The sequence below is a fragment of the Oncorhynchus mykiss genome, chromosome 16 (assembly GCF_057628025.1).
Source record: "Oncorhynchus mykiss isolate SJ-2025 chromosome 16, ASM5762802v1, whole genome shotgun sequence".
NCBI classification, from domain to species: domain Eukaryota; kingdom Metazoa; phylum Chordata; class Actinopteri; order Salmoniformes; family Salmonidae; genus Oncorhynchus; species Oncorhynchus mykiss.
In genome coordinates, this window is record NC_143037.1 from 8,403,958 (window position 1) to 8,692,315 (window position 288,358).

At 43.1% G+C, this 288,358-nt stretch overlaps 1 protein-coding gene and 1 long non-coding RNA gene across 5 annotated transcripts in view; one reads left to right on the plus strand and one right to left on the minus strand.

Moving 5' to 3' along the window:
- Positions 1 to 50,275: 50,275 nt before the first annotated feature.
- LOC110491311 (uncharacterized) lies at positions 50,276 to 167,508 on the minus strand. Of its 4 annotated transcripts, none has more exons than XM_036946090.2 (9): positions 167,391 to 167,508; positions 165,853 to 166,864; positions 161,940 to 162,100; positions 142,775 to 142,876; positions 66,825 to 66,884; positions 65,300 to 65,320; positions 63,871 to 64,023; positions 54,349 to 54,452; positions 50,276 to 52,642 (listed from the first exon to the last, which is right to left on the minus strand). In XM_036946090.2, the coding sequence occupies exons 2-9, from the start codon at positions 166,383 to 166,385 to the stop codon at positions 51,875 to 51,877; spliced, it is 1,902 nt and encodes a 633-aa protein (XP_036801985.2). In that variant the 5' UTR covers positions 166,386 to 166,864; positions 167,391 to 167,508; the 3' UTR covers positions 50,276 to 51,874. The 4 variants fall into 4 exon arrangements, with proteins under 4 accessions (XP_036801985.2, XP_036801984.2, XP_036801986.2 ...); XM_036946089.2 differs by having other exon boundaries at positions 50,276 to 52,645; XM_036946091.2 differs by lacking the exons at positions 63,871 to 64,023; positions 65,300 to 65,320.
- A 112,590-nt stretch (positions 167,509 to 280,098) lies between these two features.
- LOC110491312 (uncharacterized) overlaps positions 280,099 to 288,358 on the plus strand; it is a 9,626-nt gene continuing 1,366 nt past the window's right edge. Inside the window, exons 1-2 of the long non-coding RNA XR_002468802.3 lie at positions 280,099 to 280,731; positions 281,245 to 281,296. This is a non-coding gene — a long non-coding RNA (uncharacterized LOC110491312). The remainder of the gene's footprint in view (positions 280,732 to 281,244; positions 281,297 to 288,358) is intronic.

Here is a 288,358-nt window from a genome sequence, read left to right on the forward strand (position 1 = left end):
CTAATACAGTGGCCTGAAACTCATGGTTTTACACGTCAGGATTGCAAGTAGGGTTACAAATGTCTGGTCCCAAATTCCCAGATAAACTAAAAACAATCCTGGTTAGAGGATTTCCAGGAATCTTCTAACCAGGATCAGAATTTTGAAACCCTACCTGCAAGTCACATTATGTTAGCCTGCAAAGTGATATTTAAGTCCTATTGGAATCAAGACAGAGTTAAAAACATCCAGCCATTTTTATTCACCCACAACCTGCACTCATTATGACTGCCAGATTTGGAAACAGTGTGACGTAAACAACCATTTCAGTAATGGGTGCAAAAAAATGATTGGCTTAGAAATGTTTTTATTTATTTTTGTGTAGCAAAAGATGAATCAATCAACCACTCAATGTACATGCAAAAACACAGATATATATACAAAAATCTTCCAAAATATACCTGCAGTAGAGCATGCTGGGTAAAAATGTAATTTGTTTTCATGACTTTAAAGAAAGGAGTTGACGTGACTTCTCATTTAGTTTTGAGTCAGTACCACATAAACCCCATTAAGTAATAATAACTTTTCATTGAGTTGAACTTACTAGAAAAAGTTCTGTAAAGAATGCCTTGGTTTACAGCCAACCAGGACCAGAAAGAGACACTTTTGAGAGATGCAAAATCTCACCGAGCGAGAGAGAGGGAGCGAAGAGAAAAGGCAATCAATTGGGCAGATTGGAGCTGAATAGGCTATATCCCCCAGACCTAGGAATATAATGGAGCTCAAGAGCCCATATCCCCAGCAGTGGGATTCTATGGAGAGGCACTAAAGTACCTCCAGACACATAGTGCAGTCTAAAGGCATGGGACTTTCACAGCCTAGCAGAGAGATGGAAATTAAACTGGGCAAAACGGTTTAGTGACAAAGGTAATTTCTCTCCATCTTTTTCATCTCTCTTCACTTCACTTTGTAAGGAGCACGATAGCTTGGGTACTTGGGTAGTGTTCTCAAGTTTAATATAGACCACTGAGTTTTGTGACAGAAGTTGAATTAATCATACTTCTTTCACAACGTTATCTACAAAACTACTCTTGTCCTGAATATAGTGTGTAGGTTTCCTCTGTAGAATAGCCAGACTCGCTCAAACTCAACAGTCTGTTTGGATATCCTTAATGTCTGTTTAATGTCATTCTGCCTAAGTCTCTGCTGCAGTGGCAATGTTATAAAGCCATAGTTAGAGGCCAGCTCCCTTACGGCAGAGGGCCTTGATGATGAGCAAAGCAAAACATTGAGAGACAGCTGGATGGGCCGTGGTGTGTTGCCACAGGCCACGTTCACTACTGATATCATGACATAGGGAAGACAAACCTTAGCGGGCGATGGTGACAACAACATTGTTATAAATGGAGGATGGTGGTGCTTAACATGAGGAATGCGCGTGATCAGAAAATGGCTGACTGCCAGTCACCTGATAGATTCTGCTCTCGTTGAGTCCCATAACACAGTAGAAGTTTAATTCAAATTTCCACATCTAGTGGAACCCCTAGGTGGTGCAACATCAATATCTCAAGGGGATTTCATTGGGAACTGTGGTGAATACATACGAAGATCAGATTTCTCACTTCCTGTTTTGATTTCTCCTCAGGATTTTGCCTGCCATATGAGTTCTGTTATACTCACAGACATCATTCAAACAGTTTTAGAAACTTTAGAGTGTTTTCTATCCAATACTAATAATACTATGCATATATTCGCAACTGAGACTGAGGAGCAGGCCATTTACTTTGGGCAACATATTCATCCAAGCTACTCAATACTGCCCCCCAGCCATAAGAAGTTAAAGAAATTCTCCAGTACTTTTGTATACTTTCTAGCCAGTAGTTCTAAAAGCAGCGCTCACGAGCCAAAAGTGGTCCCTGAAAATTGTGACATATACAGTATGTGCAGATATAAGCAGCACGTTACTGCGCTCTCTCGGGCTCTGCAGTGTCCACTGAGACGTTGGGCCTGCACTGCAACTTCATTGGATAATGCTGGGCAGGTGTCTTGCTAGCTGTCACTCAAACTGCAAAAGGTACTGAAGCTCAGTGGTTAGAACTATAACTAATAGAGTTTGGCCCACATTTGGGGGAAAAGTAGGGTAAATAGCGCAGCACAGTTTCTAGAAAACAGTTGCATCAAAACTAGGAATTTGACTAATTGAGTTAAGACTGTAATTCTGCTCAAATACAGTACTCTACATTTATGAACTACACATTGACACATCCAGCCCAAAGAGGAATGTTTAAAAAATACTATTTTAGTCGCCAAAGTACTGGAGCATATCTTTAACAGAGAGGATACAAAAATGTCTAGAAGCTCTATCTCTCGTTCTTGCGTGATCTCTGCTCTGTCTCTGTCTCTCTTTCTCTGTCTTTCTTTATTTTTCTTTCTCTCTCCCCCTCTCTCTTTCTTGCTCTCTCTTTCTTTCTGTCTCTCTCTCCCCACCTCTCTCCCCTCTCCTCCCCTCTCTCTTTCTTGCTCTCTCTTTCTTTCTGTCTCTCTCTCCCCACCTCTCTCCCCTCTCCTCCCCTCTCTCTTTCTTGCTCTCTCTGTCTTTCTGTCTCTCTCTCCCCACCTCTCTCCCCTCTCCTCCCCTCTCTCTTACATGCTCTCTCTTTTTTTGCCAGTCCTGTCTGGTCCAGTGACGGTGGGTTTGTGCTCATAGGCGACATTGTTGCCGGAGATGTCTGGTGAGGACCTGCCTTACAACAGGCCTACAAGCCCTCAGTCCAGCCTCTCTCAGCCTATTGCAGACAGTCTGAGCACTGATGGAGGGATTTTGTGTTCCTGGTGTAACTCGGGCAGTTGTTGTTGCCATCCTGTAACTGTCCCGCAGTTGTGAAGTTCAGATGTACCGACCCTGTGCAGGTGTTGATACACATGGTCTGCCACTGCGAGGACGATCAGCTGTCCATCCTGTCTCCCTGTAGCGCTGTCTTAGGCGTCTCACTGTACGGACATTGCAGTTTATTGCCCTGGTCACATCTGCAGTCCTCATGCCTCCTTGCAGCATGCCTAAGGCACGTTCACGCAGATGAGCAGTGACCCTGGGCATCTTTCTTTTGGTGTTTTTCAGAGTCAGTAGAAAGGCCTCTTTAGTGTCCTAAGTTTTCATAACTGTGACCTTAATTGCCTACCGTCTGTAAGCTGTTAGTGTCTTAATGACCGTTCCACAGGTGCATGGTCATTAATTGTTTATGGTTCATTGAACAAGCATGGGAAACAGTGTTTAACCCTTTACAATGAAGATCTGAGAAGTTACATGGATTTTTACAAATTATCTTTGAAAGACAGGGTCCTGAATTAGGTTGTATTTAGAACGGTGTTTGTTCTTCAATGGTTGCCCTTGTGGTAATAGGTCACAAATCTTGCTGCTGTGATTGCACACTGTGGTTTTTCACCCAATAGATATGGGAGTTTATCAAAATAGGATTTGTTTTCAAATTCTTTGTGGGTCTGTGTGATCTGAGGGAAATATGTGTGTCTATTATGGTCATACATTTGGCAGGAGGAAGAGCAGCTCAGTTTCCACCTAATTTTGTGGGCAGTATACACATAGCCTGTCTTCTCTTGATAACCAGGTCTGCCTTCAGTGGCCTTTCTCAATAGCAAGGCTATGCTCACTGAGTCTATACATAGTCAAATATTTCCAAAATTGTGGGTCAGTCACAGTGGTCAGGTATTCTGCCACTCTGTTTAGGGACCAAATAGCATTCTAGTTTGCTCTGTTTTTTTGTTGTAAATTCTTTCCAATGTGTCAAGTAATTATCTTTTTGTATTCTTATGATTTGGTTGGGTCAAATTATGTTGCTGTCCTGGGGCTCTGTGGGGTTTGTTTGTGTTTGTGAACAGAGCCCCAGGACCAATTGCTTTGGTGGCTCTTCTCCAGGTTGAAGAGGGTGTGGCTTAAGCTGCATCCCTGTCTCACCCCCCGGCCCTGTGAAAAGAAATGTGTGTGTTTTTTTACCAATTTTAAATGCACATTTGTTGTTTGTGTACATGGATTTTATAATTTTGTGTGTTTTTCCCCCCAACACCACTTTCCTTCAATTTTTATAGCAGACCCTCACCCTCAACATACTTTGTTTTTGTTTTGGTTTGTTTGTCAATTACATGCTGACCACACTGCTCGAGTGTTGCAAAATAATGTACATATACATGTTATTTTATCATTGCACCCGCACTGCTTGCCAACGAGCATCTGTGTTGCCAAGCGCTAAAATAGAAGTCAGTTCCATTAGTGACGCTGATCATGGTGCAGGTTCTGTCTCTCCCATCTCCTCATTGGTTTATAGAAACACATCCCATCTCCTCGTTGGTTGACAGAAACACATACACATGTGCTGTTCCTTCTTTTTACGTAGTGTATTTCTGAATAGTCTTTTGTGATTCATCATAGTGTAGGCTCAGGTTTTCTGGGTCTCTCTGTTTTGGTGGAGAGGTTAAATCCATTTCTTTCATAGGTTTTTGCATTCTTCATCAAACTTTCCTATCAAGATTTTTTAGATTTGATAGGGAAGCTGAGTGGTCAAATATACTGTTTAGGTTTTCTACTGCCAATTTTACAACTTCACTATTACAGCAAAACCTTTTGTCCAGGAAATTGTCTAAAAGGGATTGAATTTGTTGTTGCCCAATAGGTTTATATGGTATATTTGGTATATATAGTGGTATATTATGGTATATTTCCACACTATTTTCCTTCCATCTATAGCATTTGGCTTTGATGCCTCATGATTGAGCAAAGCTCTGTTTAAGTAGAGTGTGATTTCGCTGTTATCTGATAGGGGTGTCGGTGGACTGACTGTGAACACTCTAAGAGACTCTAGGTTGAGATCAGTGATAAAGTAATCTACAGTACTACTGACCAAGATATGAGCTATAGGTGTACCTACCCTAGGAGTCCCCTCGACTCTATCTGAGACTGAGGATGGATGCTTTCATTAAGGTGCTCTAAGGGGGGACTCAGTATGTGTGTCTGCTGTTTATTACTCCTTAGTTAGACGCCAACATGAGAGCTTGTACTTCAAGGCAATGAAAAAGCACTAAAATGTAAAGTTTTAATTTGTATCTCGTTCAGCACCTAACTTGGATCAATGTTCTCCCTCTCAGCTTTGTCTCTCAAGGAAACTTATTATCTTTTCTCTTTTTTCATTTTGGTGATGGTGCTCCAGAGAATATCCTGTCATTTGGAAAGAGGGTTAACTTGAACAATCGGAGGGATGATTACATTTGGAGTGCTGTATGAGATGAGAAGAAGGCAAAGCTGCTTATGAATTAATGACTGCAGTTATTAGCGGTGTAATTTGATTTGGGTAACAGGCGGGTGGGCAGCTCTCTGGGAGGTGATGTGATGTGAGGGGCATGGCTCACGGGTCCTCAACAGGAGGACTTCCTCTCTCTCAGAGTTAGGAGTTAGGCCACATAGGATGGAAAATGTATGTAGCGCTATCGCAATGTTGTCCCTATACAGCAGAATTCCCCAACTAGTGGTTTTATTAGTTTTTTAAAAAACATATTTTAATTGTTGGATGTAAAAGACTGTAAAAACGGCAGGAAATGTACAGAAAAAAACGTATACAGCTACAAATGCCCATTCACACCTGCGTCAAAATGTGTTGTACAGGTACATGTGTCCTTGCTTGAGGCATGATGACTGTATATATCCATAGTACTGTAATTTATACCATGTAGAACATATATCTGGTGGCGAGACGGTTGGGTACGGTATAGAAGAGACTAGAGCAGCATGGAGAGAGCAGTCACCATTACTTATTCGTCATCTTCATCATGCAGCAAATTCTCTAGTGTACATCATTTTTTAATGAACACGGAGTGTGTTAAATCAACATTGAAAGTGTTAAGTTTGTGGACCCATATAGACTCCGGAACAGTGTTAAATTATTCCCAGAGTGCCGTGCCTTCTGAGAAAATTGTAGAGTTTACTAGCCATGACTGTATTTGTTATTGACAGAAACATGTTTGTTGCATTCATATCTTTTTAGTCCTGTGGACTTCACCAAGTGAGATCCTACACGAATATGCCATCATCATTTTTTTTTCGAAGAATACCTATGGTACTGTGTTAAAGAATAAGTCCTTATTTTGGGGGCCTAGTTTTCCCCTGATACAAGGGCCTGGAACTCATTCACATCACTTTGAACAAAAACCACGCCCATCATTATCATATTTGCCAGCATGCACTATTGCAGGTTGATATTTAAAACTGTTTGATTCAATATCTATGAACCAAAAAAAGAAGCATACCATTTATACATTATCTCTCTCTATATATACAGTTGAAGTCAGAAGTTCACATACACTTAGGTTGGAGTCATTAAAACTCGTTTTTTTAACCTCTCCACACATTTCCTTTTAACAAACTAGTTTTGGCAAGTCGGTTATGACATCTACTGTATGCATGACACAAGTCATTTTTCTAACAATTTGTTTACGGACAGATCATTTCACTTATAGTTCACTGTATCACAATTAAATGGAGTCATAAGTTTACGTACACTAAGTTGACTGTACCTTTAAACAGCTAGGACAATTCCAGAAAATGATGTTATGGCTTAAGAAGCTTCTGATAGGCTAATTTACATAATTTGAGTCAATTGGAGGTGTACCTGTGGATGTATTTCAACGCCTACCTTCAAACTATGATATGAAACATCAAACAGGCAAAGCGTCAATACAGGGCTAAGGTTGAATCATACTACACCAGCTCCGACGCTCGTCTTATGTGGCAGGGCTTGCAAACTATTCCAGACTACAAAGGGAAGCACAGCCGCGAGCTGCCCAGTTACACGAGCCTTCCAGACGAGCTAAATCACTTCTATGCTCGCTTCGAGGCAATCAACACTGAGGCATGCATGAGAGCATCAACTGTTCAGGACGACTGTGTGATCACGCTCTCAGTAGCTGACGTGAGTAAGACCTTTAAACAGGTCAACATACACAAGGCTGCGGGGCCAGACGGATTACCAGGACGTGTGCTCCGGGCATGTGCTGACCAACTGGTAGGTGTCAACATGTCCCTGATTGAGTCTGTATTATCAACATGTTTCAAGCAGACCACCATGGTCCCTGTGCCCAATAACACAAATGCAACCTGCCTAAATGACTACAGACCCGTAGCACTCACGTCCGTAGCCATGAAGTGCTTTGAAAGGCTGGTAATGGCTCACATCAACACCATTATCCCAGAAACCCTAGACCCACACCAATTTGCATACCTCCCTCCACACTGCCCTGTCCCACCTGGACAAAAGGAACACATATGTGAGAATGCTATTCATTGACTACAGCTCTGCCTTAAAAACACCATAGTACCCTCAAAGTTCATCACTAAGCTAAGGATCCTGGGACTAAACACCTCCCTCTGCAACTGGATCCTGGACTTCCTGGCGGGCCGCTCCCAGGTGGTGAGGGTAGATAGCAACACATCTGCCACGCTGGAGTTCCCCAGGGGTGAGTGCTCAGTCTCCTCCAGTACTCCCTGTTCACCCACAACTGCATGGATTTTTGTTTTAGATTCCGTCTCTCACAGTTGAAGTGTACCTATGATAAAAATGACAGACCTCTAAATGCTTTGTAAGTAGGAAAACCTGCAAAATCGGCAGTGTATCAAATACTTGTTCTCCCCACTGTATATGCATAGTTACTTTAATCATATCTACTTGTACATACTACCTAAATCAGCCTGACTAACCGGTGCCTGTATGTAGCCTCGCTACTTGTATAGCCTCGCTACCGTATATAGCTATATAGTCTTTTTACTGTTGTTTTATTTCTTTAGCTACCTATTGTTCACCTAATACCTTTTTTTCAGTATTGGTTCAGCCTGTAAGTAAGCATTTCACTGCAAGGTCTACACACTTTTGTATTCGGCGCACGTGACAAATAAACTTTGATTTGATTTGGATTTGATTTGACATCAGTCCAGAATTTACAGCTTGGTTGTAAATGGGTCTTCCATATGGACAAGGACCCCAAGCATACTTCTAAAGATGTGGCAAAATGGCTTAAGGACAACAAAGTCAAGATATTGGAGTGGCCATCACAAAGCCCTGACCTCAATCCTATAGAAAAATTGTGGGCAGAACGGAAAAAAGCGTGTGTGAGCAAGGAAGCCTACAAACCTGACTCAGTTACACCAGCTCTGTCAGGAGGAATGGGCCAAAATTTACACAACTTATTGTGGGAAGCTTGTGGAAGGCTACCCGAAACGTTTGACCCAAGTTAAACAATTTAAAGGCAATGCTACGAAATACTAATTGAGTGTATGTAAACCTCTGACCCACTGGGAAAGTAAAGAAATAAATAAAAGCTGAAATAAATAATTCTCTCTACTATTATTCTGACATTTCACATTCTTAAAATAAAGTGGTGATCCTAACTGACCTAAAACAGGGAATTTATATTAGGATTAAATGTCAGGAATTGTGAAAAACTGAGTTTAAATGTATTTGGCTAAGGTGCATGTAAACCTCCGACTCCAACTGTATATTTCTCTCTCTTTTATTCCGTTTGCCAATAAGAAGCTGTCCAGACATTGCATGTTTGCGTGCCTGTTTCTCTGTGGTGTTGTAATCAAATTGCCAATTTGGTGTGCTGTAGCAGCTAACAGATGGAGAGTGTTAACCTCTATCGGTGACCACAGAGTAGACTCTGACCCGTGGAGGACACAGCTGTCAGCATGAAAACATGTCTCTCTACAGGGAAGAGGCAGGTTTGGATGGGATGGTAGGATGTTTCTCGACAAGTCATCTTTCTAAGATCAGAATACAATATGGCATGAGAACACTTGTTTGTGTGCCCATTTATGTGCTTGTATGCATGCCTTGGTGGTAGTTAAAATTCAGTGCACTTCCATCTAGAGTAAAACAGCTACTAGCCATCAGTTTAGCTTCTTATCAACACGTTATCAATGTATCTCCAGCTATAACCTATAATAAACCTCCTGTGGCTCGGCCTCCATGCCCATACTGAAATGCTTAGCTTCCAACCATCATGCCCTTTTAAAGTGCTGATGCCTACCTCTCTGATAAGTGTATGTTTGTGTGGTAGCTAGCTAGCATGCATATATACACATACGTACACGCACACACACATACATACACACACACATATACACACACGCACACATACACACAGTCACACACATATACACAGTCACACACACACACATACAGTTACACACACACATACATACACACACACACAAACACAGTAACCAACAGTAAGCAGAGAGATGACAGTCTTTCTTCCTTCCTAATCTCTTCAACCAGTAGACACCAACCAGCAGACACCAACCAGCAGACACCAACCAGAAAACACCAACCAGCAGACACAAATCAGCAGACACAAATCAGCAGACACGAATCAGCAGACACGAATCAGCAGACACCAAACAGCAGACACCAACCAGTAGACACTGACCAGCAGACACCGACCAGCAGACTTGAATCAGCAGACACCAACCAGCAGACACCAACCAGCAGACACCAACCAGCAGACACCAACCAGTAGACACCAACCAGCAGACACCGACCAGCAGACATGAATCAGCAGACACCAACCAGCAGACACCGACCAGTAGACACCAACCAGCAGACATGAACTAGCAGACACCAACCAGCAGAAACCAACCAGCTGACACAAATCAGCAGACACCAACCAGCAGACACCAACCAGCAGACATGAATCAGCAGACACCAACCAGAAGACACCAACCAGCAGATATGAATCAGCAGACCCCAACCAGCAGACACAAATTAGCAGACACCAACCAGCAGACACGAATTAGCAGACACCAACCAGCAGACATTAATCAGCAGACACCAACCAGCAGACACCAACCAGCAGACACCAACCAGCAGACACCTACCAGTAGTTGTAGGGTCCACTCCCATCTCTTGGCTGTTTCACAACCAGCAGAGGAGAGGACCAATGAAATGATAATGCTATGATTTTTATATGTAGTTACACAGTTACAAAAGGTCTGGAAGTCGTAATAGATTTGTCATCAGGTTTTTAAAGTCTAGATGCATGTTTCCTCTTCGGTGATATGTAATAAAGAAACTGTGTGTGTCCACTCACAGTGTGTGAATAGGGAGGCGATGCGTCGGTCTCAGCTGTGAGCAGAGGCACTGTGTCCAGAATATTAACTCACTTTATGAGTGTGTGTGTGTGTGTGTGTGTGTGTGTGGGTGTGTGCGCATGCGTGTGTGTGTGCGTGCGTGCGTGCGTTCACGAGTACGTACGTTCTAAGAGTCAGCTCCCTTGTGCTCGACAGCAAGAGGACCTTCACCGCAGCATTGAACTTGACAAACGAGAATTTAAAACCACTGTTTCCATTGGGGTTATTGGCATACGTATTTTACTGTCCTTCCCCTGAGGCCTCTATGCCGTGTCCCTTTATCTGGCATGATGAGCCAACGGGACGAGATAGCCTGACAAGTGGTGACAATTAAAAGAGAATCAAATCCTGCCGTTTATTGCCATCTATTGTCTGTCTTTCCGTACCGTGGAGCCGCACGCCTCTGGGGTCTTTTCTTCATAGAGACAGATCACAGTGAATCTGCCACACTAAATAATTATGGTTATAAATGGTACCATATTATTTTGGCTTGCAACCATAGCAGAACCCTTTTTTGGTGCTAAATGGAACCTTTTTTTAAGGTTCTATAAAGAACCATGCTCATAGGGTTCTAAATGGAACCATTAACAAAAGGTTCTATATAGCACCAAAAAATGGTTCCGTTATGGTTACAAGCCTTTTCGGGGCTATATAGAACCCTTTTTATGGTTCTTTATAGAACCTTTATGAAGAATGGTTCTCAATCTGAAAGGATCTTTGTTGATCCATTTTAAGAACCATACAGGGTTCTATATTGTGGTCAGCCATATCATGTTGCTTAAATTCCATAGGTGTGATTCATTTATTGACAAGTTGACTCAAGTGAACAACCTCTAGAACAGCTGAGGGTTCCTTTGAAAAGAAAACCACGGATTAAGTCAACTGTTCTCCATTTGCACAAAGCTATTACAAGAGTCTTTAACAAGACACTATCACCGGCCATGGATGTGTAAATTAGCATAACAGAACTTACACATTAGATAAACTGGAATGACACTCTCACACACAAAAAGAGCTGTGAGAAAACCACACCTCCAAATATTCTAATGAGCCTCCTCGCCTACATTTTTAATTATCACAAAAATAACAAAGAACACTTTTCTGAACATTAAAGAGCCATTAAAGAGCTCAAAGGGTTCTTTGAGACATTGTGGTTCCACATAGAACCATCACCCTTCCCAAAGAACCTTTGAGGAACCCTTGTTTTTTTTGTGTGCACAGCTTATTACTTTCAACACAGCGATTTAAAAAAAAATGTCCTGTACTTTTCCCGAGGAAGAAACTTGGTTGAGTTTTTTTTTGTTTGTTTGTTTTTCTGGGCCTTAGTTTTCTCTTACATTGGAGATGTGTGTGCCAGGGAGAATGAGTTTAAGAGTCTCCTGTTTGCACTGTGCTACTTCCACCCGGTGGTGGCTGAGAGGAGGAAGGCTGGAGCAGATCTTACCCCTTCAACACAGGAGACCAGCTCCATCAATGCGCTTTACAACTACCTGGAGGCTAACTTAAAGGTAACCAGTACGTACACATGCTGCATTTTATGTGCCTCAGTAGCAATACAGCCAACTATATTCCATGACAACAATACCCTTTTCAAACTATTGTGCTGACTGTGCTGGCTTGGATATTCTCTCTGGCAACTACTGTATGGTGGATGCTTGGCTCGGTTTAGTTTGGCTCTACTTTGTTCAGCTCAGTATTGTGAACAGCTTTTGTGAACAGCTAACTTCCATTCTAAGTAGTCTTCAGTAATTTCCTCCCTGTGTGCCAAGTTCAATACACATCAAACTGGACAGTGTTTATGGAGCCAATTTGATTTAAAAATAATTGGCCCAAAAGATAAAATAATTTAAATGATTGATTATTGATTATTATTGTAAGCGAAATTGAAGTAATGCACAAGGATTGTCGTCCTTGCTATGACCAGTTTTATTCTACCTTCCTTCAATTCATCTTTTCTCTCCACCGAGGTTTTGGTACTCGTTTAACGTGGAGGCAGGGTTATAGGGGATGGCTGTGTTTTTATTGGTAATAAAAGTGCACCTTGTGCTGGGGATAATAAAAGGCCACTCTATAATGTGTACTTTGTCACACAAGACAATGACATAGATGTGTCAAATTTTGACAGAGCGTGCAGTTGGCATGCAGACTGCAGGAATGTCCACCAGAGATGTTGCCTGAGAATTTAAAGTTAACTTCTCTACCTTAAGTGTTTTAGATAATTTGGCAGTACGTCCAACCAGCCTCACAACTGCAGACCATGTGTAACCATACCAGCCAAGACCTCCACATCTGGCTTCTTCACAGGCGGGATTGTCTGACACATGCCAACCGGACAGCTGATGAAACGGAGGAGTATTTATGTCTGTAATAAAGCCCTTTTGTGGGGAAAATAACATTCTGATTGGCTGGGTCTGGCTCCCCAGTGGATGGGCCTGGCTCCCTAGTGGGTGGGCCTATGCCTGCGCTCCTGACCAGTCATGTGAAATCCACAGATTAGGGCCTAATTAATATTTTCAATTGATTTATCTGAACTGTATCTTGGTAAAATCTTTGAAATTGTTGCATATTTTTGTACAATGTGTGTATACATATACAGATAGATAGAAAGATAGGTGTGTTTCTAGTTTGTTAGTATTTTCTAATTTAAGTGGCTTCATCTACTGCTAACTATCTAATGTTAGCTGATAGGTGCTAGCTAGCTGTCGTAATATAACAACATCACCATGAAGAGGATCCAGACGTGTACAATGAAAATAAATAGGATAATGTTTCAGAGAAAATAGGTCAGCTCCTCTGAACATTGCTGTGCGCAGCTCCTCAGCAATTCCACTCGTTCCCTGACAATGATGAGCTACGAAATAAGTGGGTGATAACATCCGGCGAAACAACTTCACCATCAGGAAAAGCTTTAAGGTCTGTCGCAGGTATTTCCTTCCTGAAGATGAGCCAACTCCGGGACGCCGTGTCGTCTGAGGAAGGGGACTATTTATTTTCCGTTATGTTCTGTCCTGTGTTGAGGAGAGAGACTGACCACCGACCATGCAGAGGATGGTGAAGACGAGGATGGTGAAGATGAAGTTGATTATAATGATGATGATCTGAACTACGCTCAGGATCATGAGCCACTTGGAGGATCATGAGCCACTTGGAGGAATGAGGAGGTTACTCTTCTATCCAAGTTCTTCTGGTTAGTTGTCGTAAATTAGTTGAAGCATTGTGTTATTATCAATAAAAACATTTTTAGAATGTGATGTATGTTAAATGAAATACACAATACAATAAGCACTGAGCTTAGGTGTCCTTTCTTCTGCTGCAGAGTGAGATCTTCTCCAACTACAAATCTCACTGCACAATGACGGCATCAGTAACCGGCAGCTCTTTGAAACGTTCTGTATACATTTACATATTAGTCCTGTGTCAAGCAACTTGGATGCAGTGAGCAGGGTTGCAGTAAAATCATCTCAAGCTAATTTGGTGATACACAAAGCAACTCAGACAACATTGTCATTTGCATCAATTAAATATATTGGCAAAAAAAGTATGTGAACCCTTCGGAATTACCTTGATTTCTGCATAAATTGGTCATAAAATTTGATCCGATCTTCATCTAAGTCACAACAATAGACAAACACAGTGTGCTCAAACACACACATTATTGTATGTTTCTTGTCCAAATAGATTGTCACGTTCTGACCTCTATTTCCGTTGTTTTTGTATTTATTTAGTATGGTCAGGGCGTGAGTTGGGTGGGTAGTCTATGTTTGTTTTTCTATGTTTTGGTCTAGTTCTATGTTCGGCCTGATATGGTTCTCAATCAGAGGCAGGTGTTCGTCATTGTCTCTGATTGGGAACCATATTTAGGTAGCCTGGGTTTCACTGTGTGTTTGTGGGTGATTGTTCCTGTCTTTGTGTAGTGTTCACCAGATAGGCTGTATTAGGTTTCACGTTCCGTTTGTTGTTTTCATATTCATTTAGTTATTTCATGTATCGTCTATTATTGATTAAAGAACATGAGTAATCACCACGCTGCATTTCGGCCCTCTCTCTCTACAAACGAAGAACGCCGTTACAGAATCACCCACCACACCCGGACCGAGCAGCGTGTTAACAGGCAGCAGCGAAGGGAGGACGTTATGGACAGCAATGGCATGGAGTATACTAGTTGGGAGGACGAATTAGACGGTAAAGGACCTTGGGCTCAGCCAGGAGAATATCGCCGCCCCAAGGAAGAACGGGAGGCGGCGAAAGCGGAGAGGCGCTGGTATGAGGAGGCAGCGCGGCGTCGTGGATGGAAGCCCGGGAGTCAGCCCCAAAAATTTCTTGGGGGGGGGCTAACAGGGAGTATGGCTAGGCCAGGTAGGAGACCTGCGCAAACTCCCTGTGGTTACCGGGGGGCTAGAGAGACCGGGCAGGCACCGTGTTATGCTGTGGAGCGCACGGTGTCCCCAGTGCGGGTGCACAGCCCGGTGCGGTACATTCCAGCTCCGCGTATCGGCCGGGCTAGAGTGGGCATCGAGCCAAGTGCCATGAAGCCGGCTCTACGCATCTGGTCTCCAGTGCGTCTCCTTGGGCCGGCTTACATGGCACCAGCCTTGCGCACGGTGTCCCCGGTTCGCCTGCATAGCCCAGTGCGGGCTATTCCACCTCGCCGCACTGGCAGGGCGACCGGGACCATTCAACCGGGTAAGGTTGGGCAGGCTCGGTGCTCAAGAGCTCCAGTGCGCCTGCACGGCCCGGTCTATCCGTCACCACCTCCACACCCCAGCCCTCCGGTGGCAGCTCCCCGTACCAGGCTGTCTCTCCGGCCCATCCGTCCAGAGCCTTCCTCCTCTCCAGCGCTGCCGGAGTCTCCCGCCTCTCCGGCGCTACCAGAGCCTTCCTCCTCTCCAGCGCTGCCGGAGCCTCCCGCCTGTCCGGCGCCTCTGCCGGAGCCTCCCGCCTGTCCGGCGCCGCTGCCGGAGCCTCCCGCCTGCCCGGCGCCGCTGCCGGAGCCTCCCGCCTGTCCGGCGCCTCTGCCGGAGCCTCCCGCCTGTCCGGCGCCTCTGCCGGAGCCTCCCGCCTGTCCGGCGCCTCTGCCGGAGCCTCCCGCCTGTCCGGCGCCGCTGCCGGAGCCTCCCGCCTGTCCGGCGCATCTGCCGGAGCCTCCCGCCTGTCCGGCGCCTCTGCAGGAGCCTCCCGCCTGTCCGGCGCCTCTGCCGGAGCCTCCCGCCTGTCCGGCGCCTCTGCCGGAGCCTCCCGCCTGTCCGGCGCCGCTGCCGGAGCCTCCCGCCTGTCCGGCGCCGCTGCCGGAGCCTCCCGCCTGTCCGGCGCCGCTGCCGGAGCCTCCCGCCAGTCCGGCGCCGCTGCCGGAGCCTCCCGCCAGTCCGGCGCCGCTGCCGGAGCCTCCCGCCTGTCCGGCGCCGCTGCCGGAGTCTCCCGCCTCTCCGGCGCTACCAGGGCCTTCCTTTTCTCCAGCGTTGCCGGAGCTTCCCGTCTGCCCAGCGCCAGCTGAGCTTCCCGTCTGCCCAGCGCCGCCAACGCCGCCCGTCTGCCCAGCGCCACCAACGCCGCCCGTCTGCCCAGCGCCGCCAACGCCGCCCGTCTGCCCAGCGCCGCCAACGCCGCCCATCTGCCCAGCGCCGCCAACGCCGCCCGTCTGCCCAGCGCCGCCAGTGCCGCCCGTCTGCCCAGCGCCGCCAGTGCCGCCCATCTGCCAGGAGCCGCCAGTGCCGCCCGTCAGCCAGGGGCCGCCAGTGCCGCCCGTCAGCCAGGGGCCGCCAGTGCCGCCAGTCAGCCAGGGGCCGCCAGTGCCGCCAGTCAGCCAGGGGCCGCCAGTGCCGCCAGTCAGCCAGGGGCCGCCAGTGCCGCCAGTCAGCCAGGGGCCGCCAGTGCCGCCAGTCAGCCAGGGGCCGCCAGTGCCGCCAGTCAGCCAGGGGCCGCCAGTGCCGCCAGTAAGCCAGGGGCCGCCAGTCAGCCAGGGGCCGCCAGTAAGCCAGGGGCCGCCAGTGCCGCCAGTAAGCCAGGGGCCGCCAGTGCCGTCAGTCAGCCAGGGGCCGCCCGAGCAGCTGCCCCTCTGTCCAGAGCAGCTGTCGCCCCTCTGTCCCAAGCTGCTGCCGCCCCTCTGTCCCGAGCAGCTGTCCCTCTGTCCCGAGCAGCTGCTTCACCTCTGTCCCGAGCTGCTGCCGCCCCTCTGTCCCGAGCAGCTGCCGTCCCTCTGTCCCGGGCAGCTGCCCCTCTGTCCCGAGCAGCTGCCCCTCTGTCCCGAGCAGCTGCCCCTCTGTCCCAAGCAGCCCCTCTGTCCAGTGGGGTCATTGAGAGGGGTGGGCAGGGTGAGTAAGCCACGGAGGCGGACAATAAGGCGGACTAGGACAATGGCGAAGTGGGGTCCGCGTCCCGCGCCAGAGCCGCCACCGCGGACAGACGCCCACCCAGACCCTCCCCTATAGGTCAAGGTTTTGCGGCCGGAGTCCGCACCTTTGGGGGGGGGTACTGTCACGTTCTGACCTCTATTTCCGTTGTTTTTGTATTTATTTAGTATGGTCAGGGCGTGAGTTGGGTGGGTAGTCTATGTTTGTTTTTCTATGTTTTGGTCTAGTTCTATGTTCGGCCTGATATGGTTCTCAATCAGAGGCAGGTGTTCGTCATTGTCTCTGATTGGGAACCATATTTAGGTAGCCTGGGTTTCACTGTGTGTTTGTGGGTGATTGTTCCTGTCTTTGTGTAGTGTTCACCAGATAGGCTGTATTAGGTTTCACGTTCCGTTTGTTGTTTTCATATTCATTTAGTTATTTCATGTATCGTCTATTATTGATTAAAGAACATGAGTAATCACCACGCTGCATTTCGGCCCTCTCTCTCTACAAACGAAGAACGCCGTTACATAGATTACATAATTTAAACATTCACAGTGTAGCTTGGGAAAACTATGTGAACCCCTAGGCAATTGACTTCTCCAAAAGCTAATTGGAGTCAGTAGTCAGGAGTCAGCTAACCTGGAGTCCAATCAATGAAGAGATTGGAGATGTTGGCAAGAGCTGCCCTACCCTATAAAAAACACTCACAAAATGTTAGTTTGCATTTCACAAGAAGCCTTGCCTGATGTGAACCATGCCTTGAACAAAAGAGATCTCAGAAGAACTAAGATTAATAATTATTCATTTGTATGAAGCTGGAAAGGGTTACAAAAATATATCTAAAAGCCTGATGTTCATCAGTCCACGGTACGACAAATTGTCTATAAATGGAGATAATTCAGAGCACTGTTGCTACTGTCCCTAGGAGTGGCCGTTCTGCAAAGATGACTGCAAGACCACAGCGCAGAATGTTCAATGAGGTTAAAAATAATCCTAGTGTCAGCTAAAGACTTACAGAAATCTCTGGAACATGCTAACATCTCTGATGTCTTCGATACATAAATCACTAAAAAAGAATGGTATTCATGGGAGGCCACCACGGACGAAGCCATTGCTGTACATAAAAAAATTGCTGCAAGTCTGAAGTTCAAATGAGCACCTGGATGTTCCACAGCGCTTCTGGCAAAATATTCTGTGGACAGATTAAACTGAAGTTGTTTGGAAGGAACACACAACACTATGTGTGGAGAGAAAAAAAGGCACAGCACACCACACCTCATCCCAACTGTGAAGTATGGTGGAGGGAGCATCATAGTCTGGGGCTGCTTTCCTGCCTCAGGGCCTGGAGAGCTTGCTATCATCGATGGAAAAATGAATTCCCAAGTTTATCAATACATTTTGCAGGAGAATGTACAGCGATCTGTCCGGCAATTTAAGCTCAACAGAAGTTGGATGATGCAACAGGACAACGACCCAAAACATAGAAGTAAATCAACAACAGAATCGCTTCAACAGAAGAAAATATGCCTTCTGGAGTGGCCCAGTCAGAGTCCTGACCTCAACCCGATTGAGATGCTGTGGCATGACCTGAAGAGAGCGGTTCACACCAGAGATCCCAAGAATATTGCTGAAGAGATTTGTAAAGAGTAATGGTCCAAAATTCCTCCTGACCGTTGTGCCGGTCTGATCTGCAACTACAGAAAACATTTGGTTGAGGTTATTGCTGCCAAAGGAGTGTCAACCAGTAATTAATCCAAGGGTACACAAACTTTTTCCACCCTGCACTATGAATGTAAACACGGTGTGTTCAATAAAGACATGAACAAATTCTGTTATTAGTTAAAGCCGACTGTGTTTGTCTATTGACCAATTTATGCAGAAATTCAGGTAACTCCAAAAAGGTTCACATACTTTTTCTTGACATTTGTTTAAGCATCTTCTGTTTGGCATGTATTTTGTGATGTGCTTTACAGGAGCAATGACGGATGTGTTGACTTGACGACGGCGTCAGAGTTTTGAATAACCTTGGATGCTGATCCATGCTGGCTGAAGACCTAGCTAGCCAGAAACTAGCTAACCCCAGACACAGATGAAGACCTACCTAGACAGTAACTAGCTAACAGCAGACACAGATAAAGACCTAGCTAGACAGTAAAACACCAGACACAGATGAAGACCTAGCCAGACAGTAACTAGCTAACACCAGACACAAATGAAGACCTAGCTAGCCTGAAACTAGCTAACACCAAACACAGACGAAGACAGAGCTAGACAGTAAAACACCAGACACAGATGAAGACCCAGCTAGACAGTAACTAGCTAACACCAGACACAGATGCAAGGGGAAGAAGAAGAATGGGTTAAACTTTTAATTATATTTGCTGACACCCTACAGTCAAATTTTGGCACCAGTAGAGTAGCTATCTAGCTATTTAAACCACGCCGCTCTGCAAACACGCCTTCTCCTGATGTTGGCTGTGTTTCGAGATTATCAAAACCGCAATGTATCATGGGTAAATGGGGACTGACTGACTGATCGATCTATGACACAGTAGTTTTGATGCTCTCGAACAAGGCCATGATCATGTCACCGTTGGTGTATTAAAATGAGAGTTTTAAGGTGATGTCACCTTGTCCTCTTAGTAATGAATCCAAACTTGATCAATGTAAAAGGAACAGTCATTTTTCCTACCTTGGCAGTCATACTTTGATCTGGTTTCCTTCAAATATCATCCACTTTCTCATAAAACATTATTTTGTCTGTTGGTGACCTTTAAGTACGTAATATCAATTGTTAAGCAGTAACTTTGAGAATGTGAATGTTTTGGAGTTAAGTACAACTTATCTATAATTATAAACTGGGTGGTTCGAGCCCTGAATGCTGATTGGCTGACAAAACGTTTATTTTTACTGCTCTAATTACGTTGGTAACCAGTTTATAATAGCAATAAGTTACCTTGGGGGTTTGTGATATATGGCCAATATGCCACGGCTAAGGGCTGTGTCCAGACACTCCGCATTGTGTCATGACAAAGTACGGCCCTTAGCCGTGTATTATTGGCCATATACCACACCCCTTGGGCTTTATTGCTTAACAATTCTAAATGCTTGGTTGTGGCTATGATAGCTACAGAATACCTGCTGTAAACTGTGCATGACGAATAAAATTTGATTTGAGTTGAATGGCAAAAGTGAAAAAAATATCATCCATCATTTATTAGATAGCAACCTTGACATTAGGAAAAAAGCTAAATAGCTCAAGTGAATACAGGTCTAAGCATTCTGTGTCAATTCAAATCTTCTTGTTTTCCCCCATGTTCAGTGTAGTGATATGACAGAAGGAACTTTGCTTCGCCACAGACCTCTTTAAAAAAATCTGACAACTGCCAAGATTTATATCAGTAACATTGGCTCGCTAAAATGTCAGCTGGGCTTTGCAGCCTATCCACATTCCTCCCACCAGGTCCCCAGGGAGAGGTTGTATTTAATTATCCACAGCCTGGGTGCTGTTCGCTGGGCACGTCTAGGCTGGCAGAGACACCCGGCATGGAGGTCTGGAGCGTTTTACACTTGGCCAGCGAAAAGAGAGAGAGGGAGCTGAGTGGCTGAGTCTTGGCTGGAGCGAGGGGGAACTGTTGGAACTGGAAAGGCCTTGTGGTCCCTGGGGCTCTGTTAGGGCATGTCCTCTCCCTTAGCCATATGTACTGCCCAAATACTGTACAGGAGAGGAGGGGAGGAGGAGAGGAGATGGGAAGACAGGAGGGGAAAGGGAAGGAGGACAAACAGCACTCTTATATATTTACAGCCATTAACAAAAGATGTTCAGCACCTGTTAATATGGATCTTCAATCAAAAGTGTCTTTATAATAAAAAATATGGTTCTTAAAAATACACTGTTTTTTGATGAAGAAATACTTTTTAAGGGGAACTTACATTTTCTTCCAGTTCTTCATTTAAGACTGAGAGGTAGTGACAGTGAATTATTTATTTTACGTTCATTTTTATCCAGCGGATGGAAGATTTCCATGAATACGTACTAGTTATATGTATATGTTTTTCCTAAAAAAAATAAAAAATAACGTCTCCACTTAAGAGAAATTAGTAGCCCGGTTCCTCCACCACGACAACCAGATGCTCTAGGACTGTACAATGTATCCTTCTTCCCTTAGCTTTAATACAGCTTGGCAGGTCAAAGTATATACTATGTACATCTGGCATCTACACAGCAAATTTGAGATCAGAATTTTAACACCCACAGAAATTAACTCAGCACAGTTGAGCACCGTACTCCTGTTCCTAGCTCCGGATTCATGAAAAAAAAAATGCTTTTTGGTCTTAATTTAAGGTTAGGGTTAGGCATTAGGGTTAGTAGTGTGGTTAAGTTTAGGGTTAAAAATCTGATTTTATGACTTTGTGGCTGTGCCAGCTGGTGACCACTCTGCAGAGCTGCCTCCAGAAAAACATGCATAATGAAAAACGTTAACAAGCCAATGGATCATGTACAAGATGGACTGACATGGTTTCCTTGTTTCTAGCTCCTAGCCAACTTTGCAGTATTTTGTGTGTTGTTTCTTACATTATTTGCTCAGAACGTTTCTTGCATTATTACTTACAGCCAAAAATAACCTCTGGATATTAGACTCACCAGCATTTCACCAGTTACTCACCAGCATTTCACCGGTCACTCACCAGCATTTCACCGGTCACTCACCAGCATTTCACCGGTAACTCACCGGCATTTCACCGGTCACTCACCAGCATTTCACCAGTCACTCACCAGCATTTCACCGGTCACTCACCAGCATTTCACCGGTCACTCACCAGCATTTCACCGGTCACTCACCAGCATTTCACCGGTCACTCACCAGCATTTCACCGGTCACTCACCAGCATTTCACTGGTCACTCACCAGCATTTCACCGATCACTCACCAGCATTTCACCAGTCACTCACCAGCATTTCACCGGTCACTCACCAGCATTTCACTGGTCACTCTCCAGCATTTCACCGGTCACTCACCAGCATTTCACCGGTTACTCACCAGCATTTCACCGGTCACTCACCAGCATTTCACTGGTCACTCACCAGCATTTCACCGGTCACTCACCAGCATTTCACGGGTTACTCACCAGCATTTCACCGGTCACTCACCAGCATTTCACTGGTCACCCACCAGCATTTCACCAGTCACTCACCAGCATTTCACCGGTCACTCACCAGCATTTCACCGGTCACTCACCAGCATTTCACCGGTCACTCAACAGCATTTCACTGGTCACTCACCAGCATTTCACCGGTCACTCACCAGCATTTCACCGGTTACTCACCAGCATTTCACCGGTCACTCACCAGCATTTCACCGGTCACTCACCAGCATTTCACCAGTCACTCACCAGCATTTCACTGGTCACCCACCAGCATTTCACCAGTCACTCACCAGCATTTCACCGGTCACTCACCAGCATTTCACCGGTCACTCACCAGCATTTCACCGGTCACTCAACAGCATTTCACTGGTCACTCACCAGCATTTCACCGGTCACTCACCAGCATTTCACCAGTCACTCACCAGCATTTCACCGGTCACACACCAGCATTTCACCGGTCACTCACCAGCATTTCACCGGTTACTCACCAGCATTTCACTGGTTACTCACCAGCATTTCACCGGTCACTCACCAGCATTTCACCAGTCACTCACCAGCATTTCACCAGTCACTCACCAGCATTTCACCGGTCACTCACCAGCATTTCACCGGTCACTCACCAGCATTTCACTGGTTACTCACCAGCATTTCACTGGTCACTCACCAGCATTTCACCGGTTACTCACCAGCATTTCACCGGTCACTCACCAGCATTTCACCGGTTACTCACCAGCATTTCACCGGTCACTCACCAGCATTTCACCGGTCACTCACCAGCATTTCACCGGTCACGCACCAGCATTTCACCGGTCACTCACCAGCATTTCACCGGTTACTCACCAGCATTTCACTGGTTACTCACCAGCATTTCACCGGTCACTCACCAGCATTTCACCAGTCACTCACCAGCATTTCACCGGTCACTCACCAGCATTTCACCGGTCACTCACCAGCATTTCACCGGTCACTCACCAGCATTTCACTGGTTACTCACCAGCATTTCACTGGTCACTCACCAGCATTTCACCGGTTACTCACCAGCATTTCACCGGTCACTCACCAGCATTTCACCGGTTACTCACCAGCATTTCACTGGTTACTCACCAGCATTTCACCGGTCACTCACCAGCATTTCACCAGTCACTCACCAGCATTTCACCAGTCACTCACCAGCATTTCACCGGTCACTCACCAGCATTTCACCGGTCACTCACCAGCATTTCACCGGTTACTCACCAGCATTTCACTGGTCACTCACCAGCATTTCACCGGTTACTCACCAGCATTTCACCGGTCACTCACCAGCATTTCACCGGTTACTCACCAGCATTTCGACCAGAAATTAGACTTACCTGAATTGGATCCTTTTTTCATAACCCCTCCTGGTCTCCTTCCAGAGAGATATCAAGGACTGTAACATACTCTGTTTCACAGAATCATGGCTCTTTCCAGATATACTGTGCCTGTCCATACAGCTAGCGGGGACAGGAAAAAATAACTCTCCAGTAAAAAGAAAGGCGGAGGTCAGTGGAGGCTGCTGAGGGGAGGACAGCTCATAACAATGACTGGACAGGAGCAAATGGTCTTGCATGTGTTTGATGTATCTGATACCATTCCACCCACAAGGGGGCGTGCTCAGCCCCCTCCTGTACTCCCTGTTCACCCATGACTGCGTGGACACGCACATCTCCAACTCAATCATCAAGTTCACAGATGATACAACAGTGGTAGGCCTGACTACCATCAAAAATGAGACAGTCTACAGGGAAGAGGTGAGGGCCCTGGCAGAGCAGTGCCAGGAAAATAAACTCTCCCTCAACAGCACCAAAACAAAGGAGATGATTGTGGACTTCGGAAGACAGCAGAAATTGCACGCCCCCATCCACATTAACAGGGCCGCATTGGAGAGGGTGAAAAGCTCCTAGGCGTGCACATCTGTGAAGGCTCCGCGGAGGAGGAAGGGTTGGACCAACCTCCTCAGTGGATTTCATCAAAATAAAAACAGAAAAACATGAAGTTAGTATTTAGATAGAACTATCCCAAATATATTCACCAAATAACTGATTAAAACACACTGTTTTGCATTGAAGTTCTACAGTAGCTAGTAGTAGTATTGTTTTGTATTGAAGGTCTGCAGTAGCTAGTAGTAGTATTGTTTTGTATTGAAGGTCTACAGTAGCTAGTAGTAGTATTGTTTTGTATTGAAGGTCTGCAGTAGCTAGTAGTAGTATTGTTTTGTATTGAAGGTCTGCAGTAGCTTGTAGTAGTATTGTTTTGTATTGCTAGGGTATTATTGATGCACTGTTGGAACCTAGAAACACAAGCATTTCACTGCACCTGCGAATAACATATGATAAATATGTGTACGCGACCAATTCATTTTGATTTGAACAACAAAACCATGCGTTGATTCCACTGCGATTAAAATAATACTTGCTTTTTTTTTTTTTTTTGACAACATGTGGCATCAATTTCAATTCCACTGGTGTTAACCCCACTAGAATCAACACTGAGTTTTTAACACTCACAGCACTTTGACCTTTTTCAACACTGAGAGTAGAGAGAGTGAGAGAATAGCTGGCTGAACAGCAACAACTTTCTCAGTAACGTTTACAGAAACGTTTTACTTGCTATGACTGTGATGTGCGCTGTTAATCTGTTCATTAGTTGAATGCGCTGCTGACTGTAAGTCACTCTAGATAAGTGTCTGCTAAATAACCTAAATGTAAATGTGAAAATAAACAAACCAAAATCAACTGCAAAGCACACTGGGTATTATTATTGGCCTTGTTTCGAGGTCATGTCTAGATGGGATACAGCTTAACCGAACCTAACCTGCTACGTTAATTATCCTAAACATCGTACAAAAATGCAATTTTGACAAATTCTGTATCCCTTCTAGACAAAACCTTGTTTCATGGTGGAGCTCATTCAAATAATACTCAGCATGCTTTGCAATTGTCCATTTTTACATACACATGTATATTTAAGAGGGGGTAAAATACATTAAGAGGGGGTCAAATACTTATTTCCCTCATTAAAATGCAAATCAATTTATAACATGTGTTTTCTGGATTGTTTTGTTGTTATTCTGTCTCTCACTGTTCAAATAAACCTACCATTAAAATTATAGACTGATAATTTCTTTGTCAGTGTGCAAACGTACAAAATCAGCAGGGGATCAAAATACAAAATACTCAGAAGTAATTAAAATGCCTAATTCAAATACATGTTACAGAAATTCTGCCCATCTCTGTCACTTCTTGTGTAGTCAGTGAAGAGGAGGTATCCCAGTAGATTAGGGGCTCTATTCAATCACATTGTGCTTTAGCCCACATCCGCATAGAAGTTGTTTTGGCTTGTCAGAGGTGGAACTGCGTTAGAGCTGTCAAATCCACAAACGGCCCCGCCATTATACCTAAAGCAGAGATTGTCATTGGCTGCACAGGGTAGCATTAATTAACAGGAAAGCCATGCAACCTTGTTTACAAGCGCTAACACTGGAATGTGAGATGTAATCTACACCTCGATTAGGATCACAGAAATCCAACACTGTTTCACTTCTGACACTGCTACCGGTTAACGCTTGACCTGATTGAATCGAAGACTACAGTAGGTTACATTCTTTCCTACACTATTTACCACATAAGGGCTGTCGGATTTAAATAATATGGATTTGTGTGAGCACGTACATGGGTGTGAGTGTGTGTGGAGCCTGGATGTATTACGATAGCTGACCTTTACAATTTAGAAACAAGGTGCTTAACAAATGACAACTGTTGCCCAACGCTAGTGAACACTGCCCGTATGAACACAGCCTGTTTGGTATGCAGCCCGTTTCATCGCAGCCTGTTTGATATGCAGGCTGCCACGTAGCTGAAAAAAAGACTAATTAAATATTTGAGCGGAGAATCGATAGATATTATGACCTCCATACCTTTGTTCTAAGCTTAATCCGTTGATGGATCTTTGCTGCTGATTGTCTTGTGAAAAGACCTATGCTTTCATCACTTACCCAACGGAAATATGAGATGAGGATTGATACTCTGGGGATTTGACTATTATTGAAGACAAAGAGTTGTTGTTGCAAATATCTCTCATGAATATTTATGATTTATTTTCGCTGATCGTTATCTTCTCAAGGAGTCATTAGTGGAATTGTTATTGTGTTTACTTGACAGATGTCATCTGTTTTGATTCCTTCATTTTCAGTAACACAATGTGACATCATCAATGACAAACTGGTGACAATGAACACAATCTATTGTTCTGTCATTCAAACTAACAAGTACCTCCCTATCATCTTCATATTAGTGCGTTCCCTAATTCAAGCCTAATATTCCCCCTCTTTTATCCCTGTCCACACACACACACACACACACACACACACACACACACACACACACACACACACACACACACACACACACACTGGCATTGTTTAAAAAAAAAACAGTCAATATTTAACTAAAAGACTGGTTGAGATTGGCTGACCTTGATGGAATGACTGATTGATTGACTAATTGACTCACCATGAGTCTCAGACTAAATTTGCTTATATAGGGATCACCTTATCTCCTGAGTGATTAGGGGGGTGTCCGTGTGTGTGGACTCCCTACCAGGTGGTGGTGGTGCCGGTGTGTGAGAGGATGAACCAATCTCACAGGAGATAAGGTGATCCATATAAAAAAACGCAAACTCAGCCTCGGACTCATGGGTGAGTCAAGGAGTGGGAGGGTTTGGCCCAGCGTCGTCCGTGTTAGGGGAGAATTTGGCCCAGCGTCGTCCGTGTTAGGGGAGGGTTTGGCCCAGCGTCGTCCGAGTTAGGGCAGGGTTTGGCCCAGCGTCGTCCGTGTTAGGGGAGGGTTTGGCCCAGCGTCGTCCGTGTTAGGGGAGGGTTTGGCCCAGCGTCGTCCGTGTTAGGGGAGGGTTTGGCCCAGCGTCGTCCGTGTTAGGGGAGGGTTTGGCCCAGCGTCGCCCGAGTTAGGGGAGGGTTTGGCCCAGCGTCGTCCGGGTTAGGGGAGGGTTTGGCTCAGCGTCGTCCGTGTTAGGGGAGGGTTTGGCCCAGCGTCGTCCGAGTTAGGGCAGGGTTTGGCCCAGCGTCGTCCGTGTTAGGGGAGGGTTTGGCCCAGCGTCGTCCGTGTTAGGGGAGGGTTTGGCCCAGCGTCGCCCGAGTTAGGGGAGGGTTTGGCCCAGCGTCGTCCGGGTTAGGGGAGGGTTTGGCCCAGCGTCGTCCGTGTTAGGGGAGGGTTTGGCCCAGCGTCGTCCGGGTTAGGGGAGGGTTTGGCCCAGCGTCGTCCGTGTTAGGGCAGGGTTTGGCCCAGCGTCGTCCGTGTTAGGGCAGGGTTTGGCCCAACGTTGTCCGTGTTAGGGGAGGGTTTGGCCCAGCGTCGTCCGTGTTAGGGGAGGGTTTGGCCCAGCGTCGTCCGTGTTAGGGGAGGGTTTGGCCCAAAGTCGTCCGTGTTAGGGGAGGGTTTGGCCCAAAGTCGTCCGTGTTAGGGGAGGGTTTGGCTCAGCGTCGTCCGTGTTAGGGGAGGGTTTGGCCCAGCGTCGTCCGTGTTAGGGGAGGGTTTGGCCCAGCGTCGTCCGTGTTAGGGGAGGGTTTGGCCCAGCGTCGTCCGTGTTAGGGGAGGGTTTGGCCCAAAGTCGTCCGTGTTAGGGGAGGGTTTGGCTCAGCGTCGTCCGTGTTAGGGGAGGGTTTGGCCCAGCGTCGTCCGTGTTAGGGGAGGGTTTGGCCGGAGGGGCTTTACTTGGCTCATCTCACTCCAGCGACTCCTTGTGGCAGGACGGGCGCCTGCAGGCTGACCAGTTGAACGGTGTTTCCTCCGATACATTGGTGCGGCTGGCTTCCGAGTTTTGCGGGCGGGTGTTAAGAAGCGCAGTTTGGCGGGTCATGTTTTGTAGGACGCGTGACTCGAACTTCACCTCCCGAGCCCATTGGGGAGTGGATTAGTGCTGTGGGCTAAATCAGGGTCACACAGTGTGTCTGGGTAGTGTTAAACAAAACTACTTTGAAACAGTAAACACCTCACACACATGGTTATGGGCTTAAAAAGAAAAAGACCATGTCAGAAATAGAGTTGAAATGTATTACATTTTGAGTTTGCATCCCAATATTACACTTTATATACATCACAGAAGACTGAAATATAATAAAACCATTTGACATAAAAAAACAGCTGAAAATCCAGTACTCCTATGTGAATTAATTATGAAATTATGACTATTTTAATAACGATCCACCCATGAGGCCACTAGAGAGCGATTTGGTTTTTGACTGCAGGATCTACATAGTGGTGACTCATCCCTTTGGCCCCCAAATGGGTGCGTGCGTGCGTGCGTGTGTGTGTGTGATTGCGTGCATTTCAGTGTGAGTCAGTCTAGAATGAGACATTTGTGTGTAGAGAGAGCTTGACTGGGGTTTCTGTTAAAACTCATGCCTTTTCTAAGGAGTTATGAGGTTCGATACCTCAACATATTGCCTCCGATAAATCGCTCCAGTGGTTTAATAGGCATGTACACTATTGTATCAACAAATGGAGTCATATTTTGTCTTCACTGGGGAAATACATTACTAAGGAAATAAATTACTGATGAAATAAATTACTGATTAAATACATTACTGATTAAATATATTACTGGGGAAATAAATTACTGATGAAATACATTGTAACTATCAGAATCTCAGCCTTGGGGAGGGGGTGAGGGGAGTTTGTGGGTGGGAGGGGGTGTCCTGAATTGTTGAGGGATCTGAGTGATTTGGGGGTAAGTTGAAAGGGTGACTGGTTCAGGGTTATAACGCTCTGCACTAGATAAGATACATCTGTGAACTCTTTATCGCCTCAGTAGAAGATGGTTATGATGGACAGACATTAATATACTGTACATTCATCAGCTAGCAACGGGGTCATTCGGTGTTTGAATTGTTCGCCTCCCTCCATATAATTATTCTGTTTTCTCTTTGGATGCAGGAAGTGAGAGTGACTCTGCATTTGTTTATGCATTCATCCACAGCTATGGGGTGGTATTACTAGCTGTTACAGGGTGGTATTACTAGCTGTTACAGGGTGGTATTGCTCAACGACACAGGATTTCAGTTTTAGTGTGAAAAACACACCTCCAGTAACTGTGAGATTTCCCCTCAGTGTTCCACCATAAATTTACAGCAAAAAAATGACATTATTAATTAAAATGTTTTTTGGATTAAAAAGTAGCTTAATTCATTAAAAAGTTGACAAAAAACATATTCAAACGTTGCCAGTGGCGTACTGCAGTTTTTTTTTGTGGGGAAGGACTTCTGACCTCTTTATGTGCTATCTGGGGAGGGGTCACGACCTTCAGCACCCGCCCCCCCCCCCCCCCATTTTTTTATTATTCATACCATTATTTAGTTTGAAAGTTTACACACATACTGGTATGTTGAAAACTATTGTGCAGGCTATATTTAAAGAACACCTTTAATCAAACGCAAATATATTTGATTGTAATTACTCAATAGAGTCTGAAAAACTGGTTGGTCTCTTGTGCCGGGAAACGGGTTTAATGCAGAGTGCGGGTGTCTCCATACTCCACCCACTAGTTTTTGAGGTGGACTGTGTGGCACGGCCTGCTGCTGGCTTTTCAATCTACACCCACCATAGCCCACAATGCTTTATCTGTAATAGGCTGTACATGGGATAAATCTTGGCTTGCAGAGATCAAATATTTCTACCTGTCTCGGCTAAAGTGGGTTGGAAAATATGTGTAGTTTTGGATGGGGACTGTGTCGTATATATCCAGCCGTACTTTGTTCTCCAACAATCTAATTACATGCAATCCGTTAAGTGTAAGGGATTACAAAAAACAGTAACTGTAATCCGTTACCAGCAGAAATATTGTAATCAGATTACAAATACTTTTGAAAAACTAGATGATTACTTCTAGGATTAGTTTTAAATTCAGAAAAAAATATTTGACACTTCTCTGTTTCCCAATGACAGCATTGAAAAAAGGCTCACATTTCAATTTGAGACCACTATGATGACACACCAAATGTGTTTAATGGATCCAGGGAAAAGAGCAGGAATAGGCTTTTGTGGGCTACAGTCCAAGCTATGTCTTCCTATGGTGCGACTGCTGTCGGCATCCAAAGATTATCCAATTTGAATAAAAGCTTGGAGGTAAGGACAACAGCAGTGGTGTAGTCTACCGCAATACGGATATTGCTTATTATTGATATTTACATAGCGCATTGATGCAAATCATACTGCTGCCGTCTCATTTAGCTATTTGCGCCTTACAAATTGTGGTTGTCGATGGCTGTTCACAAATCTAGATGTGTATTTGAAACCAATAATGGTTGAATTCAAGAAGTTTAAGCTGCCTATCAATCATTGTTTTTGAAAACAGTGGACAGCTAGTGAAAAATACACTCTTGCAACAGCTGGATAGTGTGGATCCAAGCCTGTGGAATAAAAGTGAGGCTTTTATTGCTCAATCTAATTCATGCTGATAAAAATAAATCCATAGGCCTAATGGACACATGTTCAAACTCACACACTTCTGATAGACTTAAAAGGGGCAATCTTGTAGTTACTGCATCCATTTTTGGATTTAAAAACGATATATGTATTTCCATTGATTCTTGAAGAATATAACTTATAAATGCTTTTAGTTCAGCTGTGAGAACCCAAAATATAAACATGTAAACATTTATATTTCAACTCGACAACAAAATCATAAACAACAGAGTAGGGCTGGCTAATCAGTTCTTAGTTTTGCTCAGGTTAAAGAATTTGGCTAATCTATACTTCCATATTTCCAAGTCCTATTCTTGAAAATCCAGGGGTATAACATTTATTGGAATGACTGGAATTCTGATAGACTTTTTTTTCCTTTTTTTTTCACCTTTATTTAACCAGGTAGGCCAGTTGAGAACACCTTTATTTAACCAGGTAGGCCAGTTGAGAACACCTTTATTTAACCAGGTAGGCCAGTTGAGAACACCTTTATTTAACCAGGTAGGCCAGTTGAGAACATGTTCTCATTTACAATTGCGACCTGGCCAAGATAAAGTTTGACACACAACAACACAGAGTTACACATGGAATAAACAAACATACAGTCATAAATACAGTTGAAAAGTCTACATACAGTGTGTGTAAATGAGGTAAGATAAGGGAGGTAAGGCAATAAATAGGCCATAGTGTCCAAGTAATACATATATAGCAATTAAACACTGAAGTGATAGATTTGCAGAAGATGAATGTGCAAGTAGAGACACTGAGGTGCAAAGGACCAAAATAAATAAACACAGTATGGGGATGAGGTAGTTGGATGGGCTATTTACAGATGGGCTATGTACAGGTGCAGTGATCTGTGAGCTGCTCTGACAGCTGGAGCTTAACGTTAGTGAGGGAGATATGAGTCTCCAGCTTCAGTGATTTTTGCAGTTCGTTCCAGACATTGGCAGCAGAGAACTGGAAGGAAAGGCGGCCAAAGGAGAAATTGGCTTTGGGGGTAACCAGTGAGATATACCTGCTGGTGCGTGTGCTACAGGTGGGTGCTGCTATGGTGACCAGTGAGTGGAGATGAGGCAAGGCTTTACCTAGCAAAGACTTGTAGATGACCTGTGGTTTTGGCGACGAGTATGAAGCGAGGGCCAGCCAACAAGAGCGTACAGGTTTCAGTGGTGGGTAGTATATGGGGCTTTGGTGACAAAACGGATGGCACTGTGATAGACTGCATCCAATTTGTTGAGTAGAGTGTTGGAGGCTATTTTGTAAATGACATCTCCGAAGTCGAGGATCGGTAGGATAGTCAGTTTTACGAGGGTATGTTTGACAGCATGAGTGAAGGATGTTTTGTTGCGAAGTAGGGAGCCGATTCTAGATTTGATTTGGGATTGGAGATGCTTAATGTGACTCTGGAAGGAGAGTTTACAGTCTAACCAGACACCTAGGCATTTGTAGTTGTCCACATATTCTAAGTCAGAACCGTCCAGAGTAGTGATGCTGGACGGGCGGGCTGGTACGGGCAGCGATCGGTTGAAGAGAATGCATTTGGGTTTTTTAATGTTAAGATTTAATTTAGTCGTTTTAGTATATGTAGTAGATAGCGATGGGTTAGAAGAAGCCTTCATAACCAACCCATAAAGTAGAATGTAACATCCATGTATGGCCAGCCATGTAAACTTTAACATTGATTTATCCTGCAATAGATGTCGTTCAATTCTTGACATACATTTTTGTATTCTTCTAATGTCTCTTAAGGGGAAAGTAATCTAAAAGTAACGGAATGTAATCAGATTACTTTACTGAGTTTGGGTAATCCAAAAGTTACTGATTACTATTTTGGACAGGTAACTAGTACCTGTAACGGATTACATTTAGAAAGTAACTGACCCAGTCCCGTTGATAAGAAAGCAAACACTTGTCTAATGACTCTGAGGATGAAGAAGATCATCAGCCAATCAGCAAGGACACACTCCAGTGTGTTTTATCAGCTGAAGAACTGTTGATGAATTCAGGCACAAAATAAACAAGTAAATCAGTATATATCATGACCGTTAAACAAATGGGAACATTTCCATTCACAAAGAGGTGTTGTGAATTTTCAAACACATAGCTGGGAGGGCTTATTTGCAGCAAAAGTAAAGGAATCAAAACCCTAGTGTACAATTGTTTTTTTAGGAATCACCACTTTCCGTAGGTAAAACAAAGCAATGAAAAGAGAACAGTACACAACCATTGCTTCAACGGAGGCTTCAAAACATTGATATGCGTGATATTATAGAATATTTTACGACGGAAATGCAAATTTCTTAATAGTACATTTTATTTGTATAGCACTTTTAATTCCAGAGTTATCTCAAAGCGCTTTACGGGGGAAAAAATAATGATTATATAGAGTGAAGACAACATGCATTTAGATTCAAGGCAGGCTGTCACGACTTCTGCCGAAGTCGATGCCTCTCCTTGTTCGGGCGGTCGACGTCACTGGTCTTCTAGCGATCATTGATCCATTTTTCATTTCCCATTTGTTTTGTCTTGTCTTCCTACACACCTGGTTCCAATCCCATTCATTACCTGTTGTGTATTTAACCCTCTGTTTCCCCTCATGTCCTTGTCAGAGATTGTTTGTTTGTTCATTTATCGTGTTGTTTGTATTGGTGCGCGACGGGTCCTCGTACCCACTTTGTTTTCATTATTGTCATGGTTTTGGAGCTGTGTTTTTAAGTTATTAAACTACTCTATTTTACCAAGTTCGATTCTCCTGCGCCTGACTTCCCTGCCACCTATACACACGTCTATGACACAGGCAAAATAGCGATAGTACTGTAGAAGAGTGCTGCTAGATATATACTGTACGATACAGTCCCCCTACAAAACTACACACAGAGACTCTACTGAGTATTTTACACCCCACTTTAGCTGAGACTGGTAGAAAAGTTCTCTCTACAGCCAAATATTCTCAACATACTAGCGTCAAAATGTTATACAGTATTTATTATACCGTTATTTAACTAGGCAAGTCAGCCAAGAACAAATTCTTATTTACAATGATTGCCTACACCAGCCTTACCCAGACGACACTGGGCCAACTGTGCACCACCCTATGGGTCTCCCAATCATGGCCAGATGTGATACAGTCTGGAATCGAACATGGGTGTCTGTAGTGATGCCTCTACAACTGAGATGCCATGCCTTGACCGCTGCGCCACTTGGGATCCCTGGTCTTACATGTTTTTTTGTTTTGTGTGTTTAGATTTTGTATCTGCTTTCAGAATTTTTGTATTGCCTTTTCTTGTTGGCACAGTAAAATGGCAATTGATTAATATTCCATATCTTTTGAATGAGTTATCCACATTGCGATGTGTTGAAATCCAGGCTTTTATTTTGAAGGTCTCCTCATTACCATACGAACGTAACATCATAATTTGTGTTGCTGGCAGAATAATAGTCCATGGTCAGCAAGCAAGAGCCAAACAACGAGACCAACTAGCACAGGCAGGAACCCACAGAACACAACAAAGAGAGTAGACACTTCCAGATTTATGGCTGGGAACTGTCATGCCAAATAATCTCCCACGGCCAAAAAGTGTCCCCTTCTGCGTCACAATGGGATTCGATAAACTATTAGCGTCCGTTGCTAGAGTTGAAGTCGGAAGTTTACTTACACTTAGGTTGGAGTCATTAAAACTCGTTTTTCAACCACTCCACAAATGTCTTGTTAAAAAACTATAGTTTTGGTAAGTCGGTTAGGACATCAACTTTGTTCATGACACAAGTACTTTTCCCAAAAAATGTTTACAGACAGATTATTTAACTTATAATTCACTGTATCACAATTCCAGTGGGTCAGAAGTTTACATACACTATGTATGTAAAGTTGACAGTGCCTTTAAACAGCTAGGAAAATTCCAGAAAATGATGTCATGGCTTTAGAAGCTTCTGATAGGCTAATTGACATAATTTGAGTCAATTGGAGGCGTACCTGTGGATGTATTTCAAGGCATAGCTCATTAATACACCCTTTATGGTTGAATATATATGTATATATTGTAGGTATCCTAGGATACTACAATGAATAATAAACACATAAAGACCATCAAATGATACCTTACAACTTATAATAATGAAAACCTTGTGAAACAGCTGTGAAAACCAACCTGGTAATATTTGACAGTTGTGTCATTCATTTATTTTCGGATTTTTTTTGAACACTCAAATGGCAATCATGGACTAAAATACTGAATTCTGGAATATTGCTGTGTGTGTGGGAGGTTCTGCCTGTCCCTTGTTCTCAAACAGGCAGCCAGTCTCTGAAGGGGGACTTGAAGAGGGAGACTGCAAAGTCCAGGCGCTGCTACTCTCTTTGTTATATATACTGAAATTACATTATTTCAGTGTAGATAAGGGAAGGGCAGGTTAAAATAAACACATTACCCACAATGCAATGTTTTTAAATCCGGGCTTTAATTTTGAAGGTCTCCTCATTACCATATAAGTAAGATCATAATTTTTGTTGCTGGTAGAATACTAGTCCATGGTTGGCAAGAAAGAGCGCAACGACGAGACGATATATATATATATATATATATATATATATACACAAATACAACACCAGTCAAAAGTTTGGTGACACCTACTCATTCAAGTGTTTTTCTTTATTTTTTACTATTTTCAACATTGTAGAATTACAGTCAAAGACATTTCAAAGACATTGAAATTATTAAATAACACAAATGGAATCATGTAGTAACCAAAAAAGTGTTAAACAAATCAAAATATACGTTATATTTTAGACTCTTCAAAGAAGAAGAGACAGCTTCAATGACAGTTTTGCACACTCTTGGCATTCTCTCAACCAGCTTCACCTGGAATACATTTCCAACAGTCTTGAAGGACTTCCCACATTTTCTGAGAACTTGTTGGCTGCTTTTCCTTCACTCTGCGGTCGAAGGCATCACATCTCAATTGGGTTGAGGTTGGGTGATTGTGGAGGCCAGGCCAACTGATTCAGAACTCCATCAATCTCCTTCTTGGTCAAATAGCCCTTACACAGCCTGGAGGGGTGTTGGCTCATTGTCCTGTTAAAAAAAATTATCGAACCAGTAAGCGCAAACCAGATGGGATGGTGTATCGCCGCAGAATGCTGTGGTAGCCATGCTGGTTAAGTGTGGCGTGAAATCTAAATACATCACAGACAGTGTCACCAGTAAAGTACCCCCACACCATCACAACTCCTCCATGGAACCACACATGCGGAGATCATCCGTTCACCTCCTCTGCGTCTCACAAAGACATGGCGGTTGGAACCAAAAATATCAAATTTGGACTCATCAGACCAAAGGAGAGACTTCCACCGGTCTAATATCCGTGTTTCTTGGCCAAAGCACGTCTCTTCTTCTTCTTGGTGTCCTTTAGTAGTGGTTTCTTTGCAGCAATTCGACAATGAAGGCCTGATTCACGCAGTCTCCTCTGAACAGTTGATGTTGAGATGTGTCAGTATCTTGAACTCCATTTATTTGGGCTGCAAATTCTGAGCCTGATAACATTAATGAACTTATCCTCTACAGCAGAGGTAACTCTGGTCTTCCTTTCCTGTGGCAGTCCTCATGAGAGACATTTTCGTCATAGATCTTGATGAATCTCTTGAAGAATCACTTGAAGAATCTTTCAAAGTTCTTGAAATGTTCCGGATTGACTGACCATGTTTTAAAGTAATGATGGACTGTCATTTCTCTTTGTGTATTCGAGCTGTTCTTGCCATAATATGGACTTGGTATTTTACCAAATAGGTCTACCTTGTCACAACACAACTGTGTCGTGACATTGTATTAGTTAATGTGACAACTTTTGTTCATTGAATGATTACAAGTTTCTAATTGCGTGATTATCTGAATCAAGCAACTTTTAACTCATTAACCTGGGGCACCATGGGAAAACTAGTTTTTATTGAGTTTCTATTTCCCAAATGAACTCAGAATATCGATTTTACAACAGCCGCTAATTAACCAGTTAACCTCTACCAATCTCGTTCTGAACGTCGTATAGCCCGGGAATCTGCACGGACCTGGGTCTCACCAATGAGTTCGTACCACGCCAATCTTAGTTGAATATTTATTTACTAAAAAGCTAAAATGATGATAAAAGATACACATAGACAAAACACATTATAGGCTATTGATTAGAACTTAGTATAAGGGCCAACACACTATGGCGCGTGTTACCCAAAATAGGAATTTCAAAGAGAGAGAGAAAAAAAAGAGAAAGTGCGAGAGAGAAATATACAGCTATGCCTATTCTAACCCTAGCCTTGCCCCAATATGTCGCTCTTATGGGTCAGAATATAATGATGTAATTACGTGGGGTAGACCTCTGAGAATTCTCTGCTTGGACAGGGGATCGTTCAGGGGACCGTTCTGCTGCTCGATGACGCACTTCTCCTGCGCACCTCTCTGATCGTCCTCCCGATGTCAGTGTCCTTTTGGCCTAGGAGTCTGTTCCCTCACCCTTGCTATGGAAGGGGTCTTCTGAGGACAGACAGCTCTGTAGCTCAGAGCTCACAGCATAGGAGTGAAACCTTTTAGATACCACGATTCGATGGGAGATGGAGGCTAGGTGGTTCGACTTGAATTCACCCACTTAGACACAGCTACTCATCCATAGCTTGGGTAGAAAAGGATTTCTTTGTCTTCAAACTTGTGTTGCGTTCTGGGTTCGTTGACTTTTTAGACCTTGGCTGCAGCTTGGGTCACGTGGTCTTCTCTGTAAATTCTATACTCACAGGTTTTATACCCTTGGGTCAGAAGTGGGCGTAACCGCCTTTAGGGCAATTCTCTGGGCGTACCAAGTTAGTGAGGCAAGGTCTAGATTTGACTCAAAATCTATTTTAGACAACCCACTTAACATTTCATATTTACCAAAACATTCCCTTTGATTTGGACATTTTCCACACAAAGTACAATGTGTAAACATCAAACATATACTAGGAAAACTCTTCACGTTACAATGTTTTCGTAATAACGTCATCTATTAACCTTTAATGACAAAACAAAAATTACATACATTTTCATATTCCATCTATCGTCATGACCACCATTGTGGCTGACGGAAACCATTGTTCCAAAGTCCCTTTATTTCATGTTTAATGTTCTGAGGCTGGTTCTCCATAGTAACAGGACAAACAAATTTGTGTATGGCCTGAGATTTACCAGGGGCATGAGGGATCATAAAACCCCCACATCTTCAGACCCCTAGATCTCTCCTCCTCTGTTGGTGTTGAGAGATAATCTGTAGGGTTGTGGTCTCCTGTAACCTGACCTGGTCAGGACAGTCATGACAACTGATTGGCTCAAACACATTAAAATGGAAATAAATTCCACAAATTATCTTTTAACAAGGCACACCTGTTCAGTGAAAGGCATTCCAGGTGACTACCTCATGAAGCTGGTTGAGAGAATGGCAAGAGTTTGCAAAGCACTCATCAATGCAAAGGGTGGCTACTTTGAAGAATCTTAAATATAACATTTTAAATATATTTTGATTTGTTTACACATTCTTTGTTACCTCATGATTCCAAATGTGTTATTTCTTAGTTTTGATGTCTTCACTATTATTTTCCAATGTAGAAAATAGTAAAACAAAGTAAAACGCTTGAATGAGTAGGTGTCCAAACTTTCGACTGGTACTGTGTGTGTGCGTGCGCGTGTGTGCACGCTCTCCAGCAGGATCCCAGTGGACCTGTTAATTAGTGAATGTGCAGAGTCTGCACTGGCACATTTTAATCACCCTTATGAGTGGCACTGCTGTATTCTCGCTTTATTAAAAGCTGGAGACAGACCGACAGACCGACAGCGAGTGAGGGAGTGGGAGAGACGAGCAGCGAGGGAGACAGGCAGAAAAGCACGAAAAAAGTGTCCTCTCCTCCTCTTCTTTCCCCTCCCGTCTTCTTTTCCCTCCTCTCCTCTCCTCTCCTCTCCTCTCCTCTCCTCTCCTCTCCTCTCCTCTCCTCTCCTCTCCTCTCCTCTCCTCTCCTCATCTCAGCCCTGGGCCAGTGCTGTGCCAGTGCTGTGCCAGTACTGTGCCAGTGTAGTGGCAGGGTGTAAAGGAAGTTTCAGCAGCATCCCTCCATCTGGAGCTCGGCCCCACCGCTGCAGCTGTACAAGTCAAAGATTTATGATAAACCAGCTCATCTGTATGAATGAGCAAAGGTACTTATTCAGGGGGATGCGAACATCAAAGATGGGGGATTATACAGTAACACACTCTACATATACAGTACATTGGGAAAGTATTCCGATCCCTTGACTTTTTCCACATGTTTCCCCTCACCAATCTACATACAATACCCCATAATGACAAAGCAAAAACAGATTTTTTTGAAATGTTTGCAAACGTATTAAAAATTAAACATCTAAATATCACATTTACATAAGTATTCAGACCCTTTACTCAGTACTTTGTTGAAGCATCTTTGGTGAAGCACCTTTCGCTACAAGCTAGACACACCTGTATTTGGGGAGTTTCTCCCATTCTTCTCTGCAGATCCTCTCAAGCTCTATCAGGTTGGATGGGGAGCGTCGCTACACAGCTATTTTCAGGTCTCTCCAGAGATGTTTGATCGGGTTCAAGATCGGGTTTTGGCTAGGCCAGTCAAGGACATTCAGAGACTTGTCCCGAAGCCACTCCTGTGTTGTGTTGGCTGTGTGCTTAGGGTCGTTGTCCAGTTGGAAGTTGAACCTGGAGCAGGTTTTCATCAAGGATCTATCTGTACTTTGCTCTGTTCATCTTTCCCTCAATCCTGCCTAGTCTCACAGTCCCTGCCGCTGAAAAAACATCCCCACAGCACGACGCTGACTACACTATGCTTCACCGTAGGGATGGTGCCAGGTTTCCTCCAGAAGTGACGCTTGGCATTCAGGCCAGAGAATCTTGTTTCTCATGGTCTTAGTCCGTTAGGTGCCTTTTGGCAAACCCTTAGTGGGCTGTCATGTGCCTTTTACTGAGAAGTGGCTTCCATCTTTCCACTCTACCATAAAGGCCATATTGGTGGAGCTCTGTCAGTGACCATTCGGTTCTTGGTCACCTCCTTGACCAAGGCCCTTCTCATCTGATTACTCAAATTGGCCTGGCGGTCAGCTCTAGGAAGAGTCTTGGTGGTATAATAATGGAGGCCACTGTGTTCTTTGGGACCTTCAATGCTGCAGAAATCTTTTAGTACCCTTCCCCAGATCTGTGCCTCGACACAATCCTGTCTCAAACCTCTTCGGACAATTCCTTCAACCTCATGGCTCGGTGTTTGCTCTGACATACACTGTCAACTGTGGAACCACATATAGACAGTTGTGTGCCTATCCAAATCATGTCCAATCAATTGAAATTGACTCCAAGTTGTAGAAACATCTCAAGGATGACCAATGGAAACAGGATGCACCAATTGAAAGTCTCATAGCAAAGGGTCTGAATACTTATGTAAATAAGTACATTTGCAAAATAAAATGTAAACCTGTTTTTGCTTTGTCATTATGGAGTATTATGATGTCATTATGGGGTATTATGATGTCATTATGGGGTATTGTGTGTAGATTGATGGAGAAAAAAATATATTTAATCCGTTTTACAGCAAGGCTGTAACGTAACAAAATGTGGAAAAAGTCAAGGGGTCTGAATACTTTCCCAATGCACTGTATAATAGAGATGTAGAGATTTGAGTGGAGTGTTTGTTTTTGCTGTGTCTTCAGTCCTGTAGCTTTTTCATAAAAAATATGCAATATAATCTACATTTGCTACACCTCTATTATCCCTGAATGGTGACGGTTGATCTCATATTTTTTACATGTATATCAACCTCATACAGCTTAAGAAGATAAAAGTAGTCATGAATTTAAATGAGATCACATTAATACTATTTACTTAAATAGACCAGTGGAGGTTCCTCAGAGGAGGAAGGGGAGGACCATCCTTCTCAATTAATTTCATTTTTTTTCTTAATTACAATATTTTTTTGATAAAACTATACTAAATATAATCACACAAAACAATTGATTAAAACACACTATTTTGCAATGAAGGTCTACAGTAGCCTCAACAGCATTCTGTAGGGTAGCAACATGCTGTAGCTGCAGGACAGCTAGCTTCGGTCCTCCTCTGGTTACATTGAATTCAAAAACCTAGGAGGCTCATGGAGCTCACCCCCTTCCATAAGTAATTTACACAGTAATTATGACAACTTCCAGCAGAGAACAATTGAGATGTGTAGTCCAAAGGAAGCAATGAGTGGATCCGATCCTGGTTAAACTTGCGACTAGGCTACAAAGCACACTTTTAAATACAACAAAACAAACAGAGTAAAGACGCTTCAGAACTGAGGGTTGACCATATCCTCATTTGAGTCTCTATCACAACCCCACTTCTGTGCAGCTGATGCTGGCTATTTAATTGGGGATTAAAGGGGAAGCGCCATATTGGAAGGAGAAACACTGAGACGGTTCAGACAAATTCAGGGCCGTCACAAACTGCTTAGTGACGATACACTATAAAGTTACTGCATGATTGTAGTGGGTTTACTAACAAGTTAATTCTATTAGCTATGTTGACTATGACGTTACTTCAGCTAATATGCTGACAACAATGTAAGCTGTCTGTAGCGGTTATGATGTGGTTTGGCTTGGAAAGATTTTAACACCTGGTCACATATAGCTGATGTGTTGTGCATTGAAGTCCACAAGTGAAGGGACAATGTAAGAGGAGGAGTGCACATAGATGCGAGAAGGAATACGACGTGGCTGCTATGAAAGTGAACTGTGTATACGCGTGATCAGGGGTGTATTCATGCTGCCGATTCTGTTGAAAAATGTTTCTTAAACGGAAGCAAACGGAACAAAACGGGGATAAACAAACCTAAATTTGTCCAATAGAAACTCTCATTTGCAACTGCTGGACTAATGATTACACTCTTACATCTGTCACCTCAAAGTTTTCTCTCGTCCTGAGCTGTTTGTATGTGGCTGCTATGAAAGTGAACTGTGTTTGTGCGTGATCAAGGGTTTATTCATTGCACCGATTTCCTTTGAATTTTTTTTTTAAACAGAAGCAAACAAATAGAAACTCTGTTAAAAACTGTTAGACTAATGATTACACCCTAGATCAGCTAGATGCAGGCAAGAGTGTGCAAGGCGGTATTTAAGCCTTCTGCCAATATCAGATATGTCTATGTCCTGGGAAGTTTTCATGTTACTTACAACCTCATGCTAATAGCATTAGCCTATGTTAGCCCAACAGTCCAGTGGAAAGGACACCCGAAATCCCGAAAAAGTTTTAATGTGTCACGGTCACCTTGATTGCTCAAAATTCTCTTGATCTGTGAACCTACGTTGGAAACTTTCATTCATAGGCTAGGTTGTAGCAACCTCATGATAGGTACAGGGGAAAATGTTGTATCATGTGGTGAATGGAATATGACTGGGTGAATGGAATATGAATGACAGTCATCCCAATATGCTGTAATAGAAATAAGGCCATGCTTATGAAAAAAATAATTGTCCTCCCTCATCTTAAATGGCACTGACCATCACTGAAATAGACATATACATATCAGTGTTTAAAAGCACAGTTTTACGACCGACTGCCAACTAGGGCATAAAGTGGCTTCGTCTCTTCGTCCTACAAAGTCATCAGGATTTATATTTGTTTCCTGGAGTCAGCAAGCATCGTGGTGAAATTTCTGTCTCCCGGACACTAAGTGGAGGGGGGGAGTAATTAGTGAGATGGACCGCTCTGTTTCCTGTTTGAGCGTGTTTGGAGAGTGTTCTGAAGGCAGGAGAGGACAGAACAACTTCAGACTCAGACTAACAGTGACTTTCACACACTGTTCAAGGGTAACCACACAAAAAAAAATTGCCCTCAGAAGAGTCCTCCCTTAAAGTGTCCAACTCAGTCAGATTAATTAACTGAAATGTGCTGTAGTGTTAAGAAGGATTTAATTCAGTTAGGCATTTACATTTTTGTAATTTAGCATGCGCTCTTATCCAGAGCAACTTACAGTAGTGTGTGCATACATTTACATACTTTGTTTTGTACTTTTTGGACCAAATACAACCTTCAGGAAACAAAATTGCTTCAGTGAAGAGTAATAATTACTTTTCATAATATTCCTATTCTTTGTCCCAGGGGCATCTACACTGAAGAAAAGTACAGTATGTCGGGACTAAATCAAATCAAATCAAATCTGACTAGGGTATAATATGAGACAAACCATGTAATGTCCTCTCTCCCTGTCCACTCAGGCTGGTATGATGGTGGACGCCCTTCTGAAGGAGCTGACCTCCCACCATGTCCGTCATCTTCATCTGAGCCATCTCCGTGGACAAGCAGGAAGTGAGTAAAGTCTACCAGTGTCCCGTCTAGAAGACCAGACAGAGGAACCACACTCTTAGAATAAACTGTTCCAAAAGGGTTCGTCGGCTGTCCCCATAGGAGAACCCTTTTTGGTTCTGTGTAGAAAGGGTTCTACATGGAACCCAAAAGGGTTGTACCTGCAATCAAAACAGGTTCTTCAAAGGGTTCTTCTATGGGGACAGCCGACGAACCCTTTAAGATTCTAAATAGCACCTTTATTTCTGAGTACGCCTACATATGGACCTTTAACCTCAAGACCAAAGAGAACCCCTCCAAGTGGACCCTAGCTGGAGTGGCTCTGCTACTGCAGATTTTAATGCAAAATGTATCTTATATTTAAAAAAGATATAGTTTTGTAGATCCACAGTTCTAAACATGCTGTGACGTTTCAATCAGAAGCCTTCGTCAGACATAATCTTTCCAGCCAGTTTCAGGATGTGGTTGAGTTGACTGACCTGTTTTTCTTAGCACATAAACATTAACCCAACTAGCTAACTGTACAGCACACTTCTCAGAAAGTCTTTATATATTTTTTGTTGTTGTTATTATTTGAGTTCTAGTTTGATCTCACCTGTCGAAATGAGGACATTTTACTGTCGAAATGAGGAAAGTGAGAATTGTGAAAATAAATATAGATCTAAATCCTAAATGTAAATGTATCTAAATCCTATCCTACGTGCCTGAAGATAAACCCTGCACCAAATACATATCTTTGTCCTGTAATAATTCAATCAATATAATCATGTATTAAAAACATGTTATAGGCCAACTCTGGCTCTCTCATATTGTAGTCTCTTATTTTTTAAACAGCACTTTTGTAGAATAAAGACGTTCATATTTAACAATTTAAGAGTGCAGTGAGGTGTTTGGTGTTCACTGCTTCCCCCCCCCATTTCCAACATCTGCTCTACTCTGCTGTCGCTCCCTCTACCTCACTTTTCCAGTTTCAAAGCCATCGGTCTTTTCTTCCAACACAGGCTTCGTCTCTCCTCTTCCCTCCACTTCCATCCTTTCTTCTCCACCTCCCTCCTCTCTCTGAGTTTAAAGAGCTTCCCCAACTATAAAGCTCATTCTGCAGTCTTACAGATACTGTATACCCTTCCATTGCACCCAGGCGTGTACAGACTACACACGCACGCACACACGCACACACGCATAAAAGGGTAATATATGAAGGTCCAGAGAAGAACAGAGGAGGGATGCATTATGTGGAGGTGGTGTATAAGTTCTGATGCCTCAGCTGGGATATTTCTCTCAATTCAATGGGATTTATTGGCATGGGAAGCAAATGTTTGCATTACCAAAGCAAGTGAAATTGATCATTTAAAAAAAAAACTTAAATAATCAATCACAAATGAACAGTAAACATTACACTCACAAGTTTCTCTCTCTCTGTCCCCTCTCTGTCTCTCTCTCTCTCTCTCTCTCTCTCATTAGCTCTGTCTCCCTGCTGTCCCCATTATCCAGGTATTGGAGGGCCTTAACAATGCACCCTGAGACAGAGAGACATGAGGAGGGGGTGTGAAGAGGGGGAGGGAAATGAAGAAGAAAGCAATGATACAGGGGGAGGCAATCTATGTAGAACTACAAATGACATATTCAGGTAGTGGTATAAAAATACAGTAGATTGTGCCTTTGCCTTTGTGGCGCGTACCGGTATACACGGCACAGATGGTGCGTGGGACACAGGAGAAATGATTACCCTCTTTTAAGCTTAGAAGAAATATTTCAGAGTGCTTTTGAAGCACTGAGCTTTTGTAGACTTTTTCCATGAGAGAACATAGTACCGTGTACAGTGTGAGATGAAGTAGGATTTGAACTTCTCTTTGGACCAAAGGGAAAGTACACACCTACCTGCCCTCAAACAAGACTTCATGTACAGCATAATAACCTATAGTAACTCATGAATTATAGCTCCTGAAATGGTAAGGATGGGTTTCCGCAGTCTTTAAAGGACAAAAACAACATGGGCAATCACATTTCAATATTTATGGGTAATAGGGAGAGTTTCTGGCATGGAACTGTGTGGGTTTGGTTGGGGAAAAATCTATCAAAAGGGGATCCTGCTCAGAATGCCAAAGAAGGTAGCTTTAATCATCTTCTTAGCAAGACATCAGTCGGTTGCTAGGTTACAAGTCAGTCCTGAGAAACTGTTAATGTGAAACGCTTGTAATGGTTTGCTGTGTATAATATGAAAGCACGCAGCATACTAATTTTGAGGAAATGGCTGCAGTTCTTTACTTGCCTTTGGTAATGACAGGGATCATATGTTCTACTCCCTAGATCTATTTGTCCCTTGACCCAGGGCCTTTTACAATCATTCATACATTATCTTGAGACATGCAGAATGTAATCAGGAGTTGAAAGTTACCTCCTCCAGCACTACATCCTCACAATCAGACAATGTAGTAGCAGGTAATGAAGAATCAAAGTTAATGTGTACCCCAATAATACCGCAAGCATTGTTGTCACCTTTTCAACTTTCAAAAACCAGACCGTTTCCCCTCACTCACCTCCGTATTATCCCTACGACGTTAGAAGTTCATCAAAACCGGTGTCAGAAATATGTTTTTCTGGAAAAGAGCTCTGCTAAATGTCTAAAATATAATTGTAAATATTGACTCTCAAATGAAATAATACCATGCTATTGTTTGAGGAGAGTGCACAATTTTGAACATGAAAAGTTATAAAAAAAAACAAATTAGGCACATTTGGGCAGTCTGATACAAAATGCTGAAATGCAATGTTTCATTGGATCAGTCTAAAACGTTGCACATACACTGTTGCCACCTTGTGGCCAATATGTAAATTGCACCTGTGCTGGAATAATACATTATAGCGGTTGTTTTTTTCTTTGTATTATCTTTTACCAGTTCTATTGTGTTATATTCTCCTACATTCCATATACATTTCCACAAAACTCAAAGTGTTTCCTTTCAAATGGTACCAAGAATATACATATCCTTGCTTCAGGGCCTGAGCTACAGGCGGTTAGATTTGGGTATGTCATTTTAGATGAACATTTCAAAAAAGGGGCAGATCCTTTTAATGCAGTTCCACCTCCAACACCCCCAAATCAACATTATGCAGATGTCAATCTGATTGAATCCAGCCCTTAAACCGTGTTCAAATTAGCAGTTTGAAGTGAATCAAATCAAATTTTGCGGCTTATCTGGTTCGAACCTGTTCATTTTCCTACAGCCTGAAAAGCCAAAAAGCACATGGAATTGGATATTTCAAGCCACATTTCAAAACACCTTCGTTGGTGGTTTGATGTCAGATAGAAATCTGATTCCTGGCCATGTGACATGTGTGAACGGTCAAATTAGACTTATTTGGTGTAACGGCTGTCTTCCTCCCCCGGCGAGTAGTAAGGATTGGAGGACCAATGCGCAGCGTGGTACGTGTTCATGCTCTTTATTAAAACAAGCGAACACTGAAACAAAACAATAAACGACACGTGAAATATCCAACCGAAACAGTTCCGTGTGGAACACACAGACACAGAAAATACACACCCACGAAAACACAAGTGGGAAAAGGTTACCTAGGTATGATTCTCAATCAGAGACAACTAACGACACCTGCCTCTGATTGAGAACCATACCAGGCCAAACGTAAACACAACATTGAAACGGAACATAGACAACCCACCCAACTCACGCCCTGACCATACTAAAACAAAGACAAATCAAAAGAACTAAGGTCAGAACGTGACAGTACTCCCCCCAAAGGTGCGGACTCCGTTTTTGGCCACAAAACCTGAACCTATAGGGGAGGGTCTGGGTGGGTGTCTGTCCGCGGTGGCGGCTCTGGCGCGGGACGTGGACCCAACTCCACCATAGTCTTTGTCCGCCTCCTCAACCGCATACATGGCCTCTTTCGAGCGGCGACCCTCGCCGCCGACCTCGGACTGGGGTCCCGAATGGACAGGAGATTCCGGCAGCGCCGGAGTGAAGGACGACTCCGGCAGCACCGGAGTGACGGGTTATTCCAGCAGCTCCTGACTGACGGTCGGCTCTGGCCGCTCCTGGCTGACGGACGGCTCCGGCAGCTCCTGGCTGACGGGCGGCTCTGGTACCTCCTGACTGACAAGCGGCTCTGGCACCTCCTGACTGACAGGCTACTCTGGCAGCTCCGGACAGACGGGCGACTCTGGCAGCTCCGGACAGACTGGCGACTCTGGCAGCTCAGGACAGACGGGTGACTCTGAAGCTCACGACAGACGGGCCACTCTGGCAGCTCAGGACAGACGGGCGACTCTGGCAGCTGAGGACAGACGGGCGACTCTGGCAGCTCAGGACAGACGGGAGACTCTGGCAGCTCAGGACAGATGGGAGACTCTGGTAGCTCAGGACAAACGTGAGACTCTGGCAGCGCTGGGCAGAAGGAAGTCTCTGGCAGTGCTGGACAGGCGGGAGCACCTGTAGGGAGGAGACGGAGAGACAGCCTGGTACAGGGGGCTGCCACCGGAGGGCTGGTATGTGGAGGTGGCACCGGATAGACCGGACCGTGAAGGCGCACTGGAGGTCTCAAGCACCGAGCCTGCCCAACCCTACCTGGCTGAATGCTCCCCGTAGCCAGGCCAGTGCGGCGAACCGGGGACACCATGCGTAGGGCTGGTGTCATGTACCCCGGCCCGAGGAGACGCACTGGAGACCAGATGCGTTGAGCCGGCTTCATGGCACCTGGCTCGATGCCCAACCTAGCCCTGCCGATACGAGGCGCTGCTATGTACCGCACCGGGCTATGCCTGCGCACCGGGGACACCGTGCACCTCACGGCATAACACGGTGCCTGCCCGGTCCCTCTCTCTCCACGGTAAGCACGGGGAATTGGCGCAGGTCTCCTACCTGACTCCACGTGTCCCCCCCCAATACATTTTTGGGGCTGCCTCTCGGGCTTCCAGCCGCGCTGCCGTGCTGCCTCCTCATACCTCCGCCTCTCGGCTTTCGCTGCCTCCAGCTCAGCTTTGGGGCAGCGATATTCTCCAGCCTGTGCCCAGGGTTCCTTGCCGTCCAGAATCTCCTCCCATGACCAGGAGTTCTGAGATCGCTGCTGCTACCCGTAACCACGCTGCTTGGTCCTTTGGTGGTGGGTGTTTCTGTAACGGCTGTCTTCCTCCTCCACCGACGAGGAACGTGACATTTGGCATATAGTGTTGCTTGCTAGCTACTCTGTTGACAGTTCTACAAGAACATGTGGTAGCCAAATAGCTTGTTAATTGTTTACAAACAAATGAGTGAAAATGCTGGAACGAGAAACAGCTAGCTAGCAAGATAGTTGACTGATGTGGCAAAAAAGGACTCGTTTTGAAAGTTGGATCATCTTGTTCTTTGAGGCTTTAAAATTGTTCTAACACTATGATTTAGAACATTCAAACTGAGACTGGGAAACGTCCATGGCAAGCGTTGTTATCACCTTAGTTTGATACATAACTTCTGAGTGATAGGAAGCACACGCACACCCACCAATCAGCCTACGCCACTGTGCGCACACCCATCGTTACTATGACAACTAGCATAGCCATGTCAGCAAATGACTGCTGTCTGAATTACACACAAATTTGAACAGTCAGTACTCCAAAACAGATTTGAAAAACAACACTGATTTGAGCATTAAGGCCTGCAGTGTGAACAAGGCGTTGGTGTGGTTGCTCGCTGGGCTCAGACCTCGGGTAATTAACTCTGACGGAGTTGATGAGCTACTAATTAAATGTGCATCTGGATCTGGCGTCTGTCATAAAACAAACGTCTGTTAGCTGTCTCTCCAATTGGAGGATTATCAAGAGTGAGAGATATTGATTCTGGAACCTTGTTTTTGAGGGAGATACGGTTGGAATGAAGGATTTAAAAGCAACATTTTCATCGTAGAAGCGATCTATTAAAAATAACATTCCATGTTTATTCCCCAGGTATTTTTCAGTTGATGGCAGTTCCTATTTTTTCCTCAAAGAATATGGACTTGAATATTTGGCCTGTTCACATGGACACTTCAAGCCTGTTTATTGTAGAGAATAAACATTTTAAATCTTGCTATCATCATCGTATCGCTGTGTATTGAGTTTTAGCTAAGATCCCCACTAAGATGCCAATACGATATGTCAGATCAGAGCCAAAGTAGATGTCAGTCCCTCTCTGGGAGTGGAGATCCCGTCAGCTCAACCTTTATTGACTAGTTTGCAGATGGATTAGAGGTAAAAAAAAATAAATTAAAAAAACTGCAGCAAAGATCCTTCTGAAAGCAGTATTACACAGATATCCACAACATAGATTGGCATAGGCCTGCAGGTCTTCATAGAGGTGTGTGAAGGAGAGCGGGAACATTTAAAGGATTTCATTACTAAACTAATAGAATTACATGGTCAAAATGCTAACTCAACAAATACTTTTACTTGGAATATGTGAAATATGGAGATCTATGTGTTTCTCACTCATATCCTTCATTGGTTATCATATTTACTGTGTGGGTTGAGGAGAGGAAGGTGTCAGTTTGTTGTAGGACATGTGAGCGTTTCCGTGGATTGCAGCCCAAACTGGTCTCCTTCTTTGCCCTTCAAATGACAATAATGACAATGACAATAATTCTCTCTGAGGACAGAACAGGAACGACAAAGGAACATGAACAAATGGAAAAGCAACGACAGCTTAAACTAAATATTTCAAGAACATAAAAGTCCTCTGTCTGCTCTCAACCTTGTCAGCATTAAAACTGGAGTGAAATAATGAGAAGTATTGTATTGTGGAACGAGACAGACACTGCGTTTTCACATGTGGAGACAGTTTGAAAGCTCTTGATTATTTTACAGAAAGCCTTGTAGTTGGCCCGATTCCCTTTTCTCACAGTGGAGATACCTTCGGTCCCTGTACCCGCCCGCCTGGCCTTCTTAGGTCTACCTTTTCCAGCTGACTCTCCCATCCATAGATTCCCTTTGATTGGAGCGTCATATTTTCATCTAAATGCTGATGGGTTAAGGGGTGTCAAACTCATTCCACGGAGGGCCGAGTGTCTGAGGGTTTTCACTCCTCCCTTTTACTTGATTGATGAATTAAGGTCACTAATTAGTAAGGAACTCCCCACACCTGGTTGCTGTGGGCTTAAATGAAAAGAAAAATCACAATCCTGCAGACGCTAGGCCCTCCGTGGAATGAGTTTGACATCCCTGGGTTAGAGGATCGGGTGCAAATTGAAAATATTTTGTATTTGTGGGGGCCGCTTTGTTTGCTGTGAGAATTGGCCTTCGCGTCCACAGGAGTTCAATGAATTTCAACAAGGTCTGAAATAGAGCTGAAATAACATTAAAGTCAGAGATATTAATTCAGATGCCAGTGGTAAAGTACTCCGGTTGCCTGCGTCTGTGGCACATTTCTTATCGCGGTAAGGCTGTCATGTAAAGCTGCCTGTCAGGGTGACATACTGTATGATAGGGATAAGTGTGACCCCTGCTGAGAAAAACAAGGTCACAGTTGTCGTGAGAAAAAACGTTATCCTACCTATAATTTGCGTTCCCTTTAATATATAAAATATCACTTGATTGAACATGTACAGGCAAGGAAGCTTTCTTGCCTTCCTTATAAAGTGTCCAAAAACCCCACCTTCAGCTCTCACTCACTGCCCTTTCAAACTCATGCAGGTATGGATGAGTCATATGTCAGCTGTACCATTTAACTATATAATAACATACAGCATATCATTTTTCACACACGTCAACCACCAGAGCACAAATATAGTTGTTCCAGAATAGTGTTGCCTGTTTAAAAAAATATGGATGGTTTATTTTGACCCTACTGCAACAACAATTATAATCAGTCACCATGTTGTCCAGCTTCTCATAGAAGTCAATGGAACACATTCTACATCCAAATATGAACAGTGGTATATATTTTTTTAATGAACAACACATTCATTCTCATTCATTCACATTCATTCTCTTTCTTTCACATTCATTCACATTCATTCACATTCATTCACATTCATTCTCATTCATTCACATTCATTCTCATTTATTCACATTCATTCTCATTCATTCACATTCATTCTCATTCATTCACATTCATTCACATTCATTCTCATTCATTCACATTCATTCTCATTCATTCACATTCATTCTCATTCATTCACATTCATTCTCATTCATTCACATTCATTCTCATTCATTCACATTCATTCACATTCATTCTCATTCATTCACATGCATTCACATTCATTCTCATTCATTCACATTCATTCTCTTTCTTTCACATTCATTCTCTTTCTTTCACATTCATTCTCAATCTACAAACATAGTTATAGTATTCATTTATCCTGTCAAATGCTTGGTTAAGTGGGTTTTCTAGTCTGAACTTATCACGAAACAGTGGTGGTTTACAACTTGTTCAGAATCTACTGAAAACATTAGACAGCCTAATACAAAAGCCAACTGGTACAGACTGGTCCATATTACTGCCTTTAGAATTATAGCTTATTTACAATCATCTACGAACTAGCCATCAGCGATCAAACTTATGAAACAACTGAACAGAAACACAAAATCTCATTAATTGATTGTGCTTTTTAAAACCACTTTTTAAAACCACTTCTTCATTTTTAGAAATGGAACACTTGTCTAACATTGGTTTTGATTGATAGCTATGAGTAAGACTGGAGTTACAAACGGTCGTTTTTTACATTTATATATTTATAAAGTTATTACAGGGTCATCCTGGTTCCATCACCTGTGGTTGTGTTGTGTCTCTCAACAACAGAAGTTGTGGAGACATTGATTGGATCAGTCCTGGTGTTTTACCAATGTAGTAGAAGTTTCTAGAATAAGAGATGTGTTGGCTGCCTGAGCCTCTCTATTCTCAAATAGCCCATGTCCCCTCATATGAATCACACCCAGATTGTGGTGGACAAGGGGAGCTGGTGCTTAGGGCGTAACAGGAACAACAGTAGAGTAGTTTGCCAATTTCACAGCACACTACCACAGCTGACTCAGTCTTAGTGGGGTTTGTGTCTACTGAAGAACTCTAGTCTCTTACAGTACAGTACCACTCTTCGAACTGGTGAAGTCTGAAAATGCAAAAAAATGTGAGTGTACCTTTTGTTTGACTTAAAATCATACAATTATCGTCCTGTTATAGTCGGCAGTCTTTTCCCATCCCTTTCCCCCCCACACACACATACTCCCCCAACACAAAGGGTCGTTGGTTTGATTCCCGCTGGGGCCACCCATACATAAAAATGTATGCACACAGTAAGTCACTGGATAAAAGTGTCTGTTAAAAGGCGCATGTATAAACTAGCGATGAGATGTTAGTATTCTCTGCTGACTCACTCCCAAGCTATCCGTTAGCATGCTAGCTAGCGTTAAACAGTCACTTCGGTCTTGCTGCCTGTGCGGTAGTGCTGCTGGGGGATGTAGTGGAGCTGCTCCACAGTGTGGGTCCTTCTGGAGGCAAACTGCTGTCTCTTATTAGTCGTGTGGTTCATGGCTAGCGTGTTGGAGTGTCCCGCTGCTCCTGCTCCTCCTGCCGCCCCTGCGTTGCTCGAGGCACTGGGATGGGGGTGCATTTTTGTCATCTTGTAGTGGTCCATGAGCGGTGTCGTGGGCATGAACACATCCGGGTGCGAGATGGCGTGCGACATCGACTTGTCGTTGTTGCCCCGGAAACCGCCGGACGCGCGCTTCAGCGACATCATCATTTTGTCCGGCGAGATCAAAGGATCCTGGGAGTACAGGCGATCTTGGGAGTAGAGGCGGTCTTGGGAGTACAGGCGGTCTTGGGAGAAATGGCGGTCTTTCGGGTACATGTGGTCTTGAGATTGTAACAGCCTGTCCTTGGAGTACATGCGGTCCTTGGAGTACAGCCGGTCCTGGGACATCAGGCGTTCCTGGGACCTCAGCCTCTCGGCAGACAGTAGCTGCTCATCAGACAGGATACGTCCTCCTTGCCGAGTCATCCCTATGCCCTGGTAGTCTGGCTGGGGTTCTCTGTTTGGGGACAGGACCCGGTCCTGGGACATGGCCCTCTGGACACGAGGAGGCCTCTGTCTCCTGGGGGCCTGCTGCGCCTGGGGCTGCTGGGGTGGGGCCTGGGACACCTGGGTCTGGGGGGGCTGGCTCTGGAGCTGCTGCTGCTGGAGGAAGGGGTGAAGATAGTCAACTGTTGATGTATTCAATGTCTTCGGACTTTTGCAACTGCGTTAACTAAACAGCACCACTGCGTAAATAGACTGCATCTCCATCTAAATACGTACACTATTCGCTGTTTTTGTATTTTTTTATTGAATACAGTAGATTACCGTATAATGTACAGTAAAATACTATACATTTGTTTTAAAGCACATTGTAAGACCTTTCTGTAATTTCAACAGTAAAACACTGTAGCATGTACAGTAAAATACTATACATTTATTTTAAAGCACATTGTAAGACCTTTCTGTAATTCCTACAGTAAAACACTGTAGCATGCACAGTAAAATACTTTAAATCTGTTTTACAGTATTAATTATGGGAAAATTGGGAGCGGGGAAAGAGTCTCTGTCTCATGAACATATTTTAATGCCTTGTAAGATGCTATATTTGTTGCAACCGTTAGTTAGTGTGCTGTACCAACTGAAGTGATATGTGGTAGTGTTTCCCTAATAATTACGTTTATATGGGGGACAGATCAGAGTGGCAGCAAGTCTCAACCCTTTAATGGTGGAATGTTTAGTCATGTCCTTTTGCTCTGAAGTCGATATAGAAGTCTTTGTTAAAGTGCAAGTGATGTAAAACACCAAATATTAGTTGGTGTAGTGTAATATATAATTAAACATTCACTATTAGCAATTACTGATTTTATTTTCAATCCAATTCAACGATTCAACAAACAATTCAACGAACAATTCAACGAAAGTACTGTATTGCTGGTTTGCTATATATTTACTTCAGCGTACTGTAAGTATTGGGGCATTAACATATTTTAAAGCGTGCTTTGTAAGTGGCTATATTTCTTGTACCCGTTAGTGAGAAAGCTGTACCAATTGAACTGATATGTGGTGGTAGTTCCCTAGCAATGACATGTTCAGTATATAGAGAACAGATCAGAGTGGTAGTGGGTCTTCAGCCTTTTAATGGTTGAATATTTACCCATGTCCATATTATCTGTTCTGTCCTGTAATCACATCCAGTTTGGAAGCCTTTGTTTAGGCCTCTAGAAGTGCAAGTGATGTAAAACACCTAGTATTCATTAATATGCTGTAATATGCTAATTCTTACCGCCAACCTGCTTGCTCTAATCCTTTGCAATTACAGTAAACTACTGTAGAAATATTTTTCTTGTGATTTAATATTCACTTTTACTGTGTTTCATTGCTCTGGCATTAAGTTAATGTGAATATCTCAGTATTGTATTGGCACTATACAGAGATGGTCAGAGATTTATCGTAAGATATCTTGTTGTAATTACAATTATTTTGAAGACCAATGTATCCCTAACTACAGTAACATTGTCAGTAACGACTACAGATACATTTTATTTACTATGACTGTGATTCGTTTTTTCTTTATCAACCTTGGTGGAATGTAAGTTGCTAAGGACAACGGCACCTGCTAAATGTCCAAAATGTAAAAATGAAAACTTGCAAAGAACACTGGGTAATATGCCGCTGCGTGGGTAATTCCAGTAATATACTGGAAATTAGATTATTGTAACATTTTTGGTACTGTAACATGGATTAACATCAAATATATTACCGTAGCTGTACTGTAAAATACATTACAGTAACTTACTGGCCAATTGCTGCCAGTGAGTTATTGTATATTTTACAGGAAATGTTTTACAATGTAGATGCCGTACCTGTTCCTGGTTCATTTTAATGACGTGTAAGGGCAGGGTGCTTCTGGCTGCCAGGTCAGGGAGGTGACGCTTGCGGGTGTAGTAGTCGTCGACATCTTTATCCGCTGAGGAGAGACAGCAAGACGAAAGACACAGAACAGGTGGATTAGGAGAGAGAAAGAGGAAGGGAGAAGGTAAAGAGAGAGTAGGAGGAAAAGAGAGAAAAATGAAAAACAAAAGAGAAGAATAAAGGGTTGCTCAGAGAATAGAGGGACTGAAGGTTGCTCAGAGAATAGAGGGACTGAAGGTTGCTCAGAGAATAGAGGGACTGAAGGTTGCTCAGAGAATAGAGGGACTGAAGGTTGCTCAGAGAACAGAGGGTCTGAAGGTTGCTCAGATAACGGAGGGACTGAAGGTTGCTCAGAGAATAGAGGGACTGAAGGTTGCTCAGAGAATAGATGGACTGAAGGTTGATCAGAGAATAGAGGGACTGGAGGTTGCTCAGAGAATAGAGGGACTGGAGGTTGCTCAGAGAATAGAGGGACTGAAGGTTGCTCAGAGAATAGAGGGACTGAAGGTTGCTCAGAGAATAGAGGGACTGAAGGTTGCTCAGAGAATAGAGGGTCTGAAGGTTGCTCAGATAATGGAGGGACTGAAGGTTGCTCAGAGAATAGAGGGACTGAAGGTTGCTCAGAGAATAGATGGACTGAAGGTTGATCAGAGAATAGAGGGACTGGAGGTTGCTCAGAGAATAGAGGGACTGAAGGTTGCTCAGAGAATAGAGGGACTGAAGGTTGCTCAGAGAATAGAGGGACTGAAGGTTGCTCAGAGAATAAAGGGACTGAAGGTTGCTCAGAGAATAGAGGGACTGGAGGTTGCTCAGAGAAAAGAGGGACTGAAGGTTGCTCAGAGAATAGAGGGACTGAAGGTTGCTCAGATAATAGAGGGTCTGAAGGTTGCTCAGAGAATAGAGGGACTGAAGGTTGCTCAGATAATAGAGGGACTGAAGGTTGCTCAGAGAATAGAGGGACTGAAGGTTGCTCAGAGAATAGAGGGACTGAAGGTTGCTCAGAGAATAGAGGGTCTGAAGGTTGCTCAGAGAATAGAGGGACTGAAGGTTGCTCAGAGAATAGAGGGACTGAAGTTTGCTCAGAGAACAGAGGGACTGGAGGTTGCTCAGAGAATAGAGGGACTGAAGGTTGCTCAGAGAATAGAGGGACTGGAGGTTGCTCAGAGAATAGAGGGACTGAAGGTTGCTCAGAGAATAGAGGGACTGAAGGTTGCTCAGAGAATAGAGGGACTGGAGGTTGCTCAGAGAATAGAGGGACTGTAGGTTGCTCAGAGAATAGAGGGACTGGAGATGCTCAGAGAACAGAGGGACTGAAGAGTCAGAGGATATTACATGTGATGTACAACCTTTCTAGAATCTCGGCCCCATCTGTGATTCTACCAGTGTTTCTGGCTGAGGGCATGAACTTTCCAAAGGTTGTGTAAAAGTCTGTAAACAAACAGTGTCATACAGCATGCACCAGACAGAAATGTCATACACAAAGAGGATGCCATTCATGTGAAAATAATTTTAAATGACACCAAAAGTTCTTAAGATGAAAATGCTGCATGTTCATACATTATCAAACAGAACACGGATAGTGGTTGTGAACAAGAACAGGTCAGGAAATACACTACATGACCAAAAGTATGTGGACACCTGCTGCTATAACAGCCTCAACTCTTTTGGGAAAGCTTTCCACTAGATGTTGGAACATTGCTGCGCAGGCCAGTCGAGTTCTTCCCCACTGATCTCAACAAACCATTCCTGTATGGACCTCGCTTTGTGTACGGGGGGCATTGTGATGTTGAAACAGGAAAGGGCTTTCCCCAAACTGTTGCCACAAAGTTAGAAGCACAGAATCGTCTAGAATGTAATTGTAAGATAACGCGTTTCCACTGCTCAAGAGGTGGTACAACACGCTTCACAGCCGACGCTTGGCATTGCGCATGGTGATTTTAGGTTTGTGGGCGGCTGCTCGGTCATGGAAACTCATTTCATGAAGCTCCCAAGGAACAGTTATTGTGCTGACGTTGCTTCCAGAGGCAGTTTGGAACTGGGTTGTGAGTCTTGCAACTGAGGACAGACAATTTTTACACGCTACGCACCTCAGCACAGTCCCGTTCTGTGAGCTTGTGTGGGCCTACCACTTCGTGGCTGAGCAGTTGTTGCTCCAGGACCTTTCCACTTAACAATAACAGCACGTACAGTTGACCAGGGCAGCTCTAGCAGGGCAGAAATGTGACGAACTGACTTGTTGGAAAGGTGGCATCCTATGACAGTGCCACATTGATAGTCACAGAGCTTTTCAGTAAGACCATTCTACTGTCAATCTTTGTGTATGGAGATTTCATGGCTGTGTAGTTGATTTTATACACCTGTTAACAACGGTTGGGGCTGAAATAGCCGAATCAACTAAATTGAAGGGGTGTCCACATTCTTCTGCATATATAGTGCATGTTCATGCCTCCAGATTGTCTTGGAAGGATGTGTGATATCACACCCTCACACCATGTATGTATTAAGCAGCAGACTCATTGGGAACCATGCATCAATCATTAGTCATGCGTAGAGATTCGACATAGTCACACATACACACACAAGCACGTGCGCTACACGCACAGACACACAAACACACACACACACACTAAGTAAAGCTGCGGCATAAAATTTCCAAAATATACATTTTTAAAGTTCACCCCCATAAAGACATACTGAGAGACGTCACTGGACAGTTGATGTCCTTGGGAGTCTCTATTCTTTCTCACTTTCTCTTTTGAATGTATTACTGCTAGAGTGAGATGGAAGGTGAACGTTAATAGCATTTGTCCGTTATTTATAGATTTATGACAAAAGACGTCTCCACTTTACACAGAACCCAGAAAGAGAACACCAAGCCGTGTCAGTTACGATAGGGTCACAACAACAAAAAATGTCAGGCTGATCGCTACCTGTACACAAACGTCAATTATGACAGGACGCTCAAAGGGATTTAGCTAAGGTACATTACCTGATGAATAATGAAAATGAGACTAATCACAATGAATCGGTTAAATACAAATCTGATTAATGAAAGAGTCAATAAAAATAAGACTTCATTCTGAAGCAGTTATTTTTAGATGAGAGAACAAATGTAGATAAAGGCATGGCCAATTCAGGCTGAAAAATCTTCTGATAAAAATAATGAATAAATTACTTTTGATACATACTGTGCGTAAAAACACTGTGTGCTGTACTTTGAATGTATACATCAATTTACATTCATAAGTAGAAGCTGAGATTTTTTCTTTTTCATTATACCATTAAGCCTCGGGCTTTATCCCACATGATCTTTCAGTAGAAAGACACTAGCTGACTAACAAAGAGAACTGCATGGTGCCTTTTGGATATTTGCTGCTGTAAATGATTTGCTTTGCAAGCAGATAAAGACAGCTAGACCGGCTGGCATCGGCTGAGGACAGTTTTACATTTCAACATAGAGGAAGAGATTATTCTACAGCTTTCACTGGGCTGGATTATGGGCCCCGACCATAGTCGCGAGAACTAGGTTGTCCTGCAGCACTCCCTGATAAATTGAAATCAAAAAAAAAAAAAAAGTGTATTGTATGAAACAGCTTTCCAGGATAACAACATTCAACGTGCCAACACACATTGAGACATTTTCCCAAGAACGAACATTTCCCAAGCGCGGACATTTTCCAAGCAATGACATAGCATGTTCCAATCAATATGCAGACACAGTTCTGTTAGATTCACACTGTAGAACATTGTTTGATTGATGACACCCTTCCTTATATGTGACTCGTTTCAGGAAACTAGGCGTATGTCGCACGTCACCACTTCACAGGAGAGCCATTTGAACGTAAACATTAATCTTTATCAAAATTCGTTTTTTTTGTTGGCATAAATGCCTTCTGGAATATGTGAACTTTCATGTGCCTTCATAACAAACTCGTATTCAATCCATAAATACGAATACTTTTCTCAACAACATTGATACCCTGAATTTTAATAGCGCTATTTAACAGCCGTTATTTTCCTACTGACAGATCAGTTGGGAAAAGTGATGGGCTACTTTCTACACACGCCACGGTCAGTGTGACGAGAGTACCTTGACACAACGCTGGCCAAACAAGATGTAGCTATAAAACTAAATGAAATTAAAGGGTTCTAGTCTGCCGTGAAGCGTTCATCCATGTATACGGGTAAGAGTGTTCGCTACATCTTCAGATATAAGTTTCTAATTTAGTCAGAAAGTTGTTTTTTATTTGCAAGTTAAAGCATACTGTTCGCTAGCAAACATTAACTTGCTGGCTCGCTAGCTAACGTCAAGTGTATGATCTGTGTAGTAATATTATTCAAATCAGCAATCCATTTGCATTTCTAGTTATAGCCTAATGTTAGCCAGATAACATTGAACTTAGTTTGTTAGCTTTAGCTACCTGCAGATTCATACTACAGCTATGACAATGTTTGTATTGGTAGTAGTATGAGTTGGGACCATGCCGGTTCATTATTCAGCTACCTAGCTAGCTACATGTCTAAACAAAAGAATGCACTTCGGCTGGATAATTACATGACCCATCAAATTCGCCAGGTGTGTCTGGGGGTGATTGCGGCCATCTATTGTATTTCGTGTACATGTCTAGACAATAGTGACCCATCCTCAGTGTGTGAGGGGTGGTTATAGCAGTTCCTTCACATGACCCATCAATTTAGACAAGTGTGTCGGGTAAGCATCATCTAATAATGATAAAATATTAATATAATATTTTTATCTGGACACTTTCTGTTTTTGATGTTGCCTCTATGCCAGTACTGTCACTGTACCGTTTACACATTATGTGTCCTGTGCATGTGACAAATAAACTTAGATTTTATTTGATGAAGTGTGTGTTTACCACATGGCCTCACATGTGAGTCCTTAAATAGATGAGTGTGACTAAGGCTTAAGAGGCTGTGAACAATGCTGAATGGGTGTAGACAAAGAAGAGCTCTCCAGTAGGTTACATATGTGGATCAACAGTAGACAATAACAAGAGACACCTGAGACAGGATCAGTATAACGATGGTGACCCACTCTAGAGATGGCTGATGAGATCAGTATAACGATGGTGACCCAGTCTAGAGATGGCTGATGAGATCAGTATAATGATGGTGACCCAGTCTAGAGATGGCTGACAGGATCAGTATAACGATGTTGACCCAGTCTAGAGATGGCTGTTGAGATCAGTATAATGATGGTGACCCACTCTAGAGATGGCTGATGAGATCAGTATAACGATGGCGACCTAGTCTAGAGATGGCTGATGAGATCAGTATAACGATGGTGACCCAGTCTAGAGATGGCTGATGAGATCAGTATAACGATGGCTGACAGGATCAGTAAAATGATGGTGACCCACTCTAGAGATGGCTGACAGGATCAGTATAATGATGGTGACCCAGTCTAGAGATGGCTGACAGGATCAGTATAACGATGGTGACCCAGTCTAGAGATGGCTGATGAGATCAGTGTAACGATGGTGACCCAGTCTAGAGATGGCTGATGAGATCAGTATAACGATGGCTGACAGGATCAGTAAAATGATGGTGACCCACTCTAGAGATGGCTGATGAGATCAGTATAACGATGGTGACCCAGTCTAGAGATGGCTGATGAGATCAGCATAATGATGGCGACCCAGTCTAGAGATGGCTGATGAGATCAGTTTAACGATGGTGACCCAGTCTAGAGATGGCTGATGAGATCAGTATAACGATGGCGACCCAGTCTAGAGATGGCTGATGAGATCAGTATAACGATGGTGACCCACTCTAGAGATGGCTGTTGAGATCAGTATAACGATGGCGACCCAGTCTAGAGATGGCTGATGAGATCAGTATAACGATGGCTGACAGGATCAGTAAAATGATGGTGACCCACTCTAGAGATGGCTGATGAGATCAGTATAACGATGGTGACCCAGTCTAGAGATGGCTGACAGGATCAGTATAACGATGGTGACCCACTCTAGAGATGGCTGATGAGATCAGTATAACGATGGTGACCCAGTCTAGAGATGGCTGACAGGATCAGTATAACGATGGTGACCCAGTCTAGAGATGGCTGACAGGATCAGTATAATGATGGTGACCCACTCTAGAGATGGCTGACAGGATCAGTATAACGATGGTGACCCACTCTAGAGATGGCTGATGAGATCAGTATAACGATGGTGACCCAGTCTAGAGATGGCTGACAGGATCAGTATAACGATGGTGACCCAGTCTAGAGATGGCTGACAGGATCAGTATAACGATGGTGACCCAGTCTAGAGATGGCTGTTGAGATCAGTATAATGATGGCGACCCAGTCTAGAGATGGCTGATGAGATCAGTGTAACGATGGTGACCCAGTCTAGAGATGGCTGATGAGATCGGTATAACGATGGCTGACAGGATCAGTAAAATGATGGTGACCCACTCTAGAGATGGCTGATGAGATCAGTATAACGATGGTGACCCACTCTAGAGATGGCTGACAGGATCAGTATAACGATGGTGACCCAGTCTAGAGATGGCTGACAGGATCAGTATAACGATGGTGACCCACTCTAGAGATGGCTGTTGAGATCAGTATAATGATGGTAACCCACTCTAGAGATGGCTGTTGAGATCAGTATAATGATGGTGACCCACTCTAGAGATGGCTGATGAGATCAGCATAATGATGGCGACCCAGTCTAGAGATGGCTGATGAGATCAGTTTAACGATGGTGACCCAGTCTAGAGATGGCTGATGAGATCAGTATAACGATGGCGACCCAGTCTAGAGATGGCTGATGAGATCAGTATAACGATGGTGACCCACTCTAGAGATGGCTGTTGAGATCAGTATAACGATGGTGACCCACTCTAGAGATGGCTGATGAGATCAGTATAACGATGGTAACCCACTCTAGAGATGTCTGATGAGATCAGTATAACGATGGCGACCCAGTCTAGAGATGGCTGATGAGATCAGTATAACGATGGTGACCCACTCTAGAGATGGCTGACAGGATCAGTATAACAATGGTGACCCACTCTAGAGATGGCTGACAGGATCAGTATAACGATGGTGACCCAGTCTAGAGATGGCTGATCAGATCAGTATAACGATGGTGACCCACTCTAGAGATGGCTGACAGGATCAGTATAATGATGGTGACCCACTCTAGAGATGGCTGACAGGATCAGTATAATGATGGTGACCCAGTCTAGAGATGACTGACAGGATCAGTATAACGATGGTGACCCAGTCTAGAGATGGCTGTTGAGATCAGTATAATGATGGTGACCCACTCTAGAGATGGCTGTTGAGATCAGTATAATGATGGTGACCCACTCTAGAGATGGCTGACAGGATCAGTATAATGATGGTGACCCACTCTAGAGATGGCTGATGAGATCAGTATAACGATGGTGACCCACTCTAGAGATGGCTGACAGGATCAGTATAACGATGGTGACCCAGTCTAGAGATGGCTGATGAGATCAGTATAACGATGGTGACCCAGTCTAGAGATGGCTGATGAGATCAGTATAACGATGGTGACCCAGTCTAGAGATGGCTGACAGGATCAGTATAATGATGGTGACCCACTCTAGAGATGGCTGACAGGATCAGTATAACGATGGTGACCCAGTCTAGAGATGGCTGACAGGATCAGTATAATGATGGTGACCCACTCTAGAGATGGCTGTTGAGATCGGTTGTAGGCTCAGGTCCTTTACTTTGTTAAACGTTTAGTGAAACACCATGTGAGCTCGGTGTGTGTGTGTGTGTGTGTGTGTGTGTGTGTGTGTGGGCTGTCTGAATAAAAAAAATCCCCTTACAGGAGTTTTAGTAGCACCGACTTTGAGTTGTAGCCTGCACCATAGATTCATATCCCTCCCTTTGTTCCCGTGCCAACAGTGAAGTACAGGGCAGCTATGATGCGATTACACAAGCCTTAAGGAATATTTGCATTACACTTCTGCAATATGATGAAATGAGACCTCATTCGGCTGCAGAAGCCAGCGTAGGACACTGAATCATTACAGAGCGGCTGCTAGAGCGCAGATCAGAGATTCATGTGGTTAAATACTCTAAAAGAAAGGGTGGCTGATGCCATTGCTGCTTCTCTCTAGATAAATGTTTAAGGGGAGACGGTGAGAGTGTGGCGTATATGGTTTTCAGGAAGCGGTGACTTGTCGGACGTTACGGAGGAGAGTGGACGACATGTCATTTTTTATTTTCTGCGGCCTCTCAATTCAGACGCTGTTTATGCCTTCGAGAGTCGAGGCTTTCTGGAAAGGTAGTGAACGCTGGTGCCCTTCTAATGAATAGTATGACACTTTCAGGAGAAAGTGTCGTGTCGTTGCATCTTTAGGGGCATATGGTGTAATCCCTCATGAACGTTTGCCAGTCGAGAAACGAGCCGAGTAACGAATGCAGAGTTTTAACATGCCAGATCAGGCCGTAATTTATGCAGTATAATTTTTAACATGCCAGATCAGGCCGTAATTTATGCAGTATAATTTTTAACATGCCAGATCAGGCCGTAATTTATGCAGTATAATTTTTAACATGCCAGATCAGGCCGTAATTTATGCAGTATAATTTTTAACATGCCAGATCAGGCCGTAATTTATGCAGTATAATTTTTAACATGCCAGATTAGGCCGTCATTTATGCAGTATAATTATTAACATGCCAGATCAGGCCGTAATTTATGCAGTATAATTTTTAACATGCCAGATCAGCCCGTTATTTATGCAGTATAACTTTTAACATGCCAGATTAGGCCGTAATTTATGCAGTATAATTTTTAACATGCCAGATCAGGCCGTAATTTATGCAGTATAATTTTTAACATGCCAGATCAGGCTGTAATTTATGCAGTATAATTTTTAACATGCCAGATCAGCCCATTATTTATGCAGTATAACTTTTAACATGCCAGATTAGGCCGTAATTTATGCAGTATAATTTTTAACATGCCAGATCAGGCCGTAATTTATGCAGTATAATTTTTAACATGCCAGATCAGGCCGTAATTTATGCAGTATAATTTTTAACATGCCAGATCAGCCCGTTATTTATGCAGTATAACTTTTAACATGCCAGATTAGGCCGTAATTTATGCAGTATAATTTTTAACATGCCAGATCAGGCCGTAATTTATGCAGTATAATTTTTAACATGCCAGATCAGGCCGTAATTTATGCAGTATAATTTTTAACATGCCAGATCAGCCCGTTATTTATGCAGTATAACTTTTAACATGCCAGATTAGGCCGTAATTTATGCAGTATAATTTTTAACATGCCAGATCAGGCCGTAATTTATGCAGTATAATTTTTAACATGCCAGATCAGGCCGTAATTTATGCAGTATAATTTTTAACATGCAGAACATTTAAAAAGAGGCAGTGGCAGCTCTATCAGCGTTACTGCTAATGGTGAACTGTGCTGTGGTCGGGACCTACTCAGTCTCTTGAGGGAGGAGTATCTGTTGAGGTCGGCCTTGACGGCGGCCTCGTAGGTGGGCGGTAGGTGGGACAGGCTCTGGAAGGAGCGCGAGGAGGACAGGTCGTATGGCTCCGTCTGTGAGGTCAGGATGCCACTCATCCTAGTGTTCTCTGGGGAGACACAGCAAAACAAACAAGAGGGGGAGAAAATGTTTTCCTAAAAAAAATATACGGCGTCAGACCAAAGGCAACGATGGTAGAGCACCTCTGCTGAGGAAGGGTGGAGGGAGGTACGAGAGGGAGGGGAGGTGGTCATCTGACAGAAACTTGTTTAGGGAGTGTTTGGTAGAGTCTGGGTGGTGGGGGGGGGGGGGGTGAGTTGAAAGTAGGAGATGGGCTAGGGGATGTGGGTTAAGAGGCACTCTGGGAGCATTTGACACTGTCTGGTACAGTAGGTAAAGGGTGTGACAGGAGAGGTGACAACGGCCCCAAAACAATACCAGACCAAACAACAGATGTCTGCTTCACAGTGACCCTGACTGTGACAGTTTGTGTGCTGTCATTTGAGGAGTGGTGGAATGGGGAGAGGGCTAGGACAGGGCAGCGACACGCTTGTCTGACTGATATAATGTGATGCCAGAGAGAGAGATGGGAAAAGGGACTGTGGACCCTCTTCACCCCTTTTTTTTTTTTCTCAAACTCCCCTCTTCAGTTTCTCTCTCCTTCTCTCTCCTAGCTCCTGCTCTCTCCCACTCTATCTATCCCTCCCTCTATTTTCTCTCCATCCCTCCCTGTCTCTGTCTCTCTCTCTCTCTCCTGTGGGCTGTGAGTCTGTCATGCAGAGCAGCAGAGAAGTGGGCAGCAGGGTGCGGCTCATGTCCAGGCTCCAGTGATAAAGTGAGAGAGGGATGAGAGAAAAAAAAGAGGAGAGAATGAGAAGATACAGATGGAAGGAGAGAAGGGGATGGCGGGGTAGGAGAAGAGGGAAGGAGGGAAAGCAAAAAGAGAGAGAAATAGTCAAGAGGGTGGAATAAAGATAGAGATGAAGAGAGAGAGAGCGAGAGGGACGTAAAAAAGGCCAGATGGGAGGAGTTTCGGGAGGGCAACACTGTCCATACTCTCTCAACACAGGGAAAATAGACAATGTGACATGCTGTTAGCTACCTCCAGAATCAGAAACAGACTGCTGAATCACCAGGCACATTACGACTGAGGAATGTGTACTGGGGAAGGTACAACGGCTGAAGGGTGGGCGAGTGGGAGGAAGGGTGTGTTTGAATGGAAGGGTGTGTTTGAATGGAAGGGTGTGTTTGAATGGAAGGGTGTGTTTGAATGGAAGGGTGTGTTTGAATGGAAGGGTGTGTTTGAATGCGAGTACAATTATGTTGATTTATGTGTGAATAAGACTATGTGTGTATAAGTGCGTGTGTGTGTGTGTGTGACTTACCACGTCTCAATGATCGGTGAGCTACCCCACCCAAGTGAAAAACAGACAGTTCAGAAACATGTTGATGGTGTGAAACAGCATTCTGACCAAACCCAGCCAACACACACCCCACCAACACACACCCAGCCAACACACACCCAGCCAACACACACCCAGCCAACACACACCCAGCCAACACACACCCAGCCAACACACACCCAGCCAACACACACCCAGCCAACACACACCCAGCCAACACACACCCAGCCAACACACACCCAGCCAACACACACCCAGCCAACACACTCCTCATTCATGACCATAAGTCCAGGAATAAACTAATGATGTCAACAACTTGTATGTATTTGGAACAGACCGATTATCTAATGTGCCTTTAAATACAGTTATAATGAACCTTATGAATGAATACATAGTTTTTTTTTATCCCCTCTTTGATTGACAGAAAGCCAGTGGTTGCTTCATGGAGGACAGCACAGGTTGCAGTGTATCTAAGCAACACGGCACATTGGTACAACAAGCCCTTTTTATGTGGCTTGTGATTGAAGTGTGTGCCTTTTGATGTGTTTTGATGGAATGAATTTCTATTGTTTCCCAATAGATTTCATAGGGATTTCTTCATGGATCACACGTTGAATTGTCACACACACGAGGAGAAGTGTTCGCGACTACAGCATCTCCTTAAAACCCAGCGGAAGTCCTAGAGGGGAGAGGCTTCCACGCAGGGTTGAGCCAACGCTTGAACATCAGAATACAAGCCAAAGAGGCCAATCCAATGTTAAACAAATACAAAGGCAGTGGATTATCTCTTCTTTTCTTTCTTCCTTGTCCTCTTCTCACCCTTTGTCCTTGTGAAACCAGCTTCCTTATATCTCTCCATCAGCCCCTAAACCCGGCTCTTGTGAATGAATAGAGACAATTGGTATCAGAAAATCCCTAAATTCCATTTGTAATGAAACCGGGGCTGATATCCTCAGCGAGAGCAGAAGGTTAGAATAGAATCTTATAATGACAGGGTCAATCATCTCAGGAGGAACCTGTTTCTGTGGTAGAACCATATAGCCGAGATGCCCTGACCTTAACAGGATGCTACTAGCTTGATGTCCAGCCGATCGTATTTCCCTTTAGCAGGTGACAGACAGAGGCTAGGCCGAGGTTAAATGGCTTTTCATTCGCTCTGTTTAAAGGAATACATTGTCATAGTTATGAAATGTAACACTTCTATGATTCTATAGTTCATTAAAAAAAATTGATATAAGAGAATGGATGTGGAGAGATCGATGAGCAGGCTGGTATCATTAGTAGCATACTGTACAGTATAAAGAATGTTTTAAAGTGAATTCCCAAAACCGGGGCTTGATTTTTCAGGAGAATGGCCATTTGTCTCTGTATAAATAACTCGGTGGCTCTGTTTTCAATATCCACACTAAGTAACGTACTGGGCATGAATTCTCTGTCGTAGCCTATCCTGCAGTGGATACTGTAACATAACCCTGTGTCTGGGTGCAGTGCTGTTAGCTGTCCTTACCATTATGGGTGCGTGTTGGGCTACCTAGAACCACATGGTTGTAGTTGTGCTGGTGGGTACCTGTGAAAACAGCAATGGAGACGATCATTCAACGTGATAAGCATATCAGATATTGTATCTGATCAAAAGTAATGACATGGTTTAATACAAGGGGAGATCTAGTGACGGCATCATTAAAGGGATACAAGGGGAGATCTAGTGACGGCATCATTAAAGGGATACAAGGGGAGATCTAGTGACGGCGTCATTAAAGGGATACAAGGGGAGATCTAGTGACGGCATCATTAAAGGGATAGAAGGGGAGTTCTAGTGACGGCATCATTAAAGGGGAGATCTAGTGACGGCATCATTAAAGGGGAGATCTAGTGGCGGCATCATTAAAGGGATACAAGGGGAGATCTAGTGGCGGCATCATTAAAGAGATACAAGGGGAGATCTAGTGGGGCATCATTAAAGGGATACAAGGGGAGATCTAGTGGCGGCATCATTAAAGGGATACAAGGGGAGATCTAGTGGCGGCATCATTAAAGGGATACAAGGGGAGATCTAGTGGCGGCATCATTAAAGGGATACAAGGGGAGATCTAGTGGGGGCATCATTAAAGGGATACAAGGGGAGATCTAGTGGCGGCATCATTAAAGGGATACAAGGGGAGATCTAGTGGCGGCATCATTAAAGGGATACAAGGGGAGATCTAGTGACAGCATCATTAAAGGGATACAAGGGGAGATCTAGTGACGGCATCATTAAAGGGATAGAAGGGGAGTTCTAGTGACGGCATCATTAAAGGGATACAAGGGGAGATCTAGTGACGGCATCATTAAAGGGATACAAGGGGAGATCTAGTGGAGGCATCATTAAAGGGATACAAGGGGAGATCTATTGGAGGCATCATTAAAGGGATACAAGGGGAGATCTAGTGACGACATCATTAAAGGGATACAAGGGGAGATCTAGTGGAAGAATCATTAATTAAAGGGATACAAGGGGAGATCTATTGGAGGCATCATTAAAGGGATACAAGGGGAGATCTAGTGGCGGCATCATTAAAGGGATACAAGGGGAGATCTAGTGGCGGCATCATTAAAGGGATACAAGGGGAGATCTAGTGACAGCATCATTAAAGGGATACAAGGGGAGATCTAGTGACGGCATCATTAAAGGGATAGAAGGGGAGTTCTAGTGACGGCATCATTAAAGGGATACAAGGGGAGATCTAGTGACGGCATCATTAAAGGGATACAAGGGGAGATCTAGTGGGGCATCATTAAAGGGATACAAGGGGAGATCTAGTGGCGGCATCATTAAAGGGATACAAGGGGAGATCTAGTGGCGGCATCATTAAAGGGATACAAGGGGAGATCTAGTGGAGGCATCATTAAAGGGATACAAGGGGAGATCTAGTGGAGGCATCATTAAAGGGATACAAGGGGAGATCTAGTGGCGGCATCATTAAAGGGATACAAGGGGAGATCTAGTGGAGGCATCATTAAAGGGATACAAGGGGAGATCTATTGGAGGCATCATTAAAGGGATACAAGGGGAGATCTATTGGAGGCATCATTAAAGGGATACAAGGGGAGATCTAGTGGCGGCATCATTAAAGGGATACAAGGGGAGATCTAGTGCGGCATCATTAAAGGGATACAAGGGGAGATCTAGTGACAGCATCATTAAAGGGATACAAGGGGAGATCTAGTGACGGCATCATTAAAGGGATAGAAGGGGAGTTCTAGTGACGGCATCATTAAAGGGATACAAGGGGAGATCTAGTGACGGCATCATTAAAGGGATACAAGGGGAGATCTAGTGGGGCATCATTAAAGGGATACAAGGGGAGATCTAGTGGCGGCATCATTAAAGGGATACAAGGGGAGATCTAGTGGCGGCATCATTAAAGGGATACAAGGGGAGATCTAGTGGAGGCATCATTAAAGGGATACAAGGGGAGATCTAGTGGAGGCATCATTAAAGGGATACAAGGGGAGATCTAGTGGCGGCATCATTAAAGGGATACAAGGGGAGATCTAGTGGAGGCATCATTAAAGGGATACAAGGGGAGATCTATTGGAGGCATCATTAAAGGGATACAAGGGGAGATCTAGTGGCGGCATCATTAAAGGGATACAAGGGGAGATCTAGTGGAGGCATCATTAGAGGGATAGAAGGGGAGTTCTAGTGACGGCATCATTAAAGGGATACAAGGGGAGATCTATTGGAGGCATCATTAAAGGGATACAAGGGGAGATCTAGTGACGACATCATTAAAGGGATACAAGGGGAGATCTAGTGGAAGAATCATTAATTAAAGGGATACAAGGGGAGATCTATTGGAGGCATCATTAAAGGGATACAAGGGGAGATCTAGTGACGGCATCATTAAAGGGATACAAGGGGAGATCTAGTGGCGGCATCATTAAAGGGATACAAGGGGAGTTCTAGTGGCGGCATCATTAAAGGGATACAAGGGGAGATCTAGTGGCGGCATCATTAAAGGGATACAAGGGGAGATCTAGTGGCGGCATCATTAAAGGGTTGGTTCACCCTAAAATGAACGTTTGTCAGATGTTTCCATACCTCAAAAGTGGTCTTTAAATTAAATCAAGCTTAGTTCATTTTCAATGCTATCTGTTACGTTGATCCAGACTTATGAATTGAAGTGTGATCTACAGGCTTCAACCCCAAATGAATAAGAAAGATTAGCACCATGAAAGACCTTTTTTTTTCAGGAGGATATAAAAAACAACTGACACGTGTATATATTCAGATGTAGAGCCTCCCTTTAATGCCCTCTATCCAAGCACATGGATAGAATGATTGACAGAAGACGGAGACAAAAATGGTAATGAGATAAAAAAGAGAGGAAGGATGGAAAATGGGGAAGGATGGAGAGGTGGAGACTCCTCAGTCCCGTCGTAATATAGCCGTTACCGTGTAAAACAATATTCACACATTGACATGTAATATTCACACACACACTGACATGTAATATTCACACACACACACACACTGACATGTAATATTCACACACACACACACACACACACTGACATGTAATATTCACACACACACACACACACACACATTGACATGTAATATTCACATACACACTGACATGTAATATTCACACACACACTGACATGTAATATTCACACACACACACACACTGACATGTAATATTCACACACACACACACACACACACTGACATGTAATATTCACACACACACTGACATGTAATATTCACACACACACTGACATGTAATATTCACATACACACTTACATGGGAGATGAATGCCCTTGTGTGTGTGTGTGTGTGTGTGTGAGTGAGAGATCCAGGTGAAAAAGCAACGATGGCTAGATTGAACACCCGATGCAAAGTGCCATTGAGACACGTTGACTTGGCTGTGTGCTGTTGTGCCTGTTTCAAAATGAATACAGAGTCCACTGCTGTAACACTCCATTTTAAATCTTTCACAGAGCTGAGACGGTGGAGAGGACCTCACTTTCAATATTTATTTTAAAAGATGGAATGTGTCATCAGAGTATATGTGGGTGTGTACAGATGTAGAATCTTAATTTGAGCCAGTTTTCTACAGCAGTAAAATAAAATGCAGCAGCAAGAAAAGTGAAAATTATAATGTGGATTATAATTAATGGACATTTTAGTAGGGGTTGATACATTTTTCCTTAGGACAAATCAAGTGGAAAAGTGGAAATTACAAACGTTATAAACCTTTTTAAATCTCAAATACACTACAAGTTTGCATGTCCTACAGTACAGGCAAACGATTAGCGACAAAAGAGTGATCAAATTAAGATCATACATCTGTATGAGCGTATTTCATTTCTATAAAGTATAGTTTGACAGTTGACATCAGAGTTTGGTTTCTGGAGAGAGAGAATGTTTGCGAAAAAGTCACAGACGCGAGGGCAGGGTTTTCTGAATATATGAATGTGCTTAATGTTCTTGGATATTATCAAACACAGAAACAGATGCCAGGCGTGATTTCTACTGTAATGATATTGTTCTCTAGCTGTAAAACCAAAACACTTTCCAGTCACTCTTTGTAGTTAATCCACACACAGGACTGACACCCCAATTACACCTTTAACTTCAGGCTTGGCCCCACACTGTCAGTGCCCAGAGAGAGAGAGAGCTTTGAGACCTCCATAGAGAAATAGATAGAGACAGTACTGTAGAGAGCCCCATAGTCAGACAGAGAGGAGTCCTGCTGAGCTGAGAGCCCCTGCACTGGTCGTTCATTGATCCCACTGCAATCAGGTGACCAATTAGCTGTGTTGGAGAGAGACAACACATGAGCATGCACACACACACACACACACACACCACTACCACCACCACCCCTGGAGCCCAGAGGCTGGATTTCAGGCTTAAACACCCAGTGCTCTGTCATCCGTTTCGGGCCTATGGTGCAAACTCCTCTCTGGAGGAGATCCAGAAATGGGTTTGTTATTGACCAGGGGAGAGGAGGAGGAGGGGGAGGGCAGGGTGGGAAGTGATGGATGTATTGACATAAGATCCCTATCGTTGGTGTAGAGTGAGTGAGAGTGGAGGGAATATGATCTAGTTACTGACTGAAGTAGCTGGATAGGGGATAGGTTAACCTGACATAGCTGGATAGGGGTTAGGTTAACCTGACATAGCTGGATAGGGGATAGGTTAACCTGAAGTAGCTGGATAGGGGTTAGGTTAACCTGAAGTAGCTGAATAGGGGTTAGGTTAACCTGAAGTAGCTGGATAGGGGATAGGTTAACCTGACGTAGCTGGATAGGTTAACCTGACGTAGCTGGATAGGGGATAGGTTAACCTGACGTAGCTGGATAGGGGTTAGGTTAACCTGACGTAGCTGGATAGGGGTTAGGTTAACCTGACGTAGCTAGGTAGGGGATCGGTTAACCTGACGAAGCTGGATAGGGGATAGGTTAACCTGACGTAGCTAGATAGGGGATAGGTTAACCTGACGTAGCTGGATAGGGGTTAGGTTAACCTGACGTAGCTGGATAGGGGATAGGTTAACCTGACGTAGCTGGATAGGGGTTAGGTTAACCTGACGTAGCTGGATAGGGGATAGGTTAACCTGACGTAGCTGGATAGGGGATAGGTTAACCTGAAGTAGCTGGATAGGGGATAGGTTAACCTGACGTAGCTGGATAGGGGATAGGTTAACCTGAAGTAGCTGGATAGGGGATAGGTTAACCTGACGTAGCTGGATAGGGGATAGGTTAACCTGACGTAGCTGGATAGGGGATAGGTTAACCTGACGTAGCTGGATAGGGGATAGGTTAACCTGAAGTAGCTGGATAGGGGTTAGGTTAACCTGAAGTAGCTGGATAGGGGATAGGTTAACCTGACATAGCTGGATAGGGGATAGGTTAACCTGAAGTAGCTGGATAGGGGTTAGGTTAACCTGACGTAGCTGGATAGGGGATAGGTTAACCTGAAGTAGCTAGATAGGGGATAGGTTAACCTGACGTAGCTGGATAGGGGATAGGTTAACCTGAAGTAGCTGGATAGGGGTTAGGTTAACCTGAAGTAGCTGGATAGGGGATAGGTTAACCTGACGTAGCTGGATAGGGGATAGGTTAACCTGACATAGCTAGATAGGGGATAGGTTAACCTGACGTAGCTGGAAAGGTTAACCTGACATAGCTGGATAGGGGATAGGTTAACCTGACGTAGCTAGATATGGGTTAGGTTAACCTGACATACCTGGAGTAAAATAAACACCTAAAACTAGGCGCCCTATATACTAGTCTTGACCAGAGGAAAAATATATGTCGGGGGAGGTTCTCTTCTGCACTGTTCAACCAATCCAGTAAAAGTGGAGGAGGAGTTAAGATGGAACGTTGCTTTGATGACGTCCAAAAGCTGAAGTCGTGTTGTAGGCTCTCTCTCCATTCCCCATGAAAACCACAACATCTGGTTGTTGGGAACTCTGCAGAGGCTAAGTCAATTTAAAGACGCCTCCCTCTTAGCTGTATCAGTTAATGGTTCTGCCAGCTAAATCTGATAAGGAGAGAAGGAGATAAGTATTGGAACTGAACATGCAATTACACTGTAGATGGATTATTCCTGATTGACACTAACACATCTTGACAGGTTTACCAGGTCTCCAATCTAAATAGGTTTACCAGGTCTCCAATCTAAACAGCTTGACAGGTTTACCAGGTCTCCAGTCTAAATAGCTAAAGGTTTACCAGGTCTCCAATCTAAACAGCTTGACAGGTTTACCAGGTCTCCAATCTAAACAGCTAAAGGTTTACCAGGTCTCCAGTCTAAACAGCTTGACAGGTTTACCAGGTCTCCAGTCTAAATAGCTAAAGGTTTACCAGGTCTCCAATCTAAACAGCTTGACAGGTTTACCAGGTCTCCAATCTAAACAGCTAAAGGTTTACCAGGTCTCCAGTCTAAATAGCTAAAATTAGTATTTTGTTTGTCTGTATCTTGATGACTCAGCTGTTTTTCTGTTAAATGCAAGTCATGTATTAGGCATTCCAAACAAAAGAAGATGATAAACCCGGTTTATGCCGGTTTATGTGGTTGCGAGAGGGTATCTGACATAATCTCTTTTCTTGTAAGCACAGATTGCATCATATTAATCTGCAGTATTTCCACACCTGATCCATCCTGGGACACAGCGCCTCTGTGAGCCTGCATACTAACATCCAGATGGCCTAACAATGACTCACTATCCTGTCGTTTCTATGGCAGGACTTATCCTATCACACAGAACCACGTAGTGATGCTAGAACGGTTGGTAACGGCAGTGTCGATGACAAGTGGTAAATTGACTTTAACACTAATTCTAAATATAATTAGAGCATAAACACCTGGTAATGCATAAACCACCATGAAATATTTCCTTGTTAAAGCTTGGGACTTAAGAATCCTTCTAAACTTCCTGTTAATGTTAATATTAATGACAGTCCATGAGAACGCTCCATCCGTTAGCAATCAGGGCAGGAGGGAAGATGTGTAGGGGGCTGTTGAGGGGCATTTTTCTGGGGGGGGGGGGGGGGGGGGGGGGGTGCAGGATGTGTGGGGGCTGTTGATGGGCTTGGAGGGAGGCAAGGGGTGTCAGAAGGGGTCTCTCTATCCCATTGGCTCTGTTGGCATCCGAATACTGCCAACAACTATCCCCTTCCTTTCCCCCTGCACCTGTCCACACATCCCTAACTTTTTCTCCTTGTCGCACCACAGGCCTGACAGACACTGTGGACTTGGCATTTAACAACTGACAAAGAGTGTTACCATTTAATCGCTAAATGTTAACTGCCATAAAAGCCCAGCTTCCCTCAGTACGGCAGCAGAGGAAACTTTACTTTACCCCTGGACGGACCATCCAGTGTCTGCCTTCGGCTCATCCCAACAGCTTATATCCGTGATAATGGTTAGGAAGTTATATATAATGCTAACCCAGATGTACTGGCAGAAGACTACGCCGACTGATGGGATAATTAAGTCAGTGGGGTAAACAGATGTTGTTTATAAAAGATAGTTCAATTCAGTACATTAAATAAAAAGGTATAAAATGCCAGTAGAATGGCAGCAATATTAGCCAGTAAGATGTGTCAGTTCCAGAATGTCGGTGAGCATTCCATCCTCATCGTCTCATCACTCTCAATAACCCAAAGGCATTTAAGGCTGAGTGTTCACTTGACTTGCCTCTATCAATGCCAATCTATGGTGATGGTCTGTGTGGAGGAGGCGAAGGGCAATGGGGGGGAGGAGCAGGAAGGTGAGGTGCACTTCATAAATTGCTCATTTAGCAATTTGATGGATTCTGAATCATCGTCTGCCTGGGTGACTCTGTGTTGTCACGTTATAAGAGGGGTTTTATGGGAGAATAAAATGAAATGTATCACATGCACCGAATACAACTGGTGTACAGTGAAATGCTTGCTTACGAACTTTTCCCAACAATCCAGAGATGGAAAGTAATAATATAAAATAGTAACTAAAACCAGAGGAATCAACTAAAATACACAATAATGGAGCTATGTTCAAGAAGTACCAGTACCAGATCAATGTGGAGATATATACAGGGAGTAACAGTACCAGATCAATGTGGAGATATATACAGGGAGTAACAGTACCAGATCAATGTGGAGTTATATACAGGGAGTACCAATACCAGATCAATGTGGAGATATATACAGGGAGTAACAGTACCAGATCAATGTGGAGTTATATACAGGAAGTAACAGTACCAGATCAATGTGGAGATATATACAGGGAGTAACAGTACCAGATCAATGTGGAGATATATACAGGGAGTAACAGTACCAGATCAATGTGGAGTTATATACAGGGAGTAACAGTACCAGATCAATGTGGAGATATATACAGGGAGTAACAGTACCAGATCAATGTGGAGATATATACAGGGAGTAACAGTACCAGATCAATGTGGAGTTATATACAGGGAGTAACAGTACCAGATCAATGTGGAGTTATATACAGGAAGTACCAGTACCAGATCAATGTGGAGTTATATACAGGGAGTAACAGTACCAGATCAATGTGGAGATATATACAGGGAGTAACAGTACCAGATCAATGTGGAGTTATATACAGGAAGTACCAGTACCAGATCAATGTGGAGTTATATACAGGAAGTACCAGTACCAGATCAATGTGGAGATATATACAGGGAGTAACAGTACCAGATCAATGTGGAGTTATATACAGGAAGTACCAGTACCAGATCAATGTGGAGTTATATACAGGGAGTAACAGTACCAGATCAATGTGGAGATATATACAGGGAGTAACAGTACCAGATCAATGTGGAGTTATATACAGGGAGTAACAGTACCAGATCAATGTGGAGTTATATACAGGAAGTACCAGTACCAGATCAATGTGGAGATATATACAGGAAGTACCAGTACCAGATCAATGTGGAGATATATACAGGGAGTAACAGTACCAGATCAATGTGGAGTTATATACAGGAAGTACCAGTACCAGATCAATGTGGAGTTATATACAGGGAGTAACAGTACCAGATCAATGTGGAGATATATACAGGGAGTAACAGTACCAGATCAATGTGGAGTTATATACAGGGAGTAACAGTACCAGATCAATGTGGAGTTATATACAGGAAGTACCAGTACCAGATCAATGTGGAGATATATACAGGGAGTAACAGTACCAGATCAATGTGGAGTTATATACAGGAAGTAACAGTACCAGATCAATGTGGAGTTATATACAGGGAGTAACAGTACCAGATCAATGTGGAGATATATACAGGGAGTAACAGTACCAGATCAATGTGGAGATATATACAGGGAGTAACAGTACCAGATCAATGTGGAGATATATACAGGGAGTAACAGTACCAGATCAATGTGGAGATATATACAGGGAGTAACAGTACCAGATCAATGTGGAGATATATACAGGGAGTAACAGTACCAGATCAATGTGGAGATATATACAGGAAGTACCAGTACCAGATCAATGTGGAGATATATACAGGGAGTAACAGTACCAGATCAATGTGGAGATATATACAGGGAGTAACAGTACCAGATCAATGTGGAGATATATACAGGGAGTAACAGTACCAGATCAATGTGGAGATATATACAGGAAGTACCAGTACCAGATCAATGTGGAGATATATACAGGGAGTAACAGTACCAGATCAATGTGGAGATATATACAGGAAGTACCAGTACCAGATCAATGTGGAGATATATACAGGGAGTAACAGTACCAGATCAATGTGGAGATATATACAGGGAGTAACAGTACCAGATCAATGTGGAGATATATACAGGGAGTAACAGTACCAGATCAATGTGGAGATATATACAGGAAGTACCAGTACCAGATCAATGTGGAGATATATACAGGGAGTAACAGTACCAGATCAATGTGGAGATATATACAGGGAGTAACAGTACCAGATCAATGTGGAGTTATATACAGGAAGTACCAGTACCAGATCAATGTGGAGTTATATACAGGAAGTACCAGTACCAGATCAATGTGGAGTTATATACAGGAAGTACCAGTACCAGATCAATGTGGAGATATATACAGGGAGTAACAGTACCAGATCAATGTGGAGTTATATACAGGGAGTACCAGTACCAGATCAATGTGGAGTTATATACAGGAAGTACCAGTAGCAGATCAATGTGGAGCTATATACAGGAAGTACCAGTACCAGATCAATGTGGAGTTATATACAGGAAGTACCAGTACCAGATCAATGTGGAGTTATATACAGGAAGTACCAGTACCAGATCAATGTGGAGTTATATACAGGAAGTACCAGTACCAGATCAATGTGGAGTTATATACAGGAAGTACCAGTACCAGATCAATGTGGAGTTATATACAGGAAGTACCAGTACCAGATCAATGTGGAGTTATATACAGGAAGTACCAGTACCAGATCAATGTGGAGTTATATACAGGAAGTACCAGTACCAGATCAATGTGGAGTTATATACAGGAAGTACCAGTACCAGATCAATGTGGAGTTATATACAGGAAGTACCAGTACCAGATCAATGTGGAGTTATATACAGGAAGTACCAGTACCAGATCAATGTGGAGTTATATACAGGAAGTACCAGTACCAGATCAATGTGGAGTTATATACAGGGAGTAACAGTACCAGATCAATGTGGAGATATATACAGGGAGTAACAGTACCAGATCAATGTGGAGTTATATACAGGGAGTAACAGTACCAGATCAATGTGGAGTTATATACAGGAAGTACCAGTACCAGATCAATGTGGAGATATATACAGGAAGTACCAGTACCAGATCAATGTGGAGATATATACAGGAAGTACCAGTACCAGATCAATGTGGAGTTATATACAGGAAGTACCAGTACCAGATCAATGTGGAGTTATATACAGGAAGTACCAGTACCAGATCAATGTGGAGTTATATACAGGAAGTACCAGTACCAGATCAATGTGGAGTTATATACAGGAAGTACCAGTACCAGATCAATGTGGAGTTATATACAGGAAGTACCAGTACCAGATCAATGTGGAGTTATATACAGGAAGTACCAGTACCAGATCAATGTGCAGGAATGAGGAGCTTGAGGTAGATATGTACATGACAGCTGTTCCTCCAAGGCCAGAGTTTCTCTGACATTTACAGCGACCTCAACGTCTCTCTAGACCTCGCAGATCATTATAATGTTCACCACCATGTCCTGGACTCCACAAATCACGTGAAAAATAGTCAATATGGAAATGGAAAATACTTTTTCCTGATATATATATATATATATATATATATATATATATATATTTTTTTTTACAAATGTTCCATTGGAACTACTAAAGTAATCATCTCTCTCTGTGTAAAAAAAAAACAACAACAAAAAAGTTGATGTAACAGCTCCCCCGTAGTCCCTCAGACTGTTGGACGTGAGGACAGGAGAAGAAGGGTGGTCACGTCGCTAGCACGGATAAGCACAGATTTATCTGATGTCTTCTTTAAGTAATAAGAAATAACATCATTCAAAGCTGCCTTTATCCATACCTCTAGAGACCTCCTCTTGGTATGCTGGGGACGGAGAGAGTTCAGGAGCATAGCATATTCATAGTGCAGAACAGTAGCTATGGAAACCATATAAGGGAGGTCAAATCAAATTGTATTTGTCACATACACATATTTAGCAGATGTTAATGCGGGTGTAGTGAGATGCTTGTGTTCCTAGCTCCAACAGTACAGTAATATCTAACAATTCACAACAATAACACACACACATCTAAAAGTAAAATAATGGAATTAAGAAATATCTAAATATTAGATTGAGCAATGTAGGAGTGGCATTGACTAAAATACGGTAGAATAGAATACAGTAAATACATATGAGATGAGTAAAGCAGTATGTAATCATTATTTAAACATTATTAAAGTGACTAGTGTTCCATTATTAAAAGTGGACAGTGATTCCATGTCTATGTATATAGGGCAGCAGCCTCTAAGGTGCAGACTTGGGTAGAAATAGTATTTTTATCCTTTGAAATACTTAAGCTGAGCTTGGTTTAGTGAAACGACTGGGGTAGTCCTGCGAGTGCCAACCCGTCCGGTGCGCTGGGTGAGCTAAACCAAGCGCACCCAACGTATTTGAGATAGAACACTGTTTGGACCCAGACCCGGTGGCACAGAAAAGCAGGATAGTATGGGACAAGCTTTGGTGTATTAAGGCAGGGTTCCCCCAAACTCGGTCCTGGGGACCCCCCAGGTGCACATTTTGGGTTTTGCCCCAGCAACTCCAGGACCGAGTTTGGGGAAACCCTGTACTAAGAAGGCACAACACGATGGAATAGGAAAAGCACTTTACTTGTCAGGTCAATTGCAATGAGCATCATCAAGAGATTTTCTCATTTCCACTTAGCTAAAATCACACACACTTTTTTGACATCCAAGATCGCATAGCAGTTCAGACGTCTTTTGTCCTCGTCTTGTCGTGTCCTGTATATATATATATTTACAACTTTTTTCACATACATTTTATTTTTATTTTCCATCAACTCATCTTCTAAACACTCTCCTGCAACCAGCCTCACCAATTTATATTTATAAAAAAGTATTATTTACCTCAGATCTGCAATCCTTCAGGAAGCTAGCCAGAAACTCCAGGAGGCTGGCCAGAAACTAGCCAGAAGCTAGCCAGGAGCTAGCCCAGAAGCTAATCCAGAAGCTAATCAGAAGCTAACCACGGTTTGTGGTCATCGGCTGTCCTTTAGCTCGAAAATCTATCGAAAATCTATCGCCAGTTTTGTACGGCGCAGCGCGGCTCGGAACGGAACATACCGGACCAATTTTTCTCTCCATGTCCCTGGATTTCAACTGCTCTCTGGACATTCATACCCGGATCTCACAGCTAGCTAGCTGCTATCCGTGTGACAGTCGGCTTTCGTCGATTCCGGAGCAAACATCGATTGTTCCGGTGCTAGCCAGCTCCGTCAATCACTCCTGAGTTCCATCATTCACTCCTGGGCTGCAGTCACCTATCCGGACCCGTTTCACTGCCTACGCGGAGCCCCACCGGGCCTTCACAACCGGACTGCCGACGTTATCTACCTGAATGAGATCCGGCTGGCTCCTCTGTCGCGACGTTACCTGAACGCCCATCTGCGGCCCGCTAACCGTTAGCTGTCTTTCCGGCTGCTATCTGAATAGACAATCGGACAATTTATTTATTTTTATTATTATGTTTTCTTCTCGGGCCTCTATAACTATATCTATTGTTCTTATTTTTGTTGTTGTTGTGTGATTTGGATTAATCCCCTCTACCACACGGAACCCCACTAATCTACTGACCGAACGCAAGAGGTGGCTAACAACAGACTCCATCCTATGCTAGCTTGCTACCGGTTGGCTTGGCTAGCTGTCTAAATCGCCGTGACCCTAACCCAACCTCTCCACTCACTGGATGGACCCTTTTGATCACTCGACTAAGCATGCCTCTCCTTAATGTCAATATGTCTTGTCCATTGCTGTTCTGGTTAGTGTTTATTGGCTTATTTCACTGTAGAGCCTCAAGTCCTGCTCACTATACCTTATCCAACCTATTAGTTCCACCACCCACACATGCAATGACATCTCCTGGTTTCAATGATGTTTCTAGAGACAATATCTCTCTCTTCATCACTCAATACCTAGGTTTACCTCCACTGTATTCACATCCTACCTTACCTTTGTCTGTACATTATACCTTGATGCTATTTTATCGCCCCCAGAAACCTCCTTTTACTCTCTGTTCCAGACGTTCTAGACGACCAATTCTTATTGCTTTTAGTCGCACCCTTATTCTACTCCTCCTATGTTCCTCTGGCGATGTAGAGGTGAATCCAGGCCCTGCAGTGCCTAGCTCCACTCCTATTCCCCAGGCGCTCTCTTTTGACGACTTCTGTAACCGTAATAGCCTTGGTTTCATGCATGTTAACATTAGAAGCCTCCTCCCTAAGTTTGTTCTATTCACTGCTTTAGCACACTCTGCCAACCCGGATGTTCTAGCTGTGTCTGAATCCTGGCTTAGGAAGACCACCAAAAATTCAGACATTTTAATTCCAAACTACAACATTTTCAGACAAGATAGAACTGCCAAAGGGGGCGGTGTTGCAATCTACTGCAAAGATAGCCTGCAGAGTTCTGTCCTACTATCCAGGTCTGTACCCAAACAATTTGAACTTCTACTTTTAAAAATCCACCTCTCTAAAAACAAGTCTCTCACCGTTGCCGCCTGCTATAGACCACCCTCTGCCCCCAGCTGTGCTCTGGACACCATATGTGAACTGATTGCCCCCCATCTATCTTCAGAGCTCGTGCTGCTAGGCGACCTAAACTGGAACATGCTTAACACCCCAGCCATCCTACAATCTAAACTTGATGCCCTCAATCTCACACAAATTATCAATGAACCTACCAGGTACCTCCCCAAAGCCTTAAACACGGGCACCCTCATAGATATCATCCTAACCAACTTCCCCTCTAAATACACCTCTGCTGTCTTCAACCAAGATCTCAGCGATCACTGCCTCATTGCCTGCATCCGTAATGGGTCAGCGGTCTAACGACCTCCTCTCATCACTGTAAAACGCTCCCTGAAACACTTCAGCGAGCAGGCCTTTCTAATCGACCTGGACGGGGTATCCTGGAAGGATATTGACCTCATCCCGTCAGTAGAGGATGCCTGGATATTTTTTTAAAATGCCTTCCTAACCATCTTAAATAAACATGCCCCATTCAAGAAATTTAGAACCAGGAACAGATATAGCCCTTGGTTCTCCCCAGACCTGACTGCCCTTAATCAACACAAAAACGTCCTATGGCGTTCTGCATTAGCATCGAACAGCCCCCGTGATATGCAGCTGTTCAGGGAAGCTAGAAACCATTATACACAGGCAGTTAGAAAAGCCAAGGCTAGCTTTTTCAAGCAGAAATTTGCTTCTTGCAACACTAACTCAAAAAAGTTCTGGGACACTGTAAAGTCCATGGAGAATAAGAACACCTCCTCCCAGCTGCCCACTGCACTGAAGATAGGAAACACTGTCACCACTGATAAATCCACCATAATTGAACATTTCAATAAGCATTTTTCTACTGCTGGCCATGCTTTCCACCTGGCTACTCCTACCCCTGTCAACAGCACTGCACCCCCAACAGCAACTCGCCCAAGCCTTCCCCATTTCTCCTTCTCCCAAATCCATTCAGCTGATGTTCTGAAAGAGCTGCAAAATCTGGACCCCTACAAATCAGCCGGGCTAGACAATCTGGACCCTTTCTTTCTAAAATTATCTGCCGAAATTGTTGCCACCCCTATTACTAGCCTGTTCAACCTCTCTTTCGTGTCGTCTGAGATTCCCAAAGATTGGAAAGCAGCTGCGGTCATCCCCCTCTTCAAAGGGGGGGACACTCTTGACCCAAACTGCTACAGACCTATATCTATCCTACCATGCCTTTCTAAGGTCTTCGAAAGCCAAGTCAACAAACAGATTACCGACCATTTTGAATCTCACCATACCTTCTCTGCTATGCAATCTGGTTTCAGAGCTGGTCATGGGTGCACCTCAGCCACGCTCAAGGTCCTAAACGATATCTTAACCGCCATCGATAAGAAACATTACTGTGCAGCCGTATTCATTGATCTGGCCAAGGCTTTCGACTCTGTTAATCACCACATCCTCATCGGCAGACTCAACAGCCTTGGTTTCTCAAATGATTGCCTCGCCTGGTTCACCAACTACTTCTCTGATAGAGTTCAGTGTGTCAAATCTGAGGGTCTGTTGTCCGGACCTCTGGCAGTCTCTATGGGGGTGCCACAGGGTTCAATTCTTGGACCGACTCTCTTCTCTGTATACATCAATGAGGTCGCTCTTGCTGCTGGTGAGTCTCTGATCCACCTCTACGCAGACGACACCATTCTGTATACTTCCGGCCCTTCTTTGGACACGGTGTTAACAACCCTCCAGGCAAGCTTCAATGCCATACAACTCTCCTTCCGTGGCCTCCAATTGCTCTTAAATACAAGTAAAACTAAATGCATGCTCTTCAACCGATCACTACCTGCACCTACCCGCCTGTCCAACATCACTACTCTGGACGGCTCTGACTTAGAATACGTGGACAACTACAAATACTTAGGTGTCCGGTTAGACTGTAAACTCTCCTTCCAGACCCATATCAAACATCTCCAATCCAAAGTTAAATCTAGAATTGGCTTCCTATTTCGCAACAAAGCATCCTTCACTCATGCTGCCAAACATACCCTTGTAAAACTGACCATCCTACCAATCCTCGACTTTGGCGATGTAATTTACAAAATAGCCTCCAATACCCTACTCAACAAACTGGATGCAGTCTATCACAGTGCAATCCGTTTTGTCACCAAAGCCCCATATACTACCCACCATTGCGACCTGTACGCTCTCGTTGGCTGGCCCTCGCTTCATACTCGTCGCCAAACCCACTGGCTCCATGTCATCTACAAGACCCTGCTAGGTAAAGTCCCCCCTTATCTCAGCTCGCTGGTCACCATAGCATCTCCCACCTGTAGCACACGCTCCAGCAGGTATATCTCTCTAGTCACCCCCAAAACCAATTCTTTCTTTGGCCGTCTCTCTTTCCAGTTCTCTGCTGCCAATGACTGGAACGAACTACAAAAATCTCTGAAACTGGAAACACTTATCTCCCTCACTAGCTTCAAGCACCAACTGTCAGAGCAGCTCACAGATTACTGCACCTGTACATAGCCCACCTATAATTTAGCCCTATCAACTACCTCTTTCCCAACTGCATTTAATTAATTTATTTATTTTGCTCCTTTGCACCCCATTATTTTTATTTCTACTTTGCACATTCTTCCATTGCAAAACTACCATTCCAGTGTTTTACTTGCTATATTGTATTTACCTTGCCACCAAGGCCTTTTTTTGCCTTTACCTCCCTTCTCACCTCATTTGCTCACATTGTATATAGACTTGGTTATACTTTATTATTGACTGTATGTTTGTTTTACTCCATGTGTAACTCTGTGTTGTTGTATCTGTCGAACTGCTTTGCTTTATCTTGGCCAGGTCGCAATTGTAAATGAGAACTTGTTCTCAACTTGCCTACCTGGTTAAATAAAGGTAAAATAAATAAATAAAAAAATTCTATTGCCTAGTAATAGTGCTTTATTTTACAAGACAGCTCATCTTTTGAGTGGCACTTTGGGGTCAGGGGTCACTGAATGTGCCAATAAGGTAAATGTTAGTTGTACATGAGATGTTCTCTCTGGTTGATAGATCTTGTAAATCTACTGTAGGTGACTTTTAAGTAAAGAATGTGCCATTTCCAAAGCTTCAGAAGACAGTATGTTTGACATATTTCAATAAGACGAGATAAACTACGTATCTTTTTACAACTGACCGAATATCACCACACGACTGATCTAGATGGTACGGCAGCAAATGTACACACACACAGATGTCACACACGACCCACCACACACAGGGACAGGAGTTTAAAGGGTCAGATAGAAGTCAGGGAGAATCACTTCACCACATAGAACACTCCACACACAACAAACCAAGAGAGAGAGAGAGTTTACAACATATCAAACCGAGAGAGAGTTTACAACATATCAAACCAAGAGAGAGAGAGAGTTTACAACATATCAAACCAAGAGAGAGAGAGAGTTTACAACATATCAAACCAAGAGAGCGAGAGAGTTTACAACATATCAAACCAAGCGAGAGAGAGAGAGTTTACAACGTATCAAACCAAGCGAGAGAGAGAGAGAGTTTACAACGTATCAAACCAAGAGAGAGAGAGAGTTTACAACGTATCAAACCAAGAGAGGGAGAGGGTTTACAACATATCAAACCGAGAGAGAGAGAGAGTTTACAACGTATCAAACCAAGAGAGGGAGAGGGTTTACAACATATCAAACCAAGCGAGAGAGAGAGAGTTTACAACGTATCAAACCAAGCGAGAGAGAGAGAGTTTACAACGTATCAAACCAAGAGAGGGAGAGGGTTTACAACGTATCAAACCAAGCGAGAGAGAGAGAGTTTACAACGTATCAAACCAAGAGAGGGAGAGGGTTTACAACGTATCAAACCAAGCGAGAGAGAGAGAGTTTACAACGTATCAAACCAAGCGAGAGAGAGAGAGTTTACAACGTATCAAACCAAGCGAGAGAGAGAGAGTTTACAACGTATCAAACCAAGAGAGGGAGAGGGTTTACAACGTATCAAACCAAGCGAGAGAGAGAGAGTTTACAACGTATCAAACCAAGAGAGGGAGAGGGTTTACAACATATCAAACCAAGCGAGAGAGAGAGAGTTTACAACGTATCAAACCAAGCGAGAGAGAGAGTTTACAACGTATCAAACCAAGAGAGAGAGAGAGTTTACAACGTATCAAACCAAGAGAGAGAGAGAGTTTACAACGTATCAAACCAAGAGAGGGAGAGGGTTTACAACGTATCAAACCAAGCGAGAGAGAGAGAGTTTACAACGTATCAAACCAAGAGAGAGAGAGAGAGTTTACAACGTATCAAACCAAGCGAGAGAGAGAGAGAGTTTACAACGTATCAAACCAAGAGAGAGAGAGTTTACAACGTATCAAACCGGGAGAGGGTTTACAACGTATCAAACCAAGCGAGAGAGAGAGAGTTTACAACGTATCAAACCAAGCGAGAGAGAGAAAGAGTTTACAATCTATCAAACCGACAGAGAGAGAGAGAGAGAGTTTACAACGTGTCAAACCAAGAGAAAGAGAGTTTATAACGTATCTTCCATAACAAAGCCATCACCTACAGAGAGATGAACCTGGAGAAGAGTCCCCTAAGCAAGCTGGTCCTGGGGCTCTGTTCACAAACACAAACACACCCCACAGAGGCCCAGGACAACAGCACAATTAGACCCAACGAAATCATGAGAAAACAAAAAGATAATTACTTGACACATTGGAAAGAATTAACAAAAAAACAGCGCAAACTAGAATGCTATTTGGCCCTACACAGAGAGTACACAGTGGCAAAATACCTGACCACTGTGACTGACCCAAAATTAAGGAAAGCTTTGACTATGTACAGACTCAGTGAGCATAGCCTTGCTATTGAGAAAGGCCGCCATAGGCAGACATGGCTCTCAAGAGAAGACAGGCTATGTGCTCACTGCCCACAAAATGAGGTGGAAACTGAGCTGCACTTCCTAACCTCCTGCCCAATGTATGACCATATTAGAGAGACATATTTCCCTCAGATTACACAGATCCACAAAGAATTCGAAAACAAATCCAATCCAAAACTCCCATATCTCCTGGGTGAAATTCCACAGTGTGCCATCACAGCAGCAAGATTTGTGACCTGTTGCCACGAGAAAAGGGCAACCAGTGAAGAACAAACACCATTGTAAATACAACCCATATTTATGCTTATTTATTTTATCTTGTGTCCTTTAACCATTTGTACATTGTCAAAACACTGTATATATATATATATAATATGACATTTGTAATGTCTTTATTGTTTTGAAACTTCTGTATGTGTAATGTTTACTGTTCATTTTTGTTGTTTTTCACTTTATATATTATCTACCTCACTTGCTTTGGCAATGTTAACACATGTTTCCCATGCCGAGAGAGAGAGAGAGAGAGAGAGAGAGAGAGAGAGAGAGAGAGAGAGAGAGAGAGAGAGAGAGAGAGAGAGAGAGAGAGAGAGAGAGAGAGAGAGAGAGAGAGAGAGAGAGAGAGAGAGAGAGAGAGAGAGAGAGAGAGAGAGAGAGAGAGAGAGAGAGAGAGAGAGAGAGAGAGAGAGAGAGAGAGAGAGAGAGAGAGAGAGAGAGAGAGAGAGAGAGAGAGAGAGAGAGAGAGAGAGAGAGAGAGAGAGAGTATAACATATCAAACCAAGAGAGAGAGAGAGAGAGAGAGAGAGAGAGTATAACATATCAAACCGAGAGAGAGAGAGAGAGAGAGAGAGAGAGAGAGAGAGAGTTTACAATATATCAAACCCAGAGAGAGAGAGTTTACAATATATCAAACCCAGAGAGAGAGAGTTTACAATATATCAAACCCAGAGAGAGAGAGTTTACAATATATCAAACCCAGAGAGAGAGAGTTTACAATATATCAAACCCAGAGAGAGAGAGTTTACAATATATCAAACCAAGAGAGAGAGAGACGAATATATCTATTTTCTTGTTATTTTTAAACATCACATTTGGCAATGAAATAAAGACATTCAGATCACTTCATACAATCACATAAGTAAAAATCAATGTGGGGAATTTGATCAGCCATTGGTAAAGGTAATGCCACACAGACAAAGTCAAATAGATCTAACAGCTGTCTGCACACTATTAGAATACAAGGGGAGTTAAGAGGAAGGAAAAGGAGGTATAGATTGAAGGTTATCTTCTGCTGAACGCCGGGCAGAATAAAGGTTGGAGGAGTTACGAGGGAAGAAGAGCTGCAGTTTAAAAGGATCACAAGAAGGAACGGATACAATACTAGACGAGTAAAAAGGGGGAGGTGAACTGGCGAGATGAAAGAGAAGAGGAGGTGTAGATATCAGCTGTGCTCCATAATCCGGGTTACCAGCGAGGCATCCACACACACACACTCATGCACGCACACACACACTCATGCACGCACACACAGCAATGCGGCACTTTGATCCATCATTATCGATTAACCATCTGCATACAACCATCCTCATAGAGCCTGCCTCCCTCCTCCCACACAGCAACAGATACTGATACAGGCCTACGTTCCCCACCTCTGAATGACTAGCAACACACACCCACGCGCACACACACACACACCCGCAAGCACACACACTCACGCACATGCGCACACACACACTATAAAACATTTCCTGTAAATGTACGGTAACTTACTGGCAGCATGTCAGGACAGACGCTGGAAGACGAGAAGCAAGTACAGGGCGTGAATATTTAATAAATATCTGACATGAAATAAAACAAAGACAGATCCTAAAAAGGTTCTACAGCTGCACCATCGAGAGCATGGTTGCATCACCGCCTGATACGGCAACAGCTCGGCATCTGACCGTAAGGCGCTACAGAGGGTAGTGCGAACGGCCCAATACATCACTGGGGCCAAGCTTCCGGCATCCAGGACCTATATAATAGGCGGTGTCAGAGGAAAGCCCATAAAATTGTCAGAGACTCCAGTCACCCAAGTTATAGACTGTTTTCTCTGCTATCGCACGGCAAGCGGTACTGGAGTGTCAAGTCTAAGACCCAAAGGCTCCTCAACAGCTTCTACCCCCAAGCCATTAGACTGCTGAACAATTCATAAAAATTGCCACTGGACAATTGACCCCCCCCCCCTCAAATTTGCTTTGTTAAAATCCCCCGCTACAATAAATATGGCTTCAGGATAATGGGTTTCCAGTTGGAATGAAGTCCAGTGTAGTTCTTTGAGGGCCGTCGGGGTATCAGCTTGAGGGGGAATACACATGGCTGTGACTATAACCGAAGAGAATTCTCTTGGGAGGTAATTCGGTCGGCATTTGATTGTGAGGTATTCTAGGCTGGCTTCACAAAATGACAATCACACCATGAGTAGTTAATCATAAAACATACACCCCCACATTTGTTTCTTCCCAGAGAGTTCCTTCTTCCTATCTGCATGATGTACTGAGAACCCAGCTGGCTGTATGGACGGGGACAGTATTTCCAGAGAGAGCCATGTTTCCATGAAACAGAGTATGTTACAGTCCCTTGATGTCTCTCTGGAAGGAGATCCTCACCCTGAGCTCGTCTACTTTATTATCTAGAGACTGAACTTTATCTAGAGAGAGACTCTACTTTATCTAGACTCTACTTTATCTAGAGACTGAACTTTATCTAGAGAGAGACTCTACTTTATCTAGACTCTACTTTATCTAGAGACTGAACTTTATCTAGAGACTGAACTTTATCTGGAGACTGAACTTTATCTAGAGACTGAACTTTATCTAGAGACTGAACTTTATCTAGAGACTGAACTTTATCTAGAGACTGAACTTTATCTAGAGACTGAACTTTAGCAAGTAAAATACTCAGAAGCGGTGGATGGTTTGCACGCCTCCTGAGTTGGACTAGAAGTCCGCTCGGAATACCTATTCTCTGCCGGCAGTGTTTTGGAGCAGCCTCTGGTGCGACATACTGTATAGCCACTTAGCTATATCTAGTTTGAAAAGGCAGGTTGAGTAGGCGGGGGGAGCTTTGATTCACGAGCTCACCTTGACTGACAGCTCTTTGAAATGCCTATGTCAAGCAACTTTGATGCATAGATTAATAAAGTCAGCTTTTAATAAAATTTGCTGACACCCTATAGTCAAAATTTGGCACCAGTAGAGTAGATATCTAGCTATATAAACCTCTGCAAATACACCTTCTCCGATGTTGCTTACAAGGCAGAACTTTAAGACCCTCTATCACTCTGATCTGTGCCCTATATATATTTCATTGTTAGGGAACTACTACCACATATCACTTAAATTGGTACAGCACTCTCACTAAAGGGTGCAACAAATATAGCCTCTTACAAGACATGCATTAAAATAGTTTAATGAGCCAGCGATTCTTTCTCCCCTCACAATTTTTCTCCACAATGCATCATCATTTATAGTACGCTGCGGTAAATTTTATAGCGAACCAGCAATGCAGTACTTTATAGTTGTGTTGTACTGAAAATAAGACTCTGCCATTTCTAACAGTGAATATTTAATTATATATTATAGGATACCCACTGATATTTGGTGTTTTATATTATTTGTACTTTAGCAAAAACCTTAACAAAGACTTCTGAACTGACAGTGACAACAGACATTATTTAGTCCAGACCTCTTGGGTTTTTGGCTATGTGTACACTTGAATACAGGGAGTCTATAGCTGCCCCACAAGAAACCAAACATTGCAGTGTAGGCTATTTTGACTAAAGCAACAGAGATTTCACTGCCCTGAGGGAGCCCCACACAGCCCCCCTGCCTAGCTTGTCTGCCATCAGTGAGAGCCAATATTTTCGGAGATTTTCATTTCGATTTCTGCTAAATACATCTACAAGAGCTCTAGTGTGTCTCAGGCCTTTACTGCGGCCTCCACAGCAACATCGCTATCAGTCTGATGAAATCAATGAGCTGGAGTTAGCCTGCCTAGAGGTAATTTCAAGAACAAATGTAAAACACACAGAAAAAGGAAGATTGGAGAAGTACATTCTCTGAGCTAGAAAAACATTAAAACGCTTCTCTCCCTCCTCTTCTCTCCCTCCACTTCTCTCCCTCTTCTTTTCTCCCTCTTCCCTTCTCTCCCTCTCTTCTTTCCCTCCTCTTCCCTCCTCTTCCCTTCTCTCCCTCTTCTTCTCTCTCTCCCTCTTCTTCTCTCCCTCCTCTTCCCTTCTCTCTCTCCCTCTCTCCTCTTCTCTCCCTCCCTCCCTTCTCTCCCTCCCTCCTCTTCCCTTCTCTCCCTCTCTACCTCTCTCTCACTACCTCTCTCTCAAGTGTTAAGTGTGCGTAAATTCCCCCTTTATGCACTTTTCTCTCTGTGTGTATTCTAGCCTTGAATTTAAGCATGACATAAACATGCTATTCACCCGCTATTCGTTTGGGGTGGAGATCAAAGGAATTAATGTGTGTCTACAGACACACCATATTCTGCCCCTGACTTAATTCCATCATAATTCCACCACCTTTACGTGCCAGGAAATAATAAGGTCGAGCAAGCTATCGGTTGAAAGTGGAACAACTTCTACTTCATTTCTTTCTATAGAAATAACACCCATCTCCATCCACTGTCATTTATAAATTGATAAGAGCTATGGATAAGACCTGGGTAAATTAGTAATCTGTTTAGATGATGGGATTGTAAATATAAATTGTTGTAGATCTCTTCTACCTTATAATCGCTGGAGACAAACATGAAACCAGTCATATGGCAACAAACAGAAGCGCATCAACATATCACCTTTTCCACAGCGACGTTTATGAATATAACCTTGAAGGGATGAAATTTAGAGATGCAAGCTATAGAATTCTGTAGCCGTGCGCAAATGACAGTATGCACACCCCCCCCCCCCCCCCCCCCCCCCAGACCCGGTGTAGTGCCGTGCCTGCAAATAGCCTCATCACAAATCTGCGTAGCCCCAATTAAGCCCCCTCAAGTATTTTTTTATTTTTTGATTTTTAAATAAAGAAATATGTAAAAGTTAATAACCAGGGATATTGTTTACAATCCGATCCCTGGCTGCGTGCTCGTGCCGCGTGTGTATCCTATGACGTGTGTGTGTGTGTGTGTATGGAGAGAGTTGTCTGGTGTGTGTGCTCGCGCATGTTAGGCTATGTTTTGTGAGCTAACTTCTAGCTAGCTAGTCGCCCATCTCGCCCCGTTGCGATGGATCGTTTTCTGATCAAGTGAAAAGTGCGGGTAGAAAGTTAATATCCAGACCCTGACCCTGTCTCCGGAGAGGGCCAAAGAGGAATAAGGAGATCAGAAAGATGAGTCGGAGAGAGAAACTCGTATGCCACGACGTGAGAGAGCAGCAGAGCAGTTCGCCGCTGCTCCACAGCCACCGTTAGCTGCACTGTCAGCACAGCCACAGTTAGCTGCACTGTTAGCACAGCCACAGTTAGCTGCACTGTTAGCACAGCCACAGTTAGCTGCACCGTCAGCACAGCCACCGTTAGCTGCACCGTCAGCACAGCCACAGTTAGCTGCACCGTCAGCACAGCCACAGCTCTGATTTGATTTAAGCCAGTCACCTGTTGGAAGAACCAAGGCGCCCTCTTCTTCAGTGTTATCCAGCCACAAAAGCTGGACGGCAGGATCGCTACTTCAATCATAGATGATATGAGGATTACAAATGGCTGAAATATTCTATTTCAAAGGACCGTGCTTTCTGCTTTGCATGCCGCCATTTTCAACGTCCAGGAAACCACGGTGGAGAGAAGGCAGCATTTGCCCACGATGGCTACCAGAACTGGAAGGCGGCAGCATTTACCCACGATGGCTACCAGAACTGGAAGGCAGCAGCATTTACCCACGATGGCTACCAGAACTGGAAGGCAGCAGCATTTACCCACGATGGCTACCAGAACTGGAAGGCGGCAGCATTTACCCACAATGGCTACCAGAACTGGAAGGCAGCATCATTTACCCACGATGGCTACCAGAACTGGAAGGCAGCAGCATTTACCCACGATGGCTACCAGAACTGGAAGGCAGCAGCATTTACCCACGATGGCTACCAGAACTGGAAGAAGGCCACAAGCTTTTTAAGACACAATGCTAATGTGGAGCATAAATATGCAATGACAGTGTGGAACGAGTGGACTATTCAGAAAGAGTCTGGCTCAGCAATATGCAATGCTCTAAGTGATGGACATTTTGAAAATAGTCCGAGTGAACAGAGAGTATATGAGAGCAGTCGTGGAGGCATGGCGTTACACCACATACCAGGGACTTTCACAGAGAGGAGACTTAGAAAACGACACGGCTGTCAACCAGGGAAACTTCCTTGAACTTTTACAGGTCATAGGCAAATTCGACTAAACAGTCGCACAGGAAAATCTCAGATAATACTAGAAATGGTAATTACACGCATCATGATATAAAGAATGAAACGCTGGGCAAACCCTTGACTCAGAAATCTTGCCTGCCTGTCCATACACGCAGAATAAACCAAGGCTCTGGATTTTCACTGAACCACAACAACAGACGCATCGTCCTTCTATAAAACAACACCTGGTGAGTATCTGAAAGGTCTTTTATTTATTGACAAGAGCCCCTGTCCGGTGGGGGGAACATGATTCAATCACACTGATCTGGATCTGGACGGAACAAGAAGACTCAGGCATATTGTCGGCCATTCGGGCCTACAAGTACTTTTGCAATAGAAATATAATCGCTAAGATTGTGATGATAGCTAGCTCGTTGTACACCATGTGTGCGCAGTTGACAGGCATAGGGAAAATGCATCTTCTCGTTGTGGCTGCAGTGTGGATATTTATTATTTTCATTTCTGACGTTGTGATAGACATTTAATCTGTGACATTATAACCAATGCACACCCCCTGCATGTATATCGTCGGCCTACATATTATTATTTTGTTTGCGATTGAAATGTTATCACTAAGATTGTGATGATAGCCAGTTCGTTATACAAAGTGTGTGTACAGTTAACAGGCTAAATGCGCTGCACTTTAGATATTATTCATTTCATTTCTGACAGTGTGGTAGTGTCCTGTCCTGACCTTAGAGATCCTTTTTATTCTCTGTTTGGTTAGGTCAGGGTGTGACTCGGGTGGGAAAGTCGATGTTTTCTATTTCTTTGTTTTTGGCCGTGTGTGTGTGTGTGTGTGTGTGTGGTTCCCAATCAGAGGCAGCTGTCTATCGTTGTCTCTGATTGGGGATCACATATAAGTTGTCATTTTGCTTTTGGGTTTTGTGGGATCTTGTTTTCTGTTTAGTGTCTGTAACTGACAGAAATGTGCACTTTCGTTTTTTTGCGGTTATTTTTGTTTGAGTGTTTTTTGAATAAATTATCATGAACACTTTCCACGCTGCGCTTTGGTCCACTCTTCCTTCTACCAACGAGAGCCGTTACCGGTAGCCATTTCATCCGAAACATTATTACCAATGCACAGTTGTCTGATTATGCATATGGGATAAATGCACTTGTAAATAGTCATGAAAATCAACTATTTTCTTAGCACCCCCACGTATTGATCAAGCCCCCCAGTAGCACCGGGAGAGAGAGAATCCTGGCGCCGTGCCTGCCGAATTGATTTGTTTTAATTATGTGCCAGGACTTTTAATAGCATTTATTTTTTTTTTACAATTTATATTGTGTTAAATATTAGCCACTATCATTAGCCTTTCTTTCCTCAGTCAGGTCCCTGTGGTTGTTCCTGAGGGTTGCTAGCAATAGTGGATCATAATAGAAGTTGTGCAATAATTTGGGACATGCAGCTTTAGTGGTTAGAGTGTAGGGATGGCAGGGTAGTCTAGTGGTTAGAGCGTTGGACTAGTAACTGGAAGGTCGCAAGTTCAAACCCCCGAGCTGACAAGGTACAAATCTGTTGTTCTGCCCCTGAACAGGCAATTAACCCACTAGGCCGTCATTGAAAATAAGAATGTGTTCTTAACTGACTTGCCTAGTTAAATAAAGGTCAAATAAATCATTTGAATCATTAAGAAATGCAGACCGCAGTTTAAACCTGGAGCCTGCTTCACGACCACTGGACCGTTGTCATCACAGTTACGTGATTAGGGTAGATTTATTTGACTATTGTTCAACCACCATTGTGCGCTTTTCTCACCTTCCAATATCTCATGGGTTGAACAATTGAATAAAGCAACAGGATGACTCAAACTATTTCTTATTCACCAATATATTTAATATTTAAATGTACCAATTGGTAATGAAAAGGAGACATATATGAGTGTTTTTACATGGCTTTCTTTCATTGATCCCTAATATTCAGAACCGTTCTCCATATATTCTAGCGAGTCTGCTGAGAAAATTCAAATGAACCTTTTAGTGCCGTAGGCTAAATCAGGGTCACCCAGAGTGTTTCTTGGTAATTTAAAAACAAATCTACTTTGAAACCAAGGTACACACCTCACACACATGGTTATGGGCTTAAAACAAAGACGACACCTGGACCATGTCAGATACCCAGCGTTGAAATGTATTCTATTTTGAGCTTGCATCCCAGTATTACACTCTATATACAGTACATCACAGAAGACTGAAATATAACAAAACCGTTTGACATAGAAACACCGGAGTTTCTGCGGGATAAAAAAAATATATATATGCTTATTAATTATGAAATGATGAAAACGATTAATACCATTCCACCCAGGAGGCCACTAGAGTGTGATTTGGTCATTTGACTACAGGAAAGCACTACAGGCACACCAAAAGTGATGGCTTTAGATACATGTACTGAACTCCACGACAAGATCTGTTGGCCAGCAAGTGGTGGGAGAGTTTCAGGGGTTGAATGACATTTTATTCAGTGTACAAAAGGGACTCAAATCAAAGTTTATTTGTGACGTGCGCCGAATACAACAGGTGTAGACCTTACTGTGAAATGCTTACTGTTCCTTATATAATGACAAACTGGGGCGTAGGTTTAACTACTTTTAATGAACATATACTTCAGCCAGAAAACTCCATGTGTAGCCATGCAAGGCATTCTTTAACCCCCTGCCTCCCGCATAGCCTGCTGGGTAACGTAGTCTAAATGTTATTAACACGTAACACATATTTCCTTTAAAAGATAACTACTTTTCTATGTAACTACACATGTCACATCACATTTGTTTACTCAACCTGCATAACATGCCATTTTCAATAACACACATTTGTTTCCCCCAAATTCTTTGTATTTTTTTAAATATTATTTTTCTACTAAATATAGTCTGTCCACCACTCTATTGTGGCTCTATTTCTTTTCACATAACCAAAACATTCAGTCCAGGTTTCCTTTTTTGTATTTTTGTATTTATTTAGCAATTCCTTTCAGGGGCTTTGACAGTCCTTTTGGGTCGTTCTGCTGAAGTGCTTCCTGAAACAGTTGGACAGCGTTCATTGTCAGTCAGGGTGTTCTGACTGAATTGTCCATTTCTAAAGGCATTTGAGGTTTCAGCAGTATCCTCCCGATGATCCTCAGTCCCTTGAGTGAATGGCTGCAGCCTTAGATCCACTCTGTTTCGTCTCAGTTGTGATCCATACTCCGTTTGGATCTCATAGGATCGCGGTGCAACTTCTCTCTGCACACACCCAAGCTGCATCCAGGTTCCTGTAGTGATGACTTGGAGTCGTACATGATCTGTAGGTTTCAGTTCAGGTAAGTGTCTTGCACTTTTGTCGTGTCTCTGTTTTTGTTTGTCTTTCTGTTTTTCCTTTGTGAGTTTGATTTTGTGAGCACCTCTGGGTGATAGCAAGTCCTCATGGATGGGTAGATTGGTTCTGATGCGACGTCCCATCAACATTTGTGCAGGTGAAAGTCCGTTCTGCAGCAGTGCGCTGCGGTAGATCATCAGATTTTTTAGGAAATGCTCCTTTCCATCGTGTGCCTTTTTCATCAGACCTTTGACAATTTTGTAGTAGGGTCTGTTGTGTACTGGATGAGGCATTAGCAGCTCTGCTTGCTGCTTTGGCCTGTAGGTCAAACACAGTTCACATGAAGCAGTGGTCTGGCTGATTTCCTGGTTCATTCTTGTCCAGTACATTACTTCTCGTGCTCGTCGTTTGCATTTTTTCTCACCCAAGTGGCCATCGTGTATTTTCTGTAGCATTTCTTTGCGTAGTGTCATGGGAATGACAATCTTGTTGCCTTTGAACACCATGTCATCCACAACGGTGAGCTCTGCTCTGCCGTCCAGTAATCCTGTATTCTCCTTGGACAGTTGTTTTTCTGTGCAGGCCATCCTATCAGTGTTGTTTCTTTCAACTCTGTCATTGTTTGGTCAGCTGTGGTCTCTCTTTTGATCTGCTCCAATTCTCTCGACGTAGGCCTGAATCTCAGTGTTTTTCTGTGTGTCGAAGCTCTCCTTCTTGTCGACTGCTCGAGAAAGAGTGTCGTCGGCGAACAACATTAACTTTCCCGGGGTCTGCAGTCTGATCAACATTTTCTGGATTCTCATTGGACAATCATTCAGTGGCTTAGACATGATTGACACTAATGGTTGGTGGTCGGATTCTACTACGAAGTCTCGTCCGTAGACGTATTGGTGAAACCTTTCGCAAGCGTATGTGCTTGCCAGTAGTTCTTTCTCTATTTGTGGATACCTTGTCTCTGCGCCTGTCAAGGTGTCGTCATGCTGTTGCAGAAGAACTGCTCCCAGGCCAAACTGTGACGCGTCTGCAATCCTTGTTTTTCTCTGGATCATAGAACCTGAGCACTGGCTCTTCTGTGATTGTCTTCTTTAGGTTTTTGAAGCAGTTTTCCAGTTCATGGGACCATTCCCATTCATTTTTCTGTTCTAGAAGACATCTGAGTGGAGCAGACTGTGCTGACAAATGAGGTATGAACTTTGCAAGGTAGGTGATCATGCCCATGAAGCGTCTCACATCGTCCTTGTTCTTCGTGCGCTCCATGTTGTTGATGGCTGATGTTTTCCTCGGGTCTGGTTTGACTCCGTCCTCTGAAAGTACATCTCCCACGAAGGTAAGTGTTTTCACACCAAACTCGCATTTGTCCTTGTTTAGTTTTAGGTTGACTTTCCGTGTCAGGTCCAGCACTTGTCTCACTCTCGCATCGTGTTCTTCTTTTGTGGACCCCCAGACGATGATGTCATCCAACATAGTCTCCACTCCTGGAATGTGCTTGAAGATCATGTGGATTGTCTTGTGGTAGACCTCTGGCGCTGAGAGAATCCCATATGGTAGACGAAGAAATCTGTACCTGCCCTCAGGTGTGTTGAATGTGCATAGCCTTGAGCTTGCATCATCTAGCTTCATTTGCCAGAATCCTGATGAGGCGTCAAGCTTACTGAACCACTTTGCTCCAGCAAACTCCCGCAAACTGCGACATTATCTCGTCTCTGGTTGGCAACTTGAAATGCTCTCTCTTGATTGCTTTGTTGAGATCTCTCGGATCTAGACATATCCTGAGATCGACGTTCTTTTTCACCATAATAACCAGTGAGCTTACCCAGTCTGTAGGTTCATCCATTTTTGTGATGACGTCCATCTTTACCATGCGTCCGAGTTCCTCTTTGAGCTTTTTTTCAGTGCAAATGGTACTTTTCTGCATGCATCATTTTGTCATCAGTACATATTTCGTGTTCTCCTGGTAAACACCTAAAACCTTCAAACACATCCTCATACTCAGCCAGTATTGATTCTTGGTCATTTACATTATGTGATGTCACTACATACACTATATTTAACAAATTGAGCTTTTCACATGCAATGATTCCTAGAACAGGCTGTACACTCTTTTCCACAATCAGCAGCTGTGCTCTGAGCTGTTTTCCTTTGTGCTGTAAAGTTACTATGCAGCTCCCTTTGACTGGTACGTTCTCCCCAGTATAACCAGTAACCTTCATTTTCACCGGGTGAATTTTGCTCTTCACCTTCAGTGTTTTGTAGTCATCCAGCGATAACAGGTTTACCTGTGCTCCAGTATTTATTTTGATTTGACCTTTATTTAACTAGGCAAGTCAGTTAATTCTTATTTTCAATGACGGCCTAGGAACAGTGGGCTCGGGGATTTGAACTTGCAACCTTCCGGTTACTAGTCCAACGCTCTAACCACTAGGCTACCCAAAGTAGCAAGCTTGAATGGTATTATAGTTTAATTCACAATCAATCCATTCAGCTTTTACTGCATTGCATAGAATCAACAAATTCTTCTTCCATCTCCTCGACTGTGTGAACCTTTTTCTTTGTAGCCTCAGCTTTGCAGCATTTTGAGAAATTATTTTCCCCACAGTTGTTACATGATTTGCCATATGCAGGACATTTTTTTGGCTTGTGGAAACATCCACATTTTCCACATGTGGTGTTTTGATTTCTCTCTTTTGCTTGTTTTTGTTTTGTAAGGCGTTGTGTGTGTGTGGTGCTCCTCTCTTTTTATTGCATACACTGACGTCTCATCCCTGCACAGCTCTTTAGCTTGTGCTCTGATGGTTTCTGCTGCTCAACACACATTCACTGCTTTATCCAAAGGTAAATCTTGCTCACGCAGCAATCTCTCCTTGAGTCCATTATCAAGTATGCCACAGACTATTCTGCCTTTCATTAGTGACTCTTTCAGATTTTCAAATTCACACGTTTTGCTCAGTGTGTTCAGGTCAGCCAAATACTGGTCAAAACTGACTCCCTGTTTCTGATCATGAGAGAAACTTGTATCTCTCAAACGTGACGTTCTGGCTTGGTACAAAGTACTCCTCAAATTTTGCCATTAGCACAGTCAATGTCAAGTTTGCCTCGTCTTGCTGAAAGCTATTGTAAATTTCCAATGCATCCTCTCCAATAACATGCAGAAAAATGGAAGCTTTCAATTTGTCATCTCCCCCTAGACCACTAGCTGCTAGGTAGATATTGAATCTCTGCTTGAAATGTTTCCAATTGTCAGCTAAATTGCCTGTTAACTGCATAGGAGTAGGAGGACTAAGCCTATTCATGACGGAGAACAGGAACAGTGTCAATTTCTCTTACATCATTATGTTGCTCATCAGCTTGCTCGTCAACAGATTCCAATGCAGCCTCGCTCTCGCTGTTGTCACTCTCGCTGCTGCGGCTCGTTGTCCTCGCTCTTGCAAGCTAGCATCTTCGACTACTCACGTCACTTGTGGTGGAATGTTACATTTTCGACGCGGACATTTGCAGAGTAACTGCTTTCTCTGTCTCGTCATAGCGACTACCAATCTGACACCATGTTATGTTTGTTCCTTATATAATGACAAACTGGGGCGTATGTTTAATGAACATATACTTCAGCTAAACTCCATGTTTAGCCATTCTTTACCCCACCGCCTAGCCTGCTGGGTAACGTAGTCTAAATGTTATTAACACATAACAACACACTTACAAACAAAGGCTCTAAACAATAGTGCAAAAAAAGGTGTTAGGTGAACAATAGGTAAGTAAAGAAATAAAACAACAGTAAAAAGACAGGTATACAATCTACAAGACCCTGCTAGGTAAAGTCCCCATTTATTTCAGCTCGCTGGTCACCATAGACGCACCCACCTGTAGCACGCGCTCCAGCAGGTATATCTCTCTGGCCACCCCCAAAACCAATTCTTCCTTTGGCCATCTCTCCTTTTAGTTCTCTGCTGCCAATGACTGGAACAAACTACAAAAATCTCTGAAACTGGAAACACTTATCTCCCTCACCAAACTACCTCTCCCCCTACTGTATTTTTTATTTTTTTTAAGCACCAGCTGTCAGAGCAGCTCACAGATTACTGCACCTGTACATAGCCCATCTATAATTTAGCCCAAACAACTACCTCTCCCCCTACAGTATTTATTTATTTTGCTCCTTTGCACCCCATTATTTCTCTCTACTTTGCACATTCTTCCACTGCAAATCTACCATTCCAGTGTTTTACTTGCTATATTGTATTTACTTTGCCACTGTGGCCTTTTTTTTGCCTTTATCTCCCTTATCTCACCTCATTTGCTCACATCGTATATAGACTTATTTTTCTACTGTATTATTGACTGTATGTTTGTTTTACTCCATGTGTGACTCTGTGTTGTTGTATGTGTCGAACTGCTTTGCTTTATCTTGGCCAGGTCGCAATTGTAAATGAGAACTTGTTCTCAACTTGCCTACCTGGTTAAATAAAGGTTAAATAAATAAATAAATAAAAATAAGGTAATTCTGAATACCAACTTCTGAGAAGTACATTTCCCAAATCTGAATCGGGCCCAATATGAACACAGAAGAACAGCAGTAGAATCAGAGGATGGACTTCAAGGTCTCAGTGATTTAGCTGAGCTCAGAGCTCTTCCACTGCAGCGTCATGAAGAACAAATACCAGCCACTGATACCTGTTGTGTAGCTTATGCTAATCATACAAATATACAGTGGATTTACAGAGCTTTAGAAGTGTGATGTTAAATATGTTTAACTGATACAAAGGTTTGGGTTAAGTCAGGCATCAAAGCGGATTGTGTTGTTGATGATTAACAACAGCACAAAACAAAGTTTTCAGAGTTGACCAGTCTGCTCTAAAACAAGCTTTCTTCATTAACTTTCCATCTCGCAGCATCCCCCCAAGGACAAATAGAACAGGGTGAGTGAGAGAGAGGGAGAGCGAGATTCGATAAAAATGTGAGAGGCAGAGTTTTATTTTCAGTTCTTCACAGTCTGTTGATCAAGGTGAAAAATGCTGTTTTAATTCCTGGAATCATATCATCCTGTCGACAAGCTCATTACAAAGAATCACTGCTGCAGGATAAAGTGGGGATGGAGAAGGAGAGAAATAGAGAAAGAGAAAAGAGCGAAAGAGGGAAAGAGAGAAATAGAGAAAGAGACGAGGGAAAGAGAGAGAAGCAATTAAAGCCCATTGAGACCTACAGAGGTTGTAAAATGGCACTGCTATATTTTAGTGCTTTCTCAAGTATCGACCATGGGAAGACTCTGTAGCCAGTTGAGGAAGTTTCATCTGAAGGGCTTTGACCTCTGACCTGTTGAGACATACACTGCACTACCAAGGAAAAAGGAAGTAACTGCTCATAGCGTGGAACTGAGAGAAATTGCTTTTTCTTACCTTGGTTTCACAGTAACCTAGTACAGTTACTGCTAATATGGCCCCCATTTTCTCCAAAACACAATACAACAGAGGCAGGATATTTGTTCACATGATTTAAGCATGTATTTAATGTAGCAAAAATGAAAACTAATTTCGACCAAATAAGCAGTTAGTGCATTTTTGTTTGGTAGGGCAGTACAGCCTTCTGTGTAAAATGTACTGTACCCAGCTGTGCTGCTAAGACCTGAATTATACATCATTTGACATCTCGGAAAAACATCTCCCGCACTCATTCTCTCTCTGTGTCTGTGATGTGTTATTGACGAATAATTTCTTGTCAGTATGAATGCCTCCTCCTGAATGCCTCCTGTCGTCCGTAGTATTAACTAATTACCTTCCGTCCGCCATGGCGGAGAGCCACCCACCCCAGAGAATATTCCCATTTCACGTCATGCTTGACATTCCGATGGAATTGGAGATCACATCCAGATTCAGACCAACTAAAATGACCCCCCCCTACTCACTGCAATCACAACACAGTTATTAGGTAAACTACTAGGCTGCTGTTCTGACATGTTTTCACAGTGGTCAAACAAGTCACACAAGCAGATGCACACATGCAGGTTGTTCCCCTTAATTCTCATGCTTTCCTTCCACTGCATAATGAAACCCAGCGTGGAGTCACAGTCTCCAGTCTCCTGTCAATAAACCAAGCTAATTCCAAACTCATTAACAATCCGACCAGGACAATACTGGCCACAAAAGCATACCGTGTGGGTGTGCTGTCTGTGGCAGGGAAAATACACAGGCTTTTCACAGTTGACTGTCTGTCATTTTCTATGATAAAGGTTTCTTTATGGAAGACCCCGGTTGCAATTGATTTGTGATTTGACGAGAATAGTACAAAAGAGACCCAAGAGTGCAGTGTAAACCCTTGGGAGGATCGGGTGAATAAAAAAATGTTAAAAAACAAATCCACAAAAGACGGGCGTTTTGTTGAATAAGAATCTGGAGGTATTCATCGAGAGTCATCGTCTGGCCTTTGGGTGAACGTGTGAGGAAATACAAAAGAACAGGTTGAATATTTTTCCAGAGTCGTCATCATGTTATGCCTTCCAGTCTTCTGTTTATTGAGGAGAAAATACTCTAACTTTCCTTTATTGGGGAGAAAAGCTCCACAATAAGCATTTCGCTACACCTACAATAACTTCTGCTAAACACGTATATGTGACTAATACAATGTGATTTGATTTGAATCCTCTAACTTTCCTTTATTGGGGAGAAAAGGCTCTAACCTTCATTATCGGGGAGAAAAGCCCCTAACCTTCATTATCGGGGAGAAAAGGCTCTAACTTTCATTATCGGGGAGAAAAGGCCCTTACTTTGCTTTATTAGTGTCACGACTTCCGCCGATCCACTTTTCATTTTCCATTTGTTTTGTCTTTGTTTTAAACACCTGGTTTCAATTCCCCAATTCCATGTTCATTATTTAACCCTTTGTTTTCCCCGTGGTTTTTGTGCGTGTTTGTTATTATTGTAAGTTCGGTCCGTTGTTTGTGGGCCTGGTGTTACTTAATGTATTTTGATATTTTGAGTAAAGTTCCTTGTGTTTACTCATCTCTGCTGTCCTGCGCCTGACTCCTCTGCACCAGCTACACCCAGATCCTTACAATTAGGGAGAAAAGCCTGTAACTTTCCTTATTGGAGAGAAAAGCCTGTAACTTTCCTTATTGGAGAGAAAAGCCTCTAACTTTCCTTAATTATTTATCATGAGAGGGCCATAAACAATGCCTAGTAATGCTTATACTGCCAAAAATATAAAATCTTACCTTTTTAAAAATAGTTATACATTGCTGAAGTGTAATCACATTTGAGGACACAAGCTCAAGTACACAGTACAAATATGATACAAAATAATGATGAAATTATCATATTTAGTGACAGTATAAAATAGTCACCATTTCGTATGACCGACGACATAATTTTTTGGACCCAGCGTTCTCTGAGCAGCGCAGAGACACCATTGAAATGCCTGCTAACTTGTTACAACTTCAGTTTTCAGCACGGAAATATTTTGGAAGGTTCTTGTTTCAATTCTACTAAATTATTAGTATTTTTCCATGTTGAGAGCTCTTGGTCCATCTGAGAACATCACAGCAAGATGTTACTGCTTTTGCTGCGACCGCTCTGCTGTTTCATACGCCATATAGAGAGTAACGGCGTCTTTTTGTAGGCACTAACAGAGGTTGTCTCTGCCATGGCTCGCTGGCCAAAGCTCATGGAATGAATGGGGTTTTATAGGGTTTTTTGGATAAACGCCGAAGATAAGGTCTGTGGTACATACATGTTTAGGACATTTTACATGTTTTATTTTTTTTTTTACATTTATGTAATCAAATAAGCACATAAAGGCTTCATAATTCATAAAGGTCATATGTTAACTGACTGATACTATCTCATTGAACAAAACGTACAAAATGTATAAGTCTGTGTTAGACCTTCATTTTGGCGTTTATGACGAAATCCCATTATTTCCCTATTAATTCCCCTCATAGGAATGGCTGAATGAACCAGAGGTTTCAATTCCGATTTTTAACACTTCAAACTGGCGAGCTCTATTGGATGCGGAGCTGCGAAGTTCACAGCCAGGAAATCGATCCTTTGTCCGCATAGGCCAAAAAATGCGACGTGTCGATCCCTACGCAAATGAGGCGTCACATTTAATCTCAGATGAGAGCGCAGAGCGACATGTGAAGAGAGACAACCAGTGCCTTCACGGAGTGCACAGAAATCGATTGTTGCACCGTTTACAGAACACTCTGTACACAGACGTGTTGGTCGGAACCAGTCCAAATAGGGACTTTAATGTTTAAGAGGAGTGTCACAAGCGCCACGCTTGATCAGGGCGCAGTAGATTAACGTCAGGGTCTAGTGGTGTTGAAGAAGAGGCTGGTGCAGTGAAGTCATCGGTTGGTAGGATTAACTTTATGAGAAGCACATAATGTTTGCACTGTGAGTCACCATCTGTTTCCTCATGGGGTACACACACACACACACACACACACACACACACACAGACACAGACACAGACACAGACATACATACATACATACATACATACATACATACATACATATATACATACATACATACAAGGGGAACTGGAGGGCTAATGTTAACCCTGATGTTATATTACCAGTGGAGGGATTAACCTTAATTTAAACATCATAATCAATACCATGTTTAATCAATTAATCAATAACTTCAAGTCTGTAATGATGAGTCACTCTAAACCACCAGGGTTGACAGACTGAATGAACCTCTTCAAGTACCAAAAAACATTATTCACTTTGGCAAAATATATTTTGGATAGGGTAAAATTTTGAAATTCTGGTGAGATGATTGATTAAAACATCTGTAATCAATCAATCTGTAGTGTGTATAGAGAGGCTGTGGGGCTAAGGTGAGTGGTATCACCATGAGGGGGCAGGGAAATGCCTGCCAGAGCCTGACTATCAACCCATTTTGTAATATCCCTGGCTGAGAGAGAGAAAATAACTCTTGAGAGAAAAATCGATAAAATTAATTTCCCGAAAAATGGAGCCAATATGTTCTTAAATTAGTCATCTAACACAGTGAATACTAGGAATCATATATCCTGCTTTAAATCAGCTATAGAGTGACACCTCCAGTTCAATAATGTTATATAACTATAGTTTTGTCTTTCTCAGGTTATTTGTATTTAAAACTGTCGTACAACATTAACATGTCTGTCTTCTTATACGTTGTGCGTTCTCGCAACTCTTGTTCTAAATGTATTCTCACAAATGCAGTATAAAGCCGATTTTCTTATTCTGTCAGTGGGAAATACACGTACGATTTTTGCCCCTGAAATATCAACAATGGAACAACACCTGTTGAAACCAGGGCATTGAACACATTCAAATTCACCTAGTCAGCCAATGAGGAGTGATTATCAAACGTGAAGAAATGGGTCAAGGGGAAGGAATATGTAAACATAAAAAAACAAAACATATTTTTCTCTTTCTCTTTCTCCTGCGATTTTAAATCAAATCAGGTTTGTTTTCTCTTCACAGCAAAATCCCACACAAATAAAAAACATTTACTCAGGCAGAGCCATGACAACTTCACATATTCTATATTTGTAAACAATGTGAAATGTGCACCGACCATGGCGAGGGCAAGGGCTCATAGGACTCATTAAGTAGTAGGCCACAATTGTAATGTTTTTTAGGACATAAAATGTACTGCTGGATGAATACATGGCTACTAGCAGTGGGTATTATATTTAGAGTTAGTGATCTAGTTCATGTGTTTTGAGTTTGATGTTGACACCCAAATGAATGAGCCTATGATATTAGTTAGTGCACATAAAGATGAACGCAATTCATGGAAATTCTGTAGTCCTATTTTGACAGTAAAATACAGCATATACAGTGTTATTTTCAACACAACATTCATGACAATCACTGGATTAGGTTGCCCATCAAAATATCTTGAATCATGCATTCCTGACTGGACATGTTAGATGAAGCAATTTAATTTATGATTCAGGACAACATGTTAGTTTGGAGCCCTTTAAGGTAATGAACACTTAGGGGAGGTTATGTTTCAGGAGAACATGTTAGTCTGGAGCTCTGTAAGGTAATGAACACTTAGGGGTGGTGATGATTCAGGAGAACATGTTAGTCTGGAGCCCTGTAGTAGTAATTACCACTTGTTGATTCAGGGGAACACATATGACAGCCACTATTTCACAATATAGCCTAAGTCGTAGGCTTGGCTTTTATATTGTATAAGTGGGGGTGAGTTGGCGGCGTGCACAGTGACGTGGGCTGGTGTGGATAAAATGTTGAGGCCGAATTCTTGTCCCAGTCGGCCCTTGTTTGTGAGGCTATAGCATTAGTATGTACAGGAGAACTTCTCTCCCTCTCTTGCTGTCGGGGCATCATATTTTACATTGGCATGTGTTCATTCAAGTGAAGGGGAGGCAGTTTGATAAATGGAGGGACTCCAGGGATGAAGCATGTCCCCTTGTGATTGGCTCCAGGGATAAAGCATGTCCTCTCGTGATTGGCTCCATGGATGAAGCATGTCCCCTCGTGATTGGCTCCAGGGATGAAGCATGTCCCCCCTCGTGACTGGCTCCAGGGATGAAGGATGTCCCCTCGTGATTGGCTCCAGGGATGAAGGATGTCCCCTCGTGATTGGCTCCAGGGATGAAGCATGTCCTCTCGTGATTGGCTCCACAGCCATTACTCAGATAGCCTGGTGATTACAGACAATACATCCTAAATGGCACCCTATTCCCTATACATAGTGCACTACTTTCGACCAGGGCCCTATGGCATCCTATTCCCTACATAGTGCACTACTTTCGACCAGGGCCCTATGGCATCCTATTCCCTACATAGTGCACTACTTTTAACCAGGGCCCATTGGGCACCCATAGGGCTCTGGTCATAAGTAGTGCACTATGTAGGGAATAGGGTGCTATTTGGGACTGAGACTGCGGCCTGAATGTGGGGGCTGATGGCTACGCCTGGCCTCCTGTATGAGGGAGCAGTCTCCACGGAGAGAGACTCAACAGCAGTGGTTTAGCAGTAGTCTTTGATTGCCAGTCTAAATCAATGGGGAGCTATAATGGATTATGTGCACAGCTATCAATCACATTGTGCAGAGGGGAAGGCCTGGAGGAAACTATGCAGAGCAGCATTAAGATGTGTCCCTCAAAGTACAGAGGATATGAACCAGTATCCTGACGAGCCTAGCAACATTACATGAATAAAATGTGACTAAAACTACTGGATGGGGGAAGGAAACTGTTTTGTGTTTCTCCCGGTATTACTGTAATGCCTCGACTAACCTGTACCCCCGCACATTGACGCGCTACCGGTAACCCCTGTATATAGCTTCATTATTGTTATTTTATTGTGTTACTTTTTTAAATGTTTTGCTTTAGTTTATTTGGTAAATATTTTCTTAACTCTTCTTGAACTGCACTGCTGGTTACGGGCTTGTAGTAAGTAAGCATTTCATGGTAAGGTCTACACTTGTCGTATTCGGCATTTCATGGTAAGGTCTACACTTGTTGTATTCGGCGCATGTGACAAAAAGTTCGATTTTATTTGCCCTGCTTGTTTTTCCTGGTATTACTGTAATGCCTGTTAAAAGGTACATTGTTTCTCCTGGTATTACTGTAATGCCCTGTTTAAAGATACATTGTTTTTCCTGGTATTACTATAATGCCCTGTATAAAGATGCATTGTTTTTCATAAGCACTTTGACAGTTCAACCTTGACTGAGCTTGGTTTTTTGACAGTGCAGCTACAGCAGCAACGTTACTGCCATGTCAGCCATGTTCTCTTTCAAAAGGTTAAGTTGCATCCCACACATTCCAACCGCCAGTTCAACAGTCCATTAGCCAGGCATGAAGCTATACAACATTTTGTTTTGTCAATGGACATTATCCACAATACATTACACAGTAACAAATGCAGCTGGTTTCTTCCAAGTACCCATTTTGAAAATCTATATTGCGCAATTGACAAATGAGACTACACATCTGTACAAGTTCATATTGTTCCTGCAAATAATATACAGTAAAACGGAGAGCAAATTCCTTGAAACCGTCGGTGGGAAAAGCAGAATTAATAACGCAGTTTGCTAAATTAATTACTACTACGCTGATTTCCCTGTCTGAGAACACAATTCCTGCTGTTTAAAATGATAATAGTACTCATTAAAAAATCCCTCCCTAGACTAGAATACAGCCTGTCTGCTTGGTGGGATTAGGTACATATTGGTTTAAGAATAGAGGTACTTTGTGAAGGCTTATGCTGTATCCTCCCAGCAGGACAGTATGTGCTGTGCACAGTGAGGAATGGGTTGCTGTACTACTACTGTAATGCAGTCAAACTGAATGGTGAAATTCAATTAGAGTAAATTAGACGACATTAGTTATGCCCTATTCAATTATTAGGGGGAAAGTCACTTCAAAGAACACTTTTATCCTTGCAAACACAACTGTCCGACCCTTAACGTGGTTGAACACTCCATCCTACATGTATGTGTGTGGTGTCCATGAAAGATAGCCGCCTCAGGTGGACGATGATTTAAACCTCCAATGTACCCTAATGAGTGGCGCTACCTCAAGCTTGTTGAGCCCTACAGAAATAGGCCATAACCTTGGTTGGTGTCCCTCGCATGGCTGAAATCCTGACTGAAAACTCTTATTGGGGGATTTATCATTATGTAAGCTCTATGAGAGGATCCTAATGGTCTGTTAATAACAGTTGACTTTCGCATCATGGACTTTGAGATATTATTTTCAGGGGCAGCGGTTAATACCGTAGCTAGATGGCGTACCGTCACGGATGTTCTGTGGCGAGCCCACCAGGGGCCTCTGGAAACAGCTGTAGTTAGCAGGCCAGCAGTCAATGAGCCTCAAGCACTACAGACATCATCTCCCAGAAACACTTTACTACATTTCTCAGAGGGCATAGTGGCAGCTGCATGACTGATTTATTCCCAGTTTAATTTAATGCTCTCATGCTTAAATTTTTCAATTACCAAAAACAATATTATTTCTGGAGGGAAAAGCATTTTTAAAACTTTGTAGCAGTATTGCAGCATCAACTTTTCTCGGTAAAGCTCAACTTTCACCAGCAATACTAACTAATTACAGTGTATTACTAATTTAAGCCACCTGTGCATACCAATTCAACTTAATGTGAGGTCCTGAATAATGCAAAACCCACTTCTGCAGGCAGAGTTGCATACTTTACACTAGTCCTACCCTCGACTGCCCTACATTTGTCTCTTAGCATAAGGCTGAAGCTCAGAACCGCACTTCTTAAAACGATCCCCTAAAGCAAAGGCTTTGGAGAAATGATGAAGCTATATAAGCTATAAGGATCACAGTCTGTGACTCAGCGATGGAATGGCAATCAGGCTTTACACATTTTCTCCACAAATCAGTTCTACAATCAAATTACCCTAGCCCTAATCCTAGACTTTACCATTAGTGGGGTACGAAAAATATCTGTCTCTAAATCAGTGTTTAGCTGGTTAGGGCAACTTCTTCTACCTACTCCCTGTTTCCCTTTACATCTCTGTAAGTGAGACGCATAACGGGCCACTGGGGCCTCGTTTCCCGGAGCCTTTGCAAGCAGTAAGATCATCGTTAGAACCTTCTTTACGATGTATCTTTAGTAGCCAAGATGTTTGGCAGAACCTTCGTTAATAACGTGACTCTTAAAAACCCTTCACACGTCAAAGAGTAATGGACTACTTGTAGAGCAGCCATCGTTCGATGCTTTTTGCCCTTTCGCGTACCTTTATTCACAGAAGATCTCAGCTAAACATCATCTGACTGCCGATGACTTCAGAATGAAGTAGAATACAAAATGCAAAGTTGCCAAAGTATTTTCAATTGTTATAAACAAGTGAAGGATAAAATTATGCTTCAAACGAAACCCGAAATGACTGCATTAAAACATACATAGGCTACATGGGGATAAATAGGTTATTTCAATCCTATTGAAATCAATATCATGTTAAACCAATGGACTTGTCTTTTGCGACTAGGCTACGGTCTATCATTTTTGCCTGAATGTGTTTCATGATGTGTGACAACAAGATGATTTTGTACATTATTATTGGGTAAGCATAATAAGCTGCCTCAGTAACCTATTTGCATTCGTAGGGGGTAATATCTCTCTTAGGAGCGGATCCGTGATCAGTATTGTAGAATAATTCTAATCTTAAGGTAAGATTTGAATGGAGAAAACTGATCCGAGAGCAGCATTGCTTTTCTTTCGATGCTATCAGTATCGACACATGGTCTAACGACGCACTTAGCCAATGTTCTCTGTAGCTTGGTATAGGGCGCAGAACAAATTTGATTGGTTTCTAAAAGGTCATGGTAGAGGTTTGAACTGTGTATCTTATAAATACAACTTTGAGTTACAAGTTTAAATATCTCAAAGATACAACTGTTCTCCTGACTTGAAGAAAAGAGTAAAATTACTACTTACTAATGTTGAATCATAGAATAGCTAGTTAGGTCTCAAATATATCAGTGAATCAGCTCCCACTTACTTTATCAAAATGTTTAGTTGAATAAGCTTTAACTTAATAAATAAATTGGAACAGTTTGTTATGCTTCCCTTGGGGGTAAAAACATAAAATGCTAAGCTAAAGGTAGCTTTGCTGAGCAGAGAACTACATTCTACTAATGTTGAATTATAAAATAGAAATAGCTACCAAGTTAGCTCTCATATCTGCCAGTAGGTAAGTTGACATTTGTTTTATTAAAAGCGAAAACCCCAAAAACTGAAACAGACTGTTTATGTTGCCCTGGGAGCAGAATGTTATTTTGGATCAAGATCACTTGAGGCCACGAGGGCGGAATTCAAGCACAAAAAGTTATTTTCAAAAGTCTTAATTGCCTGTGGTGCAGCCATTGGAATTGACTGTTTAAATGCGTCCCCGGGGTTAGTTATGCTAGTTTGGGTCAAGATCACTTGGTGCCCTGAGGGCAGACTTCAAACACAAAAGTTAATACAAAAAAGTATTTTCTGCCCTGGGGACATGCATGGACTTATAAATTATATACCCCAAAAAACATTACTGCCCCTGAAGCAGCATATAAAACAGTGCATTCCAATTTCTAGTTTATTAAGCTTAATTTTACAAATTATTTTGGCTTATCATTTTCTCATTTACTGGAAAATTTGAGACTATTTGAGCTAGCTCTTGTTTATGATTCAAAATTAGTAAGAAGTAGCTAGCTAGCTATCTGCTTAGCCAGCTTGTTAAGTTTAGAGTAGAATTTTACATTTGTGCACCTGGAGAAGCATATCATTCTATTCAAATTTGTCAGTTTATATAGCTTATTCAACTAATTATTTTGATAAAGCAAGTGGGAGCTGACTTACTGGTATATTTGAGACCTAGCTAGCTAGCTCTATTTTATGACTCAACATTAGTAAGAGAATGCTATCTGCTAGTCAACTAGATCTGTTTAGCTTAGCAATTTACATTTTATTGTCCATCTCAGTTTAGTTTTTTTCAAATAGCTTATTCAATTAACAATTCAATAAATGTTAGCTGACTTACTTGTATTATTTTTACACATAGCTAGCTAGCTCTATTCATTCAACATGAGTAGCTAAGAGGTTGCTAAATGATTAGCTAGCTTGCCTGCTCAGACAAGCTTAGCATCTTGCTACTAGTTTGCTACATTTGACTCTTTGCTTCAAGTCAGGAGACCAGTTGTATCTTAGAGGTATTGTCACGTCTGTCTGACTACTGTACCACAATAATGATTTCAAAACAATCCAACTTGTTTTATTAACAAGATTCTCAGTTTAAACCTCCACCATCTTTTCCAAAAATGTGCATCTGTTAAACTCAACTCCCATTGACCTGTTACTAACCAATCGGATTTGTTCTGTCCTAAACCAATCAGAATCTCTCTGCCCATTGGAAACAAAGTTGACTATACTTTATATCAACCTGCGTGAAGCAGGATGCATCTGGTACGATCATAGTCATGTTTTAGTTACATTGCAACTGGGAAACAAGGCCCTGGGCTCTTCAGAATGAGTCTGACGTGTTATTGATAGTGCTGCTCCTGTCGGCTTGGTCGGTGGCCGATTTCAAGAGACAGATCAATGGCTTTGTCCGTGAGATGAGAAATATAGGAGAGGAAATGTGTAGCAAGTCATCCAGCCAGCCGGCACTGGGGCTATTCTGTGTTCTGTTACACATTGTGTGGAGCTCAGCTTGGCTGAATATTGGCAGATATATATACTATTAAGGATCGGCCCCTTTTTTTCGCCCCAAAATGACATACCCAAATCTAACTGCCTGTAGCTCAGACCCTGAAGCAAGGATATGCATTTTCTTGGTACCATTTGAAAGGAAACACTGAAGTTTGTGGAAATGTGAAAGGAATTTAGGAGAATGTAACACATTAGATCTGGTAAAAGATAATACAAATATTATTTTTTTTTTAAATGTTTTGTACCATCTTTGAAATGCAAGAGAAAGGCCATATTGTATTATTCCAGCCCAGGTGCAATGTAGATATTGGCCACTAGATGGCAGCAGTGTATGTGCAAAGATTTAGGCTGATCCAATGAACCATTGCATTCCGGTTCAAAATGTTGTATCAAGACTGCCCAAATGTGCCTAATTTGTTTATTAATTATTTTTCATGTTCAAAACTGTGCACTTTCCTCAAACAATAGCATGGTATTCTTGCACTGTAATAGCTATTGTAAATTGGAGAGTGCAGTTAGATTAACAAGAATTTAAACTTTCTGCCAATATCAGATGTCTATGTCCTGGGAAATGTTCTTGCTACTTACAACCTCATGCTAATCGCATTAGCCTACATTAGCTCAACAGTCCCGCAGGGGACCCACCAATCCTGAAGAATTTTTAACAGTCGTTCTCCTCTCCTCCCCTCTCCCTCTTCATTCCTCCTCTACGGCTAAAATATGCACCTTCAGGACTAATATTGTAACAAAAAAAAAGAACGCCAAGAAGATGAGTAGACTGTGTTTACATTTCTGCAGTAGGAGAGTGCACACCAAAAGCTCCCCTGCGGTGCTGCTAGCCTTTAAGGTTCATTGCCTCTGGCTTTCTGACTGAGCTCTCCATCGAGGTCCGCAATGCAAGAGACATGCCTTTACACATCCAACCAGTCATCCAAATTGCCTGGAAGCATCGGGGAGTGGAAAGATACAACAATCCATCATTTTCTGTTCTCAGATTGTGAAACAATCACACATAGCAACTGAGGAAACAAATGTATTTCAATCTGCAGAGTAAGTCAGTACAATATACAGAGTGACTATGAAGTCAGTACAATATACAGAGTGACTATGAAGTCAGTACAATATACAGAGTGACTATGAAGTTAGTACAATATACAGAGTGACTATGAAGTCAGTACTATATACAGAGTGACTATGAAGTCAGTACAATATACAGAGTGACTATGAAGTCAGTACAATATACAGAGTGACTATGAAGTTAGTACAATATACAGAGTGACTATAAAGTTAGTACAATATACAGAGTGACTATGAAGTCAGTACAATATACAGAGTGACTATGAAGTCAGTACAATATACAGAGGGACTATGAAGTCAGTACAATATACAGAGTGACTATGAAGTCAGTACAATATACAGAGTGACTATGAAGTCAGTACAATATACAGAGGGACTATGAAGTCAGTACAATATACAGAGTGACTATGAAGTTAGTACTATATACAGAGTGACTATGAAGTCAGTACAATATACAGAGTGACTATGAAGTCAGTACTATATGCAGAGTGACTATGAAGTCAGTACAATATACAGAGTGACTATGAAGTCAGTACTATATGCAGAGTGACTATGAAGTCAGTACAATATACAGAGTGACTATGAAGTCAGTACAATATACAGAGTGACTATGAAGTCAGTACAGTATACAGAGTGACTATGAAGTCAGTACAATATACAGAGTGACTATGAAGTCAGTACAATATACAGAGTGACTATGAAGTCAGTACTATATACCGAGTGACAATGAAGTCAGTACAATATAGAGAGTGACTATGAAGTCAGTACAATATACAGAGTGACTATGAAGTCAGTACAATATACAGAGTGACTATGAAGTCAGTACAATATACAGAGTGACTATGAAGTCAGTACAATATACAGTGAATATGAAGTCAGTACAATATACAGAGTGACTATGAAGTCAGTACAATATACAGAGTGACTACGAAGTCAGTACAATATACAGAGTGACTACGAAGTCAGTACAATATGCAGAGTGACTATGAAGTCAGTACAATATACAGGGACTATGAAGTCAGTACAATATACAGAGTGACTATGAAGTCAGTATCACATACAGAGTGACTATGAAGTCAGTATCACATACAGAGTGACTATGAAGTCAGTATCACATACAGAGTGACTATGAAGTCAGTATCACATACAGAGTGACTATGAAGTCAGTATCACATACAGAGTGACTATGAAGTCAGTACATTTCACAGATTGACTAAGAGTCCCATCCTGACACAGACCCAGTCAGGATTCCCCAGGGACGGGGCTTTGGATGTGAAACAACAGTAAAGAGATAGAAGGGAGAGGGTGAACAAGCAAAAATGGAGAAGAAAGAGGGATGTCAGACTGCCCTCTGAGGCACCTATCTCTGTCCAGCCCCAGCACTCTGTCCTGACTTCTGTCTGAGCCACCTCTCTCTGTCCAGCCCCAGCACTCTGGCCTGACTGCCTTCTGAGCCACCTCTCTGTCCAGCCTCAGCACTTTGTTCTGACTGCCCACTGAGCCGCCTCTCTCTCTGTCCAGCCCCAGCACTCTGGCCTGACTGCCCTCTGAGCCACCTCTCTCTGTCCAGCCCCAGCTCTCTGAGCCACCTGTCCAGCCTCAGCACTTTGTTCTGACTGCCCTCTGAGCCACCTCTCTCTGTCCAGCCCCAGCACTCTGGCCTGACTGCCCTCTGAGCCACCTCTCTGTCCAGCCCCAGCACTCTGTCCAGACTGCCCTCTGAGCCACCTGTCCAGCCCCAGCATTCTCTCCTGACTGTGACAACAGTGTGACCAAATTAAATTTGATGATATACAGAAACATCTACAGAATATGGTTGAAAACATTTTTATAGTAAAACGCACCACTCAGAATATCACCATTACTTAACACGGTGTTATGGTTTGTCAACAATGGACCAGTTTGTCTCTAAGTTCCTGGTCTGTTGATAATGGACCATTGTGTCTGTAAGTTCCTGGTCTTTTGATAATGGACCAGTGTGTCTGTAAGTTCCTGGTCTTTTGATAATGGACCAGTGTGTCTGTAAGCCCATCTTCTCTTCCTCCCAGGAATCATGCTTCACTTCCCTGGCAGTCCGACGGATAATTCTGGGCTTGGCGGATGCCAGGAGAACGCTACCTGCCCCAATACATAGTGCCAACTGTAAAGTTTTATGGAAGAGGAATAATGATCTGGGGATGTTTTTCATGGTTCGGGCCCCTTAGATCCAAGGGAAATCTTAATGTTACAGCGTACAATTACATTCTAGAACATTCTGTGCTTCCAACTTTGTGGCAACAGTTTGGTGAAGGCCCTTTCCTGTTTCATCATTACAATGCCCCTGTGCACAAAGCGAGGTCCATACAGAAATGGTTTGTCAAGATCGGTGTGGAAGAACTTGACTGGCCTGCACAGAGCCCTGACCTCAACCCCATCAAACACCTTTGGGATGAATTGGAACGCAGACTGCGAGCCAGGCCTAATTGCCCAACAACAGTGCCCGATCTCAAAAATGCTCGTGGCTGAATGGAAGCAAGTCCTCGCAACGTTGTTCCAACATCTAGTGGGAAGCATTCCCAGAAGAGTGGAGGCTATTATGGCAGCAAAGTGGAGGACAAACTCCATATTAATGCCCATGATTTTGGAATGAGATGTTCGACGAGCAGGTGACCACATACTTTTGGTCATGTAGTGAATGTGTGACTATTTGCATAAAAACACTGGCTGTATTTGCATATTTGAATAAATTAACATATGTAGGAAGAAAGGGCTGCAAGCACCAAACACTTGCTCTTGCTACCGGCACCCACCTGCGCTGTCTAGACTGCCTCATTAATTACTGTTGTTATTACATTCTCTTGCATAATTCAACAAGTTTACATAAGTATTCACACCCCTGAGTCAATACTTTGTAGAAGCACCTGGAAGTGTTTACAGCTATGAGTCTTTCTGGGTGAGTCTTTAAGAGCTTTCCATACCTGGATTGTTCAACATTTGCCCATTATTCTTTTCAAAATTCTTCAAGCTCGGTCAAATTGGTGGTTGATCATTGCTAGGCATCCATTTTCAGGTCAAAACTGTGACTAGGCGACACAGGAACATTCACTGTGTTTTTGGTAAGCGATTGTTGAATGTTGTTTTGAATTTGTTTAAAATGTAAAACTTTGTATTCAGGACAAAAAGTGAATTGCTTTGCCACATTTTTTTTTCAGTATTACTTTAGTGCCTTGTTGCAAACAGGATACAAGTTTTGGAATATTTTTTATTCTTAGTTATTATTGTAGAGTAATTATAATGTTGTTGATCCATCCTCAGTTTTCTCCTATCACAGCCATTAAACTCTGTAACATTGGCCTCATGGTGAAATCCCTGAACGGTTTCCTTCCTCTCGGGCAACTGAGTTAGGAAGGATGCCTGTATCTTTGTAGTGATTGGGTGTAATGATTCATTACTTCACCATGCTCAAAGCTATACTCAATGTTTGCTTTTTTTACCCATCTACCAATAGGTGCCCATTTTTGCAAGGCATTGGAAAACCTCCCAGGTCTTTGTGGTTGAATCTGTGTTTAAAATTCACTGCTCGACTGGGGGACCTTACATGTACCGGAAGAGGACTGACCACCCCTCATAGCCTGGTTCCTCTCTAGTTTTCTTCTTAGGTTCCTGCCTTTCTAAGGAGTTTTTCCTAGCCACCGTGCTTCTACATCTGCATTGCTTGCTGTTTGGGGATTTAGGCTGGGTTTTCCGAATAGCACTTTGTGACATCGGCTGATGTAAAAAGGGCTTTATAAATACATTTGATTGATTGATTGAGGTACAGAGATGAGGTAGTCATTCAAAAATCATGTTAAACACTATAATTGCACACAGAGTGAATCCGTGCAAATTATTATGTGATTTGTTAAGCTCATTTTAACTCCTGAACTTATTTATGCTCGCCACAACAAAGTAAAGGGGTATGAATATTTTCAGAAGGCTTTGTATGCAGCTCTAGATTAATAGTTTGTCAATACACTAGCTTTTTTCAGTTATATTAGTCCTATTCTAAATTGATGTAGTTCTGTCCTGGAGCTGTTCTTGTCTATTAATGTTCTGTATTATGTCATCAGTCATGTTTTGTGTTGGACCCCAGGAAGAGTAGCTGCTGCTTTTGCAACAGCTAATGGGGATCCAAATAACCGAGCTATGAACCTTCTACATGAAATTCCTCACTGACTAGGACAATAGACTCTTTGTTACAAACAAAGTAAGAGGTGGTGGTGGTGCCAAAACCACCACCATAATTGATAGTTTCAAAGTGTGAAAACATACTACCCAAGCCTATTGTTGCAAACAGAGTGAGTCCATGCGACATATTATGTGACTTGTTAAGCACATTTGTACTCTTAAACTTATTTATGCTAGCCACAACAAAGGGGCTGAATACTTATTGTCTCAAGACATTTTGAGCTTTTGAAAAACATAATTCCACTTTGATGATATGGGGTATTGGGGCTAAGGTGTGTAGGCCAGTGACCAAACAATCTCAATTGAATCCATGTAAAATTCAGGTTGTAACAGAACAAAATGTGGTAAAAAAAAAAGGTGAAGGGTGTGAATTAGAGGTCTTCACGGGTCCAAAAAGGTTGGACCCTGTTCCGAAATGGACCTGGGACTTTTCCACCCGGACCCAATATGCATAAATACAAATAATATAGAGGTGCATTCCGAACGGACCCCTATATGTTCCATATAGGCCCGGTCGGATCCATCCAACAGTTACAGACAACAACAACTCCGTTCAGAATATTAAGTAGCAGCCTAACTGTTATATCTTGGTAGTTGTAGCCTATCCTTCTCATTCAACTTTTAATTCCATCATTTTAATTCCATCTTCCATTGATTAGACATCTCCCAACTTCTGCCCCGCGTGGAGGCTCTATGACTGTAGCCTATTGCCGCTTTGGTGACTTATGATTGGTCAACAACTAGCAACACACGCCACGCTCCACTCTCGTGAAAAGACAGAGCAGCAGCATAAACTATAAAATGACTATCCTTCTGTCTCTCGACTGCAGCTGTCGCATTTGGATATGTACAGACCCTCCAGTTATAGTTACACATACCCGAGACCCGTGACAATCATATCAGATCTGACCCAGACCTGTGACATTATTAAAAATTCTGGGTCCGGACCCGGTCTGGTCTCGGGCATTCGGGTACAGGTGAAGGCACTGTATTCCATTGAGCCCATTTCAGTCATTACCTGGGTGTTTGACAGGTCATTACAAACATGTCCGCGGTCATAACGTTAACGGGAAAAAACATCAGGCACCATCAAGTGTATGAAAGAGTCACACCATTAAGTGTATGAAAGAGTCACACCATCAAGTGTATGAAAGAGTCACACCATCAAGTGTATGAAAGAGTCACACCAGCAAGTGTATGAAAGAGTCACAGGAGTACAATGAAAGCAATCAAATCAGTGGGATTTAAGGGACGAATAATAGATTTTGCTTCCCTCAAACACAAGAAATAGATGGCTGAAATAGACAACTCCTCAGGTGGATTGGGCATGAGCATTGCTACTCCCCTTCCCCCCTCCTCCCCCATCCACCCGATCCTCCCCCTCCTCTCCCATCCTCCCCTTCCTCCCCCTGCTCTATCACTAAAAGCCCCAAGGGAAACCTCATTATTTATCACTATTGAAGGAGGGCTTTCTATTATAATACCTACTGTAACCCCCCAGTCTATTACCCCAAGTTATGGGGCTCTGGAGGGTGAGAGGAGGGGGATTGATTACCTGTAGCCTCTACCAGACGTTATTCAAGTTGGCCAATGACTGGGGAGAGTTCACAGGATCAGCGACAACGACGGTAACGTGAAGGCAATTTGCCTCCCTTGTTAGGCTGGAGGTAGATCTGCGTGCCTTGTTACTCATGTAGTCTCGTGAATACGATTTAATGATGTCTGAGAGATGGAGAACAGGAAAGACAAGGGTTTCCTCTGGGATGTATTCGCTCTCAAGAAGTTCCCTTCACATGTTGTGTGTGATTTTCAAAATGTCGTCCGGTGTCAGATCTAATGAGGTGATTACGGTTTATTCTTCTCCTGCTGCAAGAAGAAGCAATACAGGATAACACACTTCCTGTCTTTAAGAGAGGTGTTGTCACAATGAAACAAAATGGAGAGAGTTTAAAAATAACACAACTACATAGCAAGCCATATATAAAGGGACAACCTACACACTACCTGCTCCGTAGTAAGTGATAAACACACTTCCTGCTCCGTAGTAAGTGATAAACACACTTCCTGCTCCGTAGTAAGTGATAAACACACTACCTGCTCCGTAGTAAGAGTGATAAACACACTACCTGCTCCGTAGTAAGAGTGATAAACACACTTCCTGCTCCGTAGTAAGTGATAAACACACTACCTGCTCCGTAGTAAGAGTGATAAACACACTTCCTGCTCTGTAGTAAGTGATAAACACACTTCCTGCTCCGTAGTGAGAGTGATAAACACACTTCCTGCTCCGTAGTAAGAGTGATAAAGACACTTCCTGCTCCGTAGTAAGAGTGATAAACACACTTCCTGCTCCGTAGTAAGAGTGATAAACACACTTCCTGCTCCGTAGTAAGAGTGATAAAGACACTTCCTGCTCCGTAGTAAGAGTGATAGAGACACTTCCTGCTCCGTAGTAAGAGTGATAAACACACTTCCTGCTCAGTAGTAAGAGTGATAAACACACTTCCTGCTCCGTAGTAAGAGAAACAGGCTTGTTCATTCATGGGGAAGAGTGAGGTTAAGTTGAACCACTCTTGTTTTTAGGAAACCATACACAAAATGAATAATTTGACCAAATATGTAGGAAGAGGTCATAATTTCATAGAGTCTGTGAAGGAACAAACCACATAGAAACCACAGTGGTAAGCAGGTTAGATCCCTCCCCCTAAAAAAAAATAAATCAATCAAATCAATCAAAATAAGAAATACTCATAATAATAATTTATAAATCATACAAGTGTTATTCATGGGTTTAAAGATGGACTTCCTGTTAATGCAGCCACAGTGTCAGATTTCAAAAAGGCTTTACGGCGAAAGCAAACCCAAAAGTCAGAAATAACATATAATTCATGCCTTACCTTTGAAGATCTTCTTTTGGCACTCCAATATGTCCATTAAACATCACAAATGGTCATTTTGTTTGATAAATTCTGTCGTTATATATCCAAAATGTATTTATTTGGCGCTTATGACTCAGAAAATACACCGGTTCCAACTCTCGCAACATGGCTACACATTATCTAATTAGTTACCTGTAAACTTGACCCAAACATTTCAAACAACTTTCCTAATCCAACTTTAGGTATTTTTAAACGTAAATAATCGATCAAATTTAAGACGGGATAAACTGTGTTCAATACCAGAGGACAACAAAGTGTAGCGAGCTTTCAGGTCACACGCCTCAACCACAACAGTACACTTCACTCGACCCTCGTTTTGAACAGTGCTACTTCTTCATTTCTCAAAGGAAAAACATCAACCAATTTTTAAAGACTGTTGACATCAAGTGGAATCGATATGAACTGCAAGCAAGTGCCTTAGAATTCTAGATTCCCATTGAAAACCCATTGAAAAGAGAGTGACCTCAAAAAAAATCCTGGATGATTTGTCCTCGGGGTTTCGCCTGCCAAATAAGTTATGTTATACTCAGGCATCATTCAAACAGTTTTAGAAACTTCAGAGTGTTTTCTATCCAAATCTACTACTAATATGCATATCCTAGCTCCTGGGTCTGAGTAGCAGGCAGTTTACTTTGGGCACACTTTTCATCCGGACGTGAAAATAGTGCCCCCTAGCCTTAGGAAGTTCTAAGCCAATGGTTGAGCCGATGGCTAGTTGAGGAAATTTAAATGTTTTCTTTCCAGGCGTAATGCAAGAGGTTATCGCTGGGATATGAGGGAGCAACAGGGCCTGACCTATGTTAAAAGTGTAAAGAAAGGGCTCTTCCGAGTGGTGCAGCAGTCTAAGGTAATGCATTGCCGTGCTAGAGGCGTCTCTACAGATCGGGAGTGTGATCGGGCGGGGGGGGGGGGGGGGGGGGGGGCTTTACTTGGCTCATTGTGATCTGGTGGCAGGCCGGGCTCATACAGGCTGACTTCGATTCTCAGTTGAACGGTGTTTCCTCCGACACATTGGTGCGGGTGTTATTAAGAAGCTCAGTTTGGCGGGTCATGTTTTGGAGGACGCATGACTTGACCTTGGGGAGTTGCAGAGACGAGACAAGATTGAAAGTATTTGTTAGGTGTTAAGACTGTGTTTAAAGATGCTTAAAAAGACAAAAAGTGATTGTGTTGAATTGTGTTTGGGAAATAAAATGACTTTTTTAAGCGGAGATAATATTCATTCAACAGAGAAATGTGTCGGCTTCTGTCCCGCAGCTCAACTTACCCAATATCCAGGGTAAGTTGTGCCAAGAGAACACTTTTTGTTGGACAAGCTATGTATGTACTCAGAACTGTAATATTTACATGAATTCTGATTATTTACATATTTACATAACATCCTGAAATTTGAGTTGATATCTATGTCAGAAAGAATACTATATTTCTCTTGACGGAGGGATCCTGAAGTAAAAAATGGCTAAACTTACCCCACTCTTCACTACCGTAAAATATTGCAAAATCTATTCACTGATTGTGAACTGCTATTGGAAAAAAAATAACCTGCTGTTCTGTTCATCTACTGAACTGCTACAGGAACAATAACCTGTTATTTTTATCTGCTCAACTGCTACTGGGGAAAATAACCTGTTGTTCTGTTCATCTACTAAGCTGCTACTGGGGAAAATAACCTGCTGTTCTGTTCATCTACTGAACTGCTACAGGAAAAATAACCTGCTGTTCTGTTCATCTACTAAGCTGCTACTGGGGAAAATAACCTGTTGTTCTGTTCATCTACTAAGCTGCTACAGGAACAATAACCTGTTGTTCTGTTCATCTACTAAGCTGCTACAGGAACAATAACCTGCTGTTCTGTTCATCTACTAAGCTGCTACAGGAACAATAACCTGTTGTTCTGTTCATCTACTAAGCTGCTACAGGAAAAATAACCTGTTGTTCTGTTCATCTACTAAGCTGCTACTGGGGAAAATAACCTGTTGTTCTGTTCATCTACTAAGCTGCTACAGGAAAAATAACCTGTTGTTCTGTTCATCTACTAAGCTGCTACAGGAAAAATAACCTGTTGTTCTGTTCATCTACTAAGCTGCTACAGGAACAATAACCTGCTGTTCTGTTCATCTACTAAGCTGCTACAGGAAAAATAACCTGCTGTTCTGTTCATCTACTAAGCTGCTACTGGGGAAAATAACCTGCTGTTCTGTTCATCTACTAAGCTGCTACAGGAAAAATAACCTGCTGTTCTGTTCATCTACTAAGCTGCTACAGGAAAAATAACCTGCTGTTCTGTTCATCTACTAAGCTGCTACTGGGGAAAATAACCTGCTGTTCTGTTCATCTGCTCATCTGCTACTGGGGAAAATTATCAATTTGACTCCATTTGTTATTGAAATGTGTGACTGTTGAATTGCTTCGTGGCTTAGAGAACACTAGCAGAATAAACAACAATGACTATAGTTCATCACTGTATGCCATTTATCAGTCTACAGTATTATTAAAGCTGTGTGTTTGTGTGAACAGTATTTTCTGCAGAGAGACATCAGCTGACATAATAAAGATACCATACCGTCCGAGACCAGCACCTCTGACTCAAGATCAATACTGTAATACACTCGCCTCAAAACAACATCTCACCAATATGAATTAGAGCACAAGTAACGGATGACAAAACAATTACTACTTCCCTTTCCCTCCATTCTCTTTGCTATCATTGCCCTTTACATTTTTTTATCTTCAGGAAATAGATTTGGAGATGGATCACACCTGAAGCTGACAAAGTTTAATTGAATCCGTTCCCATGCATCATTATTCGAACAATACCATCGGCAGTTCAGAGAGCTTGTGTGCTGGGAATGGCAAGTCTGGTTTCCAATTCCGTACAGAATACAGCATTTCTTCTCTTGCACAACAAAAGGCAATCATTCCAATTGTGTTCCACACAATGGAAGCACAGAGAAAGGGACTGGAAGAGGGATGGAGGGAGGAGAAGGGGGTAGAGAGAGTGATGAGCAAGAGAGCAAGAGAGAGGGATAGTGCTGAGCAATTAAGATACATTTAGGTTATTCATCAGTTTTTAAACAACTAATTGACCGATATCGGTTCAATTATTCGAATTCCTTTTTTTTTACATACACAGTTTCTCTAGAGATACATCAGATCAAGCCCGAACTGTGTGATGTAGTAGGGAGTTGTAGTTTCCAACAAGCCAATATTCTACACTGTTTAACGCAGAAAACGTGGTAATTAACAACAATAATCCATTGTGCGCGCCCGCTAACTTGTCCGGTCTGTGTGGAGTAGACATGGAGACAGAGAGGTGAGAGAATGCGTGATGGAGAGAGATAGAACGCAGTTGCTTTGCAAGGTATCGTTACCTGAAAATACATCATCTAAGTCATTTGATAGTTGATATTCAGCAATCATAAAATTGTGCCTTATTTACTAAGAAGAACTAAAACAGTGATTTTGTCAGATAGCATAGGAGCAGCTCTATAAAGCTGAGATGATAAATAATAAAGTAATCAAATAAAATAAATGTAATATACACAACTGAAATATTTTAGTAAAGTAAAGTAATGTGAATAAATAATGGTTGATAATCGATAAGCAGTAATGGGCAGTCTCTACCATCATGCATGCTAGCAGATAGCTATAGACTTCCAGTCGTTGCGCTAATGCTAGTTAGCATTGGCTTGCGAAACTGAATCTAATTTCCTTCATACTGGACACAGAGACATAATGGTATCCACTGAGTTCATCTGACTCTGGGGAAGTAGATAACAGGCATCATTGCCAAAATCCCGAAGTATCCCTTTAATTGTTTTATTCTGTGTTGTTCCATCATTCAACCCACATAATGCAACGTGCATTTAACGTTTTTTTTTTAAAGAATCAAAACCCCCAAAACGTGATTATTTTTTAATAATCTAACCCGAAACCGAAACGACCTCAAAAAGCACTAATCGCTCAGAAAAGGTAGAAAGTTATCTGCCTTTCCCAGTCTTCATCTTTCTGGTTCCTCTCTCTGAATGATAGATTAGAGATGAGAAGTGTAGTTTGCCTTGCAGGGGGCAAAAGCAAGCAGTATAATTCTGTAGCTACGAGGTCAGCTCAGTACCGGCAAGATCAGCATTTAATACTGCATTTTTAAATGAAACTTCCTTATAATACCTTTTAAAATTCTAAGTATAAATATTGTTAATTAGAGTTATATTAGTAGCCAGACCTTTGCTGAAGGTCGTTGGATGATCTGTATCCCATGTCTTATTCTACAGTGTGATAAACAGCTAACTATGTATAGTGCAGTGAAGTGCTGTGTTTTCATTCAATATCTTTGTACCCCAGCTGTTATTGTGCTCTCGGACACTGAAGCCTTCCAACCTAGGTTTACCAGGGATGGATTCACTTGGTTGAAAAGTGCAACTCAACTCAATGACAATGTTGAGGCTATATTTTCCACCTAAAGTGGAAGGTCGGTGGTGAGGATTCTGAAAAACCCTCGGACTGAATCAAAGAGCAGATGTTGACCTTTTTCCTGGAGATTACAAGTCATCAGATCCCTGCCAAACGCCTCTAATGAGAAAGCCTGTTCACCGCTCACGTTCAGTCATAAAAAATCTATTAAGACTAAACATGGGATTCTATTCCCCCCGTTCATGCTCTGAGCCCTTGGTGTGAAGAAGCTTTGAAATTCAAAGAGTGGGATCTGACCCAGAACACAATTCAGTAGCCTGCGATGCCATGCTGCCTGCCAGCCTCCGATGCCATGCTGCCTGTCAGACTCCTTTCATCTTCTAATGCATTCACATGGGAGCTAGCTCTCAGCTAGCTAGAGGAGGCCTCTTCAGGGATACAAATTTGTGCATAGTTCACAAGTTCATTTATTTTATTTCACAGACTGGTTGTGGCATTTGGAGAAGTCTTATCAGGAGCCAAGAACATGCAAGTCTAAAGTCTTGAAATGTTCCCCATCAGAGATGCCCTTCCCTGGGGGATAGAGAGAGAGGAAAAGGTAGAGCCTGGCTCTATTTCCATAAACTGGCAGTCTCTATCAAAAGGAGGAGACTAAGTAGGCCCAATAGATTCCTCAGAGAGAGAGAGTGGTAGTCCCATCCACCAAACTACCAAGTGTAAAACAGGGAAGGGGGTATGCTAATTTGGTAGAGAGCATACTCACTCTAACTCACTATTAAATTAATCAAAACAGGAACATTTTAAATTTGGCTAGAAATTCAAAAGGAAATTATCTCAACAGAGAAATATCTTCTTGTGTGCTACCTATATCCCCCCCCAACCCCCCCAGTAGAATCCCCATACATTAATGAAGACAGCTTCTCCATTCTGGAGGGGGAAATTGATCATTTCCAGGCCCAGGCACATGTACTAGTCTGTGGCGACCTAAATGCCAGAACTGGACAAGAACCTGACATCCTCAGCACACAGGGGGACAAACACATACCTGGAGGTGACAGCATTCCCTCCCCCATATGCCCCTCTAGGCACAACTACGACAACATAACCAACAGAAATGGGTCCCAACTCCTGCAGCTCTGTCGCACGCTGGGTATGTACATTGTCAATGGTAGGCTTTGATGGGACTCCAATGGTATCCTATTGCTCATCTCTTGGCAGTAGTACTGTAAACTACTTTATCACTGACCTCAACCCAGAGTCTCTCAGAGTGTTCACAGTTCACAGCAAAATCACAGTCTACTTGAACCGAGCAATACTTAATCATGAGGTATCAAAGCCAAAGTAACTGAGTAACATTAAGAAATACTGTAGATGGAAGGAAAGTAGTTTGGAAACCTACCAAAAAACTATTAGGCAACAACAAATTCAATTGCTTTTTTGACAACTTCCTGGACAAAATGTTCCCCTGTAATAGTGAAGGTGTAAACTTGGCAGTAGAAAACCTGAACAGTATATTTGACCCCTCAGCTTCCCCATCAAATCAAAAAAAATACAAACAGAAAACCAAAGAAAATGAACAACAATGACAAATGGTTTGATGAAGAATGCCACAACCTAAGAAAGAAATTGAGAAACCTATCCAACCTAAAACAGAAAGACACAGCAAACCTGAGCCTACTATGTTGAATCACTAAAACAAGACATAACATAACCTACGTAAAAAGAAGCCCGTCAGAAATCAGCTCAATGTAATTGACGAATCCATAGACTGTAACCACTTCTGGGAATATTGGAAAACACTAAACAAACAACAACATGAAGAGTTATCTATCCAAAACTGAGATGTCTGGGTAAACCACTTCTCCAATCTTTTTGACTCTTTAACAAAGTACAAACAGCAAAAACATGTACATGATCAAATACAAATCTTAGAATCAACTATTAAAAGACTACCAGAACCCACTGGATTCTCCAATTACATTAAATGAACTACAGAACAAAATAAAAACCCTCCAACCCAAAATGGTCTGTGGGGTTGATGGAATCCTCAATGAAATTATAAAATATACAGGCCACAATTTCCAATTGGCTGTACTTCAACTCTTTAACATCATCCTTAGCTCTGGCATCTTCCCCAATATTTGGAACCAAGGACTGATCAATCTAATCCACAAAAGTGGAGACAAATTTGACCCCAATAACTACCGTGGGATATGCGTCAATAATAACCTTGGGAAAATCCTTTACATTATCATTAACATCAGACTAGTTCATTTCAACAGTGAAAGTACTGAGCAAATGTCAAATTGGCTTTTTACCAAATGTGACCCGATTCAGGAAACTATGTATGTAGCAAGTCACGACTTCACAGGACAGCTGTTTGAACGTAAAAAAAATGTTTTTCGCAGAAATGCCTTCTCGAACATGTGAACTTTCATGTGCCTTAATATCAAACTTGTATGCCACCTGTAAATACAAATAAAATTGTTAAATCAGCTTAGTTGGGTTAGCCACAGAAAAAGTGAGTAAGCTTCCCGCTAGCCATGATTGGCTAAGATAATGAGTGGGCTAGACATGCAGAGAGAATAATAGCTAAGGAGATGTAGTAAACACCAGCCTGGATTACATCGCCAAACTAAGGGCAACCATGCATGGCATCAGACAGGAGACGCGTCCAACCATGATGTATACTGGTAAAATATTCTAGCTAGCTACATTTTCAGATATTACACATTTCTAATTTTGACAGAAAGTGGTTTCATTTCAAGTGTATTGCCTAGTTAACGTTAGCTGGCTGAGTCGCTAACTAATGTTACTTCATGCATTGGGATCAATTGTTTACCTAGCTAGCTATCTACCTACATTTCTTAATAAAAGACTCTCATCTTAGTGTGCCAGAGCGCAGAATAACTGATAAATTTTTGAACACCAAATTCAAAATAAGAAATACTCATAATAATAATTCATAAATCATACAAGTGTTATACACCGGTTTAAAGATGGACTTCCTGTTAATCCAGCCACAGTGTCAGATTTCAAAAAGGCTTTACGGCAAAAGCAAACCATGCTACTATCTGAGGACAGCACCCCATCAAACATAGACATGAAAATCATAATTCAACCCACCAGGCACAACACAAAAGTCAGAAATAACATATAATTCATGCCTTACCTTTGAAGATCTTCTTCTGTTGGCACTCCAATATGTCCATTAAACATCCCAAATGGTCCTTTTGTTCGATAAATTCTGTCGTTATATATCCAAAATGTCCATTTATTTGGCCCGTGTGACTCAGAAAATACACCGGTTCCAACGCACGCAATATGACTACACTATGACTACACATGATCTAATTAGTTACCTGTAAACTTGATCCAAACATTTCAAACAACTTTCCTAATCCAACTTTAGGTCTTTTTAAGCGTAAATAATAAATCAAATTTAAGACGGAATAAACTGTGTTCAATGCCGGAGGAAAACAAAGTGGAGTGTGCTTTCAGGTCACGCTCCAACAAACAAACCAAAACAAAGGCAAAGTCTTCTCATGCTTTGTTGATTTCAAAAAAGCATTTGACTCTGCTATACAAATTGATAGAAAGTGGTGTTGGCAGAAAAAAATATGACATTATAAAATCCATGAACACAAACAACAAGTGTGCGGTTAAAATTGGCAAAAAACACACACATTTCTTTCCACAGGGCCGTGGGATGAGACAGGGATGCAGCTTAAGCCCCACCCTCTTCAACATATATATATCAACGATTTGGTGAGGGCACTAGAACAGTCTGCAGCACCCGGCATCACTGTACTAGAATCTGAAGTCAAATGTCTACTGTTTGCTGATGATCTGGTGCTCCTGTCACCAACCAAGGAGGGCCTACATTAGCACCTAGATCTGCACACAGATTCTGTCAGACTTGTACGTCTCAGTAAGACAAAAATAACGGTGTTCCAGGTCTAGTCGCCAGGACCAAAAATACAAAATCCATCTAGACACCGTTGTCTGAGAGCACACAAAAAACAATACATACCTCCCACACCTTGGGGAGGCAGGTAGCGTAGTGGTTAGAGCATTGGAGAAATAACCGGAAGGTTGCAAGATCAAATCCCTGTGCTGACAAGGTAAAAATCTGTCATTTTGCCCCTGAACTTGGCAGTTAACCCACTGTTCCTAGGCTGTCATTGTAAATAAGTATTTGTTCTTAACTGACTTGCCTAGTTAAATAAAGGTAAAATAAAAAACATGGAACTTCTACAAAGCTGAGAGACAAAGCAAGAAGGGCCTTCTATGCCATCAAAAGGAACATAAAATTTGACATATCAATTAGGATCTTGCTAAAAATACTTGAATCAGTTATTGAACCCATTTCCCTTTGTTGTTGTGGGGTCTGGGGTCCACTCACCAACCAATAATTCACAAAATGGACAAACACCAAATTGAGAATGCATACAGAATTGTGCAAAAATATTCTCAGTGTACAACATAAAACACCAAATAATCCATGCAGAGCAGAATTAGGCCAACACCCGCTAATTATCAAAATCCAGAAAAGAGCCGTTAAATTCTACAACCACCTAAAAGGAAGTGATTCCAAAACTTTCCATAACAAAGCCATCACCTACAGAGAGATTATATACTGGAGAAAAGTCCCTTAAGCAAGCTGGTGCTGGGGTTCTGTTCACAAACAGAAACAGACCCCACAGAGCCCCAGGACAGCAACATAATTATATCCAACCAAATCATGAGAAAACAAAAACATATTTAGTAGACACATTGGAAAGAATTAACAATGTAACAATTAACAGAGAGACAGAAACAGACTGTTATATTTGGAAGCCACTGACGAGAGAGATGAGTTGCACCATGCCAGTCCTTCATTCTGTTAACAGTCTCTCATGGGAAGGCTTGTCACACAACCATAGGACGTTGTTTCAGTTTGAGATGGATTTCTGTTTCCAACATAAGTGGATATGCCAAATTCCTGAGGTTGCTAAACAGCCTTAAGCGGCAGTAGCAGCCAAGAGATGTGATGTTTCAGCGCTGACACCACATAGATCAGCTGTGTATTGCTTCTTCGTCAGTGCATTTGCATATGGTGCCGGGATGACTCAAAGATGACGAAAAACAAATATAAAGGAGGGACATTAGCATGAAAAACTCCTCACATTTCAACCGAAGCATTAAATATCTGCACTTACTATAATGAGCGACGATAAAAGTTGTCAAGCAGCGCGACGGAGAGAAGAGGAGAGGAGATCATCCTGATTGATGTTGCACACTAGAGTATTAAAGTGGTAGCCTCCCTAACAGAGAGAACATCGAGAGGTAGCCTCCCTAACAGAGATAACATAGAGAGGTAGCCTCCCTAACAGAGATAACAGAGAGGTAGCCTCCCTAACAGAGATAACATAGAGAGAGGGCCTGCCTAACAGAGATAACAGAGAGGTAGCCTCCCTAACAGATAACGTAGAGAGGTAGTGTCCTTAACAGAGATAACATCACAAGAGAGTGGTAGCCTCCCTAATGGAGATAACATCACATTAGAGAGGTAGCCTCCCTAACAGAGATAACATCACATTAGAGAGAGGTAGCCTCCCTAACAGAGATAACATCACATTAGAGAGAGGTAGCCTCCCTAACAGAGATAACATCACATTAGAGAGAGGTAGCCTCCCTAGCAGAGATAACATCACATTAGAGAGAGGTAGCCTCCCTAGCAGAGATAACATCACATTAGAGAGAGGTAGCCTCCCTAACAGAGATAACATCACATTAGAGAGAGGTAGCCTCCCTAGCAGAGATAACATCACATTAGAGAGAGGTAGCCTCCCTCGCAGAGATAACATCACATTAGAGAGAAGAGCCAACCCTAGCAGAGATAACATCACATTAGAGAGAGGTAGCCTCCCTAGCAGAGATAACATCACATTAGAGAGAGGTAGCCTCCCTAACAGAGAACATAGAGGTAGCCTCCCTAACAGAGAGATCATAGAGTGGTAGCCTCCCTAACATAGATAACATAGAGAGGTAGCCTCCCTAACAGAGATAACATCACATTAGAGAGAGGTAGCCTCCCTAGCAGAGGTAACATCACAGCCTCCTCATTGCCCTCTCTTCCCTTCCATCTCTCTCTCTCTCTCTCTCTCTCTCTCTCTCTCTCTCTCTCTCTCTCTCTCTCTCTCTCTCTCTCTCTCTCTCTCTCTCTCTCTCTCTCTCTCTCTCTCTCTCTCTCTCTCTCTCTCTCTCTCTCTCTCTCTCTCTCTCTCTCTCTCTCTCTCTCTCTCTCTCTCTCTCTCTCTCTCTCTCTCTCTCTCTCTCTCTCTCTCTCTCTCTCTCTCTCTCTCTCTCTCTCTCTCTCTCTCTCTCTCTCTCTCTCTCTCTCTCTGGCTAAGACAAAAGGGAATGTATTTCCCTACCATGCTGTGTGAGAAATAGCTCTACTGGTTTCAAACGGACCACAGCAAAAGGACAATGATAAGAGGCCTGTCAACTAACTGCCATTTGGACAATGATAAGAGGCCTGTCAAATAACTGTCACTTCCCCTCTCTGCCCCCACTCTCCACATCTCACACCACTGTAGGGAGGGTACCGTAGAGAGGTATCCCATTGTAGGTGGGAAACTGCGATACATAGCTGAGATATGCAAGCTAGTTGTTTTTAACGACCTGAACATATTTGAGTAAATAAACACTATGAAGTACTGATGTTAGTACTTTTTTTTTTGTGTGTGTAACTGACTATAATTTAGTCTGTTATGAAGAGCTTTGAAACAGTGCTCCTCTCATCTTGTCTCCTGCAGAGTATAACACACTCTTCCTGAGAATGTCTCTCCTGACCTGTGGTGGGTGATAAAGCAGGACCAGCCTCTCTCCAGCTCTGAGGGAAAAACCTGACATACAGTACTAGTCAAAAGTTTGGACACATCTACTCATTCAAGGGTTTTTATTTATTTATACTATTTTCTACACTGTGTAATAGTAGCGAAGACCCCAAAACTATGAAATAACAAAAAATGAATCGTGTAGTAACCAAAGAAGTGTTAAACAAATCAAAATATATTTTATATTTGAGATTCTTCAAAGTAGCCACCCTTTGCCTTGATGACAGCTTTGCACACGCTTGTCATTCTCTCAACCAGCTTCACCTGGAATGCTTTTTGAAAAGTCTTGAAGGAGTTCCCACATATGCTAAGCACTTGTTGGCTACTTTTCCTTCACTCTGCGGTCCAACTCATCCCAAAGCATCTCAATTGGGTTAAGGTCGGGTATTTGTTGAGGCCAGGTCCTCTGATGCAGTACTCCATCTCTCTCCTTCTTGGTCAAATAGCCCTTACACAGCCTGGAGGTGTGTTGGGTCACTGTCCTGCTGAAAAACAAGTAACAGTCCCACTAATCGCAAACCAGATGGGGTGGCGTATCGCTGCAGAATGCTCTGGTAGCCATGCTGGTTAAGTGTGCCTTCAATTCTAAATAAATCACTGACAGTGTCACCAGCAAACATGTCACCAACAACATCACGCCTCCTTCTCCTTGCTTCACGGTGGGAACCACCCATGCGGAGATCTTCTGTTCACTTACTCTGCGTCTCACAAAGACACAGCAGTTGGAACCAAAAATCTCAAATTTGGACGCATCAGACCAAAGGACAGATTTCCACCAGTCTAATGTCCATTGTTCATGTTTCTCAGCCGAAGCAAGTCTCCTCTTATTATTGGTGTCCTTTAGTAGAGATTTCTTTGCAGCAATTCGACCGTGAAGATGATTCAAGCAGTCTCCACTGAACAGTTGACGTTGAGCTGTAGCTGTTACTTGAAGTCTGTGAAGCATTTATTTGGGCTGCAATTTCTGAGGTTGGTAACTCTAATGAACTTATCCTCTGCAGCAGAGGTAACTCCATTCCTGTGGCGGTCCTCATGAGAACCAGTTTCATCATAACGCTTGATGGTTTTTGCGACTGCACTTGGACAAACTTTCAAAGTTCTTGAAATTGATCGTATTGACTGACCTTCATGTCTTAAGGTAATGATGGCCTGTCATTTCTCTTTGCTCATTTGAGCGGTTCTTGCCATAATATGGACTTTGTCTGTACATCATCCCCTCCGCAACTGATTGGTTCAAATGCATTAAGAAGGAAAGAAATTCCACAAATTAATTTTTAACAAGACACACCTGTTAATTGAAATGACGCTGGTTGAGAGAATGCCAAGAGTGTGCAAAGCTGTCATCAAGGCAAAGGGAGGTTACTTTGAGGAATCTGAAATATAAAATATATTTTGATTTGATTAACACTTTTTTGGTTACTACATGATTGTATATGTGTTATTTCAGAGTTCTGATGTCTTCACTATTATTCTACAATGTAGAAAACAGTCAAAATAAAGAAAAACCCTTGAATGGGTAGGTGTGTCCAAACCTTTGACTGGTACTGTATGTTTACCTGCGTTAGAGAGAAAACACAGGTGGCAGTTAGCTAGCTCTGCAGCTACGCAATTAACACGTTCCCCATTTTTCACTATCACACACTTCTCCCTCAATCCCAACATAATATCTTCTCCCTCTCCGTATTCAGCTGAGAATGCACCACCTGAGAGCGACAAAGAGGGAGATACCGGTCTCTAAGTGGGCTCCCGAGTGGGGCAAACGTCTAAAGCATTGTTTGTCAGTGCTAGAAGCATCACTACAGACACCCTGGATCGAATCCAGGTTGTATCACAATCAGCCGTGATTGTGAGTCCCATAGGGTGGTGCACAATTGGCCCAGCGTGGTCTGGGTTTGGCCCGGTGTAGGCTTTCAGTGTAAATAAAAATGTGTTCTTAACTGACTGCCTGGTAAAATGAAAAAGTGTGTTAGAGGAATCTTGCCCATGGTCCTAGCTGATAATGAGTGCTCTGGCCCCATTGATCACTGATTAACATGCCACTCACTGGGTATTTTCCACAGCGCTCATCTGGCAGGTCAGTGACAACACTACCCAGCATCTTTGGAGACTATGCTGTGTATGGAGGCAGAGGAGGAGGAAGAAGGTGACTGATTGGGTTGACATTTAGAGAGTGTGTCATATAAATGAACAAAGATGGGATCTCTGTGGTTTGTGTGTCTTGACATCGTAGGAGGCTCTTCCTGTTTGTTGTTTACAGTATGTCTTTGTCTCCTTGACGACACTAGCGAAGCTTTTAAGATTCATGGGGGAGGATGTTTTGGTCTGAGGCGTCCGGTTTCTTAATCATGCACTCTGATGGTTCTGTATGTCGTTATTCTATCAAATCTGAGTCATTTCAAATCTGATTCATTCCAAATCTGATTCAACTGCATCTTGGAGATGAGTGTTTTAACGACAGTGGAAGTTTTGGGGCAATGATGGAATCATCATAATTCTCAGAATAAAAACTAAGAAAGATTTAGAAGACAACTATTTGTCAATATGACACAACACAACTCCAGGAATGTAGAAAATGTCCTTTGGCAGTATTCCTTTCACTCGCACCTCTATCCCTCTGGTTGCTCTGAAAAGGCATTTTCCCCATTTTTTTCTTACTTAATGTTCTGTTTTTAACTTATGATACTGAAAAATCAACTTCTAGTCTGGGTAAAAGGAGAGTAGTGAATGTACTCATATACTGTAAATTGTAGACTATATATGTTGAGAATTCACAGTAAGCTCTAAAAATAAAGAGAGTTGCACACTCTATATATAAACTCCCAGTAATTTTGGGGGTAAATCACCAACATTTCGGCATTACCGTGCCTTCATCAGGGCAATGGCATAATTGCTTGCACCAAGTTATGTAGACAAACAGTGCAATTAGTGCAACTAATGACAACAGTGGTTGGCGTGTCATAATTATTAAGTTGATTACAATGACTTGAGCGAAACTGTTAAAAAACAACTTATAGCACATTGAATATATTAGGCTATTGTTATCATATGGAGACATAATTAAATAGTGTACATAATATTAGCATCAACATACATTATTGTTTAATTCAATTTCACATACATACTTAATTGTTTTTCATTTCATTTCTTTGATACATGTAATTTTTTTGGTTCAACCATATTGCATAATTAGCGTCATCATATCGGGAGAATCCTGGACAAGCTATCTTCAATATTGCGACCACGCTTACAGACCGCCAGTAGGGGTTCCTTGAAGAGAGATGTGCGATTGTTTTGTCTAATTGCAGAATATGCAAGTGCTTTTTGAGGATTGCTTTAATTTTCTCCAAACACTTTGTGTACTCGGTGCAAAAGACTGTTGCGTTGTTTTTCTTATTTGGTTGAAAATTCACAGTGAACACAACAATATTAATTAAAACTGTCCACATCCAGATATACTTCTCCCACTGTACTGACTGGTATCATCATATCCACCAAAAAAACAATCATCCACTGCCATGAAAACCAATTTGAGTCCATCACCAACTGGAATCACCAACTAGAATTAACGCTGGGCTTGACGATGTAATTAGGTAATACATAAATAAATTACGTGGGCGTGTAGTCTTTTGTCTAAAGTAATGACTTGGCTGAATGTTGAATCCTCCTCGCTGACTGGCATATGGAAGTGGAAATGAAAATGGCTGTCTTCAACCAATCAAAGTCTTCAAGTTGAATTTGAATGCTTTGTCGAATTTGCATGCATAGCTAGCTGTCAATCCATCTGCTCTCTGGACTGTAACTGAAAATTTCAATCAATCAAGGTGGAATGTAGTTTTAATTTCTTCCCGTAACCGAAATGGCAATTTCAATCTGGCTACTGAGTGCTAAGCTTTGTATTCCCTATGGACCTCCTAGCTTGACTAAATATATGTGACACGTCTGAAAGACTCCGGTATAATGTGACAGTGATGTACTGTACTGATTGTGTTCAGGACAGTCACTGGATAAGGAAAAAGGCTAGTCAATACATAAAGTCCTGTACTTGTGACATGCTTTGTATTATTTTCTACTTTAGGTCACAGTCATGACTACAGTTTGTTATGGGAGACTTGCAAATGCATTGCATCACCACTACTGTAGGAAGCAGAAAGACTAGAGCGGCTCTGATTTGCTCCGTGTTCAGGAGATATCTTACAAAAAAGTTTCTTAGAATTTCTGGGGACTTGAAGATCAGCTCAAACTGAATTGTAGATGTATCTTGGATCATAGTAGCTACATCAACCGAAAATGTCTACTGCAATAGCATGGCTGAATGTTACCATTCACGGAATACAAACATACTTTTAAAAAATCTATTTGATAAATAAAGGCTCTATGTAGGGAATGGGGTTCGCTTTCGGAGACAGTGCAGGACAAAACAACAAAAGCACAGGAATTCAAAGGAGGCATCTTGGTCGTCCAGACAGATGGCGTTGGAGAAAGGAGTGTCCCACTAGGCACAGACGTTAGTTCAACCTCCACATTTGGTTGAGTTGTCTAACTAAAGTGAATATAACCTGAAATCAACAAAAACGTTTTGGGATTTAGGTTAAAAGTTAGGTGAAAAAAATACAAAGTTCCCTTATGTTGATGACTTTTTGCAAATCCAATTAGTTTTCCACGTCCATTCAATGTCATCACATATAGTTTGGGTTGAAAAGACATGGAAACAACGTTAATTCAACCAGATTTTACACAGTGTTGTCTGTCTCTCAGAAAGATAAAGTCCGGATAGAGAGAGAACGGTAGAGAGAGGCGGAGAGAGAGGCGGAGAGAGAGGCGGAGTCGGGGCCAGCATGTCCCTAGACTACTGAACAGATGGCTATTCACCCCTCAGAGAGAGGAGGAGAGAGAGGGGGAGAGAGAGGCGGAGTCAGGGCCAGCACGTCCCTAGACTACTGAACAGATGGCTATTCACCCCTCAGAGAGAGGAGGAGAGAGGGGAGGAGTCAGGGCCAGCACGTCCCTAGACTACTGAACAGATGGCTATTCACCCCTCAGAGAGAGGAGGAGAGAGAGGAGGAGAGAGAGGAGGAGTCAGGGCCAGCACGTCCCTAGACTACTGAACAGATGGCTATTCACCCCTCAGAGAGAGGAGGAGAGAGGGGAGGAGAGAGAGGAGGAGTCAGGGCCAGCACGTCCCTAGACTACTGAACAGATGGCTATTCACCCCTCAGAGAGAGGAGGAGAGAGAGGGGGAGAGAGAGGTGGAGAGAGAGGGGGAGAGAGAGGCGGAGAGAGAGGAGGAGAGAGGAGGAGAGAGAGGCGGAGAGAGAGGAGGAGAGAGAGGAGGAGTCAGGGCCAGCACGTCCCTAGACTACTGAACAGATGGCTATTCACCCCTCAGAGAGAGGAGGAGAGAGGGGAGGAGAGAGAGGAGGAGTCAGGGCCAGCACGTCCCTAGACTACTGAACAGATGGCTATTCACCCCTCAGAGAGAGGAGGAGAGAGAGGGGGAGAGAGAGGTGGAGAGAGAGGGGGAGAGAGAGGCGGAGAGAGAGGAGGAGAGAGGAGGAGAGAGAGGGGGAGAGAGAGGCGGAGAGAGAGGAGTAGAGAGAGGCGGAGTCGGGGCCAGCATGTCCCTAGACTACTGAACAGATGGCTATTCACCCCTCAGAGAGAGGAGGAGAGAGAGGGGGAGAGAGAGGCGGAGTCAGGGCCAGCACGTCCCTAGACTACTGAACAGATGGCTATTCACCCCTCAGAGAGAGGAGGAGAGAGGGGAGGAGTCAGGGCCAGCACGTCCCTAGACTACTGAACAGATGGCTATTCACCCCTCAGAGAGAGGAGGAGAGAGAGGAGGAGAGAGAGGAGGAGTCAGGGCCAGCACGTCCCTAGACTACTGAACAGATGGCTATTCACCCCTCAGAGAGAGGAGGAGAGAGGGGAGGAGAGAGAGGAGGAGTCAGGGCCAGCACGTCCCTAGACTACTGAACAGATGGCTATTCACCCCTCAGAGAGAGGAGGAGAGAGAGGGGGAGAGAGAGGTGGAGAGAGAGGGGGAGAGAGAGGCAGAGAGAGAGGAGGAGAGAGGAGGAGAGAGAGGGGGAGAGAGAGGAGGAGAGAGAGGAGGAGAAAGAGGAGGAGAGAGAGGCGGAGAGAGAGGAGGAGAGAGGAGGAGAGAGAGGGGGAGAGAGAGGCGGAGAGAGAGGAGGAGAGAGAGGAGGAGAGAGAGGAGGAGAGAGAGGAGGAGCGAGAGGAGGAGAGAGAGGCGGAGTCAGGGCCAGCACGTCGCTACAAGAAGAGGAAGGCTTTTAATTTGCCAAGCAAGTGGCAAATTGTTCATTATTTTCAGATGTATTTTCAAAACTCACTTGTAATGCCCCCTATCTTGTGTTCAGAACCTTTTGATTGTGAATCCATTCATCTTTCACCCTCGAGTCAGTCATGCAAGATCTACGTTTTCTGTGAAATACCATAAGAATATTTCAGCCTAGTCCCCAATACATCAGATAACTGATTGGCTCACCACACCGTGCTACTTTTTTACAGTAGCCAACTGCTTTACGTCAGCCCTATCTCTGAGGATTTCTTCTACGTATGTACTGTATAAGGATAATGAAACTGGAGGACACACTTCTCAACATAAAATGTATTATACATGTCAAGTTATAGTCAAATACTGTATGGACAATTATATTTACCGTCTGCTCTTTCTATTCAGTACTTAGAAAAGTTTGGAAATGTCTATATTGTATTTTTGCTATTGGATTAAATAGTAGTTAAAGTGACTACATACTTGTGAAAATGTAGAACATATTTGTGAAAATATAGTAGGTACTTGTGAAAATGTAGTAGATACTTGTGAAAATATAGTAAGTACTTGTGAAAATATAGTAGGTACTTGTGAAAATGTAATAGATACTTGTGAAAATGTAGCACAAACTTGTGAAAATTGCTCCAAAGTTGTATAAACTGTAAGAGTGAGCTGAAACAAGAATCCAACAGTAGAAGGCAACTCGGGACACGCAGTGAGAACAGACACGCAGTGTGTGTGTGTGTGTGTGTGTGATCGTGCGGGCGCAAAACCACAAATCAGACTGTTTGACAAGAGAATCAGTGTCTCTGAGGAAAGCTATTCTACAGTCTAACCATCACCCTTCTCTCTATGTTTCACACACACACACACACACACACACACACACACAAACCCGGTGTTGTGGTGGACCCAGTGTTGTTGTGGACCCAGTGTTGTGGTGAACCCAGTGTTGTGGTGGACCCAGTGTTGTGGTGGACCCAGTGTTGTGGTGGACCCAGTGTTGTGGTGAACCCAGTGTTGTGGTGGACCCAGTGTTGTGGTGAACCCAGTGTTGTGGTGGACCCAGTGTTGTGGTGGACCCAGTGTTGTGGTGGACCCAGTGTTGTGGTGGATCCGGTGTTGTGGACCTGGTGTTGTGGTGGACCCAGTGTTGTGGTGGACCCCGTGTTGTGGTGGACCCAGTGTTGTGGTGGATCCGGTGTTGTGGACCTGGTGTTGTGGTGAACCCAGTGTTGTGGTGGACCAAGTGTTGTTGTGGACCCAGTGTTGTGGTGGACCCAGTGTTGTGGTGGACCAAGTGTTGTGGGGGACCCAGTGTTGTGGTGGACCCTGTGTTGTGGTGGACCCAGTGTTGTGGTGGATCCGGTGTTGTGGACCCAGTGTTGTGGTGGACCCAGTGTTGTGGTGGACCAAGTGTTGTTGGGGACCCAGTGTTGTGGACCTGGTGTTGTGGTGAACCCGGTGTTGTGGTGGACCCTGGCAGGCACACACACACACACACACACATTCACACACACTCACTCACTCACTCACTCACACACACACACACGCTCACGCTCACGCACACACACACACACTCACACTGCCTGTAATTAGCAACTAAACACACACACACACATACACACACACACACACACACACTCACACACACTCACACATACACATTCAAACACTCACACTGCCTGTATTTAACTTCTAAACACACACACATATATATACACACACACACACACACACACACACACACACACACACACACACACATACACATACTCACACATACACATACTCACACGCACTGTAATTAACTAGCCAAACAGACGGCAGCTTATTCAACATCAGCTAGATCACGATTCACAGTTTGGTTCTGACTAACTCAGGAAATGATGTTGTGGTCTTGGTTCAATAGCGTGACTCAGTAGTCTGTTCTAGCCTTTAGCCACGGCCCAGTACAAAATCAACTGTTTCCCTCCATTTTGGAGACTAATGTCCAGAGACCTGAAAGGGCAGGCTTGGGTAAAGCTAATCACTGATCTCTGCTCAGCTCAATATCCCCCGTTCGTTTTCTAAACATTAGCGGGACGTTAATTGATATCGAACAATGACAGAGAGAGACAGAGTAAAAAAAGGCACAACGGAAGAGAAAGAAAGAGGAGAGGGGTGAAAGAAGACAGAGGAAGAGACAGAAAGAGGAGAGGGGTGAAAGAAGACCGAGGAAGAGGAGAGGGGTGAAAGAAGACCGAGGAAGAGACAGAAAGAGGAGAGGGGTGAAAGAAGACCGAGGAAGAGGCGAGGGGTGAAAGAAGACCGAGGAAGAGAGAGAGAAAGAGGAGAGGGGTGAAAGAAGTCGGAGGAAGAGAGAGAAAGAGGAGAGGGGTGAAAGAAGTCGGAGGAAGAGAGAGAAAGAGGAGAGGGGTGAAAGAAGACCGAGAAAGTGGAGATGGGTGAAAGAAGACCGAGAAAGGGAGGGATGTACAACCTAGATCTACTGTCACCAAACATAGTTTGTTTGTTTGCATATTTTTGCAAGTTAGCCCAGGATATTTGTTTTTGTATTCTACGTGCTAAGATCCCAGTCTGGAAATGTGCTTGTTCGGCAGCGAAAAATATCGGACAACCCATTGTTACAAAACACAAATGCAACCGCAGAAATCTGGGATACTAAACCATACACCATACTGCCTCACAAACATACAGCTTGGGATGGAAGAAGACGGGAGAATTGCCTGTGATTTTGGGAGAGAGAGACTAAAAAAAACTAAAAAATAATCCTAGATATATAATCTAGCAGTGATTCTCATAATTTATGTTTCATGGGGGAACTACAAAGAGGAGAGAGAGAGGGAGAGAAAGACTGGATGAATACCATTGTGAACAGTCCTGCCTCGAGGGACCACAACACACTGAGACACAAAAAAAGGAGCAAAGTGAACAATAAAGGATTTTTCTCTCAATAGAACAACAGAAGTGAAGTAGAAATGCCCCTCTGTCTTGTCCATCTCTCCATTCCTCTGCAGTTGGTTGGCCGAGCCAAACCGTGACACCTCTCGGTGAGGAAGAGAGATATTGATTTATTGGAGCATCACCTGATGCTGACCTGGTCCCATTCCAAGCCTCCATCCGTTCCTCCAGCCTAACAGAGAACAGGGTTTATGGGCAGGCAACAGACCAGACGTCAGCCAAACCCAAGGATAAATCTTTACTGTGTAAATCTGCAGAGCCGCACAGATTAAATCAATGACAGATTCCTCATCTGATGTAATTAATATGATGAACATGGAATCAGGAAGTTTTGACAGCGTGAAAATAGATTGTATGAATCTCCCAGTGTATAATAATTTATATAACTTCTCCTTTTGGCTCTACTGTACAGTCCAGTACTGCTACCGTCCAAAAAGACTGCTGCTACCACCTAAAAAGACTGCTGCTACCACCCAAAAAGACTGCTGATACCACCCAAAAAGACTGCTGATACCACCCAAAAAGACTGCTGATACCACCCAAAAAGACTGCTGATACCACCCAAAAAGACTGCTGATACCACCCAAAAAGACTGCTGATACCACCCAAAAGACCATAAATCATGAGGACGGACAACACTTGGCTGTGTGTTGACTTCATGGAGTTTCCGATGTAACAGATGGAAAATACTTCTCCAGGTGGAACTGTATATGTAGAAGCTACAGTTTAGCTAGACAAAGTGCAGGAGATGGACACACACACACACACACACACACTGGCGTACCACACACTCCCGCACCCCCCACCACACACACACACACACACACAATTTGAGCAGCATTGACCAGCAGCAGGTTAAGCAAGTTGCATGACATATCCATAGTGTGACATATAGGCGGTAGATAGAAGAGAATGTATCACAACAGGCCAGTCTACTGATCACTATTTAACACACGGGGAAACTCAGAGCCGAGCAAATGACAACCGTCTGGAGGGTGTGTGTGTGTGTGTGTGTGTGTGTGTGTGTGTGTGTGTGTGTGTGTGTGTGAGAGAGAGAAACATAGAGAGAAGGGTGATGGTTAGACTGTAGAATAGCTTTCCTCAGAGACACTGATTCTCTTGTCAAACAGTCTGATTTGTGGTACTGAAGCACAGATAGCTACGGATTCCTATATGCCTGGAAATATTGAATATACCCCAATGCCGATAATGATGCATAACAAAGCCAAGTTAGCAGGTTAGAAGGTAAAGCACTTTGGGTTATAGAGAGAAAATGCTGACGTCACCCAGGGGGTGGTGGAAGATAGAAATTAGTGTCTGGTAGGTTACAGAGAGAGAGAGAGAAAGAGAGAGAGAGTCAGAGACAGATAGAGAGTGAGAGAGACAAAGACAGAGACAGACAGACAGACACAATGAGAGAGTGAAAGAGAGACAGAGAGAGAAAGAGAGCGAGAGAGAAAAAAAAATAGCAACAGGGAGAGAGCGAGAGTGAGGGAAAGAGTGACAGAGAGAGAGAGTGACAGAGAGAGAGAGTGACAGAGAGAGAGAGCGACAGAGAGAGAGAGAGAGCGACAGAGAGAGCGAGAGAGATAGAGAGAGAAATGGAGTCAGAGAGAGAGGGAGACAGAGAGAGTGAAATAGAGAGAGCGAGAGAGAGAGAGACAAAAAGGGGGGGAAGAGAGATAGAAAGAGGGAGGAAAGCTGAAGAGAAGTATAGTACCAGAAGTATAGTACCAGAAATATAGTACCAGAAATATAGTACCAAAAGTATAGTACCAGAAGTATAGTACCAGAAGTATAGTACCAGAAATATAGTACCAGAAGTATAGTACCAGAAATATAGTACCAGAAATATAGTACCAGAAATATAGTACCAGAAGTATAGTACCAGAAGTATAGTACCAGAAATATAGTACCAGAAATATAGTACCATTGTTGACTCAGCAGAAGGAGACTCTTGGTCTGATCTGTGTATGGAGGGATAGTGATTGGTGGATAAGAGGTTGGATATATTTGTATAGATAAGATTTGTAAGGGTAAGAGGTTAGATAGAGGTGGATAGAAAAGATTAAAGATTATATAGAGCAAGAAAAATAAGATCTAGAAAGTACTGTACCTTTGGGCTGGCCGCGTCCCAACGTGACAAACCCAGAGGAGATGAAGGTATGGAGGTCGTGACCTCCACTGCTGCGGACACTCTCCTTCCCGTAGTGGAGACCTGCAAGAGCCAATCACAGAGTCAGGATTCTTCCAAAGACTGCTTCAAGCAAAGCTGATTTTTCTACTGATTTAATACATTTTTGGTTTAAACCTCTTCTGCTCTTCTTTGGAACCACCACCAAACTTCAGACACTATGTCATACATTAATTCTCACTATCACTGTTGCTATCAGAACAGTTGATCATTGTCCCATTAAACTACAAATGGAAGAAAACTAGTCTTCAGATCCGGAAACAACTAAATATCCAAACCTATTAAAAAGCTATAGATTTTATCGGGTCACAGGCAAAGACCACTGTGAACCCAATCATGCTTCACTTACCAGAGGTTACCATAGCTTCGGATATCATGTCTTAGGTCTACCCTGCTGGGAACAGATATCATGTCTTAGGCCTACCCCACTGGGCACAGATATCATGTCTTAGGTCTACCCCACTGAGAACAGATATCATGTCTTAGGTCTACCCCACTGGGCACAGATATCATGTCTTAGGTCTACCCCACTGAGAACAGATATCATGTCTTAGGTCTACCCCGCTGGGAACAGATATCATGTCTTAGGTCTACCCCGCTGGGCACAGATATCGTGTTGCAAGGACACACAAACACTGCCTGCGTAACCTTTATCATGGGCTTGCCACATTCCTGACCCCAGCAGGCGTTCTGTGAATGTAAAAGCTCTCGTCAACCACCCTTCTCCTAATTCCTTTCCCATCTCATTAGGTGAGACAGCGTGAAGCGTCGCGAGGGAAAAGGCTAGGCGTTATGAATGTATCGTGACATAAGGATACGTGACTTTCACCTTCAACGGTCACCTTTTGCATGTGAAAGATGTATAAGGTGATAAAGGTACTGTACCGTTCACAAGTGAGAATAATGTTTTGTTTCTTCGATCGTACCTTCTCTAGTTCCTGGCTCTACGTTCTTTTGTGAGCAGAATAATGTGAATAATCAGATCATTTCATTATGGAATGAGTGGGAGAGGTGTTGTCGTGTAGCTCAGAGGGACTGGCAAGGTTATTCATCTCCAAGGGCGATGAACCTTTACCACAGTGAGGCAGACAGAGGTCATTTACATGGTACAGTGTTGTCAGCTCGCTGTCTACTGTGGAGAGGGCATGGTGACATGGTGACATGCACGTAATCTCTAGCATATACTCTCTCTCTATATATATAAATATCTCCTCCCTCTCTCCCGCTCTCTGTTTCCATCTTTTTCTCTCATTTTCTCTCTCTCTCTCCCCCTTTCTCTCTCTCCTTCTCTATCTTTCTCGCTTTCTCTCTTTCTATATTTTCTCTCTCTCATCCTCTCTCCCCCTTTCTCCCTCTCTCCCCTCTCCCTCCTTCTATATTATCTTTCTATATTCTCTCTATATATTCTCTCTCTCTCTCTCTCCTCTCCCCCCCCCTCACCCTCTCTATCTCTCTCTCTCTCTCTCTCTCTCTCTCTCTCTCCCTCTAAGTCTCTTTCTCTCTCTTTCTATATTTTTTCTCTCTGTCCCCCTTTCTCTCTCTCTCTATCTCCCTTTCCCCCTCTCTCTCTCCCCCTTTCTCCCTCTCTCCCCCCTCTCCCTCTCTCTCTCTCTCTCTCCCCCCTCTCTCTCTCTCTCTTTATCTCGCTGTCTATATTTTATCTCTCTCTCCCCTTTATCCCTCTCCCTCTCTCCCCCTCTATCTCTCTCTCTCTTTCTCTCTCTTTCTATATTTTATCTCTCTCCCCCTTTCTCCCTCTCTCCCCCCCTCCCTCTCTCTCTCTCCCCCCCCTCTCTCTTTCTCTTTCTCTCTTCCTCTCTCTCTTTCTCTCTTCCTCTCTCTGTCTATATTTTATCTCTCTCTCCCCCTTTCTCCCTCTCTCCCCCTCTCTCTCTCTCTCTCTCTCTCTCTCTCTCTCTCTCTCTCTCTCTTTCTTTATACATTTCCTCCCTCCCTCCCTCTATCTTTCTCTCTCTTTCTATATTATATCTCTCTGTCCCCTGTCATGACGTTGGCCTGGGGGTAGGTTTATGACAGTCATAAATACCTCTTCCCCCTTTTTCCTCTATCTACCCTACTGATGTTAAATTTGCAAACCCCTTGTTTAACATAGAGATTCTGGGAACATCAGAAGGTGGGGGGAAATGAACTATATTCTGGTAATCCGACCAATTGAACATATGCGGTGGTACTTAATGAATATGATGTCAGTTCGGTTGTCAACTGAGACATTCTCATCAATGATAAGATGACATAAACTCTACAGTGGAAAGTCTACACATCAGAGTTATCGGATTCACATGGAATTGTTGTTCAATTTAAATGTTTGAATATGAAATTATTCGTGATGGGATGAAATGCGATTTTAGCTTCTAAAATGTGAGAATTGGGTTTTCACAAGGTTAGGGTTCTGCTCAATCAGTGGCCCGCCCCTGTGAAGAGTCATGGGTTATAAAACTTTTCAGACACACCCTTCTCGTTCCACTATATAAAGCCTTGACAACAATATAACCTGCTGTTCCGAGGATGTGAGGATGACGGTCCGATGTCAGAATGGTTCAGATAATAACTACAGAACGAAGCAAACATCAGCGTGAGCTTTGGTTGCGAATGGTATGAACTTTGAACTCTTATTCACTACAGAAGTGATACCTCCTAGCCGTTGAGTTAGCAACAGCAGCTGCAAACGCAGGTTAGGAAGGAACAGACAGAGTATCCCGTCTATCACACAACAATATTACTACAACGTATCCAATTGACCACCAGAGACATTCTTCAAAGGACAAAGGACTCGGTTGGGCAACACGGCCTTCCATCTACCACCAACCTACCGAAGCGCAGCTCAGAGTAAATATTTATTCCATTTTCCTTTTCCAAATGGGCGGTAATTTAGAATGCATAAGATACTGTATTTACGATAGCACAGCTTCGCCCTTTGTTCCTCAGTCTTCCCGCTCTTTCACTCACACCCAGCCCCTTTTCTTTTGTGTAACAAGCTGTCATATCTGTTCCACCCGCTAGGGACGTTTTCCTTTATGACGTAATTTGTAATCAAGTTATGATTAATTATGTGTATGTGTAATTCTTTGTGATTAGTTAGGTATTTAGTAAATAAATAATTAAACCCAATTTTGCATTGCTGATTCAACTTGTTAGACAGGGTTCGTGAAGATAACCAAGAATGTACAACTTTCAGATGAGACTGAATTAAGGTGACGATTAATATTGACTGCTATTGATGTAAAATATTACTAGGTCTTTAAGAGTTTATTCAGAAGGTAACAGCTCTATAAATATTTTTTCGTGGTGCCCCGAATCTCGAGTTAATTACATTTACATGATTAGCTCAATCAGGTAATATTAATTACGGAGAAATTATTTTATAGAATAGCATGTCATATCACTTAATTCGGCATAGCTAAAGACACGACACCCCCTTTACCCCTCTCTCTCTCTTTCTCCCTCTCTCTTTCTCCCTCTCTCTCTCTTTATCTCTATTTCTGTTTGTTTCTCTCTCTCCCCCTTTCTCCTTCTCTCCCCTCCCTCTCTTTCTCTATTTTATCTCTCTGTCCCCCTTTCTCTCTCTCCCCCTTTCTCCCTCTCTCCCCTCCCTCTCTCTCTCTAAATATATTTTATCTCTCTGTCCCCCTTTCTCTCTCTCCCCCTTTCTCCCTCTCTCCCCTCCCTCTCTCTCTATTACTCTCTCTCTCCCCCTTTCTCCCTCTCTCCCCTCCCTCTCCCTCTCATTCCCCCCCCCTTTATCCCTCTCTCCTCTCCCTCTCTCCTGCCCTTTCTCCCTCTCTCCCTTCCCTCTCTCCCCACCTTTCTCCTTCTCTCCCCTCCCTATCCCTCTCTCCCCCCTTTCTCCCTCTCTCCCCTCGCTCTCCCTCTCCCTCTCTCCCCCCCTTTCTCCCTCTCTCCCCTCCCTCTCCCTCTCTCCCCCCCTTTCTCACTCTCTCCCCTCCCTCTCTCTCTCTCTTCCTTTATACCTTTTCCTCCCTCCCTCTCTTTCTCTATGTTCATAAATCACCCCTGCAGAATAAGCACTCATCCTTTGTAAGAACCAATCTACCCATGTTGAACTGTACAATACTGTACAAACCTACAATACTTTTTTTCACGGCAACATTGCTTGACCGCTCATAAAACAAATGGGTTGAAAAGGGCTGTAAAATACTGTTACCTTAAAATCAGACATAAATGCATAATGATTCCATTATGCAAAATAGCCACTACTTTAACAAGAAGTAATTGTAGGTTTCTACACTCAAAGGTCTTCATAAGATTAATTACAACCTCATACCTGCAACGCCACCGACACACCTCTCTCATATTCACAGAGAAGTGGATTCAAATGAACCATGTTGACACAGTCGGCATAGAAATACTCCTCTTTAAATGTAAGTGATGATTATCAAAACCACAAGGAGAGAGGAAGGAGGGAGGGAGGTCACTGAGAAGATGTTATAGCCATGCAATTTTCTGATTAATTGGTGGGAGATTAGGAAAACAGAAAATGTAGAGGGCAGAGTGAATCTGGTTATGAATCGTATCTTAATTAAACTAATTAAATCATAGTTTAGTAATCCAGGCAAAACTCATGCATGCTGTCCTGAAAATCTCTCCAAGCAATAAACACAGACGTGTAACAAACACACACACACACACACACACACACACACATATATGTTCGCAAAAATACATGCACACACTCAGAAACTAAAGGGCTGAGGGAAATGTACCAAGGTCATGTCAAAGCGCGGGTGTGTAAAAAGCAGGAAGGTTACATTGTTACCATGTGCATATATACTGTACACTCTTAGAAAAAGGGTTCCACAAGGGTTCTTCAGCTGTCCCCATAGGAGAACCCTTTTTGGTTCCTGGTAGAATCCCTTCTTGTTTCCAGATAGAACTATTTTGGGTTCAATGTAGAACCCTCTGTGTAAAGGGTTCTACATGGAACTCAGAAAGGTTCTAGCTGGAACCAAAAACAGCTAATGGATATGACCTAACAGCTAGTGGATGACTGTATAACCTATATGTTATGTTATATTGTCATCCATTAGCTGTTATGTTATATTGTCATCCATTAGCTGTTATGTTATATTGTCATCCATTAGCTGTTATGTTATATTGTCATCCATTAGCTGTTATGTTATACAGTCATCCATTAGCTGTTATGTTATATTGTCATCCATTAGCTGTTATGTTATATTGTCATCCATTAGCTGTTATGTTATACAGTCATCCATTAGCTGTTATGTTATATTGTCATCCATTAGCTGTTATGTTATATTGTCATCCATTAGCTGTTATGTTATACAGTCATCCATTAGCTGTTATGTTATATTGTCATCCATTAGCTGTTATGTTATATTGTCATCCATTAGCTGTTATGTTATACAGTCATCCATTAGCTGTTATGTTATATTGTCATCCATTAGCTGTTATGTTATATTGTCATCCATTAGCTGTTATGTTATATTGTCATCCATTAGCTGTTATGTTATATTGTCATCCATTAGCTGTTATGTTATACAGTCATCCATTAGCTGTTATGTTATACAGTCATCCATTAGCTGTTATGTTATATTGTCATCCATTAGCTGTTATGTTATACAGTCATCCATTAACTGTTATGTTATATTGTCATCCATTAGCTGTTATGTTATATTGTCATCCATTAGCTGTTTGTTTGTGTAGCAGTGTCACTATTGAACTTTGAATGTCAGTGAAACTGTTGTTGTTTTTGACTCACAAATAGGACCACTGACCCTAAAATGTTACAATATGGATACTGGGCAGAGTGAAAACAGCTATTCTCCACGCGACAATAAACACGACTTCCTCTCATCGTACCTAATTAGACAACAACAACAAATCCTGAAAAACTCATTATTCAATGAAGTTTCTCTTTTTTCCCCTTTGTTTCTTTACTTCAAACCGTTTTAAGGTACAAATCTCTGCAAGGCCTCTAAAAGAATCCACTCTCAAGGACTTTTCCTTGTTGTGGCTGCAGGGTGCATCGTGTTTACCCGAAACCTGCCTCTGAAACGTACAACAACAAGCAGAGTGGATAAGAATATAAATAGCAGCCTGCTCCGTGCACCGCATGGTTTCCTATTCTGCTGTCTGCACTGGATCTGTTTTGAAGGAATATACTGTCTCGTTCTAAAAATGCCCGGACGGCGGATGTTTTTTTTTATTTTTTTAGCAATGCACCAAGGATACCCACGATACACCTGACCTGCATTTATAAATACTCTTGAGTGTAATTTAAGGGAAAAAATATTGTTGGGGGTTTTATTGTTGTGATGCGGAAAGCTACTAGACAGCATTAGAAAACGTCAAATAGGGGGTGTATACATTTGTCCTTTTTCACTGCATGAACAAGTGGGTAACCTGTATGAGTGTGTTGCATATCCCAACTTCCACTGAGACATCCTTGGAGAGTGGGGCCAACGGCCAGGTTTTAAGATCAGAGGGGACAGTGTGTCATTTTATCGCTTGGCTCAGTCTCTCCAGACCTTTAGCTCTAGTTGTCATCTGATCCCAGACCTTTAGCTGTAGTTACACCTGGTTTACTAGGACTCTGTCATCTGATCCCAGACCTTTAGCTGTAGTTACACCTGGTTTACTAGGACTCTGTCATCTGATCCCAGACCTTTAACTGTAGTTACACCTGGTTTACTAGGACTCTGTCATCTGATCCCAGACCTTTAGCTGTAGTTACACCTGGTTTACTAGGACTCTGTCATCTGATCCCAGACCTTTAGCTCTAGTTACACCTGGTTTACTAGGACTCTGTCATCTGATCCCAGACCTTTAGCTGTAGTTACACCTGGTTTACTAGGACTCTGTCATCTGATTCCAGACCTCTCAAACACACGAGTGGCCAGTCTTGGAAGGCTGCAGTGTGTGCGCAGGGTGTAGAGGATTGTCTTTCTTTCTAAATGTTCTATCTCTCTCCCCCTCTCTGCTGTACTACCTTAGTCCATACAATATTAACTCCCAATTTATACACACACATTACCGATGCCTTCTCTCCTCTGCCTGTCACTGCGTGTCATGTCCAAGCTCGCCGGACTGCAGGATCCTCAGTGGAAGGAGAGCTGGGCTGGGCTAGCCTACGCTGGGCTAGCTAGCACTAACAATGTTTGTGTGCAGGAATACAGGCAGGCAGACACACAACCAAACAGGCAGGCAGGCAGGAAGGCAGAGATACAGATAGATAGACAGAGAGAGAGAGAGAGAGAGATTCCTGACCTCCACTGAGTATGACTAGCCATAAGGTCACAGTGAGCAAGTCAGCCAGTCGGGTAGGTAGGAGTAGGACTGTTTTGGTGACCGTATTACCATATTGGTCACGAGTCATGACTGCAGTCAAATTCCATGTGACCGTTTAAGAATGGTAATTAGGCTTCTCCAAGCTCTGATGCTGCTGATGGTCATTAGCAGCATACTAAACGTGCTGACTGCCTGGTACTCAGCACTCTATTGTCCCTCGAATCACTCTGACATCAATATAATATAATCAAATATAAATCAACACTTCATGAGAGCCCATGAGCTCATGTTGCGCAACATTTCTATAGGCTATGCAATAGTGTGAGTTTTGATGGCCTCTATTAGAAAGATGAGGATCCCATCGGCTTTCTGTAGACTAGGCCTACAATATTTATTTCTCAACCTTCCTAATATTAAGCACATTGCTTATATTTAAAACAGGAGTATAGCCTACCTGGCTGGCATGAAAATTAACCACGGGAAAAATTTCCTCCATTCGCTATTTTTTCCCCTGTTCCGAGACATGTGCATAATAATGGTCCATTCTAAATCTAAACTAATTTCTCACATATATTATTTAGTATATGTAAATACAAGACTAAATCAAGAATAGTCTGATGGGTGACAATATTAGCCCATCATTGTGAATGATGCCCAGCTTAAGGCAAGAAACAGCTCGTAACTTTTTTTTGCAACTTTTTCAATACATAGTCGCACACCTCATGTAGCCTAGGCCTATATGTTTTGAAAGCAAACCTCCGTCTTGAGTCAGTACTGCCATCTATTGGTAAACATAAATATACCAGGTTACTACAGTTTGTATCACAACTAAAGTGGTCAAATAACATCTTAAAATGAAGCACATTAATCCTATTTACAACCAGTGTAGAGCCTAACTGGCATACATAGGTGGCGTGTGAGTTTCAAGTTTGTGGAAGATACTTTTCAACATAAAAAATAAACCTTTATAATAAAGCATTACATGCATAATCACATTTGCGGTCACATTGGAGAATTATGTTTTCCCGCTAATTGCATTTTGGAACATTTGCGCTTATAGCCTGCTGCCAAGTGCACATTGCTGCGCTTATAGCCTGCTGCGCTTATAATGGGAAGAAATAGCTAATAGCTTATCAACATTTTAAGCTAAATGTTCTGATCTGTTGCATCATCTTCTTTGATTTTAAAAGTGTTTTTGATGCTAGCGGTTGTATTAATTTGGAACTGTTTCATCCCATAACTGTCCCAGACTATGTTTGGAGTAGAAGGACAAGTTGACCAATAGAATAGGGAGATAGTAGATTGACATAGGCTAGTGCTTTTGCTGCTCGTTAGCCTTATTCATCTTGTAGGCAGAGGGAAAGTAAACATAGACAGCTCTAACATCTTCAATATGCGCCTCGGAATTCGACAAGGAGTCATTTGCTTCACCGATGTGTCTGTCTTCTCTTGTAGCCTACTTCGGAGCTAAGATGCCTGTGAGAATGACCCAATCACATTGGCTAATTAGAATTGAGATATATGAGAGAACCATGTGAGTGAGAGGTGCCCGGAAGAGAAGGGAATTGTCATTTTTATATTCAGCCCAATAGCACAATGGCCACTGGCCGCCAAAGGCATGGACTTTTCTAGGGGGCATTAAGGCCACACAAGGGGGATGCCACCAGGAAATACGAGGCATTGTCAAGTGCTTGTCAAATTGTCAAAATGAGAGACTGATGAAGTGTGTGCAGCCTGCGCAAAAAAAAACAAATGATGAGACTTTATTCAAATCATCATTAGAGTTGCATCATGCAGCCTTAGAATGCATTAAAACAAATTTAATATATAGCGCAACATTCGTATCACAACTAAAGTTACACAAATAACTCAAAATGAAGCATATAAGAGGACCAGTTTCTTTGTTAACCCCTCAACACAGAATAGCCACATGTTCGTATTCCCTCATAATTAGTTTGGAGAAAAATATCCTTTCTATTTTATTCAGCTATGTTCAATTGTATTCTGCATACTATAAAATAATATAAAATAATGCCATGGAGTTCGAAGCAAATCTTGTCTGCTAAATGAACTAGTGTAGCCCACAGCCATATGACAGATCAGTGACTAACATAAGGACAACTCAGAATATGTCATTCTGTTCTTCTGAAATAGACTGCATTTTCTTCTTATCATGTTTCTTTAGACCTGTCTAAAATCAATAATGGATAGATTGTGATGGTGTAGGCTATATTACATGGATTTATTAGACTTTTTAAAATGTAGATGTTCCAAAGGTCTGCATCAGTGGCTTGTAGGCTGTGTGTGGAAGCCTGAAGATGCTAAATGTGTTGAGGTTAATTAACGGTCAATTACCTTGAGACCGGCAGTTATTTGCTTGACAATCACCAGCTAACAAAATGTGATGACCACCACAGCCCTAGGTGGCTGCGGGTTCTCCCTTTCCTCCCTTCCCTGGCATGGCTCGTTGGGCCCTAGCATTAGGACTAGATTGATACAGTGAATCAGGGAGACAAACGGGACCTCTGACTGGGAGCATACTGGGGTCGACACGCTCAAACCTGACACACCTGACCAGCCCGCACCTCTGTCTGTCTGTCTGTCTGTCTGTCTGTCTGTCTGTCTGTCTGTCTGTCTGTCTGTCTGTCTGTCTGTCTGTCTGTCTGTCTGTCTGTCTGTCTGTCTGTCTGTCTGTCTGTCTGTCTGTCTGTCTGTCTGTCTCCACATTTATTTTTTTGTCTACGCGAGTGGGATTTTAGGGCTGTCTGTTGATCTTACCTTTCTCTCTTGTTGTTTTGAGGTGGAAACTGAAACCTGAGCACACATCTATCTCTGGCCGTGTCCGAATTCTGTCTACGTACTAAAACTATACAGTCGTGGCCAAAGGTTTTGAGAAAGACACAAATATTAATTTTCACAAAGTCTGCTGCCTCAGTTTGTATGATGGCAATTTGCATATACTCCAGAATGTTATGAAGAGTGATCAGATGAATTGCAATTAATTGCAAAGTCCCTCTTTGCCATGCAAATGAACTGAATCCCCCAAAAAACATTTCCACTGCATTTCAGCCCTGCCACAAATGGACTAGCTGACATCATGTCAGTGATTCTCTCGTTAACACAGGTGTGAGTGTTGACGAGGACAAGGCTGGAGATCACTCTGTCATGCTTATTGATTTTGAATAACAGACTGGAAGCTTCAAAAGGAGGGTGGTGCTTGGAATTATTGGTCTTTCTCTGTCAGTCATGGTTACCTGCAAGGATCATCAAGAACTTCAAGGAGAGCAGTTCAATTGTTGTGAAGAAGGCTTCAGGATGCCCAAGAAAGTCCAGCAAGTGTCAGGACCGTCTCCTAAAGTTGATTCAACTGTGGGATTGGGGCACCACCAGTACAGACCTTGCTCAGGAATGGCAGCAGGCAGGTGTGAGTGCATCAGCACGCACAGTGAGGCGAAGAGTTTTGGAGGATGGCCTTGTGTCAAGAAGGGCAGAAAAGAAGCCACTTCTCTCCAGGAAAAACATCAGGGACAGACTGATATTCTGAAAAGGTACAGGGATTGGACTGCTGAGGACTGGGGTAAAGTCATTTTCTCTGATGAATCCCCTTTCCGATTGTTTGGGGCATTCAGAAAAAAGCTTGTCCGGAGAAGACAAGGTAAACGCTACCATCAGGCCTGGGTCATGCCAACAGTAAAGCATCCTGAGACCATTCATGTGTGAGGTTGCTTCTCAGCCAAGGGAGTGGGCTCACTCACAATTTTGCATAAGAACACAGCCATGAATAAAGAATGGTACCAACACATCCTCCAAGAGCAACTTCTCCCAACCATCCAGAAACAGTTTGGTGATGAGCAATGCCTTTTCGAGCATGATGGAGCACCTTGCCGTAAGGCAAAAGTGATAAGTAAATTGCTCGGGGAACAAAACATCGATATTTTGTGTCCATGGCCAGGAAACTCCCCAGACCTTAATCCCATTGAGAACTTGTGGTCAATCCTCAAGTGGCGGGTGGACAAACAAAAACCCACAAATTCTGACAAACTCCAAGCATTGATTATGCCAGAATGGGCTGCCATCAGTCAGGATGTGGCCCAGAAGTTAATTGACAGCATGCCAGGGCGGATTGCAGAAGTCTTGAAAAAGAAGGGTCAAAACTGCAAATACAATTCACATCAACTTCATGTAATTGTCAATAAAATACTTTGACACTTATGAAATGCTTGTAATTATACTTCAGTATTCCATAGTAACATCTGACAAAAATATCTAAAGACACTAAAGCAGCAAAGTTTCTGAAAATTAATTTTGTGTCTTTCTCAAAACTTTTGGCCGTGACTGCACTATGTACTAACCTTAATATATACTACGTAGAACTGTTCAGTTAATCAACAACTATCAACATACTAGACTCCCCCATACTGAGAATGCATAATCTAATACTAGACTCGCCCATACTGAGAATGTGTAATCTAATACTAGACTCCCCCATACTGAGAATGTGTAATCTAATACTAGACTCCCCCATACTGAGAATGTATAATCTAATACTAGACTCCCCCATACTGAGAATGTATAATCTAATACTAGACTCCCCCATACTGAGAATGTATAATCTAATACTAGACTCCCCCCATACTGAGAATGTATAATCTAATACTAGACTCCCCCATACTGAGAATGTATAATCTAATACTAGACTCACCCATACTGAGAATGTATAATCTAATACTAGACTCCCCCCATACTGAGAATGTATAATCTAATACTAGACTCCCCCATACTGAGAATGTATAATCTAATACTAGACTCCCCCATACTGAGAATGTATAATCTAATACTAGACTCCCTCATACTGAGAATGTATAATCTAATACTAGACTCACCCATACTGAGAATGTGTACTCTAATACTAGACTCCCCCATACTGAGAATGTATAATCTAATACTAGACTCCCCCCCATACTGAGAATGTATAATCTAATACTAGACTCCCCCATACTGAGAATGTATAATCTAATACTAGACTCCCCCATACTGAGAATGTATAATCTAATACTAGACTCCCCCCCATACTGAGAATGTATAATCTAATACTAGACTCCCCCATACTGAGAATGTATAATCTAATGCAATACTCAAACATACTGAGAATGTATAATCTAATGCAATACTCCCCCATACTGAGAATGTGTAATCTAATACTAGACTCGCCCATAATGAGAATGTATAATCTAATACTAGACTCCCCCCCATAATGAGAATGTGTAATCTAATACTAGACTCTCCCACACTGAGAATGTGTAATCTAATACTAGACTCCCCCCCCCCCCCCCCCCCCCCCATAATGAGAATGTGTAATCTAATACTAGACTCTCCAATACTGAGAATGTGTAATCTAATACTAGACTCCCCCCATACTGAGAATGTATAATCTAATACTAGACTCCCCCATACTGAGAATGTATAATCTAATACTCCCCCATACTGAGAATGTATAATCTAATACTCCCCCATACTGAGAATGTATAATATAATACTCCCCCATACTGAGAATGTGTAATCTAATACTAGACTCCCCCATACTGAGAATGTATAATCTAATACTAGACTCCCCCATACTGAGAATGTATAATCTAATACTAGACTCACCCATAATGAGAATGTGTAATCTAATGCAATACTCAAACATACTGAGAATGTGTAATCTAATACTAGACTCCCCCATACTGAGAATGTGTAATCTAATACTAGACTCACCCATACTGAGAATGTATTATCTAATACTAGACTCACCCATAATGAGAATGTGTAATCTAATACAATGCAAAACATGACTTAGTACTTGGTGGCAAAACCCTTGTTGGCAATCACAGAGGTCAGACGTTTCTTGTAGTTGGCCACCAGGTTTGCACACATCTCATGAGGGATTTTGTCCCACTCCTCTTTGCAGATCTTCTCCAAGTCATTAAGGTTTCGAGGCTGATGTTTGGTAACCCAAACCTTCAGCTCCCTCCACAGATTTTCTATGGGATTAAGGTCTGGAGACTGGCTAGGCCACTCCAGGACCTTAATGTGCATCTCCTTGAGCCACTCATTTGTTGCCTTGGCTGTGTGTTTTGGGTCATTGTCATGCTGGAATACCCATCCACGACCCATTTACAATGCCCTGGCTGAGGGAAGGAGGTTCTCACCCAAGATTTAACGATACATGTCCCCGTCCATCGTTCCTTTGATGTGGTGAAGTTGTCCTGTCCCCTTAGCAAAAAAACATCCCCAAAGCATAATGTTTGACGGTGGGGATGGTGTTCTTGGGGTAATAGGCAGCATTCCTCCTCCTCCAAACACGGCGAGTTGAGTTGATGCTAAAGAGCTCCATTTTGGTCTCATCTGACCACAACACTTTCACCCAGTTGTCCTCTGAATCAATCATATGATCATTGGCAAACTTCAGACGGGCATGTATATGTGCTTTCTTGAGCAGGGGGACCTTGCGGGCGCTGCAGGATTTCAGTCCTTCACGGCGTAGTGTGTTACCAATTGTTTTCTTGGTGACTATGGTCCCAGCTGCCTTGATCATTGACAAGATCCTCTCGTGTAGTTCTGGACTGATTCCTCACCGTTCTCATGATCATTGCAACTCCACGAGGTGAGATCTTGCATGGAGCCACAGGCCGAGGGAGATTGACAGTTCTTTTGTTTCTTCCATTTGTGAATAATCGCGCTAACTGTTGTCACCTTCTCACCAAGCTGCTTGGCGATGGTCTTGTAGCCCATTCCAGCCTTGTGTAGATCTACAATCTTGTCCCTGACATCCTTGGAGAGCTCTTTGGTCTTGGCCATGTTGGAGAGTTTAGAATCTGATTGATAGTTCACTTCTGTGGACAGGTGTCTTTTATACAGGTATCAAGCTGAGATTCGGAGTACTCCCTTTAAGAGTGTGCTCCTAATCTTAGCTCGTTACCTGTATAAAAGACACCTGGGAGCCAGAAATCTTTCTGATTGAGAGGGGGTAAAATACTTATTTCCCTCATTAAAATGCAAATCAATTTATAACATTTTTGACATACGTTTTTCTGGATTTTTTTGTTGTTATTCTGTCTCTCACTGTTCAAATAAACCTATCATTAAAATTATAGTCTGATAATTTCTTTGTCAGTGGGCAAATGTACAAAATCAGCAGGGGATCAAATACTTTTTTCCCTCACTGCCTACTATTTAGACTGCAAGTACGGCTATTCGGATACGGCCAGTCTCTTCCTCTCTCAATCGTCTTTCTGTCTCACTGTGTATCTCTCAAACACCTTTCTCCGTCTCTCTCTCTCTCCCTCTCCCTCTGTCGCTCTCTCTCGACTCAGACCTGCTTCACAATCCTGCAACCACAAAGCTGTCTCACGTTAACTGTATCTCTTCAGAGAGCCCATACCCCAGAGTACACCCTGTCAGTGGTGTTCTGTTCCCACTTCCCAGCCGTGTGGTCGAATCACGTTACTCCGCGTGCCGAGCGGTCACGGTCTCTGTGTGCCAGCGTCTAACGTTTCCACCCTGCCAGAGATTGCCCGGCCCCGTTCCCTTGCTAGCCACAGTTATCTACACTGACAGGCCCTCTTTCTGTCTCTCTCTCTCTGCTCTCTCCCCCTCTCTCTCTACTGTCTCTCTCCCTCTCTCTCTCTCTACTGTCTCTCTCCCTCTCTCTCTCTCCGTCTCTCTCTCTACTGTCTCTATTCCTCTCGCTCTCTACTGTCTCTAACCCTACCTTTCTCTCTCTACTGTCTCTAACCCTACCTTTCTCTCTCTACTGTCTCTAACCCTACCTTTCTCTCTCTACTGTCTCTAACTCTACCTTTCTCTCTCTACTGTCTCTAACCCTACCTTTCTCTCTCTACTGTCTCTAATCCTACCTTTCTCTCTCTACTGTCTCTAACCCTACCTTTCTCTCTCTACTGTCTCTAACCCTACCTTTCTCTCTCTACTGTCTCTAACCCTACCTTTCTCTCTCTTGCACAAATTGGATGATTATGGGATGTCTACATAAGAGATTACACCACTGACAGGGAACGCAGCTGTGGACACAATGTGTGCTCTCACACACAGAAACTGAATAAACACACAATGTGTGCTCTCACACACAGAAACTGAATAAACACAGTGTGTGCTCTCACACACAGAAACTGAATAAACACAGTGTGTGCTCTCACACACAGAAACTGAATAAACACACAATGTGTGCTCTCACACACACAGAAACTGAGTTAACACACAACTGTTCATATTAACACACAATGTGTGCTCTCACACACAGAAACTAAATAAACACACAATGTGTGCTCTCATACACAGAAACTGAATAAACACACAATGTGTGCTCTCACACACAGAAACTGAATAAACACACAATGTGTGCTCTCATACACACAGAAACTGAATAAACACACAACGGCTCATATAAACACACACACACAAAGTAATGAAGCACACAGTGGCATGTACTCATGGATTCCAATGAAAGCCTGGCTTACCCCCCAAAGAAAATATGTATCTTTCATCTCTCTGTATTTTATAATTTTCCTTTAATTCGCAAGAGGCTGAATGTATCTGACCAGAGAAAGCATCCAAGCAAGCGAAACAGCGCCCCCTCTGTCTCGATGTGTACACACCATTTATCTGATGCATCTGGTCCAAAAGGGTATGACATTGTTGCCGCCAGTAGCATTCAATGCAAGAGAAGCCAGCAAGCATTGATGAACAAAAATAATCAAATAATAGCCAATCAGCATTCAGCTCAACTGTGAATGATCCTGGCGCACCAAAAGAAAGTATCAAGGGAATCCAGTTTGGATTTGGCTTCACAACCTATCACATCATATCAAAAGCCAAATGTCGTTGTTGACAGAAATAAATGTAATTGTTGCATCTCGTTGTGTTGTCCTCCAAAGGCTAGCGAGCTAACTAAAACAATCTATTTCCTAAATTAGCCATAGAGGAATAGGGATTTGGACTTGTGGTTTTACTTAATTCTTCGTACTGGCCAATGATTATAATGGCGAATCCGATCCAATCATTCATTTATACATTATGCCCCTGGCCTGATGGAAGTAGGCTAATGTTAACTATCTGGCTAATTGTTGCCCATGAAAGGAAGTTAGTCTAGCGAGCAAGCATTTTAGCCAGGTAGCCTATGATAACAACAACTAAAACCGTGTACTGACCAGAGAAAGCATCCAAGCAAGCGAAACAGCGCCCCCTCTGTCTCGATGTGTACACACCATTTATCTGATGCATCTGGTCCAAAAGGGTATGACATTGTTGCCGCCAGTAGCATTCAATGCAAGAGAAGCCAGCAAGCATTGATGAACAAAAATAATCAAATAATAGCCAATCAGCATTCAGCTCAACTGTGAATGATCCTGGCGCACCAAAAGAAAGTATCAAGGGAATCCAGTTTGGATTTGGCTTCACAACCTATCACATCATATCAAAAGCCAAATGTCGTTGTTGACAGAAATAAATGTAATTGTTGCATCTCGTTGTGTTGTCCTCCAAAGGCTAGCGAGCTAACTAAAACAATCTATTTCCTAAATTAGCCATAGAGGAATAGGGATTTGGACTTGTGGTTTTACTTAATTCTTCGTACTGGCCAATGATTATAATGGCGAATCCGATCCAATCATTCATTTATACATTATGCCCCTGGCCTGATGGAAGTAGGCTAATGTTAACTATCTGGCTAATTGTTGCCCATGAAAGGAAGTTAGTCTAGCGAGCAAGCATTTTAGCCAGGTAGCCTATGATAACAACAACTAAAACCGTGTACTGTATGACAGAGTGAGACCATTTCGGCAACATGAAAGAGAGGAGAATGGCATTGGCCTTTCTCTAGAAGTAGGGTGAGTCAATATTTTTTTTTCTTCTTTCAAGCACACACACACAGAAGTTAGTACCATGGACAGTATGATATTTAGCATACGCTGATTGGACTAAATTGTTTTGGGAATCTTTTAGTTGTCACTGTATTGGACTAGGCAGAGGTGATTTGATGATGTTGAAATGTTGTAGTTAAAATGGTGCTGGAATAGTGGAGGCAGCTCCTGTTTTCTTTGGGACTTGCGGTAACTCTCTGGGGTTCTAAATCAATAGTTGTTTAATAGTCTGAAAATGTCAGAAACATTACCTTGCTTGACCACGCTGTAGGTCATGTAACGGTTACATTCAATATGCTTTGTGGACTCCACCAGACAGAGTATGCTGTAGGTCATGTAACGGTTACATTCAATATGCTTTGTGGACTTCACCAGACAGAGTATGCTGTAGGTCATGTAACGGTTACATTCAATATGCTTTGTGAACTCCACCAGACAGAGTATGCTGTAGGTCATGTAACGGTTACATTCAATATGCTTTGTGAACTTCACCAGACAGAGGTTGCTGTAGATCATGTAACGGTTACATTCAATATGCTTTGTGGACTCCACCAGACAGAGGTTGCTGTAGGTCATGTAACTGTTACATTCAATATGCTTTGTGGACTCCACCAGACAGAGGTTGCTGTAGGTCATGTAACGGTTACATTCAATATGCTTTGTGGACTCCACCAGACAGAGGTTGCTGTAGGTCATGTAACGGTTACATTCAATATGCTTTGTGGACTCCACCAGACAGAGGTTGCTGTAGGTCATGTAACTGTTTGTAACATGCAGTATGCTTTGTGAACTTCACCAGACAGAGGTTGCTGTAGGTCATGTAACGGTTACATTCAATATGCTTTGTGAACTTCACCAGACAGAGGTTGCTGTAGGTCATGTAACGGTTACATTCAATATGCTTTGTGGACTCCACCAGACAGAGGTTGCTGTAGATCATGTAACGGTTACATTCAATATGCTTTGTGGACTCCACCAGACAGAGGTTGCTGTAGGTCATGTAACTGTTACATTCAATATGCTTTGTGAACTTCACCAGACAGAGGTTGCTGTAGGTCATGTAACTGTTACATTCAATATGCTTTGTGGACTCCACCAGACAGAGGTTGCTGTAGATCATGTAACGGTTACATTCAATATGCTTTGTGGACTCCACCAGACAGAGGTTGCTGTAGGTCATGTAACTGTTACATTCAATATGCTTTGTGGACTCCACCAGACAGAGGTTGCTGTAGGTCATGTAACGGTTACATTCAATATGCTTTGTGGACTCCACCAGACAGAGGTTGCTGTAGGTCATGTAACGGTTACATTCAATATGCTTTGTGGACTCCACCAGACAAAGTATGCTGTAGGTCATGTAACTGTTTGTTACATGCAATATGCTTTGTGGACTCCACCAGACAGAGTATGCTGTAGGTCATGTAACTGTTTGTTACATGCAATATGCTTTGTGGACTCCACCAGACAGAGGTTGCTGTAGGTCATGTAACTGTTTGTTACATGCAGTATGCTTTGTGGACTTCACCAGACAAAGGTTGCTCTATGGTTTTGTGATGAAACAAAGGTGTGGTTGAATTCATTTTCCACTGCGTCTTCTTTTTCTCTCGGCCTTGGGCCTATATATCACGGTGGCAAGGCATATGAACTAACGGGTGATAGAGCAAACAACGCTATTATCACAACGCATAGGTTGCAATGTGGAGAGAAAAACAATCGTGGCTTGGTTTTCCCAGTGATTGTACCCACGCAGCGCTACTGGAAACATAGTGATTATGCACCAACACATTCGCACACTTCACCCAATATAACACTTCTCCAATGTGTCTTTGAAGATATTTACCGAACACAGTTGAATACATGTACCTATAAAGGTCACGTACCGTGGTTGGACTTGGACTGGTGGACAGGGGTGTAGTGGTTCTTGGAGGAGGTTTGTTGAGGAGTGTTGTCTTTGGGAGAGCCGTTCATGGCTGAAAAGTTCTCACAGTCGTACTGAGATATGGGAATGGGCCCCTGTTGCCTCAGGATGTCTGCAAGGGCCCTGTGGACACAGAGAAGAAAATGGCAGGTTTTGATAAATAAAAAAAAAGGTTTGTGCACCAAAGGTCACTGATACGTCTATTTAGCTCACTTCTCCAAGCATTTACGTTTCCAAGGTGAGTGAGAGTTCATTTGTTTCTTGGCACTGACTGGTTATAGAGAACCATTATAAACCCCCCTGAGGTATAAGGGCCCGGATATGGGTTTCTACTGTGCTAACATATAAGTAGGTCATAATAAGGATCATTTAGATATTTGACTTGGAATTTTAGGAACCCTGTATAGTACAATTTGTTTTTTGAAAAAATTCATATATTTGATGAAATATTGAATTTGGTGTTACTGCTATTACCCCATAGAAACACATTGAATAACATAATCATATATGGAAAAACAGGCTGTCCAAAAAACTACATCAAAAGGAGGTACGTTTTGAAGTGTCTGTCTTCTATCTGAGAGATATAAGACAGATAAGCTAATTGTTTTTATATTTATTTGACCCATATTTAACCCCTTTTTTGGCCACTACATTTTCGTCTCCTGGTCTGACAAAATCCCACTGTAGCTCTACCAACTTTCACCGCAGATGCAGAAGACCGGCATTGTCAGATGCTGTGGATTGAGGACGCAAGCCCAAGATAGATACGTCTCGCTTAAACGGACAGATTCTATGGGCTTTTGTATTATGCTAATTAGATGTTCGCGGGGGCGTGGACATCCACTCTACTAACAAAAACAGTGAAGGTAGCAAATAACACTAACAACAGAAAGAGAAGCATAGTTGTGTTTATGAGAAGCCGTTATAATTGGGTTGAATTGGAGTGTTTTTCAGGCCGACACCAGGTGCATACGGAGGTATGGCACCCCTCGAGGGTGAGAAGGAGAGGGGAGAGAGGGAACGGAAAAACTCAACAGCATCATGACAGAAAATAACACAAATAGTTGTTTTTTTTCTGGCTGAGCTTTTTGAAGAGAAGGAAATCAAATGATGTTTGCATTGCTGCTCAAAGCCTTGTGTGTGACAGATATATGTACAGCGTAACCTTTCCTGTTCTATAAATACTGTCCCTGTTTTTATTTATTTCACATCTGAGTTTTGCTGTTATGTATTTATCATTGGATTTGCTGTGGCGCAGACGTGTCAGGCAACTCCAATGACACTTTAACCTTAATGTTATACAACAGGAGGCTGCTGAGGGGAGAACGGCTCACAATAATGGAGTGGATGGGATGGTATTAAACACGTGGAAACCATGTGTTTGATGTGTTTGATACCATTCCGTTGATATCGTTCCAGCCGTTACTATAAGTCCGTCCTCCCCAATTAAGATGCCACCGGACGCCTGTGCGCGACACATTTTTGAATGTCTCTAGATTACTCCAGTGTTGTGCCGCCGCGCATGTGTAAAAGGACCATGCTTCATAGTGGGAGACTACAATGTGTATCAGCGGTTACTCATTGATGTGTGCTCTCCAGCATCATGTGTTGTCCACTAGTCTGTGGTTAAACGTAAGGTTGCAAAGCCCCAGAGGGAGCCGAGAAACAGCTGAGAAAACACATAACTGCAGACCGCCACTCCAACATAGCCTTGTTTAACCCATGTCAGTACACCACTGCAGTCTGAGAATGCACACCACCACCACCACAGAGAACGTGTTGGTGTGATAGCTGCTATGGGACTAGAGTTAGCTCAGGGTGAGAGGGGTTGGATTAGAGGTTTTATTTTCTAATTTATGGTCTATGGCAATAGAGTTTGTTTTGACTTAGCAAAGGCCTTGTCATTTTATGAGTATCTTACGAGGGGAATGTGTATAGACGTTGTTGTGCGTCTGGATTTATCTGTTTGCATTTGAAGGGACGATGCACTGTCAGTGCTCTCCATAGTATTACATACGGCTTGATGTTATGATGCAGAAACTAGATTTGTCACAACACCTGCAGTGAAACAACCAATAACAACAAAAAAAATACATCAAATATACATCAATAGGATCAGTCCTTCACCACACAACTGACATGCAAGCATTTCCCAAATCATGTAAATATTTCCCTTTGAACACCTCTGCAATTACCTTGGTCTTTCATGTGTACAAAAAAATAATAATAATGGTTCCTCAAGGATTCTTTGGGAAGGCTAATGGTTCTATGTGGAACCATAATGACTCAAAGAACCTTTTGAGCCCTTCAATGGTCTCTTTAAAGTTCACAAAATGATTCTTTGCTCTTTTAGTGATAATTAAAATGTAGGGGAGGAGGCTCATTGGAATATTTTGGGGTGTAGTTTAGGCATAGCTTTTTTTTTGTGCAACCGTGAGTGAGAGTCTCATTCCAGTTTATCTAATGAGTTGTGTTATTTATGACTATATATAGCAACAATGTTTTGCATCAATTGAGAATGGTTGATTAAATCACTCTGTGTTTATTTTCTCAGGGACCCCAAGCTGTTCAAGAGGTTGCTCACTTTAAGTTGCTAATTAACACAGTAACACCTATGGAAGTTTAACAGTGTAATATGGCTGAACAGAACAAATAACCATGTATGTTTCCACGAAATGATCTACAAAGAACATTTCAGATTGAGAACCATTCTTCCATGATGGTTCTATAAAGAACCATAAAAAATAATTCTATATGGCCCCAAAAAGGGTTGTAACCATAGCGGAACCCTTTTTTGGTGCTATATAGAACTAATGGTTCTTCATAAAACCATAGGAAAGTGTTCTTTATAGCACCACACAAGTTCCATTTAGAACCTTATGAGCAGGGTTCTTTATAGCACCACACAAGTTCCATTTAGAACCTTATGAGCAGGGTTCTTTATAGCACCATACAAGTTCCATTTAGAACCTTATGAGCAGGGTTCTTTATAGCACCATACAAGTTCCATTTAGAACCTTATGAGCAGGGTTCTTTATAGCACCATACAAGTTCCATTTAGAACCTTGTGAGCAGGGTTCTTCATAGCACCAAATGGCACATGCATTTGTTTTTATCATATTTAATTGTATATATGGAATTGAGAGTAAATGTCAGAATGCCATCTGGTACACTAGGCTAGTTTACACACACACATTATGGTTCTAAATAGTACAGATAGGGGTTCTTTGGTTTGTAACGATATACATCATTTATTGTGTGTGTAAACTAGCCTAGTGTACCAGATTTAATAGCATTCTGGTAGTGGGTGATAAAATGATTTGTATAAAGCAGGACATAGCTCAACCTGGTTAAAAGTCAAGTGTTTTTTCATATAGAAACATCTTTATCTGTAGCCTACTGTACCAGGAAGACACACGTGACCACCTCACAGTACATTATGTACAATGGAGGTCAAGTATGTATTCAATCTCACGTGACCATGTTCCAATGAACTCTGACCTCTGACCCATAATTGTCATAACAATTATTTTCAAGGTGTGACTAGTCTTCTTAGTTCAAGGGTCAGACCTTTTAGTATAAGGGTTTAGACTGCTGGGGGTTGTGGATAAGACCCATATGAACTATATTATATGTCAGGTTAATTATCACACTCAGATTATCCATAAAATATTTTATACTGCATGTGAACATGACTTCAATACAGAATGATATGTTCAACCACATTGACATTTTTCTCTCAAGACATAAAAGACCAGATCATGTTTCATCATGTTTCATATAAAACGGGGCTTTGCACCCAAGCAGACATGTATATTCATTCGTTCGTTCATTCATTCATTCATTCATTTATTAAGTCATTAATTCTGACTTACCTATGGATATTCATTTCCTGAGGAGGCTCTGTGGCTTTGTCATAGGCAACTTTAGCCGAAACTCCCACCACTAAAATAAAAGCTATGATCCCACAGGTGATGTACACCGCAGTGTTCGTCTGGTCCATGCTCGGGTCAAAAGGCTGTCCCGTCGAGGCTGGCGACGGGGGGGGCGTTTTCACCCAGTCCGGCTTGTTGTAGTTTTTACAGCTTGACTGATCCACTCGTTTTTCTTTTTCCTGGCAGCAGAACCGCAGGAAGCAGGACCCGCAGCAGTAGCGGTGAACCGTGTTGTTACACGCAAACTCTCTGTCAAATTGTCCGCTCACGTCGTAGTAACCCGTGCACGTATCGTAGTCCTTGGTCGTGTTCTTCTGCGGCGCGGCGGTGGGGACCGCCGCGGTGATGTTGGTGTCTTTCGCCTTGGGAGTCCGCTTGGTCACGGGTTTCATCTTCTTGCCTCCTGTCCCGGCGCAGAGAACGCTCAGGGGATCCAGGTATATGAGGAGCAGCAAAAGGTGTCTTATCCCCATGGTGTGTCTAACTTGTCAATTCACTTCCGACGCGACGCTTGTGATCTTCTCTGACTTGGTAGTGAAGTGAATGTGATAGGGCTCTCAGGCTCTCAGTCCAACAAGGCTGTTACTACAACCCTCGTCACCTGCCACTCGCGTTGGTCCTCTCACGATCGATACTGTTACCATACTGGCTAGAAGAATGAATAGCATCAGTATCGAAGACGCAATTAGTTAAGTATATCATTAATAGCAGCGCTTCTGAAACCCATTGCGCTCTGATAGAGAGAATCGTCATTCGCGGAACTGCATGCCTTGGTTGCGCTCTGGTAGGACAGCCGAGTGCAGTGGACTGTGTGCTTTCCGCCGGGTTGGAGATGCTGATAACGGCCGGGTGTCGCTGTCTAAGGTACTGATTTATGTGGGGCGCCTTGAGTCGAGTCGTCTTTACATGGCAGGTCTTGTGTTCACATTTTCTTGTTGTGGTGAAAGTTGCGCTATAGAGGAAACAAACAAAACGCTTCATGAGCCATTATCCACAAGTCAAGGGGAGTGCGTTAAGTCTAATCAAAGCAAACAATTTATCCACGCGATGGAAACCACAATCATTTATTCTGAGCGGCGGTATTTTTGACACATCCTTTTCGTGAAATGTTTGACATTCGGGGATTCTGGGCTTGTCATAACGGCTGCATGCAGTCAAGACGCGCTTGTTTAAACCCCTTTCGATGTACAGACATTCCATTGCAACTGGAACTTTCCAAATGCATTAAAGTTTTAGAATAAAATTCGACTAGAGTACAACCAATACATTCAAAACGGTTTTAATTGCAGCCAAATATGCGTTTTCACTCAGTAAAATATCGCCGAAGAATAGCCTATTTCAATATATTATACTTACTTAAAAGTTATTAATTGTATATTACAGAAAAAGCACAACACAACGCAATGTGATTAATTTATCTCTATGTTAATGCAATAGTTCAAAGATAGAAAACTTGATGAAAACGTGATGAAACCTACCCTGGTCAAGATTCCCGTTGACTTGTTCTCTGTCTGGCGCGAGGAGAGTGATTGGACTATGAAAGCTCAGCTCGAGAACCCTCTTCTCTCCTTCCTCCCTCATCTCCCTCCCTCATCTACCTCGCGCTTTCTTACGTCAAATCAATCAAATCCAGATGTATTCGTCACATGCTTCGTAAACAACAGGTGTAGACTAACAGGGAAATGCTTAGTGACGGACCCTTTCCAACAATGCATACATAAATCAAATAGATACATCATAGAAAAGTAATAACCCCTAATAATAAAAGTAATAATAAATAAACAATGAGTAACGATAACTTGACTATATACACAGGGTACCAGTACCAAATCGAGGTGCAGGGGTACGAGGTAATTGAGGTAGATATGTACATATTTATAGGTGTATTTAATTGTGGATCCCCAGTAGCTGCTGCCAAAGCAGCACTCTTCCTGGGCTACAGCAACATTAATTAAGGCAGTTATATACAATTTAAAATATTACATTTCATAACACTTTTCACACCACATTTAGTGTCCATCAGGCCACTACTCTACTACCACATATCTACAATACAAAATCCATGTGTAAGTGTGTAGAGTGCATGTCTTATCATGTGTATGTGTGTCTGTGCCTGTGTGTGTGTGTGTGTCTTCCCAGTCCCAGCTGTTCTATAAGGTGTATTTTTATCTGTTTTTTTATTAAAATCTGATTCTACTTCTTGCATCATTTACCTGATTTGGAATAGAGTTCCACGTAGTCATGGCTCTATGTAGTACTGTGCGCCTCCCATAGTCTGTTCTTGACTTGGGGATTGTGACGAGACCTCTGGTGGCATGTCTTGTGGTGTATGCATGGGTGTCCAAGTAGTTTAAAACAGACATCATGGTGCATTCAGCATGACAACACTTCTTACAAAAACAAGTAGTGATGAAGTCAATCTCTCCTCCACTTTGAGCCAGGAGAGATTTACATGCATATTATTAATGTTAGCTCTCTGTCCACATTTAAGGGCCAGCTTTGCTGCCCTGTTCTGAGCCATTTGTAATTTTCCGAGGTCCCTCTTTATGTAATCCAGGTGCGACAAAAAAAGGCAGAGCAGCGACTTTATGGACAGACTTCTTCCATCTTAGCTACTGTTGTAATCAACATGTTTTGACCGTGACAGTTTACAATCCAGGGTTACGCCAAGCAGTTTAGTCACCTCAACTTGCTACATTTCCACATTATTTATTCCAAGATTAAGTTGAGGTTTAGGGTTTAGTGAATGATTTGTCCGAAACACGATGCTTTTAGTTTTTGAAATGTTAAGGACAAACAGTGCTTGCCACCCTTTCTGAAACTGACTGCAGCTCTTTGTTAAGTGTTGCAGCGATTCCACTCGCTGTAGTAGCTGACTTGTAGATTGTTGAGTCATCTGCATACATAGACACACTGGCATTACTCAATGATTGTAAAAAAGAAAGGGGCCTTGACAGCTGCCCTGCGGGAATTCTTGATTCTACATGGATTATGTTGGAGAGGCTTCCATTAAAGAACACCTTCTGTGTTCTGTTAGACAGGTAACTCTTTATCCACAATATAGCCGGGGCTGTAAAGCCACTACACATAAGTTTTGTCCAGCAGCAGACTATGATTGCTAATGTTAAAAGATGCACTAAAGTCAAACAAAACAGCTCCCACAATCTTTTTTATCATAAATTTCTCTCAGCCAATCATCAGCCATTTGTGTAAGTGCTGTGCTTGTTGAGTGTCCTTCCCTATATGGGTGCTGAAAGTCTGTTGTCAATTTGTTTAGCGTGATATAGCATTGTATCTGGTCAAACACAATTTTTTTCAAAAGTTTACTAAGGGTAGGTAACAGAATGATTGATTGGCTATTTGAGCCGGTAAAGTGGGCTTTACTATTCTTAGATAGCAGAATTACTTTTGCTTCACTCCAGGCCTGGGGGCACACACATTCTAGTAGGGTTAGATTGAAGATACAGCGAATAGGAGTGGCAATATCTTCCGCTATTATCCTCAGTAATTTTCCATCCAAGTTGTCAGACCCCGGTGGCTTGTCGTTGTTGATGGACAACAAATAGTTTTTCACCTCTTTCACACTCACTTTCCGGAATTCAAAATTATAGTGATTGTCTCTCATAATTTATTCAGTTATACTTGGATGTTTAGTGTCAGTGTTTTTTTGCTGGCACGTCATGCCTAAATCTGCTAATCTAGCCAAATAATAAAATATTTCAAGTAATTGGCAATATCAGTGGGTTTTGTGATGAATGACCCATCTGATTCAATTAATGATGGAGCAGAGTTTGCTTTTTTGTCCAACATTTAATTTAAGGTGCTCCAAAGCTTTTTACTATCATTATTTTATAGAATTTATATTTGTTTCATAGTATAGTTTATTGTTCTTTTTATTCAGTTTAGTCACATCATTTGCCAATTTGCACTACGTTTGCCAATCTGTTGTGCAGCCAGACTTATTTGCCATTCCTTTTGCCTCATCCCTCTGATACATAACATTATTAAATTCCTCATCAATCCACAGGGATTTAACAGTTTTTATAGTCATTTTGTTAATGGATGCGTGCTTATTAGTAACTGGAATAAGCAATTTCATAAATGTGTAAAGTGCAGCGTCTGGTTGCTCCTAATTACACGGCACAGACCAACACATATTTACATCAACAACATAGGAATCACTACAACAGTGATAGTATGACCTCGTATACACTATATTAGGCCCAGCCTTTGGAAATGTGGTTTTCCTAGATATGGCTATTATATTGTGATCACTACATCCGATTGATTTGGATGCTGCTTTAAAGCCAATTTCTGCAGAATTAGTAAAGATGTGATCAATACACGTTGATGATTTAATTCCTGTGCTGTCTGTAACTACCCTGGTAGGTTAACTAATAACCTGAACCAGGTTGCAGGCACTGGTTAGAGTTCGACTCTTTTTATTGAGTGGGCAGCTTGATGAAAGCCAGTCAATATTTAAATCACCCAGAAAATATACCTCTGTTGATATCACATACATCATCAAGCATTTCACAGATGTTATCCAGATACTGACTGTTAGCACTTGGTGGTCTATAGCAGCTTCCCACCAGAATGGGCTTTAGGTGAGGCAGATGAACCTGTAGCCATATCACTTCAACAGTATTTAACATGAGATCCTCTCTAATCTTTACAGGAATGTGGTTTGGAATATAAACAGCAGCACCTCCACCATTGGCATTTCAGTCTTTTCCGTAGATGTTATAACCATGTATTGCTACCACTGTATTATCAAAGGTATTATTTAAGTGAGTTTCAGAGATTGTCAGAATATGAATGTCATCTGTTACCAGCAAGTTATTGATTTCATTAAATTGTTTCTTAAGCTACATAAACTCAATAAAAAGAAACTTCCCTTTTTCAGGACCCTGTCTTTCAAAGATAATTCGTAAGAATCCAAATAACTTCACAGATCTTAATTTTAAAGGATTTAAACACTGTTTTCCATGCTTGTTCAATGAACCATAAACAATTAATGAACATGCACCTGTGGAACGGCCGTTAAGACACTAACAGCTTACAGACGGTAGGCAATTAAGGTCACAGTTATGAAAACTTAGGACACTAAAGAAGCCTTTCTACTGACTCTGAAAAACACCAAAAGAAAGATGTCCAGAGTCCCTGCTCATCTGCGTGAACATGCCTTATGCATGCTGCAAGGAGGCATGAGAACTGCAGATGTAGCCAGGGCAATAAATTGCAATGTCCGTACTGTGAGACACCTAAGACAGCGCTACAGGGAGATAAATCAAATCAAATTTTATTTGTCACATACACATGGTTAGCAGATGTTAATGCGAGTGTAGCGAAATGCTTGTGCTTCTAGTTCTGACAATGCAGTAATAACCAACGAGTAATCTAGCTAACAATTCCAAAACTACTACCTTATTCACACAAGTGTAAAGGGATAAAGACAGACAGCTGATCGTCCTCGCAGTGGCAGATCACGTGTAATAACAACTGCACAGTATCGGTACATCTGAACATCACACCTGCGGGACAGGTACAGGATGGCAACAACAACTGCCCGAGTTACACCAGGAACGCACAATCCCTCCATCAGTGCTCAGACTGTCCGCAATAGGCTGAGAGAGGCTCGACTGAGGGCTTGTAGGCCTGTTGTAAGGCAGGTCCTCATCAGACATCATCGGCAACAACAACGAGTCACAGTTTTGTGTCACCAGGGGTGATGGTCGGATTCGCGTTTATCGTCGAAGGAATGAGTGTTACACTGAGGCCTGTACTCTGGAGATGGATCGATTTGGAGGTGGAGGGTCTGTCATGTTCTGGGGCGGTGTGTCATAGCATCTTCGGACTGAGCTTGTTTTCATTGCAGGCAATCTCAACGTTGTGCGTTACAGGGAAGACATCCTCCTCCCTCATGTGGTACCCTTCCTACAGGCTGATCCTGACATGACCCTCCAGCATGACAATGCCACCAGCCGTACTGCTTGTTCTGTGCGTGATTTCATGCAAGACAGGATAGTCAGTGTTCTGCCATGGCCAGCGAAGAGCACGGATCTCAATCCCTTTGAGCACGTTTCAGACCTTTTGGATCGGAGGGTGAGGGCTAGGGCCATTCCCCCCATAAATGTCCGGGAACTTGAGAAACAGGGAGAAGAGTGGTGGAAGAGTGGGGTAACATCTCACAGCAAGAACCCACAAATCTGGTGCAGTCCATGAGGAGGAGATGCACTGCAATACTTAATGCAGCTGGTGGCCACACCAGATACTGTTGCTTTTGATTTTGCCCCCCCCCCCCCCCCCCTTTGTTCAGGGGCACATTATTTCATTTCTGTTAGTCAAATGTCTGTGGAACTTGTTCAGTTTATGTCTCAGGTGTTGAATCTTGTTATGTTCATACAAATATTTACACATGTTAAGTTTGCTGAAAATAAACACAGTTGACAGTGTTAAAGTGGGCTATTTTTAGCACTTTTTTGTCATGCTTGATTGCTTTTAATGCTTTACTGGGTAGCTTATCAGAAGTAGACTTGGTAGTGCAAGGTGAGCTGCACACAGTGGACTTCCTACTAGAGCACACCGCCTCAGTGCTAAAAGTATAACTCTGGTTCATAGGCGCATGATTACTGTATACAATAGTTGTTGGATCATCAGAGGCATACAGGGTAGTAAGAGGGACATACATTAGGTTACTTACATTGTGTCTTCCAACGCCCCTTGTATAATGTACATTTGCTGAAGCAATATTACAACTCAGCGACACAATGGTAGGGATTAAATGAGTTGGACTTGGGTCATTGATAAGTCATTGTCTCAACGCAGCCTTATTATGCTGTGAAAGGATCCAGGAACACACATGATTTGGGTGTATCCCATCCTCCTTATGAACAAGTTTTGCTTCAAAAGGTTTCGAAATTGTCAAGAAAAGTTAGAGCCAATGAGCCAATGAGCTGCAACAATCACGTAGCTAGTTGTGAGGAGAAATCCTGCTAAAGCATTCAATGCCACGATTCAGAGAGGGCACAGGGCCAGATATGATGGGTATTTAATGAGTGGCTAGCAGAGAATCAATCAGCTCTTCAAAATCTAGTTTCAACTGTTCAGAGCTGCCCTTCATGATGTCATTAAAACCCACACAGACTACGATGGAATCTATTTCCATGTCCTGGCGTAGAACATTCCGGCTGCAGCTTAGTCATATCATTTACCCGAACTCCGGGATAGGACAGTGTTTTTGCACCAGGAACAGTGACATTTCTTAGCTTGGAGCTGCCCAAAATCACAGCTGGCGAGAAGGACAAGGAAATCCTCCCACACCCTCTATCCAGGGCAGGGGCGGAAGGTTGCCAACGTCGACTTTGAAACTGTAGGGGAAAGAGTAGGAACAGCGGCTGCAGACACAGGTACCCCCAGCGACGAAGGTGCAGGAAGATCAGGCTCCAGGGCGGTGAAACTATTAGTTGTTTGTATCCGGGCCTCTCGTTGGGAGTGTGGACTGCTTTGTGGGAGGCCACTATAAAGTGACTATGTGATGAGTCAAAAGAGTTAGTGCAAAAAGGGTCAATGCAGGTTGTTTAGCAGTCGTATAGCTTGGGGGGTAGAAGCTGTTTAGGGTCCTGTTGGTACCATACTTAGTGCATTGGTACCCCTTGCTGTGCGGTAGCATAGAGACCAGTGTATGACTTGGGTGGCTTTGACCATTTTTAGGGCCTTCCTGACACCGCCTGGTATAGAGATGTCCTGTATGGCAAGGAGAACGGCTGCGGTGATGTACAGTACTATGCCATAGGCGCTACCCTTTGTAGCGCCTTGCGATTGGATGCCAAGCAGTTGCCATATCAAGCGGTGATGCGGCCAGTCAAGATGCTTTCAATCATTTCAACGCTGATGTCAGAACTCGGTAAATGACATTCCACTCACCAACGGGCTTCTGGATATCGGTGATACCAACAGACCAACTTACACCTCTGTTCTAAATTTTGCCCTTAACCCGCACACCATTTTTGTTTTTGCCGACAACAAAACTAACTGATAATTGCATCCAATTAAAACTAGGCCTAGACTAATCACCATAATGTTTATTTCTTGCTTATTTTTGGATTGAATGTCAATTCTATGCAAATTGTTCAATGTCTTATAATGCTTAAAGGTAAGAGGTATTGACTGAAAAAAGATACCGTCTGTCAGGTAAACCTACATCTATCAGGTGCTCTCAATCATATTAGATTAAGATTCTGTGAGTTTAACCTATTAGTGACACGTTGAGAAAATCCTTATAAGACGGTATGATGTGTGTGTGTGTGTGTGTGTGTGTGTGTGTGTGTGTGTGTGTGTGTGTGTGTGTGTTTGTCAGAGAGCGAGAGAGAGCCTCACATGCCTGCAACAGTCGACTGATCGAGAAGCCATGAAGCAGTTGCTTAGTAACCACTTTTTACGACGCCGTCCGTACTTGTTGTGATGGAAAATGTAAACCTCCCCCTTTTTGAAGAGTTCTGGACGTTACAGGAATGGATGGATGTGCTCGGAGACATGCACACGGTCTCAGATGCATACTCTACAGTCGGTAAGGGGACGGTACCTTTTACATACAGCACACACACTGCTGTGAAGAAATGTAATAGGCCAGCTGCCAACCAAATCTCTGAAAGCACACGTTCCATGAGTGGGCTATGTTTCTATCATTTCTAATTTATTAGCCTTCATTTTACCAGGTGAGTTGACTGACACGGAACACATTCTCATTTACAACAGTGATCTTGGGGACGATGTGCTGGGAACTGGAGAGGTCATGTCGAAATGAGCCAAATCGGAGACTGGCTGGAATGAAAAGCGTAACTAAACCATGTGTAAAGATAAGACTTATCAAAGTGGAATTGGCTTCAGTGTTGTGTGCTGCTGTGTAGATCTGTTTTGTGAAGATTACAGTGGAAATGCAGCTCTTTCAGTTGTGAGGGACCCAGTTTCAGCTGGTTTGGCTTCCATGTAAAAGCACCTTTCCATGTGGGCGGTAGCAGACAGTGATTGATAGCGTGGGTTTGGTACCATTTTAGTCATTTGTCATCCTCTTCCCTGAGCAGAACGCTCAGAGATCACCTATTCTATTCTCAAAATCGTCCTCTCAACGCTCTCACTCTCAGAGTACCACCTGTACAATCCAACCCAATCCTACATCCAAACAGCTTTTACATTCGCCCCAAAACCTCGACCTCATCTCTCCCCACTCTGAGGCAATGGATAAGAAATGACTGTAGAAGAAATACAGACAAGCTCAAGGTATAAGGGGTTCGGCACTCAAAAAAAGATGTTGCACAATACCTTGCTTTTACAGTGCTGACCAAGCAACAAAGAGCAGCGTCATCTGAGACCCACAAAAACCCCCCTCACATTCCTATTGTTCCATGTACTTTCTCTGTTTGAGAGCGATCCTTTATACATGCCACTGTTCTCCTGACAAACTACGGTGAGAGCCTGGGCTGGTACGGCAGAGGGCTGCTAAGAGGAACTGTCACCTTGAGTTTGGCTGTGTGTGTGCTGCTCCTGCCGCCTGCTGCTCCTGCTGCATCCTGCGAGAGAAAGTGCTTTGTCAAGAGATTCATATAATGCTTCAGCTGTGCCCTCTGGGTGCTGGGCAGAGAAAGGAACTGTTGGGGCTGTGGGGTTGGAGAGTGTGGGGTGCTGGGCAGAGAAAGGAACTGTTGGGGCTGTGGGGTTGGAGAGTGTGGGGTGCTGGGCAGAGAAAGGAACTGTTGGGGCTGTGGGGTTGGAGAGTGTGGGGTGCTGGGCAGAGAAAGGAACTGTTGGGGCTGTAGGGTTGGAGAGTGTGGGGTGCTGCGCAGAGAAAGGAACTGTTGGGGCTGTGGGGTTGGAGAGTGTGGGGTGCTGGGCAGAGAAAGGAACTGTTGGGGCTGTGGGGTTGGAGAGTGTGGGGTGCTGGGCAGAGAAAGGAACTGTTGGGGCTGTGGGGTTGGAGAGTGTGGGGTACTGGGCAGAGAAAGGAACTGTTGGGGCTGTGGGGTTGGAGAGTGTGGGGTGCTGGGCAGAGAAAGGAACTGTTGGGGCTGTGGGGTTGGAGAGTGTGGGGTGCTGGGCAGAGAAAGGAACTGTTGGGGCTGTGGGGTTGGAGAGTGTGGGGTGCTGGGCAGAGAAAGGAACTGTTGGGGCTGTGGGGTTGGAGAGTGTGGGGTGCTGCGCAGAGAAAGGAACTGTTGGGGCTGTGGGGTTGGAGAGTGTGGGGTGCTGGGCAGAGAAAGGAACTGTTGGGGCTGTGGGGTTGGAGAGTGTGGGGTGCTGGGCAGAGAAAGGAACTGTTGGGGCTGTGGGGTTGGAGAGTGTGGGGTGCTGCGCAGAGAAAGGAACTGTTGGGGCTGTGGGGTTGGAGAGTGTGGGGTGCTGGGCAGAGAAAGGAACTGTTGGGGCTGTGGGGTTGGAGAGTGTGGGGTGCTGGGCAGAGAAAGGAACTGTTGGGGCTGTGGGGTTGGAGAGTGTGGGGTGCTGGGCAGTGAAAGGAACTGTTGGGGCTGTGGGGTTGGAGAGTGTGGGGTGCTGGGCAGAGAAAGGAACTGTTGGGGCTGTGGGGTTGGAGAGTGTGGGGTGCTGGGCAGAGAAAGGAACTGTTGGGGCTGTGGGGTTGGAGAGTGTGGGGTGCTGGGCAGTGAAAGGAACTGTTGGGGCTGTGGGGTTGGAGAGTGTGGGGTGCTGCGCAGAGAAAGTGGGGTCGGGGGCTAATAATAATAATAATAATATAATAATAATAAATGATAATATTGTAATCAAAATAATATAATCAAAATATAATAATAATAATGATAATATAATAATAATATAATAATTATATAATAATTATAATATAATAATTATAATATTATAATAATATTATAATGATAATATAATATAATAATACTATTATAATAATACAATAATAATAATATAATGATATAATAATACTCGTAATATAATTATAATAATAATACAATAATAATATGATAATATAATATAAGAAGAAGAAGAATAGAATGTGATGATATGATAGTGATCAAAATGCACAATGCATTTAGAATTCCTGGCACTTTTTCAAGTGGTCTAAGCACTTTTCATTGAAAGTTTCTGTGCGTGCATGTGTGTGTGTGTGCGTGTGTGCGTTGTGCGTGCGTGCACGTGTGTGTCTGTGACCACTCAGAGGGGTAAAGCATGCATGCTTTCCGTCTGTTCCCAGGTGTTGTATGGCTAACTGGCTACAGCTGTTACCACTCACACTTAATTCACACCCTCTGTGCACCTGATAAATACTCAGAGATATTGTCTCCCCAGTACGACTCCACTCCAGAGACATCCAGCCAACGGAGAAGTGTTAAGTGTCCTCCCACCACTCACATAAAGTGACACTTAAAATACTGTTAAACATTGATGTGTAATTACTTATACATTGTGTGGTTTCAGAAGCGTCTTTACAGTGTCTCAGCACCCACCAGGTTTTTCTTAGATGTTTTTCTCATTACTTGTGCATCCATCACTTGTCAGAACATATGCATAAAACACACACAGTGGGCATCAGAGAGGGGAAAACAGAGGCAGATGGAAAAGTTGTCCTCAGGGAGACAAAGACATGATTTGCGGGGATTACACCATTTCCCTTTACCACATTTCAACTAACTAACTGTCTGTCTGTCTGTCTGTCTGTCTGTCTGTCTGTCTGTCTGTCTGTCTGTCTGTCTGTCTGTGGTATGAATAAGTAAAATTGGGTCACAGCTGCCAATATTCGCACATATCGCCCATTCTTTTCTGCAGGCAGGGGCTTTCCTTTAGGCGTAGAGGAACATTAGCTTATTAATCTTCCCTTTTTAGCACCCCCTCCCGACAAACACACACCTCCCATATAGAAGGCTGAATGTTAAATGATTCATTTGTCAAATGTGACTCGCTTTGTCACTCTCTGTCTCTCTGCCTCTGTGCCTCTCTCTCTCTCTCTCTCTCTCTCTCTCTCTCTACACCTCTGTGCCTCTCTCTCTCTCCCTCTCTCTCTCTGTGTGTGTGTCTCTCTGCCCCTCTGCCTCTCTGTGTGTCTCTCTGCCTCTGTGCCTCTCCCTGTGTCTCTCTGCCCCTCTCTCTCTCTCTGTGTGTGTCTCTCTGCCCCTCTGCCTCTCTGTAAAATTGGGTCACAGCTGCCAATATCCATGTACGCACATATCAGCCATTTTTTTCTGCAGGCAGGGGCTTTCCTTTAGGTGTAGGGGAACATGTTCATCTTTTCTTTTAGCACCCCCCCCCCCCCACAAACACACACCTCCCATATAAAAGGCTGAATGCTAAATGATTCATTTGTCAAATGTGACTCGCTTTGTCACTCTCTGTCTCTCTGTCTCTGTGCCTCTCTGCCTCACTCTCATTTAGAAGGTCCTGTGAGGAGAGCACCCTGTTCTAAATACAGTGTTAGTGTGAGGATCACTGTCCCGACGCGATGGACTAGTTAGTACTAGTGGTAGTAGTAGCAGTGGTGGTAGTGTTAGTACTAGTGGTAGTGGTTGTAGTTGTGGTGGTTGTTGTCGTGGTGGTAGTAGTAGTAGTATTGGTAGTAGTAGTAGTATTTGTAATGATAGTAGTAGTAGTTGTAGTGGTAGTAGTGTTTGTGGTTGTAGTAGTAGTAGTTTTGGTGGTAGTAGTGGTGGTAGTGGTGGTGGTAGTAGTGGTAGTAGTTGTTGTGTGGTAGAAGTAGTGGTTGTGGTTGTGGTAGTAGTCGTGGTAGTAGTGATAGTGGTAGAAGTAGTGGTTGTTGTTGTGGTAGTGATAGTATTAGTAGTAGTACTGTTAGTAGTAGTAGTTGTGGTAGTTGTAGTGGTGGTAGTAGTGGTAGCAGTAGTACTAGTAGTAGTATTAGCCGAGTTTGTAGTGATAATAGTATTAGTAGTAATAGTGGTAGTGGTTGTAGTGGTAGTTGTAGTGGAGGTAGTAGTGGTAGCAGTAGTACTAGTAGTAGTATTAGCCGAGTTTGTAGTGATAATAGTATTAGTAGTAATAGTGGTAGTGGTTGTAGTGGAGGTAGTAGTGGTAGCAGTAGTACAAGTAGTAGTATTAGCCGCGGTTGTAGTATTTGTAGTACTAGTAGTAGTAATAGTAATGTTAATTGTGGTGGTGGTTGTAGTGGTGGAAGTAGTAGTAGTGGTTGTATTGGTAGTAGTTTTAGTAGTAGTATTTGTAATGATAGTAGTAGTAGTGGTTGTGGTAGTGGTAGTAGTAGTTGTAGTAGTAGTAACAAGGGTGGTGGTAGTAATAGTAATAGAAACAGTAGTGGTAGTAGTGGTAGTAGTAGTCAGAGAGCCTTGGCCAGAGTTTGACTGTGTTCTTGGGCCTGCTGAAAAACTGTCAGAACTCACTCTAACACTGCCTCTAAGGGTGGCAGTGTAATGTGTCCTGCGGTCGTTCTCCCTGTCCTTCCCCCCAATCTTTCCTCTCCATTTTTTACTCCCTCTCTCCAGATCTCTCTCACTCTCTCCAGATCTCTCTCACTCTCTCCGTGTCTCTCACTCACTCCATGTCTCTCCATTTCTCTCCAGATCTCTCTCACTCTCTCCAGATCTTTCTCCCTCTCTCCAGATCTCTCTCACTCTCTCCATGCTTCTCACTCTCTCCAGATCTCTCTCCTTCTCTCCAGATCTCTCTCCCTCTCTCCAGATCTCTCTCCAGAATTCTCTCTCTAACATGTCAATCATGAAATTGGATCAGTTATGCCGGCGGATGGGGAAGTAGCACTCATCATCCCAACACCCTGTGGTTTATAAATATGACACTCTCAAGACATCTAAATGGAGCTTACTATTGGTAAAAAAAAATCTGCTGATTATTGCATCACCGGATGAGGATAGAATATGATGGAACATTTACATGGATGCACAGGCATGTACGCCTTGACATGAACTCTTTACGGGATGTTCGATTCAATGATGTGTTGGGTTTCTGTTTTCAGCCCTCACTATGTAGTGAGGCTGTGTGTGTGTGTGTGTGTGTGTGTGTCTGTGTGTGTGTGTGTGTCTGTGTGTGTGTCTGTGTGTGTGTGTGTCTGTGTGTGTGTGTGTCTGTGTGTGTGTGTGTGTGTGTGTGTGTGTGTGTGTGCACATGTGTTGAGATTTCAGCCCAGAGGGTACTTGAAGGACAATATTTGCAGCAGGAGAGGAGCCTTTCCTCTACACACTGAAGGTCTTTCTCCTTTGGCTTTTGTCTCTAGCGACTACACTGTTTCTGTGCTGAAGGACACAGACACGGCCCACTCATCTAGAATAGCATCGGGCTCATCAAAAGTGAAACACCTTGATGTTGGACCATCTCAGTCTAGTGGAGGAAAATGAGCATTCAACTGGGCCGGCATCTTTTCCCGGCCCTCGCGAGGATCAATGTCATTGGTATGTATTGCTAGTTATACCTCTCCCTAAGCCTACAGGCATCTTCTTCAGCGCTTTTCAATACGGGATCAACAAGAAAAAGTGCAATCTCCGAGTTTGGGATGATGGATAGGATAGCAAAATGATAAGAGGCATCAGTCCATCAGTGATTTGTATCTCAATGAATCATTCATTACATGATAGACATAATATACTCTACGGGCATATTAAACTTCCAGAGTGGAATCTCTGCTAGTTTCAAAGCTATGGAACATTTTTATAAAGAGTAGGCACAGTAGGCAATGTGACCAATCACAGCCCTCCTTGTACTTGTATCCTTGCGCATCCTGCAAATCACCAGTAGAGGGCAACCATTTTGAATCCGTTTTCACATTCACTCTGTTGGTAATGCATACTAATTGGATCTTAACTCTGAAGGAATCAGAGATCCCACTCTGAAACATTGATATGACCGTAGAACATATTATGTTCAGCGATATTGAACATTTCCCAAATCAAAATGTGTATATTTTCAATATTAATGTTTATATTTTTCAATATTCAGAAATGTAGAAAATTAAAAAAGATGCTGAAAACAAAATACAACAGAGTAATCAGTAAAGTTTCATAGGAAACTAATGTTAGCTTTTTACCGCCTACAGATGAAACACTGTGGAGTCTTAAGGGAGGCCTTTGATCAATTATTTCTCAATTATACTTTTAGATACAAATGTCAAATATCTGTCAACAATCCAACCTCCGAATGACCATCATATACTCTGTTGCTGAGGATTGGAAAGAATGGAGCAGATTTCAGGAGCAGGCACCCTCTTTTTGACTGATGACTGATAATCATATAAGCCAGATAGGCCTATGATGTCATAATGCCTCTTCATGGTGTCATAAAGTGTATTTAAAATGTGATGAAAAAAAACATGACTGTAAATAATAATAATTCATTACAACAACAACAACAACAAAGGATTTAATAAACAAACTTTCAAGTGAAAGGAAACTTCTTGGCAGGTAAGAAAATCATTTGAATAAATGTGGCTTTTGAAACTCTTATGTAGGTGTCATAAACAGCTATAAAATAATGCAGCATACTGTACGTCACAACAGGTATGAATATATGGGTCACGACAGTGTTATGACCATATTATGACAGGTTATGACAAGTTATGTCAGCTGTTATGACATATTGTGACGTGGTTATGACCGTGTCAAGTAAAGTGATATCCAAAATCACGCTGGTTGTTGTTGCCGTATTTGGACTGACGAGGCTTTACCTTTTGACGTTACACAAACTAGAAGGCAGCGTCTCTGAGCTCTGATCTGTTTTTCTCCATTAAGAAATGACGCAGCCGGAAATAAGTTTTTTTTTACGCAATTGCAGATTCTCAGTACGACATGGAAAATTCCCTGAGCCCGATGGTTACTCATGGTGCATCAGAACAGAGGTGGAGAACAGCAGCAGGTGAACTCACCTCTCGTAGAGGATGTTCATTCCTTTTCCTTTGAAGTGACAGACCATGACAGTGATGTGAGGACATGGGGAGTTATCTAAAAAGAAAAAAGATCTTGGAGACATTTTGTGTCGTTTGAGTTTATGAACATCTCAGTATGATGCATAGTAATGTCTGGAACGGAGCGATTGGGATAGAAACCATTTGTTTGATGCAATTGATACCATTCCACCTATTCCACTCCAGCCATTACCACAAACCCGTCCTCCCCAGTTAAAGTGCCACCAACCTCCCGTGGTATGATGTAGTATATATTAGAGGCTAGAGCAAGGCAGGGTAAAGTGTGGACCGCCAGGGACTTCAATCTGACCCTTTTGTCCCCCTTATTTCATGGTATCCAGTTGGTAGAGTCTTGTCCCATCAGCGCAACTCTGGTTCGGACTCGGGAGAGGCAAAGGTCGATAGCCGTGCGTCCTCCGAAACACAACCCAGCCAAGCTGCACTACTTCTTGACACAATGCTCGCTTAACCAGAAGCCAGCCGCACCAATGTGTCAGAGGAAACACCGTACTCCTGCCGACCATGTCAGTGTGCAGGCGCCCGGCCTGCCACAGGAGTCACTAGAGCGCGATGGGACATGGCCAAACCCTCTCCTAACCCAAACAACACTGGGCCAATTGTGCGCCGCCTCATGGGTCTCCCAGTCATGGCCAGCTGTGACACAGCCTGGAATCAAACCCGGGTCTGTAGTGACTCCTCAAGCATTGCGGTGCAGTGCTTCAGACCGCTGTGCTACTCGGGATGCACCCACAAATTGTTTTTAACAAACAATTGATCCCCAAAAAAATGCATCCCTTGGTTGATTTTCAAATTCCCGATGTGGCTCTCTGAGACAAAAAAATTGCCCACCCCTGGGCTAGAGTCTAAGGGCTAGAGGTGTTAGCAGGCTAGGGGTTGATTTTAGATGGACACATAATGGACAATTGCCATCGTTCATGAGTGCCGTCACAGACGAGATGGACTACAATCCAGGCACTGCTTCTAACACCACTAATTAGAAAACACCAAAAGAGTCATCCTCCCCCATTCTCCATTTTTTTTTAAATATTTTTGTTGTTGGAATTTTACTCTCTCTTGCTCTCTCTCTCTCTCTCCTCACATTTCACGTTTCTTTCTTCAATAATTACAATATTAGACAGAACACCCACACTGAGTCACAGGCGTACCCCCAGTTAATCTCCTCTGTCACTCCCAATTCTAAGACTGGTGGTGACTGTAATGCAGCCCTTTAAAGAGATGTGGTCACACACACACACACACACACACACACACACAATCACAGACCCACGCGCACATACATGCACCCACACACACACACACACACACACACACACACACACACACACACACAATCACAGACCCACGCGCACATACATGCACCCACACACACACACACACACACACACAATCACAGACCCACGCGCACATACATGCACCCACACACACACACACACACACACAATCACAGACCCACGCGCACATACATGCGCGCACACACAAACACATACACACAGACCTTGGGGTTTCTGACCACCCAACTTCTCCATTAGCTGATTACTGCAGACTAGTTAATATTAAACACAGACCTGTGAAGACAGTACTGAGACTAGCTTTACTCCTCTGTCTAGAAGATGGATGGAGGAAGCTACTGGGTTCTTTTACACTTGTATTTTGGGCTTTGGAAAATCAAATCACAGTAATGGCTTTTTGTTGCTAATCAGACTGATTGCTTTAAAAAGGTGCAATATGCAGAAATCCCTCTGCCATTTCCTGGTTGCTAAAATTCTAATTGTTTGTTTTACTTCAGTTTATGCGACCAAAAAAAAATCAATGTAGAGATTCATCGTATTATCTAAACCGCTGTGAAATATATTTTCCTTTACCAAAAATATTGTGTTTTCAGCTCTTTGAAGCTGGTGTACAAAACCAGAAGGAAAAGATGCAAAACAAAACTGAACAGGAAGCATAGAAATAGCACAAAAAAAAAAACAGATCTACCCCTTCTTAGACTTGCTTTCATTGACAATGATAGATCTATAACTAATTTCTATGTGAATTTGATCGGGTTACCCAAAAAGTTAGATATTGCAGCTTTTAAAGGATGAAGTTGAATTAAGACAAATTTAAAAACACCAGTTTTGTTAAGGTTATGTATTCTGATTCTAAATCTGTGTCTCTGGGCAACTTTACTCAGTGACATTTCTCAGTTAATTAAAGCACTGTATTTTTATTCACTGTTTGTTCGGGTGAGAGAAATCAAATCAACTTGAGTTTGCTTGAGGGACATTTTCAGAACCGTTTAGGTTCCTAAGAGTTCTATTTGCCAAATGAATTGATTTATACAGTAGATTCCTGGAGGTGCAATGATACCTGAAAGTGTGAACTAGAGGAACCAGACGGTCATATAACACATTGTAACAGCAAATATACAATTTGGCCACACTTCCATGCTTCTCCGCCTCCCTCTTCAAAGAGATTTCATGCACAATATGTAAAGTAATGGACATCTCAATCAAAAGACAATTTATCTGCCAACAGAGGACTGCCAAATCTACTGCACCATAGTCAGCTAGGACTTGGTTCGAGGTATATAACAGATCTAGGATCAGATTACTCTATCATCAATCCTAACCTTAAAGGTAGACTCAGCGATTTGATTTACTGTAGGTGCACAAAGTTAACAACATAGAGGATCAATTGCCGCAACAACTACGAGCATTGAAGCGAGAGGCTAAACTTCACAGCTGTTTTGGTCCCGTACCTACCACCCCCTAAGGGATGGAGCGAAATTTACAGAATGGTTACCTGCAGGAAAATGTGGGAGGGTCATTTTTTTGTTTTTTTTAAATCTAGTACAGGGGAAGGCCATGTCATTTCTAAGTGATGAAATGTCAATATTTCTCAATGTTTTAGAATTACATGCGTGTTAGGCTATGTATCGATGTGTCCCTGATGCCGCCCCTCATCACTGATTCTACACCGGGCGTGCAATATCAATTGTGCCTTTAGGCTATTTAGTGTGGTCTCAATCAAATGATCCATAGCACAAAGCAAAGTTATATTTCTAAAATAGCTGCTGGGATGGTGTAAATAACACCTGCATTACAGGATATTCTAACCCTGAGCCCCAGTCTACTCTACTCTTGCTGATCAAAAACGTTTTGCTTAACCAATGGCTGTCTTGCGTAGGGCTACAGTGGCAGTTCAGAAAGTCAAAGGTTTCTTCTGTAAATAATTTCTGATTAGGCCTAGTCCTAAAAATGTTTACTTACGCGCAGACTAGCCTATAGCCTACACTATACTGTATATACAAAAGTATGAGAACACCCCTTCAAAGTAGTGGATTTGGCTATTTCAGCCACACCCATTGCTGACAGGTGGATAAAATCAAGCACACAGCCATGCAATCTCCATAGACAAACATTGGCAGTAGAATGGCCTTACTGAAGAGCTCTGTAACTTTCAACGTGGCACCGTCGTAGGATGCCACCTTTCCAGCAAGTCAGTTCGTATCATTTCTGCCCTGCTAGAAACTCTAAGTGCTGTAATTGTGAAGTGGAAACGTCTAGGACAAACAGCCGCGAAGTGGCTCACAGAACAGGACCGTTTTTCCAAACTGCTTCTGGAAGCAACATCAGCACAAGAACTGTTCCTCGAGAGCTTCACGAAATGGGTTTCCATGGCCAAGCAGCCGCACACAAGCCTAAGATCACCATGTGCAATGCCAAGCATTGGCTGGAGGCGTGTAAAGCTCGCCGCCATTAGACTCTGGAGCAGTGGAAATGCATTCTCTGGAGTGATAAATCACGCTTCATCATCTGGCAGTCTGACGAACAAATCTGGGTTTGGTGGATGCCAGGGGAACGCTACCTGCCCCAATGCATAGTGCCAACTGTAAAGTTTGGTGGAGGAGGAGTAATGGTCTGGGGCTGTTTTTCATGGTTCGGGCCCCTTAGTTCCAGTGAAAGGAACTCTTAACGCAACCGCATACAATGACATTCTAGATTATTCTTTGCTTCCAAATTCGTGGCAACAGTTTGAGGAAGGCCCTTTCCTGTTTCAGCATCACAATGCCACTATGCAAAAAGCAAGGTCCATAGAGAAATGGTTTGTCGAGATCGGTGTGGAAGAATTTGACTGGCCTGCACAGAGCCCTGTCCTCAATCCCATCGAACACCTTTGGGATGAATTGGAACGCCAACTGCCAGCCAGGTCTAATCACCCAACGTCAGTGCCCAACCTCACTAATGCTCTTGTGACTGAATGGAAGCAAGTCCCTGCAGCAATGTTCCAATATCTAGTGGAAAGCCTTCCCAGAAGAGTGGAGGTTGTTAGAGCAGCAAAGAGGGGACCAACTCCATATTAATGCCCATAATTTTGGAATGAGATGCTCAACGAGCAGGTCTCCACATTCTTCAGGTCAAGTAGTGTATGTTCTGGTCCATTTGAGAAAGAGAGCGAAGATGAGGTCAACTTTGATATCTTACTACTACTACTACTACTATAGTTTGTTTTACTAAAAATAATATATTTCTTACCCATTGATCAAGAGGTTTTGACCTGAAAATAAGGCAAATTCGAGTAACTTACATTGGTTTACTTCCTGTTTGACAGACGAAATTAGGCTATAGGCTGCTATATCCATAGATTTGATGGTAATTTCCTCCACCCACCTTGCACACTTTCAATAGCCTACCTCAATGTCAGTGAAGGGCTGTTAAGTTAAAACCAAGACTCAAAATGAGAGGGTATGCCATAGGCCTACCTTTCATTAAAGAAAATAGCGAAAAGCACAGGCTTGTTAGCTTAAGATATTCAAGAACATAAAACGGATCTGATTTTATAAATGATCTGTATCACTGCTTTGATGATTTATGCTAGAAACGAGCTGTAAAGTACCCAGGTGTCAATTGTGCTCCCTCTCCGTTCTCTAGGTCATCAGGCTGCTCATTATGACGCACACCTGTCACCATCGTTACGTGCACCTGCGCGTCATCAGACTCACCTGGACTCCAACACTTCCCTGATTACCTTCCCTATATATGTCACTCCCTTTGGTTCCTTCCCCAAGCGTTATTGTTTCTTGTCTGTGCGTTGTTCCTGGTTCTTGGTTTGCATTATGTTTTTATTTATTGATTCAGTCCCTGAACTTGCTTTCTCAGTGCACATCGTTACACTGGGAAAGATGTGAATCTGATGTATATAGGGATATCATTGTTTCATTTCTTTCACATTCAGAGGCTGACTTTGCTTGCAAAGTAATCTAATTCTGTCACAATCAAGTGATTAAGCTATTCACTTTCTGTACAATCAATCTGGTCTCAGAGCATTCCTTATTAATATGTACGTAATTCAGAGACAGTCCATTTAGTATGATATGTTATGTTTGGTATGAATTAATTTGTGGATGTCCATCACCCATTCCGTATGATATGTTACGAATTACAATTCGTATTACATGTTACGAATTGAACACATGTACAATATGTAATGAATTCTAGCTAGGTGGCAAGGTGGCTAATGTTAGCTAGCTGGCAATGTTAGACATGCTTTAGGTTAGAGTTAGGGGTTATGTGGCAAAGTAGCTAAAAAGTAGTAAGTAGCTGAAAAGTTGCTAAAATGCTAAAGTTGTCCATGATGAGATTCGAACATGCAACCTTTGGGTTGATAGACATTCACAGTATACACCTGCCCGCCTGTCCATCCATCCATCCATCCATCCATCCCTCCATCGATCCACCCACCCTACTTTCCTTTTTCCATTACATAACCATCTGTCTTTTGTAACCAAACCAAACGTAACATATCATACTACTTTAAGTGTCCTGGGTTTACATATACTATGTTACGTCTAGTCTATGAACCAGGCTGAACTTTTATGCATAAAGAACAAACTGGATCTGCTGAATGTATTCAGCCTCTCTTGGAGGACAATGTCAGCCTACTAAAAATGTGTAAGTAAGTACAAAGGCAAGCTTGAGCGTCTGCTTGACATTAGCAGTGAGCTTGAAACTCCAAACCAATCCATCCCTAAAGAGATACTGTACAGTAGCTGCTGAATGTGTTGTCAGTGTCCTCCGTCAGTCAAAATACTTCACCAGAGAGTTATCCACAGAGATTCATTAACTTCTTTAAAAATAGCTGTGGATGTTCCTATTGGCACTTAAGTATTGCCAAACTAATCTCGGGAGTTGATAGGCTTGAAGTCATAAACAACGCTGTGCCTCAAGCATTGTTAAGAGCTGCTGGCAAAATGCAGTTAAGTGCTGTTTGAATGAATGCTTGCCTGCTGCTTGCCTACCACCGCTCAGTCTGCTCTATCAAATATCAAATCATAGACTTAATTATAATATAACAAACACAGAAAATACGAGCCTTAGGTCATTAAATATGGTCAAATCCGGAAACTATCATTTTGAAAACAAAACGTGTATTCTTTCTTTCAGCGAAAGGATAAACGTTCCATATTTTATCGAACGGGTGGCAACCCTAAGTCTAAATATTGCTGTTACATTGCACAACCTTCAATGTTATGTCATAATTATGTAAAATTCTGGCAAATTAATTGCGGTCTTTGTGAGGAAGAAATGGTCTTCACACATTTCGCAAGGAGCCAGGCGGCCCAAACTGCTGCATATACCCTGACTCTGCTTGACACTGAACAAAAGAGAAGTGACACAGTTTCAGGCACCACATTTCACAAGCGTGATGGCCTAGTGGGCAAGGCCGTAGAGCGCGTGGCAAGAGGCCAAGCTGGTTATTGAGATGCGGCTGTCAGTGAAAATCAATGCGTCTAAAATATGTGTGAAGATAATGTGTCTTGATTGACATGTTGAGACAAGAAGAAGGGCAGGGATGTGTGGCAAAAAAATATTGGCATGTCTCAGCTTCGAGATGGACCTTCATATGTATAATCATTGGGCCTGACCCAGTTGATTGATTTGATACAATGTTGCACTTCACTAGCAATAGCTCAAGTCAAGATAGATAAAAGGAGGAAGACCAGCGAGGAGAGAGATAAATGAAAGAACCTTGTCAGCAAATTCCCCAGTGTTTAATTAACACTAAAAGTGTGGACCCATATAGACACTGAACAGTGTTGAATTAACACACTGCTCAGTGTACTGTTTTTTTTTTGCATGTTTCCCAGAATGCCTCTCAAGAAAATGGTTGAATGCAACAACCATACATTCATGTGTGGTACCTCTACAATTGACTCAAAATGCACTCTGGGAAATATTTGAATAAGGTTTTCCACTAAGCAGTGTGTTAATTTAACACTTTTCCAGTGTCTACATGGGTCCACGGACTCCACACATATTCATTTTAAGTCCATGTCCCAGGCCATTTGTTGTGTAGATGCATATATACAGTGCAATTAGAAATTATTCTGACCCCTTAACTTTTTCCAGATTTTGTTTCATTACAGCTTTAATCTAAAATGGATTAAATAATTTTTCCTACTCATCAATCTACACACAATGCCACATAATGACAAAGCAAAAACAGGTTTTTAGTATTTTATGCACATTTATTTTTAAAAAATGACTGAAAAACCACATTTATATAAGTATTCAGACTCTTTACTCAGAACTTTGTTGAAGCACTTTTTGTAAGCAGCTACAGCCTTGATAATTCTTGGGTATGACGCAGATCCTCTCAAACTCTGTCAGGTTGGGTGGGGAGTGTTGCTGCACAGCTATTTTCAAGTCTCTCCAGAGCAACATATAAGAGAAACAAATAAGATGGCTGATGTTTTATATACTCCTAACTAACTGTGCTATTTTGTTCTTTTTTTTTGCGTTGTTAATAAAAAAAAAATGTTTTACTTATTTTGAACATAATGTTGCTGCTACCGTCTCTTATGACCGAAAATAACTTCCGGACATCAGAACTGCGATGACTTTTACTTGGTTGTAAAATGTTTGTATGCTTTTGTAAGCGGGGCGCTGTCCTCAGATAATCGCATGGTATGTTTTCGCCGTAAAGCCTTTTTGAAATCTGACACTGTGGCTGGATTAACAAGAAGTTCATCCGATGTACTTAGCCGAACACTTGTATTTTTTTTATCAATGTTTATTATTTCTGTATTTTGAATTTGGCGCTCTGCAATTTCACCGGATGTTGTCAAGGTGGGTCGCTAGCGGAACGCCTGCGCCAGAAAGGTTAAAACAGCTTGGAAAATTCCAGAAAATGATGTCATGGCTTTAGAAGCTTCTGATAGGCTAATCGACGTAATTTGAGTCAATTGGAGGTGTACCTGTGGATGTATTTCAAGGCCTACCTTCAAACTCAGTGCCTCTTTGCTTGACATCATGGGAAAATCTAAAGAAATTAGCCAAGACCTCAGAAAGAAAATTGCAGACTTCCACAAGTCCGGTTCATTCTTGGGAGGAATTTCCAAACGCCTGAAGGTACATGTTGATCTGTACAAACAATAGTACGTAAGTATAAACACCATGGGACCACACAGCCGTCATACCGCTCAGGAAGGAGACGCGTTCTGTCTCCTAGAGATGAACGCACTTTGGTGCGAAAAGTGCAAATCAATCCCAGAACAACAGCAAAGGACCTGGTGAAGATGCTGGAGGAAACGGGTACAAAAATATCTATATCCACAGTAAACAAGTCCTATATCGACATAACCTGAAAGGCCGCTCAGCAAGGAAGAAGCCGCTGCTCCAAAACCATAAAAAAAGCAAGACTACAGTTTGCAACTGCATATGGGGTCAAAGATTGTACTTTTAGGAGAAATGTCCTCTGGTCTGATAAAACAAAAGTAGAACTGTTTGGCCATAATGACCATTGTTATGTTTAGAGAATAAAGGGGGAGACTTGCAAGCCGAAGAACACCATCCCAACCGTGAAGCACGGGGGTGGCAGCATCATGTTGTGGGGGTGCTTTGCTGCAGGATTGGTGCACTTCACAAAATAGATGGCATCATGAGGTGGAAAAATTATGGAGATGTATTGAAGCAACATCTCAAGACATCAGTCAGGAACTTAAAGCTTGGTCGCAAATGGGTCTTCCAAATGGACAATGACCCTAAGCATACTTCCAAATATGTGGCAAAATGGCTTAAGGACAAAAAAGTCAAGGTATTGGAGTGGCCATCACAAAGCCCTGACCTCAATCCTATAAGAAATTTGTGGGCAGAACTGAAAAAGCGTGTCGAGCAAGAAGGCCTATAAACCTGACTCAGTTACACCAGCTCTGTCAAGAGGAATGGGCCAAAATTTACACAACTTATTGTGGGAAGCTTGTGGAAGGCTACCCAAAACATTTGACCCAAGTTAAACAATTTAAAGGCAATGCTACCAAATACTAATTGAGTGTATGTAAACTTCTTACCCACTGGGAATGTGATGAAATAAATAAAAGCTGAAATAAATCATTCTCTCTACTATTATTCTGACATTTCACATTCTTAAAATAAAGTGGTGATCCTAACTGACCTAAGACAGACTTTTTACTAGGATGAAAACAGAGTTTAAACGTATTTGTTTATGGTATATGTAAGCTTCCGACTTCAACTGTACATGTTTCAAGCAGAGCACAATAGTCCCTGTGCCCAAGGAAGCGAAGGTAACCTGCCTAAATGATTACTGCCCCGTAGCACTCACTTCGGTAGCCATGAAGTGATTTGAAACGCTGGTCATGGCTCATATCAACAGCATCCTCCCGGATACCCTAGACCCACGTCAATTCACATACCGCCCCAACAGATCCACAGATGATGCAATCTCAATCGCACCCCACACTGCCCTTTCCCAACTGGACAAAAGGAACAACATAGTGCCCACAAAGCTCATCACTAAGCTTAGGACCCTGGGAGTAAACACCTCCCTCTGCAACTGGATCCTGGACTTCCTGACGGTCCACCCCAGGGGGTAAGGGTAGGGAACAACACGTCTGCCATGCTGATCCTCAACACTGGGGCCCATCTGGGGTGTGTACTTAGTCACCTCCTGTACTCCCTGTTCACCCACGACAGCGTTGCCAAACACGACTCCAACGCCATCATTAAGTTTGCTGACGACACAACAGTGGTAGGCCTGATCACCAACAACAATGAGACAGCCTATAGGGAGGAGGTCAGAGAACTGGCAGTGTGGTGCCAGGATAACAACCTCACCCTCAATGTGAGCAAGACTAAGGAGCTGAACGTGGACTACAGGAAAAGGTGGGCCGAACAATGGAGCGGGTCAAGAGCTTCAAGTTCCTTGGTGCCACATCACCAACCAACTAAAAAATGGTCCAAACACACCAAGACAGTCGTGAAGAGGGCACAACAAAACATTTTCCCCCTCAGGAGACTGAAAAGATTTGGCATGGATTCCCAGATCCTTAAAAAGTTGAACAGCTGCACCATTGAGAGCATCCTGACCGGTTGCTTCACCGCCTGGTATGGTAACTGTTTGGCATCTGACCATAAGGCACTACAGACGGTAGTGCGTACAGCCCAGTACATCACTGGGGCCAAGCTTCCTGCAATTCAGGACCTATATAATAGGCTGTGTCAGAGGAAAGCCCAGACAATTGTCAGACTCCAGTCTCCCAAGTCATAGACTGTTTTCTCTGCTACTGCACGACAGGTGGTACCGGTGTGCCAGGTCTAGGACCAAAAGGCTCCTTAACAGCTTCTACCCCTAAGCCATAAGACTGCTGAACAATTAATCAAATGGCCACCCGAACTATTTACATTGACCCCCTCCCCCCTCCATTTGTTTTGTTTGTACACTGCTGCTATTTGCCGTCTGTTATCTATGCATAGTCACTTCACCCCTGCCTACATGTACAAATTACCTCAGCTAACCTGTACCCCCGCACACTGACTCGGTACCGACACCCCTGTATATAGCCTCATTATTGTTATTTTATTGTGTTCGTTTTTATAATTTTTTACTTTAGTTTATTTGGTAAATATTTTATTAACTCTTCTTGAACTACACTGTTGGTTCAGGGATTGTAAGGTCTACACTTGTTTTATTCGGCGCATGTGACAAATAAAGTTTGATTTCATTTGAGATGTTTGATCAGGTTCAAGTCTGGGATCTGGCTGGACCACTCAAGAACATTCAGACACTTGTCCCAAAGCCACTCCTGCGTTGCCTTGGCTGTGTGCTTAGAGCCGTTGTCCTGTTGATAGGTGAACCTTCGCCCCAGTCTGAGGTCTTGAGCGCCCTGGAGCAGATTTTCTTCAAGGATCTCTCTGTACTTTGCTCCGTTCATCTTTGCCTCGATCCTGACTAGTCTCCCAGTCGCTGCCGCTGAAAAACATCCCCACAGCATGATTCTGCCACCACCATGCTTCACCGTAGGGATGGTGCCACGTTTCCTCCAGACGTGACGCTTGGCATTCAGGCCAAAATTTAATCAGACCAGAGAATGTTGTTTCTCATGGTCTGAGAGTCTCTAGGTGCCTTTTAGGTGCCTTTTGGCAAACTCCAAGCGGGCTGTCATGTGCATTTTACTGTGGAGTGGCTTCCGTTTGGCCACTCTACCATAAAGGCCTGATTGGTGGAGTGCTGCCGAGATGGTTACCCGTATTGAAGGTTCTCCCATCTCAACAGAGGAACTCTAGAGCTCTGTCAGAGTGACCATTGGGTTCTTGGTCATCTCCCCTCTTGGGTGTCCAGCTCTAGGAACAGTCTTGGTGGTTCCAAACTACTTCCATTTAAGCATGATGTAGGCCACTGTTCTTGGGGACCTTCAATGCTGCAGAAATGTTTTAGTATCCTTCCCCAAATCATGGCTTGGTTTTTGCTTACATGCACTGTCAACTGTGGGACCTTATATAGACAATTGTGTACCTTTCCAAATCATGTCCAATCAATTTAATTTGGATGGAAACAGGACGCACCTGAGCTCAATTACGAGTCTCATAGCAAAGGGTCTGAATACTTATATTTCTGTTTTTTATTTTTTAATAAATTTGCTAAGATTTCTAAAAACCTATTTTCGCTTTGTCATTATGGGGTATTGTGATGTCATTATGGGGTATTGTGATGTCATTATGGGGTAGATTGTGTAGATTGCTGAGCAACATGTTTTATTTAATCCATTTTAGAATAAGGCTGTAACATAACAACATTTTGAAAAAGTTAATGGGACTGAACACTTTCCACTGTGTGCCTCAATGCTAAATGAAAATATAAGTGTGATATAAATCCCTGGTTTCATTCTGTGCTTTTCTTTTCAATTCATTTGAGAATGAGGGATGTTTATTTTATTTCACCAGGCAAGTCAGTTAAGAACAAATTCTTATTTTCAATGACGGCCTAGGAACAGTGGGTTAACTGCCTGTTCAGGGGCAGAACGACAGATACCCTTGTCAGCTCAGGGGCTTGAACTTGCAACCTTCCAGTTACTAGTCCAACTCCCTGAACCTACGTAACTGATGGCATTGGACAGATACACATTAATGGAGGAATTAGGAAATAGTTTGTTTCAGCATCCCTGGAAGCAACTTCAGGCCTGATCATTGCTCAACGAGAGACAAAACAAGACCCTGATGTTCATCAAATGCATCGCCATCGTAAATGATTAACCCAGATCTAAAATGCCCGTTAAGGAATCATAGGCTATGACAATGATGCAAAGAGTAACGTAATGCAATATGTAAAGAAATGGTCAACAATAAAACAACATCTGTTGGGTTTATATTTGTATTACTTTCCATTATTTCAATTGATAAATGTTAATGTTTCTATATATATATTTTTTAAATCATTATGTATTTAATTCTAGGCTGTTAAGATTAATATCTGAAAGCCCTTGAAACCATATGCTAATGATAATATATTTTAATTAAATTAAATTGACCTAGGTTTTGGTTCTTCGTCAAACATTTGTCAGCCATCAAATAAACATTTGTTTTGTTTTCAAATAACTTGAAATTATTCAAATACCTTCAAATAGGTTTTGTGTTTCTGAGACCTGTATTTGAGTATCAAGGGAAATACACAGAGCAAAAATACAAACTCGACGTGCAACAATTTCAAAGATTTTAACTGACCTCCTGTTAATGTATTACTTTATCTCAGAAACATACTTATATACTCATGAAAGTTTAACAAACCATCATCTCCCAGTCATCCTCCAGCTAACAAAGCTGTGTTTCCGTGTATTCCGTCACCGGAGGTCCTAGTTACCAGAGCAATTGCATTGCTCTCCAAGGCCCAGTCTATTCTCTGTGTTTCCCCGCCAACTGCTAATGAGGAAAGGCTCCACAGTAAATCCATCTACATTATGCATGGCTTCCTATCTGTTGCCTGCCTAATGGAAAGGTCCCTGACGTCACATAACTCCATCACACCCATTCATCAATTTTGGGACTGGATGGATGGATGGATGAATGGTGGAAGAAAGAATGTTGGGAAGCCACACAGGGTCAGGAGGTTTACCTATCAAAGTGACCGGACTAGGAAAAAATGCCTTGTCATTACAAATGATATGTTGATGTGACGTCACTGGGTTTCATCACTTGGATGGCGGGAGGAACAAGCTGAGAACCCACAGGATGTGTTTCGTGGGCTGCGTTGGTTGATAGAGAGCATGTTTTCAAAAAAAATATGTTTTTTTCCCCCCCGGTTTACTTCAAGGACAGACTGAGACACAGAATGTGATAAAACAGCTCCAATAAAAATAGCTTCAATATTGACAATACTTAGAGGGATCATCAAACGGTGCCTAACAAAGCACCCCACTAATTAGCTTCACCACAGTGCACTGCCAATTTTGATTTATTTCCCTGAAACTAGCTCCATTGACTCATGCAAAGTCCTCATAATCCATATGCTTGCTGGCTGACTCACTCCCTAGCTGCCAAGGTATGGCTACAGAACGTTGCCGCACGTTAAAGCACGTTGCCAGTTGTATTAATAGGTGTAGGTTTGTAAGTAGTATTCAAAAGCACTATGTAATTGCCGTCTTGTGAGCTCCGACCCAAAATGCATGAGGCTATAAACAAGCAGGAAACCATGCTTCCGGAGGCTGATTTTCTGGTTGCCGGTGATTTTAATTCCGTGTCATGATCAACACTTCTCCTTCGCCACTAAGGACAATAAAGTCCTAGACCACTGTTACTTTACCCACCTTCGTCCCCCCTTCGATCCATCAGATTGTGACTCTATACGCTTCCTGCTTGAGCAGAAGCTCAAACAGGAAGTACATGTGACACGCTCCATTGAGAAATGGTCCTCCGAAACGGAGGCTATGCTACAGGACTGGTTTGCTAGCGCTGACATTAATATGTTCCGGGACTCCGCCGATAACGTCAACAAGCTAACCACCTCCATCACCAGCTTCTTTAGGAAATGCATCACCGACGTTGTCCCCACAGTGAAGGTTCGCTGCTTCCCCAATCAAAAGCCTTGGATTAAAAGAGGTTGGCACCAAGTAAAGGACCGGTCTACCGCGCACAGGGCTATCGCAGCCAACCGCAAGGCTACGGCTGAGGACACAAACAAGTACAAGAAGTCCTGCTACTACCTCTGCAGAGCCAACAAACAAGCAAAAGGACAAAATAGGAGCAAGGTGGAATCCTGTTACACAGGCTCTGACGCCCGTCACATGTGGCAGAGCTTATAGATGACAACGGATTACAAAGGGAAACCCAGTCGTGATCTGCCTAACGATACATCTCTACCAGACTAACTCAATGCATTTTATGCACGCTTTGTCAAAAACAACACTGAGCTGTGCATCAGGGGCCCCGACGACCCATAGGACTGGGTAATCTTACTCTCACATGCTGACGTAAGGTTTTTAATTAGGTCAACACTCGCAAGGCTGCTGGGCCGGACAGTATTCCAGGGCGCGTAATCAGAGCATGCACACAAAAGTTGGCATGCATATTCACTGTCATTTTCAACCTCTCCTGGTCCCAGTCTGTAATCCCCACATCCCAAGCTGACCACTATAAGTTCTGTTCCCAAGAACTCTAAGGCTACCTTCCACAACGACTCCCGCCCTGTAGAGCTCACATCTGTATTCCTTAAGTGCTTTGAAAGGCTGGTCATGGCACACATCAACTCCATCGTCCCAGACACACCAGACCCACTCCAATTTGCATACCACCCCAACTGATCCAATCTCCATTGCACTGCACACTGCCCTCACCCACCTAGATAAGAGAAATACCTATGTGAGAATGCTGTTCAACACCATAGTCCCCTTCGAGCTCATCACCAAGCTCGGGACCATGGGACTGAACGCCTTCCTCTGCAACTGGATCTTGGCCTTCCTGGACCCCAGGTGATGAGGATCTGCCACGCTGACCATTCATTTATTTTAGAATTATCTAATTGAGTTATTATTTCATTTCAGTGGATTGATAAGTAATGACAACAAAATATGAATTCACATATAAGTGCAGATGTTAATTTACACAACATAAGTTCACTTTACCTATGGTATATTTCCTCTTTCGCATCATAGCAACACTTATAGATCAAGATAAACAACTGACACGTCTTGATATTGCCACGCATGTAGAAAACGGATAAAATGATTCATTCAGCTTCAAAACAGTGGTGCAACCATGAAATTGTTTCTCTCTCTCTCTCTCTCTCTTGCAACCCACGCGCTGTCAGTCCTAAAGTCAGTTGACACAGGCAAGAGCGCGCACTGCAATTTTACCAGCTTGTCAGCACAACTTTACACAAAACCAATAACGTGTCAAACGAACTTCTGATAATCCCTTGACTGGCTTGCATGTTATGATGTTCTTTCGATATTAAAGCAAGTAGAAAATAAGAGTTAGATTGATAAGACGAATACTTTGATGTTAAAGAAGATCAAGTGGTGTCTACTTTTGGGGGGGGGGGGGGGGGGGGGTTGTAGTGGAGCAGGTCAAGAGCTTCAAATTCCTCGGTGTCCAAATCACTAAGGACTTAAAAATGGTCCACACACACCCACACAGTCGTGAAAAAGTGCCTCTCCCCCTCAGGAGATTAAAAAGATTTGACACAGACCCTCAAATCCTCTAAAAGTTCTACAGCTGCACACTTGAGAGTGTCTTGGCTGGCTGCATCACTGCTTTGTATAGCAACTGCACCGCCCTCGATCGCATGGCACTACAGAGTGTGGTGCGGACAGCCCAGTACATCACTGGGGCTGGAGCTCTCTGCCATCAATGACCTCTGCATCAGGAGGTGAGAAAGGTACGCCTGGAAAATGATTAGACTTCAGCCACACAAGCCATAGACTGTTCTCTCTGCTTCCGCATGGCAAGCGGCTCCAGAGCCACAAGTCCAACACCCATTCACACTGACACTCTCAACACCCACTCACACTGACACTCCAACACCCACTCACACTGACACTCCAACACCCACTCACACTGACACTCCAACACCCACTCACACTGACACTCTCAACACCCACTCACACTGACACTCCAACACCCACTCACACTGACACTCTCAACACCCACTCACACTGACACTCCAACACCCACTCACACTGACACTCTCAACACCCACTCACACTGACACTCCAACACCCACTCACACTGACACTCCAACACCCACTCACACTGACACTCTCAACACCCACTCACACTGACACTCCAACACCCACTCACACTGACACTCTCAACACCCACTCACACTGACACTCCAACACCCACTCACACTGACACTCTCAACACCCACTCACACTGACACTCCAACACCCACTCACACTGACACTCCAACACCCACTCACACTGACTCTCCAACACCCACTCACACTGACTCTCCAACACTCACACCCACTGACAATGACTCTCCAACACCCACTCACACTGACTCTCCAACACTCACACCCACTGACAATGACTCTCCAACACACACTCACACACACACTTCCTTTGCTCCCTGCACGTTATAATTATGGTATTAGCACTGACCCTGGAACTGACCCTGTATATAACTACTGACCCTGGAACTGACCCTGTATATAACTACTGACCCTGGAATTGACCCTGTATATAACTACTGACCCTGGAACTGACCCTGTATATAGCTACTGACCCTGGAACTGACCCTGTATATAACTACTGACTCTGGAACTGACCCTGTATATAACTACTGACCCTGGAATTGACCCTGTATATAACTACTGGCCCTGGAACTGACCTTGTATATAGCTACTGACCCTGTATATAACTACTGACCCTGTATATAACTACTGACCCTGGAACTGACTCTGTATATAACTACTGACCCTGGAACTGACCCTGTATATAACTACTGACCCTGGAACTGACCCTGTATATAGCTACTGACCCTGGAACTGACCCTGTATATTTATTTATTTATTTTACCTTTATTTAACCAGGTAGGCAAGTTGAGAACAAGTTCTCATTTACAATTGCGACCTGGCCAAGATAAAGCAAAGCAGTTTGACAGATACAACAACACAGAGTTACACATGGAGTAAAACAAACATACAGTCAATAATAAAGTATAAACAAGTCTATATACAATGTGAGCAAATGAGGTGAGAAGGGAGGTAAAGGCAAAAAAGGCCTTGGTGGCAAGGTAAATACAATATAGCAAGTAAAACACTGGAATGGTAGTTTTGCAATGGAAGAATGTGCAAAGTAGAAATAAAAAAAATAATGGGGTGCAAAGGAGCAAAATAAATAAATAAATTAAATACAGTTGGGAAAGAGGTAGTTGATAGGGCTAAATTATAGGTGGGCTATGTACAGGTGCAGTAATCTGTGAGCTGCTCTGACAGTTGGTGCTTAAAGCTAGTGAGGGAGATAAGTGTTTCCAGTTTCAGAGATTTTTGTAGTTCGTTCCAGTCATTGGCAGCAGAGAACTGGAAAGAGAGACGGCCAAAGAAAGAATTGGTTTTGGGGGTGACTAGAGAGATATACCTGCTGGAGCGTGTGCTACAGGTGGGAGATGCTATGGTGACCAGCGAGCTGAGATAAGGGGGGACTTTACCTAGCAGGGTCTTGTAGATGACATGGAGCCAGTGGGTTTGGCGACGAGTATGAAGCGAGGGCCAGCCAACGAGAGCGTACAGGTCGCAATGGTGGGTAGTATATGGGGCTTTGGTGACAAAACGGATTGCACTGTGATACACTGCATCCAATTTGTTGAGTAGGGTATTGGAGGCTATTTTGTAAATTACATCGCCAAAGTCGAGGATTGGTAGGATGGTCAGTTTTACAAGGGTATGTTTGGCAGCATGAGTGAAGGATGCTTTGTTGCGAAATAGGATGCCAATTCTAGATTTAACTTTGGATTGGAGATGTTTGATATGGGTCTGGAAGGAGAGTTTACAGTCTAACCAGACACCTAAGTATTTGTAGTTGTCCACGTATTCTAAGTCAGAGCCGTCCAGAGTAGTGATGTTGGACAGGCGGGTAGGTGCAGGTAGTGATCGGTTGAAGAGCATGCATTTAGTTTTACTTGTATTTAAGAGCAATTGGAGGCCACGGAAGGAGAGTTGTATGGCATTGAAGCTTGCCTGGAGGGTTGTTAACACAGTGTCCAAAGAAGGGCCGGAAGTATACAGAATGGTGTCGTCTGCGTAGAGGTGGATCAGAGACTCACCAGCAGCAAGAGCGACCTCATTGATGTATACAGAGAAGAGAGTCGGTCCAAGAATTGAACCCTGTGGCACCCCCATAGAGACTGCCAGAGGTCCGGACAACAGACCCTCAGATTTGACACACTGAACTCTATCAGAGAAGTAGTTGGTGAACCAGGCGAGGCAATCATTTGAGAAACCAAGGCTGTTGAGTCTGCCGATGAGGATGTGGTGATTGACAGAGTCGAAAGCCTTGGCCAGATCAATGACTACGGCTGCACAGTAATGTTTCTTATCGATGGCGGTTAAGATATCGTTTAGGACCTTGAGCGTGGCTGAGGTGCACCCATGACCAGCTCTGAAACCAGATTGCATAGCAGAGAAGGTATGGTGAGATTCAAAATGGTCGGTAATCTGTTTGTTGACTTGGCTTTCGAAGACCTTAGAAAGGCATGGTAGGATAGATATAGGTCTGTAGCAGTTTGGGTCAAGAGTGTCCCCCCCTTTGAAGAGGGGGATGACCGCAGCTGCTTTCCAATCTTTGGGAATCTCAGACGACACGAAAGAGAGGTTGAACAGGCTAGTAATAGGGGTGGCAACAATTTCGGCAGATAATTTTAGAAAGAAAGGGTCCAGATTGTCTAGCCCGGCTGATTTGTAGGGGTCCAGATTTTGCAGCTCTTTCAGAACATCAGCTGAATGGATTTGGGAGAAGGAGAAATGGGGAAGGCTTGGGCAAGTTGCTGTTGGGGGTGCAGTGCTGTTGACAGGGGTAGGAGTAGCCAGGTGGAAAGCATGGCCAGCAGTAGAAAAATGCTTATTGAAATTTTCAATTATGGTGGATTTATCAGTGGTGACAGTGTTTCCTATCTTCAGTGCAGTGGGCAGCTGGGAGGAGGTGTTCTTATTCTCCATGGACTTTACAGTGTCCCAGAACTTTTTTGAGTTAGTGTTGCAAGAAGCAAATTTCTGCTTGAAAAAGCTAGCCTTGGCTTTTCTAACTGCCTGTGTATAATGGTTTCTAGCTTCCCTGAACAGCTGCATATCACGGGGGCTGTTCGATGCTAATGCAGAACGCCATAGGACATTTTTGTGTTGATTAAGGGCAGTCAGGTCTGGGGAGAACCAAGGGCTATATCTGTTCCTGGTTCTAAATTTCTTGAATGGGGCATGTTTATTTAAGATGGTTAGGAAGACATTTAAAAAAAAAATATCCAGGCATCCTCTACTGAGGGGATGAGGTCAATATCCTTCCAGGATACCCCGGCCAGGTCGATTAGAAAGGCCTGCTCGCTGAAGTGTTTCAGGGAGCGTTTTACAGTGATGAGAGGAGGTCGTTTGACCGCTGACCCATTACGGATGCAGGCAATGAGGCAGTGATCGCTGAGATCTTGGTTGAAGACAGCAGAGGTGTATTTAGAGGGGAAGTTGGTTAGGATGATATCTATGAGGGTGCCCATGTTTAAGGCTTTGGGGAGGTACCTGGTAGGTTCATTGATAATTTGTGTGAGATTGAGGGCATCAAGTTTAGATTGTAGGATGGCTGGGGTGTTAAGCATGTTCCAGTTTAGGTCGCCTAGCAGCACGAGCTCTGAAGATAGATGGGGGGCAATCAGTTCACATATGGTGTCCAGAGCACAGCTGGGGGCAGAGGGTGGTCTATAGCAGGCGGCAACGGTGAGAGACTTGTTTTTAGAGAGGTGGATTTTTAAAAGTAGAAGTTCAAATTGTTTGGGTACAGACCTGGATAATAGGACAGAACTCTGCAGGCTATCTTTGCAGTAGATTGCAACACCGCCCCCTTTGGCAGTTCTATCTTGTCTGAAAATGTTGTAGTTTGGAATTAAAATGTCTGAATTTTTGGTGGTCTTCCTAAGCCAGGATTCAGACACAGCTAGAACATCCGGGTTGGCAGAGTGTGCTAAAGCAGTGAATAGAACAAACTTAGGGAGGAGGCTTCTAATGTTAACATGCATGAAACCAAGGCTATTACGGTTACAGAAGTCGTCAAAAGAGAGCGCCTGGGGAATAGGAGTGGAGCTAGGCACTGCAGGGCCTGGATTCACCTCTACATCGCCAGAGGAACATAGGAGGAGTAGAATAAGGGTGCGACTAAAAGCAATAAGAATTGGTCGTCTAGAACGTCTGGAACAGAGAGTAAAAGGAGGTTTCTGGGGGCGATAAAATAGCATCAAGGTATAATGTACAGACAAAGGTAAGGTAGGATGTGAATACAGTGGAGGTAAACCTAGGTATTGAGTGATGAAGAGAGAGATATTGTCTCTAGAAACATCATTGAAACCAGGAGATGTCATTGCATGTGTGGGTGGTGGAACTAATAGGTTGGATAAGGTATAGTGAGCAGGACTAGAGGCTCTACAGTGAAATAAGCCAATAAACACTAACCAGAACAGCAATGGACAAGACATATTGACATTAAGGAGAGGCATGCTTAGTCGAGAGATCAAAAGGGTCCAGTGAGTGGAGAGGTTGGTTTAGGGTCACGGCGATTTAGACAGCTAGCCAGGCCAACCGGTAGCAAGCTAGCATAGGATGGAGGTCTGTTGTTAGCCACCTCTTGCGTTCGGTCAGTAGATTAGTAGGGTTCCGTGTGGTAGAGGGGATTAATCCAAATCACACAACAACAACAAAAATAAGAACAATAGATATAGTTATAGAGGCCCGAGAAGAAAACATAATAAAAATAAATAAATTGTCCGATTGTCTATTCAGATAGCAGCCGGTAAGACAGCTAACGGTTAGCGGGCCGCAGATGGGCGTTCAGGTAACGTCGCGACAGAGGAGCCAGCCGGATCTCATTCAGGTAGATAACGTCGGCAGTCCGGTTGTGAAGGCCCGGTGGGGCTCCGCGTAGGCAGTGAAACGGGTCCGGATAGGTGACTGCAGCCCAGGAGTGAATGATGGAACTCAGGAGTGATTGACGGAGCTGGCTAGCACCGGAACAATCGATGTTTGCTCCGGAATCGACGAAAGCCGACTGTCACACGGATAGCAGCTAGCTAGCTGTGAGATCCGGGTATGAATGTCCAGAGAGCAGTTGAAATCCAGGGACATGGAGAGAAAAATTGGTCCGGTATGTTCCGTTCCGAGCCGCGCTGCGCCGTACAAAACTGGCGATAGATTTTCGATAGATTTTCGAGCTAAAGGACAGCCGATGACCACAAACCGTGGTTAGCTTCTGATTAGCTTCTGGATTAGCTTCTGGGCTAGCTCCTGGCTAGCTTCTGGCTAGTTTCTGGCCAGCCTCCTGGAGTTTCTGGCTAGCTTCCTGAAGGATTGCAGATCTGAGGTAAATAATACTTTTTTATAAATATAAATTGGTGAGGCTGGTTGCAGGAGAGTGTTTAGAAGATGAGTTGATGGAAAATAAAAATAAAATGTATGTGAAAAAAGTTGTAAATATATATATATACAGGACACGACAAGACGAGGACAAAAGACGTCTGAACTGCTATGCGATCTTGGAGAAAAAAGGTATATATATATAAAATGATATGAAGGGATGCATTGAAATAGAATGTCTGTCTGAGTGAGAGTGCAAGTCCAGTCAGTATATAGCTACTGACCCTGGAACTGACCCTGTATATAACTACTGACCCTGGAATTGACCCTGTATATAACTACTGACCCTGGAACTGTCTCTGTATATAACTACTGACCCTGGAACTGACCTTGTATTTAGCTACTGACCCTGTATATAACTACTGACCCTGTATATAACTACTGACCCTGGAACTGTCTCTGTATATAACTACTGACCCTGGAACTGACCTTGTATTTAGCTACTGACCCTGTATATAACTACTGACCCTGTATATAACTACTGACCCTGGAACTGACCCTGTATATAGCTACTGACCCTGGAACTGACCCTGTATATAGCTAATGACCCTGGAACTGACCCTGTATATAACTACTGACCCTGGAACTGACCTTGTATATAGCTACTGACCCTGTATATAACTACTGACCCTGTATATAACTACTGACCCTGGAACTGACCCTGTATATAGCTAATGACCCTGGAACTGACCCTGTATATAACTACTGACCCTGGAACTGTCTCTGTATATAACTACTGACCCTGGAACTGACCTTGTATATAGCTACTGACCCTGTATATAGCTACTGACCCTGGAACTGACCCTGTATATAACTACTGACCCTGGAACTGACCCTGTATATAACTACTGACCCTGGAACTGTCTCTGTATATAACTACTGACCCTGGAACTGACCTTGTATTTAGCTACTGACCCTGTATATAGCTAATGACCCTGTATATAACTACTGACCCTGGAACTGACCCTGTATATAACTACTGACCCTGGAATTGACCCTGTATATAGCTACTGACCCTGGAACTGACCCTGTATATAGCTACTGACCCTGGAACTGACCCTGTATATAACTACTGACCCTGGAACTGTTTCTGTATATAACTACTGACCCTGGAACTGACCTTGTATTTGCTACTGACCCTGTATATAGCTACTGACCCTGTATATAACTACTGACCCTGGACCTAACCCTGTATATAGCTACTGACCCTGTATATAGCTAATGACCCTGGAACTGACCCTGTATATAGCTACTGACCCTGGAACTGACCCTGTATATAGCTACTGACCCTGGAACTGACCCTGTATATAACTACTGACTCTGGAACTGTCCCTGTATATAGCTACTGACCCTGGAACTGACCCTGTATATAGCTACTGACCCTGGAACTGACCCTGTATATAGCTACTGACCCTGTATATAGCTACTGACCCTGTATATAGCTACTGACCCTGGAACTGACCCTGTATATAGCTAATGACCCTGTATATAGCTACTGACCCTGGAACTGTCCCTGTATATATATCTACTGACCCTGCAACTGACCCTGTATATAGCTACTGACCCAGGAACTGACCCTGTATATAGCTACTGACCCTGGAACTGACCCTGTATATAGCTACTGACCCTGTATATAGCTACTGACCCTGGAACTGACCCTGTAAATAGCTACTCACCCTGTAACTGACCCTGTATATAGCGACTGACCCCGGAACTGTCCCTGTATATAACTACTGACCCTGGAACTGTCCCTGTATATAGCTTACTTACTTTCTCGTGTTCTTTTTATTTGTATTTGTTCATATAGTTTTATTCTACTTCATAGGACACTACTGATATAGATTACCGTATTGTTGGGAAAGAGCTTGTTACTGTATTTGTGTGCGTGACAATAACACTTGAAACTGAGAAACGAATTTCTCATGAAAAATGGTGGTGGAATTCGACTGTCAAATTTGTCATAGGAGGGTGTTACAATTCTGATTCTAAGGAATACACCCAGTCCATTGAGGACACTGTCAATAAGTTGTGTTTTTAGTGCAAAAATGGCATCTGTGGTATCACCTAAAGGGTAGGCTACAGATTAGTGGTGAATGGGGAGTTTCCTCCATACAGTGTATTGGAAGAGGCCCGTATACTGTCCCAGTCAAAGGTTTGGACACACCTACTCATTACAGGGTTTTCTTTATTTGTACTATTTTCTACATTGTAGAATATTAGTGAAGACATCAAAACTATGAAATAACACATACAGTAAGCAAAAAAGAAGTGTTCAACAAAGTAGTGTTCACCTAGGGGTCATGAAAAGGCTTGTGCCAAAATGTTTGATGTATTAGAAAAAATGTATTATGCTTATGTTTTATTAATAGAAGGGGGGGGGGGGTTAAAATACCCCTCCCTCCTTACAGTTATAGGGTTTTAGACAACGGATTAACAATATATATTCATTGTAGAAGTTTAGTATTGTTCTACATTTGTATTTTACTTTTCTCTCTCTCTCTCTCTTTCTGCCTCGTTATAAAGGAGGCCCTTAGACAGAACTCTGCAGGGGAGTGAAGGAGATGAGACTAAGCTAACATTCCACAATAAATCCACTTTTGGGGACGAGGGGACATTTACTGCCAAGTGTTTAGCTAACAGTTAAAGGCCCTGTTTATACAGCTCTGTAGGCATGGTTTTGGTCCCAGGAGTAGAGGATGATGACGTAGGCAGTGACATCACCAGGGCGCGACTCAGGGTTTAATAAAACCACAGGAGACCTTGTGTTGGGAGGCAGAACTTACTCAGCAACATTCATGCTATGTTCCTGTTTGTCAACTTCTGTCTGCAATTGCATTAATAAAGGTTTTGAACGATTTAATTAAAGATATTGTCATAATGCTAATTTCACCAATGAACCAATGATTGACAAGGAAGGACTAAAGGAACGAAATCCTAACAGTAGCCACCCTTTGCCTTGGTGACAGCTTTGCACACTCTTGGTATTCTCTGGATCAGCTTTTTCAGGTAGTCACCTGGAATGTGTGCCTTGTTAAAAGTTCATTTGTGGAATTTCTTTCTTTCCTTCATTTCTTTTCCTTCCTTAATGCGTTTCAGACAATCAGTTGTGTTGTGACAAGGTAGAGGTGGTTTACAGAGGATAGCCCTATTTGGTAAAAGACCAAGTCTATATTATGTCAAGAACAGCTCAAATAAGCAAAGACAAATGACAGTCCATCATTACTTTAAGATATGAAGGTCAGTCAATCTGGAACATTTCAAGAGCTTTGAATGTTTATTTAAGTGCAGTCACAAAAACCATTAAGCCCTATGATGAAACCGCCACAGGAATGGAAGAGTTACCTCTGCTGCAGAGGATAAGTTCATTAGAGTTACCAGCCTCAGAAATTGCAACCCAAAATAAATGCTTCACAGAGTTCAAATAACAGACACATCTCAACATCAACTGTTCAGAGGAGACTGGTTGAATCAGGCCTTCATGGTTGAATTGCTGCAAAGAAACCACTACTAAAAGATACCAATGAGAAGAAGAGACTTGCTTGGTCTAATAAACACGAGCAATGGACATTAGACCAGTGGAAATATGTCCTTTGGTTTGATGAGTCCAAATGTTAGATTTCTGGTTCCAACCGTCGTGTCTTTGTGAGACGCAGAGTAGGTGAACGGATGATCTCCGCATGTGTGGTTCCCACCGTGAAAAATTGAGGAGTTGTGATGGTGTGGGGGTGCTTTGCTGGTGACACTGTCTGTGATTTATCTAGAATTCAAGGCACACTTAACCAGCATGGCTACCAGAGCATTCTGCAGTGATACCCCTTCCCATCTGGTTTGCGCTTAGTGGGACTATAATTTGTTTTTCAACAAGACAATGTCCCAACACACCTCCAGGCTATGTAAGGGCTATTTGACCAAGAAGGAGTGTGATGGAGTGCTGCATCAAATGACCTGACCTCCACAATCACCGAACCTCAACCCAATTGAGATGCTTTGGGATGAGTTGGACCGCAGAGTGAAGGAAAATCAGCCAATGAGTGCTCAGCATATGTGGGAACTCCTTCGAAACTTTTGGAAAATGATTCCAGGTGAAGCTGGTTGAGAGAATGCCAAGAGTGTACAACGCTGTCATGAAGGCAAAGAGTGGCTCAAATATAAAATATATTTTGATTTGTTTAACATTTTTGGTTACTACATGATCCCATATGTGTTATTTCAAGTTTTGACGTCTTCATTATTATTCTACAACATAGAAAATAGTTTTAAAAAATTAAGAAAAACTCTTGAATGAGTAGGTGTGTCCAAACATTTGACTGGTACTGTAAATCCATTCAATTAATTGGCAATAGTGTGACTTTTATTGGTTCTTTCCCTCATCTCCTTTGCGTCATCATGTTTACTTCTCTGAAGGACTTGACAGGTGAAAAGCAATAAGCAATATGGTGGAAGCCCATCCAGTAAGATGTTAAGGGTTGTGAAGGAACATTAAGGCTATTGAGACACATCAAGCATAAAGATTTAGAAGATGATTCCTAGATCATTAAGTTTTTCAGCTAAGCAGGGAAGTCAGGTTACACTGGTGAGATCTCAGGCTCAGGACTCGTTTTAGCAGATAGGAGCTGTGCTCATCGTCTGAGATCTCAGGACTCTGCTGTAACAGATGGGCGCTGGGCTCATGAGGTGGAAGTTAGATTCCACTCAGAGAAAGGTAACCCTGGAGATTTGGGGGGGGGGGGGGGGGGGGGATGCATGCATGGTTTGGTTATTTAAGTTTCTAGCAGAAGTGGTGCAGTATGGTTCAGTGGTTCCATCCCTCATTATAAAATGGCTGCCTGACTGTCTCACTCCGCAGAGTAAACTCCCTCCTATAACTCTCACTGTTTCAGGCGTAGGTTATTAAAAATGTTCGGCTACATAGTGTACTCACAACAGGGCTGTTAGGGTTTTATAAAGTTCTTTGTCTAAAAAGTTTGGTCGGATGAAAGGGTGTGTTTGAGTGTCTCAATGGAGTCTCCTCAGGGGAAGAAAGGGGGAGGACCATCCTACTCAGTCAATTTATTATATATATTTTTTATAGTGAAGCATTAAAAAAGTTATTTTAAAATAAAACTATACTAAATATATTCACGTCACCAAATAACTGATTAAAACACACTTTTTTGCAATGAAGCTCTACAGTAGCCTCAACAGCACTCTGTAGGGTAGCACCATGGTGTAGTCGGTGCTCTAGGAGGCTCATGGTTCTCACCCCCTTCCATAGACTTACACAGTAATTACGACGACTTCCGGAGGACGTCCTTCAACCTATCAGAGCTCTTGTAGCATGAACTGACCATCCAATCAAAGGATCAGAGAATTAATCTAGATCTGAAAGCATAAGCTACAGCTAGCTAGCACTAAAGTGCAAGAAATGGGGTGAGTAGTTGGTTGACTCAAAGAGAGAAAAGGAAAATAGTTGAACAGATTTGAACAAATGAATTTCTTCAAAAATTAAGGAGAAGCAGCAGAGAGAGAGATTTTTCTTTGTATATATACTGTATTTTTGGTTTCACATTCACTTAAGCTACAGTAGCTAATGCACCTAACTTAGCCTACTCAACAACCTGACTCAAACAGAGAGGAATGCTATTTATGTTAGATAGCTGAATAAGGCTATCTGAAACGCCAACTCTTCCAAGTCAAGGCAGCTTTCAGTTTAAATTCATTTATTTGCACAGGGGCCCACCGGTGTAACTGCTAAACTGGTTGCTGTACACTACTGCATGATTGAACACATGGACTGGATTGTGGGTTTAATAACGCGTTAGTTCTATTAGCTATATTGACTATGACGTGTTTGCATGGCTGCTATGAAAGTGAACTGTGTGTGCGGGTAATCAGGGGTGCACTCATTCCAAAAGTTCTGTTGTGAAACGTTTCTTAAACGGAAGCTAATGGAACAAAATGGGGATGGAACTTCCTGAATTTGTCCAATCAAAAATCAAAACTTGTTTTAGTTGCAAAACGTATTGTTTTGCCACTGTTTGGACTAATGACTACACCCTAGATTAGCTAGATGAAGGCAAGGGCGTGCAAGGTGGTATTAAATGTGTCACTGTCAGTTACCTTGAATACTCCAATTTCTGTCTCGACCTTTGCATCTACGTTATAAACTTTAATTCATAGGCTAGGTTGTAGCAACCTAGCCTTTTTCCCCATGACTATAGGGGAAATTAGAGCATCATGTAGTAGCCTAAACCTATGGATGTTACATTGAGCTGGGTGACAGACAGTCATCCAATATGCTGTAATAGAAATAAGGCCACGCTCATTGAAAAAATAAATTGACCTCCCTAATCCTAAACGGCACCGACCGCCACTGGAATGTGTGTGTGTGTGTGTGTGTGTGTGCCTGTGTGCGCGCGTGTGCGCATGTGTGTGTAATCTTCCATAACCAGCCAATACGGCACTTTATGAAACATCCTCATTTTCAATGACCTTATTTCATATTTAAATTGACCAGCTTCCCTCCGACACTCATTAATTCCATTTACTGCCAAACCTTTTAAAACCTACTCCTCTCTCTCTCTATCTCCCTGCACGGTGTTCCCATCTTTAGTGAAATTGCCTTGTTTTACGTTTATGTCCCCTACCGTACGCTGTTCTACTCTGCTCCACACACACACACATTTTTCAATCACTTTGCTCCGGGATGCGATCCAAACGTGGGCTGCTGAGGAGGGGAAATAATGCGGTCTGTCCATTTGATGACCGGGACAATGATACCATGCAGCACCACATGCAAAAAATACTATAGTATACTATGGTATAAATTTACAGTTAACTATAGTATAAATACTGTACTGAAAGAAAACTGTAGTATATACAATAGTAATTAATGTAGGGGTTTGTGGATTGTAATATACTCTAGTATTTACTGTAGCGTTTTTGCGGACTTTAGTTTACTGTAGAGTTTACTGTAGTGTTTTGGCTGACATTAGTTTACTGTAGTATTTACTGTAGTGTTTTGGCTGACATTAGTTTACTGTAGTATTTACTGTAGCATTTTGTCTGACATTAGTTTCATGTAGTATTTACTGTAGTGTTTTGGCTGACATTAGTTTACTGTAGTATTTACTGTAGTGTTTTGGCTGACATTAGTTTACTGTAGTATTTAATGTAGTGTTTTGGCTGACATTAGTTTACTGTAGTATTTACTGTAGCATTTTGGCTGACATTAGTTTCATGTAGTATTTACTGTAGTGTTTTGGCTGACATTAGTTTACTGTAGTGTTTTGGCTGACATTAGTTTACTGTAGTATTTACTGTAGTGTTTTGGCTGACATTAGTTTACTGTAGTATTTACTGTAGTGTTTTGGCTGACATTAGTTTACTGTAGTATGTACTGTAGCGTTTTGGCTGACATTAGTTTCATGTAGTATTTACTGTAGTGTTTTGGCTGGCATTAGTTTACTGTAGTATTTACTGTAGTGTTTTGGCTGACATTAGTTTACTGTAGTATTTACTGTAGTGTTTTGGCTGACATTAGTTTACTGTAGTATTTACTGTAGTATTTTGGCTGACATTGCTGTAGTAGTAACACTATGGTGTTGCTGTTTTATTATATAATATAAAGAAGTGGAGGCTTTCTTCTTCGGAAACCTACTGACGAAATACTAAAAGACCACATTTACCTGTAGGTAGGACTGGGGGTCTGAACAGATAGTTCAACGCTTCTGCTCTTTTCTATAACCTGAAGTGACAACACACTTTGGGACTGGTACGGACATCTCAGGACTTCATGTCGTCTTCTATCCCTCTTCTCCATGTATATTTCTGGATGAAGGTCAGGTTTAGCAAGGTACAAGGGGGAGGGGGTGGTGGAGTTATTTTTTTCAAGGAGGAGGGGGTGGTTGAGTAATATTTTTCTTACTCAACTTGATTTGATTAAAACAAAGTTGAATGGATAAAAAATGTAACAAAGTTAAATAAAACAATTTATATAGGAAGAAGGGGTAAGTATTCAGATAAGTAATTATATAGGTATGCATGTTAAAAGGCCACTCCGGGTACATATGCATGTTTTAAATGGCCACTACATCGATAAGACAGAGAAAATGGAGCTGACGGATAGGGATGCCATGCATTACGACCAGGAATATGACTTTCCCGAATCAGATCCTTTGTCATACCCCCAGAGCAATCGAACTGGTTCCAGAGGCTGATCCAAAACACAGCCGGTGGAAAAGTGGTACTCGGAGTGGACTTCTAATCCGACTCAGGAGATGCGCACACCACCTACCGCTTCCGACTATATTACTCGCTAATGTTCAGTCTCTGGATAATAAAGTTGACAAGCTCAGGGCAAGGATTTCCTTCCAGAGAGACATTAAGGATTGTAACATTTCACGGAAACTTGGCTCTCTCGGGATATACTGTCTGAATGCGTCCAGCCAATTCTCAATTCATGGCGCAGACAGAAATAAAAATCTCTCCGGGAAGAAGAGGGTGGGTTGTATGTTTCATTATTAACTACTCATGGTGTGATTGTGATAACATACAGGAACTCAAATCCTTTTGTTCACCCAACCTGGAATACCTCACAATAAAATGCCGACTGTATTACCTCCCAGAGAATTGTCTTCGGTTATAGTCACAGCCGTGTATAATCACCCTCAAGCCGATACCACGATGGCCCTAAAATAACTTCACAGGACTTTATGCAAACTGGAAACCACATATCCTGAGGCCGCATTTATTTTAGCAAGGGATTTTAACAAAGCAAATTTGAGAAAAATGCTACGGATGTTCTTTCACCACATTGACTGTAGTACTCGAGCTGCTAAAACACTCGACCACTACTATTCCAACTTCCGGAATGCCTACAAGGCCCTCTCCCGCCCTCCCTTTGGCAAATCTGATCATGACTCTATTTTACTCCACCCGTCCTATAGGCAGAAACTCAAACAGGAAGTACCTAAGCTAAGGACTTTTCAACGCTGGTCTGACCAATCGGAATCCACGCGGACTGGGATATGTTCAGGGTAGCCTCCGAAAATAACATAGACAAATACACTGATACGGTGACTGAGTTTATCAGGAAGTGTATAGGAGATGTTGTAACCACTGTGACTATTAAAACCGACCCCAACCAAAAACCAAGGATACATGTCAGCATTCGCGCAAAACTGAAAGCGCGAACCATCGCATTTAATCACGGCAAGGTGACTGGGAATATGGCAGAACACAAACAGTGTAGTTATTCCCTCCGTAAGGCAAAGGGAAAACCAGCCACGAAAGCGGACACCGACGTTTTGCTTCCGGACAAGCTAAACACCTTCTTCGCCCATTTTGAGGATAACACAGGGCCACTGACGCGACCCACTACCAAGAAATGTGGGCTCTCCTTCTCTTTGGCCAATGTGAGTAGGACATTCAAACATGTTAACCATCGCAAGGCAGCCAGCTGAGGCGACATCCCTAGCCGTGTCCTCAGAGCATGCGCAAACCAGGTGGCTGGAGTGTTTACGGACATATTCAATCTCTCCCTATCCCAGTCTGCTGTCCCCACATGCTTCAAGATGTCCACCATTGTTCCTGTACCCAAGGAAGTAAAGATAACTGAACTAAATTACTATCGCCCCTTAGCACTCACTTCTGTCATCATGAAGTGCTTTGAGAGACTAGTCAAGGATCATATCACCTCTACCTTACACCCTAGACCCACTTCCATTAGCTTACAACCCCAATATATCCACATACCTATGTAAAAATACTGTTCATTGACTATAGCTCAGCATTCAACACCATAGTACCCTCCAAGCTCATCATTAAGCTTGAGGCCCTGGGTCTGAACCCCGCCCTGTGCATCTGGGTCCTGGACTTCCTGACAGGCCACTCCCAGGTGGGGAAGGTAGGAAACGACACCTCCACTTCACTGATCCTCAACACAGGGGCCCCACAAGGATGCGTGCTCAGCCCCCTCCTGTACTCCCTGTTCACCCATGACAGCGTGGCCACGCATGCCTCCAACTCAATCACCAAGTTTGCAGATGACACAATAGTAGTAGGCCTGAACACCAACCATGATGATACAGCCTACAGGGAGGAGGTGAGGGCCCTGGGAGTGTGGTGCCAGGAAAATAACTAACTGCCCTCCAGGACACCTACAGCACCCAATGTCACAGGAAGGCCAAAAAGATCATCAAGGACAACAACCACCCGAGCCACTGTCTGTTCACTCCGCTGTCATTCAGAAGGCGAGGTCAGTACATGTGCATCAAGGCCATCAGACTGGTAAATAGTAATCACTAGCAAATTAGAGGCTGCTGCCCTACGGACATAGACTTGAAATCACTGGCCACTTTAATAATGGAACACTAGTCACTATAATAATATTTACATATTTTGCATCACTCATCTCGTATGTATATTCTGCATTCTATCCTTTTTCACAGTATCTTAGTCTATGCCGCTCTGACATTGTTCGTCCAAATATTTATATATTCTTAATTTCATTCCTTTACTTTAGATTTGTGTGTATTGTTGTGAAATTGTTAGATATTACTTGTTAGATATTACTGCACTGTCGGAGCTAGAAACACAAGCATTTCGCTACACGCGCTATAACATCTGCTAAACACGTGTATGTGACAAATACATTTTGATTTGATTTGGGACTTGAAAAGGCATGCATGCTTAAAAGCCTATATTTAAAAGGCTGCTCAGGGTTTCATGTTTTTAAAAGGCCATTCTAGGTAGGTATACATGTTTTCAAAAGAGGATTATATATGTATATTTTTTATGTAAAATGTTCATAAAAGCTGGCAGCTGCTGTACTTCTCCATACGTGAACGGGACACTGGATAAAAAAATCTGGGCGTGTCAACTCGTTCCTTCTGAATCATGGGCTTCGGTGATTGGCCACCAGCCTGAGGGTAAACCTGTGCCCCAGAACAGCCATCCTCTCCTCTACTATTCTCAGTCCTGAAAGTTCATGTATGTAGTGTGTGTTTGTGTACGTGGGGAGTCTGTTTGCCATCTCGATGGCAAGGTTTTGATAGTCTGAAATTTCATGTCATAAGACCTCCCCACTGCGTGGCCACGCAGTCATGGGTGAACAGGGAGTACAGGAGGGGGCTGAGCACGCATCCTTGTGGGGCCCCTGTGTTGAGGATCAGTGACGTGGAGGTGTCTCTAACTCAGATCTCTAATACACTCCAATAGCTGTTCCGGCAGTGGCTCCTTCTTTTCTTCTGCAGAGAAACCTCACGTGGTTCAGGAACTTCCTTCGCTCCTTCTCCAGGCACGGTGTGTGAGCATTCCATGACATGTTTTCTTGGAATGTGACCCCAAGGAACTTGGCCGTTGAGGTCGTCTGGAGTGCCTGTCCATACAGTTTAAGGTCCACTTACTTGGTTCTTTTGGGGTGCCTGGAGAAGAGAACGCACAGCATCCTCATGGGGTTGAGCTTGACCCGTCACAGATTGGCCCAGTTCTCAATCTCTGTTATGCTCTTCTGCAGCTTTTTTCCAGCATGGGCAAAGTTCTTGGAGGAGGCTCAATAACAGAGATCATCTGCGAACTGGGCCACTTGTCCCTCTCTTGGGTAATAAATATCACAGATGTACGTTAAAAACAGTAGAGGGCTGAGGGCGGAGCCTTGGAGTACTCCTGCCTCTGGAGTGAACCTGGATGATATGGCTTCTGTCACTCACACTGTCTTCCTCTGATTTATAAAGCTGTTTAAAAGAGTGACCATCTGAGTGGTTTGTATCAGATAGCCTATAGATAAACCTCTGGAGCCGGCTGGCATGGACCCTCTCCAGCAACTTCCCCAGGTTGTTCAGTAGGCTGATGGATTACAGCTACTTGAATTTATTTTACGTTAATTCATTTTATGGTAATCCATTTTACAGTACTAAAAATGTTACTGGAATCTAATTTACTGGAATGACCCATGCAGCGGCATATTACCCAGCGTTCTTTGCAAGTTTCCATTCAACATTTCCATTTTGGTCATTTAGTGGGCGCTCTTGTCCTTAACAACATACAGTCAGTCCATTCAACCGAGGTTGATAAAAAAAACATATAACAGTCATAGCAAATAAAAGGTTTTTGTAGCCATTACAGAGAATGTTGTAGTTAAGGATACGTTTGTCTTAAAAAATAATTGTAATTATAACAAGATATCTCATGATATATTTCTGACTCTCTGGATAGTGCCAATACAATACTGAGATATTCATATTAACTTGATGCCAGGGCAATGAAACACAGTAAAAGTGACTATTAAACTGTAACAATATTTTGACAGGATTTTACTGTAATTACAAGGGATTAGAGCAAGCAGGTTGGCGGTAAGAATTTACATATTACAGCATATTAATGAATACTAGGTGTTTTATATCACATGCACTTCTAGAGGCCTGAACAAAGTTCTTCCAAACTGGATGTGATTACAGGACAGAACAGATAATATGGACATGGGTAAATATTCAACCATTAAAAGGTTTAAGACCCACTACCACTCTGATCTGTTCCCTTCAGAGAGTATTCATACCCCTGGACTTATTCCACATGTTGATGTGTTACATTTACATAAGTATTCACTCCCCTTTGCTATGACACTCCTAATTGAGCTCAGGTGCATCCAATTTCCTTTGATCATCCTTGAGCTCATCCATCTGCCAGAAGGTCAACAGTCTCTACAGCACTTCACCAATCTGGGCTTAATGGGTGAGTGGCCAGAAACCACTCCTGAGAAATAGACACATGCCAGCATGGCTGGAGATGTCCAAAAGGCACGTGAAAGTAATCTCTTCTCCTTCAGTGTTCTTCTTTGGACTATATATGGCAGTTGGAAACCAAATTTAAGGGGCATTACCACCACCACCACCACCAACAACAGGACTGGAGTGGGGACCTCAGTTAATCTTTCAATCACCCACGTGGGTATTTACTCCTAAAAACCAATGAGGAGACGGGAGACCAAGTTCTATTTTAGCGCCTGGCTATGCAGATGCGTCCGAGCAGTTTGGATGAAATGATTGAATAACATTTATGTGTACTTTTATTTTGCAATGCTCGTGCACGTAACACGAGCGGTGTGGTCAGCATGTGAGACCATAAGGCAATAGATTCTCTGGTCTGATGTGACAGAAATTGAACCGTTTGGCCTGATTGCAAAGCGTTATGTCTGGAGAAAACCAGGCACAGCTCATCACCCATTTACAAAATCCCTACTGTGATGCACGGTGGTGGCGGCATCATGCTACAGGGATGCTTTTCAGGGATTTGGAGACTGGTAAGGATAGAGGAAACAATGAATGGAGCCAAATACAGGCAAATCCTTGATGAGAACCTTCTTCATAGTGCAAACGAACTTAGGCTGGGGTGAGGATTCAACAGGACAATGTTGCCAAGCATACAGCCAAAGCAATGCTGGAATGGCTTCAGAACAAGATTGTGAAAGTCCTCGAGTGGCCCAGCCAAAGCCCAGACTTGAATCCCAAAGAAAATCTGTGGAAAGACTTGAAGATTGCTGTTGATCGCCACTCCCCATCTAATTTATATTTAACAGAGCTTGAGACAATTTGCAAGGAAGAATAAGAGAAAATCCCAAAATCCAGATGTGCATAGCTGATACAGACATACCCAAGATAATTCAAAGCCGTAATCGCCACCACAGGTGCTTCTACAAAGTATTGACCCAGGGGTGCAAATACTTATGTAAATTAGATATTTCTGTATGTAATTTTCAATTAATTAGCTAACATTTCTGAAAACATGTTTTCACTTTCTCATTATGGGGTATTTTGTTTAGATGGGTGAGAAAACAAATCTATTTAATAGATTTTGAGTTCAGGCTGTAACAACAAAATGTGGACTGAGTCAAGGGGTATGAATATTTTCTGAAGGCACTGTACATTAAACTGTTAGAAAACTACAACCATTCATCACCTAAATTGGTACAGGACTCTCACTAACAGGTGAAACAAATATAGCCAATTACAAAGCACGCCTTAAAATATGTTAATGAGCCTGCGATTCTTTCTCTTGCCACAATATTTCTCCACAAGGCATCGTCATTTACATTATGCTGCAGTAAATACAAAGCAAACCAGCAATACAGTGCTTTATTGTTGAACTACAGTGAAAATAAAATCAGCAATTGTTAATAGTGAATATTTAATTATATTAGTTAGATATTATACTACACCAACTGATGTTTTGTGTTTTATATCACTTGGACTTCGGGCCTTAACAAAGGCTTCTAAACTGACATTGAATACAGAGAAAACGAGATCCGAAAAGGACATGGCTAGCCACACACCCATTAAAAGTTTGAGACTTGCTGTCACTCTGATTTGTCCCTTGTTGAAATACATTTTTTAGAGAACCACTACCACATACAGTGCCTTGCGAAAGTATTCGGCCCCCTTGAACTTTGCGACCTTTTGCCACATTTCAGGCTTCAAACATAAAGATATAAAACTGTATTTTTTTGTGAAGAATCAACAACAAGTGGGACACAATCATGAAGTGGAACGACATTTATTGGATATTTCAAACTTTTTTAACAAATCAAAAACTGAAAAATTGGGCGTGCAAAATTATTGAGCCCCTTTACTTTCAGTGCAGCAAACTCTCTCCAGAAGTTCAGTGAGGATCTCTGAATGATCCAATGTTGACCTAAATGACTAATGATGATAAATACAATCCACCTGTGTGTAATCAAGTCTCCGTATAAATGCACCTGCACTGTGATAGTCTCAGAGGTCCGTTAAAAGCGCAGAGAGCATCATGAAGAACAAGGAACACACCAGGCAGGTCCGAGATACTGTTGTGAAGAAGTTTAAGCCAGATTTGGATACAAAAAGATTTCCAAAGCTTTAAACATCCCAAGGAGCACTGTGCGAGCGATAATATTGAAATGGAAGGAGTATCAGACCACTGCAAATCTACCAAGACCTGGCCGTCCCTCTAAACTTTCAGCTCATACAAGGTGAAGACTGATCAGAGATGCAGCCAAGAGGCCCATGATCACTCTGGATGAACTGCAGAGATCTACAGCTGAGGTGGGAGACTCTGTCCATAGGACAACAATCAGTCAGTCGTATATTGCACAAATCTGGCCTTTATGGAAGAGTGGCAAGAAGAAAGCCATTTCTTAAAGATATCCATAAAAAGTGTAGTTTAAAGTTTGCCACAAGCCACCTGGGAGACACACCAAACATGTGGAAGAAGGTGCTCTGGTCAGATGAAACCAAAATTGAACTTTTTGGCAACAATGCAAAACGTTATGTTTGGCGTAAAAGCAACACAGCTGAACACACTGAACACACCATCCCCACTGTCAAACATGGTGGTGGCAGCATCATGGTTTGGGCCTGCTTTTCTTCAGCAGGGACAGGGAAGATGGTTAAAATTGATGGGAAGATGGATGGAGCCAAATACAGGACCATTCTGGAAGAAAACCTGATCTGCAAAAGACCTGAGACTGGGACGGAGATTTGTCTTCCAACAAGACAATGATCGAAAACATAAAGCAAAATCTAAAATGGAATGGTTCAAAAACAAAAATAGGGCAAGTCAAAGTCCAGACCTGAATCCAATCGAGAATCTGTGGAAAGAACTGAAAACTGCTGTTCACAAATGCTCTGATTCCAACCTCACTGAGCTCGAGCTGTTTTGCAAGGAGGAATGGGAAAAAATGTCAGTCTCTCGATGTGCAAAACTGATAGAGACATACCCCCAGCGACTTACAGCTGTAATCGCAGCAAAAGGTGGCGCTACAAAGTATTAACTTAAGGGGGCTGAATAATTTTGCACGCCCAATCTTTCAGTTTTTGATTTGTTAAAAAAGTTTGAAATGTCCAATAAATGTCGTTCCACTTCATGATTGTGTCCCACTTGTTGTTGATTCTTCACAAAAAAATACAGTTTTATATCTTTATGTTTGAAGCCTGAAATGTGGCAAAAGGTCACAAAGTTCAAGGGGGCCGAATACTTTCGCAAGGCACTGTATCAATTACATTGGTACTGTTCGCTCACTAAGGGGTGCAACAAATATAGTTGGCAAAAAGTCACACCTCTAAATATGTTAATGAGTGAAAAACAACAACGCCAATTACCCATCAACGTTCAAAGGGTTTTTGGCACTCCAAAACTATTCTAAATTAAAATCAGCAATTGGCCAGTACGTTTCTACAGAGTTTCAGGACAAGATTTGTAGACGTCATAAACTACAATATATTACAGTAGTCTTTGTGGGTACAGCATTCTTACTCACGGGTGAAACAAATATAGCCTTTTACAAGCCACACCGTAAAATATGTTAATGACCCAGAGACTTTCCTCGCCCACAAAATTTTCCCACAATGCACCATAATTATTACTGTAAAACCCATTTCCGCTATTTTACTGTACATTCTACAGTGTTTTAATGTTGAAATTACAGAAAGGTCTTACAGGGTGCTGTAAAACAAATGTACAGCATTTTATTGTGCATTCTATGGTAATCTACTGTATTCAGTTTATACAGTATCACACTGTTGATTAATATAGTAAATTACTGATAAAATTACAAAAACAACTAACAGTGCTTGCTTACGGTAGTTACTCTCAGGCAATAAAGACAGTCCCAAACTAATTGATAGGCTGCGTGTTCCAGCCTGGGGATATCCCGATGAGTGTGTTCCAGGGCATCGAGCCAACACGAAGAGAGGGCCCCTGGTTCTAATCATCCAGCCAATTGAGCTACAAAGCCAGAGTGGGATCATTCTGGCCACGATCCAGAACTCAGACTTGGAAATCGGACTCTCCTTAGTGTATCAGAGACAATAATCAATACTTCCCAAAGTTGATCTCCATGGCAACCCGGATCATTAAGCTGAAGTCTTGGTGGATGGTTCAAAAGCGTTTTACAATCAGAGCATTCGTATTCACCCATCTGTCTCGCAGAACATTCTCCTTCTCTAAATTGCATTTTGGAGCACTCGGCAATGTAAGGTATGTCACTTTCATATTGTAATGATTTGATGTGTTTAGTTTCCTGATCCAGCAGCATATAAACTCAGAAATAAAAAAGAAACGTCCCTTTTTCAGGACCCTCTTTTCCAAAGATAATTTGTAAAAATCCAAATAACTTCACAGATCTTCATTGTAGAGGGTTTAAACACTGTTTCCCACGCTTGTTCAATGAACCATCAACAAGGAATGAACATGCACCTGTGGCATGGTCGTTAAGACACTAACAGCTTACAGACGGTAGGCAATTAAGGTCACAGTTATGAAAACTTAGGACACTAAAGAGGCCTTGCTACTGACTCTGAAAAACACAAAAAGAAAGATGCCCAGGGCCCCTGCTCATCTGCGTGAACATGCCTTAGGCAAGCTGCAAGGAGGCATGAGGACTGCAGATGTGGCCAGAGAAATAAATTGCAATGTCCTTACTGTGAGACGCCTAAGACAGCGTTACTGTGAGGCACCTAAGACAGCGTTACAGGGAGACAGGACGGACAGCTGATCGTCCTCGCAGTGGCAGACCACGTGTAACAAACCTGCACAGGTTTGGCAATCTCAACGCTGTGCGTTACAGGGAAGACATCCTCCTCCCTCATGTGGTACCCTTCCTGCAGGCTCATCCTGACATGACCCTCCAGCATGACAATGCCAACAGCCATACTGCTCATTCTGTGCATGATTTCCTGCAAGACAGGAATGTCTGTATTCTGCCATGGCCAGTGAAGAGCCCGGATCTCAATCCCATTGAACACGTCTGGGACCTGTTGGATCGGAGGGTGAGGGCTAGGGCCATTCCTCCCAGAAATGTCCAGGAACTTGAAGGTGCCTTGGTGGAAGAGTGGGGTAACATCTCACAGCAAAAACTGGCAAATCTGTTACAGTCCATGAGGAGGAGATGCACTGCAGTTGTAACGGTTTTCTGTATGTGAAGGAGAGTCGGACCAAAATGCGGCGTGTCTATTGCAATCCATGTTTAATGAAGTAACACACTAAACACAAACACTATCAAAACAATAAACTTAACGAAAACCGAAACAGCCTATACTTGTGTAACCTAACACAGAACAATGACATCAGGACACTAAGGACAGTCACCCACGACAAACTCAAAGAATATGGCTGCCTAAATATGGTTCCCAATCAGAGACAACGATAAACACCTGCCTCTGATTGAGAACCACTTCAGACAGCCATAGACTTAGCTAGAACACCCCACTAGCTACAATCCCCCATCCATACACACCACATACACAAACCCATGCCACACCCTGGCCTGACCAAATAAATAAAGATAAACACAAAATACTTTGACCAGGGTGTGACAGCAGTACTTAATGCAGCTGGTGGCCACACCAGATACTGACTGTTACTTTTGATTTTGACCCCCCCTTTGTTCAGGGACACATTATTAAATTTTTGTTCGTCACATGTCTGTAGAACTTGTTCAGTTTGTAATGTTCATACAAATATTTACAAGTTTGCTGAAAATAAACGCAGTTGACAGTGAGGAGATGTTTCTTTTTTTGCTGAGTTTACAATTACTTCCCTTTGAAGACTATATTGAATGCATTTTCAACTTTTTTGCTATTTGAGGAATATCACGGAAAGTATATTGCAGCTATCATTTGAACACAAGCCGTAAACATGCAATTGACTGTATGCATCTCAACCTTAACCTCAAATCAACAACCATGACACATGCATTGAGCAGCTCTTACCGGTACAATATGTCATAATTCAAATAGCAGGGGCTTATTATGTCACAACCCTTCTTCATTTGCACAATTTGTCTGGTAGGAAAAAGGATAAGCGCTGTGAAAAATTGCCTTTGTGCCATGGCTTTTTATGCTGCACAAACCAGAGAAATTGGGTCGGAGAGAAAATATGAATGAAGCAGAGAGATGACATGAGAGAGAGCAGATTTGGTTGCCAAGGAGCTCCAGTGACAGAGAGAAAAACAACCAGTATGAGGAGAGAGGTAGATGGGGGTTATCATTTTAACCCAGGGAGAATTAAGCACATCATCTGTGTGTGTGTGTGTGTGTGTGTGTGTGTGAGAGAGAGACATGTCTGCTCCTGTTGTGTACTTTGAGAAGGTGGATGTGTTGTTTATTAAAGCCCTGGTGAAATAGATAAGGACATGATGCAGTCTATACACCATGGAACCACTCTCATGTTTGAATAGCTCGTCTACAAGGACATGATGCAGTCTATACACCATGGAACCACTCTCATGTTTGAATAGCTCGTCTACTACTGATGCTGTGCTCTTGTGCACGTCATTGTGACTGTATTGTAAGTGTAATCTATTTTTGTACAGCTACTGAAAATAAGACTTCATGATAGATGTTGCGTGACCTAACCCTACCATGTCCACGACCATTTACATTTAACAGGCACTCTTATACAGGGGAGGTACATCGATATATTAGTCACCTAGTCGGCTCGGGATTTGAACCAGCAGCCTCTTGTTTATTGGCCTAACAGCCTTAACCACTAGGCTACCTGCCATCCACTCAACCCTAACCCTAGATTCATGGCCACACCCTAGATCAACCCTAAAACACAATTTATGCTTGATTCGGTAATGGCCGTAGGCCTCCCAAATTTTATAACATTGCGGAGGGCTCCTTATAGCTCCGCATTGACATAATTAGTTGATGGTAGGTGGGGGCGGGAGGTCCTAAATAAACACAAACTCAATTCTTTGCCAACTTCCTTCACAACAGGTCTGCTCTGCGAAGCGCGAGTATGAATGCCCTGACGTCATGGCAGCAAGAGCCTCTTGATGGACGCTGCAGTGTACCCAAGTGGCGTCTGGAGCAACTGCTTGCACGCGCTTTATCACTCCACCATGTCTCAATGTCATGGCTTTTGCTCCATCAGTACAGATACCAACACATCCTGACCACCAAAGTCCATTTGATGTCACAAAGCTGTCCTTTACTTTAAAAAATATCCTCTCCTGTTGTCCTGGTTTCCAGTGGTTTGTAGAAGAGGATGTCTTCCTTAAATGACCGCCCATAAACGTAATGTACATATACCAGGAGCTGTGCCAGGCACACCACGTCTGTGGACTCATCCAGCTGTAACGCATAGAATTCACTGGCTTGTATGCAAAGCAGTAATTGTTTCAAAACATCTCCTGCCATGTCACTGATGCGTCGTGAAATAGTGATGTTTGATGGAGACATTGTCTGAATAGTTTTTGGGGGCTTTTCCCCCAGCATTGTCCCAGCCATATCTAGGGCAGCAGGAAGAATTAAGTCCTCCACAATAGTATGGGGCTTGCCTGTCCTAGCCACTCGGTAGCACACCACATAATACACTTCTAGACCCTTCTTATTATTGGTATCTGTTGCTTTTATACATGTCTTACTACTCGAAAAGGGTCTTAATTCTCACTCAAAAAACTCCCGTGGATTATTTTTCAAATTGCCATGTTTTGTTTCTAAACGTCTGCGCAAGAGTTTTCATTGAGTTGTGAGATAGTCCTTTTATAACACACTGTGGCTGAGGAAAGGCACTACTCCCGAAATAGGTGAACCCCAAATCAAAGTAGTTTTCATCATATTTGCGTCTCTTCGATGGTCCAACGTCCCTGTCTGTTGTTCTGTACTTTCCTGGGTAAGGGGTCAGTAGCTCTCCGGCTGCATCAGACTCACAACTGTCAGTGTCCATGCTAGCTGGGCTAACAACAAATGTAGAATTACTGATGCTAGCAGTGGATGTGCTTGTGGAAGCAGAACAACTTGTGTCGTCGACAGGTGCAGGTATAGTGCTGCTGTAGTAGCAGTACTACCAGTAGAGCTGGTATGTGTCTCTATGGACGCGGGCCTTACTTTTTTTTTTACCATTTATCCATTTTCGAGCAAACGGAACGAGCAGCAGTTACGTTTGGCTCCATACGGACCGTTAGTGGAGTTCCCGCGAGAGAGTAACGGTTCATGTGATTGGAGTTTAATTATTTGACTAGGCTACCTGTATTTGACATTGTATTGTGAACACTAGATGGTTTAATTGTATTTGTGGCAGTGAAACGAGGCTACTCAGGCGAGAGAAAAACATCACCCAAATGTATAGCCCTGTTGGAAAATCTGATTGGACCGTTTGAAAATGTGAATCGCATCTTTATTTGGCGTACTCCCGATTGCATTGCGCATACCCCATCAACAACATAGCTCAAGCAGTAGGAAGCTCTGACATCCATGTATATGCAGATGATACAGTCTTATACTCAGCTGGCCCCTCCCAGGATTTTGTGTTAACCGCTGTACAACAAGCTTTCTCTGCCCTTAACCTTGTTCTGAACACCTCCAAAACAAAGGTAATGTGGTTTGGTAAGAAGAATGGCCCTCTCCCCACCGGTGTGATTACTACCTCTGAGGGTTTAGAGCTTGAGGTAGTCACCTCATACAAGTACTTGGGAGTATGGCTAGACGGTACACTGTCCTACTCTCAGCACATTTCAAAGCTGCAGGCTAAAGCTAAATCTAGACTTGGTTTCCTCTATCGTAATTGTTCCTCTTTCACCCCAGCTGCCAAACTGACCCTGATGACCATCCTACCCATGCTAGATTACGGAGACGTAATTTCTAGATCGGCAGGTAAGGGGGCTCTCGAGTGGCTAGACGTACTTTACCATTCAGCCGTCAGATCTGCCACCAATGCTCCATATAGGACACATCACTGCACTCTATACTACTCTGTAAACTGGTCATCTCTGTATACCCATATATCTCTAAAAACCTTTTAGGCCTCACTCCCCCCTATCTGAGATACCTACTGCAGCCCTCATCCTCCACATACAACACCCGTTCTGCCAGTCACATTCTGTTAAAGTACCCCAAAGCACACACATCCCTGGGTCGCTCCTATTTTCAGTTCGCTGCAGCTAGCGACTGGAACGAGCTGCAACAAACACTCAAACTGGACACTTTTATCTCAATCTCTTCATTCAAAGACTCAATCATGGACACTCTTACTGACAGTTGTGGCTGCTTTGTGTGATGTATTGTTGTTTCTACCTTCTTGCACTTTGTGCTGTTGTCTATGCCAAATACTGTTTGTACCATGTTTTGCGCTGCTACCATATTGTGCTGCTGCCATGTTGTATTGCTACCATGCTGTGTTGTCATGTTGTGTTGCTACCATGTTGTGCTGCTGCCATGTTGCTACCATGTTGTGTTGTCATGTTGTGTTGCTACCATGCTGTGTTGACATGTTATACTGCTATCATGTTGTGTTGTCAGGTGTGTTTTGTCCTATATTTTTATTTTTAATCCCAGCCCACATCCCTGCAGGATGCCTTTTACCTTTTGGTAGGCCGTCATTGTAAATAGCAATTTGTTTTTAACTGACTTGCCTAGTTAAATGAAAAAATAAAAAGCTTCATGTCCACACCCAGATCAACCCTTACCCTAGCAATATCCATATCCCTAACCCTAGCTTCATGTCCACACCCCAGATCAACCCTTACCCTAGCAATATCCATATCCCTAACCCTAGCTTCATGTCCACACCCCATATCAACCCTTACCCTAGCAATATCCATATCCCTAACCCTAGTTTCATGTCCACACCCAGATCAACCCTTACCCTAGCAATATCCCTAACCCTAACCCTAGCTTCATGTCCACACCCCAGATCAACCCTTACCCTAGCAATATCCCTAACCCTAACCCTAGCTTCATGTCCACACCCCAGATCAACCCTTACCCTAGCAATATCCATAACCCTAACCCTAGCTTCATGTCCACACCCCAGATCAACCCTTACCCTAGCCATATCCTCAACTCCACCAAACAACAGCAACAAAAGGCTAACTATTTTCAGTTACTTTCAGGCGTGAACACAGATATGACTTGGCTCCAGTGGGTTCCAGTGGGTTCCAGTGGGTTCCAGTTAGCGTGTGATAACGGTTTCAGTCAGAAGGATTTAGATGACACAGGAATGACTCACGTCAAGATCGAGGACTGTTGGCTGACCACATAAAGGCAAGCGGAATTGGAATCAGAACTGAAAGCTATCGCTACTTTAGAGGCGTGAGAATGAAATAGAATACACACACACACAGTCACACACACTTTTAAGCCAAAATGTTTCATGAGTAATCCTCTCCGTTTTAATTGAATACAAAGTTGATGCTCTCACAGGTTCAACACAGAGAGAGAGAGAGAGAGAGAGAGAGAGAGAGAGAGAGAGCGAGAATATATATATATATATATATATATATATGGGGGATTGGTGTACAGTAGTTTGTGTCTTTGAATGTCCCTGCTATCTCCTAGCAGAATCCTAGTTTGATTACCCTGTTGTGGGAGAACTTTCCTGCAATGCAGTGGTGTATTTGAGATTTGAAAAGGCTTCTGAAATTTCCACTTTGACATTTCAGACTTGATTTTCCCTTACGAAAAGTGTCCATTAATTATAATCCTCATAATAATTCACATTTCCTGTTACTGTTACTGCTGTAGCAAACTAGGCTCAAATTAAGATCCTACGTCTGTATCTAATGTGTCTGCTATGGCTTGATAAATATATGAATCACTCTAATCTGTTTTCATTTGTTTCCTGTTTCCCTTCTAGTCATTCTCTTTCTCCTTCCAGTTATTCTCTCTCCCCATCCTCCATTTGCCACTGTTGTTGGGTGACAGAACGTGATGGAATCCGGGCTGCTTCTGGCTTTGCCTGTCAGCTGGTGTAGCTAGGTTGTGTTCAGCACTTGTGTTCAGCCCAGTAAGAAACATTTGCTTAGTTTTCTTCTGCAAAACACTTTGCTAAGGTGTGCCCTAATGAACACGACTACGGCCATCTGTGTGTTCGGGTCTCCCCTACCGTTCTGCAGGTGGGTTAGGCCATATGATCAATAGTGTTTGGGGAAGGGTATTGGTGACACAGTCTGGTTTCCAATCGATTGTCTGAGAGCTTAGACACTGCACTGTAATGGTACACTGTAAATTATACAGTATTTTGGGGGAATTCTCAACAGTAAAATACTCTGAAACGTTTTACTTCAGCATATTGTAAATGATGGTGCATTGTCTTGAAGGTGCAGGGGATATACAACAGCAGGTGTTCATTCAAAATGCTATGGCAAAATGGAGTGGGAAAAGGCTGTGCGTTTGGACAAGTAATAGACACTGCAAGAAATAAAACCTAATAAAAACAGACCAATGCACCATAGCCAATCAGAGCTTCAGTAAGCCTTTATGCAAATAAGTCATTTGCCACAAGGACCTGCCGTCATTCACTTTGAACTGGACTGTGTGTTTACAGGCAGTTGCAACAGCGTGACTTTAGATCATTAGAATGTATTTGCCAAAAGCCACCTGATTTCTGAAAATATGTACATCCTTTTACAGTCCTCTTGATCAAGCAACCATGAAAAGTTAGGCTCTCTCCCTTAGTTATGTACATCGTCATCATTAACAACCTTAACAACTAATGCTAGCCAGAGCAAGATTAACTTAAATCTAACGAGGAACCATTAGATGAACTCTCTCTAACTTTTTAAGCTAGTTGGCTATAAAAATGGGGGATAGTAGCCTGCTTGTTCTTCTGCAGTTTGCCTGCCAATGCATGCTTTTCCCAACCCACCTTTTGACAGCCGAATGGGTGCATGCTCGCCCATTTGATCAATGCCAAATACATTTGATTAACCAATAGTTAAGGGTGCGTTCATGAATTGCCTCCAGTGTGTCAGTGCGCTCTGAGTCGTTCGTACATTCAGAGAATTGTCAGATTGTCTGTTTATGAATTCAGAGTGCTTCGCTCTAAGCATTCAGAACACACACTGCACAATTGACACTGGACGCTCTGGCTGAGGAGTAGGTAGGGTTGGGCCGGGCGTTTCTCACAGTGGCAATCAAGCAAACAAACTAACTGGCTTAAATTGGCTAGCTTGCTAGCTAGCTACTTCCAGACACAAATGACAGAACACCTCTCTCTGACCATTTTACTCATCCTAGCAGAGCTGGTTATGCAATTTACATGTTATCTAGAGCGTTCATGACTGATACTTTTTTTACTTAAGTTTACTGACACCGGACATATTCAGCGGGTGTTGCGTGTTCGTAATTCATCAGTTATTCTGTACTCTGGCATACTCCGAGGGCAGTGCTCTGAAATCGGAGTAGATAGCCAGAGTGAATTTACGAACGCAAGAGATATGCTAACTTCATAAATCGTTCAAGTTCAGCATAGCTAGCAAAGCGATTCACATTTTTTGCTAGTTAACCCCCCAAAAAAATTCACCTTTATTTAACCAGGTAGGCCAGTTGAGAACAAGTTCTCATTTACAACTGCGACCTGGCCAAGATAAAGCATAGCAGTTCGACACATACAACAACACAGAGTTACACATGGAATAAAACAAACATACAGTCAATAACACAATAGAAAAAAAGTCTATATACAGTGTGTGCAAATGAGGTAAGATAAGGGAGGTAGGCAATAAATAGGCCATAGTGGCAAAACAAAATACAATTTAGCAATAAACACTGGAGTGATAGAGACTGGAGTGATAGAGACTGGAGTGATAGAGACTGGAGTGATAGAGACTGGAGTGATAGAGACTGGAGTGATAGAGACTGGAGTGATAGAGACTGGAGTGATAGATGTGCAGAAGATGAATGTGCAAGTAGAGATACTGGGGTGCAAATGAGAATAAAAATAATAATAATAACAGTATGGGATGAGGTAGTTGGATGGGCTTTTTACACCTGCTATTTACAAATGACATCTGCATCTAACTGTACCTACCTAAAAAACATAACTGGGGTAAAAGTCAGTCACTCACCCACTCCTCCAATCACATGGCATGCCTCCCAGAGGCTAGCTAGCTAACATTTGTCTCTGTGTTTTTAGCTTGCTAAATAAAGAACTACAGAAATAAATAGGTTAGCCTATTAGCCACGTTATGACTGACTTATCATTGCCCTTGCTAGTTTGATTGTAGTGAAATTCCTAACCATTGAAACTGAAACAGTGCTTCCAGAATGGGTGGAGGCAGAAACTATGTACTAATGTTAGGCCTGCTGTGATTTACAACCTGATATTCATATTTTTTGTACAACCAATAAATGTATTGATGAATTATATAAATCATGCATTGAACTGCATACATCTATTCTGCCAACAATGCCTTAGTGTCACACCCAGATCGGTTTCAACTGTCTTTGCGCTTGTCTCCATCCCTCTCCATGTGTCACCTATCTTCCCCATTATCCCCTGTGTATGTATACCTGTGTTCTCTGTTTGTCTGTTGCCAGTTCGTCTTGTCAGGTCTTACTAGCATGCTTTCCCATCTTCCTGCTTTCTCAAGTTTCTGTTTCCAATTTTCCTCGGCTCTGACCATTCTGCCTGCCTTGACCCCGAGCCTGCCTGCCGTTCTGTACCTGCCTGATTCTGACCCGATTACGAACCTGCCTGCCCTGACCCCGAGCGTGCCTGCTGTTCTGTACCTTGCTGACACTGCCCTGGATTATGGACCTCTGCCTGCCCTCGACCTGTCTTTTGCCAGCCCCCTGTTTGGTTCAATAAACATCTGTGATTCTAGCTGTCTGCATCTGGGTCTTATTCTGAGTTCTGATGCTTAGTGTACGTCATGGAATTTTGAGTCAAATAGAACCTATTTTTAAAAACTCTTATTAAGTTGGTTTTGCAGCATGAACTGGAAATGTTATATTTTTGACTGATATTGTGATTGTCTGTTTGTTTCATATCTGCAAAGTACTTAGAACACTGTCAGTTCCACTTTAAGGTATTGTACTGTCTCATTACACATTACTTGCTTTGATACCGTATATATATATAGTAGGTCTACTGTAATATGAAATACAGAATTTCACATTTGATTTAGCTCGGCAGTTAAGAACAACATTTTATTTACAATGACGGCCTAGGAACAGTGTGGTAACTGCCTTGTTCAGGGGCAAAACAACAGATTTTTACCTTGTCAGCTCAGGGATTTGATCTAGCAACCTCTCGATTAATGGCCTAACGTTCTAACCACTAGGCTACCTGCCGCCCCTGCACTCTCACCACTAGGCTACCTGCCGTCCCTAAACTCTAACCACTAGGCTACCTGCCATCCCTACACTCTAACCACTAGGCTACCTGCCGTCCCTACACTCTAACCACTAGGCTAGCTGCCGTCCCTACACTCTCACCACTAGGCTGCCTGCCGTCCCTACACTCTCACCACTAGGCTGCCTGCCGTCCCTACACTCTAACCACTAGGCTACCTGCTGCCCCACCGAGCTGTCAGTAAACGACCTGTAAGCTACTGTAAAATGCACAGTAACCCCTTTACACTTTGGGTGAGACTGTAGAAAAGCATCTTGTAGTGAATGTACTCTGTGTTCCTTTCTCTGCAACTCTCCGTTCAACTCTCCGTTCTACACTTTGTGATACTAATCGGACTGAACTGAAGTATCGTTGGTCTGAAGTAATCATGGTGCCCAGAGAACAAACTCCCTGTGCACAGGTACTGTTGATGTTTGTTTGGAAAAAGTTTGTTTTGGAATTGGCTAGTGCATAAAGCAGATTGATCATGTTGTCAGAGACACCAGCTGTAGAAATCATGGCAAAACTGTGTTGATTTATCACTTTTTCTATATTTCCAAAAGGTACAGTTGATTTTTATTTTTTTTTTACTGCTATTATCAATACGATAGCCCCCGACATGTTAGTGATGAAGTATGTTTTACATTGAGTAGTGATGTTCCAAACAAACATAACCCACATTGACCTGAACTGTGCCCTTCTTTAAAGTACTGTTTCTGTAAACAACAACGCCGTCAAATATTTGTTTTGCCAAAGGAACAAGCTGGCTTTAAGTACAAACAGAACAGGCTGGCACTCAGGCTTGAATGTTGCTGACTCAATACTCACACACTTAAAGCAGGCCCCCGGGTGAAAGCCCACAGGGTCATAGATTAGAGAGGGTTCATATATGAAATAGTCAGGAACATCCTGAAAGAACTACAACTGGAAGACAGAGTGACAATCTAAGGTAGGCTACACACATATATTACATACACTACATGACCAAATGTATGTGGACACCTGCATGACCAAATGTATGTGGACACATAAAACATCTCGTTCCAAAATCATGGGCATTAATATGAAGTTTGCCCCCCCCCCCCCCCTTTGCTGCTCTAACAGCCTCCACTCTTATGGGAAGGCTTTCCACTAGATGTTGGAACATTTCTGCTTCCATTCAGTCACAAGAGCATTAGTGAAGTTGGTCACTGATGTTGAGCGATTAGGCTTGGCTTGCAGTTGGCGTTCCAATTCATCCCAAAGGTGTTCGATGGGGTTGAGGTCAGGGCTCTATGCAGGCTTTCCATGAAAAACAGCCCCAGACCATTATTCCTCATCCACCAAACTTTACAGTTGGCACTATGCATTGGGACAGGTAGCGTTCTCCTGGCATCCGCCAGGAAGCTCCCGATGAACAGTTCTTGTCCTGACGTTGCTTCCAGAGGCAGTTTGGAACTCGGTAGTGAGTGTTGCAACCGAGGACAGACGATTTTTACACAATACACACTTCAGCACTCGGCGGTCCTGTTCTGTGAGCTTGTGTGTCATACCACTTCGCGGCTGAGCCGTTGTTGCTCCTAGAGGTTTCCACTTCACAATAACAGCACTTACAGTTGACCGGGGCAGCTTTAGCAGGGCAGAAATTTGACTAACTGACTTGTTGGAAAGGTGGCATCCTATGACTGTGTCACGTTGAAAGACACTTCAGTAAGGCCATTCCATTTGATATACCTGTCAGCAACGGGTGTGGCTGAAATAGCAGAATCCACTCATTTGAAGGCGTGTCCACATACTTTGAATATATAGTGTACTTGTCGCGTACAGATGTAGAATCTTAATTTGATCTACATGTTGCAGGATAACTTTCCTGCAATGGTAGAGTATTTGAGTTTAAAAGGACTGCTGAAGTTTCTAATTTCCACTTTGAAATTTCAGACTTGATTTTCCTGAGGTAAAATGTATCAGCCCCTACAAATACTGTATGTCCATTAATTATAATCCACATAATATTCACATTTTGCTGCTATAGCAAATTGGCTCAAATGAAGATCCTACATCTGAATTACCTTAGGCAAGCTTCAACATGATATCTTCCTGCACAGATAGTACACAGGGTTACACTGACTAAACTGTTAGTGGTCTCTTGTCCATTCTATGTGTTCTGAATTCTGTGTTCTGTGTTCTATGTTACATGTTCTGAATTCTGTGTTCTATGTTAGATGTTCTGTGTTGTATGTTCCAGGAGGTAAGGTAGTCTTGGCTGCCATAGTAACTAACACCGGCTTGTTTATCCGGAAGCCTGGCTATCTCCCACCCTTGAGGGCATGGTGGTGTGCATGCGTGTGAGTGTGTGCGTGTGTGTGCATGTGTGTGTGCTTTCTTGCATGTGTGCGTGTGTTTGTGTGTGTGTGTGTGTGTGTGTGTGTGTGTGTGTGTGTGTGAGAGATGTGTGCGTTCACCTGGGCCCCCACCACAGTGGGAGTGCTGAGGGGTTTTTCATGTAACAGCTGCTGGATATGAAACACTAATGGATAACAACAAAGCCCATTTCACAGCCGTAAGGGGAACAGGGAAACAATATTGGCTTCTGATGGAAATCTGTTGGTGGCCTCACACCGTGGAAATGTGACCCCCAACTTTCAACGGTACAAATGTACATACTGTAGACCTACATCAACCTGGTGTCATGCAAGAGGAGCCATGTTGCGAATGAGTAGCGTTGAGTTTACACAACTTGTGCATATGATCGTTGAATTTACATAACTTGTGCATATGATCGTTGAATTTACATAACTTGTGCATATGATCGTTGAATTTACATAACTTGTGCATATGATCGTTGAATTTACATAACTTGTGTAAATTCTGCTAATTAGATACTGCAGAGTGAAGACCACCCACTCACAATTTGGCGATGTCTGATTGGTGTGGGATGGCCTCTTCCACCTGTTATGTAACACATTTAATGACAGAGAATAACATTGTTCTGCTGTGGTCTGTAATGGAAGGGACACTGTGTGTGTGTGTGTGTGCGTGTGTGTGTGTGTGTGTGTGTGTGTGTGTGTGTGTGTGTGTGTCATAATCCACACCTTTGCAATCATTGCAGATAACTGATTTGCATGGGACTAATCTCATATTTATTTTCTTATTGGTATTAATGGAATCTGATTAATTATTTACTCAGCTTTTCTATCTCCCAGGGTCAGACTGAAGGCCACTTCCCAAATACCCCACATGCACACACACACGCACACATACGCTCGCACGCATGCACACACACACACACACAGAGAGAGAGAGACACAAACCCTTGTCTCCTTGTGAATACATAACCTCTCTCAGGAAGGCCTCACACTGAGAGACTCCTGACCTTGCTGATGAGGAAACTCTAGGAGGAGATGACATCTTAAGACGAAGACAAGCTCAGGCCTTCTGAAGGGCAGCCATCAAGCTCCGCAAAAACAATGAAGTTTTAGTTTTTTGAGAAAAAGACGTTTGAGCTTTTTTTCTGGAATGGAAATGGAAATGTCAGTTGCAAGAAGGCAAAAGGCACTTTATATTTACAACGTTTACCAGCCAAAGCTACCACAGCACTCTGTATATTTGTAAAAGTGTAAATAAACAAAAGTGACGGGGCAGCTGTTCCGGAAAGTCAATGTGTGCGGCAGCTAGCGCCTGTTTTCAGTGGTTATAAACCCATTATAAACCCTTGGAGCTGACAATAATTTACGCTAATGCAAAGGGGCACTGCAGCCTTGAAGCATTGTCATTTCACGGTACAGAAAGCATTTAAGGGACACAGTTAGTGGTATCACATTACAGTCCCCTAATAAAACGGGAATGATAACGATCAATGAGCTTCTGTCGGAATGATAACAATCAATGAGCTTCTGTCGTTCACGCTGACGACTATTACCATAGTAACGGAGACAGAATAGCCCCTGTAGCGGTAATTATTACTGACAGCAGGAACACACACCTCAAATCCATGTATATGATTGTCTAGTCCTACACACACACACACACACACACACACACACACAGGGAACGTGTCTGCTTCTTAGCAACTAGCTAGCTTTGTGAAATCGGCTTTGCGTTCAATAATCAAATCAACTCAAACGTTATTTGTCACATGCTTTGTAAACAACAGCTGTAGTCTGACAGTGAAATGACTTTACTTACAGGCCCTTCCCAACATTGCAGAGAGAAAAATAACAAGACAAGAAATAAATACTTAATGAGTAATGATAACTTGGCTACATTACACGGGGTACCAGTAGAGAGTTGATGTGCAGGAGCACAAGGTAATTGAGGTAGACATGTACATATACGTAGGGAGGATTGAAGTGACATGGCAACAGGTTAGCAGCGGCATATGTGATGAGTCAAAAGAGTTAGTACAAAAAGGGTCAATGCAGATTGTCCGGGTAGCTATTTTATTAAATGTTCAGCAGTGTTATAGCTTGGGGGGAGAAGCTGTTCAGGGTCCTGTTGGTACCAGACTTGGTGCATTGGTACCCCTTGCTGTGCGGTAGCAGAGGGAACAGTCTGTGACTTGGGTGGCTGGAGTCTTTGACTATTTTTAAGGCCTTCCTCTGACACCACCTGCTAAATCAAATCAAATCAAATGTATTTATAAAGCCCTTCTTACATCAGCTGATATCTCAAAGTGCTGTACAGAAACCCAGCCTAAAACCACAAACAGCAAGCAATGCAGGTGTAGAAGCACGGTGGCTAGAAAAAACTCCCTAGAAAGGCTATGAGGGGTGGCCAGTCCTCTTCTGGCTGTAATGCTATGCTCTTCACATTGTGTGTGTGTGTGTGTGTGTGTGTGTGTGTGTGTGTGTGTGTGTGTGTGTGTGTGTGTGTGTGTGTGTGTGTGTGTGTGTGTGTGTGTGTGTGTGTGTGTGTGTGTGTGTGTGAGAGAGAGAGAGAAGTGTACAGAGCAGGTTGAGAGGCTCAGTCAGTCAGCTGACTGAAACTGAGGTCTGCCGCGAGGGGATGTGATTTTTTTTTTTACACAGGCTGTCTTCAAATAGAGACACTGTTGATGCCCTCTGTCTTTCACTTGACACTTTCTCACTCACTCCATCTCAATGTCTACCACATTCTCTTACTCTCTCACTTGTTTTCTCACCCATTACGTCTTCCCTTCTAACTCTTTCTTGTCTTTTCTGTCACTCCATCTCCATATCTCCATCTGTCCCTCTTGTTTGTGCCCGTGAACAGCATTCTCACATTCTGACGTGTCACCACATCTCCTGTGTCGTGACTGGACTTTAATATCAATATTATTTATCAAATGTAACTAAATATGTTTAATTGTTACCCGATTTAAATTAATTGTGTAACAATTAACTCATAAGGATTTGGGGGCACCACGAGAGCGGTTCTTTAAAGAGTTACCATCTCACGAATTAATCTCTAAAAGGTATTTACCTATCATATCTATAACCTCTCTAGGCTAGATGAGACGCTACCGTCCCATCAGACCAACATCCAGTGAAAGTGCAGGACGCCAAATTCAAACTACAGAATTGTAAATATTTAACATTCTTGAAAATACACATGCAATATGTCAAGATGAAGCTTAACTTATTTTTAATCCAGCCACGGTGTCAGATTTCAAAAAGGTTTTACGGCGAAAGCAAACCATGCGAATATCTGAGGACAGCACCCCATCAAACAAACACAGACAATCATATTTCATCCCACCAGGCGTGACACAAAACTCAGAAGTAACAATATAATTCATGCCTTACCTTTAAAGAGCTTCTTCTGTTGGCACTCCAATATGTCCCATAAACATCACAAATGGTCTTTTTGTTCGATTAATTCCATCGTTATATCTCCTAAATGTCCATTTGTTTGGCGCGTTTGATCCAGAAATACACCGGTTCCAACCCGGTTCCAACTCGCGCAACATGACTACAAAATATCGAATAAGTTACCTGTAATTTTTGTCAAAACATTTCAAACAACTTTCCTAATACCACTTTAGGTATTTTTTTAAATAATAATTGATAAAATTTAAGACGGGATAAACTGCGTTCAATAGCGGATAATGTCCGATTTCAAAAAGGCTTTACGACGAAAGCACACCAAACGATTAAGTTTGGTCAGTACCTAGTCACAGAAAAACACAGCCATTTTTCTAGCCAAAGAGAGGAGTCACAAAAAGCAGAAATAGAGATAAAATGAATCACTAACCTTAGATGATCTTCATCAGATGACACTCATAGGACATGTTACACAATACATGTATGTTTTGTTCGATAATGTGCATATTTATTTTTTAAAAACTCAGTTTACATTGGCGCCTTACGAGCAGTAATGTTTTGATTCCAAAACATCCTGTGATTTTGCAGAAATACTCATAATAAACATTGATAAAAGATACAAGTGTTATTCACAGAATTAAAGATACACTTCTCCTTAATGCAACCGCTGTGTCAAATTTCACAATTTTTTATGGAAAAAGCATCATCTGAGAACGGCGCTCAGAACCCAGAACAGCCAGAGGAATATCTGCCATTTTGGAATCAACAAAGTTAGAAATTACACCATAAATATTCACTTACCTTTGATCTTCATCAGAAGGCACACCCAGGAATCCCAGTTCGACAAAAAATGACTGATTTGTTCCATAAAGTTCCATCATTTATGTCCAAATAGCCACTTGTTGTTAGCGTGTTCAGCCCAGTAATCCATCTTCATGAGGCGCCGGCACTTCATCCAGACAAAAACTCGAAAAGTTCCGTTACAGTCAAACGATGTATGGAATCAATCTTTAGGATGTTTTTAACATAAAACATCAATAATGTTCCAACCGGAGAATTCCTTTGTCTTCAGAAAAGCACTGGAACGAGAGGTAACTCTGTCTGGAGCGCAAGTCATGAGACCAAGGAACTCTGCCAGACCACTGACTCAAAGAGGTCTCATGAGCCCCTCCTTTATAGTAGAATCCTCAATCAAGTTTCAAAAGACGGTTGACATCTAGTGGAAGCCGTAGGAAGTGCAACTTTATCCATATCTCAATGTGTATTCGGTAGGCCAAGCTTTGAAAAACTACAAACCTCAGATGTCCCACTTCCTGGTTGGATTTTTCTCAAGTTGTCGCCTGCCATATGAGTTCTGTTATACTCACAGACATCATTCAAACAGTTTTAGAAACTTCAGAGTGTTTCCTATACAATGCTAATAATGATATGTATATATTAGCATCTGGGACAGAGTAGGAGGCAGTTCACTCTGGGCATGCTATTCATCCAAAAGGGAAAATGCTGCCCAAAAAGGTTAATGCACCGGCAATGTATTTTTGTGTTGTTTTTCACATTGAATATGTAACTAAATAGCAGTTCCAATGTTGTTACTACATGTATTACTATGTAGATATATTTTCAGTGTTCAGGGTTTAATTTATGTCCCGTTATAGCTGTCCACCCTGTTATGGGGCGGCAGGGTAACCTAGTGGTTAGAGCGTTGGACTAGTAACCGGAAGGTTGCAAGTTCAAACCCCTGAGCTGTCGTTCTGCCCCTGAACAGGCAGTTAACCCACTGTTCCTAGGCCATAAAAAATATATATATATACCTTGGTCCACCCTGTTTCTTAAGGCTAGGTGGGGTGCTAGTGATCCACCTCGCCAACATCCGGTGGAATTGAAGAGCACAAAAATCAAAATACAAAAATCGTAATATTAAACATTCATGAAAATACAAGTGTCATACATCATTTAAAATATTAACTTCTTGTTAATCCAGCCTACAAAATAGCATACCATGCGATTATCTGAGGACAGCGCCCCGCATAAAAAATCCTTAAAAACATTTTCCAAACCAGCAGAGGCGTCACAAAAGTCAGAAATAACGATAAAATAAATCACATACCTTTGAAGATCTTCCTCTGTTTGAAATCCCAAGGGTCCCAGCTACACAACAAAAGGTAATTTTGTTCGACAAAGTCCTTCTTTAAATCCCCAAAAAGTACATTTAGTTGCCGCGTTTGATTCAGTAATCCACCCGTTCCAGTCGTTCAACATGCAGACAAAGCAATCCCAAAGTTACCAATAAACTTCGTCCAAACAAGTCAAACAACATTTCCAATCAATTCTCAGGTACCCTAAAATGTAAATAAACAATAAAATGTAAGACGGAGTGTAGTATGTTCATTACCGGAGACAAATAACGAATGAGAGCCACGTTGAAAAACTAGAAATTCTAGCTCATTTAAAAAAAACAAGCCTGAAACCCTTTCTAAAGACTGTTGACATCTAGTGGAAGCCATAGGAACTGCAATCTGGGAGGATTTCCTTTGAATGTCCCATAGACAAGCATTTTCAATGGGTGGTGACCTCAAAATTAAACATTCTGGATGGATTCTCCTCGGGTTTTCCCCTGCCATATCAGTTCTGTTATACTCACAGACATTATTTTAACAGTTTTAGAAACTTCAGAGTGTTTTCTATCCAATACTATGCAATACTATGCATACCAATTATATGCATATCCTAGCTTCTGGGCCTGAGTAACAGGTAGTTTACTTTGGGCACGTCAGTCATCCGAACTTCCGAATACTGCCCCCTAGCCTTAAGAAGTTATATCTTGGTTATACCCTGTTATCTTGGCATCTATTCAAAATAATTCAGTTACATTGTCAAATATCAAGAATTTGTGTAATGTATTTTAAAGAGTAAGACACGGCCAACACCACACAATTATAAACTTGGATAAAATATCATTAATACCTGTCTCAATTTAGAAAGATATGGTGCAAATTAGATGAAGTTCTGTATAAAACCACATATTGTATACAAAATCTGTTATTTCTTTATGATTTGACCAGAACAAATGGACAGAGTTAACAAGGAGACACCATAGCTTTACGAAAATGTAAATATTATTAAAATAATTAAAGACAGGTAAGTGCATGTCCATAACAAGGTGGACATATCATATGGCTAATTCACTGAAAATGTGTTTATGATGATCTAACTCTTAAGTGCTGGAGCTTGGCCAACATGTTTTTCTACAAGTCAAATGTTTATTTTTTATAGTAAAACATAAAAGGAATAGAAATTCTGAAATAAAATGTAAAATGTTGCATGGTTTATATGGTAATCTTGTGTGATATTGACCCACCTATTTGGATTCTCGTGGACAGTCATGACACCTGTCTCCGGGGAACGTTGTCAGTTCCGCGGGCTGCATCTCACTAGTCAATTACAGAGGAGAGGACATGAGAAGAGGACATGAGGAGACCAAGCCAATTCACATCCCTTAGATTTCCCAAACCTCACATTTTGCCTCTAAAAAAGTTCCCTAATTCCCATCTCCACCCCCTTTCTTCACCCCCACCCCCCTGGTACAGAGGTAGATTGGGGGTAAAGGCCCTGCGATAGACTAGCATCCTGTCCAGGGGGTGGAATTGTACATCAAGCAGCCCCACGCTACAAAAACAGGATCCTGCCCTATTAGCTGTTCCGGCTCACACAGGCTACCCGCTGGAACCAAAAAAGATTTTGAATCCTTCTGAGGGAGTAGAGTGGAGAGGAGAAGAGAGAGAAGCGACGCATCAAAACTCCATTGATGCCTTAAGAATAATAGTTCATTGAATTAGCCACCCATTTCTGTCCTGGCACTCATACATCGACATACTTAAAAGATAATGGTTCTAAATAGTACCAGATAAGGGTAATTTGGCTTGTAACCATAGCAGAACCCTTTTTGGGGCTAGATAGAACCCCCTTTTCTTGTTCTTTATTGAACATTAACAGAGAATAGTTATATAAAGAACCTTTCTAAATCTAAGAAGTTAATTGTAGATTATTTGAAAGTGTCACGCCCTGGTCTTAGTATTTTTGTCAGGCCAGGGTGTGACATGGGTTATTTATGTGGTGTGTTTTGTCTTGGGGTTTTTGTAGGTTATGGGATTGTGGTATAGTAGAGTTGTCTAGGTAAGTCTATGGTTGCCTAGAGTGGTTCTCAATCAGAGGCAGGTGTTTATTGTTGTCTCTGATTGGGAACCATATTTTAGGCAGCCATATTCTTTGGGTGTTTCGTGGGTGGTTGTTTCTGTCTCTGTGTTTGTTTGCACCAGATATGGCTGTTAGGTTTTTCACGTTATGTTCGTCATTATCTTTATCAAAGATGTATGAAGATAACCACGCTGCATTTCGGAACAGAAAGAACAACACAGAGTTCTCTATTCTGTTCAGCCATGTTATTTTCTTAAAATTGTAAAGGTGATATTCTTGTTAATTGACAAGTAGAAGGAAGTGAACTGACCAATAACATTTCATAGCACAACACAGCAGATTAGAGAAACTAGACTGACACTCTCACTCATGGTTCCACAAAAAAAAAGCTGTGTGTAAACCACGCCCCAAAATATTTGAATGGACCGCCTCCCCTACATTTTAAATATCACTAAAAGAGCAAAGAACCCTTTTGTGAACTGTAAATAACCATTGAAGAGCTCAAAGGTTCTGTGAGTCAGTATGGTTCCACATAGAACCAATAGACTCTCCAAAGAACCCTTGAGGAATCCTCATTTTGTGTGTGTGTGTGTGTGTGTGTGTGTGTGTGTGTGTGTGTGTGCGCGCGTGTGTGTGTAGACAGTCTGTAGTCTAAAATAGCTTCCTCTCCTCGTCTCCCTTCATTGGTTTCATCTGATATAATAAGAACTTGGCAGCTGGAAAGTAGAAAGCGAACCAAGCAGCAGGGTTGCTCCATTGCGTCCTCTACTACACTGCCGTTTCCCCTCCTTTCGTTCAGGTCTAATGAGCCTTGTCTCTTTGACATGCACATTTTAAATCACACTGTGGGAAGTTGAGCCGCTTTGTCAAAGACTTCTCAACCGGCAAAGGGAACTATTTTTAAATCTACATTGAAACATTCACCCACATCAACCCCATGTTAATGAATGCATGCATGTTCAATGTAGATTAAAACTACTTTGGAGCACATTGTCCCCACTGCTCTACCTCAGAAGACATGTAATCTGTAGTCATCAGGTGGCGGAAGTCTCACAAAGACAGAACAAATTGAAGTATTAGAGCTGCTATATTACAGTGTATGTATTGAGTGTCAGATAGGGGGAGAAATATGGCGGTGGAGTACCTGTAGACCCAGACTCTGAACGGCACTCTGCCCTATTAATTAATATTCCTGGTTCACCGTGCCCTTTCATACAGCTTGAGACGGGATCACAATGATAAATGAAGTACATGGCAATGGATGCAATGCCCTCAAATTACCTGGAATCGGAGTGGAAAGTTAAGTCTTTTATAAAGCCTGTCTGGAAGAAAATCAATGCTTGTAATTGGCAGATTTCTGCTAACATAGGTGACACTGTCCCTATTGGTTGTATTTAGAGAGAGAGAGAGAGAGAGAGAGAGAGAGAGAGAGAGAGAGAGAGAGAGAGAGAGAGAGAGAGAGAGAGAGAGAGATATCAAGTCATCAAATAACATTGCTCATAATAACCTTTCATCCATTGTTATGACTTTGATCCCAGACAGGCTCTGTTCCAGTAGGATGCAGTAGAAAATGGACCACTCCTTCTTTCCATAGCCACTGACCTCACAACATTCTGTTTCATCAAGTGAATTGATCGTGACCTACTCTGTTCAAAGACGTGGTGGATGCAGGGTTATGTTCAGTTGGATGTATTGCATTCCACAGTGGGAGTTGTTTGTGTCGTCTAATTGTTTTGTCTTGCCACAAGCTGTGAACATGACATTCCCCAATGAGGACAGTCAATAAGATATGTGCAACAACAGAACAAACACAGTAGAAAAACATTGAGCTCTGTGTGATTGAAAGTAGATGGAATGTCTGCTTTAAACCACGTAAAACTTAAACCCCTGGAGGGACGCAGTGTCTGCAGCAGGGTTTTGTTCCTCCCTGCCACCTAATTGATCAAATAAGGTCATTGATTGGCTGGGAAGTCCACACACCTTGGTTTCCAGGTGGAAATCAGACACTAATTACAAGGGAAGAACAGAAAGCAGACACAATGCCCCTCCAGGAATTGAGTCCTTTGCTTCAAACAATGGGCCTCTGCTTTGTGAATGAGGTGACACAAATAGTGATGTCTTCATCTCTGACAGAGGTCACACACACAATATGAGGTCACACACAATATGAGGTCACGCACACAATATGAGGTCACACACACATGGTGACGTCTCACTGTCGTGTGTGTGTGTGTGTGTGTGTGTGTGTGTATGTGTGTGTGTGTGTGTGTGTGTGTGTGTGTGTGTGTGTGTGTGTGTGTGTGTGTGTGTGTGTGTGTGTGCCTGCATGCATCGGTATAGGCTTCACATACACCCTTCACAGTGGGTGTGGGTGGGAGTGAGTGAGTGAGTGAGTGAGTGAGTGAGTGTGTGGGGGGGAGTGAGTGGGTGTGTGTGAGTGGGTGTGTGTGGGTGAGTGAGTGGGTGGGTGGGTGGGTGTGTGTGTGTGTGTGTGTGTGTGTGTGCCTGCATGCATCGGTATAGGCTTCACATACACCCTTCACAGTGGGTGTGGGTGGGAGTGAGTGAGTGAGTGAGTGAGTGAGTGTGTGGGGGGGAGTGAGTGGGTGTGGGTGGGTGGGTGTGAGTGGGTGTGTGTGTGTGTGTGTGTGTGGGTGAGTGAGTGGGTGGGTGGGTGGGTGTGTGTGTGTGTGTGTGTGGGTGCGTGGGTGCGTGTGTGTGTGTGTGACAGTGTGTCACAGCCCTGTCTCTGTCTGTGACGTGAAGCAGGGGTGAGGAGGGTTGGAGACAAATCTGTCTACTTGTCATACAGCTCCCAAACATGGAGTTCAGAGAGAGGCAGTATGATTCATACTACTGGTCCACTGTCCATACGTTTATTCAACAATCACTCAACCCTGTGGGGTGTCTCTTTTCAGCCTAGCAGTGTGTGCGTGTGTGTGTGTGTGTGTCTTGAAACCATGGTGAGTGAGTGACAGAGGGGTCTTGGTGTTGGGTTTTCAGGACACCTCATTATCCCAGACCCCGGTCTCTGGGTGTACCTAGCCAAATCTGTCACACCCACAACCGTACACACACAGATAAGTGGTTGGCTCTGCTATTACCAAATGATCAAATATAGACATGCCTCTAGCTGTTACTACACTATACCTCTAGCTGTTACTACACTATACCTCTAGATGTTACTCTACTATACCATACTATACCATATTACACCATACTACACCCCATTATACAATGCTAAAACACACATATAGCCGCTGCTATACTGTACTATACTATACCTCTAGATGTTACTCTACTATATGATACTATACCAAATAATACTACACCATACTACACCCAACTTATACAATGCTAAAACATACATATAGCCGTTGCTATACCTATAGATGTTACCATACTATACTATACCTATAGTTGTTACTGTACCGTACTGTACAACACCTCTAGATTCTACTCTACTATACTATACCATACTATACCATGCCATACTATAGTAAAACATACATATAGCCGTTACTATACCGTACTATGCTATACCTATAGATGGTACTACACTGTACTATACTATACCACACATATAGCTGTTACTATACTGTACCATACTATACATGTTACTATACCGTACTATACTATACCTATAGATGGTACTACACTGTACTATACTATACCACACATATAGCTGTTACTATACTATACTATATCCATAGTTGCTACAATACTATAAAATAATGTGCATATAGCTGTTACTATACTGTACAATACTATACCTATAGATGTTACTACACTATACTATACCACACACATAGCTGTTACTATATTGCACCATACTATACATGTTACTATACCGTACTATACTATACCTATAGATGGTACTACACTGTACTATACTATACCACACATATAGCTGTTACTATACTGTACCATACTATACATGTTACTATACATGTTACCATACTGTACTATACTATATATAGCTGTTACTATAATATCCTATAATATCCTATACCTGTAGCTGTTACTATACTGGAATATACTATACCTATAGCAGTTACTATACTATACTATACATACAGCAGTTACAATACTATACTATAGCTGGTACTATACTATGATATACTATACTATACTGCACTATACCTATAGCTGTTACTAAACAATACTACACATGTAGATGTCACTATACTATAGTATGCTATACTATACTACACCTATAGCTGTTACTATACGGTTCTATACTACACCTGTAGCTGTTACTATACTGCAAATATAGCTGTTACTATACTGCGCTATACTATACCTATAGATGTTACTACACTGTACTATACTATACTATACATATAGCTGTTACTATACTGCGATATACTATACCTATAGATGTTACTACACTGTACTATACTATACTATACATATAGCTGTTACTATACTGAACCATAGTAGCAACTATAGTTATAGTATAGTAACAGCTAGAGACGTAGTATTGTATAGTATAGTAACATATATAGGTATAGTGCAGTATTGTATAGTATAGTATAGTAACAGCTGTTTGTATAGTATAGTGCAGTGTAGTTACTAGTGCAGTACATGTTACTATACTGCACTACACTATAAATACAGCTGTTACTATACTGCACCATACTACGCCTATAGCTGCTACTATACTATACAGATAGCTGTTACTATACTATAATATACTATACTGTGCCATAGTATACCTATATCTGTTACTATACTATACTATACTACATCTAGAGCTGTTACTATACTGCACTATACTATACCCATAGATGCTACTACACTGTACTACACTATACATATAGCTGTTACTATACTGTACCGTAGTATACATGTTACTATACTGTACCGTACTATACTATACATATAGCTGTTACTGTACTATACAATGCTATACTATACTATGCCTGCGGCCGTTACTACACTGTACTATACTATACATATAGCTGTTACTATACTGTACCGTAGTATACATGTTACTATACTGTAATATACTATACATATAGCTATTACTATACTGCACTATACTATACCTATAGCTGTTACTATACTATACAATACTGTACTATACCTATAGGTGTTACTATCTACACTATACTACGCCTATAGATGTTACTGTACTATACTATACCTATGGATGTTACTATACTGTACTATACCTATAGTTGTTACTATACTATACAACCCCTATAGCTGTTACTATACTATCCCTTTAGCTGTTACTATACTGTACTATACCTATAGCCATTACCATACTATACTATACCTATAGCTGTTACTATACTGTACTGTAATATACCTATAGTTGTTACTATGCTATACTATACATATAGATGTTACTATACTGCACTATACTATACCTATATATGTTACTATACTATAATATACCTATAGCTGTTACCATACTGTACTATACATTTAACTGTTACTATACTGTACTGTACTATAACTATAGCTGATACTATACTATACTATAATATACCTATAGCTGGTACTATGCTATTCTATAATCTACCTATAGCTGTTACTATACAATACTATACTATACCTGTAGCTGTTACTATACTGTACTATACTACACCTATAGCTGTTACCATACTGTACTATAATCTACCTATAGCTGTTACTATACTATACTATAATCTGCCTATAGCTGTTACTATACTATACCTATAGCTGTTACTATACAATACTATACCTATCGATGTTACTATACTATAATATACCTATAGCTGTTACTATACTATACTATACCTATAGCTATTACTATACTATAATATACCTATAGCTATTACTATACTATAATATACCTATAGCTGTTACTATACTATACTATACCTATAGCTATTACTATACTATAATATACCTATAGCTGTTACTATACTGTACATTTAACTGTTACTATACTATACTACACCTATAGCTGTTACCATACTGTACTATACTACACCTATAGCTGTTACCATACTGTACTATACTACACCTATAGCTGTTACCATACTGTACTATAATATGCCTATAGCTGTTACCATACTGTACTATACTATACCTATAGCTGTTACTATACTGTACTATACTATACCTATAGCTGTTACTGAAAATACCTTTTGCTGTTAACTACAGTACGTCTCAAGAGTGCAGAGAAGCTGACAACAAGCTGGAAGATAATATGCCCTCTCCTCCCCCCTGCCCCCTCCCCACATACACAGGTGGAAGAACACATCGCACTCCGAACCTTACAATACAGCTCTCTCTTTCTGCCGCAGACCTAGTGTTGACAGGCAATAGCTTATCGATGGTCAGTTGAACTTGCCGGGCCAAAGTCTGACTATTGCTACTGTCTGTCTGTCTGTCTGTCTGTCTGTCTGTCTGTCTGTCTGTCTGTCTGTCTGTCTGTCTGTCTGTCTGTCTGTCTGTCTGTCCGTCCGTCCGTCCGTCCGTCCGTCCGTCCGTCCGTCCGTCCGTCCGTCCGTCCGTCCGTCCGTCCGTCCGTCCGTCCGTCCGTAAGAAAAGACTTTCAGTACAAAATCACCACACAATCACAGTGTAACTAAGTTTTCTTCCGCAGGGTTTCTGTGTATTGTTCCATAGTTAACTTCAATTGGAAAATCAAAAGAATCAATCAGTGGAACCCAATTAGACCCAGTTAAATCAATTTAAAGCTATGTTTATGCCACGGTGTGCTGTAATGGATAGGAAATCGCTGTATCTGAGTCTAGTAACGAGGTGATTCACATTTGATACAATTTTGAGTATGGATTGGAGTGAATCACAGTAACTCCCTTTTCTGGGTTTCAGCATGGAGTCAAGATAATGTTGCAGTAGTTCTTCTCTTTGACAACAAACATCGCCATCTAGTGAGATTCATGTCATAGCAGGGGTGACGCTTGATGCCTATAAAAAAAAAAGGATGCATCTCAATAGTCTCTTCTCCTCTGTGTTTCAGTTCAGTCCAGACGAAAAGGGGGAAAAAGCAACTTCAGACTATCATCTGTGGACCTTTGAAGCACACATATACCGTAACTCCATAGCATGAATCATGAATCCATCTATTGCTTTTCAGGACTGCACTCTTATTTGTCTTTCCCCAGTTTCTCTTAATATTACATCCTCTTGTCTTATTAGACGGCACCATTCCTCCTCTACTGACATTGCCATCCGGCGTGTGTCAGTACGCACCGTCTCTATCGCTCTCTCTATTCTATCAGCCTGCTAGTTGTCTCAACGTGTCATCGTCTCATCGTCTGATAGTCTCGTCTCTGTAGCGTGAATTTCGACATGCGGGAGATTCATTGAAAGTGCATGGAAAAGAGCTTGAAAAAGATAGGGAAAGAGAGCGATAGAGAGAGAAAGAAAGAGGGAAAGAGGGAAAGAGAGAGAAAGAGGGAAAGAGAGAGAGAGAGAGAGAAAGAGAGAGAGCAAAGTGAAGGAAAGAGAGGGATAAAGAGAGAAAGAGAGGGAATGAAACAGAGGGAGAGAGACAGAGAGAGAGAGACAGCGAGAGAGAGAGAGACTGAAAGGGTGAGAGCGAGAGAGAGCTTTAGACAGAGAAAGAGAGTAAGAGAGAGAGCAAAGCGAGGGAAGGAGGGATAGAGAGAGAAAGAGAGAGATAGAGAGACAGATAGAGAGAGAGGGAGAGAGAGAGAGAGAGAGAGAAAGACCCTACTAGAATATGAAGTCAAATGTCTACTGTTTGCTGATGATCTGGTGCTTCTGTCATCAACCAAGGAGGACCTACAGCAGCATCTAGATCTTCTGCACAGATTCTGTCAGACCTGGGCCCTGACAGTAAATCTCATTAAGACCATAATAATGGTGTTCCAAAAAAGGTCCAGTTGCCAGGACTACGAATACAAATTCCATCTAGACACCGTTTCCCTAGAGCACACAAAAAACTGTACATACCTTGGCCTAAACATCAGCGCCACAGGTAACTTCCACAAAGCTGTGAACGATCTGAGAGACAAGGCAAGAAGGGCATTCTGTGCCATCAAAAGGAACATAAAATTTGATATACCAATTAGGATCTGGCTAAAAACACTTGAATCTGTTATAGAACACATTGCCCTTTATGTTTATGAGGTCTGGGGTCCACTCACCAACCAAGAATTGACAAAATGGGACAAACACCAAATTGAGACTTGCAGAATTCTGCAAAAATATCCCCTGATTGAGTTCGAATAACAGACTGGAAGCTTCAAAAGGAGGGTGGTGCTTGGAATCATTGTTCTTCCTCTGTCAACCATGGTTACCTGCAAGGGAACACGTGCCATCATCATTGCTTTGCACAAAAATGGCTTCACAGGCAAGGATATTACTGCCAGTAAGATTCCACCTAAATCAACCATTTATCGGATCATCAAGAACTTCAAGGAGAGCGGTTCAATTGTTGTGAAGAAGGCTTCAGGGCGCCCAAGAAAGTTCAGCAACCGCCAGGACCGTCTCCTAAAGTTGATTCAGCTGCGGGATCGGGGCACCACCAGTACAGAGCTTACTCAGGAACGGCAGCAGGCAGGTGTGAGTGCATCTGCACGCACAGTGAGGCAAAGACTTTTGGAGGATGGCCTTGTGTCAAGAAGGGCAGCAAAGAAGCCACTTCTCTCCAGGAAAAACATCAGGGTCAGACTGATATTCTGCAAAAGGTACAGGGATTGGACTGTTGAAGACTGGGGTAAAGTCCTTTTCTCTGATGAATCCCCTTTCCGATTGTTTGGTGCATCCGGAAAAAAAGCTTGTCCGGAGAAGACAAGGTGAGCGCTACCATCAGTCCTGTGTCATGGCAACAGTAAAGCATCCTGAGACCATTCATATGTGGGGTTGCTTCTAAGCAAAGGGAGTGGGCTCACTCACAATTTTGCCTAAGAACACAGCCATGCATAAAGAATGGTACCAACACATCCTCGGAGAGCAACTTCTACCAACCATCCAGGAACAGTTTGGTGATGAACAATACCTTTTCCAGCATGATGGAGCACCTTGCGATGAGGTGAAAGTGATAACTAAGTGGCTCGGGGAACAAAACATTGATATTTTGGGTCCATGGCCAGGAAACTCCCCAGACCTTAATCCCATTGAGAACTTGTGGTCAATCCCCAAGAGGTGGGTGGACAAACAAAACACCACAAATTCTGACAAACTCCTAGCATTGATTATGCAAGAATGGGCTGCCATCAGTCAGGATGTGGCCCAGAAGTTAATTGACAGCATGCCAGGGCGGATTGCAGAGGTCTTGAAAAAGAAGGGTCAACACTGCAAATATTGACTCTTGCATCAACCTCATGTAATTGTCAAAAAAAGCCTTTGACACTTATGAAATGCTTGTAATTATACTTCAATATTCCATATTAACGTCTGACAGAAATATCTAAAAACACTGAAGCAGCAAACTTTGTGGAAATTAATATTTGTGTCATTCTCAAAACTTTTTGCCACAACTGTACAGAGGGATGAACCTGGGGAACAGTCCCCTAAGCAAGCTGGTCCTGGATCTCTGTTCACAAAGACAAACACACCCCACAGAGCCCCAGGACAGCAACACAATTAGACCCAACCAAATCATTAGAAAACAACAAGACACATTACTTGACACATTGGAAAAATTAACAAAAAAACAGCAAACTTTAATGCTATTTGGCCCTAAACAGAGAGTATACAGTGGCAGAATACCTGACCACTGTGACTGACCCACTCTTAAGGAAAACTTTGACTATGCACAGACTCAGTGAGCATAGCCTTGCTATTGAGAAAGGCCGCCGTAGGCAGACCCGGCTCTCAGGAGAAGACAGACTATGTGCAAACTGCACACAAAATGAGGTGGAAACTGAGCTGCACTTCCTAACCTCCTGCCAAATGTATGACCATATTAGAGACACAAATTTCCCTCAGATTACACAGATCCACAAAGAATTCGAAAACAAACCCAATTTTGATAAACTCCCATATCTACTGTGTGAAATACCACAGTGTGCCATCACAGCAGCAAGATTTGTGACCTGTTGCCACAAGGAAAGGTCAACCAGTGAAGAACAAACACCATTGTAAATACAACGCATATTTATAATTATTTATTTTCCCTTTTATACTTTAACCATGTGTACATCGTTACAACTCTGTATGTGTACATAATATGACATTTGTAATGTCTTTATTCTTTTTGGAACTTCATTTTTATTGTTTATTTCACTTTTGTATATTATCTATCAACATATGTTTCCCATGATATTCCCCTTCAATTGAATTGACACAGAGAGAGAGGGAGGGAGGGAGAGAGAGAGAGACGGAGAGAGAGGGAGAGAGAGACTGGGGGGAGAGAGAGAGAGAGAGAGAGAGAGAGAGAGAGGGGGGGAGAGAGAGAGAGAGAGAGAGAGAGAGAGAGAGAGAGAGAGAGAGAGAGAGAGAGAGAGAGAGAGAGAGAACAGTCAGATGATATGTGATGTTTTGTGTGGAAAGTTGTTTTGTCTTGTTATGTAATTTTTATTGTTTATTTCACTTTTGTATATTATCTACTTCACTTCCCATGATATTCCCCTTCAATTGAATTGACAGAGAGAGAGGGAGGGAGGGAGAGAGAGAGAGACGGGGAGAGAGAGAGAGAGAGAGAGAGAGAGAGAGAGAGGGAGAGAGAGACTGGGAGAGAGAGAGAGAGAGACTGGGGGAGAGAGAGAGAGAGAGAGATGGGGGGAGAGATAGACGGGGGGAGAGAGAGACGGGGGAGAGAGAGACGGGGGGAGAGAGAGAGAGAGAGACGGGGGGAGAGAGAGAGAGAGAGACGGGGGAGAGAGAGACGGGGGAGAGAGAGATGGGGAGAGAGAGAGAGAGAGACGGAGGGAGAGAGACACGGAGGGAGAGAGAGAGACGGAGGGAGAGAGAGAGAGAGAGAGAGAGAGAGAGAGAACAGTCAGATGATATGTGATGTTTTGTGTGGAAAGTTGTTTTGTCTTGTTATGTCTGCAGATTTATATTGAAAAACAATGCAAATGTAACTAAATAAAATGTATTGATTGAAATAAGTAGCTAGGGAATTTGAGAGTTGGTGAGCTAAGTACCAGACAATTTTGAAGTCATTTTGTTATAATTGTAATGCATGACTTGATATCAGGTCGTCTACCCAACACTTAACATTCCCACCATCACCTCAACACACAAATTGTTTCCCGCAAGAAAAATAATTTATTTCATCCAATTAATGAGACATTGCCTTATTGTCCTGGCCTTGGTTCCTGAGGGGTGCATGGGGTTATCTAAAATTCACTCATTTGAGAAATTGAATGACTCTGTACTTCTAGGACAATGAGGATGATTTATATCACTTATGTTCCTCTTTTCCAATAAGACTACTGCATCAGAATAAAAATCACCTCCTCCGTTGAGGCCTGTCCAGAGCTCGGACACACAAAGGATTCATTCAATAATTTATTGTTCCACATTAGTAATCCAATTACACAATCTGGCAGCTGCCGTGAACATAGCTGATCTTTTTTTTTTCTTAGCTGCATTTAACTCATTCACTGCTTTTTTAATTAAACAACCCAGACATTTGGGATTAAGTAAGATGCAAGGTTGGTATTTGTTGTCGATAAGTGAAAAATAATTAATCTTGGTGATTTGACAAATCTCTGGCTGACATGGCCCATTGTTTAGCGCCTGTTTTTGTATGAGTAGTCAAAGGATCAAATCGCCCTCTAGTGGCCTCATGGGTGGAATGTGATTCAATATTTTTCATAATTTAATAATTAATCAACTTTTCTTCTTTTTTTTTTTACAGGTGAAAATCTGGTGTTTCTATGGCAACAGTTTTGTTATATTTCAGTCTTCTGTGATGTATAAAAAGTGTAATATTGGGACGCAAACTCAAAATGGAATACATTTCAACTCTATATCTGACATGGTACAGGCTTATTCTTTGGGTGCCCATAACCATGTCTGTGAGGTGTATACTTTTGTTTCAAAGTAGATTTGTTTAAGATTACCAAGAAACATTCTGTGTGACTAGGGCTGTGGCGGTCACAATGTTTCTTCAGCCGCTGATTGTCAAAGAAAAACTGTCGGTCTCACGGAAATTGACAATTAATTATCATAAACACATTTCGCATTTCCTGGCTTCCACACACAGCCTACAAGCCATTTTAAAAAGTCTAATAATACATGTAATATAGCCTACACCTTCACAATAAATCCATTATTTTTTTTAGAGGAAAATGTAGTCTATTTCAGAAGAACAGAATAGCATACTCTAAGTTGTCCTTATGCTAGGTCCTGATGTGTCTTATGCCATATGGCTGTGGGCTACACTAGTTCATTTAGCAGACCAGATTTGCTTATAATTCCGTGGCATTATTTTATATAATTTTATAGTACGAAAAATACAATTGAACAAAGCTTAATAAAATATGAATATTTTCTCCAAACAATTTCAGGGACTTGGGGCTATTCTGTGTTGAGGGGTTAACAAAGAAATGGGTACTCCTACATGCTTAATTTAGAGTTATTTATGTAACTTTAGTTGTTCTACAAATGTTGGGCTACATGGTTAGATTTTTAATACATTGTAAGGCTGAAGGAGGAGACTCTAATGACGAGGAGGAGCTTTCTGTAGACTAGGCCTACTATATTTATTTCTCAACCTTTCTCAACCTTCCTAATATTAAGCACATTGCTTATATTTACAACAGGAGTATAGCCTACCTGGCTGGCATGAAAATGAACCACCAAGTGTCCACCATTCACTATTTCAGTGCAAAGATGATACAGTTGAAGTCGGAAGTTTACATACACCTTAACCAAATACATTTAAACTCAATTTTTCACAATCCCTGACATTTAATCCTCGTAAAAATGTACGTCTTAAGTCAGTTAGGTCACTACTTTATTTTAAGAATGTGAATTGTCAGAATGATAGTAGAGAGAAGGATTTACTTCAGCTTTTATTTATTTCATTACATTCCCAGTGGGTCAGAGGTTTACATACACTCAATTAGTATTTGGTAGCATTGCCTTTACATTGTTTAACTTGGGTCAAACGTTTCAGGTAGCCTTCCACAAGCTTCCCACAATAAGTTGGGTGAATTTTGGCCCATTCCTCCTGACAGAGCTGGTGTAACTGAGTCAGGTTTGTAGGCCTCCTTGCTCGCACACACTTTTTCAGTTCTGCCCACAAAATGTGTATAGGATTGAGGTCAGGGCTTTGTGATGGCTACTCCAAAACCTTGACTTTGTTGTCTTTAAGCCATTTTGCCACAACTTTGGAAGTATGCTTGGGGGTCATTGTCCATTTGGAAGACCCATTTGTGACCAAGCTTTAACTTCCTGACTGATGTCTTGAGATGTTGCTTCAATATATCCACCTAATTTTCTCCCTCATGATGCCATCTATTTTGTGAAGTGCACCAGACCCTCCTGCAGCAAAGTACCCCCACAACATGATGCTGCCACCCCCGTGCTTCACGGTTGGGATGGTGTTCTTCGGCTTGCAAGCCTCCCCCTTTTCCTCCAAACATAATGATGGTCATTATGGCCAAACAGTTCTATTTTTGTTTCATCTTTCCAGAGGACATTTCTCCAAAAAGTACGATCTTTGTCCCCATGTGCCGTTGCAAACCACAGTCTGGCTTTTTTTATGGCAGTTTTGGTGCAGTGGCTTCTTTGTTGCTGAGTGGCCTTTCAGGTTATGTTGATATTGGACTTGTTTTACTGTGGATATAGATACATTTGTACCGGTTTCCTCCAGCAGCTTCACAAGGTCCTTTGCTGTTGTTCTGGGATTGATTTGCACTTTTCGCACCAAAGTGTGTTCACCTCTAGGAGACTGAACGTGTCTCCTTCCTGAGCAGTATGACGGCTGTGTGGTCCCATGGTGTGTATACTTGCGTACTATTGTATGTAGACATGAACGTGGTACCTTCAGACGTTTGGAAATTGCTCCCAAGGATGAACCAGACTTGTGGAGGTCTACAATTTTCTTTCTGAGGTCTTGGTTGATTTATTTTGATTTTCCCATGATGTCAAGCAAAGAGGCACTGAGTTTGAAGGTTGGCCTTGAAATACATCCAAATGACTCAAATGATGTCAATTAGCCTATCAGAAGCTTCTAAAGCCATGACATAATTTTCTGGAATTTTCCAAGCTGTTTAAAAGGCACAGTCAACTTAGTGTATGTAAACTTCCGACCCACTGGAATTGTGATACAGTGAATTAGAAGTGAAATAATCTGTCTGTAAACAATTGTTGGAAAAATGACTTGTGTCATGCACAAAGTAGATGACCTAACCGACTTGCCAAAACTATAGTTTGTTCACAAGATATTTGTGGAGTGTTTGAAAAATGAGTTTTAATAACTCCAACCTAAGTGTCTGTAAACTTCCCACTTCAACTGTATGTATTTATTCCGCTGCCTGTTTTGATAGAGGTGTATGATAATGGTCCGTTCTAAATCAAAACAAATGTCACACATATTTTATTTAGATTAAATCAAGAATTGTCTGATTGGTGACAATATTAGCCTAACACATGTGAATTATATATCACTTGTGAATGATGCCCAGCATCAGAAACAATGCCTTTTTTTTGTAACTTGTTCGAATCATAATCACACACTTCATGTAGCCTAGCCCATAGGCCTATATTAAGACATAAGGTTTGTATCACAACTAAGCGGCCAAATAACTTCTTAAAATTAGGCACATTTATCCGCCTTACAAGGGGTGTAGAGCCTAACTGGCATATATAAGCAGCGCTTGATTTTCAAGTTTGGGGAAGATCACTTTCACCATAATAATAAACCTTTATAAGAAAGCATTACATGCATAATCGCATGGTGTTTTCCGCTAATGGAACATTCCCACTTATAGCTGCGCCTATAATGTGAAGAAATAGCCTAATAGTTTATCAACATTTTAAGCTAAACGTTCTGATCTGTTGCGTCAGCCACATTACGTCAAAACGTTTTTTTGATGCTTGTGGTTGTATTAATTTGGGATCTATCGCATCCCACAACTGTCCCACACTATGTTTGGAGTATTTATGTCTCGCACAGAGTAGAATAGGTTGGCTTTCGTACTATGGGGGATAGTAGATTGACATAGGATAGTGATTTTGCTGTTCGTTAGGCCTACTCATTTTGTTGCCTGACAAAAAGTTAATGTGGACAATATCTTCAATACGCACCTCGGAATTGGATAAGGACGCGTGCATTTAGGTGCCCGATGTGTCTGTCTTCACTTGTAGCCTGTGAGAAAGACCCGTGTCACAGGGAGAAGGGCACCACAGCAGCACTCAAGGCCACAAAGGGCATGGATTCCTTTAGTCGGCATTACAGCCATAAAGGGGATACAGCCGTGAAACTCTAGGCATCATTAAGTGCTTGTCAAATTGTGAATGAGAGACTTTTGAAGTGTGTACAAAACTGAGGCCGTCACTCTGTTTTCTCATTGCCTATAGAAATATTAAGCCAAATGAGCTCATGAAGTGTTTGATAAGATTTTCGGATACATTTGCTTTGACGTCAGTGTGATTAGAGGGACAATAGAGTGCTGAGTACCAGGCAGTTAGCAAGTTTGGTTGGCAACTAATGACCATCGGCAGCATCAGAGCTTGGAGAAGCCTAATAACCATGAGTAAAAGGTCACGTGGAATTTGACTGCCTTCATGACTCGGGACCGCCGGATTTGTGGCGGTAATACGGTCACCGCAACAGCCCTGTGTGTGACCCTGATTTAGTCCACTGCAGGAAAAGATGAATAGCATAGCTATATCCCCTGTGGGCTAGTGTAAGAGACAGCGGGTAAACACCACATCAATCCCTACCCTGATTTAAAACCAAAAACACTTGAAGCTCGAGAGGCATCTTTAGCTTTGGTGGGGGAAGGGGGTGGCTCAAATCGTTTAAGGTAGGAATAGGAGCCCCTGGGCTTTAGAAATAAGGACTGGTCCGAGATGTTGACTAATAGCTGAAGAGAAGGTTAATTAAACTGTTGGCCAAGATAAAAATCACCACCGAGTAGCTGATGAAAATAATCTATATTTCTCTTATTCCTCCACAGCTCTTCAGCTCTAGGCCTTCTGTGTGTGTCTCTTTCTCTCTCTCTCTCTCTCTCTCTCACTTGCTCTCTCTCCTATCTTTCTCTCTCTTTCGCAGTGCATGCTGGGAGTGTTTTGGAGTGGTGTGGAGGGCTCTGTCCTAACTTATTTTCATGATTCTGTCCTTGGTCTTTTCTTTCAATTTTATTTTCTATGGTGGAGGGTTAATGCATTATTTGTTTTAGTGGTGTCCACAGGTTTTTTTCAAAGTTATGGTGGAAGAGGACAGAGTTAGTTTCCTAGGGTTTGGAAGGTGTGGTGTGGGCGATGGCTTTTCAGCCCAGCGCAGAGGAGACGCTGTCGATATGACATGGATTCAGGTGTGTTCCTGAATAGGTAGGAGCTGAATTTATATATTCCGCTTTCAGAATGAACAAAGCTGTGGTTGGTATGCTAATTGCTGGTGTAATATTTGTAAGGGGTGTGTTGGTGCCAATTTTGCCTCTTTCTACCACTTCGACCAGGGTGGTAGTCGCTAATTTGCCTTTGTTTATTACGGATGATCAAATCAGGAAAGAGCTGAGTCGTTTTGGTAAGCAAGCGGTTTTTGTGTACTGTCAGCAGGCTTTCAGGCAGATGCCGTTAAGCACGTTGTTTCGTTCTGGAGGCAAGTGTTTATGTTTCTGAACAACAATGAGCAACAGCTAAATGTGCATTTTAAAGTGAGGCATGGGGAGGGGCCCTACGCAGGGTTTTGAGTGTGTGGATTTGGGGCATAAGAGCTTTACTTGCCCACATAAAAGCTGTAGACAAGGTGAGGGTACAAGCACCGGTGGGGGAAATCGAGGTCAACGTGCAGGGGACAATGAGACGCAGATAGCAGAGGCTGGGCTTAGTCATGCTATGGATGGTGGGGTAGCTGAGGCTGGGTCTAGTCAGGCTATAGGTGGTGGGGTAGCTGAAGCTGGGTCTAGTCAGGCTAGAGATGGTGGGGTAGCTGAGGCTGGGCCTAGTCATGCTATGTATGGTGGGGTAGATGAGGCTGGGCCTAGTCATGCTATGTATGGTGGGGTAGCTGAGGCTGGGTCTAGTCAGGCTATAGGTGGTGGGGTAGCTGAAGCTGGGTCTAGTCAGGCTAGAGATGGTGGGGTAGCTGAGGCTGGGCCTAGTCATGCTATGTATGGTGGGGTAGATGAGGCTGGGCCTAGTCATGCTATGGAAGGTGGTGTAGATGAGGCTGGGTCTAGTCAAGTTATGCTAGTGGATGAGGAGAGTATATTGGGGAAGTGTAAGAGACTAGGGGGGGAGGAGGAGGGTGTCAATCGGAAGAGGAAAAATGGGGAGAAGAAAGGAGGTGGGGGGGGAGAGGATGGTGTGGTCAAAGGCCCCAAGGAACCTTTGCCTGGTGCTAGGGGGGGGGGGGGGGGGCAGAGAGGAAGGGCACGTGGTCAGGGTGGGAGATGGAGATGAGGAGGAAAGTGAGTCTGAGGAAGAGGATGATGAGGCATTTTTTTCAGACTCTTCCTCAATGGGTCCGGAGCTGACAGCCAGTCAAGCAGAGGGGTCAAAGTACACATTGAGGGAACTGACAAGGTTCCTGAATGAGACAAAGGGGGAAAAAAGTTCATCTTGAGGCTTTTTTTCTGATCCTAGAAAGTTTGTAAGATCAGTACAACATGCTATGAAAAATGAGAGGCATGGTGTCCTCTCACCCAGGAAGTGGTTTAGGTTGAGGAAGTGGGTCACAACAGTGTGTAAAGGTCGACCTTCAGAAGCTGTTTAGATGTATAGTTTCTTTCTGGCACTTGGGATTTTTGAGCTTTGTTATTGGTCTCTTTCTTTGCTGGCTTTTCTCCCCCTTCTTATGGAGACTTGTCGGGTAGGCTCGCTCAATATAAATGGCACCAGAGATGAGGGGAAGAGGAGTGTGTTGGGTGAATATGTAAAACAAACAAGGTACAGGTGTTGTTTCTGCAGGAGACTCATTGTGATGTGGTGAATGAAGTCGATTGGAGGCTCTGGTGGAAAGGGGCAAGGGACTGGTGTGTTGAGCCATGGGACAGATCTTAGTGCAAGAGTGGCAGTCCTTTTTTCACCGGGGCTGTCTGTGTGTTGAGCCATGGGACAGATCTTAGTGCAGGGGAGACAGTCCTTTAGCACCGGGGCTGTCTGTGTGTTGAGCCATGGGACAGATCTTAGTGCAGGAGAGACAATCCTTTAGCACCGAGGCTGTCTGTAAAACGTTGCTCCTCAAAGGAGGTGTGTAAAGGTAGGCTGCTTGTTGTTAAAGCAGAAATTAACAACATGGGTTTTGTCTTTATAAATGTGTATGCGCCTAACACAGGGAGAGAAAGAGGGGGGTTCTATGTGGGTGTCTTAGACAGGAACTCTCACAGGTAGCGCCTGAGGAGACGCTGGTGGTCGGAGGGGACAGGAACTCTCACAGGTAGCGCCTGAGGAGACGCTGGTGGTCGGAGGGGACAGGAACTCTCACAGGTAGCGCATGAGGAGACGCTGGTGGTCGGAGGGGACTGGAACTCTCACAGGTAGCGCCTGAGGAGACGCTGGTGGTCGGAGGGGACTGGAACTCTCACAGGTAGCGCCTGAGGAGACGCTGGTGGTCGGCGGGGACTAGAACTCTACAATGGATTTTATGAAAGACAGAAATGGGGAAGAGCCTCATTCAGTGTCAGTGGGACATCGTTAATCAGTTCAACCTAGTGGATGTTTGGAGAAGTAAACATCCCAACACAGACAGTATACAAGGGTGAAGATAAGTGCAACCCGACTTGGTCATTTTTACATGTCCAGGAATCAGAGCAATAGGCTGCTGGGCGCTACCATTCTCCCGGTGGGGTTTTCGGATCATCACATATCCATGGCTCGGCTGTCTATTTCTCCAGGGCCTCGGCAGGCAACCTATTGGAAGTTTAATGTAAAGCGCCAAGATGCCACTTTTTGCTCAGGTTTCCAGACCATTTGGGAAAGGTGGGGGAAGAGAAGAGTATGAGTCTCTGAGCCAATGGTGGGACGTGGGGAAAGTCCAAATTCGGCTTTTCTGTCAACAGTATACAACTGTTCGCAGACCTGCAACACAAGCTGGTGGACTTTTCCTGGTCGGGCCATCACTGGCTGAGGGCGGCAGTGTTGTACATGACCGTCCACGAAGGAGGACAGGGTCTGGTGGAACTGGAGAGCAGAATGGCTGCTTTCAGGCTAAAGGCAGTGCAGAGACTGCTGTACCATACTGATGTTGGCTGGAGGGAACCAGTATGCGCACTGCTGAGGAGAGCTGGTGGATTAGGGTTGGACCGGCAGCTGTTCCTCATGAAGCTGGAGAGGCTGAGTACAGCAGGTCTCTCAGATTGTTACTCTGCAGTGCTGAGGGCCTGGCAGCTGCTAAGGCCCACACCAGAAGGGGGTGTGGAGCCTGGGCTGTGGGTGTGGGAGGAACCTCAACAACCAGCCATCCCTTTGAGACCGGTTCAGTCGGCCACCCTGCAGAGGCAACTGATGGCAGGGGGTTAACAAAGGCTGGGTGACCTGCGACTGCTGGGAGAGGAGGGGTGGAAAACCCGGAAGTCCTGGCAAAACAAACAGGAATAACGTATCTTAGGCTGCTGGAGAGATTCCTGGAGGAGATCCAGGAGGCACTGTTTGAGGCGGTAAGGGGGGGTGTTTGAGCGGCCAAAGGGGGAGGGGCCACCAATGTTTACACCACTACAGGTGACGGCAGAGACTGGGGACTGGCAAGGGGTCTGGAGGACTTGTTAGATTTTAACACTCTGAGCCTGGGGGAGTTTGAAGGGGTGGGAGGTAAAGCCCTCTACAACCTCTGCATTAAGATGAGGAACATTAGGAGCCTAACAGGAGTGAGGGCACATCAGTGGCAGGGAGGTTTTGGGGAGAAGAGTGTGGTGGGTTTTAGATGGAGGGGGCTCTACAAATCCCCAGTACCAAAGAGGTCAGGGGACCTCCAGAGGAGGGTTCTACATGGAGCCCTGGCCACTAACAGCTGGTTGGCACGGGTTGACCCGGGAGTCGGGCAGGGGTGTCTTTTCTGTGTTCTGAGAGAAACTGTGATTCATGTGTTTTCTGTGTGCGCCAGGTTAATGCCAAATGTGTTCTGTTGAATTTTCTGTTTGCTCAGGCAAAGTTGGTTATTTGGCTAACAGGGAGGACCATTTCATTAAAGAAAGACAAAAAGTCAAGGCTCTTGCTCTCTCTCGTTCTCACTCTCTCTCTTGTTCTCTCTCACTCTCTCTGAGGCAGATTTCTCTGTCTCTCTCCTCCTCCAGTCCCTACACAGAGCCTCAGCTGTAACAGGTTTGGTTGGCAGCGTCTCCAGCTAACCTGAGGCTGTCCAGGTTAAAGGAGACTGAAATATCAGATCCTCCCCAGATCTGCACAGAATGTTCTGAAATCTATGTTGAACACCTCTCAACGTTTAATAAATGTTAAACCACTAGTGTAAATTAGTAATCAGTCGAGAAGAGGATGGAAGATTCCCAGAAACCTTGTGATCCATGTAGGGATGAAAAGGACTATAGGAGGCCTCCCAGTGGTTAAGGGTGCTGTACTGCAGCGCCAGCTGTGCCACCAGAGACTCTGGGTTCGCGCCCAGGCTCTGTCGTAACCGGCCGCAACCGGGAGGTCCGTGGGGCAGCCTAGCGTCGCCTGGGTTAGGGAGGGTTCGCGCCCAGGCTCTGTCGTAACCGGCCGCGACTGGGAGGTCCATGGGGCGGCCTAGCGTCGCCCGGGTTGGGGAGGGCTTGGCCGGTAGGGATTTTCCTTGTCTCATCGCACACCAGTGGCTCCTGTGGCAGGCCAGGCGCAGTGCACGCTAACCAAGGTTGCCAGGTGCACGGTGTTTCCTCCTACACATTGGTGCGGCTGGCTTCCGGGTTGGATGCGGGCTGTGTTACGAAGCAGTGTGGCTTTTGGGTTGTGTGACTTTCAACCTTCGTCTCTCCTAAGCCCGTACGGGAGTTGTAGCGATTAGACAAGATAGTAGCTACTAACAATTGGATACCACAAAAAAATGTTTTTTTAAAAAGGAGTGTCAGTAATGTGGTGTATATTTACCCCGCGGTCTGGCTATGTCAAACAGTGAATACATCACACATGTCTGTTCACACTATTATGACATCACACCTCCTCAAACACTAGTGACAGTGAGAGGGAGTGAAAGACATCAGCTAGCCTTCACTTACAATCAATCACCCATATAGACACACACACACACACACACACACACACACACACACACACACACACTACATACGTGCAAGAACACACACACAACATACAAAAAAAAACGCACTGTACTGTACATGCAGAATGACACATTGACACAGCTAGATTCAGGTGCTGAGAAGTAAACGTTGGCCCTCTAGCCTAATACCAGCCTGTTACCCACATGCTCACATGTTGGAACACACACACACATCACAGCGCCGTCTTCTAATCCACTGGGTTGCATCTTCCACTTAGCTTCCCATTCACCATGACAACCTTGAATAAGACACCTTAGCAACAATGCCTGTTTTCTTTACATCCCTCCCCCTTTGTCTCCATCCATTCCTCTCTCTATATACAGTTGAAGTCAGGAAGTTTACATACACCTTAGCCAAATACATTTCAACTCAGTTTTTCACAATACCTGACATATAATCCTAGTAAAAATGCTATGTGTTAGGTCAGGTAGGATCTCCACTTTATTTTAAGAATGTGAAATGTCAGAATAATAGTAGAGAGAATGATTTATTTGGTGGACTAGCAACTGGAAGGTTGCAAGTTCAAACCCCCGAGCTGACAAGTTACAAATCTGTCGTTCTGCCCCTGAACAGGCAGTTAACCCACTGTTCCTAGGCCGTCATTGAAAATAAGAATGTGTTCTTAACTGACTTGCCTAGTTAAATAAAGGTTAAAAATAAATCAAATTCTCAGTGGGTCAGAAGTTTCAATACACTCAATGAGTGTTTGGTAGCATTGGCTTTACATTGTTTAACTTGGGTCAAACGTTTCGGGTTCCACAAGCTTCCCTCAATAAGTTGGGTGAATTTTAGCCCATTCCTCCTGACAGAGCTGGTGTAACTGAGTTAGGTTTGTAGGTCTCCTTACTCGTACACGCTTTTTCAGTTCTGCCCACAAATTTTCTATAGGATTGAGGTCAGGGCTTTGTGATGGCCACTCAAATACCTTGACTTTGTTGTCCTTAAGCCATTTTGCCACAACTTTGGAAGTATGCTTGGGTTCATTGTCCATTTGGAAGACCCATTTGTGACCAAGCTTTAACTTCCTTCCTGACTTAACTTCCTGACTCTTGAGATGTTGCTTCAATATATCCTCATAATTTTCGTTCCTCATGTTGCCATCTATTTTATGAAGTGCACCAGTCCCTCCTGCAGCAATGCACCCCCACATCATGATGCTGCCACCCCAGTGTTTCACGGTTGGGATGGTGTTATTCGGGTTGCAAGCCTCCCCCCCCCCCCCCCCCCAAAAAAAATAAATATGGTCATTATGGCCAAACAGTTCTATTTTTGTTATTGGATGATTTCTTTTGATTTTCCCATGACATCAAGCAAAGAGACACTGAGTTTGAAGGTAGGCCTTGAAATACATCCACTGGTATACCAACGATTGACTCAAATTATGTCAATTAGCCTATCAGAAACTTCTAAAGCCATGACATAATTTTCTGGAATTCTCTAAGCTGTTTAAAGGGACAGTCAACTTAGTGTACATAAACTTCAGACTTCAACTGTATATATACAGTGCCTTGCGAAAGTATTCGGCCCCCTTGAACTTTGCGACCTTTTGCCACATTTCAGGCTTCAAACATAAAGATATAAAACTGTATTTTTTTGTGAAGAATCAACAACAAGTGGGACACAATCATAAAGTGGAACAACATTTATTGGATATTTCAAACTTTTTTAACAAATCAAAAACAGAAAAATTGGGCGTGCAAAATTATTCAGCCCCCTTAAGTTAATACTTTGTAGCGCCACCTTTTGCTGCGATTACAGCTGTAAGTCGCTTGGGGTAAGTCTCTATCAGTTTTGCACATCGAGAGACTGAAATGTTTTCCTATTCCTCCTTGCAAAACAGCTCGAGCTCAGTGAGGTTGGATGGAGAGCATTTGTGAACAGCAGTTTTCAGTTCTTTCCACAGATTCTCGATTGGATTCAGGTCTGGACTTTGACTTGGCCATTCTAACACCTGGATATGTTTATTTTTGAACCATTCCATTGTAGATTTTGCTTTATGTTTTGGATCATTGTCTTGTTGGAAGACAAATCTCCGTCCCAGTCTCAGGTCTTTTGCAGACTCCATCAGGTTTTCTTCCAGAATGGTCCTGTATATGGCTCCATCCATCTTCCCATCAATTTTAACCATCTTCCCTGTCCCTGCTGAAGAAAAGCAGGCCCAAACCATGATGCTGCCACCACCATGTTTGACAGTGGGGATGGTGTGTTCAGGGTGATGAGCTGTGTTGCTTTTACGCCAAACATAATGTTTTGCATTGTTGCCAAAAAGTTCAATTTTGGTTTCATCTGACCAGAGCACCTTCTTCCACATGTTTGGTGTGTCTCCCAGGTGGCTTGTGGCAAACTTTAAACTACACTTTTTATGGATATCTTTAAGAAATGGCTTTCTTCTTGCCACTCTTCCATAAAGGCCAGATTTGTGCAATATACCTCAGCCGTAGATCTCTGCAGTTCATCCAGAGTGATCATGGGCCTCTTGGCTGCATCTCTGATCAGTCTTCTCCTTGTATGAGCTGAAAGTTTAGAGGGACGGCCAGGTCTTGGTAGATTTGCAGTGGTCTGATACTCCTTCCATTTCAATATTATCGCTTGCACAGTGCTCCTTGGGATGTTTAAAGCTTGGGAAATCTTTTTGTATCCAAATCCGGCTTTAAACTTCTTCACAACAGTATCTCGGACCTGCCTGGTGTGTTCCTTGTTCTTCATGATGCTCTCTGCGCTTTTAACGGACTTCTGAGACTATTACAGTGCAGGTGCATTTATACGGAGACTTGATTACACACAGGTGGATTGTATTTATCATCATTAGTCATTTAGGTCAACATTGGATCATTCAGAGATCCTCACTGAACTTCTGGAGAGAGTTTGCTGCACTGAAAGTAAAGGGCCTGAATAATTTTGCACGCCCAATTTTTCAGTTTTTGATTTGTTAAAAAAGTTTGAAATATCCAATAAATGTCGTTCCACTTCATGGTTGTGTCCCACTTGTTTATTCTTCACAAAAAAATACAGTTTTATATCTTTATGTTTGAAGCCTGAAATGTGGCAAAAGGTCGCAAAGTTCAAGGGGGCCGAATACTTTCGCAAGGCACTGTATATATATATATGTCCATTCCTCTCTCTCTCTCTCTCTCTCTCTCTCTGTCTCTATATCCATCTCTCTCTTTCACTCTCTCTCTCTACATATTTATATATATATCCTGTCTCTATATCCATTCCTCTCTCTCCACATCCATTCCTTTCTCTCTCTCCACCCTGACTTATATGCCCAGAGTAGAAGACAATGGCTACTTAGAGGAGGGAGGGTGGGAGAAGAGGATAGAGGAGAGATTTAATTGGCGTCATGCTTCCCCCTGTCTGTCCCCCACCCCTGTTATAGCTGGGGGGAGTCGGAACGTCATGATTTAATACTATAAATAACTGCTAGTGTCCTTGGAGGGACAATCTCTCTCTAGACATTAGCTGATGGGGACTGCCCTTTGACCTCCACCAAGAAGAGAGTGTGTGTGTGTGTGTGTGTGTGTGTGTGTGTGTGTGTGTGTGTGTGTGTGTGTGTGTGTGTGTGTGTGTGTGTGTAATCTAGGTCTGGGCTGGTTCTGTGGATAAGATCGGCCTGTGGAACAATGGGAGGATGGTGCTGTCACTGAACCCATCAGGTCAAGGTGAGACTAATGTACCCTGACACACACCAAACTCCTACCCCCTGGCCAAGCCCTCATTTGTGTACGTAGATACACAGATAAGCTGTCTATTAAAGACCCTGTTTCGTTTTTCAAGAAACCTCACACACTCAGAGACATATTGTGTGTGTCTCCGCCTCTTTGGGATAAACACTGGCTCTCTAAAATTACAGAACTTCAGTTATGATGCCCGGGTGGTTATTGTCCTTGATTATCTTTTTTGCCTTCCTGTGACATCGAGTGTTGTAGGTGTCCTGGAGGGCAGGTAGTTTGCCCCTGGCTCTGGAGAGCCCTGCAGTTGTGGGCGGTGTTTTTTTTCATTTTTCCAGCCTCCTGAGGTTGAAGAGACGCTGTTGGATCAGCGGGGTGGAGATGTTGTTTCCTACCTTCACCACCAGGGAGCGGCCCATCAGGAAGTCCAGGACCCAATTGCACAGGGCAGGGTCGAGACCCAGGGTCTCAAGCTTAATGATGAGTTTGGAGGGTACTATGGTGTTGAATGCTGAGCTGTAGTCAATGAACAGCATTCTTACATAGGTATTCCTATCGTCCAGATGGGATAGGGCAGCGTGATGCCGTTTGCATCGTCTGAGGACCTATTGTGGCGTTAAGCAAATTGGAATGGGTCTAGGGTATCAGGTAGGGTGGTGGTGGTATGATCCTTGACTAGTCTCTCAAAGCACTTCATCAGGACAGAAGTGAGTGCAATGGGGCGATAGTCATTTAGTTCAATGACCTTTGCTTTCTTGGGAACAGGAACAATGGTGGCCATCTTGAAGCATGTGGGGACAGCAGACTGGGATAGGGATTGATTAAATATGTCTGTAAACACACCAGCCAGCTGGTCTGCGCATGCTCTGAGGACGCGGCTAGAGATGCCTTCTGGGCCGGTAGCCTTGCAAGGGTTAACACGTTTAAATGTTTTACTCAATTCGGCAATGGAGAAGGAGAGCCCACAGTCTTTGGTAGCGGGCCATGTCGGTGGCACTGTATTGTCCTCAAAGCACTCAAAGAAATGGTTTAATTTGTTTGGGAGCAAGATATCGATGTCCGTGACGGGGCTGGTTTTCTTTTTGTAATCCGTGATTGTCTGTAGACCCTGCCACATACGCCTCTTGTTTGAGTCGTTGAATTGCAACTCCACTTTGTCTCTATACTGACGCTTTGCTTGTTTGATTGCCTTACGGAGGGAATAAATACACTGTTTGTATTCGGCCATGTTTCCAGTCACCTTGCCATGATTAAATGCTACGGCACCATGATTAAATGCTATGGTACATTATTAAATGCTATGGTACATTATTAAATGCTATGGTACATGATTACATGCTATGGCACCATGATTAAATGCTATGGTACCATGATTAAATGCTATGGTACCATGATTAAATGCTACGGTACCATGATTAAATGCTACAGTACCATGATTAAATGCTATGGTACCATGATTAAATGCTATGGTACCATGATTAAATGCTATGGTACCATGATTAAATGCTACGGTACCATGATTAAATGCTATGGTACCATGATTAAATGCTATGGTACCATGATTAAATGCTATGGTACATGTTTCCAGTCGCCTTGCCATGATTAAATGCTATGGTACCATGATTAAATGCTATGGTACCATGATTAAATGCTATGGTACCATGATTAAATGCTATGATACATTATTAAATGCTATGGTTCCATGATTAAATTCTATGGTACCATGATTAAATGCTATGGTACATGCTTTCAGTTTTGAGTAACATCTAAGAGTAACTTGAGAAAGTTAGCAAATCTCTCTGCACTTCTAACCGGTGACAGAAATGAACTGCACTGAATAAAATAAGGGAAAAGTGATGGGGGAGTGGTGGAGTCTGATTGGTCTACACACACACACACACACACACACACACAATACACACAGACAGTACACACACACTTTTAAGGGAGGTGTGGTCTGCCTGCTTAAATGCTCAGGACGTTCATGCATGTCGAGACTGCTGACCCTCTGGGAAATCATGGGCTGGAAAATGTCAGCCTCCCCAAAACATCCCCGACTTCTAACGCACCGAGATCTGACATCCTACTGAAACTTAGTGCAGCCAAACCACCTGCCGCATCCAAGCTTCATACAGCCCTGATGAGAGAGACAGGACTGAGAAGTGAGATCATTTCTTCAGTTTTTAGATCTCTTGCCAACTTTACCCATTGACCTATAACTCTGGAAGTGTCCTAGGACGGCTGTAATGAGAATGGATATTATTTATCAATGTCTTCAATTACCTTCCTAGGCTCAATTATTTAATAAGGCCTCTATTTATCGCTCTAGAAGTTGCTCGAAGAGAAAAGAAGGTTGAACTCTGAACTCTCTCACTCAGATTGATCTTAAGTGGAGCTTTGCAAGACAAATGTTTCTGTGCCACAGTACTTTGGATTTGTAACGGTATCCATCGTCTAAGGAAGAGGAAGAGGAATCATCGGACCAAAGCGCAGCGTGGTAAGTGTTCATGCTTTTTATTGGAACTGAACACCATAACAAAGAGAATAACCGAAACAGTCCTGTACGGTGCAAAACACTAAACAGAAATGAACTACCCACATAAACCATGTGGGAAAAAAGCTACCTGAGCATGGTTCCCAATCAGAGACAACGATAGACAGCTGTCCCTGATTGAGAACCATACCTGACCAAAACAAAGAAATAACAAAACATAGAAAATAGAACATAGAATGCCCACCCAAATCACACCCTGACCAAACCAAAATAGAGACCTAAAAATCTCTAAGGTCAGGGCGTGACAGGTTTGATTTCATACTATATGCAATGAAATAATATACCCAACTAATTATTCTAAAATGGTGCCGGACTGCTGCTGGATCGTCCATACCTAAAATCTAAAATCTATGGCGTTGGAATGGACAGCACTCCATAGGAGAATCTTAAAGGACCAATCAGCAGTTGAAACAATAACGAAGCGTACTACCACCACTGTTTCGGTAAAAATCTGAGGGAGGGGCTCGAGAAATGTCACCACTCAAAAATATACAGACGGCGCTATCCCAGCTAGCACATTTGGTTCCTTGGAAGTTGTGGGAGCGTTTTTGGTTTCCCATTGGTTTTGGGAAAGAAGCCACACGTTTCCCGACCGGTGAAACCAAACGTTTTTTGTTGTTGTTTTTCACGCTCTGAGAACGGAATTTAACATTTTGTCTGTTCTGGAAACTAAAATCTTTAGGTTGTAAGCAGGTTCTGAGAATGTTTTAGTATGAGACCCTGAACATTTTCCTGTGACGTTTTATTAACGTTCCGGAAACAACAATTCTAGGTTATTTGGAGGTTTTATTTAAAACTTTCTCTGAATGTTTCAATAAGACTTCTAACAACACTGCTAGCTTAGTTTTGGTTGTTTAGAAGTGCAAGCATAGAACATATGGACGTTCATTTGCTCAGGCATTATCAATCAGGCAAACACGTATTTATTTACTGTGGCATGCCATCAGTGACATGCAAACCTATGATCTTGTGTTCTCTATCCATGGAATTAGTCCACTGCGCCACTAGGATGCAGCTAGCCTACCATGTTTTTTTAACTCCTACAAAGCTGTTCATTTTACTCTATTCAAAACAGACCCCATTTCAAAGGAAACAAGCACTCATTAAGATCAGGTGTTGGCCAATTAGTGGGCGCGGCCAACGCACCTGAACACACTTCGTTGACACTGAGAACCAACGTTCTGTTGGCCAATTAGTGGGCGCGGCCATCACACCTGAACACACTTCGTTGACACTGAGAACCAACGTTCTGTTGGCCAATTAGTGGGCGCGGCCAACGCACCTGAACACACTTCGTTGACACTGAGAACCAACGTTCTGTTGGCCAATTAGTGGGCGCGGCCAACGCACCTGAACACACTTCGTTGACACTGAGAACCAACGTTCTGTTGGCCAATTAGTGGGCGCGGCCATCACACCTGAACACACTTCGTTGACACTGAGAACCAACGTTCTGTTGGCCAATTAGTGGGCGCGGCCAACGCACCTGAACACACTTCGTTGACACTGAGAACCAACGTTCTGTTGGCCAATTAGTGGGCGCGGCCAACGCACCTGAACACACTTCGTTGACACTGAGAACCAACGTTCTGTTGGCCAATTAGTGGGCGCGGCCATCACACCTGAACACACTTCGTTGACACTGAGAACCAACGTTCTGTTGGCCAATTAGTGGGCGCGGCCAACGCACCTGAACACACTTCGTTGACACTGAGAACCAACGTTCTGTTGGCCAATTAGTGGGCGCGGCCATCACACCTGAACACACTTCGTTGACACTGAGAACCAACGTTCTGTTGGCCAATTAGTGGGCGCGGCCAACGCACCTGAACACACTTCGTTGACACTGAGAACCAACGTTCTGTTGGCCAATTAGTGGGCGCGGCCATCGCACCTGAACACACTTCGTTGACACTGAGAACCAACGTTCTGTTGGCCAATTAGTGGGCGCGGCCAACGCACCTGAACACACTTCGTTGACACTGAGAACCAACGTTCTGTTGGCCAATTAGTGGGCGCGGCCATCACACCTGAACACACTTCGTTGACACTGAGAACCAACGTTCTGTTGGCCAATTAGTGGGCGCGGCCATCACACCTGAACACACTTCGTTGACACTGAGAACCAACGTTCTGTTGGCCAATTAGTGGGCGCGGCCAACGCACCTGAACACACTTCGTTGACACTGAGAACCAACGTTCTGTTGGCCAATTAGTGGGCGCGGCCATCACACCTGAACACACTTCGTTGACACTGAGAACCAACGTTCTGTTGGCCAATTATTGGGCGCGGCCAACGCACCTGAACACACTTCGTTGACACTGAGAACCAACGTTCTGTTGGCCAATTAGTGGGCGCGGCCAACGCACCTGAACACACTTCGTTGACACTGAGAACCAACGTTCTGTTGGCCAATTAGTGGGCGCGGCCATCACACCTGAACACACTTCGTTGACACTGAGAACCAACGTTCTGTTGGCCAATTAGTGGGCGCGGCCATCACACCTGAACACACTTCGTTGACACTGAGAACCAACGTTCTGTTGGCCAATTAGTGGGCGCGGCCATCGCACCTGAACACACTTCGTTGACACTGAGAACCAACGTTCTGTTGGCCAATTAGTGGGCGCGGCCAACGCACCTGAACACACTTCGTTGACACTGAGAACCAACGTTCTGTTGGCCAATTAGTGGGCGCGGCCATCACACCTGAACACACTTCGTTGACACTGAGAACCAACGTTCTGTTGGCCAATTAGTGGGCGCGGCCAACGCACCTGAACACACTTCGTTGACACTGAGAACCAACGTTCTGTTGGCCAATTAGTGGGCGCGGCCATCACACCTGAACACACTTCGTTGACACTGAGAACCAACGTTCTGTTGGCCAATTAGTGGGCGCGGCCAACGCACCTGAACACACTTCGTTGACACTGAGAACCAACGTTCTGTTGGCCAATTAGTGGGCGCGGCCATCGCACCTGAACACACTTCGTTGACACTGAGAACCAACGTTCTGTTGGCCAATTAGTGGGCGCGGCCAACGCACCTGAACACACTTCGTTGACACTGAGAACCAACGTTCTGTTGGCCAATTAGTGGGCGCGGCCAACGCACCTGAACACACTTCGTTGACACTGAGAACCAACGTTCTGTTGGCCAATTAGTGGGCGCGGCCATCGCACCTGAACACACTTCGTTGACACTGAGAACCAACGTTCTGTTGGCCAATTAGTGGGCGCGGCCATCACACCTGAACACACTTCGTTGACACTGAGAACCAACGTTCTGTTGGCCAATTAGTGGGCGCGGCCAACGCACCTGAACACACTTCGTTGACACTGAGAACCAACGTTCTGTTGGCCAATTAGTGGGCGCGGCCAACACACCTGAACACACTTCGTTGACACTGAGAACCAACGTTCTGTTGGCCAATTAGTGGGCGCGGCCAACGCACCTGAACACACTTCGTTGACACTGAGAACCAACGTTCTGTTGGCCAATTAGTGGGCGCGGCCAACGCACCTGAACACACTTCGTTGACACTGAGAACCAACGTTCTGTTGGCCAATTAGTGGGCGCGGCCATCACACCTGAACACACTTCGTTGACACTGAGAACCAACGTTCTGTTGGCCAATTAGTGGGCGCGGCCAACGCACCTGAACACACTTCGTTGACACTGAGAACCAACGTTCTGTTGGCCAATTAGTGGGCGCGGCCAACGCACCTGAACACACTTCGTTGACACTGAGAACCAACGTTCTGTTGGCCAATTAGTGGGCGCGGCCATCACACCTGAACACACTTCGTTGACACTGAGAACCAACGTTCTGTTGGCCAATTAGTGGGCGCGGCCAACGCACCTGAACACACTTCGTTGACACTGAGAACCAACGTTCTGTTGGACAATTAGTGGGCGCGGCCATCGCACCTGAACACACTTCGTTGACACTGAGAACCAACGTTCTGTTGGCCAATTAGTGGGCGCGGCCAACGCACCTGAACACACTTCGTTGACACTGAGAACCAACGTTCTGTTGGCCAATTAGTGGGCGCGGCCAACGCACCTGAACACACTTCGTTGACACTGAGAACCAACGTTCTGTTGGCCAATTAGTGGGCGCGGCCAACGCACCTGAACACACTTCGTTGACACTGAGAACCAACGTTCTGTTGGCCAATTAGTGGGCGCGGCCAACGCACCTGAACACACTTCGTTGACACTGAGAACCAACGTTCTGTTGGCCAATTAGTGGGCGCGGCCATCACACCTGAACACACTTCGTTGACACTGAGAACCAACGTTCTGTTGGCCAATTAGTGGGCGCGGCCAACGCACCTGAACACACTTCGTTGACACTGAGAACCAACGTTCTGTTGGCCAATTAGTGGGCGCGGCCAACGCACCTGAACACACTTCGTTGACACTGAGAACCAACGTTCTGTTGGCCAATTAGTGGGCGCGGCCATCGCACCTGAACACACTTCGTTGACACTGAGAACCAACGTTCTGTTGGCCAATTAGTGGGCGCGGCCAACGCACCTGAACACACTTCGTTGACACTGAGAACCAACATTCTGTTGGCCAATTAGTGGGCGCGGCCATCGCACCTGAACACACTTCGTTGACACTGAGAACCAACGTTCTGTTGGCCAATTAGTGGGCGCGGCCAACGCACCTGAACACACTTCGTTGACACTGAGAACCAACGTTCTGTTGGCCAATTAGTGGGCGCGGCCAACGCACCTGAACACACTTCGTTGACACTGAGAACCAACGTTCTGTTGGCCAATTAGTGGGCGCGGCCAACGCACCTGAACACACTTCGTTGACACTGAGAACCAACGTTCTGTTGGCCAATTAGTGGGCGCGGCCAACGCACCTGAACACACTTCGTTGACACTGAGAACCAACGTTCTGTTGGCCAATTAGTGGGCGCGGCCAACGCACCTGAACACACTTCGTTGACACTGAGAACCAACGTTCTGTTGGCCAATTAGTGGGCGCGGCCAACGCACCTGAACACACTTCGTTGACACTGAGAACCAACGTTCTGTTGGCCAATTAGTGGGCGCGGCCATCGCACCTGAACACACTTCGTTGACACTGAGAACCAACGTTCTGTTGGCCAATTAGTGGGCGCGGCCATCGCACCTGAACACACTTCGTTGACACTGAGAACCAACGTTCTGTTGGCCAATTAGTGGGCGCGGCCAACGCACCTGAACACACTTCGTTGACACTGAGAACCAACGTTCTGTTGGCCAATTAGTGGGCGCGGCCAACGCACCTGAACACACTTCGTTGACACTGAGAACCAACGTTCTGTTGGCCAATTAGTGGGCGCGGCCAACGCACCTGAACACACTTCGTTGACACTGAGAACCAACGTTCTGTTGGCCAATTAGTGGGCGCGGCCAACGCACCTGAACACACTTCGTTGACACTGAGAACCAACGTTCTGTTGGCCAATTAGTGGGCGCGGCCAACGCACCTGAACACACTTCGTTGACACTGAGAACCAACGTTCTGTTGGCCAATTAGTGGGCGCGGCCATCGCACCTGAACACACTTCGTTGACACTGAGAACCAACGTTCTGTTGGCCAATTAGTGGGCGCGGCCAACGCACCTGAACACACTTCGTTGACACTGAGAACCAACGTTCTGTTGGCCAATTAGTGGGCGCGGCCATCGCACCTGAACACACTTCGTTGACACTGAGAACCAACGTTCTGTTGGCCAATTAGTGGGCGCGGCCAACGCACCTGAACACACTTCGTTGACACTGAGAACCAACGTTCTGTTGGCCAATTAGTGGGCGCGGCCAACGCACCTGAACACACTTGGTTGACACTGAGAACCAACGTTCTGTTGGCCAATTAGTGGGCGTGGCCATCACACCTGAACACACTTCGTTGACACTGAGAACCAACGTTCTGTTGGCCAATTAGTGGGCGCGGCCAACGCACCTGAACACACTTGGTTGACACTGAGAACCAACGTTCTGTTGGCCAATTAGTGGGCGTGGCCATCACACCTGAACACACTTGGTTGACACTGAGAACGAACGTTCTGTTGGCCAATTAGTGGGCGTGGCCATCACACCTGAACACACTTGGTTGACACTGAGAACCAACGTTCTGTTGGCCAATTAGTGGGCGTGGCCATCACACCTGAACACACTTGGTTGACACTGAGAACCAACGTTCTGTTGGCCAATTAGTGGGCGCGGCCAACGCACCTGAACACACTTGGTTGACACTGAGAACCAACGTTCTGTTGGCCAATTAGTGGGCGTGGCCATCACACCTGAACACACTTGGTTGACACTGAGAACCAACGTTCTGTTGGCCAATTAGTGGGCGTGGCCATCACACCTGAACACACTTGGTTGACACTGAGAACCAACGTTCTGTTGGCCAATTAGTGGGCGTGGCCATCACACCTGAACACACTTGGTTGACACTGAGAACCAACGTTCTGTTGGCCAATTAGTGGGCGCGGCCAACGCACCTGAACACACTTCGTTGACACTGAGAACCAACGTTCTGTTGGCCAATTAGTGGGCGTGGCCATCACACCTGAACACACTTCGTTGACACTGAGAACGAACGTTCTGTTGGCCAATTAGTGGGCGCGGCCATCACACCTGAACACACTTGGTTGACACTGAGAACGAACGTTCTGTTGGCCAATTAGTGGGCGCGGCCATCACACCTGAACACACTTCGTTGACACTGAGAACCAACGTTCTGTTGGCCAATTAGTGGGCGCGGCCAACGCACCTGAACACACTTCGTTGACACTGAGAACCAACGTTCTGTTGGCCAATTAGTGGGCGCGGCCATCACACCTGAACACACTTGGTTGACACTGAGAACGAACGTTCTGTTGGCCAATTAGTGGGCGTGGCCATCACACCTGAACACACTTGGTTGACACTGAGAACCAACGTTCTGTTGGCCAATTAGTGGGCGTGGCCATCACACCTGAACACACTTGGTTGACACTGAGAACCAACGTTCTGTTGGCCAATTAGTGGGCGCGGCCATCACACCTGAACACACTTGGTTGACACTGAGAACGAACGTTCTGTTGGCCAATTAGTGGGCGTGGCCATCACACCTGAACACACTTGGTTGACACTGAGAACCAACGTTCTGTTGGCCAATTAGTGGGCGTGGCCATCACACCTGAACACACTTGGTTGACACTGAGAACGAACGTTCTTTGAACGTTACTCATGTTTTCTTGTGTTTTTTTTATAGAAAGATTCCTTAATGTTCTGAGAACATGACTTTAAAGAGAACCATGAGGAAACATGTTGTTTCTCAAACATTTTGTTGCGTTACAAATTGGAATTAAATTTGATTTCATTTTCATTTTTTGTCAACAATTTACACAAAATACTCTAACGTCAAAGTGGAAGAAAAATTCAAACATTAGTAAAAAAAATATATATATGAAAAATATAACGCTAATATATCTTGACTACATAAGTATTCAACCCACTGAGTCAATACATGTTACAATCCCATTTTGCAGGGATTACCACTGTGAGTCTGAGTAAATCTCTAAGAGATTTGCACACCTGGATTGTACAATATTTGCAGATTATTCTTTTTAAAGTTTTTAAGGCTGTCAAATTGGTTGTTGTCACTACTAGACAGCCATTTTAAAGTCTTAACGTAGTTTTTAAAGACGATTTTAGTCAAAACTGTAACTAGGCCACTCGGGTACATTCAATGTTGTATTGTTAAGCAAGTGTATATTTGGCCTTGTGTTTTAGGTTATTGTACTGCTGAAAATTTAATTTGTCTCTGTGTCTGTTGGAAAGCAGACTGAGGCAGGTTCTCCTCTAGGATTTTGCCTGTGCTTAGCTCTATTCCGTTTCTTGACAAAACAACAGCTCTACATTTAAGTACGGGTTGTGTTCCGTGTAGGCCACCCTGGCCTGACGTTTAGATAACCGTGTAAATCTCTCTAGGACAAGGTAACTTTTTAGCAATATATTAGCCTGTATTTTTGCTGTAAAGTGGTGGGCCACTAAACATTTTTCCCGCATGGTGGGGGGGCCCACAACCAAATCTAGCTTAGGTCCCCCATACAGCTAGGGCCTGCCCTGGCTGTAGCAGTAATAATCACAGTAATGATAGGACAAAGTAATGATAGGACAGAGTAATGATAGGAAATGGTGATGATAGGACAGAGTGATGATAGGACAGAGTGATGATAGGACAGAGTGATGATAGGACAGAGTGTGAGTCTTGACTTGGCTTGAGCTTCTTTCCTCCCTTCATCTCAGCTTCGCCTCCCCTCTCCTAACCACGCCTCCCCTCTCCTAACCACACCTCCCCTCTCCTAACCACACCTCCCCTCTCCTAACCACGCCTCCCCTCTCCTAACCACGCCTCCCCTCTCCTAACCACGCCTCCCCTCTCCTAACCACGCCTCCCCTCTCCTAACCCTCTCCTAACCACGCATCCCCTCGCCTCAGCCTTACCTTGTCTAAGCCTCCCCTCCCCTCCCCTCATCTCAGTCTTGCCTCCCCTCCCCTTTCCTTGCCTCACCTCATCTCAGTCTTACCTCTCCTTCTCTCACCTCGTCTAAGCCTCCCCTCATCTCAGTCTTGCCTCCCCTCACCTCCCCTCCCTCTACTTCCCTACCTCCCCTCCCCTCATCTCAGTCTTGCCTCCCCTCACCTCCCCTCCCTCTACTTCCCTACCTCCCCTCCCCTCATCTCAGTCTTGCCTCCCCTCACCTCCCCTCCCTCTACTTCCCGACCTCCCCTCCCCTCATCTCAGTCTTGCCTCCCCTTCCCTTGCCTCACCTACCCTCGCCTCCCCTCATCTGTCTTACCTCTCCTCCCCTCCTCGTCTAAGCCTCCCCTCATCTCAGTCTTGCCTCCTCGCCTTCCCTCATCTCAGCCTCTCCTCCCCTTAGTCTCTCCTCCCCTCTCCTCATCTCAGTCTTGCCTCCTCGCCTTCCCTCATCTCAGCCTCTCCTCCACTTAGTCTCTCCTCCCCTCACCTCACCTCCCCTCGTCTCAGCCTCTCCTCCCGTCCCATCGTGTCATCCTCTCCTCCCCTCATCTCAGTCTTACCTCCCCTCCGTTTTCCTCCCCTCAACTCAGTCTTGCCTTACCTCACCTCCCCTCTCCTCCCCTAACCTTCCCTCTCCTCCCTCGTCTCAGCCTCACCTCCCCTCTCCTCCACTCCCCTCGCCTCCCCATGTCTCAGCCTACCATCTCCTCTCATTCCTTCGTCTCAGCCTATCGTCTCCTCACCTCACCTCCCCTCATCTCAGCCTGGCCTCACCTCCCCTCGCCTCCCCTCACCTTCACTAGTCTCAGCCTAACGTCTCCTCTCCTCCCCTCACCTCCCCTCGTCTCAGCATCTCCTCCCCTCGCCTCCCCTCCCCTCACCTCCCCTCGTCTCTCCTCCCCTCGTCTCAGCCTCTCCTCACCTCACCTCCCCTCCCCTCCCCTCCCCTCATCTCTCCTCCCCTCCCCTCGTCTCAGCCTCTCCTTCCCTCGCCTCACCTTCCCTCGTCTCAGCCTCTCCTCACCTTCCCTCCCCTCACCTCATATCAGCCTCATCTCCCCTCCCTCACCTTGTCTCAGCCTCGCTTCCCCTCTCCTGTTCAACCTGACTGGAGGTATCTACCAGGTCGTCTATAGAAAATCCTCTTCATAAGGGAATATACTGGACAGGCATGAACCCTGCAATGCAGTGTACTGTATATGAATGCAGGGGCTTAACTGGGTGCACAGTTTAGATACAGTATGTGTACAGAGGCTATATGTGTGTGTTTGTGTCCCAGTGACACACAGGTATACCAGAATGTCATTTCAGTTGCCAACACTAGAGATAGTATCAGATATCACCCTCACTTTGAGGTGATGATTGGGGTGAACTTGTTGTCATTCAAACGCCTACCATTAATACAATGCACTGTGTTAAAAGACAGAAATCTCAACTCAGGCCTCACCTCAAAGTCCATAATGGGCTGGCTCATGAACGCAGTCTTTGTGAAAACACTTAGTCCCTAACACACAGTTGGAAAGGATGTTATCGGCCTCCTTCAAGCTTTGCTCTGAATAACACACACACACGCGCGTTACTTACTTGGCCACTCAGGCGTTATACAGGCTGCTGGGCCTGTTGCAAAGGGGTTTGGCGCCCTCAGCAGCCGAATTGGAAAAACAACAGCTCTACATTTTTAAATTCTGTAAATAAATAAATAAAAAATATGCATGATTATTGCTGCAGACAAATTACTCTTTCCCATTAGCTCAGGAACACTAAGCAGAAGCACAAACAGTATTTATATCAGTTGGACTAATTATGGTCCCACTATAAACAAACCCTTTTATAAGAACTTTATAGTGGCATTAAGCAGGTGTTTACTGTTGGGCGGGACTGGCTCTGACTGATTAGTTTTGAGTTGATGTGGCCAGAAACTGGTGTGGTTGATGGGTATCACAGAACAAGTTCTGGGAGAGACTGCTCTATAGTTTCTGCTCAACTTGTTGCTCCATGGTTCTCGCCAGAGAATTTTTATTTAATTTCTTTAACCTTTATTTAATTAGGCAAGTCAGTTAAAGAACAAATTCTAGAAATCTAGACTATGCAGAGGCCAATTCTCCAGGAGGAGGGCTGGCCAACCTCACTCTTACCAATTAAAACCTGCAATCATAGCGTCTAAAATACGAGGATCATATTCAACCTTTGATTATCCCACCCCAGCCTGTGTGATGGATAGATTGTGTGATGGATAACCTGTGTGATGGATAACCTGTGTGATGGATAGCCTGTGTGATGGATAACCTGTGTGATGGATAGATTGTGTGATGGATAACCTGTGTGATGGATAACCTGTGTGATGGATAACCTGTGTGATGGATAGATTGTGTGATGGATAGATTGTGTGATGGATAGCCTGTGTGATGGATAACCTGTGTGATGGATAACCTGTGTGATGGATAGATTGTGTGATGGATAACCAATGTGTGATGGATAACCTGTGTGATGGATAACCTGTGTGATGGATAGATTGTGTGATGGATAGATTGTGTGATGGATAGCCTGTGTGATGGATAGCCTGTGTGATGGATAGCCTGTGTGATGGGTAGCCTGTGTGATGGGTAGCCTGTGTGATGGATAGCATGTGTGATGGGTAGCCTGTGTGATGGGTAGCCTGTGTGATGGATAGCATGTGTGATGGATAGCCTGTGTGATGGGTAGCCTGTGTGATGGATAACCTGTGTGATGGATAACCTGTGTGATGGATAACCTGTGTGATGGGTAGCCTGTGTGATGGGTAGCCTGTGTGATGGGTAGCCTGTGTGATGGATAGCCTGTGTGATGGATAGCCTGTGTGATGGATAGCCATTGTCCAATCATCTCAAAACTAAAGAATAAACTGCCCGATGGATGCTTCCCCCAGAACTAGCATGAGTTTCTGAGCCACTTCTCAGGTTCAACAAACAGAACAGGTGTGACAACCTGATTGGTTGTGGGGGAATGCTAAAATGCAGCACTTTATCTAACACATTTTGAATGTATTTGCTTGTTTCGATACAAGTCTACCTGTTTTACATATGACCAACCACCTGTCATTTGGGTTACACTTAGACACTGATCTAACATCAGTTTTGCGTTTTTCCCCCAAATGATAAAGGTTCTAAATTTGGGTTCGTAAACTGGACTCAGATCTGTGCAAACCCTCTAGTTTGAACCCTCTAGTTTACATTGACGTCACAGGAAGGCGGCTCTCTGGCGGCTCTCTGCGCGCACAGGTGTTCACCACAGGTGGATGGTGAGGAAATGTGCCGTCCTGTAAAACGAGTTCAGCTCTTCCCTGCCGTTATTTGAGCTCAATCACTCATACAGCTTAGGAATGGCTCACAGCTGCGTGGGGAACTGTGCGCCGTTATTTTTCCTAGCCATCGCTTTTGACGTCTGCGGTTTGATAGTTATTTTAGTTGGTATTTTCGCCGATCTAAAGTTGGACGGTCACTTCTACGGTGATTTCCTAATCTACACGGGTGCACTCATCATTTTCCTCAGTCTGGCTTGGTGGATTTTGTGGTACACGGGCAACATAATGGTTTACTCCGAGGACTTTGATAAAAGCACCCTGGACAATTTTGCGCACAGGGCAAGAAAGTTTTCGGAAAGGATCTCGAAGAGCAATATTAAAACTCTGGAAGCTGGGGAGAAGTGCAAGTGGAATGGAAAGGAATCAGTGAACGGAACGGTTCCTGATCAAACTCTATCACGAATTACGTGTGAACACAGCAGCAGCCTGACGGGACGCGACAATCTAGGATATGACCGAAGTTTTGACCACCAGCCTACAGCGAAAACGGTGGAGTTGGGGATTCTGAATAATTCTGAGGTGTTGCAGAGCATTATGGATGGAAAAGTGGTTAGGCTTCTCTGACACACAGTTGGTAGGTGATTATCCAAAACAATAACAACTCATTACCTGTGGCTCTTTCTAGCCCGGGGGGGGGCGCGCCACAAAAAAAACCTGAACTCATTAGGGGCCGCAGTTGCTCGTGGGTTTATGTACCCACATCCATATTTTGCCATGGGATGTTGAGAAAATGTTGCAATTTTATAACGAATTTCCTGCAATAACACATTTTGCCATAGGCTGTAGATAAATGTTTGCCGTTTTTAATATTATATCTGAGTGAGAATAACAAAATCAATGCAGGCCCCACAGTAGGTAATTCGACCATGATAATAAATGTAGATAGCTGATTTAGCAATCTAAAAAATCTTCACATACATGGGCTAATTGAACGACTATCAGTGACTTCCATAACAACATAAACTGGCTGATACACAACCACATTTAGAAATGGCACCTTGTGTATTCTACTGTTCTAAATCGCAACAGTAATTTGAGACCCCGACTGAGTTTCATAAAAATTATAAATGACTTTATTTTTGGGCAGGGTTAACCGAAGGCCTTCAAAAAGGGGCGCCAGTGGCCTAACCCTGATCTAGGTGAGTTTTTTTGGCTCATTCTATTGTTAGATTCAGCCTGATGTTGTGTGATCAATTTCTTTATAAAATACATATTACATTAAAATATGAGATTCACCCACTCAAGGTAAACATATTTTCATTTTTTTTTTTTTTTGCTCAATTTCTAACTAGCCTGCATTTGACACCAAAACAGCGGCCAAGCCTCATTTGTAGTTGTTTGGACTGTACATAAATCCATTTAATTTCCCTGGTTAGGAACTCTATCCTCCCAAAGAGTTTAATGTTGCAACTCTGACACAATCCCATTTCTTAGGCTAGTCCTACAGCTATCTTCCCACTCAATACAACAGCAAGGCTAATATCTGTTTTGGCAACATGTACTGTAGACTGTGTCAACATTCCCTCGGCTCTCTTGCCTTGAAGAAATGACTAAACACCAGTAGGTTACAACCAGTAGGTTGCCACATCTAATGGTCCATTAGGATAGAACACAGTGACGTTAAGAGGGTAAAACAACATTGCAACGCTGACGCATTTCTGTCGTGCCACTCCTTAGAATAGAATAAATCAAACAAACGGGTATCAAAAGAGATGCGTATCCATGAGGCAGTTCATATGACGACACTCCTCGCTCGTCTTGGGGACTATGAAACGTCACATCTAACTGATGCAATACACAGTGCATTCGGAAAGTATTCAGACCCCTTTCCACATATTGTTACATTACAGCCTTATTCTAAAATGTATTAAATCAACAACAACAAAAAATAGCCTCCTAAATCTGAACACATACCCCATAATGACAAAGCAAAAAACAGCTTTTTAGAAATTTGTGCACGTTAAAGTTTTAAACTGATATCACATTTGCATAAGTATTCAGACCCTTTACTCAGTAATTTATTGAAGCGCCTTTGGCAGCAATTAGTCTTAAGTCTTCTTGGGTATGACGCTACAAGTTTGGCACATCTGTATTTGGGGAGTTCCTCCCATTTATTCTCTGCAGATCCTTTCAAGCTCCGTCAGGTCGGATGGGGAGCATCGCTGCACAGCTATTTTCAGGTCTCTCCAGAGATGTTCGCTCGGGTTCAAGTCTGGGCTCTGACTGGGCCACTCAAGGACATTGAGGCTTGTTCCGAAGCCACTCCTGCGGAGTCTTGGCTGTGTGCTTAGGGTCGTTGTCCTGTTGGAAGGTGAACCTTCGCCCCAGTCTGAGGTCCTGAGTGCTCTAGAGCAGTTTTCTTTTTATCAAGGATCTCTCTGTACTTTGCTCCGTTCATCTTTGTCTCGATCCTGACAAGTCTCCCAGTCCCTTCTGCTGAAAAACATTGCCACAGCATGTTGCTGCCACCACCATGCTTCACCATAGGGATGGTGCCAGGTTTCCTCCAGACGTGAGACTTGGCATTCAGGCCACAGAGTTCAATCTTGGTTTCAGACTCTTGTTTCTCATGGTCTGAGATTCTTTAGATGCCTTTTGGCAAACTCCAAGCGGGCTGTCATGTGCCTTTTACTGAGGAGTGGCTTCTGTCTGGCCACTTTACCATAAAGGCCTGATTGGTGGAGTGCTGCAGAGATGGTTGTCCTTCTGGAAGGTTCTCCCATCTCCACTTGAGAAACTCTGGAGCTCAGTCAGAGAGACCATCGGGTTCTTTGTCACCTCCCTGACCAAGGCCCTTCTCCCCCGATTGCTCAGTTTGGCCGGGTGGCCAGCTCTAGGAAAAGTCTCGGTGGTTCTAAACTTCTTCCATTTAAGAATGATAAAGGCCACTGTGTTCTTGGGGATTTTCAATGCTGCAGAAATGTTTTGGTACACTTCCCCAGATCTGTGCCTCAACACAATCCTGTCTCGGGGCTCTACGGACAATTCCTTTGAACCTCATGGCTTGGTTTTTGCTCTGACCTTACAGTGTCAACTGTGGGACCTTATATAGACAGGTGTGTGTGCCTTTCCAAATTATGCCCAATCAATTGAATTTACCACAGGTGGACTCCAAGTTGTAGAAACATCTCAAGAATGATCAATGGAAACAATGCACCTGAGCTCAATTTCAAGTCCCATAGCAGGATCTGAATATTTGTGTAAATAAGATATGTTTTTTATTTTTAATACATTTGCTAACATTTCTAAACCTGTTTTCGCTTTGTCATTATGGGCTATTGTGTTTTTAGATTAATACATTTTCGAATAAGGCTGTAATGTAACAACATGTGGAGAAAGTCAAGGGGTCTGAACACTTTCCAAATGCACTGTACACAACCAGTGTTATAAAGCCTAGACCTTCAGAATAGATGCCCTTCACAGCAGCCAAGTGAACTGAAACATCAACGGGGTCTGAATACTGTCCAAACACAACCAGTGTTATAAAGCCTAGACCTTCAGAATAGATGCCCTTCACAGCAGCCAAGTGAACTGAAACATCAACGGGGTCTGAATACTGTCCAAACACAACCAGTGTTATAAAGCCTAGACCTTCAGAATAGATGCCCTTCACAGCAGCCAAGTGAACTCAAGCATCAACGGCATAGCTTTTGAAAGCTTGTGTTTAACCCTTAGCCTACAATGGTCCCCATGGAAACATAATGAACATAAAAACAAAACATCTCCAAAATCCATCTGTTCAAGGAATAGAGATTTCTACACGGGCTGCGTCTCCATCCACCAAAATCCATCTGTTCAAGGAATAGAGATTTCTACACGGGCTGCGTCTCCATCCACCAAAATCCATCTGTTCAAGGAATAGAGATTTCTACACGGGCTGCGTCTCCATCCACCAAAATCCATCTGTTCAAGGAATAGAGATTTCTACACGGGCTGCGTCTCCATCCACCATAATCCATCTGTTCAAGGAATAGAGATTTCTACACGGGCTGCGTCTCCATCCACCAAAATCCATCTGTTCAAGGAATAGAGATTTCTACACGGGCTGCGTCTCCATCCACCAAAATCCATCTGTTCAAGGAATAGAGATTTCTACACGGGCTGCGTCTCCATCCACCATAATCCATCTGTTCAAGGAATAGAGATTTCTACACGGGCTGCGTCTCCATCCACCAAAATCCATCTGTTCAAGGAATAGAGATTTCTACACGGGCTGCGTCTCAATCCACCTCATCCGCCGACGTCGCCCTTCAGCATCTGCGGTGAAAGGTGGCAGAGTTAGAGTGGTGTTTGTCAGACCTTGAGACATTCCGAAAAATCGGTCTTCTCACAAAAATGTCTGTAGTCTACAAACTAAACTCTATCTTTAAAAGCTGAGACTCTCACGAACACGATGGTGTTATCCGTTTTGTCCTGGGACGCCCACAAGACTCATCTGAAGATCCCTGGTACTAGTTTTAAAAACAAATGTAAGTATATATGAAGATAATTTAGTGCCTAAATATAAGGGGATAAATACATGTAAACAAAACAACTGTCATAGTTTCCTGGTCTTTCTTATCTCATACAAGACAGACACTTCGGAACAAACTTCCTTTACATTTTTGGGGGCACTATTTGTTCCATGTAGTGAATCTTGAAAATGTAATTCATTGCGTTTCTGTTGGCTAATAGCAGTAATGCCAAATTCAATGTTTCATCCAATATTTTCTTGATACCTTAAGTGGTCTTAAAATTCCAAATCAAATAGCTGAATGATCCTTGGTATGACCATCTTAAAACAATTTATATGTAAGCTTTAAAAAAATAAAAAATAATTAACCTTTATTTATCCAGGTTTTTCTCATTGAGATAACATCTCTTTTCCAAGAGAGACCTGGTCCAATAGCAGCAGGGGGAACAACGTTTCAGACATAAACAACTAACATACACTAACACAACATTAAACAAAACTATAAACACACATACAGTACAACAATTACATATCACATTAAAAACACAAACATCTTGACTAAAAACAGCTGGCCTAAAAAAACAATTACGCTCTTCTATGATATATACATCGATCAAGTGTTTAAACTCCACCAACGAAACTAGATCATCACATTTTAAAATGTTCAGGAGAGGATTCCAGGACCACGGCGCTAAGTAACTAAAACTACTTCTATCATGACCTGTTCTAAATGTTGGTACTGTTAGAAGCAAATCAGAATGGGACCGTAATTGATATTTATTAACTCACCTGACAAAAAAGAACAGAGATAAACTGTCATTTTACCCAGTACGGCCTTATAAATCAGTGTATACCAGTGTTTAAGTCTACGCACGGTCAATGACAACCAGCCAACAGCGCTGTAGATTAGATCCTGTTTATCCGTATTCAGGATATTCATATTTAACCTTCATTTAACCTTTATTTAACTTGGCAAATCAGTAAAGAACAAATTCTTATTTTACAATGACGGCCTAGGAACAGTGGGTTAACTGCCTTGTTCAGGTGCAGAACGCCAGATTTGTACTTTGTCAGCTCAGCGATTTGATCTAGCAACCTTTTGGTTACTGGCCCAACGCTCTAACCACGAGGTTACCTGCTGCCCCAACTTGTTTTACAGGGTCAGCCATATTAGTACAGTGCCCCTAGAGGAAATTAGGGTTACGTGCCTTGCTCAAGGGCACATTGACAGATGTTTCACCTTGTCGGCTCGTGTATTCGAGCCAGCGACCTTTCAGTTACTGGCCAAGCGCTCTAGCCACCTGCCGCCCTGCAAATATGTTGTCAAATGCGAGCTGTACGGTGCAAGAAGTGGATCTAATATTTTTCGGAATATTCTGTTTTCTTGGAGTACCACCTGCAACTGGACAGAGAAGTTTATAAGACAACGGTGCCTTCCCGAATCGAGAACAAATTAAGTACTACCAAGTAAACGTTGGAAGAAAATTTGCTAAACAGAAACATATCAATGGCTAAGTAAATTAAATGAATTAGCTAATGATAGTCGTTTTATTTAGTATTGGCTAACCTCACAGAATCCACCATGCCCCAGGCCCTTATTGCACACTTCACTTTGCTCATGAATATGTCATAATTAATATTCTTTCTCTACTGTCTGCTACAGTCAAAAGAGCCTGTGGCCTTTGGCAGATTTTAATGAATAAGTCTGGCCATTCCTATTCAGCTTCACGACTCTTCATGTACAGGCTTGTTTACCCACTAGTTTAAAGCAGTGCTTCTAACAAGGGTGGCAGGCGGGTGGTTCAGGCTGAGGTCCAGACCCCCTTGGAACGTAGCCTGCAATGCATCTTAATGGGCTTCAGTCCAGACCCCCTTGGGATGCTGTCTGCAATGCATCTTAATGGGCTTTAGTGCTGCTATTGATTCTATTGGATGGAGTTGGGTAGTCCTTAAGTCACCTGTAGCAGTTTTATTTCAGTGGGTATAATAGGGGATTGATTTTAGAGTAAAAACGACGATAAGCCAAGGGACTTTTTGAGATGGATTCAAGTCTTTATTGTCGTCTTTCTGGGCATTTCAACTGAATTGCAGGGAACAGCCAGAACAGGGAAACCACTCCCATACAGGCCATGAACTGCTGATTGTCACATGATTCCGTACAAGTGGCAATTGTTGACCCAAACTTTTAACTTGTGAACGTGAGCTGTTTTTCTCATTCCGCCAGTACACACACAGGCCACCACCAAGGCACAACGTGGCTATTGTACGAGCCACCTGTTGCACCCCAGTTATGACTAATAGCTTGACTTTATTGATAATGTTTGGCAGCAAATGACAAGTGCAAATAATGGCTGTGGAGAACATAAGAGCGCTGATATTTTAAGCGAACATTTTTCTCAGTGTACGTTCAGTGATTCCAGACAGTATTGAACAATATCAACCAATATGTAATGTTTGCCAATGGGGCTATTAGTTGGTCCCATGTTTCATGAGCTGAAATAAGATCCCAGAAATGTTCCATATGCACAAAAAGCTTATTTCTCTCAGATTTTGTGCACAAATTTGTTTACATTCCTGTTAGTGAGCATTTCTCCTTTGCCAAGATATGCCACACCTGTCAGGTGGATGGATTATCAAGTAGCTGATTAAACAGCATGCTCATTACACAGGTGCACCTTGTACTTGGGACTTAAAGGACATTTTAAAATGTGCAGTTTTGTCACACAACACAATGCCATATATGTCTCAAGTTTTGAGGGAGCGTGCAATTGGCACGTTGACTGCAGGAATGTCCACCAGAGCTGTTGTTAGAGAATTTAATGTTAATTTCTCTACCATAAGCCACTTGCAATGTAATTTTAGAGAATTTTGCAGGCCAGCCCAGGACCTCCACATCCAGCTTCTTCACCTGAGGGATCATCTGAGATCAGCCAACTGGACAGCTGATGAAACTGTTGGTTTGCGCAACTGAAGAATTTCAGCACAAACTGTCTCAGGGAAGCTCATCTGCGTGCTCGTTGTCCTCACCGGGGTCTTGATCTGACTGCAGTTCGGCGTCGTAACCAACTTCAGTGGGCAAATGCTCACTTTCAATGGCCACTGGCACGCTGGAGAAGTGCGCTCTTCCCAGATTAATCCCGGTTTCAACTGTGCCGGGCTGATGGCAGACAGCGCAGGGACGGTGGGGTTATGGTATGGGCAGGCATAAGCTACGGACAATGAACACAATTGCATTTTATCAATGGCAATTTGAATGCACAGAGATACTGTGACAAGATCCTGAGGCCCATTGTCGTGCCATTCATCCGCCGCCATCACTTCATGTTTCAGCATGATAATGCACAGCCCCATGTCGCAAGGATATGTACACAATTCCTGGAAGCTGAAAATGTCCCAGTTGTTCTATGGCCTGCATACTCACCAGACATGTCACCCATTTGAGCATGTTTGGGATGCTCTGGATCGACGTGTACGACAGCGTGTTCCAGTTCCCGCCAATATCCAGCAACTTTTCACAGCCATTGAAGAGGAGTTGAGACAACATTCCACAGGTCACAATCAAACAGCCTGATCTGCTCTTTGCGAAGGAGATGTGTCACACTGCATGAGGCAAATGCTGGTCACACCAGATACTGACTGGTTTTCTGATCCATGCCCTTATCTTTAAATTTTTTTTTTATCTTTGACCAACATGCATAGCTGTATTCCCAGTCATGTGAAATACATAGATTAGGGCCTAATGATTTTA

Excerpts from the sequence above, each read along its gene's own strand:
- LOC110491311 (XM_036946089.2), bottom strand. The coding sequence starts at position 166,385 with ATGGGGATAAGACACCTTTTGCTGCTCCTCATATACCTGGATCCCCTG. Across the intron at positions 142,877-161,939 it reads CCAGTCCAAGTCCAACCACG|GTCTCCACTACGGGAAGGAG; the intron begins GTACGTGACCTT and ends TGGCTCTTGCAG. Across the intron at positions 66,885-142,774 it reads GGGACGCGGCCAGCCCAAAG|GTACCCACCAGCACAACTAC; the intron begins GTACAGTACTTT and ends CTGTTTTCACAG.